The sequence below is a fragment of the Nesoenas mayeri genome, assembly GCF_963082525.1.
Source record: "Nesoenas mayeri genome assembly, chromosome: 1".
NCBI lineage: Eukaryota > Metazoa > Chordata > Aves > Columbiformes > Columbidae > Nesoenas > Nesoenas mayeri.
In genome coordinates, this window is record NC_137541.1 from 116,101,565 (window position 1) to 116,389,922 (window position 288,358).

General features: G+C 38.3%; 3 protein-coding genes across 7 annotated transcripts; 2 read left to right on the top strand and 1 right to left on the bottom strand.

Moving 5' to 3' along the window:
- Nucleotides 1-14,567: 14,567 nt before the first annotated feature.
- Nucleotides 14,568-222,728, bottom strand: CASK (calcium/calmodulin dependent serine protein kinase; the record flags this gene model as incomplete). Of its 5 annotated transcripts, none has more annotated exons than XM_080350339.1 (26): nt 14,568-14,873; nt 18,634-18,717; nt 20,872-21,074; nt 24,820-24,900; nt 24,992-25,072; nt 30,492-30,607; nt 31,819-32,015; nt 34,462-34,497; nt 35,839-35,907; nt 41,876-41,944; nt 43,818-43,903; nt 48,652-48,730; nt 50,183-50,371; nt 56,905-56,985; nt 58,294-58,371; nt 77,374-77,495; nt 90,038-90,137; nt 91,708-91,791; nt 94,222-94,344; nt 96,469-96,644; nt 108,307-108,409; nt 132,227-132,299; nt 133,574-133,651; nt 142,064-142,169; nt 171,038-171,150; nt 222,670-222,728. In XM_080350339.1, the coding sequence occupies 26 exons, from the start codon at nt 222,726-222,728 to the stop codon at nt 14,697-14,699; spliced, it is 2,763 nt and encodes a 920-aa protein (XP_080206465.1). In that variant the 3' UTR covers nt 14,568-14,696. The 5 variants fall into 5 exon arrangements, with proteins under 5 accessions (XP_080206465.1, XP_080206466.1, XP_080206464.1 ...); XM_080350340.1 differs by having other exon boundaries at nt 24,992-25,057; nt 90,023-90,137; XM_080350338.1 differs by having other exon boundaries at nt 90,023-90,137.
- On the top strand, nt 110,317-113,212 carry GPR34 (G protein-coupled receptor 34; the record flags this gene model as incomplete). The annotated part of the gene is made up of 2 exons (XM_080363782.1): nt 110,317-110,349; nt 112,055-113,212. The coding sequence occupies exon 2, from the start codon at nt 112,070-112,072 to the stop codon at nt 113,210-113,212; it is 1,143 nt and encodes a 380-aa protein (XP_080219908.1). The 5' UTR covers nt 110,317-110,349; nt 112,055-112,069.
- GPR82 (G protein-coupled receptor 82) lies at nt 124,207-125,214 on the top strand (the record flags this gene model as incomplete). Its single annotated transcript, XM_080356733.1, has 1 exon — nt 124,207-125,214. One exon carries the CDS (start codon nt 124,207-124,209, stop codon nt 125,212-125,214), a length of 1,008 nt encoding a protein of 335 aa, XP_080212859.1.
- Nucleotides 222,729-288,358: the final 65,630 nt, after the last annotated feature.

Genomic DNA, 288,358 nt, shown 5'->3' on the forward strand with positions numbered 1-288,358 from the left:
CCAGGACAACCCCTATCCCACATCAGCCAGCAGCTGTGGTAGGAGCTGGTAGGAAACCTTCAAATATATATATATATATATATATATATATATTTTTTTACTGGTTGGTTGGTTTTGATTGTATTGATTGCCTGTAATCCAGAAGGCATGGAAAATGGCTAAAACCTCTGCCAAACTGGTGTCTATTTGGACTAATTATGAACATTTTCAGCAAAGCCTCATCTGGGAGGGTGACACAGGCACTCTTCAGTCCGGCCCTCAGCCTGAGGTGCTGGGCGTTTACTTAAAACAGTGTGGAGGGAGGTTCATCAATTGCCTGGTGTTAGGATGTACCTCCTGACTGAAGTTCATTCAGAGAGCTGGTGTTCCTAGACCGAAGCATCTAAGGTCCTGGGACAAGGCAACTTGTTTTAACATGTGGTACCTGTTAACACAGTGTTCCTCGTTGGTGCAACTCTATTCGGCACTCTCCGACCAGAGCTATTAAATTAGAAAGGAGAAGTGGTCAAAGTAAATAGGAAAAAATAAATGACTTGATTTTAGATACTATCTTTTCGTCTCAGAATTCTGCCCCTGTGTTGCATTCCTGGGGGTCATACTTGGTGTTTAACATGAACATGGGCTTTATGTCTCTTTTTTTTTCACTTTAAATTTACAGCTACTGGCACTAACCTCCTATGAAATGTAGCTATTACTTATTTTGCTCTTGTGGAGTCTGATATTGTTTTTCTCTTTTGAAAAGAAATATGAAGCAGAGGGTAAGAAGAATCACTGTGAAAAAAAGGTAACTTTTACTAGAAAGCCAGCAGATGCCAGCCAGCTGAGACTCGGGAACTTCATTGCCTATTTTGAAGTGTGTTGTTGTGTATTTTAGCTAATTGTCATCTTCACAACATCTGGCTACTAGCTCTTAACATTTTTTTTTTTTAATTTTTGCCTGATAATTTTTGTGGTTGCAAATTCAAGAGGAACCAAACCAACCAAGTTAAAGTTTCTTATTCCAGAAAACTGCTGTTCCTCCTTTGGTGTATATGAAGCCTCCCAAGAAAACAGCCTGTAATGATTCCTGCTGCCCCAGTGTGAGCTTCAGAAGACAGAGCTAGTTTGGGTAAGAAAAAACCTACTTTCTAGTTACATCAAGCATACCTTTCTAAATGTCTGCTGAGCTGCACAAACATCAGTAATGTTGGTCCTTTCTTTCCCCCTGACCTGAATCTGATAGAGAGCCATGGAGTTTGAAGACTCTGCAGCAGTGACCTCCAAAACAGTTTTGAAAGAGCTTTACAGAAACTGTTAACCATGGAATAAAGACCTTTTTTTTTTTTTTTTGAAAAAGAAAAGCATCACAAGTATTACTTTAAAGAAAAATTGTTAAGGTGAACAAAATAATTGTAACACTGAAAATGCGCAAGATCTAAGAAGCAACTGTGTCAAGGGACTCTACCAACTCGTCAGCTGTTGGACAAGCATTAGATTTTACATGATGAAGCAGCACCTACAGGTCAAAACCTAAACATGAACCAGATCAACACCAAAAGCCTTCTTTCTCTTGGGGCAAAGCTGGTCTTTTAATATCTAATATAAACATGAATACAAACATAGAAAATAGGTATTTCTGAATGGAGCAGATCTTGCCCAAAGTCTGATTTTGTTGACCCCGTGGTTAGTTGAACCAGTCTGATCTTGTACTCTGTGGTTAGTTTTAGCCTTGAATGTGAAAAGTTCATTACATGAGCAGTTTTTCTTATTTTTGACCTTCACCACATCCTTTGATTTTTATTCTACTTCCCTCTTCATCTCTCTGTCTATTGAGGACAGATTTAGAGTTAAATCTTAACTTGTACAGCATAAATTTTATATTCCCCACAAAAAATACCAAGGCATTTTAAAAAAAGCTAAAACTTCCCCTAGCTTTACTACACTCACCCATACCATGATCTACTATATGTGCATATCCTATTTATTTCCCTTTTGAATTAACAGCTAATTTCACTTGGTGCTTATTCAGCATCTAAGATGGGGATTTCGACCTGTGACAGGAACTTCTTTTTGTGGCTCTAAGTTTGCTATGAGACAAGATTGAGGTGTCCTTCTTTTACCCCACCTTGCTTACCCCACCCTCCTTTTCCCAGTTGCAACTGGGAATTCCCCTCTTCCAAGCCATAACTTGCCCGTGTCCTCATTGCACTGGTACAGGAGGGCTGGCTGTGCTTGAAACTGGATCACCGAAATGTCCCAGAAAAAAACTAACATACACCCCCTCCCTCTTTTTTTTGATGGTTAGGAGCCCAACTATTTCCCCTGAAGTTTTATGATCAGGTTGGGCATAAATGGGTTAAACTGGGGCAACAAGCTAAACTGGAAAGATCACGCTCAATTGCTGGTTTGCACTTTGTGATTTACTCATGCCACCATGGATCTAGTGCGAAGGTAAAGGGAGAGGTGTTCTCTTTCTTCAGCACCCAAATAAAATAGCAATTAAATTTAAGAAACAGTTCAGCAATATAGTCCCCACAGTGCAGTTTAAGACAGACTGTAAAAATGCTCTTATTCTAGGACTTTTATCATTAACTTCTGTCATTAGCTGTACTTTGTGCAAATGGCTTGTTTTTGAAGATGACATCATTGCAGTTTGTCTACCTTGTCCTACAATGAGTGAGGGACAACAGGCACAGACTGAAGCACAGGAGTTTCCATCTGAATATGAGGAAAAACTTCTTTATTTTGGGGGTGCCAGAGCACTGGAACAGGCTGCCCAGGGAGGTTATGGAGTCTCCTTCTCTGGAGACATTCAAAACCCACCTGGACACATTCCTGTGCAATCTACTCCAGGTGAACCTGCTTTAGCAGGTGGGTTGGACTAGATGATCTACAGAGGTCCCTTCCAAACCCCAACTGTTCTGTGATTCTGTGATCTAGCAGCTGAGAAGGTCTGACTGCGTGCTATGAAAATAACTGCTGGGAGTTATTTGGCTTCAGCTGGAACAGACTCAGGCTGTGCCTTGGTCTGATAAGAAAGGAGGAACACCATTCTGCACAAGGACACAGCTTGTGTGGAATCATACAACACACAGCTGTGGTTGTGTGAGATTTTCAGGGAGCTTCAAACCACTGCAGGCAGATGTGACCTGCAAATCAGTAGTCCAAAGGAGGTGGAGGTCTCAGGTGGTGGTCCTGTTCTTCATCTCTCCTGAGCTAGCACTAGCATTTGGACAGCTGTGTGACAGCTGGATTAGGAACCACTGTCCCTGGGTCAGTTTTGGACAAAACTGGTTTCCTGAGCTGGCTCCTGAGGAATGAGAACATAGAAGAGTGATTTGGGTTGGAAGCAACTTTTAAAGCTCATCTAGTCCAACCCCCCTGCCATGAGCAGGGACATCTTCAACTAGATCAGGTTGCTCAGAGCCTCATCTAGCCTGGCCTGGAATGTCTCCAGGGATGGGGCATCTACCACCTCTCTGGGCAACCTGGGCCAGTGTTTCACCACCATCATAACAACAACAAAAAAAATCTTCCTTATATCTAGTCTAAATCTTCCCTCTTTTGGTTTAAAACCATTACCACTTGTACTATTGCTAGAGACCCTGCTAAAAAGACTGTTTCTTCTTCAAGTACTGAAAGGCCACAATAAGGTCTCCCTGGAGCCTTCTCTTCTCCAGGCTGAACAGCCCCAACTCTCTCAGCCTGTCCTCACAGCAGAGCTGTTCCAGCCTCTGATCATATTGTGGCCTCCTCTGGTCCCTCTCCAACAGGTCCATGTCTTTCCTGTACTAAGGCTCCAGACCTGGACACGGGACTCCAGGTGGGGCCTCACCAGAGCACAGGGGCACATGGGGAAGGGGCTGTTCCAGTCAATAGTGATGTGGATAGATGGTATAGATTCATTGGGAGTATAGATCCACAGAGAGTGTGTATATCCATAGTATAGCATGGATTTCAGCAGCCACGTAGGCACAAACATCACAGCTCTGAAAAACCTTGTATCTCAGCATTGTGGCGAGGACTGCACTAGTGGGCTGTTAATCCCTGGGCAGGGGTGAGCGGTGAGTGGGCATGGAGGAAGCAAACTGGGGGGCTGGCAGGAGCTCCCCTACTGTGCCTGCAGAGCTGCCTTCGCTCCTCCATAAATTCTGCTCCTCACGGCTCTCCTAAATACACGCAGCCTTCACATCTGCCCTGGGCAGGAGCTGCGTGGCAGGAGGAGCAGCAGAGGACAGGCAGTGAAGTACAGATGGTGTGGTCTGGCAGGTGATTGCTCCAGCTCTGATGGGTGAGATGGGATTACACTGGGAACTCTGTAGGGCATGCTTATAGCTGAGAGAATGTGGACTGTGGGCACCCATTTTTAAAAATAGTAATAATATTAATAATAATAATAACAGTTATTATATTATTATTATTATTATTATTATTATTATTTCTATTTTGCTTATACTGAGGGCTGACTCACAGGCACAGGGATACTAGGGAGGAAGGAGCAGAGGTCTAGGGAGGCTTTGTGAGGGCAGACAAAAAGGACAAGTGAGGAAACACCAGGTACTTGGTGGAGTGAAGATCTGCTGGACTCACAGCAAACTGTATCACGCAGGCAGGTGTAAAAATACACATAGCTCAGTGGGGTTTTACTTCTGGGCTTTTGATGAAGAAAACAAAGCTGAGTGCACAGTGTGAGGCATAAACAAGTGGGCAAACATGATAAATCAGTAAGAAAGGACAACTAGCTGTGTGCATACAAATTGGGATGGAGTTGGCAGTAGCAATTCCTCCCCATGCTGAATGATTGTATCTCAGTGTGCTGTGACAATAAGATATATATCAGACACTATGTGGACCAGGCACTTTCTTGATGTATGAGACTGGCAAAGAGTCAGAAGACTAAGTATAGAAATAAATGATAAACGTGCAATCAGACAAAGCTTGTTGTAAATATCTGTGCTCAAACAGTGATTGATTATTTTAATAGGCAAAAAATAGTGCTGAAGTTTGCAGATGCAGACTTTTTTTTAGGCTAGTAAAACTTAAAGTAGGTTTTGATAAATTCCAAATTACTTGAAAGCCAAGTAACTTGGAGCAATGTGATAGATGAAAGAGATGTTGATGTATGTAAGGTAATGCATATGAGAAGACACATGAACTGCTCACGGGCAAGGCTGGGCTTTTGGGGAAAGACAGATGTGAGAATTGCTGTGAAGGGCTGATAGATCAACTGACGTAAACTGAACAAAATGCTGTAAGTAACAAAAACCGAGACAGGGAAAATAGCAAATGATAATGCAATAGACTGTTATGCCTTTTAGTAGTATATCCTGATCTGGAATGTGTCCAGCTCAGGTCTTGCCACCTCAGGAAACACAGCAGAAATAAAGTTTGGTGACAGAAGTAAATGAGATGAGTTGTGGAACTAAGATTTCTCATTAGCCGGGATTGAAAAGCATGGCTTTGTTTAGGAGAGACCTAAAAGCTGGGAGCGATGAAGTTTTGTCTCATTTTAAAGCACCTGTGAGTAAGCCAGTTAACCAGTGCTGCACAGGTTGTGGGCGGCGTGGGACACAAATGATCACAAATTCTGGAGACGAGCAGGACATCTCTGCTCTGTGCCACAGGGCACAATGACCTTCACCATAGGATCCCCTGGGGATGTGGAAGTTCACTTTGATTCCTGGGGCTTTTCTACTTTCTTCCTCCTAGCTGCCACTTTTAGGAGTGGAGCTGGGTTTCCCAGTTCTTAGTTCAGACCTTGTCTATGGTGGGTCCTCCAGTGACTGCTGATAATTATTATAAATGAGTGAAAACAGGGATTGCTGCAAGAAAACAGCTGTAAAGTTACCTACATCCCACAGACTGGGAGGCCCTTCATTTTCAGCTCCGTGAGCAGCTGCCTTGGCACAATGAAGCTTTCCTGGTGAGTGCTCACCCTGAGCCAAGAAAACCCTCTGCCTTTCTTCCAGCCCTGGGAGTTTCTCATTTCTCTTTGATCAGTGGAAGATCTTAAGCAGGACATTGTTTCTGCAGACCAGTATTAAAAAAGATTGTTAGTGTTTAACACCTCTGATTTAAATAGTTGCAGACATACATCTCACAGTGGAAAGCTACCTGTCCTTTTGGGCAGACAGGGGACCCATGTCTGTATCTACAGCACCTACTGAAATTCACTGAATGTTACTGTGATGGGGTAAAATCTCTGACAAAACCGTAAGTTACTTTACATGGAGTGTGCCTGCAAACAGAGCACAGCAGCTGGGGACTGTTCAGCCTCACGATCAGCTTTAAGCTCCAGAACAGTTGTTAGTACCTGTATATTCTGGTCTCGCCTCACAGCCTTACCTGTCCTTGACACTCTAAAACATGGAGTGCCAGGTCTGTACCCACATGGCTTACAACCTAAACAGATAGCAAGGAACAATGCAGAAGAAGACTTGCAGGGAGAAGTGAAGTGACTTACCCCGTCTTGCACAGCTTGTAACTCCTGGAATCTAGCAAAGCTCTCATGTTCCCAAATCTGCTGCTCTGTTCCCATGCCTTTGACTATTAATTTTCTCAGTAGGCAACTTACCTCTCTTCCAGTTCGTTCAGTCCTACTGTCTAATTTCTACTGACAGGTACCTTATAAATCCAGAACAGGTTGGGTATGAACTCTTCAAGAGAGCGTGTGGATTACTGAAATAAGGTTCAGGGATTTTCAAATGACAAGGAAATAACATGGTAATTAAAGCCTTTTAGTTTAAACTGCCTTGCTCTGTGGATTGAATTCAGTAACTTACAATCACCTTGTTTCTGATTTCTGGTCTCCAGACAGACAATTTTATTTAGTAAAATGTTTTCTGTTGCATTTTACATTTTGGGCTTTTGTTGTTGACTGTTGCCCTAGACTGGGGCTGAAGATCTTTAAATTCTTCTCTGCTTTAGCAGTCTTGCAACTGGTTTCTTGGCAGGCGGAGGCTTTGCTCACAGGTTCCCCAAAGAATTCCCCAGGGAATGCAAACTTCCCCGCACAGTGTGAGTGATGTGTCTGGCCTGGACAAGGCCACGTGCTCCTTCAGGAGACAACAGACAACAATCAGACCCTGACCCAACAGCCTGTAGGATATATATGTTCTATATATAATAATATTCTGAGCAGCAATGTTACTCTTCTGTCACACCTGATTACTGCACGCAACCAAGAACAGATTTTGTGAGACTCTGGTAGAGAGGATCTCATTGCTGTGCGGATCCTAAAAGGTCCTTTCTAGTGCAAGACTCAGCATGTGAACTCCACACAGCACCGGAGCCTACAAAGCAAGAGATCTGTTGCAGCACTGGGACAGAGGGCAGGTTGCCCAGAGAGGTGGTAGATGCTGCATGGAATCATTTTGGTTGGCAGAGACCCTCAGGATCATCGAGTCCAACCATAACCTAACACTGGCACTAAACCGTGTCCCTAAGAGCCTCGTCTAAAGGCCTTTTAAACCCCTCCAGGGATGGTGACTCCACCACTTCCCTGGGCAGCCTGTGCCAATGCCTGACAACCCTTTCTGTGAAGATTTTTTTCCTAATATGCAATCTAAACCTCTCCTGGAGCAACTTGAGGCCATTTCCTCTTGTCCTATCATTTGTTACTCAGGAGAAGAGACCAACACCCTCCACGCTACAACCTCCTTTCAGGTAGTTGTAGACAGTGATCAGGTCTCCCCTCAGCCTCCTTTTCTCCAGGCTGAACAGCCCCAGTTCTCTCAGCTGCTCCTCATCAGACTTGTGCTCCAGACCCCTCACCAGCTTTGTCACCCTCCTCTGAACTCTCTCCAGCACCTCAATGTCTTTCTTATGATGAGTGGCCAACAACCGAACACAGGATTTGAGGTGCTGCCTCACCAGTGCTGAGTATAGTGGTACTATCACTTCTGTATTCCTGCTGGCCACACTATTCCTGACACAAGCCAGGATGCTGTTGGCCTTTTTGGCCATCCCTGGAGGCATTCAGGGCCAGGCTGGATGGGGCTCTGAGCAACCTGATCTAGTTGAAGATGTTCCTGCTCATGGCCAGGGGTTGGGCCCAAACTATTCTATGATTCTGTGAATGGGAAAGTAGATAGCAACACCCTCAGTGACCTCCCACTTTCAAGCCGTTTTATAATAATAATCAAAACAGATAAAAATCTTAAAAACATATTAATCAAAACATATGGCTAGACTGAAAGTCAAAGCTTCTTGAAACTACTGGGAGTCTTTCCATTGTGTTCAGTGGATTAATATCACACTGAAGGAATACTCGAAATTACTGCCAGAGGTAAAACATTCAGCCCAGCAACACATGCACAAGAAAGCTACAGCTTTTTCTCTCCTACCTGAAGTCTTACTAATTTAAAATCAAAATCATAACAAGGCAATGTTGACAGCGTGAAACCTTCAGACTGCTGGCACTCAAACCCTTCTGAGGCTGACCCCAGCTCAAGCTGCTAAATTCAACAAGGTATTTTCCTGGAAGCAGGATCTCTCTCCTCTTCCTTTCTTAATGCTTGGGAAATACCCTAAAGGCTTACTGAAATGCTTATTTTGATAAGTGAAAAACCAGTATTTTACTTTAGGAGAGTTGTCATGATTTTCTAACTTGTTGGTTTTTGAGACAAATCTGCTTTTTATGCATTACAGAGTTTATTTGTATGCATTCTTTTTTCTTAAAGTTAAATTAAAAAAAAAAAACAACAGTTTGAAAGTTTTCATAATCAAGATAAAATAAAACTGTGGAATTTTTCTTCTTTTACCTACTGTATAATTTACTGATTTATCAATAATCTTTACTGAGTTATGCTTTTGACACAGAGCTGTTGCTTTTGTTTTATTCCCCCTAGTAAACAGAAATGGGCATAATGCAGAGTAAGGAGATGCTTAGACGTTTAAATTGTTGATTTCAGCAAAAAAGGACTGAGATTAAAAAGGAGTTTAAAAAACCTATATTTCTGTGTAAGCCTACGATGATACTGATTCTTAAGCATTCAGTATTATGTGCTGTAACATCGTTGTAACCTGTTATTCTTACTGTTAAGTTAAAATATTCCACAAAACTATTAATCAATCTCTCCTCTTCATCTCCCTCTGTTTTATACGGAGATGAATCCTGAAATATCTTTTGCAATCGTGATACCAAATAATACAGAGGGGCAAAACATGCTTGCCAACTGCTGAGAAAATGCTCCGTAATGTCACATTTCTGAGTGTGATGCACACACTCCCCCTCTCCCTAGTTACACAAAGATGGACCCCAGTATAAGACAATTCTGCTATTATGCATCTATTTGAATATTTTTTGGTACACTCAGTGGATTAGTCCCACATCAGATCTGGGTAAGGGCTGTCACCATGGAGTTCTCCTTACTCTGCTGTGTCTCCCTGGTCATGCTTTTGATATATTCCCTGGTTCATGAACTGTGAACATTCAGCACAATCTGCGTGTTATCCCTGCGATTTTCAGGACTCGTCCCACCATGACCATTTTGCAAAAAACAATGAAAGTGAAGACTCCATCTGGATGGCTGGCAATGGAGGAAAAGAGCCTCATGTTTCAGCTTCAAGATGAGTTACACTTAAAAACACAAGCAAATTCTTCCCTTCCCCTTGGGTATTTCCTTTATGCAGATAGAAAAATTAGCTATGGCTACTGCTGAGGGAAAATTTGCAATTACTTTGCTGATAATCAACATGAACTCTTTCAGGGATGCCGTGTGGAAGACACCTCACTGATCTTCTGCAACACAAAGCCAGGCTCAAGCTACATATTAATCATAAGAACATACAGTAGAGATGTGACCAAATTTGATTTGCTTGTCACTGATCTTCCCATGGCAGTTGCTAAGAAGAGATACAGCAGAATGCATGGACACGCACATACACACACCCTTTTATTTTTTCTTAGAAAGAAAAGGTTAAGACTTCATGACGAGCAATCCATCAACTTAACTGTCTAAAAGAGATTGCAACTATGGGAAATATATTTCTGAGGTAAGAATTAATTATTCATGTAATGTTCAGGTCTGGGAACGAGGCTTTAAAAGCCTTTAACTCTGAGACTAAATAAAAAAAAAAGTCAAAAAGCTTCTGTTCTTGCTTCAGTCCAGCTTTCACAGGATTGGAGCAGAAGATTGCTAAAAATCACTGAAGAGAAAGTAAAAATTACAGCTAGGTGCACTCACTGTGTGTATAAGTGAAAAACCCACATGATTAATATATAGATTTTGGAACTGACTTAGTAATTTTGTGCAGCGTAAGAAATAATACAGTCTCGCCTAACTTAAGCTTGTGCACTCATCCTCATGGTACACACTGGCACACTTACAAGTTACCTCTGCCCTGCTTGTCTATGATATATTTCCTGTTGTACAGACATTTTAATTTACATGCGACTCTGACATCATGTGCAGCAGTCTCCTTAGTAGGAGTTATGGGCATTTCTTAGCTCATTAAAAGTAGTGAAGAAACTAGTTTGAGAGCCAGCCTTATTAAGAAAATGAATGTGCTTTACATAAAGAAAGCAGACTTTATATGGTGTTTGCTTTAGTTCATACTGTCAATTTGGCTTATAAAAACAGATGACTCTTACTCAAGGCATTTAAGAAATGTACTTTTCCTGTAGTTTTCACAAATTCTCTTCTCCCAAGTATTTTAAAGCCTGAATTGAGTTCTGATTGCCTTCATTAAAGATGTTGAGAACTAATTGCAGTGGAAGAGACTGGAACCAGAACTGTTTGCATCTAATATTTCCATCTAGGTTTGCAAAGAACAACCTGTGCTTTTGCAGTGTTTTCAAACATTTTTTCAAATACTAGCACTCTGAAATTATTTCATTAAAGAATAAAAATGCAATACTGAAGTTAGACTGTGCACTAACTTTTCCTAATGGCTCTGGTATCCAGTTCTTGAACTACACGCTCCAACTCAATGCTGCTCGGGCTGTAACATCTCATCTATGTTGTTCTTTCAGAATCAAATCAAGTAACCTGGCTAACAACGTTTCTGAAGTAGGTAGTGATATTTTCACTTATAGGCTAGCGGCACAGAATCTTTCTTGAGCCAAATGAAATAAAACCAGTGCTAAAACACATGCAGGAATTCAGTTTTGGTGATGAGATTAAAAATGTCACTCTGATTTTAAATAGCTGCATGCTGTGGGTTGCATGACAGTGGCCAGGATTGTCTAAACCAGGTTACCATTTCCATGCAATGATCATGCACTCTGAGACACCGAATAACCTAGTGCACTTTTATTAAGTAAATGGAAGCAGAGGTTAATGAACATTTATTGGACCAACTTAACACCTTGAAATCACAGGCATCAGTCAGACTGAGAGGCAGTACACTGATATGATCAAGTTTTCTTTGAAAATCTATCAGCCCCTGTACAAAAATAAAGTATAAAAGGGGGGCAAACAGAAATATTTGTTTCTTCCCAGTCCCGGGGCTGCTTCTGAGGTCACATTTAGCATACATTTAGAGAAGCTCAAGAGGCGCTCTAAATTACGCAGTGATATTTACAGTATTAGGAAGACCCTTCTCCACTTGGAAACTGAAAAAAAAAATTGTAACATTGGCTCTGTACCTGCATGAGTATTCCCTGTGGAAACAAAACTTCCAGCTGAATTTATGGCAGCCTTCTGCCCTCTACCTACCGCACAGATAACAGAGACACATTGGAAGGGTTTGGGCAGAGCAGGAGGCAGAGAAGGTGTGTGGATTGGGCAGACTGAGGAGTCCTGGGCTGGTAGTTCAGCTGGACTTAAAGCCCAGGGTGGGTTCCAAGTTAATTTCTTGCTCCTGAAGGTTTCTACAAGGAAAACAGTCTGCAGTAGATGCAGGACAGTATGCTAACTGATGTGCTTTACAGTTTTTGTCTCTTGGTAAAAGGCTATACAGTGAGAATAAAAGACCCAAAGCTCTCCAAATTAGTCTTTCCTTTGTGTAATATTAACAGCATAGTAGCTCCACTTAAAAGAAGAAAAGCATATTAGTTACATTAAATCACTACTTATTATCATCTGTGTAAGGCAGAACCACCCTCAGGGGCCCTATGAGTTTTCTTTCCTTACATGCTAGATACATAGGAGCTGCAAGAAATTCACATTAACAGAGTCAAAAGTGTGTAGTCGAAACATTTATGGTGGACTATACCCAAATTATCAAAATTACTTTACCTGTTTCATGTCATAAACATTTAAAAAGCACATGTCACTGAAGTCAGATACCAATGCTTACCAGAGAAGAAGTTTGTATTTCTAACATCAGAAACACTCCCATGCTTGCTTTTCAGTAGATCTTCTCATCTTTGTGCTTTACTGGGAAAAGAGGTAGTTTTGAGAGTGAATGAACCTGTCGCTTCCATGAGCTGGGCTCGCATGTAACTCTACCATTGCAACAGCTGACCTACAGAAACACCTCTTAAGGTTCATTCCACACTAAAATGACACAGCACGACCACTTGAAAAATTACTTCTTACTAAATCACAGTTTGTACCCATCCCCTTTTACAGGGGCTAAATTCAGAACAGATGAACAGCTACTAGTACTCAGATAGGTTCCCTCTTACTTGCTGGCCTGCTTACAGGAGGCCCACACAGCTTGTCCTCGACTAGTGTCCAACACTCTGCCAACTACAGATTCCAGGGACACGGTTATGGTACACCTTTTGGGATGCAGTCACAGGACTGTGATTCCAGCTGTGGCGTACATGGGTTCAGCAGGTGGGGTAAAGCGATGGATCAAGTTCCTTTCTGCGCTGCATGCTGTGAGCTGTGCTGGGAACGCTGCCTGAAATAAACACCTTGCCTGGCCCGGCTGGCTGGGATGTCCAGCTGGACCTAGGTTTCGCCTAAGGATTTTTCAGGAATAGAGATCTGACCACCAGACCTGCAGTAGGAGTAGGCAGGAGAAAAATCAGCAATCTGTGCACTTCATGATAATTACCTTTTGATGAATGTTTGAGCCTGAGAACCTTTTCTGATCACAGGTGCAGTGGTCCCAAGCAACTGGAACAGCCCGCAGATTAATTACAGCTGATAGTTGAAATTTGAGGATAAATCCTTTGAGAACACTGTAGCATTTTAACACAAACGCTGAATTTCATGCTACAGCACAGCCAACCAAGCTCTTAAGATAAATCATCTCTTGGTGGCAATGCTTGCTGCTGTTAACCATTTTTAGAAAAAATTCAAACCATCTGGGCCAGTGAGAGCATGAAGAGGGAAACAACCACCAGGTGTGCACAGGGTTAAACTTCCTTGGCTCTGCTCTAATTCTAAATTAGTTCAACCTGTGCTGGTACAGGCAGAGCAGAGCTCCTGGAACAGACCACAGGCTGTGCCCCTACCGAGGCCTTCTCTTAACACACTTTAAGAAACCTTTTCTCACTGCAAGAGTCACTGATTTGTTCTTGAAACTCCCTGCGATGAAATGAAGGACCCAAAACCATTTAATTGTTGAACACATAAAAGGAAGTATATTTAAAATAAAAAAAATTGGTCAGACTGTAGAGTCAATTACCATTTTTAAAGGAATTTACAGGGCTGTTGTAGATGAGTCTTTTGGAATAGTCAGTTTATCGCAATGCCTAAACTGGTTTCTTCATTGCACAGTATTTTCTTTTAAAATGTCTGCATCTTTTAACAATTACATACATATTAAAAATCAGCTTTTTTCCTTAAACTTAATTAAAACGTTAATACTCTCAGACAACACAGATCTGAAATGGTGAAACCAGTAATTGCCCCCTCCCACCTTACAACAAATTAAATTGAGACAAAATTACAAACACATTTCACTACATGATTATTATTAATAAAAATCAGTTTGTTTGTTTGTTTTTTATAAAGTTGCCCAAAATGCAAGGGATGTGCATAGGTTTACAACTCAGTCAGAATAATATTTTACTTTATTCCCTTGGGTACGTGTTCCCATGAACGGAATGTACTTTGCTGTAGATTACAGGTTTTTTCAACACAGATACACCAACGGCATGAACGCTTGCGACTGTCCACATGCATTAAGAGTCAAGACCCAATTTCAAATCTCTAAAAGTTGTACAGATTTCTTCAAAGAGACAGTATCACATTATCTGGATGTTACACAAAAGTACTTAAAAATACTATCCTAGGAAAAAAAAAGCGAAGAAAGGCCTTTAAAATTTATGAATTTGTTTCGTAACCACTAGACTAATTATTTCAAATAAATAAAGGAAAGCAAAGTATTCCAATCCATAAAATCAGACTCTAAAAAGAATGTAGTGTTCCACCCCCAAGTAAAGGTAACAGAACCATATTATTATTACTATTAAAATAGATTATAGAAAGCAGCATCTATTTTGTGCAGTTTGTAGGGGTCCTTGAAATAAAAAGCTATGATTTCCAAAAATATAACATTCCAAAGGACTGAATAATACATACATGTAAAGATACAGTTTATTAAAGTTTAGGAGAAATGATTAAAAAAAGATACTGTCTCTTTAAATTAGTGTTTAATTTGTTTTTCCCCCTCCTCCTATCTATTCGGACATGACAATAGTTATAAATTTAGGTCACACTACATCTAGGTAGTCTATAGGGGCCAAGACCTGTTGACACAAGGTCAATAACGAAGAGGTTTTCCATGTATGAGGTGGTTCCCAGTAATGACAGGGTTTGTTGGTTTTTGTTTTTGTTTTTTTTTTCTTTTTCTAGAATTCTCTCGTGACCGGTCTAGTAGACCCAGGAGACCGGGACCCACTGTGAGGCTGTACACACAAGCTCAATGGCTTCCTCCAGGTGCCTGATAGTTTCATCAATTTCGTTGTTGATAATTGTTAGGTCAAAGTAGTGTGCATATGTTCTCTGTAAGATTTCAGACTCCTTCTGCAGGCGCTGAAGAGATTCATCCTGTTCGGCGGTCAGAAAAGAAAATGGGAGAGAGAGAAGTTAGATTTTTTCGTACTCTTCTACAACAGCTTGCTATCTGTTACTTACAGAGAAGGAAATGGGAAAAAAGCCTTAGGGAGGCTTAGATCCCCCACCTAAACCTATGGAAATCACACAGGAGAAATGGCACAATTTGTCTCTTCAAGCTGACATTCAAACAGCACTCAGTTATTGACATTACTTGGGACAAAACTCAAGTCTACAATTAAAAAGCAAGGCAGAGGTGGAAGCTTAGAAAAGCAGCACAGACATGGAACAACGGAGAACACATATGAATAAAACGTACAAAGTGCACAAATATGAGCTATATGGCCTCGGTCCAGGTAAGAACATGAGAAACAGGAGAGGGTATATTGTTGGGTATTAGCAGTTCCTGGTTTTGGTAATGTTTTACTGCTCAACATCAGCCTGCTGGGTCTACTTCCTTTAATAATCATTTACTGACAAGGAAGTTTTCACTCTACATTTCTCTGCGGTTCCTATTTCAGAGCATGCCATCTCCAGCACCTCCTAGTGTGACGTCCTGAAGAGAAACCACACAGCTCATGCTCAAGAAGGGCCAGCGACAGCAAACTGGTCTTCCCACACCTTTTTGTCGATGCCCTCACAGAAAGATGTGCATCCTACTTTGTGGATGCGCTCCTGGAGCCTGTGCGGCCAGCAATGCGGGAGCTATGGGCTTTGCAGCAATTATAAGTTTGAATTATCTTCCTGCAAATTCTATTAGAAATTAAAAAAATATCATTTGCTGCTTTCAGGAACCTTGAAATAGCCACAGGAAAGTGATCAAGTGCTTCCTGCTGCTCAAGTTTGGGATCGATATGGGGAAAAATTAAATATGAACAGTATAGACTCTTGCTGATCTGTAGTATCTATAGGGTCACCCTACTTGATCAGTCAACGAGGATATACTTTATTCTAACAGAGTTTTAGGCTGCAGGAAGTACAGGCACAGTGCCTATAGCTGTTTTCACAAGAAATTATTCTGGGAACAGATTTTTATCTACCTAAAAGGAGACTCGATCTTTTTTTGTTATTTAAACTTCTCAAGTATTTGAAATTACGGTGACAAGTAGCTGTGGAACAGTGGCTTTCAGGTCCTCTGAAGGGAACAACCTGGGCCGAGACAGTTCTCCTTCCTTGTAGCAATGAAACCAACCAAGTCTGGAGAAGTTCTGTACCCAAGTTACAGTTCTGCTTCTCTCCTGACGCTGCAGCCCCAAACGAGGGGGGAATGTCACCTTCACTTGATAATAACTACAGATTTCAGTCAAACAAACTTCTCACACGCACTGCTGTACAGATGATGATCCTTGTGTGGACCTTTATGCATCACCAGTGATGCCTGGAGCTTCCGTAGAAGATACCAGTGCATGCAAATTTAATTTATACTATTATTAATGGGTGAATAATAATATTAAATATATTTGTGGAACATTTTGTATGGCCCAGTGTCTTCAAGCCAAAAAGCTAGTGAGGTAAACTGCCAACTTTTCATAAATTCCAGAAGAAACATTAATTTATATCAGCTGGATATTTAAACTTTTCTATTTAAATTAACCTACAAAGGGAAAAAAAGAATCATACTTGCCAAGCAGAATATTTTCAGTGCTTTAAACATACCTAGCTAAGATTAATTTTATATTTTAAAACCAGTCTTGGCAAAAAAACATATAGCACCTTTAAGAGAGTTTTAATCTCATGGCACAGGCTAAAACAACCTGAGAAACCTCCATGAAGCCCTAGGACTGTTAATTCACATGTAGCTATTTAACTGCTACTCAGATTTCCCATCAGTGTCATCTTTACCTGGTCCAAATACAAGAAAGAACTTTTTTCACCAAGTGTGTATCTTACTGTGACTGACAGAACAAAAAGCTGAAAAAGTAGAAATCTTACTCTCTGCTAGTAAAAAGAAACTAGCACACAATTTTAACACAGGTCTCTGAAGTAATTATTACATTACATTTTTATTCCAAAGGCAAGAGAAATGTTGAATGGGAACAAGCATATCTACATTCTAAAACTACTGAAATAACCAGGACTACCTTGTCAGCCCCTAGCTGGTACTTACAGGCAATTTTCTGCACCATTTTGGCAGCTATGTACAATTAGTACGAGTGCAGGAAAATGAAAAGAAAAGCAAAGATGAAATTTAAGAAAACATAAGGGGGGAAAACGGACAGTCATTTACAGAAATGTTCTCAAAAAGTATACATAAAATAAACAAAGAAGGATAAAAGGATAAACAGAAAGGGATACTCATTATGCAAATGAACCTTTCAAAAAGGAAGCATGAATGGGAAATACGAAACACTCTCCACCCTTGTTTGACGCCTCGCAGGCTACTAACGCATAGACACAATTAGTGTATCTCCCTTCATGCAGCACAGTAAACCGTGGAAAACAGGACACTGTATTTGGGTAATATCTGTTGCTAATACCATTACCTGTCCCTCCCTTTCTTAAAGTTTAATTGATTCATAAATTAGCATGCTTTATATGCATGGCCCCAGTTCAGCAATTCACGAGCCTGAGTGAATACCTGTGTGCACAGAGCACAAGAGCTTGCAATAAAGACAGTTTTATAGCATGAATGCAGATATTTAGAACACAGTACTTTCCTTCTACTATTATTTCTTTGGCATGAACAGATATTTCTCCACCACTGCTGTAACAGGTACATTTCCATCCTGTTCCCGGTGTACCAGGAAAGCATCTGTTCAGCAACAGGGAACTAGTAGACTGCCTCAGCTGCCAATAAAATTGCAGCTTGAGGCCAATATTTTTCACTCTCCACTTGCTATTTTAACAATAAGTCACGGTATTTACACTTAAATATGTTTGTCTGGTTCCTTATTCTCCTGCAAGCCTCTGCAGTGATGTCATAGTTTCATACTTATGGTATTGTAATTACATTTCTTTAGAAACAGGCTGTAGATATCAGGCTTCTGACTGTTTTTGCGTGATCAAGGAGGTATATAGGATATCTGGAACAGATTCATGGTGAAATCCAATTGATTAAATACCTTATATCATGGTTTGAAAAATGCTGAGCAGATAAGGTGTTTGTATGAATACCGTTTGCCCTGTTGTAAGCTAAATCCAGAATTGCTTGATATAACCTCTGAAATCAGCAACAAACTACAGAGTGGGTACTCTATAAAAACTAAATAGGCACTCGGGGTGCAGGCCTCCACGAGTACTGAACATTATTCCACAAGCAATTACTTCTTTGGTCAAAGTTGCCAAGTATTAGAAAAGAGTCTGAAATTAATAAAGCTATTTCTGATATATTTTTACTGTATAGAAAAAAGGAAAAGATAAAGGTGGGATGTGGCAGTCACGCACAACCATTTCTTTAGTTCAGGCCAGCTGTAATCTAGTGCTGACACTGCAGCTCAGAGTTCAGTAATTTGTGCTAACAATTTGTCAAGGATTTGGAAATGGATCTTTGAGCTAGGGCAGGGAATGAAATAAAAGAATATGTATTTTTAGAACATATCATGTGCATCCTTCTGCTCGCAGTTCATATTTTGAATTAGAAAAAACAGTTAATAAACAATAAATACATTCCAGTCGACTTAATAATGCTGCCATACAACCGTCTTTCTGCCTCTCCATTTACACACCAGGAAACAACTGAAGAGGCTTATCTGCATATTTGAACGTCATCCTTAATTTTCTCTCTGATAGGACATTAGATTGCAACATGTCATACCTCATTAATGCCTGGGGTAATTGTAGGTGCAGCAATAAAAACAACAAAAGGAGCAAATTCTGCAGTTCTCAGGACCTTTAATGCCTAGGTGAAAAAAAAAACCATCAGATAGTTCAGAAGCATCCCCCAACAAGCAATGTGAAATAAATTCTATCACACAAGCAAAAGATAAAAAATCATGATTTACCAGCACTGGTATTTGGTTTTAACTGATTTGGAATCAAGACCTTAGTAATACAGACACTTTTTGCATTATTTTACAGTTTTGCTGGTTAAACCGTATATTTATACTTAATTAAAGTGAGTTTTCAAGACAATTAAAGCTTTAGCATTTTCAGAGAACCTCTTCCCATACAGTCTCAGGGTGGAGAATTCTGTTTGCATTTAAACTGAATGATTAACACCAGGTAAAAAAATTAAGTCGTGCCGTAAATAGTTAAAAGAGACAACTGTATTTTAGAATAAATACTGGTTAGAATATCATTTTTTGTCTGACTTTTTCTACCTCGCAACACTTTTTTATTACTATTTTATGAAACAAATGAAAATGTGTTGTGGGAAGTAAGCGTACTGAAGTTTTGAAAATGTGACTAATGCAGTAAATGCAGTACAAATCCCCTGAACATCATCTACGCAAAAGAGTTCTCATTTAAAAAGCTGACTTAGTCATAATTACGGAGCAACACACGGAGCTGCTGTAAGTGAAACTCTGGTACAGATCTAAGCTAGACTGAAGTGCAGGACAGCAAGTAAACATGCCTCAGCTGAACTCAAATGGATGGACAAGATAAAGTACAACTACTAAAGGTCATTCTTTTCTTGCTCCTTCCGCTTCCTGTCTTCTCCAAAGGTGTGGGGTTTTTTTTTGAAAACACCACAACAAACAAAAAATCCCAATTCATCCTTTTCCCAAGCTAAAGTTTTTCATCTCTGCTGCTTGAAACCCACTTATATGTATCATCTATGCCAATCTTCTCCAAACAATAGATAAACCCTGTATGTGAAAGTCGAGAAAACTCACATAACTAAGAGTACCCAAGGGCAAACACATGTAGTGTAAGATAACTAGGAATGAGTCCACAGGCTGGCCTTACTGAGCTGAGGTGGATACATGAGGAAGGTGGTTAAGAGAGAAGCTTGCTAGACACATGCTGGAAGAAGTGTAGAAAAGGCAGCTGTTACCAAATGTTATGTTCTAACAAAGATGAAAATGGCTTCTGAGAATGGTAATGCTTCTGAATAATGCAATGTGAAAAGGTTTATCAAAAGAGTTTACTTTTAACAGCTGCTTCTCTCCCTGAAAACTGTTAAATGTGGAATTTTACTTTTCAGAACAGCACCACACCAGCCTACTATATTAACTGTCCTAAATAATTTAGTCAAGGAGCTTATTTCTATTATGAAATTCTTTAAGAACTTTAACTTCTTGATTCCATTCACAAAGAAGAAAGAAGACAGCAAATTTAAATAGATAACACTCGTCACAATTGTGTCTTTTCTTCCATTTCCTTCAATCTGCTAGAATAATATAAACATCACATTTGTCCATATTCATGTTGTTTCACTTAACAAAATAACCCTGTGAATTGAAAGTCATGACTACATGGATGTTTCAAATGAAATGTATCACAATTTTCCACTGAAGATTTTATATAATGAATGAATGAATGATTAGTGCTTCTTGAGATACTGATTTTCCTTCCTTACCCCCTTCCAAAAAGTATAATACTGCAACAGAGAAAGGAGTTTATAAAGTAACAACACTGATCTGGTCATTGTACAAACAGGATTGGTATTGGTGATTGACCAGGCTCAATAGTGATATGGAGCCAAGAGTCAGTTAGAAACAAGGTTACCATCTAAAACAGCAACAAAGAGAAATTTGTGAAAATACTGAAACATTACTCCTGGCAGGCAATGACAATCACTTGTTTTGATACATTTCACTGGAGGTGAGACTAAAATATTAAAAAGTTACACGGTAAGTACATTTTCAAGCTCTAGTGGTTGCATACCAAGCTAAGCTATGAATTTGTTTCTGCTGTATGTTCTTCTAACCAGATGAATACGAGAATTCTACTTCACAAATGGATATCTTGGTGTTCCAGGGACTTTTGTTCCACGTTACTGTATTCATTACTTGTCCAGTGTGCAATCAAGAAAAATAAATATATCTCAATAAAATATGATTGAAGGATTTGTGATGAGTCTCATTTTCATATACTTCTAATTAGTTACCTGAGGTTCTACATCAAGTATTGCAATTAGTCCCTGCTCATGGATCTTTCGTATTGTTTCCAGTTTTGTCCCATACATTGCATCCTCATGGCTGCCATATTCCAAATATTCATTGTTTGATATATCCTGCATCATTTGGTCATGAGATACAAAGTAGTAATTTTTCCCATTTTCTTCATCTTTCTTTGGAGGTCGGGTTGTGTCTGAAAATACAAAACACAAAATATTTTCAGTACAAAAGCAATATTAAGCTTATATATGGCTTTTTGTTTGGTCGATAATAACCTTTACCCGATCATGAGTTTAAGACTCTATCAGGTGTTCTCAACAGCAAAGGCCAGATCTCAGAGTTTTTATCATTTTTCAACAATTCAATTAACATTTCCATTTTGCTCCAGGGACCAGTACTGGGCTCACTCCTGTTCAACATCTTCATTAATTATCTGGAGGTTGGGGCAGAGTGTACCCTCAGCAAGGATGCCAATGATACAAAACTGTGAGGAGTAGCTGATACAGCAGAGGGTCGTGCTGCCAACCGGAGGGAGCTTGACAGGCTTGAGAAACAGTTTGACAGGAACCTCATCAAGTTCAACAAGGGGAAGTGCCAAGTCCTACACCTGGGGAGGAACAACCCCATGCACCAGTACATGCTGGAGTGTGACCAGTTGCAAAGCAGCTCTCCAGAGAAGGCCCTGTGGGGGTCCTAGTAGACATTCAGTTGAACATGAGCAATGCACCCCTGTGGCAATGAAGTGCTAAAGGTGTCCTGGGCTGCATTAGCTCAAGTATTGGCAGCAGCTGGAGGGAGGTGATTCTTCCCATCTACTCAGCACTAGTGAGGCCACACCTGGAGTGCTGGGTCCAGTTCTGGGCTCCCCAGTACAAGAGAGACATGGACAGACTGGAGAGAGTTCAGTGAAGCGTCACTAAGGGACTAAAGCATCTCTCCTATGTGGAAAGGCTGAGAGATCTCGGACTGTTGAGCCTGGAGAAGGCTTAGGGGGGATCTCATCAATGAGTACAAATATCTAAAGTGAAAGTGTAAAGAAGATGGAGCCAGTCTCTTTTCAGTGGTGCCAAGAAGTAACAGGCACATCCTGAAACACAGGAGCTTCCATCTGAATGTAAGGAAACACTTCCCTAGCGTGAGTGCAACTGAGCACTGGCACAGGTTGCTCAGAGAGGTGGTGGTATCTCCATCCTCAGATACTCAAAAGTGATCAGGACATAGTCCTGGGCATCTGGGTCTAGGTGGCTCTGCTTGAGCAGAGGGGTTAGACCAGGTGACTTCCAAAGGTAAGGATCTCAACCATTCTGTGATTCTCTGTTGGTCTCTTCCCCACAGACACAGTAATATCCATTTGCTTATTTTTCTTATAACAGTCTTTCACAAACTGATTTACTCAGATTTTTCCACTATCGCACTTATGGTGGTGACATATCTAAAACACTACAACCCTTCCCAATCTAATTCGATCTCTTCCAACAACCCTATCATAATTTCAAACAAGGTATCAAAATTTGAACTAATCTTCTATACTTAATTATACCTATCACTGTTCTGAGGATTAATTAGCAATATTCTGAGGATTAATTAGCATATTTCAAAGACGAAAAGTTCTAGAGAAATACTACAGACCATAGTTATTAAGAAATTCAAGAACAAGGGATTATATAAACCATATAATATCAGTGTACTACTCACTGCTGCCGTAGTTCTACTGAACTTACATACTCCTGCATAACCCCCAGATCCTTCTCTTTTCTAAAAACACTTCTGTATTTTCCTTTTTTCACTTGAATTCTTGTGAGGTTTTATTCTGAGTGTGGAAGTAGAGGCCTAAAATGTGGGTGAGGGCCTGATTATTTGTGGTCAAGAGAGATGAAAGGTACTTAGCTATAACACACTTTTCAAATAAATTGCTTCTGCAGACCTACATGGTAAGAGATGTATGGCCTACTAATCATTTAATTAACTACCATTGTATGTGACATGACCTTTACGATCAGTTTTTCAGTAGGCAGATAATTTCTTTATAAAGCATTACCCAGTACACCACACCCAACTTAAGGCCCATCTTAAAAGTTACCTGCTGCTAGCATGGTTTTGTAAAAAAATGCAGAAAATGCTGTAATATCCATCCCTGAGAGTTGGAGAGAATAAACTCAATTACCTAGAGTCAGCTGAAAGACAGATTAGGACCACATAATACTTGAAGTGTATGTGATATGTTTTATATCATCTTTTCATAACACATGCAAGTAATTTGGGTCTCTAAACACCAGCATAAAGTGCTATTTTAAATGCCCTAAATGCCTTAAATCTGAAACATCCCCATATGACTATCAGATGTAACACAGGAGTTAAAGAAGACCATTGATCTTCTGGAGTGGGTCTGGAGGTCAGGTCATGTCTAAAACAGGCATCTAAACATCATACTGATGCTTAAGCACCTGAATTTCATCCTGATTTGCAGTTTAGTCTTCTTGTGTAATCAGTGAAGCAACTTCAGTGCTTCCACAGAGCAGGAACATAATGCAGGCAACCTGAGGCATGGTCATCACAGAATAGGTGAATCCATTTTAATAGGCATTTGAAAACAAAATAGCTATTAATAGTTCAGCTTCTACCTCCCCACAGCAATACAGTTAGTACTTGAGAGAGACTGGCTGAAAAGCATACTGTAAAACATTTATTACTCTTTGTTTTAGTTCTTTGTATTGGAGAACATATTTGCTGGGTTACTACTCCCTTCTACCCGTATAATCTTGTCTGTACTGAATAACTTAGGTACAACATACATCACATACTCCTGGCACTGCACTTTTCAAGTGTCTAATCCAGGATTTTAGTGTCTAGACATAAACAGCAGTGTTACACACAGTGCAGTTTCACATTGCTGCTGGGGTGATCTAATGGTTCATGTTTTCCTAGGTCTTTCTGTTTTCCTTTTTCTGGCACTTGTCTTTGTCCAACTCCTGAGCGAGCAAGCCTGAGGAACTTATATCAGCAGCAAACTAATCCTTTCCCCCTTCCAAATACGTTTACAAATAAGTTCTTAAAAATAATGGTTTTTAGCAAAAGCAAAATCCTTATAGTTAGGAAAACACCAAAGTGCAATTTAAAAGTAAAGCACTAGCAAGGTATAAAAGAAAAACAAAGAATGTATAATGGTAATCCATGTCACTTCTGAGCCATGTATTGTGTTTCTGAAGACAGTCAGAAATAGAGTGGACAGATTCAGCTGCTGGATGCTCTTGTTTCAGGATGCCTAGCTTGAGGAAAAAGGGTGCATCTCCAAAAGACCATGTAGCAGGATATGCAATTCCTGCCATGGTATTGTTAGAGATTTTCATGAAGGTAAAACACACCTCTGTGCTCTTTGTAACAACCCACTTGTAAGGAGTGATTGCTTTTTAATTAATTGCTTTTCCTTTTTCTTATTGTCATCTCTGGAAACTTCAGGTTATTTTAGTATAATACTAGTCCTCAAAGCGAGGTTGTGAAAAGTAACCTAAAACATTCAGATAAGGTATACATTAAAGGTTTCCTCTAAATCCAGTTAATATTTGTTCTCATGGGAATTATACACCATTTTAAACGTCATGGCTGCTCCAGTCTTACCTGAACTGCAAATGTGAAATTAGTACAGAAAAATGAAAAATGTTTTAGCCTGCATTCTAAATTAACAAATATTTGGTGTAGAGAGAAGTATGCTTAACAAGAAGTTTTCTGAATACTAAGAACCATTTGATGTAAAAGTGGTGTTACTTACTATTCCTCCTCCTGAAAAACAAACAAAAGAAGAAATACACCCAGTCCTATCACAGTTCCCACCTTTAAGATAGGTAGTAGATAAGTAGAACTGAACACATGTAGTACTATGATAGGTATGTTGTCTATAATGCTACAAACAATTTTGCATTACATTGAACATTGCTACTTACGAGGAATGGGGTAGGCAAATCTGTCCGGGTGTTTTGTGATGAGTGTGTTTTTTATGTGTCTTCTTCCAACACCATGTGCACCTAAACCATAACACAGAAACGAATTATGAATTTTCCACCAGAATGGGTTCAAAACTATGCTGTTATATGCAGAATAATAACTCAAAATTACCTAGTAAGACTAGTGTTTTCCTTTTGAATGCTGGCAGTTTTACTACTTCTTCATACGTGACGAGATCTAATTGATCAAACACTAAAACACAAAACAAACCGCCACAGGGATGAGAAAAGAAGGCATATTAAGGTTGATAATTAATTGTGCTACAAATCATAATTTTAGCATGGTTTAGATTTACAGTACAAAGTAAGATGTTACAGAAAATAAAACCATTTCATTATGCAATTTTAACAAATGTGATCATTTAAAAACTGGTAAAAAGCAGTAAGAAAGCTACTGAAATGCTCAGGAAAGTTCACATGTCCTTTCATGCACTATTCAGCAAACCACAAAAATTAGCTAAAATGGCATGCCATTCACATTTGCATTCCTAAGAAATAGCAATACTAAAGAAAAATCTGTAGACAGTGACCAACATGAATACAATATGAGAACATCTATTTACACTAGAGATGTTTCCATAATAATGTTTTAACAAGATCTATGAGAAATGTATAGAGAAGAGTATTAATACTTTGTGTATTTATTCTTCAAAACTACCATCATATTGATTGTAATTAGAGTTCTCTTTAAACACATGTGCTCATTAAATTGACATGCTTTTAACACTTGTGACAGAATGAAGAATTCTAATGAAAAATGATGGCATTACATAAAAGAATCTCCACCATATTTAGGGAAAAATTGTAAAAGTACTATTTCAAAAATAATTTGAACTGTAGTTGAAATGGGATGAATTCCATCATGTCTATCAATCTACCTTCAATTGCCAAGGTATATAATGATTGACAAATCAAGTTTTGTTCATTAAAACCAGCTTATTCCTCCTGTGTTGAATAACACAACATCTGTGGGAATTCTTGCAGAATTCTAATGAAGGAAGAAGCCAGGAGGCAGTGAATTATATTTATAAAGATTACAGAAATCAGCAATTGTGAGCAGAATAACAAAGAAGAGTTTTCAGTTCTGTATTTACGTGTGCTATGAAAAGAAGGGAGGAGTGACTGCATCTAAAGTATGGGATTCTTTGAGTGTTTCCAAGTCCTAAGCTGGTGTATTCGCCTCAGCTGTATCACATCCCTCTTTAGGATGAGTTTGGATATATCCCTCCCCCCTATCCAAAATTCCTCTGGAAAGCAGACAGTGGCAGGAGCTTTAGTTTCCTTGCTCCAGAAGTCCCCAGCCACCAAGATCAGCATTAAGACTGTGGAGCCTACCAGAAAGCACATGCTCTTTGTACTAAAGCTAAGGATTTAACTTAATGTATTTATTTTTATAGGGAAGATTTTTCAATTCAACCGCAGTCTTTTTACCATAAAGAAAAAGTACAGCTACTTCAATTTGGTCAAACTACAAATTAGTGAATTGACACTCAATTCCTTAAGACCCTGAAAAGATACAGATATGAAAACTTCCTAGTCCATTTGAAGCATTTTGAATTTCATCCTAAAGAAGAGTCTCTTCCAACCTTTCCCCAAATATTACAAGCAAGAATTTAGTCATATTTTTCTTCCATTCTGCAAACCTACAAACATGGGATTCTTACTACTGTCCTTTTTGCAACTTCACACTATTTAAACTAATTAATAATTCATTTCATACTAGAAAGGGCTGAAGATCTACAACATATTAATCAGTTTTACCATTCTAACCATCTAGGCCTGCAAGAACCTGTTCCCATTAAAAATAATAATTAAAAAATCAATCCTTTATTTTCCTCTTGAACAAAACCACATTATGTTAGATACAAACAACAGAAACAAACAACAGAAATGATACATATTAATGCCTTCACCACAAACTAGCAGCATGGAGAAGATGTGTCTCAGTCTACATGAAGGTAACTAATGATTGTAGGGTTTTCAAATGCAAAAGAAAAATGATTAATTTTTGAATATACACAAGATAAGAGGAATACAGGGCACATTTAAAGACTGAAGTTTAATGCTTCTGTGTTACTAGCTAATAAAGAAAAGGAGTTCTTGAAAGGAAACAGTAAGAAGCAAATAAAGAGGCATTGTCACTTGACAGGTTACTTACATGCACAGAGGCCATTGGGAGTAAGACAGCATGAAAAATGTACAGGGGTCATTGAGATATGGCTTGTAGTATATTAGTAAAATAAAAAGTATATGCACAAAATAAACTTTACCATGCAATAGTCTAAACACAAGGCAAATAAATCACATTAAGAAATGATAAACATATTTTGTAAAAGCTTGGCAATTTTCTACATTATGTATAACAGAAAGCATAGTTCTAGTATGTTCTAAAGAGTGTTCTTTTATGAAGTCCTCCAATAACATTTCAGTAAAATAAATAAAAATTACATCTAGATAGCACTGCAGTATATATCTAGAGCATTTCTAAAAATGTCAGTGAACCTAATAATGAAAAAGGTTTATTTTTTACTGTGGGCTTTGGTCTGAAAATGAATTTACAATGATAAGATGTAAGATCATGATGCTGTCTCTTGAAGGACACGATACTCTAATATCAGGTATGGAGGAATGAAAAATGGGATGATATTTTTCTTGTAACAGAGAATATATTTGCTTTTAACTATAAAAGGCAACTGAAATATTCAATTATTTACTTCATAAACTCTCAGATCATTAGCTAGCCACACATCTTAGTTGACAATAAAATATTTTACTAGGTCATTTCTCAGCATTCCAGTTCAGCCTCATCTCTAGGACAAAAATAACAGGGAAGTCCAAATAGATTACATACTGCTAAATGATTTATTACATTTTATTCTAAGATATAAGACATAAGATAAATGAATTCTACTTTCTTGTAAGAGCAACATTTGACATCTGGATTAGATTGCTAGTTCCAAATTAGTTATACTTATTTTGGATCCAAGAGAAGAAAAGATCCGGTTTATATTCTGAGATAGATGCACTGAAAGCTTGCAAAAGCCAGTGTTGCCATATTTCTGGCTACCAACACCAGGTGGGAGAGAGCAGTTTAGAGAAGGTAAACTCAGTACCACCTTAGTTAAGCTCATGTAAGCACCGTAGCATTTCAGTGAACCTCTTTATATCCTTGGAGCACAAGTCTGATGAGGAGTGGCTGAGGGAACTGGGGCTGTTCAGCCTGGAGAAAAGGAGGCTGAGGGGAGACCTCATCACTGTCTACAACTACCTGAAAGGAGGTTGTAGCGTGGAGGGGGTTGGTCTCTCCTCCCAAGTAGCAAGTGATAGGACAGGAGGAAATGGCCTCAAGTTGTGCCAGGGGAGGTCCAGATCGGATATTAAAAAAAAAGTTATTCACAGAAAGGGTTGTCAGGCATTGGAACAGGCTGCCCAGGGAAGTGGTGGAGTCACCATCCCTGAAGGGGTTTAAAAGGCCTTTAGACGAGGTTCTTAGGGACATGGTTTAGTGCTAGAGTTAGGTTATGGTTGGTATTCGATGATCCTGAGGATCTCTCCCAACCAAAACAATTCTATGACTCTACATTTGGCATAATTCCCTGGAATATTACTGGCATCACCTTTAATACCTCAAGGACACTATGATCAATACACATTTCTAAGATAATTCTTGATTCTAGTCTGCACTTTCTTTAATGTTTTTACTTCTTAGCGGGGGAGGGGAAGTGTCAGATGGTATTCTGAACAGAACTATTTATTTTATGGTAGTTATGGTAATTTTTAACGTTTCTAATTTTTGGCAAAACCTGTGCTCTGATGTAAAGTGACCAATGGTGGCAAGTGCTAAGACAGGCAAACTGTGCGACTCAAAGTGCTATTAACCTTCTGCAAAATGCCCCCCCTACCTCAAGGCAGGAAAGCCTAGATTATCTTCCTTTCACAGATTTAATTGATACAAAGTCTTTGAGCTAGTTTTGCTCCTAAAGTATTGCCTGCTCCGTCTCCTTCTCTAGCCATACTCTTTCCCTTGCTTATTCCTTTGTAGCACACTGTGCTTAGTCACACTAACATTATTAACTATGTAACTGCACTGTGAACTGTATTAAGAAATGCAATTGCCCTAAAGAAGCATCATCAATGTTTATGTTGGGTCATTCTTCACTTAATCCAGTTAACTGCACAGCCATACAAACTTATACTGGCACAACTGAAGGGAGTAGCAATGCTGTTGGAATGTATGCTGGGAGCAACTGATAATACTTTTAAACTACTATTTTCAAAGACTTTGGGTCATAAAATCTGGTTTGTTCTCAACAGTTTTTGTTAAGGTCATAATTAGTAAAACACAGTTTAGTGCTACTGCAATGAAGTAGAAATGTTATGGCAACTAGAATGTCTAACCACCAAAAGGAAGGAAACAAGTTAAAGCTTTCAATCTCTCAACTGTCTCAATTTAGAAATAATCCAGAAGGGTTTTTAGGGTCATGAGTAATTTAATATCGAACTATGAACATCCTAAATGTGACGATGAAGTAAGGAGTGTAACTGACAATTACTGTTCTTAGACTTTCCTTGGATTTTATTTGCAAATGACTTTTAAGTAAATATAAATTCTGTAGTACTGATATATTATGAGCTCTGATATTGCACATAGACTGTCAGGTAATAAGAAATGTGAAAATACAGATTTATATTGCTTCATTAGTAAGTTTGAGAATGCAACTGAAACAAATGCCAGAAATTAATGAAATATATAAAATACTTTCATCACCCTGTTTGGACAGGTGTATCTTTTAATTCCAATAAACATCTCTGCAAGTCTCCCAAGAGATCACAACCAAAAAAATCTATCACCACAGCATGTGATATCAATGCAAAACCAATAGAAACAGTTTTAACACATTGAGTATTCTATATTAAAAGAAGAAAGGAACTAAATTCTGCTCATGACCAAAAGGTTCTTCCTTCTTTACTACTAAAACTGATGAATTTCGCTCAGCAAGGATCTCTTATGCTGCAGACTTCTACTTTCATAGTTTTCTAAAACAATTCTACTTTTCAGCAGTCTAAATAGAAATCCAAAACCTAGGATTCAGGCAGAAATCATGGCAAGGAGGATAAACTTCCACAGTTTTTTCTATTTGGTAACTGTAAATAACACACTGACTATGCAGTGGCTCTTACTCCAATTCCAGCTGTAATGCTTTGAGAAAAGTGGCGTTTTGTGATGTTTTCATGTGTATAATCTATAACTATCACCACATAGTAACAAGGATGCTATGGAAGAGTCTTCTGTAGAGCACAGTGCAGTTATACAGATTGCAAAATTAATATCTTGTTGGTCTCCAGTGGTCCTTTAAATATAAAAACCAAAACAATGCAAGCCTATATTAGCATATATTACAACGCATTTATTCTGTGGCAGCTTGCCTCTCACTGAATAGGCTATATGTTTAAATAGCAAAGAACAAGCAGAGTACTGTTGACATAATTAGAATTTTATATTTTCTTAAGTAACTCATTATGTTTACACAACAGTGCCAGCTGAACAATTAATGGCAAGGTTTAGATTGGAAAAAAATCATCTTTAAAGATACTTGCATTTGTTTTCATACCTGCATTGTGCTTTGCCAAGTATTTGTCTTTGTACTGCTTTTTTTTCTTTCCAAACCAAGTACAGCTGGCCTGTTGCTCCTGTTTGGTCTTCTCCATGGCAATACAAGCAACTCGCCTGGTATATGGATGAGACAAAATTTTTGTTGTTGTAATCAATGTATTTTTAAAAAAGACACACAGAACGTATTAGAAAAATGTGACTTTTTAGTAGTACAGGAGTACAGTAAAACTTTCCAAAACTTTTCTTTTGATGACTTAAAGCACAGAGGTATTTTGATATAAAGAATATCTTCTTAGTGGTAGATCATTGAAGCTCGTAGATCAAGTGAGGATGGGAAGAAGGGCAGCTACTAAAATGGCTGTAGACCACTCTGCAGCAGATTAAACTGGAAGCGCATGAGGTCTGAAAAGGCCACTATGGTCTAAATTACTGCAGCGCAAGTCGTGTTGTGGAACTGTTTTGAGGCCCATCTTTAGGAGGAAGCATTGCAGATGTTCCTGTTGCAATGTGTACCAAAGTCTCCTTTGCGTCAGGGCTTGCAAGGGAACTCTTGAGATAGAATGAGAAGTCTGTCTACCTCTGCTTCTCTTGTAGCAAAATCTCCTTTAGTCAGTTCAGGTGGCATAGGTGCTGTTAAATCCTTTCCAGCACTCTAATTCTTTGACATAGCAAATCTTGTATGAAATATTTTGGGCTGGATTACTCGTATTGATAAACTTTCTTGAGTTATGGCCATAACATTTACGGCCCAGGACTTGGTTGCCAGAGCTCGTGCTGATACATTTAAAATATTTATTAAGCAGCTTCTGCAAGAGCTCTGCATTGCTTTTGCGGTACCCAGTGCCACTACTGTTCATTGACTCTGTCATTCAGGAATCTTTGCACTGTGGTTTCTTTCTGCTCTTTGGCTTTCATATAAAAAAGGAAAAGGAGAGAAAAACCCAGGAGTCCCTTAATGACCTTTGTGCTTGACAACTTGCTAACACCTTATTCCTGCAGCACTTGTATATAGCAGCACTAATGAAAACAGTGTTTAGAATTTAATTTGAGCCCCTTACATGAACAATCTGTATGTAGCCATAGATCCCAGTTTCCTATAGTGTACCAGAAAGCCCAAACGATGTTTATTAACACAGGTGTTTATTTTTCTAATATAACCACATTTTGCATGCAAGCCTTACTGCTATGCATATATGAAAAAAAATTAATGCCACACAAAAGGAGGCAATATATACTTAAAAAAAATTACAAAAACTAGATATACAATGACAAACATAAAGGACAGAAACAAAAGCAAAGCTAAATTCAAAAAACTTAAGTCATACCATTCTTGAAGTTCAGGAGAAGGAATAAGACCTGCAGTACCGTTTTTGGAGTTCTCAAGTTTACCCTGCCACCAGTTGTGATCATCTTTGCTAATGATTTGGATAATATCACCAACTCGGAATCTGATGCCAGCTTCTTTGCAAGGAATGAGGTCATCCTTTGCTGGATCATATTCAAATTGTGCTCTTACATATATCTATAAAAAGAGTTTATAAAAGACAATGCAATTTTATTACTGGTACTGTAATAAGAGTAATAGGTGAAAAATTGTGCATGTAGCTACATATACTGTTTGCTACAAGCAAAGGAAGAAACAGAATGGCAAATGGATAAATGATAGTTGAAAATGAAACAGGGAAAAAAAAACAACCAGCAAATGATGGAGACACACAATGTTTTTTTGCAAGCTCATGTCTTTTATATACTGTAAAACCTGCACAGCAAAAATGAACACATGTAATATACTGATAGAGTCCCACAGATCAATATTAAGGATCATGAATCATTACAGACTAAACGCCAGTATCTTACAACTTGAACTGTACCGTATTTTCCAACTGAAGTCCCGTGATATGTTTTAAAAAATTGTATAACAGGAAATTTTTACGGACGGTATAAAGGACTTTGGCTACCTTACTGATCTTTAGTATTTAGACTGAAAATTTGGTACCTTTTTTTAGATTAGATAGGAATGCTTGTGTTGCACCTATTGCATATAGTTACTTGGGAGGAATCTGAGAATTCTCTGCACAGGTTTTTCAGTAAAACTCTACATCTATATAAATGAAAAACTAACTATTTGAGTAAGCTATTCTCTAAGGAATGTTAAAAGAAAGAAATCGGATTCTGACTTCTCAATTTAAAATAATATATCAAATCTTGCCTTGTGTCTCAGTAATCCAATCTGAACCCAACATATGAATAACAACTTAAAATGGTTAATCACTGCTGTCTTATACCTGATGCATTTTATCTGTTTACAGCGAAAGCATCAGATGGTAATATTACTATAGAACACAAATTCTAATAAACTAAATCTGATCCTTATCCTGTTGTGCATTGAGTGTGTGAGTTTAGACAAGCAACCCAATTTCTTTTAGACACCTGAAAAATAGGATATTTAGAAACCAACCACGTTTATTTAAGTAACTGGCTTCCTATGAAGTAATCAGTATTGAACCGGTCCCTTATCTCTCCTCAGCCTTACCTAACGGAAGTCTAGAAAAGTGAGCAGTATTTTTACCATCTAGTAACTTCCTTCTTGTCAAGTCCCTGCTCTAGTTTGAGCCATTATCCAGGATATACTGGCTGCTCATGGACCACCACAGGCTTCCTTACGGACAGCAATGTATCTGTTATCAAAGTCCTTACTGTTTTCAAAGATGACAAGCTACCAGAAAATATGGTGGTTTAATGGCAAAAGACACTTGAAAAAAACAGGTAATGATAAATGGTGTGAGTATGAGAAACACCATTATTCTAATATTGCCTTCAGCAAACTGCCTTCAACAAGCTCTCTTCTCCTGGGAAAAATACCTTACAAGAAGAAAACAACACCTGACAAAACAGCCTGGAAGGTCTCTCATGGAGCCCTTCCAGGACTACATTCAAGCAGCTGGAAACTTCAGAAGACAACAGAAAATTGTAAGAACGGTAGAGCTGTAAGCTTTAAAAACAGGAAAGAAAATGAGAGCAATCCATCCCTGTAACAGATATTCCAGTCACCTTAACCAAACAGTAGTATAATAAGGTTGTCAAAGACAACAGATCATGGGGTCCATTGACTCTTTGGTATGGAATTGCAAGAGTTATTATTAAAACCCTTGGTACAGTAAGAGGTTGAGTCCACGGTTAAGATTCAGAGGCAGATTCTGGAAGGGATATATATAAATGGAGCAGTTACAGTAGACGAATCACAAATCATTTGATGGGATGTGCTGATTTGGAGGCTGCAGTAAAAAAAAAAATAAAAAAAAAATCTTAAAACTGCAAAGGGCATCATAGGGAATCCTCTGCAGTGCCTTTAAGGACTTTCTTGGAATTCTCTGGAGAGGGAAGATCTTTCTTTGGTCCATGTGACATGTCAAGCTAACAAAGTTACGGGAGGTTACTGAATCTGGGCCTCAGGACTGAACATGTAAGAGGCTATCTTCACACTTGTGAACTTTTAATATAAACTATCCTTAATATTTTCCTTTGAAGAACTTTGTTAATGTCATTAATTTGTTATAGACCAACTAAAGCTTTAGCATCTTTGTCAGTACAGCGTTTCAGAGTATTGGGCACTTGTCATTCTAGTCTCCACTACAGCTGAAGTATAAATTTGAGCTTTTCTCTAAGACAAAAACCTGCACAGGCCCCTGCACAACAGTAAGTCTATTACTGCATTCTGAACTAAAACAACATCTCCAGTTAAATTTACAGTGACTTTGTAACTCTCACACATATGGACACATGAAAAAATGCTGTTTTGAATTAGCCACAAACAAGTGAGTTAAAAAGAAAAATGAAAAAAATGGATAAAGTTTTCCAAGCTTAAATGTTTTAGTCCAGCACATACAGAATATGAGGGGGAAAAAGATAGCAGGGATGTTCACTAGCAGCTAAGTTTATGAAAATTCCCATGGAGGATATCTATTCACCTGTCGTCCTTTCGGTTGTGTTGTCGATGGCAAGTCCTGCAGAATAAAGTCAACCCAGGAGAAGAAATTTTCATTTTACTTTTTAAGGGTATACAACACCATTTGTTAGTGATTCATATTACATTACGCTAAAATGGTAAGTCATACAAAAGTATAAAGCATTGACCCACGTTTAGAAATATTTTTTTCTTAAAGAAAATCAAACCCAGGCTCTTTAGCAGCAAGCTGAAGAAAGCAGGTCAAAAGTTTAAGCAGATAGAGAATGTGCTTTTTAAGAAATAATTCAGCATCTTCAACACAAAAGCACAGTCAAGTGAAAGAGGCTCTTTATGTGACTGCCTTTTCCACTTAATACTTAGTCTTGTTTTCAAAAGAGAAGGATGGCTATTATAAATACTAAAAAAATATTATTAGAAATGTATAATGCAATTAATTGTCCTGATGAATAAGATTAGAGCTACTAATCCTGTTACAAATTCAATTTAATAAATAAAACTTTATTAAATTTTTCATCCACAATTACTTTTCTTTGTATTACTTAATAAGCACTTTACCTTGTGGCAAATATTTTCTAATTTGTAATTTTTTTTAATAGTTAAAGGAGTAGTTACTCAGTTTGTTTTTTTTTTCACTAGTTCCACAAACTCATGATATTGACGGCACTCTTACCGAAAGAACTTGCATGTACAATTACTACATTGGTCCAAACAAAGACAAATGAGATAAGCAACACAAATTTTAACATTCATATACTTTAGAAAAAACAACAGCACCTTTCTACCTGAACATATACAAAACAGAAGTACTTTGTGTTAAAGATGTGATGATAATAGCTTGGTTTGTAGTGCAGTTTAAAGCCGCTTCCTTTTGCTTTTCATATCCAGGCAAGGCTCATGTTTCACAAAGTATGTGCACGTACCACAACAGCAGAGGGCACACCAATTCGTTAACTCAGATAGCGGAAACAAGTACAAGTTCCAGAGGTCTCTCAAAACACAAAACTTAAAAAAGACTCTAAAATGTCTGGAAATACCAACTGCACAGTTATCCTTTCTTCAAACATGGCTTCCAAAGCTCAGGATGGAAATAAATCTTCCACTTTAAACCTTTGCTTAGTTTTGAGGAAACCGCTAATAATGATTTAAGGATGACTGAAGGGTCATGTTACAGTTATTAACATTGAATTCACTATATGGCTTTTAATGAGAATAATGCGTTGGAAGAAATCCTTAAAAAAAGAAAATGGGGAGTTACATATGTAATAACCTTGGTTCTATCAGCAGGACAAAATTTTCCACTGACCACACAATAACAGTAATGGCAGATGAGCACCAACAAAACTTTCACACTTTCTCTGTGTGGAACTGGAAATCTTACCGAAACAGAATTGTTAGTGCTGCTATGACCATTAGCTGGGGACTGCCTGGATGTAGAGGGGGAATCTCTCTGAAATAAGACACAAGGTTCATTAACAACACAACACTATCACAGGAACACAGATATATTTAAAAGAACAGTTACATCCACAGTCTTATAACCATGTGCTTAGCTGCTTTATCAGTGAAAGTTTCCACACTATGAACTCTGTAAGTTTGAAACGTTTTTCTGTAGTTTAAGATTCAGGTTTGACATCTTGATGTATCCTTGGTAATAATTATTTCTATATTGCCTTAGCAATCAAACAGGAATCAAAGAGCTTCTGGGACCTCTTAGATCTCATGTGACTCACAATGCTTAAGGCCATTAGTCATACTGATGTCTTTGTTAAAGGCAATTACCTGAAAATTACATGCTGAACAATACTTTGAATAGAATGAGGCACATATTCAATTTTAAAGCTGCTTCTAAATCTTCTTCTTCAGCTACGTAGGGGAGGTCAGTGTTGACCAGTTTCTGCTCTGTAGGATGCAACTCTCTGCAGTGCCTCCAAGACACTGAAGCAAACACCCAAGAAATAAGTTGGACATGTTCTTCTTCCTCCTCATCTATTTTACCCCACAGTGAGGTTTTTTCCTTCAGCATTCTTATGGTCTTAAAAATATTAAACCTTGATAAAATTGTTGTAGCATGGAGGGTTTTGGTCTCTCCTCCCAAGTAACAAGTGATAAGACAAGAGGAAATGGCCTCAAGTTGCACCAGGAGAGGTTTAGATTGGATATTAGGAAAAAATTCTTCACAGAAAGGGTTGTCAGGCATTGGAACAGGCTGCCCAGGGAAGTGGTGGAGTCACCATCCCTGGAGGAGTTTAAAAGGCGTTTAGATGAGGTTCTTAGGGACATGGCTTAGTGCCTCAGTTAGGTTATGGTTGGACTCGGTGATCCTGAGGGTCTCTTCCAACCAAAATGATTCTATGAAAACACATCACTTTAAAAAAGCCACCTCTCTTCAGTCAGCCTACCGGCATGGTCCTGCACTTCACTGAGGAGACAGCAGCCGCAGGGTTGCACACTGGGAAACTCCACAGGAAGGATGACAGGAATTTCTGACTGGGTTTTGCAAAGACAAGGAAGCCACTTGCAGAGCAATATTTTCACACGCCATTTTGATTGTATAGTCATTAATTGCATAAGATCAGATAACTGAGCCACCTCTTCATGAAATAAAATAATTCACTCATGCACTGTGAAAAAAATCCCTTTTACCTCCAAAGGAATTTTGGGATATAATATTCCATGCTAAAGGTCAATTTAGGAATGTCTGGTAATTTTGCATAACATCAGGGATAGCTGAAAAAAGAGCTAAAACAGTTTTCAAAGAAAACAAAGTTATCCCTGTCACATTTTATTAATACTAATGCCCTTTATGAACAAATTAAAAATCAGAACTGAAGCTAAACTGCTCACACAACATTAATCAGGTAAAGGTCCTCTACTAATATTCTTGAACTTATACTAATTATGTGATAGCACTTATAGCTATTTTAAAGCATCAAGAAAAATTAAAATGACAGGCAATACTTTATCCATCTTGCTGCCAGTACTCTTGGTGTGCAAAAAACTTATGAAGAACTTCAGAAAGTTCCATATGTAGCTATTTAGATGCTTGCTTTGATTTTAACACGGTTGAGGATAGAACTGACAATACTACGGCTGTAAAATCATTGTGGTTCAAAGTATGTAGGTCTGTGTATTTCTGCTGCATGCAGAAGAACAAAAGACTCATTTGACTCCCGCAACTATCTGCAACATGTAAGAGGAATGGGGAAATCCGCTCTATATCTATTTACAAAATCACTCCAGCATAACAAGTTTAAAATGTTTAAATGAGACATAATAAGCTATTCATTCTTAAAAAAAAAAAAAAAAAGAAGAAATATGCCTAAGGGAACCGTTACTCTTTTTTTTGTGTGTGTACGGAATTATCAGCATCACCTTTATCAAATAGCAGCTAGGAGATAGGTTTTCCAAAAAAGCAGTGACTTCTTTCTTTTATAAAGAGATTTTCTGTTTGCTCTGCAATGCTGTTTCTGCCATTTTCTTGCTTTCAAAAAGAGATGAAAAGTTAATTTAACCTTTTTTTTTGCTCTTTCCTTTTTTTTTTTTTAATCCTAGTTTGTTACAGTCTACTAGTCAGTGATGGTTTAGCAAGGGAAAGCTCTGGAAAGCAATGCAAGCACCCAAGTCATTTGGAAAAAAACAAGTTCAGAGTAACTTGGAGAATGCCGCTATTTCCAGACTCTCTTGGAGGTTTCTCCCTTTGAAGGAAATTTTCTTGGTTTGAGAATGTTTTGGTTTGTATTCCTCCAACAATTCTCAACAGAAGACAGCATATTACTCAAAGCAAATGTTCATCATAACGTAATGACGCAAATACACATTTTCAGTGCTATTGGTGATTACAGTATTAACTGTAAGAAACTAATCTAGCAAGTTAGTGAACCGGCATATGTACAATTTTTAAATAATTAGGCAGTTCAGCTGCGATTTCAAAGGCAATTAGATTCTTCATTTCTTAGGGACCCGGTCTTTTTCTAAAAATACCAGACCGAAAAGTTAAAAGGAAACTGTATCATGCACAGTTTAATGAGACAAATCAATGAGTAGAGACATCCTTGTAGAATGCTAGGAGTGCTTACAACTGGACTGCAAAACTTCTGCTTTGGTTCTGAGTTGTTTCTCCAGTAAATCAGAAAAGGCTCTAGTTCTCCTTGGGATAAGAGCAAAAAACACGTGGAGGATCCAATGATTCTGAGCAGTGTAGAAGTGTTATTGGCATATGTCAGTACAACTTGACCATCTACATTCCCAACCTTGTCTAGCCACACACCAAATAACAAAATGGCAGTGTTTTGGATCCTTGCTCTTCAGTTGAAGTACAACAGCTGAAGCTTTAGAGGAAACAATCACAATTATTTCTAAATAATGGCAAAACTAGTTTCCTGTTGATTCTTTCTTCTTAAGTGTGGATTATGATTGATAAATCGATGCATTTGAGATGCAATCCTATGGCAGAAGTCAATTGTTGTCAACCGTAGAGCTGGTCTGATCAAATTAGATACTGACAAGTACAGCCAGATTAATGATACCATTGCCAGATGGAAAAAAAAGGAAAAAAGAAGACTTTCCAAAAAGCTGAAAATACATTTCAATTTCAGTCTTGCACAAGGAACCTTTCTGGCAGCAGTTCTGATGGAAATGTAAAAAAGGTTTCAGACTATAAAAAGTCTTACAGTCTCAGCACTAAGGGAAACATAGCAAGACTAGTAGAGAAAAAATATGGTGATTACCACCAGATTTTTTAAATCTTATATATACAAAGGCTCTTCTTTCTAGTGAAACAACTTAAGTGTTTAATGAAGACAATCTAAAACATAAAGGATGTTTATAAAGAAGGGTTTTTCTGTTTAAAAAAAGTACTGCCCTTACTATCTGATTACTTCCCCTCACATATCTGACACTATAAAAATTTACTTGGGGAGTTCTGTCAGTACAAAGAATGTAAATGCAGTCAGAGCATAATGCATACTCAGTGGGCTTAAAGCTGAAATGTATGAACAGCATATGCAGTCATTAGCCATAAGAAGAATGTGTTGCAACGATTACTTAAGTTCATATTCATTTAAGTCTGTCATTTCTATTTGAAGCAGAAAAAAACCACCCTGGCCACTGTGTTACCCAGATCTCCGAGTAACTCAGACTATTTGCCACACCAGTAACTAAACAGGTCATCTCACAGTAGATCAGCTGATTGGACTTTTATACAAGGGAATCCATAAGTAGCACGTTTTCAAGCAAAGTCTACTCCATTAAATAGAAGGCCTGGTAACTGAATGGAAAGCATGGGTGTAAGAAAAGCAACAAATCCCTAAGAAACTTGAAATTATTCAGTTGAGATTTGGGAAACTGCCTAGTGACACTTAAGTACCATTACATACTATAGGGATGAGACTTCCCTAAATATACAAAAGTGCCTTAGTATTTAGAAAACAACACTACAACAAGAAGTTTTACAATCCAATTATGTGATCATGGTAGAAATCCCCTAAAAAAATCCAGTTATGGATTTGGTTTTATATTCCTCTTCTGGTAAAACTATACCATATGAACACCAGTCCATGACTGAAGTGAAAAGGGGAACCAAATATAAATTTATACTGAAATAGTGTCAAAAAATAACTTATGTAGTAAGATTATACTAGTGAAGACCTGATACCTCTGAATTTATTCTGCTAGAGAGCATGAGAAGCAAGCTTTCTGTGTCTTAGTAATGTCATTCAGCATTCACTTTCAGTCGTTCTTAATGGTTAAGATTTTGATTCATTATCTGAATCACAATCCTGAAAAATTATGTGAATAAAAATCTGTCCGTACCAAAGGACTAATGATGCTTTAATAGGATGATTTTAAAATGCTGGCTTTTTCTGTACACTTGTAACAACTGAAAAGTCACAGTGTGGCTCAGCAGGTGGAACAGTCAACCATCTCTGATTAAATGAATGCTAGGTGCCACAAGGTGTAATAATTAGACATGCTTATTTTCCCCCCCTCTGTCTTCAATCACACATTTCTAGTTTTGCTGTTTTTTTTCCAAAGGAAGGTAAGAGCTCATTTTCCTCTCTTCCATAAAATAAATAGTCATAAAGAGCCTAAGAACAGAAAGTCAAGGAAAAGAGATGATCTGCTACTACTAACACCTAACAGTATTGATTTAAAGCTCTATGCTGAATTATTTTTTCAAATAATGATCTTTCTAGCAGGTCTATAGTTTGTTTCTGTATTTTGATATTGGGAAGTGAGATTTTTTTTTTTTTATAACTGCTATTAACAACACAGAACTCAATACATAAATTTACCAGCACACTCTAGAATTTCTGTTTGAGGTTTTCGTCTTAAAGCCTTTGCATTTCATGAAAAACTTTTGCTTTCATGCGTATACCGTTTCAGATAATCACCCTCATAGCTGAAAATTTGTCAAACCTTCTACCTCTAAAACCTTTTAGTTCTTGTTGACTTCTATTAGAAGTACAGAAGGCAACCAAAAAGCAGTAATATTTTTCTTGCAAACAGATTGTTCTGACAATCACAATAGCAGTTTCTGTGTGTTCTAGCTGAAACACAAACACAATTAGGGTGAAATCACAGCTCTAATTAAGATAAGGTGCTTGACTTCAACAGGGATTGTGATTTCACTCTTGGAATTCTAATTTGGGAACTGTTTGCGCAGTTAAGCATGTGGCACAGAAAGACTGGCATCAGCTACATAGTGCATATGCCATCTGTATGCTTAAATTGGAACAGTATCTCTCAAATAGCCATTTTCTAGAATTTAATTCCCTTCAGTTGCAACCTGGAACATAACTTTGCCAGTAGAAGGGAATTAAACATTGCTGTGCAAAGAAGATAATACCAAGTTTCTAGTTCAACAAGAACTCACTCCAAATCCGTTTTTCTTCTGTAATGACAAATACAATTTTTTCATGGAAACATAATACTGAGCCACATGTAACTGTTACAGACAACCATGACAAATTTACCTCAACAGGGTTATACAGAAACAGATTATCCAATTAACCCTTAACAGCCCAAAGCAGTAAAATCACGTTTAATGCCTAAAAAAGGAGGATTGTTCCTCAGCTTAGGAACTTCAACAGACTTTCTGGAGAACGAGCTTAAATTGTAAAATTTTTTGAAGGGGCTTCCTAAATGCAAGAGATGAGGATCCCCTTCCCTATTTTTTTCTTTTTTTAAATAGGCTGTAAAGAGTTAGTTAAGGTGCTGATGAGATGAATATGGAGGCAGGGCTGAGTAGGTAGGTGGTACCTACTCGTGTTCCGTTATCTTTGTTGTAAAATTGGTGTGCTTGATCTAACAGGACAGGCAGAAACAATTTCCCAGAAAGCAGTAACATTCAGCCATCAGCAGGCAGTTAGTTACAGGACTGAGGAAGAAATGGGATGGTTCATTAAATTCATTACCTCACAGGATGAAGATTGCGTGCGATAACTTGGCACAATCTTAAAGGTAATACTTCCACGCATTTCCCTCTGCAAAAAGAGAAGTACTTCTTTAAAGACAAAGACACTGAAGATAAAATCTCCAAATCACTAACGCTTGAAAGGACAGCATCATGGTTTGAGAGCAGCAGTATGTTTTCCTAAAGTCAATATTCAGAAAAGCGAAAATGCTAATTTGTCACTTCAATTATAAACAAACAATTAAATCGTCTCTCATTAATCTAAAAGACAAACATACATTATTAGTTTGTTTGCCTGACCAGTTTTCAATTGCCTAGAACCTACAGCTCTATTTTAAGGTGGGAGATTCAGAGATGTGTAGGTTTCTTCCATGTCAATCTTTTCTTTGTAGCTATACTCTTGAGATCCACAGTGTCTTTGCTACTACAGTGACATTTTCTTCCCTTTCATCATGCATGTTGAATAGCAAAAGCATAGTCAGAGTTTCTGGAAAGCTGCATGTTACTGTACTAAAGGCAGAAATGTAAGAAATAGTCTTTCATTAGAACAAAACATAGGGTCTGCTAGTTTGCATTTGCTATAGTACAAGAACATCCATAACAAGTAGTAACTGCAGAATACCAGTAGATTGTGGCAACATATTTGCTCAGCCATATTTTCTTAAATGACCATTTGAATACAGGTGACACTACATGGCTGACAACTGCAGGACCTGATCTGGGCAGAAAGGTAAGCAGATCGCTTCAAATGATCTTGGAGCTTTTCCCCTTTCTCTCTTCAACTGTCTTATTGTGAGCAAAAAAATTGCTATTTGCCTGGACTCACTTAAACTTGTCTGTACGGCTCTGGACACATCAAAAAGATTAGTGATATCATCCAAGATGCCGTGGTTAGCGTTGCATGCAGAAAAATTTGCAAGTGTTACGGAATATCAAATGGACTTTACTAGCAAGGCCCAAGATGGAATTTTCCTGCAAAAAGTCAGACTGTCTGAGCTCAAAATACTTTTTTTTTTCCTTTGCAACATCAATAATGATAAGCCACAATAGTTATAAATTCAAAAGAGATGTTCCAGCTACATATAAGGAACACATTTTTCCCTATCATGATAATTAAATATTGGAATATTTTGCCCAAAGAGGCACCTGTCCTGTCAAATCTCTGCCCTTGGATGTTTTCAAGGGTTCATCAGACAAAGCCCTGAGCAACCTGCGCTGCATTCAGTGTTGATCCTGCTTTGTGCAGGAGATTGGACTAGAGACTTCCTGAGGTTACTTCCAACCTGAATGGTTCTATGATGTATTGTCTTTGTATCTGTGTAGCAATTACACCAACAGTCAAGAAAAGTTTATTTTCGCTTATAATATACTCAGTGACTACACTTGGTGTAGACCAAAGATTTAAAATAAGGGCATGACCTTTATAGACCAACTTGGGATGAGTAATAGGAGGAAAACAGTATTTTCTTCTGTTACATCCACTAGAGACAAGAAACTCCTGCATTTCAACAAAGAAAGCTCAAACATCAAAAGAAGACTTTCTAAAATGTATAAGAGTTATACACTAAAGTCAACTGCCTGGAGAGTCTGGGGAACCCTCCATTACTCAAGTTTATTTATGAGACTATCAGTCATAAATCTGTCAGGATTGGTTGGGTCTAAATGACCTTTTCTGTGGGACTAAATGAAATAAATAAAATGACACCTGGAGGTGTCTTCTATCATTCCTGGGTGTAAGGTACAAAAAAGTCACTACTGAAAAACAGGAGAGAGCCTGTAGGCGGCTTTAACAGCTGAACACAGAATGACTCTGTGTTACACACACATATAGACTATCAAGAAGTGGAGAAAAAGGGGAAGTCACAATGCAATTACATAAAAGTTTTTTTTCAAATAAGACAGGCACTTTTATAAAGAACATGAGAAATACTCCAGACACTTACAAGCATTTTTTGTAGTTGTTCTACAGTTTGATTTGCCACACTGATTCCGTTTATTTCTCGGATTTCATCCCCTACATGTAGCGTACCTGTGGAAGTAACAAAACACACAATCACCTCAAACATGCTTTTACAAATTGAGATAACTGTAAGGCAGTACTAATATTAATACATAGGCATAAATATGAAACAACATTAAAGCAAGTTTCTTGGCTAGATTCAGAAAAGTACTTTGGTGGCTGTATATTAGCTACTAACGATTACAAACCTATCTTTCAGAATGTGGTCAATACACCAGCATGAGACACGCAGGTGCCCTACACAGTACCTGGGGCAAACATCAGTCCCTTACGAGCACACTGCAAAACCCCACGCATTGAAAAGAAAGCCACCTGTAACTAGTCATCTGGAAACATTTGTAGAGATATTCAAGCAGTATTTTATCAGATGACACACTTAATGAAGTGTGACTTCCCAGTATCGTCCTAATTTTATCTGTTAGGCTGCTGTATTTCTTAATTTCTCTGATTTTGATTTGGCAGAGTTAGAGTATGCATTTTTGTATGCACTTTTGACTTCACCTTGAGCAAGTCATAAAGTGATGTGCTGAAGCTGTGATGGGAATGGCATGCTACAACATGGCTCTAAGACACTACAAAAACTCAACAGGGAGGAGGCAGTGAATGAAATATCTTCAAGATTAGAAACAACCTAAAAGGCTCTTTTTGGATGATGATTTTTGACTTCAGTCGCTCAAACCCACCTAATTATCTAGTGGTTCTCCAAAAAAGCTTCCATGGTTTATTATCAGCCAGAAGAAGTTTTCCATAAACAGTGAAATATGACAAGACCATTTACTTCACATATACTTCTTTCGGCTCTATGATTTAAGTAATTTGTGCAAATATCCTTTTCTAAATACTGTACCTAATACCATTACCATACCTAATTTAACTAATCTCACTTGGAAAACTAGCAACTAGCAACCATTTCCTAAACTAAAACATATCTAGGGAAAATTACCTGCAAAGAGGCAACCAACTAGAATCCTGAAAAATCCTTAAAATTATTTTCCTGAACCAAAATTGACAGCTTTTCTGAAGAATATCATGCAACCCAACCTTTCAGCTGAAAAAATGCATCATAATCAAACTGTTTAACACAAGCACAGACTGAACCAAGGAGCAGAATCCTGAAAACCTCTCTTGCTGTGATTTGCTTTGGGCTCTCTACTGCAAAACAGCAGCTCACTTGGCAGTGCTATGGGAGAGAGTCCGAAGTTTACAAAAACTTTCAGTAAATCCTTCAGCCACATTAAATGCTCCAAACAATTCCATGGGAGCTGATCTGCTGATAGTGAAATTATAAAAAAGGACTCATCCACTCTTCAGTGGAAAAATTATCACAATTAATAATTCACTGAATGTGAATGCAACAGTCCTGCATCTAAATTTCAAATCAATCTAGTTAATATCTAGAATATTAATGACCAAATCTCTAGTGAAAGACTCTGAAAGTTCAGTTTTGGCAGACTTTCTCAGGAAGGCATTCAATACTCACAGTTCTTAAATAAAAATTCTAAAAAAAATTAGTCTCTGTGTAGACTATATCATGCCAAAATTAAATTGTGTTTGAAGACAGTGTAATTGTTAGTAAACAATAACACTGAATCAGGAAGAGTATATGCCCTGGAATAGTATAAAGATTCTTTGGCATTACTCAAAATATAAATCTGATGGGATCGAATATTAGAATGAAAATCAGACCCAGTAATATCCCTGTATCAAATCACTTCAATAGCAAACTTAAAATCTCTTCTGGAGCATATCCCATCGCTGTTACTTTGACAGAAGTGAATATTGTTCTGTTCATGCCTGGGATGGAGCACTATATACAAAAGCTGGGAACAATGCATGGACATTTAGCAGGAGATGGCCATTCTGTTTTGAGGGGTGGATATATTGATAAACCACAGGAAGACATTTTCAGTCTGAGAGAAGAGACTTATTATTTACAGAAACTTCTACTTGTTATAAATATTCTTGTTGGAAAAGAGTATTCTTGACATCTTTGAATAATGAATCTTCTGCACCATTTGTACCTCCCATGAAACCTATGCTTAACTACCTAATTTCAGTTGCTTTTGGTTCCTTTTCTATTGACAGTGCAGTATTTATTTAGAACCTGAGCTGTTCACGACTTATTGATGTATAACGCATCTGTAATAGCAAAGAATGGATGTATTTCTGAGTAAATTATTTCCCTTTTTGTCTTTGCAAGCCGAAGTGAAGACAGTTTTAGGAAGTGTGTGCTCTTGCTCTGCACAGAAGTATGAGCAGTCCTACCATATTAGGTAGGTAGAGGACAGAGTAGATTCTTGGAGTCCCTACTCAGAAACATGTTTTGTAGCCAAAAGAAAATTCTGTAGCTTGGAAAGTGAAAGGCTGTGAATGCCTGAACATATTTTCACCAAGTCATCACATACATTTTGTTAGAATTGAATAAACTTTATCACATCAGGGGAATCAGAATTTTATAAACTAATGTGAGTTTTACACTAGGTCACTTTAAAAATGCAGCGTGGACAATGTACAACTGCTGTTTTTCTGGTAAGGTTACATAGGCAGCCAAAATATTTTTAAATGCCATATTGGCACCTCTTCTTAAATGCATCTGAAGAAGCAATTCATATTTAAGAATGTATGCCCCCAAACCAGTCAGCAGCAAAAAAACTATGGGTTAAGATATTCAGAGCTGCTGAGAACTCAGTTTATATGCAGATGCCCTGAAAACTATGTTTACAGTAGGAGTAGTCTAAACAGAACACACAGGTAAGAAGTGAATGGACAACTGTGCTAAGTTAAGGCACAGACAAAAAGCCAAGATAATTTAAAACATTAGATCTAAAATACAACTCATTTACTTACCCTAAAAAAGCAAACAAGTCAACAAACAGACAATTTAATTAAATGACTGAATGGCTGAAACTGGTGTTTCATTTTCACTGAGCTGAATCCTGTGGAAGGTGCAAGTAGGTAGTATCTTTACAAGCCTATGTTCCCACTTAACTCCCTCACCTTCTGAATAAGGACAACTATAATCAGCAGGACTAGATACAGCTTGCAGAGAGACAGGAGTCAGATTTCAGAGCAGCTACTATTTCATGATTGGGAATTTTGCAGTTTGCACCTTATATTGCTAGACTTGAAATGATACAGCTCCTGTAATCCTCCCAGTAGACCTATTATCTAGTCATTGCTGTTACTGCCTGGCAATTTTCCATACAGCAAGAGCAGACAGAAGAAACAACAACATAAAACCTCCCCAAAACAAATAAAAGCCACAGACCCCATCAGAAGGATTCAGTCACGTTGTGCTTGAGATCACCATCAACTTATATTTGTGTTGTTCTATTCAGTAAAAATATTCTAAATATATGTAGGTTGAATGAAGCAGTGAAGCTAAGAGGCAACTAGAGCGCTAACAAAATTATAAACATTAAAAAAAAGATGCTCATACTACAGAAACAGTGAATTCTAGTTCTTTTTTTGAACTAAACCTATGCGCAGGTAAGCTAACTTAGATGAAGCATATACGGAATAGGTTTAATTTCCCAAATCTTTAGAAATAAAAGACACCGTATAATTAAATAGAAAAGAACAGAGTTTTTATGAGTGTAGTTGGATTTTTTTACCCACTTTTAATAGGTTTTAAAAGTTTTATTACCCCCATTATGGAACACATCCATGTGAAACAACATTCTGCAGAGGATCACCACTACCTAAGGACAGTTGGAAGAAAATCTTCCTGTGAATCTTACGAGAAATTTCCTTTTAAAAATAACTTCTAGAAACTTCAAAAAGTCCTCTGAAGGAATATAGAAGATTATATGAATTGCATCTTTGCTTGTATGTAAAGTTTTATCCTTCTTGCTTCTTGACAAGTTTGATCATATCAAAGATTTGAAGTGAATATATCTGGAAAAGGATTGCTGGACATTTTCCCTGTTTTATGTTTTGTCTTCCTAATTACCTGTTCCTAGGTTTCTATGAAACAGAACAGTAGGCTGGAAGGAACTTTGGTCTGAGAAATGATGAAAATTTTTGTGTTCACCAAAAGAAAAAGATGGCAAACTGGAAAAACTGAAGTAATTCTTTCAAGGGTGCAACCCAAACCTGCAGCTAACAACCCAGCAGGGAAATGTTCATCTGTTTAAAGCAGGACAAAGCCCAGCAACTTTTTGACATCTGCTCTGGACATATAAAATGGCAAAAAGGAGTAGACTGGAGATGAGAAAAGATGCATGTTTGCAGAGTTTGCTATAGTAGTGAAAACTGAAAATAAAGATCCAAGTTCTAGGCATAAGAAATATTTTTTTTTCAAAAATCATTTTAATAAATCTCAACATCAAAAGTACAAAGATCCTCAAGAACTGTGTGAAAATACATGCGGAAATTTGGATTTTTGGTAGAACAAAGCTCTTTCATTTTTGCCAGGAAAAGTACTTTAACTGGTCTAAGGATTTTTCTTTTTTAAACAGAGTATTAAATAAGTATAGCTCCAAAAGTTACTGGCATTTCAATCTCTCATTGAGCTATACTCCCATCATCCTGACTAGGGTCTAAATGAAACACAGTGGGCCCTCATCTCAAAATGCTGTCAGACATCTGCAAATAGAAGGTAACAAAGGCAGTTAACAGGACTCTATCCAGATACAGAAGTACACTACCGTGGAACAGTAGCAATCAGAACAAGGAGTATGCAGTGTTGCATAGTTTGTACAAAATGACCTAAATAAATGTGTGTGAAGACAAAAGTATTCATGACACCTGATTACCTTGCCGGTGAATCATTCCTCCATGCATAATTCTTGCCACAATGCAATGGTTCAGCTCATTCATTTTTAAAGTGATTCCCTAGAAAAGAGCAATGTTTTTACTTTTAAAATAAAACATTAAGCAGTGTGATTCCTGACAAGTTAAGAACAGTCACTTTTCTAAAAGCTTGAAGGTGGGGTAGACATTTTAAGGTTAAAGTAAAAACTTTGCCACTGACTTGAACAGGAGCAATGAAAACAGATACTATTTATAAGGGAAGATGCAGTACTTTAATATATGAGCATGCAAGATTCTGTTTTTTTTAAAATGTAGTTTTGTATTGAAGTACAAAGTGTCCGGTTTGGTTTAAAGCCTAATCTGCTATAACTACTACAAGATTGTTTTTGAACAAAAACAGCTCAAGTGGTAGTCGTAGTGGTGTTCCCCAAGTCTCAGTATTGGGACCAATTCTCTTTGCAGACAGCACCAAGTTGGGTGGGAGTGTTGACTTCCTGGAGGGTAGGAAGGCCACAGAGCGGGATCTGGAGCAGCTGGATCACTGGGCTGAAACCAGTTGTATGAGGTTCAACAAGGCCAAGTGCCGGGTCCTGCATTTGGATCACCACAACCCCAGGCAGTGCTACAGACTCAGGGAAGAGCGGCTGGAAAGATGCCCAGTGAAAAAGGACCTGGTATTGTTGATTGACAGCCGGCTGCACATGAGCCCGCAGTGTGCCAGGTGGCCAAAAAGACCAACAGCATCCTGGCTTGTATCAGGAATAGTGTGGCCAGCAGGACTAGAGAAGTGATCGTGCCACTGTACGTGGTGCTGGTGAGGCCCCACCTTGAATCCTGTGTTCAGTTTTGGGCCCCTCATCACAAGAAGGACATTGAGGTGCTGGAGAGAGTTCAGAGGAGGGTGACAAGGCTGGTGAGGGGTCTGGAGCACAAGTCTGATGAGAAGCAGCTGAGGGAACTGGGGCTGCTCAGCTTGGAGAAAAGGAGGCTGAGGGGAGACCTCACTCTCTACAACTACCTGAAAGGAGGTTGTAGCATGGAGGGGTTGGTCTCTTCTCCCAAGTAATAAGTGATAGGACAAGAAGAAATGGTCTCAAGTTGTGCCAGGGGAAGTTTATATTGGATATTAGAAAAAAATTCTTCATGGAAAGGGCTGTCAAGCATTGGAACAGGCTGCCCAGGGAAGTGGTGGAGTCACCATCCCTGGAGGGGTTTAAAAGGTGTTAAAGGTGTTAAAATATGAGGTTCTTAGGGACATGGTTTAGTGCCAATGTTAGGTTATGGTTGGATCCCGAGGGTCTCTTCCAACCGAAATTATTCTATGATTCTATGATTTTGTGTACAGCAGTAGTAAGAATGCACACATTTTAAATTAAGGATAGACACAGGAGGATATGTATCTACAAAAGCTGCTGAACTATTTCAATTATACTGGCAACCCTACTTCAAGGTGCAGCAACTGTCACTACAATCATTCTAATACTGGTCTTTACCAGTACAGAGTCAAGAAAAATAGCAAGGTTCCCTCTGTACCATTGGTTCATCTGTGTTCTTCTGGAACTGCACCAGTCGAACTCGTGTTACATTCTCCATATCCATGTCACCGTTGGCGCTTTCCGGAGAATCTCCGTTTAAGTATGGAGAGGTGGGAGGAGGTGTAACTCTCAGCGCTTCATCACTGTAAACTTCATGTGCCACTACATCATGAGTTTGAAGTAAGGCCTAGAAGAGATTACAGCAACAAAATATCAGACTTCCATCATCTCTGATGCCCCTGCCACTCATTTCTTGTAAATATTTTTGAAGCTTTTTAGGAATGAAAGGAAATCAGAGATATTTGTTCCTCATTTTCTATATAGGATTTTTTCCCTTGAAGGAGGCTATGATAAACTTCAGCAGACTGCAAATGCACACACATGTACCTAGCCTTTAAAATCTGCAGGAGTAAATCCGATTTTCTACTGTAGATAGCTCAATGAGAATGACGCTTCTTCCCTCTCCCCATCTACTTGACACCTCCAAGGTGTCAGAATTAAGCCATCTTTATTTATGTGCCTAGACACAGATTTAGCAAGCTACCTTTCTGAGCAAAATTTTCTATAATAATTACCCCAGTAAAACAGAACGTTATTCACATTCCATGGTATGACATTCCAATAAAGACAGACTGCGGATTGGTATTTACTGAAAGAATGAGGTACTCTTTTTTATTGTTTACTAGCATAATCACTTCCATATTCTCCCCTTCCCCTAGAGAACAGACCCAGCGCAACCACATTGGGTTCAAAATGACTGACAAAAATGACAATCTAAATCCACAAACTGTTCAAATACTAATTCATTAATTTTACCCTGTTTCTTCATGCAAAGAAAGTTACAACACTTAACTGATTAAATGTATTTACATATCTTTGATAGGCAGAACTGTCTGTGTAAGAACTTTAAGCTAGAGCAAAAACATGAACCCTGTAAAACTGTAAAAAGTGCAACATAGTATTGAGATAGAAGTTGGATAAAATGTAAACATTTGCAAAGCAGTATTCAATAGTACCAGGCTTTTTTATGGTATGACATTCCACTGTTCTCCAGGATATCTTTAAGAGCCCTGTATCACATCCATTTTACACTTGCATTCAACTCTAAATAATGAGTTTATTGTAGCAAGATTGCTTCTGTCCAAAAACTAAATGCGATTTATATGTGAACATAATAGTTCTATTCTTATACTAACTCATCAAGGACCAGAGATAGATCCTGCCTCTCTACCCCAATGGCTGAGTTTCTCAGATAAGGATTGATAAAACAAGCCTAGCTCTACCAACATCTCTACAATAACAGAGATATCAGGCACACCTGCATTGAGGTCAATCTATATTATAGTTAATTTCTTGTTAATTTTAATTTAAATGCTCATAGCTCTCAACTTGCAAAATCCATCAACCATGCAAGGCTTGAGACTGACCATCTAGAACTGTTTTGGCAGAGAAATTTGACTCTGCAACACCTTAGTCTTCAATGAAGTTGTTTAAGCAGAACTTAAATTAAAAAAAAAATTATAAAAACCACCCATATGAGATATATTTCTGAAGTGGAATCAAAGGCAGAAATGGAATCCTAAATTTGTTCCCAAGGCAGCATTTCTAAAATGTAGCATGTTATAAAAGAGAACTTCATAAACAGTTTAAGTTCCCTTTCCTCAAATCAGTTTCAAACTGTAGTTGGGAATTCAGCATTGTTACAATGGAATGGAATTCCCTAAACTAGCGATGCTGTGCCCACGTTCCCACCTATTCTTCCAGTGTTTCAAGCCCAACTACACAAATACTATTTTTAGGTAAATACTAACTTGTATCTGCATTTTGGTTTTAATTGTATTTTGTCAATCATAAAGCTCAAACTTGCAACAATTCCTCTTCATTAGTCTGTACTAGTGAAGCAACATTTTATATTACAGAGCTGGACCATATATGCAAATTAAACCACTTCAATTAAAGCAATTCTTAATTTTATTTATATGGGTGTAAACTTATGTGTTAATACTCCTACAGAGGTTTAGGGATTGAGCTTAATTCTCATTCTAGTGTCTGAAAACTGTTTGCAGTTGTCCCAAAGACAAGAGCATCCATGTGCAATTGTGCTTTAGCTCTGGCTGTTACAGAAAACACAGCAAACGTCCATTCTAGGAGTGTGTGTGGTCTTGGTTTTGTGCTCAAGCAATCTTTAGCAGAGTAGGATGATCTTCTGTGGTTCCTTCAGCTCAGTCTACTCCAAGCCACTTAACTTAATGCATCTGCCCATATCTGTTATTCTCTCCATGGTTTAATATTACATCTCTTATGTAATTCAGGGCCTTACATTTTTTTCACATCAAATATTTGCCTTGCTTTTACTGTATTTTTAGTAACAATATACACCTCATAATGAGATTACAATATGGTAATTTGAACATTTGTAAAGGTTCATAATTATACTAGATGACTTCTGAACATGTTAACAGAAATTAACACCAATTCAGAAAGATTGTATGTTAAAGTACAGCAAGCTCAGTTTAAATATTGAAAACAAGACTGCTATTGGATTTTCTTTAAGGATACTTTTTTTCATGCACTTCTATCAATTTCCATGATTTAGATTTTTTTTCCCTGTCTCTTTTCCTTTTCCTGCTGAAGCTTAGTGAAAACAACTGCTTTCTACTATATTGCAGGATCATTGTCTGCAAAGAACAGTGTAGGAAGATGTGGAATAATTACTGAGAGGGCAAATTACTGAAACAAATTATCAAGGATATGCTTAATGAGAATAAAGTTATATCCACATCTTCAGCATATAAGGCAGCTGTGTGGCAGGTAAGATATCTGCTCTGCATGGCTTCCCTCCTGCCCCCAACCTGGCTGCACTCTTGGATGGTCGTGCATGGGAGTCCAGTGTGCTGGTACTAAGGAGTACAGGGGAGTGGAGTGGTGTGGAGATAGCGCGGCCAGGCCCTGTGTAAAGGCAGGTACATGAACCAGATGGTATAGCTGCTGTCAACTAAAATAGATAAATGTTTCATTCCATCCAAAATGCTAGTTTCAAGCCAGCAGATGTGTCAAAATCTGTCCCGTTGATGAACTTTGCTCATTATAATCTCATTATAATGCCAAAACACACCTCCACCTCAAAAGATATACGCCTCCAGCAGGTCCCTATGCTCCCTTGCACAAGAACGGTGAAGTTTTTACCTTAAAAAATGAAGCAAGAGATTTTACACCAATCTATATCAAAGGTATGTATGACTAGAGTCACTCAAGCTCCATCTGAACGTAGAAAATTGTATAAAATACCCTAACAACAGGGGAAAGTTAGGGAAGACACCATCACAGACAAGTCAAGGAAACAGCATAACAGACTTCTGGAATCAGTTGATAGGCTCTTCTGCACCCAAAAGGATGCTTCTGGGTAAGATTTGCACCCTTGGTTAAACCAAATGTTTACCCGGGTCACTTAGACCTCAAGTTTGTATTTGTAATCACAGCAGTAACACTATGTAGTCATCTTAAAATGTACATACTTTGCAATATTGGACTTGTAGGGTCAAGCTGAGGTCATTTAGTGTAATTTGGCACTACTCAGGAGTTCAGCTGCCCTCAGCCCCCAGTGCAACCACTGAGGACAAGCTGGAACGCAAGGGAGCTTAACTTCTGCTAAATTGACCTTCTTAACACAACAGAAGGTGCATGATTATGGATAAAACTTCAATATGGAACTAAGTAAAAGTCTCCTAGTACAGCAAACATTTCAATTGCTGCCACATACTAAAGATCTATAATAGAGCCTTTTACAGGTAAAACTGGCGTATTTGGAAAACTAGTCAAAGTTGTGTAATGGAATAAGAGCTCCTTGAAATCTGTACACAACAAATGAGGTACTTGATAATATTTTAAATAATTCTGAAACTAATTACTTACTGAGAGATCTTTATGCAAAATTTACACACATTTATTTAAATTAAAATGTTAAGCATGTACAGCCTAAATTCATAATTTATTTCTGCACCCAATAAGGCACAAAAAGGCAAAACAAAACTCAAATAATAAAAACCTTTGAACTCCAAGATCTCGGTACCAGTAAGAGTCTTCACAAATGCACACTTTATTAGCTCTGGTTCTGTAAAGGTCTATACACAGTCTAAACCAGGGATATTAAACTAATTTTTGCTGGGGGCTACATCAGCCTCATGGTCGCCTTCAATGGGCCGAATGTAATTTTAGGACTGTATCAATGTAGGAATATGGTCCTAAAATTACATTTGGCCCACTGAAGGCAACCGTGAGGCTGATGTGGCCCCCAACGAAAATGAATTTGACACCCCTGGACTGTCTTTAAGTAAATGAAACACACTATACTCCACTGTCTTCCAATTAGATAATAATATAAATAACAGTAAAATACTCTGTTATCATACAGATGTTAATGGACACGATTCTACTTGTTACACCTTATTGCTTCAGCTTCTGTGCATCAGAGCTCAGCAAATTACTAATCAGAGTACTGCTCTCTACAACATGTGGTTAACACATTGAGTGTAGGCTGACAATATTCTTTTCTACAATTATTTCCTTTCCAAAGAGTATCTATTTTAAAGGCTTTGGCTCTGAAGAAAGTGGCAGAATGCCACATATGTAAGAATAATTTTGTAAGGTCTGCAACCTTATAAAAGGTGTGAGCAGGAGTGGGAATGATGGGAGAGGAGGAGGTGGCCTCTGACACTTGAGTCTCTTTGGTATCTGCACCCTAAAGGCAGGTTCCAATGCAACATGTGCTGATTTAAGTGCTGCTTTACAAGTTTCTGCTGTTCCTCCCTATCCCAAACTGCATGTTTCTGTCCCCATGCTCATTCTGGCTCTGGCAGTATTCTGGTTGTCTCTCATACTTTTTGCTCAACAGATCATTGTTTTGCTGGAGCAGTTTTCTAGTAGTTCGGCACAGTGCAATACAGAAGTGCAGTGTCAGATGAATGTCAGAGCAACTGCCAGGGAGAGGATGAAATGTGAGGAGAAGGGATGGGTCTACATCAACTAGTGATTTAGCTTGGGATGCTACAGACTTACTGAAATTACTCCTTGTCAAAAATACTTGTTATGGAATTGTGGCTTACTCCTTATTAAAAAATACCTTTTATAGCATCGCAGCAAAATAATTCTGGTTTTAAATTCATGAGGATATCAGGTGGAAATAGAGACACCTATAGAAGAAGATTTACAACTCACTTCTCTTGTTGTTTGATTTGATAGGTTAAATTTTTATATGCCAATCATTTTTATTGGTGCCTACTCTGAAAGTAATTTATACTTAAAAAATTGCTATTTCTCCTTTTTTTTAAAAAAAACTTTCTTACAATATGGCTGAGTACCATTCCACCTTGTTTTATTTCCATTTCAAGCAAGCACTCCTGTCAAATGCTGAACCAGGTTTGTTACAGACTTTAGGACAGGTATCACCTCCAGGCAATGACATATCAGTGTGTTGCTGCGTACAACATAAAAAGCCAATATCTGCATTAGCAATTAGTTCAGTGAAATAGGAATGGATCGACAAGTAAAACAACTGGGTTAGTGAGGACCTTATGTTCACACTTAACGCATTGCAGGAGTTTTTATAACACTTCTGACCAGCTTTCACTTTGCCCTGTGGACTGAATGCCCATTAGCTGCTGGATTACACTGGCCAATCTTCTGGTGTACATCCTTGAGTTTAATTTTATCTGAAAGGAGTCTAGTTTGCATGCAAACTCTTACATGATACAAGCCAAAGCACTGTAAGGGGACAATCAGGAGATTCACTTCAAAAACATACTCCTGATCTGATTTGAAGTACTGAAATAAATGCACCCAAAGCTAGAGTGGCCATCAAAAGAACACACTGGGACATGCAGCTATTCAGAGTTCATCTTATACCTGAATATGAGGTTGGTTTCAGCTCACTCTTTCCTGGAAATTAGGTTTATCCTTCAGACTTACAGTAATTCAGCTTTCAGATGAGCAAATTCCACAAAGCCCCCTGCATATAATCCTTATGTTAGGTAAAGTCAAATTCATGATTTCAAGCTGACAACAGTGTTTAGCAGATTTAAGCACACACTTCTGTTTCTGACCTTAGGAACTTCATCCACAGCATAAACAAAATAAATCCTTTAAGGAGTTTCAAAAGACTGGACTTCAGTCACTTGAACCAAGTGAATTTAAGACACTGTCCATAAATCAGGTTTGTGAAATAGACACAGTAGGAGTTGATACGTAACACAAATTCACTAGACTGTAGAAGCTATTGATTTATTGTAAAATACTGTTAAATAAACACTTACTTTGCAATGACTTCACACACCTTTATCCTAAGAAGAGCTTGGGGAACAAAAAGGAGGACCCCAGCTCTACCTATGAATATCCAAAAGGATTAATTCTTCTTTCTATGTGCAACACAGCTCTCCCCAAAAAGGCAGTTAAACTGCTCTGTCATTAGATTACTCCAGCTGCTGACAGTTTTCAGCGCAGTAACAGGGACCAATAGTAGTAGTAATAGAGACTATTTTGCCAGACCAGCAGATTAGAAATATTTATTAATAAGTATATTGTACTTTATGCATCTTCACCACCTGCAGATTTTAGGGAGAACTTACCGAAGTTTTCTCATATAAAGAACAAAAAACAACAACAAAAAAACCCAAACAAACAAACCAACCGACCCATCAAAAACCAGCAAGAGCAGCATTTACTTACCATGAAATGAGGTTGTGTTAAAATACGCTTTAGCTCCTTTGCATCATTGTTCTCTGGGTAACATGAAATTTCTTCCAATACCTGCAAAACAGGTAGAAAAAAATGCCCATAGTATCTTTCTTTCAAATAAAGTCATTAACCAAACAAATGAAAACCCTCACTGGTCAGTTAGAATATCTCCAAATGATTACGCAAAATAATGTTTTTGACAGGAAAGGGTTTAGGAAAATATGCTCCCCCCCTCTGTTAGAAGAATAAAATACCTCGCCCCAATTTTCTGAGAGATTAAAGCAAAAATTGAAGTAAACAGTTGCTCTTTTTTTTTTCAGTTGACAGTATTTCTCCAACAGCTAAATAAAATATATGGACACAGAAATGAAGCTCTAACATGTGACACACATCACAACCAACAATTGATACTTTCACACATGTTCTCAACTTATTAAAACACTCCGTTCTGAAGCAGAATTAAAAATAATCATAAAATCTTCTCTCCACAAACTAAATCAAGTGTATGTGGTCCATCTGGTATCCCACCTCCAAGCTCCAGGTTTTATAAAATCTGAGCTGTATTTCAGATTATTATTGATCAGGGAAGGAGGAGGCAGGAGGCACGTGCCTGCAACCTAATACTTTCACCTTTATTTTTCACATGCAACTTCTTGGACAACAAAAGCAGATTATTTTGCTTCTAAAAGCACCTCCCAGGAGTAATTGCCAGGAAATTTTGTGGAATAGAACTTTGCAGTGTCTATGAGTGTGACTCAAGTTATTACAAAGTGTTTTATTAGTCTTCCTGTTCATTCTGTTTTAACAACTTTATAAACAAAGTTTTCCTATGGCATTACCCCCAACAACTGTACTTATTTTTACTGATCATATATAATACAACACAACTATTTTTTTAACTACTTGCAATAAATAAACAAATCAAATACTATTTTTCAGATATAAGAATTAAGAACATCCATGTCTATTCATCTTTTATCTTCAGGGGCCACATTTCTAGGTCTGCTCTTCTTAGAACTATCCATGACAAACTTGTTTCTGTTTAAATAACTGATAATTAAAAACAAAACCTTTTGTGACTAAGTAACATAAAAACTGAACAGGAAAGATACTGCGTTTACCCAACAGGAGTGCTCCTTTCAAGACTGCCATTGTTACAGCAATGATGAAACTGAGTAATATATATAATCCTTACAGGAATAATGGAATTCTGCAAGTTTATGCAACACGTTATGTAACTTAAGTAAGCAATGGTAGAATTCCAGAAATAATTCAGATTCTGAGCCAGAATACATGCCAGTAACTTAATGAAGAAAACAAATGTTCCACTTCAAACACAATCAAACTTTCAAAGTAAAAAATATGTTTTACAGCCATTACCTCTTTGGCTCTCTGTACAGCATCACTTGGAGGATTCCTGATTTGTGGTGAAGACTTTGTGTTTATTTTGTCATACAGCTGAAATAGCAAGAAAACAAACTACTGAAATCATATGCTACTTTATATAAAGTAATGATGAGCACTAACAATAGTCAGCTTATGTTACCATGATTAAGATGATTATTAAACTTCAAGTCCCACAGATGTTTTGTATACAAAATCGAGCAGCTTAGGGTTTTGGCTTTTCATTTTTAAACATTTCCTGATTTGAACAGTGCCATAGATTCAGAGTTCATAAGATGACATGGGAAAGTTCAAGAGGTTAAGAGGTTCTGCAAACCTCCAATGCTTTTTCCACAGATTTACAGAAACTATATTCTTCTACTAGAAGTAATCTTCTGACTCTTGAATAAATGCTGTAAATCATACATTCTGCTACAAAATCAAATTAATCTGCATACCCACTTTTCTCAACAAATCAGTCATCAGACTTTCCAAACAGTAATTTAAATAAACCTCAGAATATGGCAAAAATGCTCTCGAACTCAGAATGCTACAGAAGCCAGAGTCTTTGGGGAAGAGAAAAACTAACCCTTCCAAGAAAGAGTGCTCACAAAAAAGAATACTTCTATTCTACACAGAATTTCTATTGGACAGAAGAATGCCAGTGTATTTAAGTATGGAATTGTAAACCTCCCAGGTTAATTATTTTCTTTTAAAAATCTTTTAAACCCCCTTTAACTACGCAAAATGCAATACGAGAAAGTTCTATCTGAAATTTCAAATTATAGATTTTTCAGGCTCTCTTTCATACAAACCTACCAGATTGTACGTTTTACAAAGGAACAAATGTATACTTATGAATAAACAGAGACTGTAATTAGTACTATTTCCAAATAAAAAACATTTGGTGTACATTTCAAACAAAATAGAGATGGTCATGCCTATAATTATTTCTTATTTATGTTAGACTACTTCTTTGAAATGTAAGTTAGAAAGAAGATACAAATAACTATTGTCAGGATATTAGAGAAATTTTTATCACAGTGAGGGTGGTGAAACACTGCAATAAGTTGACCAGGGAAGTTGTAGAATCTCTCAACTTTCACAATACCCCAAATTCAACTGAAATTCAACATAGTGTATGTAAAAAACATTTAAAATACACAAGGGAACCCAACATCTTCAGCAATCCTAACACTGGAAAGGATCAGCTGATAGGAACCTTCACTGCTCAGGGCCTTCCTCTGAGAAGCTCACAGCTCTGCTGTTTGGCCTTAGATACCTTGTCAAGGTACAGAGTGCCTTCTTCTCTTTCTTATATGAAAACCCATTCAGATACGTGAGATATGTAAATTGCAATAAATGCAATCCAATATCATCATCATTTTACTTGTGTTTCTTAACAATTTAATGCATATGTTGAACATTTCAAGTCCATATGCAAATAAATACAAAAAGTGGAAACAATGTCTCTTCCAAAAACATTGCCCACAGGACAGTTACACAGAAGTAGAAAAGTCAAGATAAATCAGTTTCTTCCATATCCAACCACCTCACCTTGTGCAGCCAAAACACTGCTCTACTCAACAGTTTAAGTAGCCTTGACCACTGTTGAAGTTAGTAAAATAAAAGCTTTCTACTAGCTTATAGTTCAGGAGATACTTTCATTGCATACACAATTACTTGGTTTTACCCTTTCTTAAATAAGTAAACAAAACGTACTCAAACTCCAGCATCCCCAAATTATTAAGTATCACATTTATATACCTGTTAAGAAACTCCATCAAGCACTGTGTACTGAGTAAAGCACAGCAGAAGCTGTTGAAAACGCAAGATACTCAACATGAATATTATTGAATGTACTTTTCTAGGAGGTTCACACACACATCCTGCTTAATATTAAGAAAATTACTGAAGTTAGCATGAAAATATCTTTATTAGTTATTTCTAGCAATTGTTTATAAACTAAGTCACTGAAGTTGCTGGTTTCACTCCAGCCGCTATGTTATTGTGATCCAAAACAACTGGCAGTTTACAAACACAGTTTTTTTCTCACTATCATGGGAGAGGATAAGTTATCTTCCGAGATTAGGAGAGCGGCAAAAAGGAAAGTAGGAAGCAAAGTGCCTCTGAAAATGTTTAGCAAAAAATCAAGGCAAAGTTCAGACTAAACAAGGCTGCCTTTATTTTTCTCTAGCACCCTTTTGCTGAGGCATGGCACTTTAATTCCATCTTCCAGAACTGCTACTGAGATTTGCTTCCAATCCTGACAGTACTTACAAGAAAAACCTCTGTATTTGCATTAAGGTTGGAAGCCTATGCATCACCCAAGCCATGTGATCCATTCATTGAACCTGGAGGTAGAACACAGCCTCAAATGGAGAAAGGATGTATTTTTGGTAGCTTCAGTAGCACAAGCAGATCTCTTCTAGAGAATCTCCTCATGTACTCTTCCTCCAAAACTCATTACAGTGGAAGACACTCATTCCAAGATCTAATGGAAAACTATGCAAACAGCCAACACCATGTTTTATTTTTACCACATACATAACGCATTTTTCTCTAAAATTCTGTTCAATCCTAACTCCAAAAAGCAAGCAGCAAATAAACCCCTCAATGAATCTGAAAAGCAACTTGAACCTCTTCAACTTGAAATGCATTTTTAAATGGTAAATCCCTCATTAAAATCAGGAATATTTCATGATGGTATACTAGTTTAAGAAAATAAGAAACACAATTTTTCATTTGTTTAACTGGGTTACTATCACTTCAACCTCTGCATGCGAAGAAAAAGAGAAGCATATTTTCTGCCCAAATAAAAGATCATACATCTAAGAACAAAGAATACATGTAATACTTAGAAGAGAGGGAACTCCCTTGGCAAGGGGAAGGGGGAATCTCAGCCAGTCAGAAAGCATCAAGTCAGCTACCTGTGAGTTTCTTCTGGGGAAGACTACACTCAAATGCCCACACCATTGTGAGAAGAGCAACTAAGGAATAAGACTGTTACATTTGTTTGTGGCGTGCCACAGTATATTGTTCAAAATAGTGGAAGAATGTCAAGAGGCAGAGAGGGCTCAGAAAAAGCTTTCCAAAAAGATCAGTCATCTCTCTCCCCCAGCATACTACAAAATGCTTGAAGAAGACAGAAGTTTGATAACATAAAGGAATTCTGTTTAAATGACAAAACTATCACAAGATTCAAGTAAAAGGAAGTAGTCAGGACAAATTCAGAGTAGAATTAAAGCACAAATATTGACATGGCAGGTAATTAAAATGTAATTGATTTACTCTCTTAGGAGATTTCAAAAATCAGAAACAGACATTTTTGAAAAGGCATACTTGAAGTTCATTCGTGGAGTTCTTAGCTTACAATGGGACCAGGCTACATAATTAAAATTGCTTCTCCTAGCCACGTATTCCATAAATTATCGAATAAGCTTTACGATTTCAGTGATAATTTAGTTTGTAATTTGTTGGAAAATGATATCTATCTCAATAAAATTGGTGCTTTATGAATTATCCTAAAGGAAGCCACTAGCAGTAGTAAAAGATTTTTTTTTGGGTGAAGTTATCAATGGTCAAAGAAGACTTCTACATGATATGAAGAAAAACTTAGTTTGTCAATTCCTGTACAATATTTTTTAAAGCATACTGTAGATGTTCAGCTAGTTATTACCATCTCTGTGCCTTGAATTACTTTTACAATAGGAGCTGACTGTGGCTTTCACCATGCCAGAGTTTCTTTGTCTTTTTATAGATGGGACACAAACCCTTACATTTTAATTGTGGTTCTTGAAATGATGGTGAAAACTGTCTTGACCTAAAACTGTTTTCAATCCCTTTTCAGCAGCAAAACATCTGCACTTATTACTGACATTTGATACTAGCAATGGAATAATTTCCTAGTGGAGATAAACAGTATTATTACCAAACTGTCTCAGTGTCTATTTTCACATCTCATCTAGAAACAACCTTTTATTGAGGGCACGCAATTTCTCTCTGGTATAATGCATTATAGCACTGAATTATTTTGGAGAGTAGTGGCACAAATTACAATGCACAAGACAAATGCAATTTTTACACACTTAGACAGTAAAATGACAAGACTCTTTTCAAATCTATAAGTACATACACAGCAATATCCCATGAACCATTTATCTTGTTCAGGTTCACATGACACTGAATATTTCTAATGCCTTAGGACAAATTAAAATAATATTATGTACAATATTGCATCAGAAGTTTATGTAGTCAAAGCAAAAATAAGAACATAACCAAGATACGTAACTTTAAAAAACATGTGAAGTAATAATAAGCAAACCCAGAAACAAGGGAAGTATTAATACCTCTTAGTACTTGTTTTAGGTTTTAATTTTCTCAGTATACCATTTCAACAATGCATTCACATAATTTTTTTGAATATTAAAAAAAGCATGTCTGGTTCTAAACTGTCTCCTGTTTGGTATGCACTCATATAAACAGAAGGACGAATTCAGGATATTATTTTGTATCCCTCATTTCCAATTTTAGTAATTGTGTGTTCAGTCTGGAAAGAATTTTTTAGCATTATGTTATTAAGCCTATTTAAAAAAATCATATTAACTCTAACAACAATTAGTCTTTACTGGTTACAGAAGATTATTAGAAGCTTTCTGCCAGAACACAACAGACGCTGGTAAGATGAGGAAAGCTTATACTAGCATTAATGCACCAGAACTGGTGAAGTAGTCCTACCTTCTTTGCAATCCTGAAAAACAACATGGTTTTTCAAACGTTTTTTGCACTTAAACAATAGCTATAGCAGAAGTAATTCAGAAGAAGGAATTTACAGCTCCATAATTCATCTCTGAAAGCATCTGAATTTAGAGGTTTCATTTAGACACATAAGAACATTTGTTCCCTGGCACATAAAAATCCAAGACAACTTTACATGAACTTTTTATGAAATGTTTAAGCAAACTCTGAACGAAACCTGTTTGCACTCATCACAGAATAAAGTGAACATTAATGACAATTACAGCCAGGCTGTACACATTCCTGTGGTACAGAACACATTACTTATGTGCAGTTAGCTACACAATTTTAGTCACAGAAAACTGGACTGTTTTCAATGTTGTTGTCTTCCAGCAACCTTAAGTCCTTAATTCTTCACTGTCCTCACTAGAATGGTTTTCCATGTAATACCAACAAACCTTCAGCAGGGGAAAATCTGTCTGTGCCCTAATTATGGGCTTTCTTTTGCTAGGACAGTCTACTGTGAAGTGAGAGTAAGTAACTCTGCCCCCTCTTCCCAGTAGCTCAAGCTCCAGCAATTTCACTCAGCAATAAGCACAAATCTAACAGTTAAAAATTCACAATATATATTTTTTTTAATGTCGTAAAATGCCACAGCAATTGTAACCTTTGGAATTTACAAACTTTTGAATACTTTACTTTGCAGTCTCACTCCTCAGCACCAGTTCTGCTGCATTGGCTACACAGAAAATCAAACTTAAGAGCTTACTCTAAAAAAGCTTAGCAATCACAACAGATACGTTAACAAAACTTCATATAACAAACATAAACTAACATTATATAGCTAATTAACAGAATGTTACCTATTCTTAAAAATACAAGTTTTACTTTAAATTTTGCATGCTAGAACACAAATGCTATGAAGAGAATACCCACAGTAAATCAAGTAGTGTCACTATCAGTTGACCAGCTTTTTTTGTAGAAGTCCAGACTTTTTGTCTTCTACTTCTGTAAAGGGAACTTGTTTCTTCTGATATTTAAAGGCAAACAGCTCAAAGCCTAATCCACAATCAGGCAGGCGAGACAAAACAAACTCTTCTCTTCTGACTAGTTTTTCAGATGTGCAGAAATTCCTTTTTAACTGTTTCCTGTAAGAGGAGTCAGAATACTGTCCGAGCACAACCTCTAATTCAATGTCGTAGACATCGCAACTAGTAGAAATTCAGCCTCACTGTCTGGTCTGAAATCAGTAAGCATTTTACCTATCCAAAATCTGGAAGTTTCTGAGATGCAAACGATAAACCCTTTGTTAAAACAAGCGCCACAGAACTGCTAGAGCACAAAATCCCAGGATCTTTCAACACAAACACACATTTTGTGAGGATTCAGTTGTAATTCAGACAGACAGATAACTGGGTTGATAACCTCAAATATTAAATCCTTGAATCGAAACATCTAAAAATAATTATTAAAACATGTCCTTATATATTTGACTTTTGCTTTCTGGACAATATAATCATATACAACATAGTGATATCAGAAGAGTGTTTTTCATCACTTTCAGGTTTTTGTACCATCTAAAAATTCTTGGGTGGAGGTGCTGCCCCTTGCACAGCAACATTGACTAACAAGTAGGCTTGCTGCTCTGTTACCTTCCACAGCTCCCTACTGTGGCACTCCATTTACCCCAGAGGTTTCATGTGCTGCAAGTCTGAAAGAAATCTATGACCTGCTGAATGAAATTATATCCAAAAGCAGCAATATCAAAGATGCACTAAAATTAAAGAATCAGTGAGATAATTGATAAACCACTTCACTCTTTCTTCTGCCAGTTCTGTTCCACATCTCCTTTTCCATGCAAAATGGGTGTCTCTTTCCTCAGGATTCTATACTCTCAAGGAAACACTTCCCCGAAGCTAACAAATCTGGCTGGAAAACACGCTGAATAACAAGGTCACTGTCAGCAGGGACTTTATCTTCAACTTTGTTTAAAGACAGTTTGTTCTTTTAAACCCCCTGTTTTTGTTTTTGTTTAAGAACTGCGCCTGAAGCTCGCTGTTACCATTTTAGCATCAGTGACCTCATATGCATTTCCCAGCATGATTCTACAGCACGTTACAGCCCATTCCATATAAAAGTCTGAAACATATTTAAGACTCTACTTTGTGACCTCTTAAGCATCACAGGTTACAGCCCTCCACAGATTCAAACTTTTTTCTGTGTGATATGCTTATTGTAGAATAGGAATATGATCAATCTTTGCATTCAAGTTCCTTATATGGTGACTGTTGTGCAATTAAACTGGGAACAAAACTACTTTAATACAAGGTTTGAGGAAGGAGTTTATCAGCTAAAATGGAGATTTCCCTAACACAGTATTCACAGAACAAGACAGTCTGAGGCAGTACATGAATTCTGTCTGAACAGACAACAGTTTGCTTCTGTTATTCCACAGAACCGACAGCTGTCATCACTGCTGCTTGTTACTTCAAGCACTAAAGACTTTCAGTAACCCTGACAGAGGCTATACTCATTTGAAATACTCAGTTTCTTTCTACATATTCACATTCATGCAACACATAAATTATCTTTTATGTAAAAAAACCCCCACCTTATAGTAGCAAAGAGAACCCCAAATTTCACTTTAATTCTGATTATTTATGTGATAGAACTGAAATGGTTTTACGTTTTAAAGGAACTTCAACTGGCAAAATGTAGGCCAAGTGTAATTTGTTTTTAAAAGTCATGTGTATTCTTCTGTATTCATAACTTGTAGAACAGAGACTCATGTTGTTACCTGTGTCGGAATGAACATAATACCGGATTTTCTTAAGCCTTTACCTACAACAACAGGCAAGAAAAAATGGTGCCAGGTAAACTCAATCAACCCTATGGAATTTTAACTTTAACTCCAGGCTGCTTCCTTTTTTTTGGGGGACCATTCCACATTTGGGTTTCTTCACTTGCTTTATTTTAAATCAAGAACTTAACTTTTAGGGGGAAGAAGAAAGGAAACCCAACCAAACTGGGCAAAACATTTTTCTCTGTGTATTAGTTCAATTCCCACTGCACTTGATTGGCAAACAGAGAGTAAGAACGATAAATTTCATTGTATCACATACACGAAACCTGAAATTCTGGCCAAGCAAAACTGACACATCAAGGATAAACGACAACTGGAAAATGTTTAATAAATGTTAGCAGGTTGTTAATGCCCACACTTCTGATGCACACAAGATACCACATTTCTTGGTGTTTAATGCCTTACCACTGGAGAAAGAGGAAATCTATTAACGCATCTAGTTCAAGAACTGCTAGAAAAAAACTCCTTGACCCTTCGGCTTGCTATGTTTGACAACAAAAACTGTCTGTCAGATGTGGCCCTATTGAGTTGTCAGAACAGTATCTTAGTAAAGCACGAATGATCGAGGTTCATTCTACTGATGATGAATATACGATAAAGGCGTGAAATGATTGTAGGTTTCCTTTCAGAGGGAAAACACATTCCTCAGAAGTGCACAGCCACAGGACTGTGTATGCAGTGCCTTTGTAGTAATCCAAGGGGTAAAAAGAAACCCAGAAAGAAATCCTCCTCGTTGCCTTCACAGGGTCTGTCTACTAGTAGCAATTTGGTTATATGGTGGTTGGAAGGAAAGCACACAGCCCTTTGCCAGAGTTGGCAATAGGCAGAGATGCCAAGTGCCATTACATGTGTTACCACTCAATATTTTATCATCTAAATCCTGCATTGACATATTTTGCTTGCTTTGGAAACACCAGGGGAATTAAATGTTGAGGTATGGAGCACTGAAAAGTATTTCTATTCTGTTACGTAGCTAAAGGTTGGGATATCTGTTGTATGAATTTTTTGAACAAAACTTAAAAAAGCAAAAATAGATCCAAGTTTAAACTCCCTCAATAGGTTACAATCCTGTAGTGAAACTGCAGGCAGGCAGGAACTGTGGGGAAATCACACAAAGTTCAATCTGAAACTAGGACTGAACAAACCTCTGGAGCTCCATATGCTACATTCACTGTGCTTATGTATCTGGGTGTAACCATTTTCTTATACTGCTAGTTTGGACAAGTAGCAATTTTAGCTATTAAAACGATAAAGGAAATATTTCTACTTATGCATATTTCATGGCACATTGCTTTCTGCAGTCTTCATAGAACATAAAATATTTTCACAGGTTGTTCTACATAAATCTTTGATCTAATTTTAGTTTTTAAACTGGTATAGTTAAAAGCAGATTCAAAGACACACGCTTAAACTGGTTCAGACCACAAGATCAAGTGTCAAGATGTTTGGTAACATCTGAGTTGTATGTTCTATTTCTTTGCAAGGGGCTGACTTTTTACCTTCAGCAGATGTGAGCTATGAACAAATTTTAGCTCTGCTGTAGAACGTATGCCTTTTTAGCAGAAACTATGATGTACTATGCACTTACTCTGTAAATTCAAAGACTTCACAGTTCAGAGGTAAAAGAGCTGAGGAAAGGACTATATTCTCACAAAATAAACTGCAGGGTGTGTGCGTTTTTTGTCTTTATTTATTTCCACAACCATCCTTTCAAATTGTGCCTCTTGATTTGCTTGGTGTTTTTGTTTGTTTTGTTTTTTTGGTGTCACAGAGTTACTGATAATAAACAGTCATGTGCTACTCCTCAAAATCACACAAGATATTATTTCCTTCTATTTAATTTCAAGTGCCTCTAAATGTCTCATTTATGTATAATGAATCTAGACTCCATTATCTAGCAGTATGATATTTTACTATAAATTAGGACTCTAACCTAGTAATTTGTCTCATATTTTTAGAAACCCCCATATTAATACTCATAATAAAAATTGTACTGACTACAGAAGCCACTGTGATAGCAGATGTTAAAAGAGATGCCAGACAGTACATGTGCATAGCTTGCCAAAGAGGAAGAGGTTGCAAATGTAGCAAAATTCTACATCTTATGTGACACATGTAGGTAAACATATGTTCTCTCAAATTGGAAAGTGTGCTAAGCAAAGCCTGAGATTGAATAATCTTAAATAAATACATGCTACACTTTAAAACCAGAGTGACAAAGCAAAAATTATTTAGATTTAAGTAGACTGACTAAGATATTTTCTTACCTCCTCAAAGGAGGTGGGAACTCTTCAATTTCTGCTGCAGTCATCCAGGGTACCTTTCAGTACTCCACTACACTCTACAAGACATCTCCAGTATACCATCTAATCTTTTCCTATTTCAGAAACTCGCTGCCACAAGTTCCTCCAGCCACTTTTTTTGTGGAGGCGTCTCAACTCCATTCCTGTATCCCAAACCAGATTTTTCTCTGTTCACTTTGCAAACTTTTCAACTTCTTTTAGAAACACGAAAGAAGTAAAACTAGGATGAGATAAAGGTACTGCTTTTCACACATCAGTACCAAGAAAACTAGCACAACAGTTGGAATATCAACACAATGAAATTCAGTGGTTCTAATAAAAAAAAACCCACTCTCACGCTGGAATGTACCAGTAGTACTGTTGTGAAAGACATGGGCTTAGACCACTACTTCACAAGGTACTTTAACATATTTGTAATTTCAAGGACACAAAAATCCCTTTATTTCAATAACATAGTAAATTATTTTTGCTGCATCAGATATCAAATTGAAGCTGATCTTAAAAATACTAAGGCAAACCACCTTTTAAAGGTGACACCAAGCAGCCGATCAGGTAAAACTAAGCATAAAAGACATTGAGGTGCTGCAGAAAGTTCAGAGAAGGGCAACAAAGCTGGTGAGGGGTCTGGAGCACAAATCTGATGAGGAGCAGCTGAGGGAACTGGGGCTGTTCAGTCTGGAGAAAAGGAGGCTGAGGAGAGACCTGATCGCTGTCTACAACTACCTGAAAGGAGGTTGTAGCATGGAGGGGGTTGGTCTCTTCTCCTAATTAACAAGTGACAGGACAAGAGCAAATGGCCTCACGTTCACCAGGGAAGGTCCAGATCAGATATTAGGAAAAAATTATTCACGGAAAGGGTTGTCAGGCATTGGAACAGGCTGCCCAGGGAAGTGGTGGAGTCACCATCCCTGGATGTGTTTAAAAGATGTGTAGATGTGGCACTCAGGGACATGGTTTAGTGGTGGACCTGGCAGTGTTAGGTTATAATAGTTGGACTCAATGAGCTTAAAGGTCTTTTTCATCCTAAATGATTCTGTGATTCTAGAAGAACCAGAGAAAACTAATCCCTCAACACAGGAATGGCTAGAAAAAGTCATGTTACATGGACAAGGCCTTGATACACCCCACAGAATAACCTTCGCCCCTATTTGCCCTCAAACTTCCAACATGGGTTAATGACTTCTAGCAGTAACTATAGACTCAGGTTAGGCCTAAACAGGCTTCATTCCTTTGAATAAACTCTTCAGGGTTAGATCACCATCTTGAAGAAAAGGATGCTAATGATCATGGACCTCATTAGAGGGACAGAGAATCCATATAAAACTAGTTAAATCCACAATGATTACAGAGGGTTGGCAAAGAACACAGCTTCTCACATGCTTTGTGACATTGAGCACATATCTTGCACCAGGAGGTGTTAATATTGGAGGAACAACCATTTTTGTTTCTCCTTATCCACATAGATTTTTTGTAATGATATAGTAACAATAAAAATATACTGCAAGGAGCTCATTAGTATTAATACAAAGAGCAGTCAACATGGACTAGCCAACTACTTGAATAACTGGAAATAGGAGGCAGTGAGGCCTGACTGACTTGAAGCATAGCTTACTGGGCTGTTACAACATTGCCTTTGAGTATTTTAATGTAAATTAAGCGTACACTGAAATATTATTCTGCTCTCAGTAGCAAAAAAAAAAGTGGAAGTGTTATTCAGGATTTGTGGACTGCATCCCAGGTGCTGTGGCATTTCTCTATTTTTGTCATTTCTCAGAGTAAGTTCCAGGCTTCTGGAGAAATAATAAATCTGAGAAGCTGAAGTTTTAGAAGGAAAAAAAACCAAACCAACAAGTAGCCCTTACGGTTTAAAAGGAATTAACTTGAACTACACTCAACATAAAAATAAATGAAGAAAACGTAGCAAGTAAAATGTGAAAATGATCATTTTAACCTCAAAATAATATTAGTGAAGTTAATTAAGTGTTTTACAGGAGTCAGAAATAAAATTCTACTGTTCTTTGACAGATCAGGACCCAGTAACATAAAAATACGCTGTAACAAAGGGTATCTTAAATTATACATACTAAAAAATGTCTACTGATTTAGGCTTTTGGAATCTGTTGCTGCACACAGACACAAACACACTCCTGCACACACACTCACAATGACACACCATTGACACAGAGAAGATGACACAAGGCCAAGAGGAATGGGCTAAATAGTACAAGCCTAATTTAAAGTACATAGTTTATTAAGCTGAATTTCACTGATGATTCAACACATCAGTACTATGCTTATACATACTCAGAAATGACAGAATATTAGTTAGAAAGAAAATAGGTTAAAATATGACAAAGCAACTATCTATGACAGTGTCACGCAATCCAAACCAGAATTTTGCATTGTTGGAAAGTGGTAGATACATAAATTTCTCAAAAATGAATCTTAACCAATATAGAAGTTACTGTTGGCTCTTATTTCTATTAGTCTTGTGTTTAAGATTCTCAGTCATACATCAGTGTTACATAAATATTATAATAACATGGAATAAAAATCATTTCTGCTCAGAAGATTAAATATAAGACAAAATCTCTGTAAAAAATAGTGAGACAGAGAAACAGGTAGAACAAGAAAACAATGATGCCAACTAGCGCAGTGATCTACATATCCCAGGAAGACTGAAAATGAAATGCAAAGACATGAAGGAAGTTGAAAATGGAATGGATTTTTGAGAACGATTAGGAAATAATGCAGCAGAAATTCTAGAATAGGCTCTGCTTTTAGTGTTCTTTCAGATATGGCCTTCCAGAAAAGTTACCTTTTAGAGAAAAAGCCTACTGCACTGGTGATGATGATCCAGCCCACCTGCTGAAAGAATTCTTCGATGAGTTCTCCCTAAGGATTTGGTCATTGTTCTTCTACGGTACTTGGGAAAGGAGTTTCCATTGCAGCGTGAGAGACTGTCCCTCCCACTCCCTGGGGCTGAACATGCTGCCTCTGCTGGACTGGGATAAAAGCCAGATTTGGTTCCCCAAATAGCAAGGTGCTTTCCTGCCAATATAATTTCTTTTTCTTTTTTTTTTTTAAACAAATATTTTCCATTTGCTTTTTTCTTACAAACATATCAAAGGATAATTAAAAAATAGGAAAACAGGGTGTTTTAAAAATGAGAAAGGATCATTTCAAATATGATAACTGAGGGAGTTTAGCAAGACATCTAGCACACATACACTTTCTGATCTGTTTTTGTGAAAGAAACATATTCATGTTCAGTATTCAAGAGGGTAATGACCAATGGTGATCCAAAATCTTGAACAACACTATGTGATTCACATAGAAAGCCATTCTTATTCAAATCAAAAACTAGAAAAATCAGATGATTCATGAAAATATTTTAGCTTTTTACAGACAGCTGCTGGTTTTCTTTTCTATATCATATGATAAGATATTCCACCAGTCTATTAATCATTTTAAAGAAAGGAAGAAGGCAATGACAGCAACCTGAAGATAGAAATTAAAATGTCTCCTGTTTTGCCTTTTTTTTCCCCCAAAGTTTAAAATAAAATTTTTAATTTAGCATATGTTGCTCACAAAACAGCAAATCAGGGATGAATGTATGAAGAGTTTAAAACGTTTTCAAATAGAGAACTATAGTATCAGCCATGGCTGGACACAGCTGAACAACTGATGCTTTTACAAAAGACAAATTTACTGTGCCAACATCCAACATTGAGAGGGTAAACAGAACAAATCAAAACAGATCCAGTAGAAAGCTTTAGCCAACCATGTAAGAGGCTAAACTGAGGTCCCAAGAACATTCTTTCTAGCAAAAGAGAAAATATGTTTCCATAAAAGTCTGGACTTCAGGACCAAATCTGTTTGGATGACTGAGTTCAAAAGAAACACTAAGGGAACTCCGAAGTGTGCACAGATGCTTTTTCCTTTGAAACATTACCATTAGCAGAAGATAACAGACTTTTATAAAAACCAGATTCTCTTGAAAAATCAGTATACCTTAAATATATGGACTAGGAATGTAAATTAAACTCTAAAGGGAAGAAGAGGCTACACACATAGATATGACACATATAGCTACTCCAAAATGTTTTAAATCTCATTTAGTTAAAACTGTACGCATATAATGTGCTATGCCAGCAAAAGGTAAAATAAACTTTGAAGGAAGTTTATAACGCTTCTAAGGCACACATACTTGCAGAAAGCACAACACTTACCTTAGTGAATCCATCTATGAAAATAATGTAACGAACTTCTTAAATTAACAGCCAAAAGATAGCCTAGGGAACCATCTGACTCAGGACAGACAGATGCAGACAATGCCAGCAGCACAGAGAGGCCCCAGGGACACAAAAGCTGATATTGTTCTCCTGCTGAGCAAAAATCTCACTTGTAAATCAAACGACATCTGCATTCAGAATCACCCACAGAAAGCGTCCCTGAAGGGGTGACTAACTACTTGACTCAACAGAAGAAAGATTCCTTGTCTCCTTCAGTGTAGGCAGCTACATAAAATAGCAGCCTCTGGGTTTACTTTTTAGCAAATTTTGCTTTCTTTGATGCACCAATAGAGATGAAACACAATATGTAAAGACCTTCCCCGTTAGGTACAGCCCTGAAGACCAGTATACTTTTCGAAACAAATAATCATTAAAGTAAAATCTTTTGTCATGATATAGAAAATAGCCAAACATCAATGTCTACAAAACTGATAACCTCTTCACACTTATTTCAAACTTATTTATCAGTATTGCTGACATACAGCAATACAGCAATGTCTCCCAGGATCTCTTTCATAGAAGTCAATGAAAAAGTCTTAATCAAAGCATTTGATAAGGCTTCTGAAAATCTGTCAGTGGTAACAAAAAGCTGCTTCACTATTTAAATTTAGCTCTATTTCCCATAAAGTTATTTATATCCTTTACTTAACTTTATTACATTCTTTTTGATATAAACTGGATACCAGAATTAAACAATCTATAAAGCTTTGGGTAGGAATAAACCCAGACAGTTCCAAGTCACGCATGGGAATGTCCTACAGCATTCAACAAAATTTTGATCATCGCTTTTCTATCAGAAGTGAGAAAAAAAATAAGACCTGTCCCACCCAAAATTATGCTTTTACTTTACAAGAAAGATCAATTATTAAACAATGTATTTTTAAGGTAGTAAATATTTCTAAATGTCTGTTTCTAGAAGTCCCTTTTCTTTATTCTCCTCGGTAAATAAACTTAAGTTTTTAATAACGAATTGTGTAACTTTTGTACAGGAAAACCACACTCAACACAATAGAGGAATTCTACAAAATTATAAAAAAAAAATCACACAACAAAACTATTCAGTAAGCCCACATCAGGATATCCTGGTGTATTGCAGGATTTGGCCCAGAGTGAATATCAATTACTTTGTAAGTATTTGGCACCTTTTGCCCCCCTTGTTTTGAACAGCTTTGGCACCAAAGTAAAGTAGAAGACAGTCTCAAGATGGCTATCTAAACAGAAGTGAATGAATTGACTAAAAACAACTGGTGGGATGATAGCTTTCCATGGTGGTCAGAGGTGCCTATCCTCATAACATCTAAGTTAACAAATTACTGAGAAAGAAGGCTTCTATTTTGTGATCTATAATTACCTGAAGAAAACAACACATGGATAACTTGCAGTCTAAACACAAAGATTGTCTTTTCCTTTTTTTGATTTCAGAAAAAGTTCGGAAGCAAAAGAAGGTATTTCAGGAGCAGGAGTGAGCTACCATCATGTGCATAATCTAAAAATAAGGATAACTCTTGAGAAAGAGTAGGAACATGAGAACAAATTTAACTGTAGAAAAAGGCCAAGGAAGAGGAACAGCAGTTTTAATGCAAAGTGACAGCCAAAACGCCACAACAGATTATAAAATTCCTACAGAGTGGAATATAATGCTTTACAGGTGACGTGTTCTGGTGAGCTCGTAAACCCCAAATATTGAGAGGCATAAACAGTTTCCCTGACAGAACTTCATCCAAATACAACTGACGATATTTTCAGAATCCTGAGAGAAACTGGAGTAGTATCAATGCATAAACAGAAATCAATCTCCCACTAGGTTACTAAAAGAAAAAGCTACACTTTCAAATAATGCTGTCAGAAACTTGCTTCAGTCTTTCAAATACGTATTTCATGACGCTGCAATATTTTAGAATTTTATTTCGTATTATTCTAATAAAGCTATATTTGAGAAGACTCTATCATCCTTCTTCCACATAGCATAATAAAACTAAAATGCTTTTTGATAGTGTTTTGTTCTCACAAATTCATTATTATAGTGTATATTTAGATGTATCCCTTTCTGTCTAAGATAATGACCATGACTTTTAAATAAAAGAACAGCAAAATAGTATGAATACATTGCAGTTTTTTCCTGTTTAAAAGGCTACAGCAGAGCATTACAGAAATATTACATCATTAATGAAGTACTATGAACCAGACTAGCACTGTAAAGAACAGAAAAAAGCAAAAGCATTGCAGAAGTATGAGTTAATGTCTGGTAGATGAGTCATAGAGCAAAATACTTAAACTAAAGGCCATCTGGTTTACCAAAGCCCAAGACTTTATACAACAACATAACAATGGTTAATAAATATCTAAAACCTTCCTGCACGAGTGACACAAGTATTTGGTTTCTTATTATTACACTCATTATTGTCTTCCTGTCCAGATCTTTATCTCTTTTTCATATTATCTGATCACCTTTCCATACTGCAGCATGTAATATAAGAAGAAGAGCAATTTAAGAATCTGGAACACAAGCTAGGTGAACTTAGACTGGGGAAAAAAAAGATTCATATTATAATGCAAATTGCAAGATGAGTTGCAGGAGCTGCAATTCAGGAAAGTAATGAACTCCTAATCCCTTCTTCCTGCATGCTTCACATGATTTTATCCAATGACTGTTTAATGTAAAATGCATAAACAGTTATCAAGAACAAAGATTAGAACTGTAGTCTTGTGCCAGAGCAATGCCCTCATCACTTAACAGCTCACTGTCTCTGGTCTCTTGAGTCATACAGGCAGCTACGTTGTGGGGAAGCTTTACCATAAGGCTTATGTTCCCATACAGGCCAGTTCAGAACCTTGCAGGTGGGTCCTCTTCTGGAAGGACATATGTGTGGATTTGAATCCTTTAAACTAGGAAGATGCATAGAATCCACGTCACCCACTATTCATCAATCACGAAAAAAACTATAAGAAGAGTACAGATCATCTACTACATTTTAAAGAGTTTGGACACCAAAGGTACTATGGCACCATTTATATTCAGATCACACCCTTGCAAAACCGCATCTAGGAACTAAAGTATAGAACAATTTTTCAGAAATTCTTTTAAGTTTTTACAACCATAACGAACTACCTGCAGATCAGGTAGCTGAAATTACTCTTATTCCTGCATGCCTTTCATTGGGTAAAAAGCAGAGACATCTTGTGTCATTCACCGAGGTATCCAAGCTATGAATTTCAAGGCATAGTAATAAAATGGTCATCATCTATACAGTCACTTGAGTGTTTTGGTTTGATTCAGGAGTCCATTTTTGAAATAAATCTTCTGATTATGCCCACTTACCGTTCTTCATTTTTCATAGTACAGTGTTAGCAAAGCGCATTTATTCTCAAATGACGCTAAACCAGAATAAGATGCTGTTCACCTACCAGTGGTTATTCAGTCCACAGGACTGCAGTATAAGCTAGTATAAAGTAAAAGCACTCAAAATACACAGAATTGTTGACACTGGCTCCCCAGTCTCAGCTGCTTTCCTCTACAGATCTGCTATTGTTATGTTGTAGTACTTGCTAATGTGGACATAGCCTATGCCTCTGGATTTGGTTCCATCATGAGTTTTTTCTCAGTGGAAAGTGTAGGCTGCTTTAGAAAAAGTCTGTCTTGTCTGAAAGCAAGCCCTCTGTCTTCAATACGAAGTGTCTATACGTACCAGAACAAATCAGGGAAAGTTTCTTCTGCTTCTTTTTGACCTTTATTTTAGACCTCAACACTGTGTAGACACAGAAGTCATTGACAGCATGATAAGCTTTTGAATTTGTTCTTCCATTAAGGTCTTGGCATTCAATGTGAGGGACAGAAAGTACACCTCTGCAGTGATGCTGAAGGTCCCTGTTTTTGCAGAGAGCTGAAGTTCAGCAAATACATCTACCTAAAAACTATGTATGTTTTCCCAAATTCATACAATTTTCGAGAAAGTATAATGTATTGTCTTATTAGACCTGCTTAGTTAAAAAACATGGGAAACATAAACAGGATTTCTGCATGTGACAAGATAACAAGAACATATTGAGAACAGGAAGTCTTCAAGGCACAGAAAGATAAGTAGTATGCAAGCATTTTTCCCCTCAAACACCAGACTACTTGCTTTTCAAAACTGTTTTTGCAAACCAGAACACTTTAGTTTTCTGAAGGAAGAAAAAGAAACCAAACATCTATGAACCACCCGACATCACAGTTGATCTGTACATGTAGCCAGAAAGTGCACTAGGCTAACAGATAGTGAAGAAACTGGAACCAGATCCTGGTTATGCTTGCCAGGAGGCATTAACCAGTGTTGTAATGTTTGCACACTTTCCTGTGGAACACCCACTGCTGTCTTATGCAGTAATAGCTCTCATGGACCATAAAATAATACAGATTTAAATGACCGAGCCTATTACATGCTGTGTTTAAGTGTAGGACAGGAACAAGCATACCTAGGTGTTTTGCACAAAAAATTGTCATACTTGTAAGAAGATCCATAGAACTGGTCTGAGATTATTACATTACTTAAAAATAATAAAAAATGAATGAGTCTCTACAGTCACAAAGATACAATTCAGTTAAAATAAAAAATAAGATACAGCCCTTATACATCTATAAAAACCTATTCTGATAAATTATCTTAAAGCAAAGCTATTAATTCAAACCAAGTTTTTAACCCTTTACATATTCTAAGTTATTCTGTAAATATAGTCCTAGAATGTATTTTTGTGTAAAGTGCTAGTTGATTCCACAACTAAATTAATCCCTCTTGGTATGAAAGAAAAAACGAAAAAGAGTATATTCAGGATAAAACAAAATTATAGCCAATAAACAACAGATACAGAAATGTATTCAAATTGTTTATCACAGAAAACTTACATCTAGTAGCGTGTGAAGATGCTGATCCTGGAAAACACTGTGAAGGAAATCTAAGTCTTTTTCACTGCAGTCTGTAAGTGCATGAATTTCTTCCAGGCTGTCCAGCACCTGCGAGACTGCTCCTATGGGGCAATAAATAGGGGGGGGGGGAAAGAAAGAATACAAATCAATGAAGCAAAGACTGGTGGTAAACGGAATTTTGGGAAAGGAAACTTTCACTCCATATGGTACAACCAGAACAGGAACTTTAAAAAGCTGACGTTTTTACAGGAAAACTCACTGAATAAACTTTACATATATTGACAGTGACCACATATAGTGTGATTATACGTAAGAAATTATTTAACTGAAAAGAGGTTAAAACCTGTTCTTACTAAGCTTAGCTTTGTTCTATTTTAGCCTTGTTTCCAATGATACATTATAAAGTCACTTGCATTATCTCCCCAACTGCCTGTCCTCACCATTCTCACCCCAACCTTCCCCTTTTTCACATTTTGAACTGCTGGCCAATTCCAAACACATATTGCAAATGAGCAAAAAATTGAAAGAATCAACACTCTCACAAATTCTAAAATCAGCATCTGGATAGAGAAGGGAAGAGAGAGAAAGACCAGATTGCTGTGTCCTCCAGAGGAGAAAAAAAGGCTGTAACATGAACTCTGGTGTTTGTTCTGTTCGTTCTGCTTTGCTGGTTATCTCAGATTCAATTATAGCACTTGCTTCCTTTTGACTAGTGGATTGTTTTGGTTCATAGGAAGATGGGGATGATTTTTATATAGCACAGGGTGAAAACAGAAGTAAGGGATATGGGAACAACAAGCAGAAACAGAAGGCATTATGGAAGGTGAAAGTCCATGAGGAGAGTTGAACTCACAGCAGGGAGGATACAGAAACACAATACAAACGCATAGTAAACCAGCCCATATTAGCTCCTTCTTGATCAACTTGTTTTAAAAATCAGACATCAGTGGTGGCTGCCACTTGTTCGCATTACTAGAATGCTAACTTTAGCTTATCTAAACACCCAGTGCCCATGTCTTCAAGTGTGTCCACAGTGGCATAAAGATGTGGAAAGACAGTAGCATATTCAGTGTTAGTCTGTGAAAATGCTGGTGTCAGACACTGAACTGATGAATGCATGCTCACAAAAAAATTCTTAATTCTGGATGCAGAATTCTACACAATGTGCATTTCAGTAATTTTTCCTTAATACGTTTATTCTGTTTACTTATTCATTTGCCAGTGTCCTTTTGTCAAGATGGATAATATCTAAAAAATTGCTATATTTCTTGAAATTCCAGTCTTGCTGTATGAACAATTCTTACCAGCCTTCCTTAAGTCAAGCCCTTTTGTAATCTCTTGTATTTTCAGAACGTAATAAAAACAAACAAAAAAACCCCCAAGCCCCTCTTCACCACATAAAGAAAACAAGGTAAATTCAGTTATTTCTCTGAAAACTTCGAAAAACTGGAAGAAACATAAAATACACAAAAACTACTATACGAGAGTTGTGACCTCATGACTTAGAAGGACAAATAAGGTACAAGTCTAGAAACTCTTGCATCGCATTTAGTACAAATCTCAACCTAGGATTCTCCTCACAGTTCCTTGTACAACCAAAGTTAAGAACCACTGTGTTCCCCTCACAACTCATGGCTCAGGAGCAATAAGACTTCTTAGTCCTCTCCCATTAGATGTGTCTGACTACTTATTTCCAACTCATATATTAATTTATGTTCCTTTAAAAAAGTGGTGGGTGATCAGCAAATAAAACTAATGGTTAGCCTTATCGTAGTTGCTGTATAAGGGGTCAGGTGCACTGAAGAAGGGAAAAAACCTGCTCTGTCTTTGATAATGAGTAAGCACGGTCGGCTGATAAGAACTGTCCATACTCCTCTGCCTGCACCACAGCTTCCGCACTGGCAGACACAGCAGGAAACCTGAGAAAATACAGGGACCAGGAATCTGCTGGTAAGCGTGTGGAGAGATCACAGCTAAGCCTCAAAGGCGTGGAAGTAAAACATCACCTAGAGATCTGAAAGGGACTGCACTGAGTTTCTTTTAACATTTTCAGTATGTCAAAGGTTGATGAACTTAGAGATCTTCAAGCCTGAAGGAAAGTGCTTGGCTTTCCAGGATGCCTTTGGCAGAAGGAAATCTGCTAGAATTCTCTTTTCTTTCTATTCCTGTCACGCTAAGAGTTTAAACTAATTATTTTATAGCAAATTTTTTGCTTTCTGGGTTCAAAGCCCTTTCTGTGTACATGGAGTGTTTATTTTAAAGAAAATTCAAGACAAGATTTGCTTCATAGGCTTGGATATCTGACACTGCTCAATGTTGTTCATAACCACTAAAACATGAGTCAAAACCAGAACCAATGAGAAGTCTGTTCAAAGTTGTCTGCAGTGCTAAGTTACTGTGAAGCACTGGATGCTCTGGCCCACCACATTATTTTTTTGACAGTATTATTTACTTGGGGAATTTTATTTTGTGGAATATGTTGAGGTCTTTCAAATAGAAATTAAGCTACTATTTTCTAATATTTGCATCTCAATAACCTTTTGAATATCTGGGAATCCCAAAACACTAAGCTTTGCTCATTAGGACTTTTTTCTCCTGTCAATTGGTTGCATTGAATAGACAGCTATAAAAGAAAGTTTCAAAGAATATCCTTGAAATAAGTGATCTGAAGTTCTGATAGTGACTTCGCTAATCACTCAGAATCACATTTCTACCTTGTCTGTTGTTGTTTTGTTTTTTACCTATGATCTTATGCTGTATCTACTGCTGTGTCTTTCATGCATTTACAAATAACATACACCTGCATGAGAAAATGGCATACTATTATAGCAATATAGCAACAGCAGGTTATTGCAAAAGAAGAGTGACAGAACAACACCACAGGCATTTTTGTGAACATCTAAACTCTCTGTTACAGACATCTAGTTAAAACTCCAAGAGTACCTTTCAGAAGAGTTATACATTTAGATAAAAGAGCACATAAAATAATATTAACCAACCTTTACAGCACACCTGTCCCACAAAAGATTCATATTCTATCATATTTAAGCTAAATTTCTAGGCTTTGGGGAAAGTGTAAAAGCATTTGATATTTATAACTAAAGCCTGTATCCTCTAGAAATAGGATTTAATCTCTGGTTCTGGGAGAAGATTGTAGTAACACTGGATCCTGCTATAATTGCACATATGTTCTCAGTGTGCAAGTGAGCGGTGATATTCCAGGCCACGCACACAATCTTGTTTTTCTTACCAAATTGCTCGTAAGAAGATGGAGATGAGCTGAGTAGCTTTCTACTTGCTGAAGCACATCTATTATTTGTCATACTTGCTTTATAAGGCAATAACTTGAGATTATTTCTTCACCCAGTGTGTAGTCAAAGTTATCACAGGTATTTCCTGCAGGTTCTGTTACCTCATTTGTGAAGACGGCGATTCAGAAATAGTTCTCTCTTACAGCTGAATTATGTCTCTAGAGTCTTTGTAGTTCTCATACAGTGCCCTTAATACCACCTGATTGGCATGGACACGGATGCATCAAGCTGCAAGTAGACAAAGCTTTGGCAAAATAGTGCTGTTATTACAATCTAGCATCTAGCTATTCTAATCTGGAATAGGTGCTTTGGCTAGACAAACCAAACTTTAGAGGTAATTAGGAGCTCCTTACTTCTCGTCAGAAAAGAAGAGAATAAAATATAATTAAAGGAAAGAAAGCCAAGAATTGTCTATGTATTTTCCAGTAGAAATATGTGTCCAATATAAAACATACCAAAAGTTTGCTTTTCTTAGGCTCAGCAAACATGGCAGGTACAAGTGACTTCCTGTCTCATGCAGAAGGTAGTACAGAGAATTACTGGGTTCTTTTCATGCAGCAATGACCTGTGGCACTGTATGACTAAAAGATTGTTCAGGTGAGAAGACTTAGATCTTGCTGCAAAGCACAGAGATGACATTCTGACTGCAAGCACATTCTAAGAAAGGGCAAAAGAATTCTTTGTTTTATTTTTTTTTAACACTGAAGATTACAAATGCCCATTTAAGTCTTGGTCAGTCATAAACCCCTTTCTGAGGAATGAAAACTTCTTAGAGTAAGCCTGACCTTGTTTAAATACAAAACTAAAAAACCGTGACCTTTTCACAAGTCTCCTGCAATTAGTATTTCAGGAAATGACTCTGCAGAAGACCTTATAACAACCATTAAAATAACAGCATATTTTTATGAAAGAGACACTGACAAAATCTAAACTCCATAGATCTGCAGCATTGTATAAAAAAACAAGTTCCCTACATGAACCTGTTAATTCTCATAAACAACCTTAACTCGGATCGGCTTTTCAACCATTCTCTTTGTTGTCTAAATAGGCAAGTAACGATGACTTTCAGGATTTTACAGTGGTTTTTAAATGACTGGCTAAACCTTAGCTACAATTTGCAATTCCACACACATCACAATTCAGTCCTTATGCCAGTCAATCTACAATCAACACAAGCTAATTTCTCCAAACTTCATCGCTTGGCTGCCTTCTTGTGTGCAGGTGCTGGAAATGAAAATAAGAAACAATCCCAGCTCTCAAAGCACAGGCATTTCAGAAGGTAGGATTTACATTGCCCTTTGTTTATGAAGAGGACTGAGGCTAGCACATACAGCAAAGACAGGAGAAAAAAAAACCCATCAGAAATCATTAGAAAGATCAAATATTAGAATCATTGAATGACGTCACTGGATACAATCTCCTAAAAAACCAAGCATGTAATCTTTGGGCATAGTTATAAAGTGCAGTTATGAAAAAAACCCTTATAAATATTGTGAGATTTTGATAGAGCACATCTGGTGAAGTGATAATTAAGATTATTTGTACCAAGTCTGGAATGTGAGATTCAAGTTTCATGGATTTTATTTTTATTTTTCATGTATGACAAATAAAGATTCTTTGCTTCTACTTTAAGACTCCAGCGACGCTTACACCTTCAAAAAACCTATTTAGTGACAACTGCATAAATAGGTGCCTCTAGTAGTTGTGCTTTGCTGGCATCTGATTATAACACCCTAAAAACACAAGGCCTAATAATGTTTAACATATTAGGTAATTAAGCACTACATCAAAATGCTGTGTAAATAATGGGGCATCTGTCAGCTGAGGTTTTCAAATCACAATTACATGCACATTTGAAACTGTTCACTTCAGCCAAACATGAAAGTCTAGGCTCAATATCAGCATAATTATAAAACACTTTGCCCACGTTATATACAAGGCCAGGTTTGCCTTAGTAGCAGTGGACAGAAGTTAAAAATGTGTAAGAAAGAAAACCCCTAATTCTTCTTGGTCTTGTAAAGAAAATACTAAACATATGCTGTTTCCATTAAAGGTGAGAAAAGAGTCTTTAACAGATAGGACCTTTCCTCTACTTGCGCTGATGTAACTTCTTAGATTAAGAGAAAACCAACTGAGGACAGCATCAGATGTTCTTCATCACTTTAAACCACATCTACAAGAATCACTGGAGTTGAGATGCCTCTAACATCACACAGTAATTTGTTGCTCTTCACTGTTCACTATATTCCAGAGAATCTATTCCTGTAAGCACAGATGACAGCCGAAGCATGTGAATGTATTAACCCATAATAGTTCAAAATAGGATGGGAGATACATGTTTCACATATATACACAACATTGTAATTAAAAGGAAAGGCAAGTAAGGACTCTGTCTTCCTCTAATTTGAGCTATGTAGTGTTTAATGACATCTTGCTTCCTAGACAGAAACCAAACAACCAAGTTTAGACACTCTCTAAATTTACAAATAAGCTCCTACTTGTACCCAGTTCTCTGAATGCTACAGTGAAGCAATTAAGACTACAATAATATACATATACACACACACCATATATATATTTATATACGTATAAAACAATCAGGAAAAGTATAGGGAGAAAACTAGAAAGACGGAGGTTTACGGAGATTACAGTAAAAGTGCAGAAAGAAGGCAGTTGGTGTGATGGAAGCGTATTGGGATTTACAAATAAATTACAGAAGGTAAGAACACCTATGGAATATGAGGAGGGAAAGAAAGTCATGTAATAGAGAAGAAAATCAAATGAAATAGGTTTGGGAAAGAAAAACTGTAAGAGCAAAAGACTAAAGAAAGGGGAAAAAGAAAAAGAGAAAACAAGAGATAGAGTGTTCTCAAACACGAGCAAGAATGCAGAGGAGAGTGCTATTTATGGGAATCCAAAAAAAGGAGGGGCGAGGGGGAAGAGGGGAAAGAGGGAAGGACGGGGGCTCAGAAACTGATGCGTGATTTTGAAGATAGAGTTTGTTTTGTTCTGCACGCACAGGGGCACTGTGTGTATGCATGGCTCTGGCTTTCTCCTGTCTCCATATTCGGGATTTTACACAAAGTTTGCCAATCCCTTTTCCCAGTTATCTCTCACTGTAAAACTAGCCACAAATATGACTAGCGTGGTGGTAAAGAAATACATAGTAAGAACATGGTGTTTTTCAGACCAGACCTGCACCTTACAACTAGCACACTCACATGAAGCTAAACAAATAAATGTTTTAACAAATGAATGGCCTTCACTATTACTTCCTTAGATATTTTCTTCCTCATTCCAAAAACATATGGAAACCCCCTTCCAACCAGTATGAGGGCAGCACATCCTATAAGTCAGAAAGTTTACTGAAGAAAGTCTCTATGCACAAACAAAAAACAAAAATCAGTGACAGAGGCTCTGTATGAGCTTCCCTTTTTTCCCCTACAGCTGTATAAAAATAATACTGTTGCAAAACTTTTATATAAAAATCCACTGAGTTCTCACTCTCGTGTTACTGGACAGGCATTCCAAGACAGGGAAACAGGAGGACAAGGAATAACACCCCCCACAACCTGTAAGATCAAAAGAATGAACCAAACAACTACCAAAAATCCATTACTTTGATCAGAAATAGAGACATGGACACGTGTTGCTGCCCTGACCTAAGACAGAAGAACTGTTAGCCTATACATCTCAAAACATTGCAGGAAAAACCCCACTTTTTAGAGCTTGTGTTTTGAGAGGCTGCATTTGTTGGTTTTGAAACGGTTGAGGTGTTTCAAAGGGTCTAGAATTTCACACCTTCTCCTTTGTCTAGCACAGTCTGCAGGTTTTAGAAGTGTTTGTGCTTTCGGTCTCTCATGAACCGTGTAGCTAACCTGCAGCAGAACCTTCTCCTTACATGTCAACAACATTTCTTCATTAAGGAGACACATATTGGATAGTTATTGAAATCAAGTGTATGCATATTTACAATGCATATGCATATATCATGTATCACATCAACACAGAATGATCAAGAAATTTCATGCAAGGGTATAGCAAAAAAATTATATATGACTAATATTACAGTATATTTTTAGTGTTAGGAGAAAAAACCCCATTAGTCCATGAAAACATTAATTTTGGAACTAAAATGCAAACCCAAACCATTTTATCCTTTATTAATCTAACAAAAATTAAATTTTATTTCAGTTGTGTTGCGAATATTAAAAACAAAAAGCCCAGGTAATTTTAATACTGCCTCTAAATTAGAATCTTCAGAATTCCCTGGAAATCATATTACTTCTGGTTAATTATATTTTCAAAATTATAGACAGATTTAGTCAAAACCATACAGGCTATTTTTCTTGAACAGGCAGTATTAAAACTGAAAACAGCAAAGAGAAGAGAAGCACGCTGATTTTTAAACATGCAAGGACACACACCATGGCTGAATGATATGCCTTAAAGGAAAACAAAGGGATACCTACTTTCTGCTGCTAGAAGTCCTAGTAGGAAGGCAGCATTTGGACAAACAACAAACAGTATGTAGATTTCAGAACAAGCGATTTATAAAGCTGCAACCTAGCACAGCAGTTTAGCCACAATATAGTACAAACAAACTGACAAGAACCCCCCTGGTCCAGTTTTTCTAATATGGTTTCTATGTGTGAAGCAAATGGGACTTGCAGACTGGGATAGGAGGAAAAGAAACACTTTGCACTGGGAAGGTCGCACGTGTACACAGTGTTAGGTATCTATAACACCAGACTTTTTCCAACGTTGGTTAAACTATTTTTAAAATCTCATGGATAAAAAATGATTTAAAGGAAGACTATTGTAAGAGGTGAACTGACAAACTATTTCAACATACTGCAAATGAAACATAATGTCATATTAATTAATATATTTACTAACCAGAATTTAGCAATATTGTATTGAAATATTTTTGTTTACAAAAGTTGCAGTGAGAACCATAATGAGAATCATTTAGAAATACAACCACTTTACTATTGATTTTAATTATCAGTGACTCTACGTACTCAAAAGCTTTTGTATTTAAATATACCAGAAGGAAGATTAAACAGCTGAAAAATCAGAAAGTTAATGATGGTGTACTGGAAACACTCAAACTCATTACATCAAAACTGATAGTTATACCTGTAATACTAGATAAGGAATTAATAACAGTAAATTATAGGGTTAATGTAATTTTTTCCCAAGCACTCATACTTAAGTGTTACACAAGACCCTTTGTAAATATTTATAAAAATCAGTGGTAATTTTTGCAAAACAACATTTCTTTTTCTTCTTCACGTCAATGAGACTGATCCTTTTTAAAATATGGGCTTATATTGCTCATATTTCATGGAATCTAAATCCCATGAAACCACTAACCACTCACTAATTTGTGAGTTAAGCTAGATCGATCTATGTTGGAAACTGTGTTAGAACTTTGCCGTACATGTGCTGTTGGATCTCACTCTGAAAGCATTTTTTCCATTATTATTACTATCAAATTTGAAAATTAAGATCTCATGCTGTTACAAACTTCTCATTTGATATGCCAATATAGAGTGTAACAAGATAAAAAAGAATGAAAATTTCAATTTGCATACAGCAATCCTGAGACAAAATGTCCAAATGCATTTATGAAAGTGCTATATGAAATCTGTGTCTTGCAGTTTGAGAACACAAGCTAGAAACACTGATGTAGTCTTGAAGTGCCTCCTTTCTGCACAATGCAAAAGCACTGCTTCTACATTCATCACCTTAACAACGTTACCACAGAGCTCAAAAAGCACATACATGTTCAGGAAGTACTGCAACTGTCAGCCCAGGCTAAATAAGTACATTTGGTCAGTCAGTCTGTTATAAAACATGCTGTTGTACTTTCTCTGTGGTTAAACTGAAACACAACATTAGAAAATGTCTTACAGGAATCTAGAACTGTTTGCAGCAAAAAGCTACTCTGAAACTGTTAGTCACGTTTCAGAAGATGAGCACTACAAACCAAGCAATTCAAATAGTTATGCAGTTTTCCAGACTATGGACTATCCACTAGCTTAAGTCCAACACTGACTCAGTAGTTCTGAAAACGGGGCTACTAAAAGGTGTTTGGAAATATAAAGTTATAAAAAACCCTGTTCGAGTTATGGACTTTTCCAAGTCTTGGCATTAAAACCTAAACATCCTGAATCTACCTAAAACTCCAAAGTAAACTAAATGCTCTTCTCAAATTCAGCTTCCAAGTCATAATGTCAAACAATTCCACCGCCTTTTCTTAGGCTGCTGCTGAACAGACGAGCTGAAGAAGCAAAAGGAGGAAAAGTGAAAAGCTTCACACTGGTTAACTTCCTTCTTCAGCCTGCAGCATTGTTACCAAAACACTTGAAAATTATACCTCCATGCTCTCCATCACAGGACAAATGGTCAGCACATGACAGCAGCAGAGGAAATCCTCTGTCTTGATCTAAGGTGCAATCAGATGACAGGAGCGCCAGGGAGGGCGGGGGAGAGGGGAGAGAGCTGGATGGGGAAGAGCAGCAGAGCGCAAACTTGACTATGAATTTCTCTAGCACCTCAATTGATTTTGTGGTCTCTACCGGGCCAATTTTTCTCATGTGCCAGATTTAGCCTTTAGGGTTGCTGACTGCTAACTTCTGATCTATATTTGTTTCAGCATATTAAAAATATCCAAATCATTCACTGCCTCAGGAAACCGACATCTTACAATGTCTTGAAGACAGGCAACCTGGAAGTCAAATGTTTTACATTCTAGCCAAGACCATTTGCAAGACACTTGTCATTTGAGCTGTTTAGTGGCTTTACTGAAGAAGCTACTGAACACAGCCTATCAGCAGTGAAGCAGTATTTTAGTTTAATAAATATTTACTTGTTTTGTCAAAACATTTTAAAAGGCTTTATCATGCTCTCTCAAAATTTAGCAAGACTGACTTCTGCCATGTTACCAACAGAATGACAGCAGGATTAAGTTAAGTCCTTCAGAGGACAGTTGCTGATGAAAAAGGAAATGGATCATCCACAACAAGCTGTGGGAACCAAGAATTATAAACACGCTCTGTATGAATGAAAGGAAGATGGGTACAGAAAAATACCTGGGTGACTTTAAATGAAGTTTACCTGTGTTTGTTCCCTTTTAATTTACTTATGCAATTTGCTGACCCTCATTGGAAAGCTCTTTAGCAAGAATATCCTTTGTGATTCTGCATCTAAGAAAGTCATCTGACTTGCTGCCTATAGTGCCTTCATATTCCTGGCTATTATTCTGGTAGCTTAGGAAGATGCTCGAAGGGTCCTGCAATCCCAGGTTCACTGAACCCTGAAGAAAAACACCTCTACACTAATCGGGAAAAACAGACAGAATTGAATTTTTCTGATTCTGTCTTTAGAAAGACCTGGAGGAGGACAGGATGTACAATTTGCATAACCTAATAAGCTTTTATGTTTCAGCATCTTTATCTCAGTAGGAGTTCCACATTTGCACATTTCTGACAAATCATTTAATTTTAATGGTAAGCTTCATGAAATTTTCTGGGAGGATTAAACAGGCAGCAACATTTAAAATATTAAATGCTCATTAGAGCTTATGATCTAGAATAACAATATAAGATGTTAGGAAGGAAACTTAAATAACTTTAAGACAGCCAAGTTTATACTGCAATTCAACGGTTTTATGTCTAATTTCTATTTCAGCTTAGAATCATCACAAGAGCCTACCTTTACAAGCTAGAAATATTTGAAAACTTTATTAGTGTACTTCTGAAGAGGAAAGATAATAGATTTCTGTATCTTGCAATTTCAGAAGCTGAAAGTTCCAGTATCTTTTCTTGCAAGCCTCAGTGTTTATTCTGAGATATTAAATATTTTATCACCTAATGTAATCAATCACGGAAACATCATGAAAACTACCCAGTTGGTATGGTTTCCTGATCACTAATCTCCCATTAGTGAGATCAACAATGTTATTTTAGAGAGTAACTGTGCTTTTCTGAGAAATACAAGCTACTGTTTCAGCTATTTCAGAGATGAAAACAAGACAACAATGGATTCAGCACAGATATTCTGTAGAATTTACATGTGTATTGGGTTATTGTGTTCTATGAGCAGAAAATATAGAACTGCTACCTTTGCTTTATACTGATATCTGCAATTACATCATCCTGTGAGGAAGACACATGCCCTGTTGACGTGAGACTGAAACTGGAAAGAGGAACTGCAGTTTTTAGATTAGGAAAGTTGCCACTGTCAATCATGTTGGTGGCCTATCTGTTGTATCGAGATGGGGGAAGTAGCTGGAAACAAAAATTAAAGCACTGCAAGTAATTCTGGGTGAAGTAAACCCAACTTAGTCCTTCTTTAAAAGAATATATGGATCCTTACTTACAAGTACATTAAGTATTCAAAAGCTGGCTGCCTGAAGTTAAGCCATGAGGCTGAGATTATGCATTTGCAAAATATGATTTCAGATTCCCATTCACTTCTACAGAAATTATGAGCAGTGTTCATCTCTAAGGACAAAGCAATCTTTTAATTTAAATACTCAAAGTTGAATTCGAAGCAGTAAAATTTAAGAATTTCAACCAAAAAACCCGCCCCCAATTCCCATATTAATGACACTGAAATAATTTACAAAAATTACTTGCTCATATTGAAAGAGTAGAAAAAGAACACTTAATATAAGCAGTCAATACGTAATTTTCTCAACTAATAAAATATTGGGGAAGAAAATTATCACAGAGCAGTTCTGCACATGTCATTTACTTCCTGAAGCGTACTATGTTGGGAGGTCCCTGAAGTACATGTATTTTCTCTCTCTGAAGATTTGGGGGTCTGGGTTATAGTATCAGAAATACTGTCCATCCCGTTTTAAAGAGGAGATATCTTAATCGTGCTGTTCTCTAAAACAGGAGGTCAAGAAACTCTTGTACATTTGGCATTATTTTTCCAAATAATTATCAGTAAGGTATAAGAACTTTGCTCCTGCCTAAGAATTCAAGACAAAATTTCAATGATATTTTACATCCAAGTAATACAAAGAGAAATGTGAGGTTATAGCACTATTTTAAATTCAATGTACATACCTCAAATAAATAAATAAAAAAAAACAACAGATGAAATTTCTGTAGAAACTTACAACAGGGATTATATCTTCATTTTCTGCAGTCACTAACACCACTATGACTCAAAATGATTTATGCTTCCACATTTAAAAGTTTACTTAATATGCAATGTTATGAAATAATGAGAAATTAATAAATCCTTGGTACTCTACTCAGTGTAGAATTAAGACAGGTTGATTGCACTAAGTATACTTTCTGTTAAAATACCTGAGGAGGTGGGGTCTTCAGAGAAGTCTGGCAGCTCTTCAGGGGGGTCACCATAGAAGGAGTTGAATTTGTGGCTTGACACAGCTGCTAGTACTGCCCCCTGAATAAAAATAACCACGAAGTCTAAATTACACAAAGAAGGACAATGACACATTTCCAGACACCTTGGGTCACTCAGTCTCCCAAGGTCTCTCATGTGTTGACCTTCTCAATTAAGAGTAAATAAATTGTATAGTCTTCAGCTCTGCTTCACTGTTATCAGTGACCACATCTAACAGAAGAGCCGGTCATACACTAATAAACAGCAAATAAAATCTTTGTGAGGGGATTCATGAGAACAAGTCTTTATGGGAAAGCATTTAAAAATAATAAGCGTGAGGCATAAATTCCCATAGTACAATGTAAATAAAGTAACTAATTTATTTCTCTTTCCCTCTTACCTAGACTGGGTGGCTTTATCAAGTATAAAAATTCACTCTTTAAAGCAATGCAATATGTTGTTACTTGAGAAACTCTCAGAATCTGACACTGACAGCACTAGGATATTCGACATCCATAATATAGCTATATGAAAATGTAATAACCTTGGACTCTCAGAATGAGCGTTACATGGGAAGTTACAAAGCCAGAAAAATGGTTACCTGCTCTAACATATATATACTCATTTAAGTAAATTACAGTTTAATAACTCAGCTTTATATGTCTTACAGTTATGGCAGTAGGCAAAATGGACAACAAATAATTTCTGGAAACAGTGCTTTGGATAAATTGTAGAAAACAAATAGCACAGGTATAAGAGCTCTTGACAGACTAAACATAATGGTATCCCCAGGAAGAAACCTGGAAAAGATCTGAAACTGCCCCTACAGGTCATATTCTAAAATGGACTAGCCAATATTTTAATGAAAGTGTTATCTGGACATACAAACCACCTGCTGTTTATCATGAACTACAGCAACTGTTGCATCCTAATCATCAGTTGCTTTTGCAGCTACATTAAACTTTTACAAAGCAGAAACTCAATATGCATATTTGATTCTGTGTTCTATTACAAAGTACAAAAAACCCTCATGAATTAAAATGCTGCATGTTTCTGTTAAAATTTTCTCAACCTTTCAGTGAATTTAAAAATGTTTCTGTCAAACTTTCTAAGGTAGGAACTGAAGGAAACCATTTTATTTTGGGCTAAAATGTAAATATTATTTTCAATATGGCTGTGAAACTATCTTGTGTATTGTTAAACATAAGAGAATAAACTGAAGAATACACCTTAGCTCTTCTTGAAAAAAGACATTAAAACACCATTATGTTCCTCTTATTATAAGTGTCATACAACGATAACAGAAGCCATTGTACTATTCTTTCTTCTCCAATAATTCATACTACATAGAATTACTGAATTAATTTAAGATGAAGACCTCATACACACCTTGGCTGATACCAGAGAATTTGTGCTGAAATTCAGTTTGAGAATCATGCACTAAGAAAGCAAGGACAAACATCCTTAACAAAACAACACTGCAATAAATGACTGAGAAGGCCTGATTTAACTTTATATTTTATTGTCAACTTCGGAGCATAGATTTCTCTTAGCACTTTTAAAATGAATAAACTGTCACACAAAATTCAAGTTATGTAATCATATTGTTTTAACACTACATTCATTTTACCTTTAATTTTCGTCTTGCATTGAATTTTCTCAATTGTTCTACTGTTTCTGGAAGATGAATCTTGTATGCATAGCGATCTCTCTCCTTAAAATATCCCACAAAAAAAAAAAGAAACCAGAACAAAAGAAACAATAAATACAAGCTCTTAGTATTCTCTTGACATTAAGAAACTATACAAGAAATGTACCAGCTAATAAGTATCTTAAGGAGAATGAGGATTTGTTGCAAATTAATGAAAATGCCAAGAAACTGAGAAGAATATTATGAAAGAATGCCTAACTTGGGCCAGGGATATTTTCTTTTTGTAATTTTGTCTCCTACTTTGTAGTAACACCCTACCCCTTTTTTTACTGTTTTGTTATTAGTCAGTCTATCACTAACATTAAACTTTGAAGCTGTCAAGCACAAAGTAGTTCTGCTTCTTGGGATTCACAAATGCCAGTGAAGAAATGTGTCCAGGCACTCTTTCAAGGGATGCTCGATACTTCAGGTAGGCTTGGGAGATGACATCCATGTCCAACAGAACACAACGTGCCAGCTTGATGGCTGGTGACACCAGGTGCTAAATTAAAGGAAGAATCCTCCACCATAGACGGAGGAAAAACTTGCTGATGAACATCAGACAGTGGGAGCAGAACTTGCAGCAGCTGACTGCTTTCTTCCCCCGCCCTAAATAATCACAGAAACTACATAAAATTATTAATTTAATGTAAATATTTATCACATGCATCTCCTGAATCAGAGTGAAATCACTGGCAGAAGTAATGCAGTCTCTCTATGGGACTAAGGATCTCTCTGTATTATCTATAAACGGTTTAGAAGAAAATTCTGAGTAAACAGGGAAGGACGTTTATCGTAGGTAAATATAAGAGAGGACTGACTGACAGAATATTGGCTTAAGATTGGTAACAAAGTTGTCTCAAACTAAATCTCTCTCCTTGCTCGTCTTTCAACAAATAACGGCAAGATCAAGAAGAGAGTACAGACATCAAAAGCACTATGCTGTATAGGCAGAACTTGAACATTTGCATTATAGAATTATCTTTTTATAAAACCTAATTGGCTTAGTTGCCCAAACAACAAAAACAGTAAAATTGTCTGCCAAATTAACCCTCAACAAAACCCTTGTTTTGGCATCTCAACGTAAGCTCACAAAGTGAGGAAAATGCAGACAAAACCAAATAACACCCTCAATCACTGGAGTATGATCATTTGGGATTCCCAAACATGGTGTCCATTCCTGTGCTCTTTGAAATATTTGATGCATTACATATGCCCCAGATGAACAGACACAACTTTAACTCCTTTTGAATGGAAAGTTTTGAACCCCATTTCCTGATATTCAGAAAAGTGCCTTAACCACTGTTATTGCTGAGATGCACACACTCCTGCTCTCCTTTTATGAGCAAGACCATTCTGCAGCTTGAAATAAGAGAGTAAGAGCCTGAAACAGAGCAGAGAAGTGGAAGAACGATTCCATTCACTCGTGGTTACACCATTTAAGTGGAGGGAGAAGAACCTGTGCTTCCCAGTTTTGTTTGGGTGTTTGTTGTTGTTTTGTTTGTTTGTTTTTTTGTTTGGTTTGGGGTTTTTTGGTGTCCATATTTGTCTTATGTAGAACATATAAGTAGTCCAGGAACAGACACCAGAATAGCACCCTTTCCAAATAATTGCCCTTTTAAGTTAATGTTATGATGACTCTTTCTACCCTGGGCCCACACTACAGAAAAGAAACAGAGGATAACAAAGAAAAATAGTTAATTCATCAGTTTCTGCCAAAGAAAATACAATGCTCTGAACAAATACTTGCTACCTTTTAAATCTGCAACACACTCATCATCCTCCTACTCCATGATTTAACACAGCCTATTAATGGGACTGCTGAGAAGCTAGGTGTATATTCTCTCGCTCCTGTTGTTAATCTTCAGTGTCCAGCAACTACTCTTCCACTGGCTCAAACTGTATTGTAAACTCTGCCACCACTGAAAAATAATTTGATTACCAGACGTCATGTTATTTTATGTAGTTTCAGTGGCCTTTGAGCAACACACCACTACACAGTTCCTTCACTCTGGCAGGATATTTCGGGAATGTAATGTCAGAAAGCAGCACAGTTACATAGCATAATGTACTGGGATAAACTGCATGGCTTACATGCATAACAGCAAAGAGGTCTAGATAGGACTGAGCAAAGAAGAAATAGAAAATTACTCCTCTGGAGCTTGAGAGCCTAAGAAAGACGCATGATTACCTTCTTCCAGCTTTATTCTATGCAGCCCCCACTCCCTACGCTCTGATGCTGCTGAAGATGCTGAAGCGAGTTTCATCTTGCTGTTAAGCAAGAGTTCAAGCCTGGCAATTTTCAACATCTCTAGCTCTAACCTTACAAAGCATTTAAAGCATATTATCACACATCTTGTACAATGTCACGTCTACTTTGAAAAGTTCAAAAAAAAAGCAAATATTTTTCTCCCTTGAAGAGGAAGTTGGTATGTAAACAACTGCTTTAACTACCTTTAACCAGGGATGATTCAGTGCTTCATATACTGTTATCCTTTCTGCTGGATCCAGCATAAGCATGCGGCGTACCAGATCTTTGGCACTTTCAGAAATGTGGCTCCATTGCCTAGGATTCATCTGATTACAAGCAAGAAAAATAAATTAAATTAGTAATAAGAATACAGAAAAAAGAATTACCTTTTAAGTAAAGCAACTGCAGAGTTATAACGGTTGGTACTTCTAAAAATTTTACCATAATAAATGTGAAAGGAAGTTTCTAATTTTTTTAATAACTTACAATATTGTACATTAATTGCTATTGGTGTTGAATAAAAATTGAAAACGGTGAGCACTGTATTACACAAAAGCTGACATATCCTTGGTATTGTGTTATAATCACAGAATAATTTTCTACCTATGCTACATTTTGTTGAGATAAAAGTGATCCTTCACTAGAAAGAGAAAAAATAATTAGGCTTTGTCTGACAGCTAACTATGCGTATGACAAATGTAGAAATGAAATCTGCTCCTAAAATCAATATAAGGAATGGCATGAGAGTCTGTCTGTATCAACTCTCAGTTTCATGCCGGTGATGCTGAGTAAGAAGGGAGTCAGCTAATGCCTGTTGTGAACCACTCTGGCCCTGTCCCACAGGTATCCCAATAAATTTCTCTGAGCCTTACAACAGTGAAGCATTTTCAGCCACTCAGCTGGGAAAGCACACTGACATGTGGTCAGCAATACAAGCAATTGTAACACTTCTTAGAGCAGAACTGTATCCTTAGGAGACAATAATGTGAAGGATGATTTAGAACATAATCTCATCTTGTGCATATGCATGTTTGTGTCCAACTAGTCAAGATGATGGACACCCGAAAAAAACATACTAAAGTAAGAAAATTCTTTCTATGATAAAGGATTCCATGCTTCAGCTATTTCTAGAACTTCTTTAATTTATAAAGAACTTAAGTTTTATTTAGATGGTATACTGCTAATTTTACAAGGTATTAAATGAAAATTCAACATTGTTCATTTAAAGAGGTCAATTTTCTTTAAAATCAATCTCTACAAAAAGTGACTGCTTTAAACGGGAGCACTCAGGAACACTATCTGGCTAGGAAATGCACATTTATAGTCGTGATTCATCATTTCTTTTTCAGCTCTAGTGAAATGAAAGTAATCGCAAATTCGCAGCAAGTCTGTTTTGAAATCTTCCTGATATTTTCACTGAATAGACATATGATTGTGTAAACAGGAACAGAAAAGGAACTGAGAAGACATAATGTGCTGGCCATGACTTTTTTTAAACAAAGAAAAGTTAACTTTTATGCTGCCAGAAAGTTTCAGCTGCTTAAGAGATTCCATAAAGAAACCTTCCATGAAGTGAAACTGGAACATCTACTAGTCTATGCTACCCCAAAACTAGTGCCATGAAGAAATCCTACTGTTTCTAGGAATAAAAAAATTTAAAGAATGAAAAAAGGTGCTCCTGAGCAAGTGCAGTATTACTGCTGTCACATTTTAGCGGACTACTGTTAAGCTCATGTAATAAAATACTTCCTAAACCATATTACAGACTATCAGACAGTTCTGGGAGTTTCCACTCTTAATCACTAATATACAGCTCATGTATGACTTTGGTTGCAAAGCAGAGCAAAACTGACCTTCGACAAATCTGCAAAAATATTGGTTGAAACTTTAAAACTGTCTCCATAATGGTTCTATGTTGTGAAACATGCATATCTTCCATGCAACACCTGTTTGCTTTCAGCTGCAAGTGACTCCTTTTGAATCATCAGCTGCTCTTTACTACATACCGTACTAAAATGCATAATTACATTTTTAAAGTAACATGCATTTTGTTTTAAATCAAGGCAATGATGACCAGCCTTTACGGTGGTTCTTTGATTTAAAAAAATTAAATGATCTATAAAACCAAGGTAACATACTGTATGCTATACTTCATAGCTAAGCCTTATGTAACCCTACTGATTTCCATGTACAACTAGGGCCTAGTTGTTGCAACCATTTGTTATTTCATCTGAGTAAGTATTTCTGTATTTTAGTTTGTAACATTGATATGAAACACAGCAGGAACAAGACAAACTGCAGAGAAAAAATCATCTCTCTTCCTGTGTAACACAGACAAGATTTCTATAAGCTTCAAAATTAAATCAGGCTAAATACAAAAATCAGCTTCCAGAAGTTTTACCAGTAGAGCTTATCTCACTGGAAAAGGACTCACATATACTGTCATTTACCTTGTATTTTCCTTTAATAATGCCTTCAAATAATCTTTCCTTGGTTCCATAAAAAGGCAAACAACCGCTTAGCAGGATGAAAAGGATCACGCCACAACCCCAAACATCTACAGGCTTCCCATAAGGTTCCCTTTTTACCACTTCTGGGGCCATAAAATGAGGTGTTCCTACACGTCCTAAATGGAAATAAAAACAAAATTGAGTCAAAGTGATGTGTGTCAAACATGGAAATGAAAACTATCATTTCATTAAACTAAAGCAGTTTTAATAAGTTTTGTCAATGGGTTAAACTTTTAACACAATTCTTTTTTTCTTTTCAAGTTTAGTATTGATTAAATATATCCAGTGAGAAAAATCAGTAGTTTCCTTTTTGCTTGATTTATAAATTGAGGAGTATTCTATCCTACCCTGCAGACTGTGAAACAAGATTTATATGAGCACTAAGATTCTTCAGTGCAACATGCCATATAAAAGTAAAAATATCAATTTGGACAACTTTTGAAGCAGGAACTATTTATCCAGAGAGCATGTACAAAGATCTTGTAGAGTTCTAGTCTACACTGCTTACTTGAAAAAGCTGCCTCTGACTGGTAAGAGCACAGTTTGGTCTGATGCTCTGCCCAAACCTTAGCCAGTCTACAGAAACTGCCGACAAGAACACAAAATGCGCAAATGTACTGCTCATCTATTTGACGTAGGCAATATCTTACCACAGATAAAAAGATCATGCTAATTTGTTTTACAGAGTGCTTTCAATGAGTGTCACACAGTAATGGTTCTGGGAGAGTCCTGATTTTGGAGTGGTAGTGAATGTACACCATGCAAACAAAACCTATGCGGTACCAGCTAATCTTTTGAATTGATAAACCCATTAGAATAACTTCATTCAACTTCTGTGCAACACAAAGCCAAATAAAACTAACAAACATTTTACCTCTTCCTATAAATGTTGCCTGTTGTAAAGAGGTTTGTTTCCACGGCAAAGGATTTGCAAGAATTAAGCTCTGAATGCTCAGGGTATTACTGACATTTACAAACACTGTTGTCTTTGGACTACCTTGGTTCCACCAAGTACCAACAAAAGAAAAAAATACCCCACAACTGTAGCAAACTGTTACAGCGCATTCTACCTTCTTAGGTTATTTTTGCTCACAGATACTACAGTGGACTTCAGAAGCTCCATTCAAGGCTTGCAGCATCTTTATGCTGGCTAGGAGAGTTTGCAATGCAGCCTAGATAATCCGTGGTGTTTGCACAGCATGTATTTAATTCAGTCATGTAAAGAGACCCTTGCTAGCCAAGCCTATCCTGCACACCATCTGAATAGGAATTGGCTAAGTCACTGCACTGGCAGTAAACACTGAGGAAACAGCAGCTTACTCAGTAAAGACCACCCTTTTCGTTCCCAGTTTCTGAGGCAATCCCTCTGCCACACAGATGTTAGGAATCTGTCCGTGACAAAGGAATGTTACCTCACGGCTAACCTAGGTCAGCAACTTAAAAAGTCCTTGCAGACTAGGCTGACATGACAGCAGAAGGGCAGTTCCTTCCCAGGCTAAAAAAAGAATAAACCAGCAAGATGCTACAAGTCCAACTCATGTCTCATATCACTGGGGGAAGAGGAAGAATATTTACTCTGGACAGAGAAAGACTGAGATGACATGGGGAAATATTACTAATTCTTTGTGTTGGTTATATACAATTTATAGGCTTATGCCGTATCTTTCAGCCTAACTGATAAACCTCAAAGCCAAATCTTCCAGCTCACTAATATAAGGAAAAGAACTATCTCCTTAGATGCAAAGTCTCTTTTAGATGCCTTGTGACAGGGACGGGATGGAAAATGGAAAGTATATATATCCAGTGTGCCTGAGTTGCTGAAGAGAACTGCTGATTATCTTTTTTTAACGTGCTCACAAATCTCTATCTACGAGGGTTTCCTAACTTCTTTTTTCCCCCAAGAAGCCATCATTTGAGACAGCAAATACATGAACATTTCCAGCTCTGTATCAGATTATGCATGTACAGAAGCAGCAACACCTGCCTGTTCAAACAGTATTTGTATATTGCTTAGGCTGCTCATGTGGCATTAGTGGTGTGCATACCACAGCCTGGAAATCTTCAGTACAGAACACATCAGCAAGACCGCAGAGCAGCCTGGCTTAACAAAGTCTTCTTTATCTCAGTGGTAAACTTCCTGGCATCTGGGTATAGAGGTAACCATTTTCAGTTTGGGGGCAACTGTAACCTTTCTCACACATTGAAAAAAACATTTGTAGTAATAAAGGTCATTTAAATCTTTTTATCAATACAAATGAAAAAATCATACATACTCTGAAGATTCTGCCCTCCTACCAGGGTTTCTAATTGCTCTTATAAAATCTGGGAAATCTAGAGAAAAGTGATCATTCAAAACACAAACAGCAGAAATCACTAGAGGATGAGATACCACAAGCACAAACAAAGTTATTTAAGAGAGACATTAAACTTCAGGAAGATACACAGTCATCTGAATGACATAGTTAATGAAACTAAGAATCTTAAGTATCAAATGATATCTAAGTTGATTTACCGTGTATTTCCAATAATCATGTGCCCCTTCTCTCAGCTTGGGACCTTCAGTTGCAGAGATGAGCACGGTTAAAAAAGGACTATGTAGTGTGAGAAGTAAACATAAAGGTTTGGGTTTTGGTTTGGTTGTGATGGTTTTCTTGTTGTTATTGGAGTTTTTTGGGTGTTTTGTTGGTTGGGTTTTTTTTGGCCAATGCATTTAAGTCTGTTGGGAGTCTGTCGGGCATTTGCAGTACAGTGAAGGCAGACCTATAGAACACCTTCCTCTGAGCAAACTGTGTCCCTGCAAACAGTTACTGATGCTACTTTTTCTCCTATGGTGTAAAACAGCATACTCTGCAGCAGCACATGCTACAGAAGGAATATAATGTCATTACTGCATATAGGTGTTAAGGTGCTAGCAGCGGGGGCTGCAAGGTGGCCCATGTGAGGAGCGCCCGGGAAGGCCCCGTGCTGGACACAGCCTGTTCCAGAGGCTCCAATCACCCACTGCAGGGCACGGCTGAGCCCCCTAGACATGGGTGGGTGCCTTGGGGAAAGCCAGTGTAAGAAAGGGCAAAATGCTGCCTGGCAGCCAGGGCTGAGGAAAACACTGTGAGAAACAGCCCTGCAAGCAGCAAGGTGAGAGCAGCAGAAAGCAAGAGAGGTGCTCCAGGGACCCCAGCAGAGGTTCCCCTGGAGAGGCCATGAGGGAGCAGGTCCAGCCCTGCAGCCCCTGAGGGACCCCACAGTGTGGCAGGTGGATAATCCCTGAGGAAACTGCAGCCTGTGGAGCACCCATGCAGTAGCAGGCTTGTCCTGAAGACTGTAGCCTATGGGAGGAAAGGCTCCTGGAGAAGGAGCAAAGTGTGAGGAGGAAGGAGTGGCAGAGAGGGGCTGTTATGGATGTACCACAGCACCCATTCTTCATCCCCCTGCACTGCTTGGGGTTGGGGGGTAAGGGAGTCAGGGGCAAAGGGGTGAAGTTGAGCCTGAGAATGGGAGGAGGGGTGGTGGTGTTTTCAGTCTTTGTTTGCCATTACTCAAATCTAATTGAATTCACAACAAATTAATCTAATTTTCCCCAAGTCAAGTGTCTTTCATCTGTGATGGTAACTGCTCAAGCAGTTTGTATGTATTTACCTTGACCCACAAGCTTTTTCATCTGATTTTCTCCCCTGTTCTGTTGACGAGGGGATGTGAATGAGCAGCTGGTAGGATTTTGGCCCTTAGCCAAGGTCAGCCCACCATACCCGGTTATGCTGGTATTAATATACAGAATACTGATTAAATGGGGAAAAATAAGATTAATCCTCCTCCAAACATACAGCTTGTTTCTTTCAGTTTTAGTTTTCAAATATCACCTTACCTGATTTAATCAGGGGTTGTATAAGTAATCTAGTGTCAAGAGAGCATCAAAAGTGCATATGTTTTTCCTTCCTTCTCCCCTTCAGCAAATAATGCTTCAAATTAAAATTACTTTGCAGAAATTGATAAGCAAGAAAATGCCTTCATTATTTATACAGACTCATAAATATATGCAGAACAATTTATTGAAAATGAGCATTAATCAGCTTCCCCAGATTTTGCAAAGCAGAGTCTTGATGGCGGACAAGTTTCAATTTCCTTTCCCCTCCACTTCCTGACCACAGGGTGAAAACATACAAAAACACTTACAACACTACCGAATATCAACAAGAAACAAACATAACTTGCAACAGTACGCTTATCAAAATTGCAAACAAAACATAGTATGCAAGCATTTCTTACGCAGTAGTCATCCACTGTCAGTACTCTGTTCATTATTTACGACTTTCATAATATTATAATTTTTTTCTATACCTTTTTTTTTTCCCCTAACTGAACAAGCTTCTTGAGGTTTATTTCCTACTTTCTTTGTGTCAATAGAAAAAATACAGCCTTTTCATATTTCAAGATTCCTACTTTGCTTTATCTGGTGAACTCACATCAGAATGTGAGGCTGCATGTTTACTCAGTACTCAAGAGATCTTACAGACAAACTGACACACTTGGAAATTACGGTTAAAAAATGCCATCATTTTCTGATCATCCCAAATTCTTTCCCCTCCCTTGGAAGTTAACTTAGATGACAGGCAGAAGAACTGGACCTCTGTTGCCCAGGTTCAAAACCAGCATACCACAAAAATCCACTTCAATAACTGCTTGATGTTAAGCAGAAGGACTAGACTAGTTCAGTATTAGGTAACATTCTGCACAGCTGTTTAAGACCCCAACAGATTGCTACTATAAACTAGCTGAAAAATGGATGCTACTTAAGAGCATGCTGAAAAATCAGTACTATTAAACGCTAATACTCACTTTTAAATTTTAAATGAGAAATCTATGAATATGACTAAAATGAGAAAGGCTAGGCTAACTTAAAATCTTGCTATTTACCACTGCTAGATTATAACTAGTGAAAATAATTACAGAATGATTTGCTTCCATAACCTTTTTAGCGCAGATTACAAGATCCTGATACTTTAGATGGTGGTGGAAATCACAGTTTCATCTCCATCAAAAAGCAAACCAAGAACAAACAAACTTAATTGGTTGAGATTGAACTGTCCAGTTAAACAGGGTAAAAAAATGCAGACCTATGTGTATGTATATCTTAGAAACTTAAAAAGGCTAAAGTAATTTCTGGGGCAGCTGTCATCTTTGTGACAACTAACCACTTCACTGGGTTCATCAAAGGAGCAAATGATGATTTTGAGTTATTCCAAAACCTGACCTAAGCAAGGACTGCTGAGCTGCACTTCTGAGCTGTGCTTAGCTCAGCAAAGAGGGCTGAACACATGAACTTACATAGATGGGGATTTTTCCCATGTTGCAACTGCAAGAACTGTAAGGTGAATATCAGTAATAGAATAAACAAACTCTACAGACAGCAAAGTTTTCTAAAATCATGGATACTCACTGCTCTTTAGACCAAGTATCACTTCTGCTGAAAGTTATCTAATATAAAATTTGCCTTCTAAACAGGTTCAATGTTCTGCAAAATTTTAAAATTGTTCTCAATAGTTCAATTGTTTTAAAATATTTTAGAACCTTTTGAATTTGGTGGTTCAGGAGAAGCTTTGCATCTTTTTTGAAGCAGCGTGAGAAAGAACAGTAAGTAGAGACATTTTTCTCTCGTTAATAGATAACTTCTGCCTTCCACAGGTCCTTTATTCTACAGGTTATAAGAACACTCATGGATATATTTGAATGACTGCCCATGGAAAAAATAACTATTCTATTTAAATAAATATTGCATGCATGCATACACACATGATTTTTAGTTGTATCTGCATGTGAGAAGAAATCTCATGGGAGACTGGAATAAGTTTTCCCTCTATGTGCTTCTGGGTTCTTCTTACCTGTTCTAGAGTAGCATTAACTGAAAATCATCACTAGATGAAGACTCAGCAGTGGTGTGTATTGAATGTGATACTCTCCTCCACCCAATTCCTTGTAAATAAATGCCTACATCAAAGTGTTTGCTGACTTAGGAAGCACACAATTTCTGATTAGGTACAGACATCTTATTTTTAGAGGGAAGCTTTCTTATCAGCCAGTTTTGAGGCATGTTGGCAGTGTGGAAATTTACAGAATTGCTAATTTTGCTGATATTTTCTGTGGATAAACAGAGCTTCCGTCTTCAGGTGTTGTCAATCTGATATCATTCACAAGCACTAAAGATAAATTTTGACTTACCTTTGAAAATTTAGTTTCTATGACTCTTTCCATATTATTCCAGACAATAGGGCTATGCTTTCCACAAGAAGGAGAGTATATACAGAGACCAAATCAGATTTTGTCATCCCTAAGGCAGGGGATTGATGACCAAGATATCAGAAGGAGAGTCTTTCAACAGCAGTAGTATCTGAACGATGTATAAGGAAACAACTGGAACAAATAATTTTTAGGAAAAAAATGTGAGGTACTAATAAACATCACCATCTGACCTCTCACAATAGTGTAATAAGAAATATGTTCACAAATTAAGGAGTTTCTAAAAGAGTGGGACGTCCAGAATAATGTGGAAGGAATTGAAGAATCACACACAACAGATCAGGTAGGTCAATACTTTACTACTTTTAATTCCTTTCCACATTACTCCAGACAATAGAGATGTTTAAAGCAGGTGTACAGAGAAGATGAATAGATTAAAAAAAAAAAAAAGGCAATGCAGCTTCAGCACATAAGATTGTCTGAAGAAAATTTATTTTAAAAGATGCATCAGCAGACAACTGGGCAGCTGGATATTAGTGTCCAGAAAACAAATAAAGCAAAGATCACACATTAACCAGACAAATCATAATAACTGATACAACGGCTGTTTCAGCTATAAAACTATGATGGAGGAAGTAAACCTAAATTGACTGTTAAATCAATTAGCCTCCTGTAAACACTCTCAAATTGACCCAGACGTGAAGTAGAATTTCTGAGAGACAGTAAGCTATGGTAGTATCTTTTAAATAAAACCAAGTCTATCAGAGGCAAAGATTTGAAGAGGCTCGTATTTTTTAATTTTTCAAGGGAGAAAAAAAATAGTGAAATAGTGTTCTCGCTTTTCAGAAGAAATGACCATTTGAGTGAAAGAAGAATCCTAGTGTACGACCTCAGCTTACGAACATTTACCTCTCATTGGAAAACAAAAGAAAGATTTGCTATATCATTCAGACACTGATGATGGAAAGGAAAAATGTCTGTGCAGTATAAAAACTTATTTCAAAAATACGATTTTTAAACTGGGGTTTATAAAACCACCAAGAAGATCCAGTTTGGTGACACATCAGCACAAGTTGCCCAGAGGGGTGGACAGGGCTCTGAGCAACCTGATCTAGTTGAAGATGCCCCTGCTCATGGCAGGGGTTTGGACTAGATGAGCTTTAAACGTTCCTTCCAACCCAAACCATTCCGTGATTCTATGATCATTTTTACAATGATGGGAACAAACCAAAAATAAGGAACTTAAAAGATTCCACTCCCCTCACCAAATTCCATAATCTTGTTTACAGGGAAATTTATGGTAATGCCTTCCTTTGCTATTTTTGTAGTAAGTCTAAAAGGCTAGCTGACAACCAAGAACACCTGACATGTAGGTACTGTACTTCTATTAAGAACATACAAGATGTTTTCCAGTAAGACAACGGTGGTTTTGTTAGGATACCTGAAAATACTTTAGGATTCTGAAGCAACTTTGGGCAGCTAGCTAGCAATACAGAAAAATCAATACTGGACCGGATTAGCATCATGGTACCCGTGACATTTTGCTGCTAAAGGTAGAAAGTGAAAAGCAGTCAACTACTCATAGATAAGACCTGACAGTTAGTAAAGAATCTCATACCATTTATGTCTATTCAGCTATCTTATTCTGCACTAATTGAAACCAGGAGAAAATTAAGTAAATTATGTGGGGAAAATAGCACTTGTGGACTCAATGGCTTTTGTTCCTTCAGACTTTTATACTAGATACTAGCTAAAATTCCCCAAGATTTAGCATCCAAGATATCTGATAAATCTGATGTCACATTTATTTAAGAAAATATTGTGACAATTTATACTACATTCTGAAAGAAAAAATGTCCAAGGAAGAAGACAGAGATCATAATGTGAGACTGCTCTGTTAAATCACAGACTTCACAGAGGTTCCACTACTCCAGCTACATCATAGCCATACAAACATGGACCGTTTCCTGTCTGCATCTTCTTCCATAAAAGAGTTCACTTGTGAAATATCATGATCTGTAACTACAGTGCATATTGCCAGAAATACATCTTAAGATAGGTACTTCAATGCTTCAAATGAATACATGTAGCAAAATTTTCCACTTCTGACCATACGAACTGCATGAAGAGACGTTCACAGAATGATAGCTCATGAAAACAAGTTCCTGTAACTCAGAAGATGACACATTTCTTACTCATTGCATTGCAGCTTATGGGCAAACATTACTGGAACAAAAAGTTATTTCCTTACATTTTTGCTTCTGGTCTGATGAAAAATGGGATATGGTTATGTCCTTTTTTTGGTACTTAATAACAAGCATGTGCTTAAAATCTATTCCACAGACATTTTCACTAATGACATCTAGTGTGACATCATAGCTTGTTATCATGAGCTCCCTTGCATTTTTGTTAAACAGCCTTCTATCTGCTTGAACAAACACTGTAGTTACAATCCCAGTAAACAACCCAAGTCTGTCTTTAGATTTACATCAAAAGATTGGGACCAGTCTACTTTCAATACCTGGGACTTAGTTCATCTTTATTACAAAAATCCCCTTTCTTCCCCAAAATAATTTATGCACACTTGGGGAAAAAAAAAAAAAAAAGTTAAAAACATTCTGTAGTCCCAAAGAAAGCAAAAGCTGTACCCTAGAAGTCTTCAAAGACATTCAGGGAGAAAATTCCCTTCTATTTGTGTTCTCCAAGGCTACACACAATCTGGGCTTGTACGGCACAGATGGGTCAACGTACCAAGTAAAATGGCACAAATACAAGTGAATGAAAGCAAGAATTTTATTTCATTTTTTTTTAGAATATTGTTAACCCCTGAATGTTTTAGATATATCAACTCCTATTTTATGAGAAAGACTCTACTACAAAAGAGATTGACCACCATAAATAATAAAGAGCTTTTGCACAATGGCTGCTTTTTTATGCAAGATTAAGGAAAGAGTCCTATCAGTTGAACTTTTCTACAGTTACATTACTTTCAATGTTGATGTGCTTTTCCTAAAGGAAAGCTGTCCTTTTCTGGTTCAAAAGATAAACTATTCCAAGCAACATAAGAAAAGGAAACAGCAAAGATTTCTGTTCTTGAACACCAGGGTCATCTACATAGGGATTTACACTAGCAATTGAGTATATTCTGCTACAGTATCACAGAAATATGCATTACCTAGATACAGAAAGATTAAGAAGTATTGCATTTTCTGTAATCATAAGGCAGTGTGTTGTCAGTATTGTAAAGTTTTAAGGTGTACTGAGCACTGAAATTGAGAAGCACAGGGAGTTTTAGGGTCAAGTAAGAGAACTGTAATGCCATAGGAGCTTTTATTTAATATTTATTTTTTATGCATTAACTGTTAAATATAGGAATTGCCATGCCAGAAGGTAAATAATTGACTATGTTAAGCTGAATCTATGTTTTCCACTAAAAATTAGAAAAATAATGTGAAAGTGAACAGGCTGATTATTATACTGCTCATAAACTTCTCTACCAGGAGAGTTTCTATTTCATTTAGAAGACAATTGAAAAGTAAGTAATGCCTCTAATTTATTATTATAAAACAAAACTTAACCATAGGTCATATGAATAACTTAGTAAAACAAATATGTAGATACACAATTTTGTACAAGAAATTCATAGCCCAGTTCAGACAGTATTGTTAACTTTCTTGTAACACATATGGGGCAATACTGTAAATTTGAAGAAATCTTGTCAGTGCTGTGTAGGGGACTGTCTAGTAAGAGGCCTTCAGATAGGATTCTGGAAGGGAAACGAATTGCCAGATAACAGATGTAATTTGTGGTATAAAGACTGGAATGGAAGATGAAAAGAAAGAGATAAGGAGCCTGTTAAGGAGAAAGCTCAAAATAAGTAGTAGAACTGACACTTTCCACAGTATATTAGTAGAGTAGAATTACTCTGGGTATTCCTGAAAATGAGAGGAATTTGAAGCTGTAATTAATAAGCACTAATGAAAGCCTAGAACTGGAAAGGACAGTTGAGAGGGGAAAAAAAATATGAAGGGAGACTGATACGGCAGAAGTTGAGATGGATGAGGCAAAATATATGGATATGGAAAGATAGTATTCTGATGAGGCTTAAGAATGAAGTTTCTAGAAGTACTGCAAACAGAACCAGAAAGGAACAAAAACATTTTTACATAAAAGAGGAAAGACCAGACCAGCACTGACAACTGCATGGAAGTTGAGCATATGAATGACCAGTGGGAATGCACAATAGTGAATGGTAATAGGAAAGGAAGGACATGACAAATTTTGGGAAAAACGCAGGATTTTTTTCCAAGTTGAATTTGAGGTTTCTTGAGAGACAGCTAGGAGTCTGAAAGAAAGTATGCTGTGTGTCTGACTACCTCCAGAAGAGTAGCTGAAACAGAAGAAACGGATAAAATCGCTCAGTGAGAATATAAAGAAGAAACATGAGAGAATCATAAACAAAAGTGTAGGAACTATCACTAAAAAAAGCAGTGGCTGAAGTACAGAAAATTTAAGAAACACAGGGAAAGTAAAGAAAGGAGTGACCTTTGTATTAAGAAAACAACAGTAGCTTAACTAAATGGGTATTTTACTTGAAAAGATGTATCTAGGTCTCTAGGTAGTACGATACTGGGTATTTCCAGGGTATTAGCGATATCTGGAAGAAAATGGAAGCTGTTGGTATGCTTACATTGGATTTGCTTTTTGTTTTAAAGAGCACATAAAAGCCAATTTGACCAAACCTTTAAGTAATTAGATTAGAAAACCTGAGTTTTTGAAGAAGCCTGGTACTGAGAGGAAGTTACTCATTTTGAAGGAAAAAAATAGAAACTAACAAAATGTTTTGTTGTGGTCTCCTACTCTGGCAATGAAAGCATCAGAAAATTGATTGGGTCTTCATCTGTGCAGGCTGATTAACGCATAACCCTATTGTCTGGAACAATATGGAAGGCAGCTAGAGGAAATAAAATCCACAGAAAACAAAACACAGTCAAAAAATATACATACATATCAAGATATTGATGTCTTATGCAATAATTACAATGAAATATTAAAACACAGAAAAGAGTCACATGTGAAAACTAGTAAGATTTTGCTATTGAACAGCATAGCATTGTGACAGAAATTGCCTAAGAAATATAGGGGAGCATTAAGGATGCTGTACTAAGTCCTTACTCAATTGCTTTGACATGCATTTCAATCCTGATAGCATTTTGATTTCGTTTGCTTTGTCAAGCACAGAAGAATTACGCCAAAGATTGTATTAAAAATGGAAAATTCTTTGGTTTTTTTCCATTTCATCTTGATCAAAGCAGTGTAAGCTCCTGCTGAGTAACATTCAGAGAGACTTAATACTCAGTATATGTACACACGACAATGTTACATTCTACTAGAAATTTAGCTTAACTGTATGCATTTATAATGTTAACAAAGTCTTTAGTGAAATATTGGTTTTGAGCTCTTGTTTTGCAGGCCAGGCTGTGTCGCAAGAATAGAACTCTGCAGCACAACATGCATAATGTTATATAACTTGGAAGGAAAATTTCTTACCTCCAGCAACTAGCCCAGACTCTCCTAACTGAATTGCTACCCCAAAACCACCAAGCTTTACTGGGGCTGAATTTTCTTTTGAGGCAAGTAGTACACAGTGTGGCTGAAAAGACAAAAATCCAGACAAATTATTATATTATTTGAGAAATACAATTTGCATTTTGGAACTATTTTTCATAAATCTATAAACAGAAGCCAGAATTATGGGGTTTTTTTGAAATAACTTCTTAACTTCAGGTACTTTTTTTTCTGGCATGGACTCTTTCTTCATTGGCTTCCCTTTCAGTTGTTCCAGGCACAGCAAAATCCTTTCAGGACTTAACAGAAGTCAAAAGAATACAAAGTGAAGTCGCAGTAAAATGGAAAAAAGTTAATGCCTATAATTTCTTACCTGGTATTATTTTTTCTTTTTACCTTTCACCCTAAAGTCTTACACTGTTTCAATTCTCCAGAAGAAACATCCTGCCTATGATACAACTTGTTGGGAACATAAAGCACTATTTTGAGCCTTAATCACAGGATTCAGTGATCACTTTCCAACTGCAGGAAAAGAACATCCCTGTGATGTTTCTAACAAGCTGAAAGTTGTTTCCCCCGCTGAGGGGGGAAATTATTTAGGTTTCTAAACTGGATTCCAGGCACAGTCATCCATACTTTTGATTTTCCAGTCTTTCCACTAATATGAGCAAGGTGTAACATATAAAAATGGAATACACAATTTGGACAGATACTGATTGGTGCGGGAGAAAGAAACATATGGAGAAAATCTATTCAGTATACTGCATCTATTATAGAATGACTTCCTGCATTTACTCAAAGCCTCTCTTTACAGTCAAGCATATTATTTGAAAGAAATTATTTAAAAGGAAGAATGTCAAGCCTGTTTACTGCTTCCTGAGAATACAGTAATGCTTAAATTACAAAACTAGGAACTCAGAATAGTGCAAAGGAGCTACAACAAGCTCAGTCTGACTACTGTAAAGTCATCATCTGTAACCACTCATATTTTCTTTTACAAAGTTTCAGTTGCATCAGAACAAGCAGCTTCAAGTAAGAATCATACAATCATAGAATAGTTTGGGTTGAAAGGGGCCTTCAAAGGTCATCTAGTCCAACCCCCCTTCCATGAGCTGGGACATCTTCAACTAGATCAGGTTGCTCAGAGCCCCGAAACCTGCAGAATCGCAAAAAAGCTTGATGCCTAAGCAGATAATATGTTAAGAAAGTTATCAGGGAAATTCTAATTTCAAATACTAAGGAGAACACTAAGTCAAAACAATGTTATTGAGATGATCTTTAAACAGGCTATCTCGTTTTAGGGCTTCAAGAATCCATTTTAAATTTGCAATTTATGAATGTAATTTTCAGTCAATTACATCCTACTTAAAATAGTATTACAAGGTGGCATTATCTCTAAATTTCACTTCCGCCTGCTTCACTTAAGCTGCACACTTTGGGCACTTTCACATTTTCTCATTGCTGTCATTTTGCGTGAAAAAGATCAATCTCACATTTCTAACCCCAGGCAACAAGGAAGGTAGATGGGAGAACTATACCAACATAACCAAAACATAGTATTTCACTGTTGTGTTGATTTCTCTTCACCCTACACATTTGAAAAAGTGGCACTTCTTCCATGACAGTATTAAAAAGAAGACAGGCAGTACCAACATAATTGTCGTCCAAAAAGGGAGCTACTGACACTGCTCACCAGAAACAAAGTTTCTGAAAAATTAAAAAAACTACTCCAATTCATAATGAAACTCAGAGAAAACTTTATTATAGAAGCTCTCCCAGCAAAGTGCAGCTTGATCTGTTCAACAGCCTGAGTTTTGCTAGTTAAAACATCTCTTTTTTTAAAAAAGCACAGTTGCAACACTAGTTAAACTTCCCCTTGTTGCTAATTGTACCGTGTCAGCTGATTCTCACCACTTTCATAGAGAAGCTGGTACTTTAGCTTTCTAATAAGAGCAGTTGCGGGTTACTCCTCCCTGACTTCACCAGCGCTTTTGAAAATCAGCAGAAGTTCTTAATACATAAACGGTAAGTGGCTTCTTTTATACTTAGGCTATAATAGAACAAAATCCTATTAAAATTATTTTAAGTGCAAAGGTACTACTGATCTTCAAACCGTTTCTCAAAATATACCCGTGTTCAAGCATGCCTGCTTGCTTACAGATGACAAAACTTATGGTAGCAAAAAGTTATGTTTCTAAGAGATATGCAATGTAGCCAACTTGTCTCGCATTGACCTAAAGCTTGTCACTATTTATGCAAGTCATGATGCCAAACATTTTTACAAAAAACCAACACAGACAAGAAATTATAGTAGTATGTAAGTTTCAAGATGCATTTGGAAGCATCATGTTTTTAAATCAATCTGTTAAAAGTACTTCTTCCCTGACAGTATGTAATGGCAAATATGAAAACATAACTATTTTTAAAACTGCTAACAGACTGTACAAATTTAAAGCAATTGTAAGATCAACCAACACAGGATGTTAAAATATTTTAGACTGTCCTCTAAGTAATTCAGACTTTGTATGTACATTAGGTCTTATTAAGAATTCTACCTAAAGTGCTGCGATTTTCAGTGCTGTAGCTGTATCACACATTTAAATAGAAATTTGCATTTTTAAGACCTAGTGTGCAAATGAAAAAACTATTTTGAAGTTATATATATGGCAGTGTTTTGCTGTTTTTTTCTTGTTACTGTCGTTGGACAGCTAAGTTCCGAGTACCAAAACCAATTCTCAACTTTTTGTGAGATTTGCCCCTTTAAAAAAATTTCTAAATAAAATTATTTATGGAATCTTTTATTGTTATGACATACAAATTGAGAACAAAAGCTGTATCATTACTAATGAGTCTTAGCAATGCCTCTAAACAGCTCATGGTGATTCTGCTTTCCTAACCACACACTATTTTGGTTTTCCTTCTTTGGTCAAAGGTGACTTTTATCTTTCAGATTGTATCTTCCTGTTCAAAAATAAACTGACTGAAATTAAAGACCTGGAAATCAAAACAAGGAAAACAGTAAAAACAAGGAAGATGTGAAAACAATCTGTTACTGCATTAATGTGATTTCTGGCTAATATTAGTTTCTTTGTATAACATTGATTTGTGAACAGTCAAGAAAAGGGAAAAATATTTAAATTTATGAGAAGATACAAATTATTAAAAACAAGCTACTGTAACAGTACTGACTCACAGCATTACTTATAACAGATTACATAGCTAGATATTAATTGACAATTGCTTTTCTAATTGCAAATGAGTGACCTGCACGTGAGAGATCCTGGGTACTTATTTAAAATGAAGACTGATGAGTTTAGAATTGTTTTGATAGATTTCTATGTACTTTGTATCAGCACTTAGCTATGCTTACCCATTTTTGTATCTTAATTTAAAAGTTTCCTATGTCAGAAAGACTAATCCTAACACCAGAACTTCAAAAAATTATTTGTACTTATAAATAAAGAAGTTATCTGAGTATTTGTACCATCTGTTCTTGCCTAACTTCACATGAAGAAAAACAGGGAATTGATTATTCTAGACTTATATTTTATCAAGATATTTGGCTAAACATCCTCCTTCTACTCAGCCAGAGTTGTAACTTGGTGCATTTACTTTTTTTTTAGTTATTGTCTTTTATATTACATGAGACTGTGCACAATAAAGCAAGTAAACACATCAAAAGGAATCAATGGCAATTTAATTCTTACAATTTCTCTTTGCATTCCTACAGAACATATCCTTACAAATGATGGCTGCAGCTTCATCTGATTTGCTGACCATTCTTCCACATGAGGAAGTCTTCTGGAGTAACCAAACTAATCGAGCCATAAATGCCTCGGAAATTCAAAACAATGCCAGCTGCCACATAGATGACAACTCACTATCACTTACTTTGATAATTTTTTACTCTATTATTTTTGTCGTTGGATTGGTTGGAAATATTATAGCCCTATTTGCTTTCCTGTGCATTCATCAGAAACGAAATTCTATCCAAGTTTACTTGCTAAACGTAGCTGTTGCAGACCTTCTGCTGATCTTCTGTCTTCCTTTCCGAATACTCTATCACGTTAACAAAAACACGTGGATGTTTGGACAGATTTTGTGCAAGATTGTAGGAACTCTGTTTTACATGAACATGTATATTAGCATAGTACTGTTAGGACTAATTAGTCTAGATCGTTATATAAAAATAAATAAGTCTGTGAGGCGTCCTAAAATGTTAACCACCACACGAAGTATACATATTTGTTGCATAGTGTGGGCACTTGCACTAACTGGATTTATAATAGTAGTTGCACCATCTTTCTTTAAGAGAGAGGACAGCAATTCTACCATGTGCTTTCATTACCGAAGTAAACAGAATGCAAAGACAGAAGCCATTATAAATTATATTATTGTAATTATTTTTTGGATAGTTTTCTTCCTTTTGATACTTTCGTATGTTAAAATCGCCAAGAACCTTCTGAAAATTTCAAAGAAAAGAGCACATTTTCCGAATGCGGGAAAATATACCCAGACAGCAAGGAATTCCTTCATCGTCCTCCTCATTTTCACCATCTGTTTCGTTCCTTACCATATGTTCCGATTTGTCTACATTACATCCCAGTTACAATATCCATCTTGTTATTGGAAGGCAATCATTCACAAATGCAATGAGGTGATGCTCATATTTTCATCTTTCAACAGTTGCTTAGACCCAGTTATGTACTTCCTAATGTCCAGAAGTGTCCGTAAGACTGTATTCCAACTTATTTGCAGAAGACTTCATGGAGATTCAGGCCTAGCTCTGGAAAGCACTTCAGAAATAAAGCTTGGACAATACACACAAGACCGATTATCTACTACCACTCCACACTCAAGTTCTTTAAAGAAGAAGTCCCTGATTTGATTGTTTAAATGAATGGATACTAGTTTCTCTGTCACTCCACGACATCAATTGAAGATTACCAAATGCTATACCATACAGTGACTAATCCTGCCTCTTTCTTCCTGTTCAAAAATGAGAAGTCTTACTTCTGTTTGTGAAAACGAGAAGTTGCTTTTTCTAAGTATTTTGCTCTTGTTTATCCAAGAAAACAAAACAGGAAGTTTTCAGACATCTTCTGCTGGATTAAACTAGAACACTAAATCTTAAAGGAGATTTCCACAATGGGCTGTGAACCTGTATAAGGCATCGTGTATATAGACATTAATATTACCAACTTGTATATGTAAATAATAGATGAATTTTGCAAAAAGTAAATTGTGTCCTATTCAAAAGAACTATATAAACCATTACAGATTTTATGTAATTCTCTGTTTTAATAGGTTTCAGAGATCAGCAATTGGACTACATTCCAAGGAAATATTTGTGGAATTAGCAACAAGTTGCTTAAAAATGAGGTGAAGAATATGACTGCCATTAATTCAGTTATAATTACAGAAGATACACTTAGTTTTATTAAAACAGTAAAATTAAAATATTTGAGCCTCCTAAGCCCCTTATTATATTTTCAACATCGTAATGAATGTCAAGGTCAAACACCTGAGGAAAAGTAAGTAATGTTTTCAGAAAACTGGGAATTAATGAAGGAGAGATGACATACAGGTATTTTCAGTTACCTAAGATTTCCTTCAAACTCTGACAAATTTGGTGACTGCAGCTACAGAAAGTAGTTCAACAAGGAAAATACACTTGCAGGACTGAGCATAAAGAGCAGAACAGAAAAACCAGCTCTTGTGACCAACCTGATGCACCAGCTCTGATCTTTGCTCAGGCTCAGTCACTGCTTTGCTTATGGATTTCTGCAGACACGTATTTCAGCTGCGTGCTTCCTCCCTGGCCTTGAGCTTCTCTTTTCACATGATTAAAATAATCTTGATAATGGCTGATGCTATGTAAATAGCAACGTAACAGCAATGTCCCATAGATACAACTACATTCTCAGATTAAAACCAAACAGGTTTATGTATTTAGGCACAAACAAAAATGTCAAACTGTAATATTGTTTAAAAAAAGGGGGCTGAACATGGGGGTTGTTAGACCAAAGACAAGTAAAGAGGCAGTTATGCCAAGAACAACTGAAATGTCTGACATGACAGGCCAGAAAGGCAAATGAATCAGTCACCTGATGTTAAACTCCATAAAATAAAGATTTATTATCCTGAATGCATAGAAGCAATACTGCACAAGTGAACTGGTGTAAAGAAGTTGATTATAATACAACTACCAGTACCTCCTCCATGGATCATGTGACTTTTAATGACAGGTGTGTCAAAACTTGTGGATTTTTACTAAATCTGTACAATACGGTAGATTTAGAGAAGCTACTCATAAAACTCTTATTGAACAAAGTAAACATAACACTTCAGCTCTGTTAGATATAAACTTAGTTTAATTTTTATGTGATTTTACTCCATTCAGTTTTGGTGAAACTGGGTATAAACATGTTAAATTACAGTGACTGGCCAAGGGTGAGGTTTCCTCATCTTCAAGAGACAGATTCCTACAGACCTTTAATTTTCATAAAGTATGATGGTAACTGCAGTTTTTCTTAAACATTTCAGCATACAATTAAGATATTTGTACAATAATTTCTGATTGATCCTCACAATAATTTTGTTATATTCTTTTCATGATCTTTCATCGATCGTCTTGTCATCGTATTATATGTAGACTGAAGTAAGAACTGTCTTGGCTCTGTACAGCGTGAGGAACAGCATGTTCCTTGTTCTCTACAATTCCCCTATGCAATACAGTAGTTCTACATAGTTACATCAACTCTGCTAAATATATTGGAGCTTATAAACCATCGTTTCACAAGATATATATTTTATCTCATCATTCTTTCATGGGCTGTATTTTTCTACTGTGAGTAGTTGATAGATGACTGTCATCATCAGGCCGGGGTGGGGTAGGGAGTATGGGACAGGATGAACATAAACAAGATGGTGAAGCTTGAATTCTGAAGTTCTTAGGAAGCAAGTGTTCCATTTAGACCAAAATTTTCATTTACAAGGATTGCAGTTCATGGACACTGCACAATTGCAAAAACAGACACAGGTCTCTTCAGAAGATCAAGTACTAGTACAAGGCTTCAATACTACAAATGAAATTGACTTTTAAAGCCAAAGGCAAATAGAAATGTGTTCCACAGGACAAAAACCAGGCCACCTTAGTATTCTGGGCATGCTTTTGTAAATTACGTAACGTTTACTTGGTTACTATAATATCATTTTGTAAGAAACTAAATAAATAGAAGGATAACAGGAAAAAAAATCTTGCAGTACAAGATTCTGGTCCATTCATGTGAATAGTATTACATGGGCTTTTTTGCTTTAATAATTTTGACAGTATTTTCTTCAAGAGGAAAGCCTTAAATGCCCATACGTATTTGCATTGACCAGATGTGTTCTACATGACAGCCATTCTTCATAGATTGTAGAGAAGAAGCACCATATCAGTAGACAAGTTTTCATAAAAAAACAGAAGAAAAACCAAAGAGTAACACTTTCCCAGGGCTACATGCTATAATGCACATTAAAATGTTTTGAAAGCACTTCAATACAGGATTATCTATTACTTAAACCAGCCTCTGTACACAAGCAGCAAATATGACCCAAATCTTTTAAAGAGATTTCAGGAGCTACAGTCTAATGTTTGCATTGGGCCAATCCACAGCACCTATAAAGACAAATAAAACACGACAAGCTTGGCTGTATAATGTACCCAAGTGAAAAGCAAATAGATTTGTTTGAAGGAAGATATGTACCAGAAAATAACAGGGGAGCTGTCTGGAAGAGCTGAGAAGAACTGGGATAAAGGTGGTATGGTATACTTGGACTTCAGCAAGATCACTTACTAAATGCTTTAAGAAACCCTAGGATGTTAGTAGTTAATTCCTGTTTTAGAACTGGTTAAAAATCAGAAAGAAAGCTTAAAAATAAGTAGTCTTTTTTCTTTATTATATTTTTCAAGAATATGCATAAGGATACATTTACAAATATGTTGAACACTACAGTCCAGAATGAGTGAGAGTAAGGAGTCAACAAAGTTTTCAAACACATGATTATTCAGGATAGTCAACCTAAAAAAGTTCAAAATAGAACTCTATTGCTCAACAGCAATAAAATAGCCTACAGACTGTGAAAACTAGGAGGAAAAAACTGTTAAGTCATCATTGTGCTATTGTATAACTCAGATGATACAGAGCCTGTAATTTAGATCATACAGATTCTATACGGAACACATTAAATAAATCAATTCTTCAGCTCAGAAATTAAAACCTGAAAGGAAGCACAACAGATCTATAATGTCAAGAATGGTATGGAAGAGGGGAATAGAATAACTATATACTCTTTGTGAGAGTAGCAGGGAGTAGCAGTTAGAAAACAAAACAAAACAACACATGCCCCAAAAAGCAAACAGACAAGTTAAAATCCTTATGGATTTCCACAACTATGTAAACTAGTGCTTCCTGATGTTTAAGACCAGATGTATCTCTTGGCTCAAAAAGGGATCTGAAACCAGACAACACTGTCATGTGGGAAAAAATTACTGCTGACCAAAAAAAACCAAAAGCAGGTATCTTTACTATTTTTCAAAAATATTTAATCTTAACATATTTTTTTTCTGCAATCAATTGTCCCAACTTTGAGGGTAGAATTCCAGGCTCTACAAGCCAGTATCAATGAAGAGCAAACAGTCCTGGCGCATCTAGGGAGATCTGCTGAAAGTTACACTGTAACATGTCAAATGACCATATAATTAGTCACTTTAATAGTGTCTCTTACTTCTCCTCTTAGCAGTGCTTCCTGAGTACTAATGGGGCCAACTAAAGTAACTATTTGAGTCTTCAGCTGAATTCCAACATGAAAGACTTCCTATTTATTCTTCTTTCTGTAAGTAAAACACATCTCGACACACATCTCCACATAACCTGCACAGATATCACTTCTTGTCTCTATTGAAATCTACAGCATATTCTCAGACTTCAGCTGGTGCACCAAAATGCCACCTCTCTACTACTATGTAAAAAGGACCACAAGTTCTTCATTAGAATAAATACTAGTTACAAAATACATATAAAGTATTCATGCTGGCTAGTCACTTCTATACCTTTTAGACTTGACATTAATTGCTACATTGTCATACCTATATTCCTTAAAATGAAGGGAAAATATAAGTCAAGAAACAAATCGCTTTGCTTGAAACAAGTTTATAATTTGAATCATAAACATATCAAAATGCACCTGGCTTGAGTGAACAACTGCACTGTTTTTTTCTGGGGTACCAGAGTCAAATTTCTTCACAGTGGCTTATATGCAGTGATGTTTTGGGTTTGTGATAGAAACAGCATTGATAACACAGGGATGTTTTAGTTATGGAACAGTGTTTGCACAGAGTCAAGGCCTTTTCTGCTCCTCACCCCACCCCACCACCCACTAGCTGGGGCTGCACAAGAGGCTGGGAGAGGACACAGCTGGGACAGCTGAGCCCAGCTGACCAAAGGGATATCTGAAACCACAGGACCTCATGCTCAGCAATCAAAACTGGGGAGGGTGTTTGCCAGGGCTGCCATTTCTCAGGAACTGGCTGGGCACAGGTCAGCTGGGTGTGAGAAAGTGGAGATTTCTGTATCACTTGTTTTCCTTGGTGTCATTGCTGTCCCCACACCCTCACCTTTAAACTTACCGAACTCTTTTTATCTCAAATCATGAGTTTTCTCACTTTTACCCTACCAGCTCTCCCCCCTCAGCCCATTGGAGGGGGAGTGCATGAGCAGCTGCTTGGGCTGCAGCTGCCTAACGGGATAAAACCACAGCAACCCTTTCTGGCACCCAATGTGGGGCTTAAAGGCTTCGAGATAACAACAGATTTGATCAGAGCGTGTTAGAGGGAGCAGCAGAAGAGGCAGCGTGTTCTATGGTAGAGCAGCCACAAGAACATAAAGGGGAAGAGACAGAAATCATAAACAAGATTTCACACTTTTACCCTTCCGATTCTCTTTTCTATCCCACTGGAGGGGAGTGAGTAAGAGGCTGTGTGGGGCTTACCTGCCTATCAGGGTTAAACCACAACATCAACTTTCATTTTCACACTGAAATTAACCATAATTACAGTTTGAACATGAAAGTTGTTATTTTTCATGAGGGCAGACACGTATCAATTGTTTTGATAGCACAACTTGGAAAAATGTAATTGAAAACTTCCCTCACAACATCAGTCAATGAAACCATAAAAGAGAAGTGCAACTTATATCACTGATAAATGAGAGTCACATTATTCCTGGAACTTGAAAATTCACACATGGGTGCTTTGATTTAATGCTCTCTCTTGAAAGCACATACAGAATCAGGGTGGAGAGCAGAGTTGTGTTGCACAGGACAAATAAAGCATATAGAAAAAAAGAACTCATTGATAATGTTCCATCAATCAAAAATATATTTTCAACGTATTCTTCATAGCACTGGGAACCTTCTGCCGACCTTTTTTCCATCTGTTACACTAAACTCCAATTACTGAGGGCTCTGTGGAATCCAAGAGAACAGAGAAGATGCTACAAAGCTGTCACCATTCAGTGCTTGCAGAGTGAATATGTAGGAAAAATCCTGGCACGGGAGCTGTTCACAGACATCATGAGAGTGAGAATAATTGGGGGGAAGGGATGAAGCTAGAAAAAGCCTTAACATTCAAACTGCAGAGTTGGAGGGGAAAGTGTAGAAATAAACACATAAATGGCAGAGAAGTGGCTAATTGTGCACCATAGTACTGCAAAGTGAGAAACAAAATGAGGAGAAAAAAGCTAGAGTTTACTTATAAGCCTATGCTTCCACATGCTGAATCAATTATTTAAATATACCACAATAATATATTCTGGTACATGCTACCTTCAAAAGTTATCTTGTTTTTGTTTGTAAATGGTAAGTTCTGGTTCCTTTATCGTAAAGGAATTCATTTTGCAGCCACAACTCCCCAGCTTGAAGCCAACAAAATCTACCTTTTAAGTATGTTTTGCTTTTACTGCCACATTTTATGTTTTTATTTTTGCTTTATTACCTTTGAGTTTTCACACAAGTTTAAGAAGAACCTGGAAATCCCAAAACCCTCTAAACAAAAACATATTTAACTAGAAAAAAAACCCCAAATAATAATATGGTGCAGAAAGCTATTTGCCTATGTTGATCAACAGTGTTCATGTTAAAGACTGATCTTTGAAGTTAAAAGTAAAAATCATCATGCCCAATACTCAGCCACTGTTTTTTTTAGAAGCAAATACAGTTAGAGGTACCTCTGGGAGCTGCACAAAATACCATTTGAGAAAAAAGGCGATGTATTTAGCACTAAAGACCTGAAGTAGAAAAATGTTGGAAGATTATTTTTGTTAGTACTGTCAACTTCAAGCTAAGTTTTCCTGCTTAAAAAGACATTGTTTAGCTTGGTTTTTGTCTATGTAAAACATCTATCCAGAACCTGTGAAACACTTTGCATATTTTATGACAGGCAAAGAACTGAAACTGTGGGAGCAATATATCCCTAACTCTATATCTCCAAGTATGCCACAGAGTTATACTATGTACACTTGTAATTCATCAAAAAACAAAAAAGCTTTCATTCTAGGTCTGTTTTGCTGAACCACAAAGGCAGCTCTTAAACTGGTGAAAAATCATTACTGAACAACAAACACAAACCCAGCTCAAATCTGTCAAATATTTGATTTTCACTGATCCAGCATAGCCTCAACTTGGGTAGATTTGAACATGAGCTTAGATTATTTTGTTTTGATGAGCACTTCTTAAATTATTAAAAACATATACTGACTATAGCTAAAATGCTCCTTACATCAAGCCAGGAGAAGAACTGCACACACTGGGTGACCTCTGCATGGAAAGCTGGAGAACTGGGAAAGAGGAACCACGGTGCTCTGCAACAATTCTCCTGACACAGATGTCCAACTGCAAAGGGTTATTGTATAGTGCATGCATCTTAAGAATTTATGCAGCCAAGAAAACTTCCAATTTTGATGTCTAAGAAAAACAATCCCCAACAACACTAAGCACCAAAAGGCAAAGTTCCAGGCAAGCTACTTGGTAAACGATTTTTCTGGAAAGAAAATACGAATTGCACTCGTGTGTCTTAGAGACTTACATTGGTATTAAATGCCATACAGCAGACCAAATTCCAAGTACCTGAATTTAAACTTCAAGTTAAAGGCTGCTGTACGTCTGATGCATGCTATATATTTATTCAGTGTGATTCATTCTCAGCATCCACAGTAGCCGTACCTAGGGTTGCACACTTTTCTGTGCCCTATCCTCAGCAGTTGCCTTCCATCCTTTGAGAAGCAGACACTGAGCACATCTCTCGGGCCTTCTGCAGCACGGAGACCACCAGGACTGCTACAGGAGCCAGTGGTAACTGAGCTACCACCTTCTTTCATACTACAAGAAGCAACTGCTGCCAATACATTATATATACTCTGTTGTACAGCAGGAACAGCTCAGTTCCCATTTGGTTTGTGACAGGCACAAGGAGATACGAGGTTGACTGGGCTGTCTCCTATCGTCTCAGGCAGGTGGAGGGGAAAGGAAATGACCAGGCAGCCTGCAAGTGGATCACCCTGTCATAGATTACATTGCAGGCTACATACGGCTTATAAATGGCTGGCTATAGATCCTTCACCACTGCTAACTTCCCTGGTTTTGTGCCTTTGAGCCATAAAATAAGTTATCTGCATAGAATGGCAAAATGAAATTTGCTGCTTACTGGCACATAGACTCTAGTAACATGTATAAATTAGAAAGTGAACATGGCTTAAGAGTACAGAAAATACAAATCATTGAGGCACAGAATGCACGTGAAGGTCATTATGAAGAACTTAAGAGTGACTTGCATAAAAGATGCACTTGCATTATTTGAATATAATCAAATATACTTTAGATAAAATATGCCATTTATAAGTTAGGTGGATGGAAATAGTTCACTGAGGTGCTTACTATAGCTTAGAACTAACTGTAACTTTACTTATTTATTTTTATCTTATAATATCCCATTCCTTTGTTACTCATCTCACTGATGAGTTCCAAAATGAAATCTGATAGACTATAATTCACTATAATAATCTATTATAATATAGTAATTCAGAAAAAAATGCCGCACCTCTTCCTACAGCAAGAATCATGGTCATCAAGTTATAAATACTACAGGCTACAGTTAATAACCAACCAAATAATAATAATTTAAAAAACCCCTGCTAACTGGGATTGGTCACAACATTTTTTGGCATGTCTCCTCTTAGCAAATTTCCAGTCTATGCATTCTTGTGTCTAAACCTGGATGGAATAATATAGTAACAAGGACTTCTAAGACTACTTAAGAAACTATTAAATTTTTAATTAATACGAGACTCTTTCTGTTAGAACAAATTTTAATATAACTATACATCTAAAAGTAGAAAAAATAAAAACAAGGTATAACTAATCTAACAGGAACAAAAATTAAAGTACATACAAACTAATGACAGCATTACAAACGAATTACTAATACTCCACAGGCAGTTTCCCTCGCATAAATTTAATGTTAAATTACATAAACTATGTAGTCCAAATAGGCCAGTATGTATGCCCATCATTTTAGTAAGAAACTATAAAATTAATAATACGACTGAACAGTAAAATTAACAGATGATCACTGAGGTGGATTCTCACAGTGTATGCTCAAAACATCAAGGAAATCTAACAAAACAAGAACCTTACCAAAATTGCAGAAGTTTTTATATGGTATCACATCTGTTCTCATAAAGCAATTTATTTATAGCTGACGAAAAGCCGTATCTGACAACCACAGCTCTATCAGACAAAAGGAAATTCAAAGGCCTCAAGTTCTGCAAAACTAAACAGAGTTTGATGATCTGTGATCAAATCTTTCCTGGGGAGGAAAGAAATTGTCCTTTGCACACTTTTGGATGATTTGTATAAAATATTGTATTTCTCGGACACAGCCAGTTTTCCCCAAGTGATGCCCAGAATGCATCAGCTGTAAATTGCTTCCACACAATCCATCACGTGACTAGACATACAAGATGTGAGCATCTGGTCCTTGGTATGAGGACAGACATGGATACAGTGTTATTGCACGGGAGCTTCAGGAACAGACAGTTTTGTGGGAGCTCTTGGAGCTGAAGAACGGTTAAATGTCATTGAAAATACAAGTTTGCAGGCAGAAAATACCGACTTTCTTCTTCCTCACTCTTGAAAAGTGGGCAGTCCTAAAGAAAATGACAGTAACAAACCCTCCACCCCCCAAAAGAGCGGAAATAACTATATGAAGGATTTCAAGGTGTTTCTGATCAAAGGAACATTACAATCGCTCTCCCACACTATCTTGTTCTTTTTATATCTCTAATGGACCTGCATCCTGATCTAATTTCAAAGTCTTTTTTTTGCGAAGACTACATCATCTTGTCTGAACTCTAAATGCCTCACTGCTCTTTGACACCGTAAAAGTGTAAATTCTGAAAACCTACTTATGTCAGAGAGATATTATTCTTAACTGTACTTTGCAGATTCAAATATCATCCTTTTCATTGCAGCAGTGGAGATAAAAAGGACATCAGACAGAAAAATTTCCTCTCTGCAAAGGAAGGTGCGTGCAGCTTGCATAGGTAAGCTTAAAACTAGTGCTTGTTTTACCTGACAAAATTTGGGCATTGGCACAAAAATGACCATTAGACTTCTAAATTACTGAATTCAACAATTACTTTGTGAATTTCATTTATTGTAATAAAAGAATTAATACATTTTTGTTCAACAATCCATATGTGACTTAGTGTATGCTAAAATGCAACAGCTATAAACGTTAGTTTAATTTGCAAGTAGTTAAACATAGCCTACAGCATTATTTTTAAATACGACTTGTACAACTTTCTGCTATCTAATCAGCTTGGTGCCTAGGTATTTTTATCATAGCTACACAGAATCCTCTTTGGTATCTGAGTTCATTTACTTATAGCTGTTTGAAAAAAAAAAAAAAGGCAATATTATCAGTCTGTAAGTTTGAAATCAGTTAATTTTTTCAAAATAGAACAAAAGCTAACTAGGATACACTTCATTAAAATAGTATCGTTACAACAATAAAATGCCTCTACAGGTTAGTAAGTTGAAATGCCAGTTTTTACATGCAGTCATATAGAGCTTCAGTTTCTTATTTTCAGCATAGAAACAGAGAAAAGATTGAAAACAACTTGGAAAAAAGATATTGCAGTTTTCAACTACCATTTAATATGTTTAGAAATACAGACTGAATTGTTTATGCAAAATGTACATCTAAGATTAGAACTCTGAACAAAGGGACATTAGATACAGACAACACAAAATAAACACATCTACCTAGACTCCTGCATGACGCACAGTTTAATTTGAAATTAAATGGAGGCACAGGATACTCCTCTGCATTTCTGCAATTAAAGTAATACTTTGCACTTATTTTGTTTATTTACCTTAAAATAGTCTAGAAGTGGTTTCTAAAGTAGGTTACAGATGTTCCAGAAGACTGAGAAATAAACTGAGACCACACAACTTTTTGCCAGACCCTAGCCTGGACCTTTCATTTCCTCATTTATTTTATTGCATTCTATGTATGTAAAATCTTTGGGGTTTAACAGCAGCCAACTCTTCTTCACAAAATCTGAATGGAAGAGAACACCCAAACATTAACCTCACGCAAACTCCAGATGATAAACCCAGAGGACAAGCAGCAGTTAGTAACTTTGAAAAGTCAGGGAGAAAAAGGAACAGTTACAATAGGAGAAAAGACTAAAAGAGATGTTAGATGCACATTTCAGAAGAATAATCCTTTTAATTGTGTTTCAGCTCTGACCAATTTTTCAAGATATACCGGCATAAATGAGAAATTCAACATGTCTTCTTCAGCCATCATTAGCTACTACTGTAGTTCTACCAGTCATCTACTCTTCCCTATGTCCTGCTGGAATTTTTGGGAATATTCTCGCTGTCTGGACACTTTCAAAGAGAGTACCCACAAAAAGGACACAATACATTTACCTGGCAAACCTTGTCACTGCAAATTTACTTGTATGTAGCACAATGCCTTTTCTGGCTGTCTATTTTTCAAGAGGGTACCAATGGACTTATGACTCTGTAGCATGTAGCATAGCAAATCACCTTGGGACTCTCATTATGCACGTCAGTATGTATGTTACAATTATAATTTTATGTTCAATCGCTCTAAGTCAGTATGCAACACTGAAGAAAACCAGTGATGCACAATATTCTCAAGCAGTTAATGAAAACTTTTACAGATGTGTACTTAAAAAGTTTCGTCAGCCAAAATTTGCTAAATATTTGTGCATCATTATATGGCTTACTGTGCTCTGCATAACAGCAACAGCTATAACATATAATGTCCTGGAAAGGACTATGGAAGAATTTCAAAGATGCTACAACATGAAGGTAGAAGCTGGTGAATTCACTGCAATGATTGCGGCTTCTCTTGCTACTGCGTGTTTTTTTATATCTTTTATGACGGTGTTGTTGTCATACTATTGTCTTACCAGACATCTGAGTAAAATACAAAAAAACAGCTGTATTGGAGAAAAACACCTAATTTACAGTACGGTGAAAAGAAACATTCTTGTCATCCAAATGATATTAACTGTCTGCTTTCTTCCATATCATATTTTTAGACCAATTTTTTATGTATTACTTACAAATAATGATTGCCCAACGTTAAACTATCTAGTGGAAATTAAAAATTTCCTTACTTGCCTTGCTGCTGCTAAGAGTAGCTTAGATCCAGTCATAACCCTTCTGGTAGATAAAACATTTAAGAAAAGACTGTATGGCTTGTTTACAAAATCCACATCAGAAGAATCCCAAAATGTGAGGGAATAAAGAAAGATTTTAGTAGAATATAAGTAACAATAAACACATTCATTACCTATAACCAGACTTTGATATGAAATAGTAAATATTTTAATAAAATATTATTTGTATTTTGTTTTAAATGATCTTGCTTGCTACATCAGCAGTAGCCATAATAAATCTGATGTGTATACCCAAACGAATCCAAGTAATTTATACAGTGAACTGTGTAATACTCCTTTATCCATGCAATGCAAAATCATTTTCTGTTTGACTGACAGACAGTGATTTCTACCTTAATAATCAAGCAAGAAGGTAGCAAGTAAGCAGAAGTAATCAATAAAAGTGTCCCAGGTTTTGGACACAGGTTTCCCTTACAAAAAAAGCTAAACAAAGCACAGATGTTTTCTATGGAATGGGTTAATCACATATCAAAGGCTTAAGAAAGCAGGCACAGAAAGCTCCAAAATGCATTCAAGATTAACATGTATTTTTTGTTCGAGAGTATTTGGGTAGAAGGTTGATTTTTATTTTTTTCATGGGGAATGCACCATAAGGTACCTAAACTCTTTAGTGCATAAAGAAAAGTTCTTGATGACAACTTATTCTAAAGTTACTGAAAATGTTACTATTTACTTTAGCTATGTCCATCATATCAGGGTTTTGCTATAGTAACTGTCTTTTTAGGAGTAAAAGTGTGTTAAGAATTTACACACTTTTTTTGTTCTAGCCTTCACAGAAAAAAAAACTTTACTACAGCTTTGTACTAAATTACAGAAATATCAGATTTAATTACTTTAGAGCCCTGCTCTGACAACTCCTATCATAGCCACAGTGTTACTGAAATTACATCTGCAACAAAGTAACCCTGAAGAGAAAGATTTGATGGTGCCTCATATCCTGCAAAGGTGAAGAGGAAGAGAGACTCTGATGGCCTAGGATTTTACTGGATGTTTAAGAAGAATGGGTTTTATACATGCTTCCTCAGGAACCATTTTCCTTGCAGTCTTACCCACAGCTGTCACATTCAACAGCTGAGGCAGTGGCTTCCCTATATGTACGCAAGCCTTGTGTACTCAGGCCACTGTACTCACCCCAAAGTGCCACATACTTATTCCATTTCAAAGGTGGATTAACACATGCTGCTCCAGAAGGCACCTCCTTCACAACAATGTTCAAACCCAGACCATTTGCAGAAGAGTGCATAAAGCACAAAAGATCTATAAATTGCAACACAGTCGAATGTACAATATTCAATGAAGAAAAAAGGACGAAATGCAGTTATTTCTAACCTCTGGCACTACTTATAATTGAAAAAGAACCCAACAAAACAAATTACTGGAATTTCCGTACTCCTAGTCTAATCTTGTGAGGGAAATTCTATGGTTTAATTAGGAACGTGTAAATCTTTATTATTTACTGGTATACAAAATATATTCAGTGATAAACATTTAATGATCATTAACAGTATGAGAGTAGTGCAAAACAGGATTTCTTTCAACTGTTGAAGTTAGAATATTGTGATGACTTAAGGTAGAGATATCAATTATTCGGTATCATTTCTGTAGAAGACACTTAAGATTACATAACGGTCTTTTCCCTTGTACAATCTTGTCTGCAACTAAGATCAAGAGGAGTTTATTGAGTGTAAAAAGTGCTATAAAATACTAGGTATTCTGAGAAGTCCCACCACTCACTCAAAAGTTCACAAGGAAATCTCATGAGCAATTCTGCCTTCCCAACCTTGCCACTGAGTTCCACGAGTACACTACATCCACTTAAGCGCCCACAGACACAAAAGAGTAGGTCTTCTCTAGGAGTGACCCCAAAACAGCTCCTTCGTGTTCTGCAGAAGCTAAAGATGTAAGTGAAAAAGACAGAAAATCACAGGAATGTAGTATTTTACTTAATACAATGTTACCTGTGATACTAGAATTTAGTGACTGCTTCTTTAACAGGATTCTCATGTGATGTTTAGCACAAGACTTATGGAAAAACATGAAGTGGGCAGCTTCAGGCTCTAGCTCTACAAAGCACTGCAGGAAAGTTGCTCTGTGAACACAGTTGTTGAGCATGGGAAACCTGTTTGTGCAGGTGGGTGTTCGACCACACAACACAACCAAAGGCCAACTACCCACAGTAGGACTGAACAGAGCAGTTTAGGTCCTCCAGATGGCATGGTGATCAATAGCTGTAAGTCTGGGTGAGCAAAGCTCTTCACTACCAATGTGTTCTTATAATTTGCACAGGACCAAACTGAGAATCTGCTACTTCTGTCCTTCCTTAAATACATTTTATAGGGAACATATTTGCAGCTGTTAGGATATCTCAGCAAAATGCCTGCCTGTGTATGTTTTTCTTAATACAGTTTTTTATGGTAGCATAGACTTAAGCTGTTCTTTCTCCACTTTTCTAGTCACAACCACTTGTTCTCCAGTGGAGCATTTAGCAAAAAGGCAGGAAAACAGATGAAACTTTGTTAAAGACCCTTAGCAAGATCTCACTCCACCATTTCTACATAGTATCAAAAAATGATAGATAGAATCATAGAATGGTTTGGGTTGGAAGGCACCTTCAAAGGTCATTCAGTCCAACCCCCCTGCCATGAGCAGGGACATCTTCAAATAGGGGAGGTTGCTCAGAGCCCCCTCCAGCCTGCCCTGGAATGTCTCCAGGGATGGGGCATCTACCACCTCTCTGGGCAACCTGAGCCAGTGTTTCACCACCCTCACTGTAAAAAATTTCTTCCTCATGTTTGGCCCGAAACTCCGCTCTTTTAGTTTTAAACCATCACCCAATGCCCTGCCAGTTCCCAACCTTCTTTAGGCCCCTTTTAAATACTGAAAGGCGTCAATAAAGTCACAGAACTCCAGGTGGAGTCTTATCAGAGCAGAGGAGCAGAATCACCTCCCTCAACCTGCTGGCACTTTCTCTTGAACTGTCATTATTAGATAATAATGAAAGTATTTTGTTAATATAGTAATTGAAACTGATGAGTGGGAGAGGACCTTTAAATCAGGACAAAGAAATAGGAGGAAAATGGTTTATCTCTTTCTTCCAGCTTTTCACTTCACTATATTCTGTCCTGCAAAGTAACATTTTCTCTGACTTCATAATGAGGAATAAGGAAGTAACAAATGGGGTTAACTCTGCATTAAAGTGGTTTTTCTCTTAACATAAACACAACTGAAGATGGTTCCCTTGTATGCCACAACACATTTATTACAGGCAATAACGCATGCCTTGAGATTTAATGGGACTAAAAACAAGTAGCCAAAATGTGCTCTATAGCTGTAATATTTCTTCAAGAAGGACAAAAATTAATCGTATGTCTCTGCAACTCTGAACTGCAAAGGATACTAATGATCACTGAACTTGCCTAAGTACTGTGCTATAGAATTATTTTAATAATTATGGTTTTAAAACCCCAAAGTGGTGGGTTTGTTCTAAGTAGGTGAACTCGAATACTTCCAGTGCCTGTGGCAGTTAATGTGGTGTAGAATACCTAAAGCAGCATTGTGCATTTAACACAGTGACATTTGGTCAGTATTCAATATTTTGAGTTGTTATATTCTCAGCATATGGGAAATATTGCCTTATCTTGACAGTTTCACTGAGTTACCTTTAGTAAGAGGACAGACTAACCCTGACCTTGATAGAAGACCTTCATGCTAGTTATTGAAAGTAGAATGCGTTTTGCACTCAAGAAATAGACTGCCTAAGCATTGTATATGTTATGAAGCAGGACATAAGAAGTGCATTTCTTCAGTGTTTATTGCAGATTTTTTCACCTCCTCATTTTTGCAACAACTTAAATAGAATGTTTTTTATTAGTAAAACATCAAAAGATTTTACAACCTTCAGTTAGCCTATATTGTGGTGCTTATATAGTATTTTATATAGTTGTGTAAGCTTGTTATAAAAATACATTTTAATATAACTGATACAAGAGTAATTTAATCACATCAAGTGCTCTAGTTGCTGGTTTTTTTTCCCCTTAGTTCACTCCAAACACTCCAACTTTGTTCTGTGATTTCCATATAGTTTCGAGTGTTTCTATACATTTCTGTGATTAATAAAATGACTGGTGTGCAACTGGAGTCAGGGCAAGCTTGCTGGCTAAATGTAGACACTCAAAATGTTTATTATAGCTTTATCTCAGTAGGTATGAATGGTTGTTTCCAACATATGATCATATAAATAGGTGAAACTGCTAAAGGAAAAATACATGGATTCCGCCTTTTCTGCTGTTAGGATTCAGTTCAGTGTTTCTGTGACTGGAAATAAAAACATTTGTTCTAGATTGAAGGACTAAGAGTTATGTACTGTTCTGTGTGTGGTGTACAAATCTCAGTTGGTCCATGTGACTTGAGACCTGATCTGTCAATGGATTTGAATGTCGATTTATGCAGTATACAAAACATAATTAACTGTATGAATTCTGAGAGCGCACTCAGTTACCACTTCTTTCATTGACTAAACTACTTGTACTTAGGCACTTCAGATTTTGCCTGTTGAGATTAAGGCTCTTATTCTTCTGCTTTCAGGTATATCTAGAAAATTAGTAAGGACTGTACATATGTACTTGCGTATGTTTCTGGAAGTTTATATTCAATCATATAAAAAACAATCAGAATAGAAACTGTTCTTTAAGACCATATTCTCTTTCCAGTCTTTGAATATCCAAAACGGGAAATGTCTTGCATGTTACTTTCCTTCTGTTCTTTTCACTTTGCCGTGGAACCTGTTTTATACTTTCTGGACACAGTCAGTAATAACTGGTGCTTTTCATGTATTTTCTAGAAGATATTGGATTCTTGAGATCCAGTAGCAACTGCTTCGTGAGGATTTTGTTAGGTATTAAATTGTTAAAGGTTATTAAGGCTGCAAAATCAGTAGCAGAGGTAGAATTAAGTGTACTATCTGGCCACGTTTTTCTAAGGTGCACTTCCTCATTCAATGCAGAAGAGCCTGCAAGAATAAAGTTTTCAGTATTTATTCCTCAATGTTTCTTCAGGTGGTAGGGTTTTTTTCCCCTTGTTTATGTCCATTCCTGTATATATGCTTCCTATCTCAGACTCCCCATTGCTTGTTTTGTCCTGCCTTTTCCTTGTGTACTGTTAATTGACTGCTGTGTGTTTGGAGACCAAGTTTGCTGAGAAGTACATTCATGCTGCTTGTACTACTTCAAGCTCAACAACTATGTGTTTTCTGATCAGGACATTTATATATTCTAGTTATTTGCCCAGCCAGTCAGAAAACACATCTTCTGATTGATGAGCTGGCCACCAGTGCAGCTTATTTGAATGGTTAACAGAAAGTAGATGGACACTTGCAGTCTTTCAAACTGCTTTGTAAATCATGTGCTGTGCATAGTTGCCTTAGGATTTTGTGTTCCTTGCTATGGAAATGAATTATTTTCTTTTTTATTATTATCTTTTTTTTTTTACTATACACAAGTCACCTGCTAACTTCTGAGTTGGTACCAGGATGTCTAAGCAGTGCAAAAACTTTAGTGCATGAACTGTGTTTTACTGAAGTATTCCTCTGTCTCTCCCTCATGCCTTTCTGTTTTGGGGGATTTTTCCTCCATGAACTGCTATCAGTTCCTCCTGTCAAATGCTAGACCAGTGTATTACTTGATTTGTAGTTTCTCAAATAGCCTGTACTCCACAAAAGCTTTTCCACTAAAAGATAAACCTTGATGCAATTGAAAAATGTAAAGAACACATCACCTTGAACAGATTACATAGGAAAAAAGTAAAGTATCTTGAGCTTCATCAAAAGAATTGTGGCCAGGAGGTCGAGCAAGGTGATTCTGCCCCTGTGCTCTGCTCTGGTGAGACCCCACCTGGAGTCCTGCATCCAGCTCTGGAGCCTCAGTACAGGAAAGACATGGACCTGTTGGAGAGGGGCCAGAGGAGGCCACAAAAATGATCAGAGGCTGGAACAGCTCTGCTGTGAGGACAGGCTGAGAGAGTTGGGGCTGTTCAGCTGGAGAAGAGAAGGCTCCAGGGAGACCTTATTGTGGCCTTTCAAAACTTAAAAGCAGTCTGTAAGAAAGATGTGGACAGACTTTTTAGCAGGGTCTGCTGCAACAGGACAAGGGGTAACCATTTTAAACAAAAGCAAGGGAGATTCAGTGTTAGACATAAGGAAGAAATTTTTTACGATGAGGGTGGTGAAACACTGGCCCAGGTTGCCCAGAGAGGTGGTAGATGCCCCATCCCTGGAGACATTCCAGGCCAAGCTGGACAGGGCTCTGAGCAACCTGATCTAGTTGAAGATGTTCCTGCTCATGGCAGGGGGTTGGACTAGATAAGCTTTGAAGGTCCTTTCCAACCCAAACTATTCAATGATTCTATGACTCTATCATTCCATAAGGTGCAATTTTTCCTGCCCATAAGATGATGATTAAATATTTTGCAGTTCAAAAGAACATTCACAGAAAGCTTAAGAGGGAAAAAATGAAGTATGACTGTATTAACCTTACAGATCTTTATTAATTCACTTTTGTCCACTCAGAATTTGGTCATTTAGTTTATTTCCTTTCAAAGCAATGTCTACAGTGACATCTAGAGCTGGAATATTGCACTTAGCTGAATGCGTTCCACACCCAAACCGTATAGTTATATTTCTGCAGTGCTTTTACCAAAATGAAATGGTCTGTTGGTTTACACTTCTGTAGACTGATACATTAAAAATTTTTACTCATGTAATTGAACAGGTTTATTTCTAACGACAGTATTCAATAAAAACAATGACAGACTGTAAAATAAATTCAAAAACTAGAAATTCAACTGATTTTCAACATAAGTTGCAATCAAATGGGTATGTAATCTGTGAATAAAGACCTGCTAAATGTTCTGTGTGATGGAATTAGAGATAGGCTTTAATCTTACATGACACAGTAAGAGCAAACACACACTCAGCAAATATAGCTTCCTTTTCTACAGCTTCCCCTTTCCTCTAAATTACAGAAATTAGAATTCAGTATTTTGAATTATTGTGGTGAAGTAAGAAAATAATTAAACCCCCTTACCTTCACATCTCTGTGAATTATATTATTATCATGACAGTAACGTAGAGCTTCCAATATCTGTCTCATGTAATGACTGAAAAAACAAAGACATCATACATGACAAACCTGCAGGAAAAATTGCTACACACATATAACAAACTAAGTTTTAATAGTCTCACTACAGAAAACTAATCAACCAACTTAAATATCCAGAGTTCAGTAGAATGGAGTTTGTATTAATAATAATGAATAATAAAATCTAAAGTTTTATGATTATTCTGATTGAAGCCAAGGAAAATTAGAAAATAAAAATCTGCATTTGCCATTTTGTCAAGTTTTCAAATGTTCAATAATTCTGCATATGAAAAGGAGGTCAAGACCTTTTTTTTTTTTTTTTTCTTTTTTAATAAAATAACATTAAAAAGAAAAAAGTGTGTATCAATGCCTGATTTATCTGGAAAGGGATAGAACCAACATCTTGATTTGCTTGATGCAGACTGCAGACTAATTTCTTTCTCCCCTGTGTCCAAAGGATCTGCTAACAGATTCCTGATCACAGTAGACAGTCCAGAAAGCCAACAGCATCCGGTGCTGCATCAGGCAGAGCGTTACTAATGCGCTAAGGGAGCTGATCCTTGTTCTCTGGAGTTTCCAGTTGGTTATAGGGAAGCATTTTTCCCCAGGAACATAATTAGACTAGACCAAGTTGCCTAGGGAGGCTGCGGAATCTCCATCCTTGGAGGTTTTCTAGACCCCACTGAAAGAAGCCTTGAGCAGTATGATCCAAATGCACTGTTGACCCTGCCTTGAGCTGGAGTTTGAAATAGAGACCTTTTGATGTCTCTTCAAACCTGGATTCTACAACGCTAGAAAACCTACAGTATAGAGAAAAGCAAAGAAAGAATCTTATGTGCTTTGAGCTCAATTATCATGCCACTAGGACATTTGGTTTAGTTCTTCTGCCATTACATAGACTCTTTGATTTTAGTTTAATAAGTGAAAAGTTGAAGTGACCATAAACAAACAAACAAACAAACAAGGCAACTCCATCTAGCAAGAGCAATAAAACTTACACCTGTCAGGCAAGCCAACTAATGCCATTATATGAGAGATTCATAAAAGGCAAAGACAGAGAATTATGTATTGGATGTGAAATACTCTTTTATTCATTAATCCCATCCGAATTTACAATGAGTAAATGACAAAATGCTCCACAATTCTACCTTTGTTATGCTAATTATTATAATAAGCATTCAGACTGTGGAAACAGGATTATTTATAGCATTTGATCTTTTAGCTACCAGATTGTACAACAGTATATTCCAATCTTTTCCATTTATTGTGTGGGATTAATTAAAAAATACATACCTGGCTACGGCCTCGCTGTACACAAATCCAGCATCTGCTCTCTTCACAATTTCAAAACACAGATCTGCTCCATCCATACTGCAGGTAAAAAGAGGGGAAAATGCCTAAGACAGATAACTACAATGAATTACATTAAAATGCTCAAAAACCCCCACTATCTACTCCACTTATATAAATATTACATAAAATACTCTGGATACACGTGCAACGCGTTACTAACCAAAACAGCATTTAACAGGTAATCTAATAGAATATGGCTTGCCACAGGTTAACCATTTTATGCCTCTTAGGTCATAAAACAGTTCTCTCAAAACATTAGAAAAACCAAACATTTCTTCTACTGCTTAAACTGCTCATTGAACAAGGTGTGCAAGACAGCAGAAAGTAAACACCCTGTACAAAAAGGCTCTGCAAGTTACCAACTAATGCATGATACTACATTGTGTTCCTACAAGCATTACAAGTGAAACTCCATAATAAAGACTGTAGCTATACAAAGACCTTACTCAAGTCGAATTTAAAATTGAAGACTTAAAAAATACTCTAGAATTGTTGTATAATCTTTCCAGTTACCATTCTTATAAGAATAATTAAGGGGCCAAGAAGATATTTTACGCCTCAGAGCCTCACAGAAGGCACCTGAAAACAGTGAGAGCACACATACTATATCATTAGCTCTGATACTTGATATTTTGTTTCTTTCCTCCTTAATTGTCTAGTCTTTCTGATAACCTAACTTCCCACAAAGAGTAGTATATCACTTTTAGATGCACATGTATTAATAGCACTTAGGCTAAAATTAGACCACCATTATCTAAAACCAAAGCAGCTTGGTGTGGCATAACTGCCCTCCTTTTCTTTCTCCTGTAAGTAACTTAAGGCAGATTGATATCTAAAAACGTTCATTGCTTGATGGGGCAAGGAGAGAGTAACAGGAGTTAACAGGAACAATAAAAATCACATAATTCATGCTTAAGCAATTTGCAAAAATATTGATTGTAACACATCATTTTCAACCTTCACACCTTTTCTTTTTCCTCTCCACCAAAGACTCAAGGGTGGGAAAAAACCAAAAGCAGCAGAATTTGCAAGGTATCTGGAAAGCCAACATTATCAAGGCCATTTTGGTAAGCTACCAGGAATGTCAGCATGCAATCACTTTTGCTTTGCTACACACCTGTGATGCAAAACTTCTGCTTAAGGAGTCAGAAGCAATGTGCAGAAGCTTTATTTCCCAAATAAATCTAAAAAGTATCCCCACGCATAAATTTGGGTTTAGCTAGTTCATTTGAAAAAACCCTCATGTCAATCTCCCTTTCAGTGCTTCCTCCCAACAATTTATTTCAGCTAGATGGGAAACAAAACTGAAACGTGATCAACAGCAAGAACCGCAGAACATACAAAATGTATGATTAACTACCAACAATTAGGAGGTGTCATTCATGAAGCAGCAAAACCCTGTAGAAGACTGACTTCGCTGTGACTTGTTGAAAACTACTTATGAATAAAGATTCAGAGGCACTCAATATTTTTAGTGGTATCAATAGTTGCTGAGACACTGAGCCAAGAGTGTTATTCCTTTACATGAACTTTTCTATTAAATAAGGTGTTTATAATCAGAATGGTCTTCAACATGTATATTTACCTCCCACTTACACACACCAGCAGTTTTCATTTAAATTTTGTGACAGTAAGTAACAGTTCGAATTTTTTTTTGTTGCAAATACTTTTCAGTTGGTTTAAATTACATCGATATTCGAAATTGCTACAGACTGTGAGCAGTAATGTTTCAAAGTTTTATTCCATTAAGATGAACTCTGTTGATCTCAAAAGCACAAATATGCATGAGGTGTGTTTTAAAGACTATCAGCATTAGGCATGTGAAAATTGTAAAAATTGAAAAAGATAAATAAACACATAGACATATATACATGTTGAAGACATAAACAGAAGATGTAAAAAGAGTTGGTGAAATTACAGCACACTCCTAATCTGAGAGAGAATCATTTGATCCCAGTAGAGGGCACTCACGGAAGCTACAGAAACTGACTGGGACACTTTTTGGTATTTATACTGAAAGCGGCAGCTACAGCAACTCCTAATAGGGAGTTAAACTGACAACACCAGCATAACCGAATTGTTTTGGTTATCTGTACAAATTGCATCCTCCATTTTCCCATATTCTACTATTGATTTTTCTATATTTTTAGCAGAACTGTAACTGGATCTCACCCCTTTGTATAAATGTTTCTTTCCAGAGTTCTGATCAGTGCTATTGTGCACCTTGAAAATCTTTCTACTATTCTGCACAAAGCTGATGATAAACTGCAGCCTGCTTATAAAGTTTACTCCTGAGTCATATTCAATGTAGAAATCTGTTCCAAGGCTAATAGTCACTCTGAAGAATACCCTGTATACTCCAGAAGAGATCTATATTTTAATGCTGAGGTATTAAAATAAAAAGCTATAAAAAGCTACTGAGGTAGCTCTGAATTTGCAGATGACATAGTGAGATGTGGCCTATGACTTCATTTATTGGTAAAGAATCAGAAAGTTTGAAAAGCACTGCTTTAGGGAATTTTATTAATTAAAAAAAAAAAAAAAGACTTGGCATATTGTCTGTAACTGAGTTTAATGAGTTTTGTACCATGTACATTAAAGGTCTGCGTACAATGGCATGTTTTCCTTTAGTTGGACTGTTTTTATACACTAGTCATCTTCACTTACTACAAGTAAACTGCCATAAATTAAGTTACAAAATACACTAACTTTTCTTGAAGCCCTATGTAGTAACCTCTGAAAATTAAGACCAAAAAGTGCAGAAACTCTTATTTCCTACATATTGCTCCTGCATTCAGGGTTTAGCTCATTCCAGAAAATTAAATTATATTTCTGAGTTTACCTTCTCAGTATCTGTTTAGAGCCTCTTCTGTACTTTAGACTGCGATACTTTTACAACTTCGCTGGCAACCAAGAATTTCAGTGCTTTTCATACACTAACTCATTCCATTTAGTCACAATCAACAGACAAACTCCACTGAGAAATACTTAATTCCTAAATTACAGTGCAGAAGACAATCTTAGGAAATGTAGGTAATTCTAAACAGGTACGCTTGGAAACAATTTTCTACTATTGTTTTCATAGCAATGGTTCAAACAGATTATTAAATAACAGAAAGAACATATGCATCCTTAAAAAGCACTGATTTTGGTGGTAATATAAAAGTAGTACTGTAGCTAACCTGAAGTCTTTAATTCATGCTCCAATTTAATGTTAAATCCTCCATATGTCAGCCAGTATCATAAGGCGATACAAAAATACTCACTTTATTGCAATGCGTGTTTATACAAAAGCTTGAAAATGCAAGTATATGCATTAACATTTTATATTGACTTCTACCGGTTAATTTTGCTTAAAAATGCAACTTCTGAACCTCTGCTTAAATAATGCAACTTAATAGCCCTTGATAATTAAAGTTACAATAAATTCCAAAATTTCAATGCATAAATGCCTCAATTCTCTGAATTCTCAGTTGCTCTGCCAGATTCTGCTACTTATTACAAAAGAGCCAAAATTTCACCCAAGATAAAAATTGTGACTTCTAATTCTGGCCTTGTCAAAATGAAACCTCCAAAGATTGCTCTTTAAGTATTAAAACTAATAAAGACCGTTTTCCTATTTCTTTGTGCCTACCAAATGAATGAGATCAACAAATACTAACCAAAAGTAAGATGAGAGGATATCTCTTTCTTCAAGCATAAGTTAGCTTTAAATTCTCTATCACTTTCTTTGACTGTAATCAGTCTATCGGGGACAAAAGGGCATCAGCATACCCAGACCAGATCATTGCCAAACTGTGTCCACAAGTAACAAGGCTAGGATGTATTGAATATGCATAACACATTGGAAAAAAAAAGAACAACAACAAAAAATCCCTATTACAAACATAACGTAAACATGAGTTTTATCAAGTCAAACAATATGTCTGCATATCAAAGAGTTTGATATCAGAATATTTAATACTTGGTGGAATTTGTTTGCCTTAAAGCATTTAAGATTAGAGCTAGTCACTTTAGACTCCCTTTCAGCCCACAGGAAAAACAACATGTACAGAGATGCCTCAGATTTAGAGCGCAATTTTTAAACATCTGAAGTCAAGACAGACAGAATCTCTAATGTATTGACTTCTCCAAGTGTATTGTAAGCTTTTTAAAATGAATTTGAAAGTTTTTCCTCTTGTTGGATATTTTGAAAGTCTGTCCCAAACTTAAATCTAGAAGCATCTGAAACTATTTTCTTTCAGTAATCACATTAACATGTTTCAGTGTGAAAAATACAGATTTTAGTTTCTTTTGATTTTTATTTTAAAAGGTAACATTTAGGGTTTATTTTTATCCTAGATAATGCATTATGCAATTACGAAAGAGCAGAAGTACAGTAAATCCATACAGAAGACAAAGAACTACAGGCGAGGCTCCATTTAAAAATAAAACCATAACTGGTATCCTAACACAATTAAGCAAATTAATGAAAAAAAGTTTTCACTCCATTAACTAAGCAGCTGTGCTACTTCACAGTATTGTAACAAAGGAGAACAGAAAAATAGCATTCATTTTCCCTCTTCTTTTTTTATCTTAACACTTCAACAAAACCATATGACTGAACGTACCAACTGCCATTGAAATGCTCATCGGTTTATGCTTAAAGTAAACCGCAGTAACTGCAACCATTTTAAAGTACTGCTTTTATTAGTCTGAAGCAGTTTTTACACATTAGCTATGTTAATCTGCTAAGCTATATATACATAACTATATATATACAGCCTAATTGATAATGTCCAACAATACAAATCTCTCAGAATACACTGAGCAAAACCACCTATAAGTGGTGAGACAATATTCTGTAAATGACCAGATATTAAGGCGTCTGCGAATCACTCACTAGTCATGTATCTGAGCTCTTCAGCATGAAAGCTAAATACTTGCAGTCCACATACTTTGATAATAATGAGGATAAAATGCATGTAATGTGCTCTAAGTCTAAAAATGTGGTTTTCAGACACTTCAAATGGCATATTTGCTTTGTTTTAGAAATACTGCAAGTAGATGACCATTCTCAAGAGTATTCTCATTGATAAAGACCAATAGTCATCAGAAAAAAAAAAAAGTAACAAGCAATAGAATATAGAACCAAAAGTGATTGTTATATACCAAAAAGAAAGGAGCATCCTATGTAAAATCAGTGTTTCTCCCCCACCACATGCGTAAACTACCAAAGCAAACATGTGACAGGGACAGCACTGTCTAGAATAGCACATTATTGAACACATATGAAAGAAATCAGATTTTACCTCATTTCATAAATGACATATTTAAAGAGCAGGAGAGTTCTGCATATTATTTTGTTCTCTGTAAGGCACAGACTTTTAAAAAAAGGTTGCTTTCATCTGTTTTGACACTGTAAAATGTATCTGTTTGATGTACATGCTTGCATTAGGTAAAAGGTCACAGTTAACTCGAGACTAATGATGCATCCCAGCTCTCGGCAAATAACACCACAGAAAGCAAAAGAAAATTGTGACTGTATGATAAAGACTAGAGCTGGTCTTATCTCAAACATAAGGTCTCTCTAGAGCCTTCAAGGGATCTCTTCCATCAGTGGAAAGAGTCCACTAGGCTTTTGGGGAGCATCTGGGGGATATTTGGGCGAAATCACTTGGCACAAGCACATACTTTCCTATTTACCATGTAAAAACATCTAAGTACTTTTAAAACAGTAATTTTACTTCAAGAATTTCTAGGACGTGGTCTGCTTCTTACTCCCCACATGCACTTCATCTATTATGACCAACTGCTTATATGCAGTTTATTACAGAAGCGCCTGATGGCTAATGGTAACATGACACAATGGCCCCATTCTAAAGAGTGCTTGAATTTGTGTATAAGTAGTGGTTAAAAACACAATTGTTAGTATCAAACTTCATTGCTACTGTTCATGTTCATCAATGCTTCTATGAAATGTGACTTGATTTTTAAACTGTTTATTTTACCAAAGTTTCCAAATTGGACACAGGTATTTTTTTTCTGAGTGGTACAATCTCTTGTTATCGGATAAATGCTGCACTTGCTTATTTAACTTCTACTTTTTTCTGACAATAGATTTGGCAAGATATTTGGGGTCATTTTAGCAGCTGCTCCATGTAGCTCACAGCTTATGAAAAAGTGGTGGACCTATGTTAGCACTTACATGCAACTGATGGCAAAAAGTTTCAGGTTTGGTTATTGCATGCATTTCATGCGCTGGACCTGAATTAATTTTCATGCAAAGCATCTGCCAGTCCACAAATAGCCCATCACCAGCTGGGCTTGTATCTCCTCTGCAGATCTGTGTTGTCTCCCCCTTTTCTGTCATTTCAGAATAACTAAAATAAAATGTTTTATTACTGTAGATGAAACTTTGTTGCAAAGCAGTTAAGTTTGTTGTAACAACAGCATAATGAACAGAAAGCAGTATGAGGGAAAATAAGTTACCTAGAAATGCAAAGATGCTTTTATACTAGCTACAAGTTTCTTATTACGGCCACAATTATATAGTATGCCACTAACCCAATTGAACTTGGACAATGCAGCCTTACTCCACAGCAAACATCAGTCTTTGTAGAATCACCTTACCAAAGCATCCACTCTAGTATAACACATTGCACACACAACTTTCACATTCCCTGCTACATTTTGAGCACAGCTGTTCCCACTGCCTCATTTTCTATTGCTGTTTATTACAAAAGGGTGATGCCTTGTAGTGTATAAGGGAGACAAGGACATATGAGACAGTAATTAATTATTATCCTTCAAATAATTTAGCCTCACATTTCCTTCTTTCATGTGGCCTGAAGTCAGGTACAGTATTTGTGTAATAACCCTAATTGTTCATACTTACTTTTTATGTATACAAACATAAAGGCTAATAGGCTTGTCATTAAAAAATAATTATGGTTTTTCTCTCATATTTCTGAGCTACTGGCACAGTAAAAATAGAACCAAACCTTTTCTCCGTTTCAAAATCTTGTTAATTATCACAGTATGTCTCCCCAAGGTGTACAAAATTATTTCCTAATACGATAATTAAAGTCCCTTGGTCTATCCTTTGGGATTTAGAAAATAAAAACCAAGGTCAGTACTGAATTAAAACTTACAGAAAAGAAAGCATAAAAAAATTATTTCACACAGTCATAAGTTTATAAACTTACCTAAAACCCAAACCAAAACAAATCAGAAGACTTTCCAGTAACGATTTTCAGCTTTACATCCTTTCTCCCTTTTGCTGTTACCACCTTTTTCTCTACCTTAATGGTAAAACTAACATGTGAGAATTATTTTTAAGTGCATATCTCAAGTCAAATATTTGGCTCTAGTGGACATGCCAATTCAACTTAACACCCAGGCATGATGTGGCTTGCTCTAGCATAAGCAGGCCAAATGCATCAGAAAACACAGGAAGAAAACATCAGGAAGATCAGAAAAATGAGATATAAACGCAAATGCCCAGACACACTAGGAATGCATATATGTGGAATGTAAAAATAAGACCTGGTAGGTAAAGAGAAGGAAGATTAAATAAGGAAGATGTACAAATTAGCATTCTAAATGTCTGGTTTTGTCTTTCCCAGTTAGCTAAAACCTAACTCAAGAAGGACTAATCATATTCCCTGAAAGAAGGAATGTGGCAATCTAGGGGCTGTCCCTCCTTTTGTTTCTCATTGATTAAAAATACCTGTACACTGCTGAAAAGTCATATTTTGTTCACCTTTCTGTATGCCAATGATTACTAAACTCTGCCATTCAAGATTTCAAAACGTATCTTTTAGACAAACGCATCTTTTGAGATGATGCGAAGAGGTATGTTGATTTATCAGAATATGTAAACACTCCCATAGGCTTTACTTTCTTATTTAGTAAAAGAAAAGCAGTGCTAAAGAAACACCAGTCTGGAGAAAAGCAAACAAACACCAAAACTTTACAACTGGAATAGAATACTGTTCAGCTACCAAAGATGATGACTAGCAGCAGATTTCTAACTCATTCTCATGTAACCTTTTAGGGACACAGTAGCCACCAATGAACAGCATGTCTACCCTTAGAAAGCATGCTGTAAGCAGGGGTGTCAAACTCATTTTCAGCAGGGCCCACATCAGCCTCGTGGTTGCCTTCAAAGGGCCAAATGTAATTTTAGGACTGTATTGATGTAGGAGTTTAAGACTGTATAAATGTAGAAGTAGTTACCCCTGCTATAAAGAATCAGCCTGATGTTGGTCACTTAGCCAGCATGACAACTTTTTTTATTTGGGACAACCTGTACTTGCCGGAAATAAATATTTTCATAGCACCCAAGTCTTCTGAGCTGCAAAACAAGCAGGTGGAAGCAGACATACTTTTAGGATTTTATTTAGCAAATGACTGCAAAGAAAGGTAAAATCAAAGAGAGAAACTTACAACTCAAACACCATATAAAGCATTCCATCTGAGCTGTATGTCTCCAATAGTTCAACAATATGAGGATGCTTCAGCATGTGACAAATACTGGCTTCCCTCTTCAGATCTGTGGAAGATAATAAGGTAGTGTATTAACTATATAATCAAGCCGCTGCATTAAAAAACAGTTAAAAACAATTACAACACAACGTTTAGAAACATGTCCACATCTGAAATTTCTAATAAATTATTTAATCTTTCTAAAAAACACTGGTGAAATTCATTTTTCTCCTTCAGAACTTAAGTATGAAAATAAGTTTAAACACTCATGTAGATCTTTAAATATAAAACCACAAAACTTCATATGCTTTCTTGATTTAACTTATTAATAAGATCTCCTTGACAATAATCTGAAGAAATATATGCACATATGCATACTACACCAAGATTTTAATGCTATATATCCAACATCACTGCAAAATTATTTCTAAATACAGAAGACAGGCTCTTTCACCATACTGCTGAACTATTATAACCTATAGATCTCTAGTCTTATGCCTCTGATCAAAGAAAGGTCAACAAGAGCAGGGTGCCCAGGATGGGCATCTGGGTTCTGAACACCTCCAAGAATGGAGACTCTACAAACTCCCTAGGAAACCTATAATGAGATCTGATCAGCATTATAAGTAAATAAGTTTTTTTCTTACACTTACATTTCTTGGAGTTTACTTCTTTAATAGTGATTTTGTTTGGTTTTTTTTTTTTTTAAATCACAATATATGAAATGACATTGTGTCGTGGTTTAACCTGAGCTAGCAATATCACCACGATAGCTGTTCACTCACACCTTCCCCCCATTCCCCTCATAGGGGACAGAATCAAAAGGGAAGGGAGAAACTTAGATTGAGATAAACACAGTTTAATAACATAACAAAATACTATTCCACTACTAGTAATTTTATATATATATACATATACATAAATAAAAAATACTTAAGGCAATTCCCCACAAACTCCGTCCACGCTAAGCAGCCAGTCCAAGGAAACGATACCCCAGTCCTGTACAGCCAATCCAAAAGAGATAAAAAAAGGAAAAAGGCAGAAAAGCCCAGAGGCCTCTGCAAAATGGCAAAAGGCCGAACTAAACACCCTGACCAAAACTCCCCCAGCTGAACCCCAGAGCAAGCAAGAGCCAGAGAGCAAGCAAAAGAGCAACCCAGAAGGTCCCGACTCTTCTTAAATAATTAGCATGATGCTAATGGGATGGATACTCTTATTGATCAGTCTGGATGTCAGTCAAGCTCTGCCCCATCCATGCCCCCCTTCCTCACATCTGTGGGCAGAGCTCAGAGGCCTTGGCTCTCAGACCAGAGCAATTAAAAACATTAACTCTGTGTTGAGAACTCATGTTCTCAAACTAAGTCCAAATAATGAGCATGCTAGCTATGAAAAAGAAAGGTTTCTAATTGAATGAAGAAATTTAACCCATTTTCAGTCAAACCAGCACACACTGGCATAAACTTTAACCAGCATATATTAGCCTTCCAGAGAAGATGGAGAAAAGCAGACACAGTTGTGGTTAAAGCAAGCAGAAACTACTGTGACAACTCTCAGAGCTGAAAATATTTTTTAACCAAATAACACACTTTTTCTGATCACAAATCAATCCTTCTGTTAGTATAGATGTGTAAAAAACCAAATTGCATGAATTTTCTTTCTTCTTTGTTGAAACTATTTGTCATGGTTTAATCCTGGCCAACAACTCAATCCCAGCAAAAGCAGTATAGTACTTTTCTTATTTAATCATACTTATGTTTTGTTTTTTTTCTTTTAAACTTACCACTAGTATTCTAGAAAAAGAGCAAAATCCTGAATAAATAGCCTTTATCATATTTTGAGAGGAGAAGAAAATACCAGTCTGTATTCTGAAGTAGACATTTTAATTTTTTTATTCTTTCCATACAGTTGTTCATTGTTCAATAATGACCTCCATATATATTTATGGGAAAATATAAAGACTGTTTCTTGGTTTGAGAATGCTTACCACATTGTTGTGCTATAATAGAAAGAAATTTCAAATGCACTATTTCCATATGTGGCCTATTAAATTTGTAACATGAATCAATAACATTCAAAAATACAATCAGCAAGATGAACATTCTTTCATTTAGCAGTTACTCATATTCATGCTGGACTTTTGATCTTTTAATCATCTATAAATTCAGAAGGAAATCTCAGAACTTGAAAATGACTGAATTTCAATCTAAGAAAAAAATTTAGGTTCACAAAGTACAAATTATCTTACTAGAACTTTCACATTACACTTGCATTATACACTTCCTCCCTCAAATCCTTGCAAATATAATCTAAAACAAAATAAGCAGAGCAGCCTCTTAGAAATCATTATATAATATCATCTAAGGAAGTGGAAGTGGAGCAGCAAAAAGAAGTGAATAACTGTCTTTCATTGATACAGAAGAAATTTTGATAAATTAATATAAAACTTGTCCTTTATAAAGAGATTAATTTCTATCAAGTAAGAAGACAGCAGTATGTCTTTCACTATTGAAAATATTCACCTATCAGTTTTTATACCACCTTAATGCAGAGGAACTACTAAAACCATAGTAAGGTTCCCTTTCATCACACTTAGGCAATGATTCAACACTAAATGATTCCCACCTCTTTTCTACGCAGTGAGGTTGTCCTTGGCTTTCACTGAAGTACATATCCAATTTTTTCCTAAATAGGATCACAGGTAAGCACACCAACAGGTGGCACAAGAGAACAGAAAGCTATGTGGTTCTGTGAATGATTCTGATCTCCAGAAGTTATGGTGCTTTTGTTTTGTTTCTTACTGTATAACAACTTTAATGCTACCATGTTTCACCATGGTATCCAATATCTACTTTAGATGAAAAGCAAAGTGAAAATCCAATGGGAAACTATGGGAAAGTCCATCTTTGTTTACAGGTAAAAATTTTGGCAGCTTCCCTTAATAATTTCTTGAGGACTTTATTTATATTTTGAAAGGAAGTAGAACTGTAAGAAAATATATGCTGCCATCTACCTTGTTTGTTTTTGTAATATTGCACGAGTGAAACAATTGCTCAGATACTGAGCATCAGCATCAGAGGAAGGAGAAAGTAGAAAATAAAATCGCCAAACAGGAAAACAAATGAACAGAGGTCACAGAATGAGGTTTTGTATGACTAAGAGGTCTTGGGGCTAAGAGCAGAAGAAAGTCCTATTTCAAAACCAGCAGTGACTTGTTGAACAGTAGACCTATTAAGAGAGAAGAAAGCTAGGTGTAAGGAGACAGACGAGTACATACCACATCAGTTTAACAAAGCCACAGGGCAGAAAAGAGATGATGGATTCTGAAGTCCATCATTCGGACCGTGACCCAAATATCAAAATATGTCATGTTTAAGACCAGTAAGAAGGAAAGGAGAGGGAGGAGAAAAGGCAGAGAGAAATGGCACATGTATTTCATTGTTTTCACTTAAAAAAATGACACTATCATACACTCAAACCTTTATCTAATGTTTTTACCAGACTGGATTAAATTTAATCTCAACATCTTCCTCAAGAGGTAATTAAAATCCCAAATGCCTACAGATACTGTTCCAGTTCTGAATACAGCATAAAACCAAGCAGATGTTTGGCTGCAAGCAGGTTACTGAAGATTTCCTAAGAAAAACCCCATTATTATCTTGTGAGCCAACGTATTATCTGTAACTTATCATTTTGAATATAATATCATACAAAATATTTGTTACCTCTGTTAAGTTTTCTAAACCTCTGCTGAGTATTTTAACCATGTCATGTAGTCATAAAGGTCTCACACATCCCATATCAACATAAGCCTTTCATACTGCAAACATCTTAAAGAGTTTCAGGACAACTTTAGAATCTGCCAGCAGATCAAATTTGTCTTAAGTAACACGAGGTGACATGTACCATTTACTAATGGTTATGTATCTCATATTTAGAACAGCCTCCTTTAGTAGGAAACAAAATTTAGCTAAAAGAACATATCCTAAAGAAAGACAAGGTATTAGAATCTAAAAAAAATGGTCATCTTTTAGTTACCGGACTTTTCACTTTTTATTTGAATCCCTCATCTATTCATTTTTCTCTTCTTGATGTGGCTGAAGCCGCCTCTGTCAGCACTTCTTTTACAATTAAACATTAATGTCAATAACAATACTGAATACAACAGTAAGGTTTAAAAGTACAAGCTTAAAAAGTTTCTCTGCCAACTGCATGAAAGGTGTTGTTACAGAACCAGAAACAGGGAGAAAGATATGGTGTTTCATTTAACTTGCTAGCATACAGTCTGATATTGTACATCAGAATTTGAAAAGCATTTAAAAGCTATAATTTTACACTACCATTACCAATGTTACAGAATTTCAGTCTGTTTAGAAAACTTTGGGGTTTTTTTTAGCAACTGGAGACATGTTCAAGTTTCCCTTTTACACTCAGCAAATTATTTAGAGTCACTGTTGGTGTTGTTGAAATTGTATGAAAGTTCACACTGCTATAACAAATGAGAATTTTTAAGACAGAAAAGGGATTTTGCAGCAATAATCACCACGCAGAAAAAATGCAGCCTTGTGTTTGGACAGTGACACTGAAAATTAATTGCTGGAAACATTAGAAAGATAACTGTCCTGAATAATTGTAAAGGAAGATATATCAGACTTCCATAGAAAATACAAAATATGAGCATCACTTAAAATTTTCACGGGAGTTAACTAACTACTATCCTACGCATCTCAGACAATTCTGGCAAACACCCAACTTCCTTTCAAAACCTGATATCCAAAATTTTAAAACAACTCAAACATAGCAAATGTATTTTGAAAGTATGTTCATGGTATCCTACAGCATGGAAGAATTAGATGTTCTCTAGCAGCCTGAATTATAGCACCATTTTAACAATTCAGAAGTGACATGCACAGGCTGTAGCAGCCACATCTTTATGGAGGAGGGACCACATCAAGTTTCTAAACAAGATGGAAGGCATACATAATTTTAAAATGTATAGTATTCTGATTTTCCAGGTTCAGTCCTTTAAAGGATTAGTTCTCCAATCACGGCTGGGGTACGACAGCATTTTGAAAGCAAGTATTTACATAAGTAGTGAACTCCTTGCTTAAAATGCTTCTATATATTTTGTACAGTGAATATATGATTATATATAATTTAAATAGATGTGGTTTTAAAAGGAAATCAATACACTTTTTTTCAATTGATTGTGTTATTTTCACCTACCGTCCTTTGGTTTGCATCACGGAGAAGCTGCTGACCACTCCAACTGGAATTCATCCAGATATAACTAAACTGAATGATGTAGCTTGGGAATGTGCCTGGTGCACTGCAGTCCTGAACAGGACACAAGGCTAGACTAGTCTTAGTTCAAAGTAAACCCCTGAAGTATGTACAAGGCAGACACTGAGACCTCAGCACCAACTGTTTCACACTACAAATATATTGGGGTTTGTCTTGTGGATTAGCCTTGGTTAGCTGCTAAAATCCCACCCAGGCTCTTGCCCACTCTCTGCTCTCAGGTGGCCAGGGGTAGAAAATATCAACTACAAATATCAACAAAAAAGCTCATGCATTGAGATAAAGACAGGGAGATTGCTTACCAGTTACTATTGTGGGCAAAACAGCCATACTTGACAAAGTTAACTTAATTTATTGCCAATTAAAATCACAGAACGGTTGTGGTTGGAAGGAACCTCTGGAGATCGTCCAGTCCAACCCACCTGCTAAAGCAGGTTCACCCAGAACAGACTGCACAGGAACGTGTCCAGGTGGGTTTTGAATGTCTCCAGAGAAGGAGACTCCACAGCCTCTCTGGGCAGCCTGTTCCAGTGCTCTGGCACCCTCAAAGTAAAGAAGTTTCTCCTCGTGTTTAGATGGAACTTCCTGTGCTTCTGTCTATGATATAAATATTTATTGATTTGCATAGAGGAAGAAAAAAGATAAACATTAAACCAATACATTTTCTCCCCCCTTTCACAAGGTCAACTTCACTCCAGACTCCTCTACCCCCAAATCGATGCAGGAGGTGGAGGTCACGGTCAGTCACAGTGGTTCCTCTCCGTTGCTCCTTCCTTCTCACATCTTTCTACTGGTCCAGCACAGGTCCTCCATGGGCTCCAAGGGGTATCTGCTCTGCCATGGTGAACCTCCTCCTTCCCTGATCTTGGTATTCCCTCCTTCAGTTCCACACTCCTTTGGTCGCACTTCCAAAACCAAGTGAACCTTCATGGCAACACTACCTTAAAAAGTTTCCCTGTCCCCTCATTGTTTCCTCATTCTTGCTCCTCTGTGAAGATTACTTTTAGGCCTTATTATTCTAATAATATAGCAAGGAAATCATAAAAGCTCTTGGTGCAGTCAACATACTGCAACAGGAATGAGCAGCTGGAGGGTGGAACATCCCATACTGACATTGGCAATGAAACTCTGTACTACAGAACCACAGTGATGTTTCTGCCCAAAAGATATTTTGTTTTTCTTCCATGAGAGAGTATTCCCCTTTCTCTTAATTAAAACTGCACTGCCTGCCTTCCTGGGATATGTGATGGACTCCTCATCATGCAGATATAACTGACCAGTTAATGACTTCTTGCCTCAACAAGTAGTAAAGCTTTCCTACCTCTCCTACCTCCCCTCCCACACTCTTTGGGGTGGCTAAAGGTCTGTGGTAGCCAAGCTGATTTAACTGCTGGCTGTTTCTCCCTTCATCCCCCACACAGTCTTGCCCTCTGTTCCACTGTGCAGCAGCCTGGAGCTTGTCACGCCGCTAAACCATTTCAGTGTTAACTCAGTAAAAAAAACATTACTTTTTTTCCCCACTGGCTCGGTGTCTTGCAGTCTTAGTATGTGAAATCGCTCAGTGAGCAATCTCAAGTACAGAACTTGGCTTAAAAAAAAAGGAAAGGAATATGCAAGGAGAAAGCAAATAAGACTGTGAAAGCCAGCACTCGGAGCTGCTTAGGATGTTGCAAAACACAACTACAAGCACAAACACATACCTTTCCCTGCATAGTGTTTCCATTGTCCTCAAATCTATTATTGTATAATAAATCTGTAACTTAACAAACATGCTTAAAACATATACAAAAAAGAAACAAATGCACACAGCTTGTGAATGGCTCTTGATAAACACATCATGGTAATCAACAATGACAATGTGAGATAATCCATCTCCAGTTAGTATATTTTGTTTTAGTGCTACTGCAGCATTTGGAAACACAATGATGGCATGAAGAAAGAAAACCAAAATACAGTTACAGCTAATAATTAACAACTAGAATCCATTCCTGAGCAATCCCATGCAGAAACCTGTGAAAATCTCCATTTAATAGAATCAGCCTTTAGAGACACTCACTACATTCTGAATAACTTCCATTCTCCATTCCATTCCATTCTTTCCCAGTGTTTGGACATACATATAAACATTGTAATGGCTTTTTAGCTGAAGCTGCATGTCCTGGGAGACTTAAAAGGCAATTTTCCTTTCTCAGTTCAGATTCTATCGGCTATGAAGAACATGACAGTGGGTGTGAAAACGCACTTTCCTTTTCTCTCATGAATTCTACTACATCCACCAGACTTGTCTAGAATTACATATCTGACAGATATGGTAAGCTGGTTTGCATGGTTGTGTCCATGAAAGCAACTCCTCCCTTCTTTTACTCATTTGCTCATTTTTATTGGCCTACAAATAAGCAATGCTTCATAAGTAAGATAGTGTATTTTGGGTAATGAATCAACTTGAACTAACAAAATTGTTTAAGAATGTCTGAAAGAATATCAACAGCTACCTATTTCAGGTAATTGAAAGCAAATTATTTAATTTAATTATAATTATTAGCAACTTTTTACAAAGCGTCCACCACAATGACACACACATAAAAAAGTCACATTTAATCTTTCTCAAGCAGGAAGAAAGGTTGGATAAATCCATACCTCTCCTCTAAGATTTTCTACATTCTACATCCTCTTGGTTTATACTCAATAGCAGGTTCAGTGAGGTTGGAGAACAGAGGAAGAAGAGGGGAAACAGAGATAACTGAAACCAATGCTTCCTGGATTTTTTTTTTTAGACACACAATCTGTATTTTAAAACACTGTTAGTAGATCTCACTGCTGCAAAGTAGCAGTTTCAAAAATGTTTCACAAACTGGAGTAGGAACATGATAATCAGAAGTAGCATTACAAGCTCCATAAATTAACTTATAAAGGAATAAGGAGGGTTTTCTCTGTTGCAAGTTTGGACTTCCAAGTAGAAATGGCATTGCGGCTGAAGACATCTTCGAACCTCTGCTGTAAAATCTGAAACACTTTCATTTTCTCCTAACATTGCTCTGTTTTCAACAATTAATGAAAGGAAATTGAAAACAGTTATTGCCTCTCAAGCCATGATCAATCAAATTATGCAAGTGGGTTCACTACTGATAACCATATTATATGAAATCCCTTGTTCCCACTTGTTACACAGCACCACATAATTGCCTGAAACCCAACACCTTCCCAACTACCACAGACCACATGTTGTTATACTACGAACCACAATTTTAAATGCTTTGTGCTAAAATGAATTCTTTAACTGAGGGAAGTAGAAGGGTATGTGCAGCAGCTGATCTGTCAGAATATGCTATGAAGCTTCTTTAAAAAAATAAAAGAGAAAAACTATTAGACACAAGGTGTGCATTTGGCAAAAGAATGGTATGCACTGGCTGGAGCCCTGAACTGACAAAATGTTCAGCTGTAAGGTCACAGTAGTCTCCTTTATTCGACTGACCGAAGGCCACCATTTCATAAAGTTACCCAGATTGTTTTTTCTTGTAGTGAAAACTGATAAACGTTTAAAACTAGCAGTTCCATTAAAAGTAGCAACTGTTCCCTCTTTTGTCAATTCATTTTCCCCTCCTGCAGCATCTCTCCTGTTCATGCTGATGCAACTGCTTGTGCAACCACACAATAAACAGAATGAAAGAACTGATCCAACCACAAAAAATCTTTTTTCCCTCCCCTTAGAGCTGTTTTTCAGCTGGACTAGTTCTGGCTAGTTCTGGATATCTGCACAAACACTTATGAGCACAGTGGTGTTGATAGCACAGCAACAGAAACAACTAGATTACAGCAGCATTGCTCATCTCAACAGGAGCACTGCCTTAAAACACTTGACTATATGTTAAATCACTACTGTCTTATAACATTGCTGTCCTCCCCCCAAATACTAAAGAAGTCAGAAAACTAAGAACACTAGATTTCATAGTATTATCAGGAAATGGTAACTTGCAGTAGGTTTATATTTTCATATATTTAACTATAACTCAACTTAAAATTGAAAAATGAACTTTTAAGTCAGGTCCTATTTCTCTTTCCTCTGTCATTTCCTACGTTTGTGCAATTTCACGTCAACAAGAGTACCTAGAGATTTCCCACTAGGTGGCAACACAGCTCCTACTCTGACCTGGTTTGTCGTCAGGAACTGAACACAAAAGGTGGCTGGATTTATTTAGCTGCCGAGAGCTTTACCTTTGGCCAGTTTTATACCATTGATCTGATTAATGATGATTACAGTTCAGGCCTAAGAACAAAAAAAAGTATGTCGACCTAAAATAATTAGGTACATCCAGGGCTAAGCACCCTTTTATCCAGATTCCGTGGAAGATCATTCTCTCCTCTGTGCTTAAGGAGCCATTCAGAGCTGATGACTACGCCAGTAATCTACCACACTGCACACACCAATAATTGTATTGCACAACTAGAATACATATAAACACAGTTTGCTGCTGTTAACCAGAAGTTCTTTGTTTAATCCATGAAACTAAAACAGAGCAGTGTGTTTACTGCTTGGAAGTCCAGCAAAAAGCTTTAGAAAGCAAGAATCCGCAAGTACTTCAGTTTAAATCACTTGATTTTCTCTTTTTTAAAGGAGAAATATAATCACATAAGGAAGGGGGGCGTTCTTTTTTGTTGTTGTTTGTTTCTGGGGATTTTTTTTTGTTCTCTGTGTGTGTGTGCATGAATATATGTGTTTACGTTTTCTCTTCAGTCTTTGGCCAGGGCAATACAGGTAATGTATAACTCAGAAAGTGCTGAGAGCATCATCATCAATGTTAAATTCAGATTGGCAGAAAATGTTTACACGTAACTTCCAACATCCCTTTAACATTTTGGCCAAAATTCACTTAGGCAGATGAGGTTAACTAAAGTTCAGGCTTTGTAGCTGCTTAAATGAGTTTTTAGTACTCACATACTAAAATATTATGACATTATATCAGGTAAGTGCCCTCGAAGGGAATAGAACATTATCAAGAAAAGAATGTTACTTGATCCTGAAAAACTAAACAGTGTTCCTGTTACTGAGAATTCTAATATTTGCAGTTTTCTTTTTGTCTGAAATGTCTTTTCTTCTGTGGCTTAGCCTTTACCTGAACATAATGACGGAAATTTACTTTCTGCTGTTAAAAAATAACCTCAATTTTCCAAGAAAAAGTCTGGAATTTGAAACACACAAAGGAAATCTATTCATAGCAGATTCAGCTAGTCTAGACAAACTATCCCTAACTCTTGTTCTAGAAAGGGTTAAATAATCAATTACGCTGCTGTTGTTGAACAATAACAGGCAGAACAGAGTGCCCAAAGGCACTCAGACGAGGGGACTGGCTGCTTAAGATGCTTCTCATACAGACAAAATTTACTTGTTTGTTTGCTTTGATGAAAGTTTCTTTGGTTTTGAACTGCTGGGCTCTACACAGTCAATATGAAACCACTCGCTCACTAATGCCAGAAAGGATATAGTCTGTTTTGCCCACATCAAGCCTAGACAAGCCAGGCAAAAAAAAGGCATCTAAAATGTCAATTTACTCTGATTAAATTTATCCTACGTTTTGGTTGAGGCGGCTGTGGCACACAGCACAGGTTAATTTACAGTTTTTCTCAGGTAAAATAGAGCGAGCTGCATTATATGCTGCTGTACTGAGACAGCCTGAGTACCAAAAGCTACACCACGCTGAACTCAATGGCATCTACAGTGCACTGGGGAGATGCACCCTGAGTAACAGTTGACTATCTGGCAACATTTATGGATGATACAATTCTGCACAAATAGGAAACCCTACAGCAGACTGATGTCTGAATGCTGGAAAACTGTTGCCTTAACAAAACTTGTTTCCTGGTTCAGTGACAGAATGATGTCAGGAATCAGATAACTCTTTCCAAGCAGTAGTAATCCAGGATAAGAAAAAGTTAGTTTGGGTTTGTTCCACTTCTGTACATGCGACTCTTTGCAATTATTACCAGAAGTCATAGAGCATTTTTTCTTTTCTTTGTTAACTGATACATTATAAAGCAAGTTTTGTGAAACAGGTGTGCATGACTTAGTTCAGCAACAAAGAAACCCACTACTGAATGTATTATTTACCCAAATTTTCAGGATTTCATGCTAAGAACTAAACAAAGTTTTAACTTGACATTTTACTTCCACATATTCATGAAATACTTTTAAATATTGTCTATTGGAGTTGTAGTGCTTCAAATAACATGTTTTTCCTTTTCCACTTACGCAGTTGCAATACTCTTCCAAGTCTCTGAAACCAGTGCCCTTAAAATATATCATCCCCTTTTTCGTTCCACAAAAATCACGCTTTAGTGATGAAACCAGTGCAACTGAGCTCAAACTTGTTTCTGGCAACATTCAAGTCACAGCTCTAGGAATAAGGCTTAACTTGCCCAACTTGTTTTGGATTGTACAACAGGCTGAAAATACTGCATCATTTTACAAATAGTCATTTATGCTCTTCCCTGCAAACTAGACAAAACTGACAGAGGTAACATATTTCCAATAAAGAACCTATTCAATGACAATTTTTCCTGTGACCTGATTTGAAACCTTTTGCAACTAAAGGTCATCTGAGAAATATTCACACATTTCTCCTGATATTTAAAGAACAATTGTACTTGACCAATACAGATATGAAGCATTAAGAAAACAGTATTTCACTTCCCCTCTTTACTTTCTGGTGATAAGCGAGGAACCAAAAAATACATAGGTTTATACTGAGTAAAAATTGAGTTAGAAATCGTTTGGTCATCTAAACTAATTTGTGATCTTGGAAATTATATCAGAAAGTAGGACATACAGGCTAAGAAACAGTTCATTTGCATAGCTAAAAATAGCTAATTTCTGAGGGAGTGTCCCACTAGCTCTGAAATTCCAGGTGATGCCAATGGCAAGAACCATGTAGTAATATAAAACAATTTCCTTCCCTGTTACAGTGTATTTTGAGGGACTGGCATGGATCTACAAAGCCTTGCAGTAACCAGCTAGGTATAATGGATCGTTCCTCCTGTTTGACAGAGCAAAGGGTAAAGTACTTACACTCATAGTACTTGCATGTAAAACACTCAGAACTGAATGAACTTTCTTCAGGTGTTAAAAGAATTGACTCAAATTTGTTCCAACTAATATGTACTGTCTCAATCCTGCACAGTTCACATGAGATCCATTTTATTTCTTTGGTATTCAAATGTGAAATAATGAACAATTAGAGTAAGTACAGAGCCTTATAAATTCTGCCAATTTTTCTTGCTCTAAAGTGCAAGAGCAATGATAAGCTTGCCTCTATTTTAAATGGTTCAAGCATACAGCCACTATTATATTTTAGAAGTCCACAGAAGTAAAATAAGTTATAACAATCCATATTGTCTCTGCAAAACAGAGGTGAACAGCACTCTTTTGTTAAAACAACCAAATTTCCTTTCCTCATAAATAAGCAAAAAAAAAAAACCCAAAATAAAAAATGAAGTATCTGTCTACATTAAATACGAACCATGTCTTAACATGACAACACATGACTGAATGCAGCATTTCCCAGATCCTGAAAACATTCTGAAGCACAGTTAGTTGCACAAGATGTACTCCCCACCCCCTCCTTGAAGAAGGAAGCAAATACTAGTTCAGGCTTGACTTCTCCTCACAAACCTCTTCTGGTGAAATGACCTGTCCAGTGTATCTCAAGGTACAAAAGCATGTTCTTATTTTTCCAGGGCACTGCAGTAGGCAGAGGAAGACAAGAAACTGAGGCAAGGAGGGGTGTATTTGCCACTATAGGCCAGAGATGAGTTATGCACCCATGACTTGGACATAAAATTCAAATTTGCAAATCCATGAGATATTTATGCAGGTTGTACATGCACCTGCAACAATTTAAGAGCCTGCTCAGGCCTATCAGAATTTATTAGCTTAAATGCAGTATATGCAAAACAGCTATGCTGCTTCAGGGCATGATGATACAATGTAGTCTCTCCCAGTCAATACCTGATGGTGGACTTGAGTTAGCTGCATGTACGGTCACTTGATACTCACAGTGACCCTGGTTCTTGAGGATTTATTAGCCCAGCTAAACACGAGGTATGGATACACTAATAAACACTCCCAGAAACGGAGTGCCAAGAAAATGAGGCTGACATCCTCCAATAGGTCGAGAGAGGTTCTCCTTCCTCTCTACTCTGTCCTGGTGAGACCACATCTGGAATATTGTGTCCAGTTCTGGGCCCCTCAGTTCAAGAAGGACAGGGAACTGCTGGAGAGAATCCAGTGCAGGGCAACGAAGAGGATTAAGGGAGTGGAGCATCTCCCTTATGAGGAAAGGCTGAGGGAGCTGGGGCTCTTTAGCTTGGAGGAGACTGAGGGGTGACTTTATTAATGTTTACAGATACAAAGGGTGAGTGTCACGAGGATGGAGCCAGGCTCTTCTCGGTGACATCCAATGGTAGGACAAGGGGTAATGGGTTCAAACCGGAACACAAGAGGTTCCACTTAAATTTGAGAAGAAACTTCTTCTCAGTGAGGGTAACAGAGCACTGGAACAGGCTGCCCAAGGGGGTTGTGGAGTCTCCTTCTCTGGAGACATTCAAAACCTGCCTGGACACATTCCTGTGTAACCTCATCTAGGTGTTCCTGCTCCGGCAGGGGGATTAGACTAGATAATCTTTCGAGGTCCCTTCCAATCCCTAACATTCTGTGATTCTGTGATTTCTGGACTGTTGCTAAGCTGGAGCTGATGAATCTCAACAGATGCCAGCACATTGTGCATGCTTTGCACATCCATGTGCTTTCTAACACATTCCACTGTACCTGCATTATTGTACTTCTTTTTTCTCTATTAGCTACAATTCCTCAGTCTCCACTTACTACGGAAAAGTGAGATTCAGCTCCTTAAACAATCCTGTTGCATATCCTCATCCATGAACAACTAATTAGGGAAATAAAATGGCCTCAGACCACAGAGAAATTCACAGTTTATATATATCCGATGTTTTCCTCATACTACAGTCAGTCTGGAAAGCCTATTTGTAGTTTCTTGTGAAGTACAATGGTTAAAACACAATAAACCGCATCACGGTATTCTAAGCTGAAAGAAAAAAAATAAACCTCTAAATACATTTTTTTCAAACCTTTGAACCCTTAATATTGAGCCTAAAGCTTTGAACTTTTCAGCATTCTTGAGATATGCTTTATTAAATTAAATTATCTTTCATCTTTTGTTTTCCAAATGCCACAGAAAACCATGAAACTGGAATACATTTAAACCTTTTGTTACCACAAGCAATATTCTTCACATGATGACTGTGCTGACTTAAGAATCATCACAGACTCAAAAGTCCAATGTGTTGCCAGCAATGAATACTGGAATCAAAGAATGGTGAAAGCAGATGATATATCTGTCATAATCAATTTTTAAGAGTTTTTGCAGAAAAACATGTATCAAAAGTCTAAGATGTTATATGCCAAATTAAACTTTGAGGACTGTCACAGTGGCCTGTGGATTTTAATGGAAGCATTGACTGAGCTTTAAGTTATTGTAATTAAGTGTAAATGTAAATACCACACAAATGGAACAACCATTTCTCCTACAGACTATTCGCTTTGTTTTGCTGTCTTTTTACTGTAAATTTATCTTCAAGATCCCACAATACTGATAAAGTTCACATAACAAAAATGACCAGTTGCCTGCTAACAGCAATGAAATCTGATTCACTGTTTTTATTTTGGAAAAGGATTTTAATATACAAATCTACTATTTACACATAATGTAATTAGTAAGCTTAAAAAACTTGTAAGAAAATTTACTAAAACTGCCATTTCCTAATTTGAAAAGTTAAAAAAACGTTCTTCCACTTCTTGTACATTCCTCATTACTATAACACATTTTCACCTAATACTGTAAGTTACAAGACCTTGAGCAATAACTGCTCTTTAAGTTGGACTTTGAACACTCTTTGAGTGGTTAAAATCTGTTGAAGAATGGACTTGGACATGGAAATAAAGTATCAGCATAGTATCGGATGAAAGGGAAAAAGTGTTCGCTTTCTATAATCTTTCAAGACCTAAATAGCCAGAGAGTTGCAAGAGGATCCAACAGGGACCTGCCCAGACAGCAGATTTAAGAGAAAAAGGCCTAGAACAGAGCTTGCGTGTGTTTACAAGCTTTTTCTTGATATCTTGATACACTAAATGCTCCATCCTTTTGGCAACAGTTCAGATGGACAGAATCAGCTCCACTGCTGTAACAACAAAAGCAAACCACCTGACCCCAGAACACTCTTCGGGCTTAGCCTTTGTGCAAAAGTCTATGAAGCAAATGAAAATGACAATTTATATCTCGGTAATGGACCAACAACATCAGTTACTCTAACAAACCAAAATTACTCCTTTTCCTGTTTCAGCATGTTCTGATAATTATGTCATCACATCAAAATGCAATATGTATATCACTCAATGCCCACAAGCAAGTCCAAAGAGCAAACAGAAAAACTACGCTAGTACACCTGAAAGGAAAATTGCCTGGTTTTAACTTTCTGCCAGTGAGTGCTACCAGAATGCACGCTCTACAATTACGGCAGAAGAAACAGTGCAAAGAGACTTTTTCTTGTTCCCTTTTGAGCCTACTAACCAGATGCTGAAGGAATTTCAGAGCAACGGGAAGATGGAGAGAAGAGAGCATAAGTGAATGCACATGTACCCTGTTTCCCCAAAAATAAGACAGGGTCTTACATTCATTTTTGCTCCAAAACTTATTTTTTTTTCCTGTATAGCTGCTCAGACACTAACTAAACTGTCTTTTAAATGAACTGTAACTAGGGCTTAGTTTTGGAGTAGGGCTTGTATTTCAAGCATCCTGAAAAATCATGCTAGGGCTTATTTTTGGGGTAGGTCTTATTTTTGGGGAGACAGGGTAGCCTTCACTGCTCAGCGAAATTTATGAATAGTTTAAAAAAAAAATCAGTCTTCATGAAATGAGGTGGGGGGTTTAGTTTGTGGGGTTTGTTCTGCTTGTGTTTCTTTTGTTTTTAAATCAGATTTGAGAGACTGGAGCTCATAATCACCATTCCTTGGAAGTGGAATCCCCTTAAACTGCAGGACCACCTCTGTCAAGAACAGACACTTAAACACAGTGTATCATTTGCTTAGAATGTGAATGGAGCTCCAACTGGCTGTTTACCAAATATTAAGGTTGGAGATATCACTCAACAAGGCAATCAACATATTTTCTGCCTTAACATGTATTTCTACAACTGAAAAGTCGTCCATCTTGACAAGTGTTACAGCAGACCTTTATTGCAGTCATTATTTCTCTCGAGTTAGTGTGTGGAAACAGATATTCCTATAGATACATCAGTGTGAAGACCATTGGGCCTGCCTTAAGAATCCAGTCCTGTTATTATTCAAAAGATTCCCCTGGAGATCTGTGATATACAAACATAACTTCTCTTTTATGCTCTCTCTCTCTCTCAAAAAAAGTACTTATGTGGCAAAAGCTAACACACCTTTTTAGGTGGAGTTCATCTTTGGAAGTATACTTGAGAAAATATCTTTTCAAGAACAGCATGAGAAGACTTAACTGTAGGGAACTTTGTCCTTCCTGTACCACTTCAGAGAAGTGACAGCTACCAAGATCACCATTTACACACACAAGTAGTAATACAGATCACATTCCAAGAAGATTTAAGTGTTGCCCCATTGTAGTCCTTAAAATCTGTAAACTCTGTTGGGAATTGGGTCCTTCAATAGGTTCAACTTCTCCCACATGCAAGCATTTAAGTGAACACCAATTAACTTCCTACTAAAACATGACAAGAAGTGCTGCCAGACAGACTCCATCTAATTATGAAAGAAACAAGATTCCTTGAGCTCTCACAGTCCTAGACAACCGCAGCGGCAAGTTCAATCTGTAGGAATGCTGAGCCAGCATCTAGTCCTCTTGGTGAGGTGAAGTACTCTTACCTTCCCCACAAGAATGACCCTCACTAATACCAGGAAGGGCAAAACAAAACTATGCGAAAGTGTCACTCAGCATCTACGAAAGATAACTGTGGCAAATGTGGGGTGACAGACAACTCACAAAGTCCACACTACCTGATACAGAAGGAGGACAGAATTTCTGAGACAGATGAAGCAAATCCTGAAATCAACATCATCTCAGCAAAGCCAGTGCCCTCAAGTTCAGCAGCTCTTACTCTTTGCAAGTAACTTCAAAAGTAGGACCTGGAATTGTTAATTGTCACTATATCACAGGCAATGTTAAAAATGACAGATATTAAGAAATCTACAATAACTGGTTCTGTCACAGTGGATCAAACAATGTATTTTTTAACCTAACTTTAGTTAGTCTTCTGGGAAACCAGAGGAAATCAAGAAGCTTGGGGTTTATATTGCTGACTCTGCTAGTAACTTTCTGTGGAACTTGGAATGTATGTTTAAAGTAATTTCTCAGCTCTGTAAAGTATTAAAAACAAATCCTCCTTTAAGTTCCTTAACAAATGCCAAGACATTCTGAAAGAACAAAACATCACTTTTTACCACTAGTCTCACTTGCAATTGGACAGTATTTTTATTCACATTGCTGATTCACTTACTGTCATTGTGTATATTTGTTGGCTGGACTAATATTAGGAAATCAAGCACATACAACACATTCAGCATGAGTAGGCTATCGAAGTGCCCCTGATACATGTCTTCATTAAAATAAATTGCTTGTAGCTGGAAAACGCCATGCCAGTAAGTGCTGTTTCAGAGTGCTCAGACTGCAGTAATACACAGAGCTATTAAAAACACTTTATTTCCTAAAGCCTTTGGTACTTAAAACAAACAAACAAAAACACAAACAAAATTGCTAGGCTATAACCCTAAGAAAACACAAGTATCTACTTAGATATGATATAATATTCTCATCCTTCTATCTTCTAGGTACTTAAGTGATCAGAGTGTTTCAAAACCATACATCTTCCATTCCATTACTCCGCAATGGGCAGAAGGACCGTTGTCTCTGTCAATTTATTGAAGTTACTACTTATACATTTAATAGTTTCAAAACACAGAATTAGGAGGAAACTCAATAAAGTATTAAAGTTAAGGATAAAACTGAATTAATATCAGATTTTTTAAGTGGATTTTTTGTCTTAAATTTAACTGTATAGACAATCACTTACTGTCCGTACCTAACTTCTTCCATTCTAATTAAATAATTAATATACTGGAAGACAATTGACACAATAATGTTTGATATGGTAGGACTACAATAGCATATAAAATGTAGAAAATCTTTAAGAAAATGAATTAAATTCATAGGTTTCCTCAGCACCTCCAAGTCTTCAATATCTTTAAATCAAAATGGTTCTCTTCACTAAGAACTAAAATCTCTAATAACCTACTCCATATGTTAGCCAAATCTTTTCTTTAAACTGCTTTACAAAATAGCTTCCAAAGAACAAATATTTCCATTGGCTTTCACATCAGCTAGACTTAATTGCTTCTCTTAACATTTTTTTTTCTCTCTTCTCCAAAGATTTTCTTTATTCAAAAAAATCAAAAGATTTTTAAATTTCTTCCTAGTAAAGTAACTGTTGCCCTGGAAAATGCAGCCGTTGTTTGGCAGTATTTATAACTGGACTAAATCCATTGACTCACACTCAAAAAAGACAGATACCTCTGCATCTCTACAAGTTAATATGTGCTAATGTAACCTAAAGTATTTGATTCTCCAAAGCAACTGACATACTGACAATTTCCTGAACCCTGTGTATTTTGAACCACCTTCTCCTTGAAGCATTTCCATTCTCCCATATAATGACATACTACAGAGACCTCTCCACTCCTATATACTTCATGTGTTAAGCCATAAATACTTGCTAATGCAGATGTTAGAATGAAAGTTTCTATGAAGATCAGGTTTGTCATTCTAACATGAAAAGCAGTTCTAGAAGAGTGATATTGCACAAGGATCATTATTTATTATATCACAGTGACATATGTTTTTAGATTCACAGAACAACAAAACCCAGCATTTATGCATCAAAGAAGGTTCTCTTTGGATCAATGAATTAACAGAAATTGCAGCTCAGCTACAATTAATCTTGAGTTTTGTTGACTGCACAAACCAGAACAGAATACATGCTCGCATTCAAACAGAAAATATTTGAAAATACAGCTGATGCTTATTTTCTTCCCTATGTTTGTAACCAGCCTGAATTATTGCAAGCACAGTTAGAAGCCTATTTCTGGACTATTGGCAAGAATCATGATTCGTTAGACAAGTACAGACTGTGTCCAAAGACAGAAGTGTCTTGCGAAGTGTTTTTATTCTTCAGAATAGAAGTTGGAAATACCTCATGCATTTTGTAAAGAGATTAATACAACAATGTTTAACAATGAAGACCTGAGAGCATTCTCAAAATAAATATTTTTAAAAGCATATTTCCAGATTTCTTTGCATAAATTTAATTATGACTTTGTTTTGTTTTGCAAAGGGGGTGAAGAAATACACCTTTTTCATTTGGCTTATTGTACTGGTAAAAGCTCCCGGCATTGGAGGAATATCCTTGCTTTCCCCTCCAACCTAATTACTTTTTCAAACAAACTTTATTTTCTCCAACTCTTTCTCAAACAGTTTGCTTTCTTAAAGAATAAGGCAGCTATAATTAAACTAGAGTTTCAGAAAATAAATTCTGTGATTCTGTGAAAAGAAAAACATTAGGTTACATGATAAAACCTCATCTGCATACCCACAAAGGAGCACAGAGAGACACTGGTGTGTGGGGCAAGGAGGAGTCTGCTCAGTTGCTCCCAGACCCATCACAGGAGAGCCATCCACCCATCAAAGCAGTTATGAAGATGCACTTGTAGAATTACAGAATGGTTGTGGTTGAAGGGGACCTCTAGAGGTCACTTAGTCCAACTTCCCTGCTCAAGCAGGGCCACCTAGTTGGAATTGCCCAGGATCCTGTCCTGATGGCTTTTGAATAACCCCAAGAATGGAAACTCCATAACCTCCTTGGGTAACCTGTGCCAGGGCTCCATAACTCTCACAGTAAATAGCATTCAGACAGAGCTTCCTGTGTTTGAGACTGTGCCCATTGCCTCTGGTCCTGTTACTGGGCACCACTGAGAAAAGCCTGGCTCTGTCCTCTTTGTTCTCTCCCTTCAGGTATCTGTCCACATTGATGAGATCTTTCCTGAGCTTTCTCATCTCCGGATGAGCAGTCTCAGCTCTCTCAGCTTTTCCTCACAGGACAGATGCTCTACTTCCTTCATTATCTCAGTTGCAGCTCTTTGCTGGACTTTCTCCAGTATATTCATATGTCTCTTGCATTGAGGAGCCCAGAACTGGACCCAGCACTCCAGGTGTGGCCTCATCAGAGCTGAGTAGAGGGAAAGGATCACCTCCCTCCATCTCCTGGCAACACTCCTCCTAAGGCAGCCCAGGATGCTGTTGGCATTTTTTGTGACTTGGGCACATTTCTGGCTCATGTTCAACTTGGTGTCCACCAGGACCACCACAAGGCCTTTTCCTCAAAGATGCTTTCCAGTTGGTCAGATGCAGCACATACTGGTGCATGGAGTTGTTCCTCCCCACATCACCTTGTTGAACTTCATGTGTTTCCCGTCAGCCCATTTATCCAGTCTGTCAAGGTCCCTCTGGATGGCAACACAACCCTCTGGTACAGCAGCCACTCCTCCCAGTTTTGTGTCACCTGTAAACTGGCTTAAGAGGCACTCTGCCCCATCATCTGCCCCATCATTAATGAAGATGTGGAAGAGGATTTGACCCAGTATTGATCCCTGGGATGCAATGGTAGTTACCAGCCTCCTAGTAGACTTTGTGTCACTGATGAGCACTCTCTGGGCCCAGCTGTTCAGACAGTTTTCAGTCCACCTCATTGCCTACTCAACCAATCCATACTCTTATCAGCTTCTCTATGAGGATCTTATGAGAGACAGTGTCAAAGGCCTTCCTGAAGCCTAGTCAGACAAAATCCCTTGCTCTCCTTCATCTACCAGGCCAGTCGTTTCATCTTGGAAGTTTGTCAAGTAGGTCATCCATGCCTTCCCCTTTGTGAATCGATGCGGACTACTTCTGATGACTTGCTTGTCCTTCATGTGCCGGGAAATGGTTTCCAGGATTAGCTGCTGTATCACCTGGGATGTCCTTTGCTTATGATCTGGATGAAAGGTTGCATATCCTTATAGAACTTCATACTTCTTCCCTGGACCAATCAAATTTGCATGCAGAACTCCAAAAGAGGTCAAAACAATGATGATTTAATCAGTGACACATAGTATCCCACTCCTGGATGCCTGTATCTGGACACATGCTAGAAAGAGCACCAAAAAGAGGCCCCTAAAATATAACCTTGTATTTTATACTTTTAAAAAATTATGTGGAATGTTGCCCGAGACTGAATTCTGCATTTCCAATCAAAACCACCACATGCACCATTTCTGCAGTGAATTGTCTTCCAGTAGCAAGAAAAAAGGGCTTCTGAAAAGTAAATTCTTGCTATGTTTTCATGCATTGCTGTGATCCACTGGATCTAGTATATGGTGAGCATGCTTCAACACTTATAGAAATGCCTTCTGGAGTAAAAAGCTTGTTCCCATCTCTTATGTTTCTGCACAGAAGTGTTAAATTCTAATGACACTTTGTTTATGAAAGCTATGGCAAAACTATACAAGTTAGACATTTTTAAAATTCATACACACAAACTGGCTCAACTGAATTTAAAACCAAACCAGTTCATGTCTTCTCCAGAAAAAAAAAAACAAACAAACAAACCAAACCCAAACCAAACCCAAACCAAACCAAACAAAAACAAACAAAAAAACCCCCAAAACAACAACAACAAAACCCAAAACAACTCAAACCTTTCATTAGGTTAAAACAAACAAACAACCCCATCAGAAAGGTTTGGGTAACATTTCCTGTACCAAAACAGCAACAGTTCTATCCATGTGTTCAAGAAGTAGAAGAACTAAACTAGGAATTACAGATTCACAGGTGTGGCAGGATGCAAACCCCCCTCTCTCCCCCTCCCTCCTTCATCATGGAAGGAGTAGGCACATCTCCCTCTCTCTCTGCTGCTTGAGGCTGACAGCTTCTTTTGTTTGGCCCCAGAGCACCCTGGCCAGGGCCATTAGGAGAAGGGAGTGCCAAGGCGCCAGGGAGCCGCTAGGCACCCGCGGCCAGTGTGGGGGTGCAGAGAAGCTTCTGGAATGCCTACAGTCAGATCTGATCAGCCAATAAAAAACAGGACTCTCGTCGAGACTCTGCCCATTGTCGCGGGTCTCTCGGAGTACGAGCGAGATGCTGCCGCCAAGAGCCCCCACCCGGGATGGAGACTCCGCTTGCCTTGCCGCCACGGCTGTGAGTAAAATTAACACTCACAGGACTGCGAGTGCATCTACTTTCTGTGCACATATGCACGCGTACTTTCCGTACTCAATATGAGCACGTGTAAAATTAATCCTCGCATAATCGTGGGTGTATTTTCCTCCCGTGCTCCCACATAAGCATGTGTAACTTTCCGTGCACATTTGCACGTGTAACTTAGCATGCTCAATATGAGCACGTGTATAAATTATTTCCTTGCACAATCACGAGTGTATTTTCCTCCTGTGCTTCCACGTAAGCACGTGTAATATTCCGTGCACATTTGCACGTGTAACTTAGCATGCTCAATATGAGCACGTGTATAAATTATTTCCTTGCACAATCGCGAGTGTATTTTCCTCCTGTGCTTCCACGTAAGCACGTGTAATATTCCGTGCACATTTGCACGTGTATCAACCCTCGCAGGACTGCGAGTGTATTATAAATTTATCCTCGCAGAATCACGAGTGTACACTTTTCGTACTCACTACGAGTATGTGTATCTCTTTAAAATAATCCCACACCATGTTCAGCCAAGTGTGCACTCTTCCCAGACCCAGGGGCGGCTCCGGCATTGTTTTTGGTGACGCCATGCGTATGCACTCTGTGGACCGCCTGAATTATTAGTTGCTGCCTCTTAATAATTTTCCTCAACTGATATCTGAACCTGTATTTAAGTCACTTTTGGAGTGCTAAAACCCTGTTTCTCACCGGTTTAACAGAAGTTGTTTTGGACTCTGTTGTCCCTTAAACTAACCTCGGAGTGCCTCCATGACAATGGGAAAGGTAGACTCTTGAAATTACAAACACCAAAAGTGGTTTTAAGCATCATTCTTCAAGTCTTGTTGATGGGCACAAACTCTAGTACTGATCCCTTTCATCGTGACCTTGACACCTTCCCCTCACCCCCCAGCATTCTTTTTATACTTTAGTGTTACCATAGTAATTTCCATGGTCAATTCAAATGCTTCTTAGCTTTTTACCCCAAACTGCCTTTTTGTTCGTACAACATACACAGAAACGATAACGGTCTTTAAAAGACCAGCAACACAAACTGCATGACAGGCAGCTACCAACATTTTAAGCACCTTTGCTTCAAAACTTCATATGCAGGCATTTTCTTATTAACAGAGGTGTCACTAATAACATGCGCTTTTTGCAGTCTATAAACAGATGACTCAATGTCTTTAACACAGAGACACACACTCAATAAATTTGCAAGAAAGCTCCTGTGTAATATGTTTACAGCACTAGTAGCACTAAATACTTCGAATAAGATTTCTCATAGGGTTAAAATAACAATAAAACAAAATGCAAAGTCAAGCTGATGCAGCCTTTCATTCTTTGAAATATCCTCGTATTTTCTACCTTCAACAAAAGACAACCTGTAATGGTGCCTTCCTCGTATTTTCACTAAATCACAGAAATGATGGTGGGAAATGACTTCTGATGGTCATTTGATCCAACCTCAACTCAAAGTGAAGCTACTGCTCATATTAGATAAGGAAAGCTGTGTCTTCATCTAGCAAAGTCTTGAAACCCTCCAGGGACAGAGGTCCTATAGCTTTTCTGGGCTACCCACACCTGCTGCTCTAACCTACCAGTGGACAAGTTTTTCCTCATGTTCAACCTGAACCTTCTTAGCAACAATTTCTGGGCATTAACCTTTGTTGTAATAGCTGTCACTGTTGTAGTTTTTTTAAGTCTTCAAGTAGTTGTAGACTCATATCAGCCTCTCAGCCTTCTCTTCACCAGACTAGACAAACCCAGCTCATTCAACCTCTTCTCACCCATCATGTGCTGTAGGGTCCTGACTATCTTGATAGTCCTTTGCTGGGATCTTTCCTTTGGCATCCCTTAAATTGTGAAGTCCCAACTGGACACAGAAGCTCAGGCGTGGGCCCAATAATGCCACGAAGAAGGAAGTAACTTTCCTTGATCTGTGAAACATGGTACAATACAAAACTGACAAGTATCAGAAATTCTAGATAAGTTGGTGTTTCCAAATCAAAGAATCACTCTTTCTTCAACTCCAGTCTATATATGAAATAGTATAATGAAATTTATTGAAAAACGGATTTGAAATATTTTTTTTCAAAGACTTGAGCTCAACACTGTTTTTTTGATTATTATTTTTTTTTTTATTAAATCCTTGAAAAAGCAGGGAAGGAGGTGCAGAATCTTACAAACAGATACTTTTTCAAAAAATAACTTGTGATTCACCACAGCCTTCCAGTATCAAATGGTTAAGATACTCTGTCATGCATCTTTACTCAGAGTTAAACAAAGTCTTTCAAATGAACTACACTGATAAAGTGATTTTAAAAATGCAAGTCTAGATAAAAAAAAATGAAAGAAACAGAACTAGGTAAACTACTTAAGGAAATAAGCAGAACAAGAGTAAGGTCTCAACTGTAAGAAAATGCCTCACATCCTGAAAATATGTCAGGAAAAAGACTTGTAGGCCCTTCGTCAGAAAAAAACAAACAAACAAACAAAAACCACAAGCAGTTATATTGCCCCTCTCACTGCTAGAAGTAGTTCAAGAACTATATTCAAAACACTTATTTCTTGGCTACAATTTTGCCCTTTGTCATATCCAAAACATTTTGCAGAGACTGTCTTCACAATTTGCTTCCAGAAGAACCAGTTGGAGATCTAAAGGAAACCTGAATCTTTTCTTATCAGTTCATCTATTCAGCTTCACAGTGGCTGGCACACATACAAGCCTGCCCTGCATGTAACAGCCTAATAAATGAAGTCTAGCATATTAGAAGGTTGTGGAAGTAATGCTAATCACTTTCTTTGTGAGGACATTTATACCAAAATGAATTACAGATAACTGAATCTAATATACAATAATTAAATCTTGAAAAACAAGTTCAAAGAGACATGCACTGTGAGCACAGGGCAGCGCCCTTTAAATTGCTTTAAAAACACTCTGCATGTTACAAGAGAGCAATCTGACATTAAGAAAAGGCACACAAATAATGTATATTGGCTTTTACTAAGTAGTAAGGAATCAATCACCATTCTCTTCCTGAGAAATAGTGTTTGCACTTACAGATATTTGATGTTAGAACAGCTAACTAAAAGCAAGACAAGCAGGCCATGCAGAGAAAAATGAAAGAAAAAGAAAGTGCATAGAATTTGAAGACAGCAGCAGAAGAAACAGTCAGTAAAATGTAACTATGGTGTGAGCTGTAACAAATTCAGAAATAAGCAACATGCTTCTTACACTTTTCTATACCAAAAGTTCTTAATACAGCAACTAAAGCGATATTTGAAAATAAGTTTATTTAGACTGCTATTTTTATTAGACCTCAACGAGTAAACTAGCTTCTGAAAGCAACAAGTACTCCTCCACATGAAACCTCTAAATTGAACTGTGCAAAACAGTATCTTTTATATCTAAAAGTATTCAAGTTTTGCATTTTCTTATGTTTTTTTTAAATTTTTTGTATCTTTGTAATATGAAAACAGCGAACTGCAGTAGCATCTGTCATCATGTAAAACAGCCAACATTAATCCAGTAGATCCTGTAGCCACTTGAACAGTGACAAAGTGTGAATATACTTCATTAATGTGGTTGAATTACAACACTACAGAGATTGATGACACACAGTATTGCAAGATCATGAATACTAACACTTAAATTCAATAGAATTCAGCCTAAATTAAATTTGTTGGCTGTCAGGCATCGTTACATAGCATTCATTTTTTTTTCCCCATTATCAAACCACTGCAGAGATACAGAAATGCACAAAAATCACCAGAGATGTCTGTGTCTACACATCACATGTACTGAGTAGCCTTATGTGAAGTAATGCTATAGTAGGTAAAAGTTTGTCTTGCAAGATAGTGGCTTCATCATATACCACAAATGCTCATGACAGTACCAATTGATAAACACAGATTAGCCTAGAGAAGTATCAATTTTTCAAAGCTTAATTGTTTCTGTTACTGTGATAAGGCAGATACCATTAACATAAGACAGTGTATTTTTTTATGGTGAATGAATTGTTCAGACTAGCGAAAAGTCTTTCTTTTAAAAGGTATCCATAGCAAAGTCCTCACAAGTTAAAGAAACTGAAACATTGTATGAAAAATACTTTAAAGTAGTGCTTTTTAAAAATCGAAACATTGTATCAAAAAGGGTTTAAATTAAACCTCAGCACTCTATATGAATGTGAAATTAAGGAAAGGAATTGTCATCAGCTCCTTGGCATGTAGAATGTCCTGTTCTCCTACTCTTCTGCCTGAAAGAAAGGCTGGAGATGGAAAGTTGTGCAGAGATAACCTTCAAGACCAAAACAGTCTTGCAGATGGCAAAACATTGAGGTAAAAAAATGTTCCTAAGGATTAATCTTACCATTCCATCCTAGCTTACACTTTAACACAATTTACAAGTACAGCCTTCTCCCGGATAAGTTATCTAATATCTGTTTTATGCAAGTACTACCATCAGGGCTCCTCACCAATGTGGTTAAGGAATGTTGTTTCGGAAAAAAGCACAACAAATTTAAAAAAAAAAATAAGAAAAGGAAAATATTAAAAAAAAAGAACCTGGATAGGGAAGATGTCAAAAAAAAAAAAAAAAAAAATATATATATACACACACACATATATATATATATATAGACAGAAAGAGTACACAATATGGAAACACTTGTGAAAAACAAGCTCAGATTCTTATCTAGAGCTAAAGGGCTTGCTCCCAACCAAAACAACAAAAAAATAAACAATAATCCACAACCAAACACACAAAACAAAAACAAACAAACAAACAAAAAACCCCACTAAACCCAGAAAGTGTGCATGATCTGCTAAGTCAATGACCTGCCAGCTTGAACTCTAACTATATGAATATAACACAAAAGTGGAACAAAAACCCCAAAACCACTCCAAAATTTCTTAGTATACTACCAAGCCTTTTTTTAGACCCAGGTGGCAAATGCAAACCACTAATACCTATCCTTCAATTTTTCTGTGAATCTATTATTACTCTTGGCTTCTCTTTTCCTCCTGATGAGTCCCTTTCTCTTTTGTCAACTATTTCTCCCTTTCAGCAATGCATTCATGGCCCAAAAAGTTTGAATTTTACAGTCATGGAGTGAGGAAAGCAATACTCCACTAAAGGCAGAGATGTGTCTGAGCATCAGTAGTTAAGATGAGGCTCAGAATAAGGCTAGAATATATAGAGAACTTCTTTAAAAGATACAAGATCGTTTTAGCAAAAATAAACTAGCTCAGAATTTCTTTTGGTATAACCTGCCAAAACCATAATGTGGCTATACACAAGCTGAATATTATGGAAAGCACCTCTTATGTTTTGTTGAAGGGCTAGGAAAAATAAACTAGCCAGGGCATTATGAGATTTAAATGGAAATTTTTTGTGAAGTCCGCAGCAAGACCTCAGATTTACCTTGTAAATCAAACTAGCCATTAAGGCTTAAGATACTGTTTGTTAGAACTACCAAGAAAAGTCATTGACCTTATTCTGCTGCTGAATTTGAGTTCCTAAGGATATAGCACAAATGGAATCCCCCAAAAATATTACTGTACATAAGAATACGATCTCAAGCAAAAGTATACTGGACATGGAATCATGGAATACACAGTGATCATATTCAGTTACCATGCTCTTTTTCACACAGTGTGAAAGAAGCACTATGTGCACACTTGAGTTCCACATTCAACTTAGAAAACATATTGTTTTACCCTACAACAGGAAATGGCAAGAGTAACAGCCTTTTCTTTACACTGTAGCAGTTCTGCACTACTGTTTTAAAATCCTGACTATGTGAAAAAGGTATACGTTTTTAATACAATTTTGCACACTTCAATCATAAGCTTTCACCCTTTTTATAACAAATTATTTGCTAAATCTAGACTAGTAAAAACAAAACTGATATGTTCTTACTTCCTTTTATGATTAAAAATCAATTTTTCTTAAAGAAATTCACATTCTTAAAGAAATATGCAAACAGAAATAGCAATGGCTTAATAGTTACTCTAGACCTACTATTTTTCTAATATTTATTATCACAACTGAATACCGATAGGAACTACTAGAGGTTAGGAATTTATGCACTAAGTTAAATCAAATTGAATTTGACATGTTAGACCTTGCTTTAAAAATTCTACAAAATATAAACCAGAAAGATGCTTACAAAGTAAACACAGGAAACACTGACAAAAAAAAAAAATCTGTCTGCTTAGAATTTGCTTAATTGTTCTTTCTTACCTTCTGTGCTTAATCCAGGACTTGAAGTGAATTTTGCTACATCGACAATCTTTACAGCAAACTGTTGCCCCGTTTCCCTGTTGATACATCGCCGCACAACGCTGAAAGGACCCCTGAAATACACATACACAGAAAATAGCAATAAACAACCCGTTCTATTTTATGCACTGAGTACAATTTCACTATATCTAAACAAAGTTTAGAACTCAACATTCTAGTATTTACACAGAAGCTTATACTTCCCATTCTTGCTGCCCATTAAATGTAAAATAGAAATTTTCACCTACTGACTAGTGTAAAGAACATCAAATGAGTTTCTTATTTTCCTGTATTAAAGACATAGGATCTTACCCTGCCATCCTAGAAAATCTATATACTCTTAGAAATCTTGTGTAATGTGCTAACATTATTATTAAAATCTAAGTGGACTTTATTTTGATGCACAATGCAAATGGAGTGGGGAGGAAAGAGGTAAGAAACACATTCTTGCTTTCAGTTTTAAGCTGGAGTTTAGAATTTACTCCTTGAAACAACTCAAAGGATATTCCTTCAAAACAATGTAAGAGTCACAGAATTGTTAAGTCATGCTGTTTGGTTTTATTTGCTTGATTTACACAAACTAGGTTTATTTTGACCTTATTTGATATCATACGATACAAACAACCTCCATTACGATACTTAAAAATTCCACAAAAGCTTTTAATTTTCTCTCATCTACGTCATTTAAAGAACCCCCACAAAAGTTACAGTTAAAAAGATATATTAAAACTAAGTCAGACAGACATTACTATTGCACTCAACTAATAAAAAAGTAGTTATTCTCAAAATAGAAATTACATTTGCCAAAATCCAAGTTAAAACAATGGCAAGCTTTTAAAAAGCATCACCATCAATATGCATTTTTGGAAGCTTCTTTTCATAGATTTTTACGTTCTTGGTGCCTTGACTTAAAATACGGAATCTTTCATCCAAGTGGCCAAGGAGAATGAACTCATTCTCTTAAATAATAACACCAATCTAGAGTTTCAGCTAAATATCAAAATATTTTAAAATGTAACCTGAAGATTTAGCTGTTTACACACCTCAGATTTACAACTTTTTCAAAACTACCTCTCTTGTATTCAAGCCACAGACAGTTATGACAATACATTGGATGAATATATGCCATGACAACAGCTGCACGATAAAGCCTCGAATTTTTGATTTTTTAGGTAATTTTAAAACATTCATGAGAGGTACCCTCATCAATTAAGCAGACACTATAGCTTCCATGTGCCAAGTAACAGAAAAAAAATCTTAAATAAGTTATGGTTGCAGTTAGGTTTTTGACTTTTTCCTCTTAGCTGCAATGAGACACAGCAATTTTACAAATAAAGTTAAGATAGCCCACAGTGATATTTTCTAATTTGAGTCAGGAAATAGAAATCCATGCTTCTTAACACAGTAACTTCAAATTTTATTTGGAAGTAACAAAAGTCTTTCAGGCCACCCTCAGTCTCAGCACCAGAATCATACTCTTCCCTTTCAGAAGGACTACAACATCTAGTCTCTCAAATGAGACAAGGAGCTATTCAACAGTTGTGTCTGCCACTGTGAAAATATATATTGCATCCTCACTGGATGACAATTTCTATCGCTCATTTTACTAAATCTGCATCTCACATTATACAGATTTAAAATAAAGAGGTGATGCAGACAGGAGAAGGAACAACTGCAACTCCAGATACGGATCATCAAAAACCGTTGTAGATAGATCAGGCTACTTTTTTATTTATTAAAACAGAGGAACTGAGTTAAGTTGCATACTAAGACTTAATCTTGTAACATTGAAACTAAAATTATGATGTAATGTGTTTTGTACTTCATTTCCCTCTGTGCTACCCTTAACAGACATACTGGCTGAGATACTCAAATCTTTGGCTTCAACTTTCAAAATCTTTTATTGCAGTTAGCATGCATACAACAGATGACACTAGCTCAAAGTAGGAGAATCATTCAAATAGTAAGCAGTAAGGACAGATGATTTCTCAGCACTGGCAGAAGCAGCACATTCTAACACTTGCCATACTTTGTGTCCCACCTGCAACATATATCAAAAAGCAAAATGTATTTTCTTAAACTGAAGTCGGGATGCATACTGATTTTTGCTGTCTACTGCAGATGTAAATCAAATTAATATCGTACATTACTAAGGAGGTTATTGATTACATGTAGGCCATAATAAAAGTGGAGGGGAATGTTGAAGAGGTGCCTCATAACCAGGTCATTTCATGCTTCCAAACTTTTGAGTAAGCAGGACAGGTCCTGATGTAACCCTAACCTCAGTGAAACTATTTTCTGGTGATGAGCTTTACTGTCTAACACAGAACAGCTAATTTTATATCACCTAGACACAGACTTGAAGAAAATAAATTATTAATTACTCTCCCCTTCAGGAGTACAAGACTTAAAGTAGAACAAAATCCTAAAAATTTGAGACCAAAGCCTTTTTATCATGAGAATGAGAACTGTTTGTGATTACAATAAACTTTGTTGATTCCTTACAAGCAGAAATACTTGCAACCAGTACTTACAACCTGCTCCCTTCACATGCTCTCAATGAACTGAACTCACATGTGGGAATGGAGCTCCTACTCACAGATACTAAAAAGACACCTTCTGAACCCCTATGCTTCAAAGCCTCCAAACTTGATGTTTTAAGTCATTTATGTATCAGATCACCAAGAATTTGCTCAACATCTCTCCCAAGTGATTCACAGTTTTTTGAGGAACAAAAAACAATGCAGTTTGGCTCTCAGATTCAGTTTCATTAACATAAGTTTAAAAAAAAAAAAATAAAAGAAACACAGATTGAACACTTCCCCAGTAAAACCAACAATACTGAAAAACACCTCTTTCAATGAACAGAGTTCTACTTTAAAAATGCGGTTCCATCTAGAAGTAAAAGGCCTAAGATTCCTTTTCCTTATTTAACACGACTTAACTTATTAAGAACTTGAAAAATGCAATATAGGTCTTAAATTTAACTTTATTCAACATTTTAAATGGAAGATCTATGTTTCCTAAAAGGGATTAGGTCATTTTTTTTCATTAAGATGCTATAAATGTATACAGATAAAATCACATGAGCAAATACACAGATATTTTGGTTGTTTTTCATTCAAAGGCTATGCATTTGCTTATCTAAGCAGCAGACAACACAGCTTTGTGCTAATGTGGTTAATACTTACAAAACACCTGTACCCAAATTGATGAAAATTGTTAGGAAAAAAGAAAATTACAACCACATTTTAAAGAGATAGATCTCTTTCCCTCTTTACTCATTTATGCCATTTATAATATATACCAGTTCTTTAATTTTCCCTTTGATTGACGTGAACCTCTTTTGAAAATTACGTATTTCCAGGATGAATTAAACCTGCAGTTAGTCACTATATCAGCTCATTTGCACATGGATCTGCAGCTTAAAACAGCAATCAAACCTCTCTATGAACTGGCACACTGGATTAGAGGGCACTCATATTTTAAAAGCCATTAATAGCAATGTTGTGTAGACATTTTTTGTTTTATTCTCAAAGGAAAATTTTAAATACTGCATTATCATGAGTGTGGCACAGAAGAACACTTGGGTTGAAGATCTGATACTTCTTTAGAAAATCAGGTATTCCAGTAGAAGTCACAAAACTGACTTCTCAAGCAGCAGCGCTTCTATCACAGGTATACAACAGTTCACATCTTCAAAACCAAGTCTATGTTTTAACTCAGCTTTACAATAAAACACACAAACAACAAAGCACAAGACAGCAGTTCCCTGGATCCCAGCCCAATATGAATACATACTTTCTAATATTAATCGAACACAATCAAGAATACAGAGTACTAAAGCCGTGGTTCTAAGGTATGGAAAAAAACAACAATAGCAACAAAACCAACACAACAACAAAAACACCCACCCAACTCACAAATCTTCCTTCGAAACACTTAAACACCTTTGAAAGTACTCAATCATAGTGCTTACACAATATGAGTACAATGTAGATTTTATTTTCTAACAACTTTGTAATGAAATAACTGGAGAAAGGCTACTGAGTAAGGTGGTAGTGTTGGAAACAGGTCATTTAAAAACAGTGAAACTGAAGTCAAGAAAATATTTGGAAATGATGGGCATTTTTAAAAGCATTTAAAGAATTTCACAGAATCACAGAATGTCAGAGACTCGAAGGGACCTCGAAAGATCATCTAGTCCAATCCCCCTGCTGGAGCAGGAACACCGAGATGAGGCTCATGACACTCACCCTTTTTATTTATAAAATATCAGCTAAGTGATAAAACATAACTTACACTATATTATTGTTACAGCTTAAAAATATTCAACTACTGTCCATTTTAAAGGCTCAACCAAGCTTTTATACATACGAATAAAAACTCCGGGGAAACACTTGTCCAAAAAAAAAAAAAAAAAAAAAGAGTAACTTAAACTATGGTTATTGAACATAGAAATACCTGTCAGGGGGTGTGGGTTGGGAAACATGCTAGATAAAGCATAGTCATATCAATAAAGAGCACTATAAGAGCTAATTAGACACCCAGAATGACCTTATCACTCAGCTCCATCTTTCTCCTATCAGAAAGAACTCCAGTCCAAAGCAGGTACTGCTAGTATGGAGTAGAAACCCAAGCATGGTCCTCCTTCCAACTTACTGCCCCTTCCAGCAGTGTTCCCCTTACTGCATATTAGAATCCAATTTTTCATCCCTCCTCAAACCCTAACCTGACACAGAGAGGGAAAAAATGAAAACTAAAATTGAAAATATAATCATACAACTATGTTCAGCACCAAAACACTGGCAGAGCTACCCTAGAGAAAAAGAGAGAGCAGACATGAGGAGGTTTCAGGCTTATTTCCATTTCTTTTTCTTAACTGTTTCTTTCCTTCCACAGGAAACTACAGGAGTGGCCACTTCCATTCTCGTAAAAGGGAAACATTTTCCAATAAAATCTTAGGATATGCTTAGAATTTACACAACATACTTAAAAATATTTACTTTCAGCTTTAAGATTTTCTCATATAATTCAAAAGCTTGTTTCCATGCTTTTGTCACTGTAAAAAGAAAACACTGGCAGAAAGAGATCTCTTCTGCTATCCTGCTTTTCCTAGCTCCAACCTGCAAGACAGATAAGCTATCCTTAACTGATCTGTAACTTCTTTCAACAGAAACTGTAACTTTTTGGCCTCATTTCTCTTATCAAGCAAAAAAGCAAGAATTAATTCATCAGTCATTCTATATTTTAATGTATGAAGTAACTATCTACCAAATCCTTTAGGGGCACATATGCTATAAAAATATGCTGATATGTAAAAATGTCTTTGCTGTATCTGTAGTTTGTAAAAAACTTTTACACTGACTGGCTGAGATATTGAGGGGATGGGAAAGGAAGAACACTGAGATAAGATGCCCCCTAGATTCTCTGTTCTATTACCATGAAATAAAAATTACACCACCAGTCACAAACAACATTAATCACATGCAAGCAATTGAGAAAATATTCTTATGTTCAAATATACTACAACACCCTTTGTTGTCAGAACTCCATTATTATTAGTTAACACTGACCTTGTCCTTGTAAATTCTCCAATTTTACTCATAGACTCATAGAAGAATTTAGGCTGGAGAATGCTTCCAAAGGGACATGCTTAATAAGTTATGTCAGAACATGTACTTGTTGCTATCAAAAAAATACTACCATGTTACCTTTTTGTTTTAAGAAAACAATAGAAAGTACCTCACCCCCTAAACCAACTATCTACAAATAATTACTCACCTCAGTATACATACAAGCAAATCCTGCTTTCAATAATTATTGTACCAAAAGTTTTCATGGTCTTAATAGAGTTTGTCTGAAAGCTGCAGCTGTAGCAGGTACAGTCATAGTAAGTGTACTTTGTTAACACCTGTAAGCTTTCTTGGAACAAGATAAGACATAAGCTTCTGGGTAGCTTTCCAAGTGGCATGCTTCCACAAGAAGCAGTACACGATACATGCAGAAAATTATGGTACATCATTTCAAGTTCATGTTTGCGTGACACTAAAGTATGATGACTGTTTTAAACAGAAGCAATGGCTATTGACATAGAATAGCTCTTTGAAGAGGCTGTCCTCAGAGCTTCCTTTAAGTCCTATTTTTCAACTCATTAAAGGTCATTTGCAAGAGAAAGATCAAGACTTCAAATTCAAGTAACTCCCTAAATAGTCTCCTTAAAATCTTGGCTCTACAGATTCCATTATTAGCTCATTTATTCCTTGATAATCTGTTTCCAATGATTTACTGCTAAATTACTTTTGCTGCAAGATTAGACATTGGACACTATTTCCACTTTCGTACATTAGTACATAGGTCTAAAATGCTATGCTAGTAGCCTCACTCTTCAAGAAAGTGACTGATTATGTGTTCCATTTCTAGATGGATGAAAGAAGGAACAAAAATATTTCTAAGGCATGTATGTGCCAAGCACACAAAGGTAAATTATGAGAGATTCTCTTAACTGAGATATAAATAATTTAAAAGGTCTCAGAAAATGATGCTGTTTTGTAACTGTAGTGAGAAAGAAGAAAGAAAATTGGTTTGTTAAGCTGAGATGAAAAATCCTGTAAAGATTTCAAGAAACTGATGACAAATAGGAGTCTCCTCTCCCCCTCTGGTTCACTTAAGGTAGGTGAGCATCTACATCTCATGCCAAGAAGTGATTCAGGGCACGTGGAGACTGGTAATCAAAGCACGAAACCTACTTCTTGAATAGGAGAGGAGGGTTATAAGGAGAGCTTTGTTCACTGATAAATTCCCAAGGGAAATACTGCAATAAAAGCATGGAATAAAAATACCCAGAATTTTATTTTTACATATTCTGTAACACTTCACAGAAAAGTACAACACACCAGTAGCTGGCTCAAGACCATCAGTTCAAAAGTGTTCAGAAAAACTGACGCTATTCTCCTAACAGACTCCTTTAATATTTGACCAACTCTTTTGCCCCTTTCTCTTCTTCGTGAAGAAAGACCTAGTGCACAAGATCAGGAGGCAGTGCAGGAAATCAGGGAAAAAAATAAAACTACATTAGGGATGAAATCATTCAAAGAAAAGCAGAAAGAATGAAGAAATGTGTTTAAAAGAGCACTTCAACCACAGGAATAAAAGGAAGCATATTAAAAATAATAGCTTTGCCTTCAAAAGAATAGAGAAACATTTTATAGTATCTTCAGTCTCATCAGCTTGAGACAATGATCATTATTTTTTTGAATTCACAGAACCTTTTTATCCCATTCATGTCCATCTCAGGCTATGGCTTCACAAGCATTTCTTCAGCAGCTGTAGTGGACAAACTAGCAACACTTCCAGCTATTGTGTCATTCTGAAATGGCTTTGGCATGGTTACACTGAATCAAATAAAAAAAAGAAAGAAAAACCACCTGAATACCCCACACAAACCACTTGTCCCTTTTTTTACTGTGTTATTTTGCATCCAGAGGTGTTCCTTGATTCAACTTAAAGCATGGCTATGCAAAGAGCTATGTCAAGACAATCAAAGGCAGGAATGAATGGCTAGGACACAAAGGGTGCTTAAAGCAGCGTTGCTGCTAAAAGTGAATCTAGTCTCAGAGCACAATGATTTTTCATGCAGTCCTACAGCCACCTGCAATAATACTGCATATGTGCACTCATGCAATGAAGCAAAGGAACTCATCTAAGAAAGCCTTAGGTAAATCCACATACAGATGGCTCTGCTGTACATAGTTTGTCTTGCTTTTGATGGCACACAGAGCAAAACGAGAAAGAAGAATGGGAAAATGTCAGATGCCACTGTTGCCAAACATTCCTTCATGAGATTACACCCTAAGGTGAACTTGCACGCGTTAACCACTCTATCATCTCTCCCTCCTGCACTGTGGTTGTTTCAAACATGCACTTTAAAATTATTATGTCCACTTCTTATCTATTACTCTTGCCAACAAAACTGAGCTTACATACTACTTCCACTTCTCTCTCTTACGCACAGATTTTGCCAAGCCTAACTAAACACACTTTTTAACGATTGGCACTCTCAATTCAGAATCTCTTCCCTGCATCTGTTCCAGTTTCAATTCTTAACAAAAGCAAGCAGAACTGTGAGTGGTACTCCAGATGAGGTCTTACCAAAAGTTTGTACAATATTAATAACAGAAATATTGTGCCTGGTAAAACTTGCCTTCTCAACATGCACAACATATACTCACCTAATATTGCTGCATTCTTCTCCTCAGCTGTTTCCAACCAACCAGCCTTAGCCTACCCCAAAGCCTGATACTAGTTCTTCCGTTCTCAAGTGGTGGATCCTGTACTTAGAAGTTCATAATCTCCACTATGGAAGTCCTTATTTGTTTGTTTGTTGTTCCTTTCTGGATGACATCCAGATCCTCCTCTACAGCAATTATCCTCAATTGTTGCATTTTAAAAAAAAGCATTGTTTAACCTGTACAGCTCCTCGTTAACCCGTACAGTGCTTGTTCTTTTAAAAAAAAACAACAAGCAACTAATCCAAAACTAACCAACGACAAACCTTCACTTTTTTCAGTATTTCCTCTTTGAATGCCCCCTTTTAATTTCTTCTTTAGCTGAATATGGAATACTTCAAATTTACCATATTGTAATCTTTTTGTTCATTTTAAAGAAACCATCAACCCAAACTACAAGAGGGAAGTGAGAGGGAAGCACCAGCAGATCTGACTGATAGAAATGGTCTTCTCATTGCTTGGAATACACCACCACCAATTCAGCTGCTTGAACACCACTGTTTTACAAAAATCAGAAGTTTCCTACACGTTCATGGCAGGCACATGAAAGGCACACTTAACTTGCATGAGCCATCACAGAAATAGAGAAGAAACTTAATATTTTTAAGAGAAATAACCTAATTTAAATACTGCTATTATGTCTGTGATAACATATGACAGTTCCTCAAAACTGAAAATGTATCAACTTTATACTGTAATATATGCAAAAGGTTCAGAAATTCTTTGTGGGCCTCTCTCTTCCCTGTATCTGATGAACAATAAAACTCCCAATTGATTTGTTACCACTACACAATAGGTAAGTCTCAAATTTGAAAGACAGCAATGGTCAAAGCAAGTAATGTTTTTAAAAAACACACATATACTAGAAATCACATATACCTACCACAAAACAAATACTGGAATCTAAACGGAATTAATTCTGGTAATCAGTTCAATCAAAATAGCTTCCTGTAGAGCTCAATATTTAAATTTTGCTTAAAAAAAAAAAAATACAAAATCTCAGTTCAGTTTACCTGTCAGTTTAGCTGTCACCTAAAATCATAACCTCAAGGATATTTCTGCATGCATAGCAATTCACAAGACTCTTTTGAATCAATAAATAGAAGTTACTGAGGTCAGAGAGAGAGACCAAGTTGCTAAGTGAGAATGTTCTCCTTTGCACAACTGGTCTGCAAAGCTAAATTATCTGAAGACTCTTGATCCAGACAGACAGCTTCCTGTACTTCTTACAGGAGACTGGCCTCTGAACTGCCAAACACCTTTATGTGTCAGAAAAAAGAAAGGTATCCTGAAAAGATAGTCTGTCTTGTGTATCTCAAAAGTATGCCAATGAGTATTAAATTTCATAAGATGTCATCAAGATCATGTACAAAGTGAAGGAAAACATAAACACTTGATGTTTTCTTTCAAAGATGTTTGAAGACTTCCAATATTACAGAAATCAAATTTATGACTCAAATCATCAGCCGTTAGGGTGATTCATAACATTTTAAATTACAGAAGGATTATGGGATTTATTAAGAACATTGAGCTGAATAGCAGGGAAAAAATTTCCAGGTTATGATATTTATAGAAGGTTGTTGAATTCTCTCTCCAGAGACAAATGAATTCTGACCTCTTGACAAGTGAAGCTTTCAACAATGTACTGGAATGAAAACTCTGACACAGAGAAGATTAAAAAATTTAGTTTCTTCCATCTGGATCTGTTATGTGTCTGAACAGTAGTTCCTTGTATTTTTATATATTTAATGCATATAAGCTACTGTTCAGAGTGTGGTTTATGTTGTTTTTGTTTGTTTTACATTCTTTTAAAGTACAGATTGCATTTCAACAGCTTAGATATCTGTATGAGAAAAACAGTAGTCTATACCATTTGCACTAGTTTAGCCTTTTTCTAAACTTTAAACCAGTTACTTTTTAGTATTTTATTTAGAAATGTCATCTTACTAACTTCAGCATTTGAAGATGTCCTTGGAAAAAGCTAATGCAGCTACAAGAAGAACATTTAAAACAAAATAGGGCTATTCAGCTCACTAAATATTTGGAAGGTATATTGTTATATTACTGTAAATATAGTAGGAGAATTAACCACTGTTGTTTTTAAGTAGCAAATACCCTAAGCATTTAAACATGAGATACCAGCTTCCTGTAAAGCAACTGGTCATGAATTTTAAATTCAACTCTTCTCTTAATATGCTAATTTAAAGATCTCTCCTTACCATGATCTTGTCATTAGAAAGACTCTATCATAGAAAATATCTCCTATTAACTATAGAACAATTATTCCTATATGAACAATAATCACCTACAAGGCAATTATTAATACACACAGCATAAGGTATTGTGTGATCATTTAACAATTCCTTTATTGAAAAAAACACATTATTTTTGTAACTGCTGAACATTTTTAATAGAACTGTTAGCAACGTGAAACCAAATGTAAAGCCTTTACTTAAAAGCCACTTTTTTTTTGTTTGTTTTATGTTTTTGGGTTTTTTTGGTTGCTTGTTTTGTTTGTGGTGGGTTTTTTTGTTTTGTTTTGGTTTTTTTTGTTTGTTTGTTTTTTTGTAAAATAAAAAGGAAAGACTGCCTGGATCAAGTTCCCAGTCAGCTCCGAGATACAGTTGTACTGAAGTATGTTGCCGGTACAAGGACAAGAACAAGGTTTTTAGTACTGCTTCTTTAAAAAGACCAAGGAACAAATTATTCCTGGAACTATGAACCCCCAAAACTGTAATGAAAGCTTATGGTGGTATTTATTCCCTTCAAACACCTATCCAGCATTTTTTAAGTCATACTAACTGGGCAACTGGTTATGCAGCTGAAGTTGGCCACACGGATTTATTTGGCTTTCTGGAGTATAGAATCCTCTCTTTGAGGATGAAGGACTGTTAGGAAGGGACAAGTTCTGCCCAAGGAGGGCAAAAAGCATTTTTGCCAACAGGGCAGTCATCCTGGTAGAGGAGAACTCTACACTGGAATGGCAGGGAAGGGAAATGAGGATCAAAGTCATGAGAGTGATACACACAACAGAGACCTTAAAATGACTGATTTCAAGCTGAATAAATATGGAAGCACCTAACGGACAGCACAGGACAGTTCTCATACCTCTTCTGTGAAATCACCACAAACTAGAGGTATCTTTCTAAAGTGCCTGTAGAATAATTCATGCCACATGGGGAATTAAAATGAAGAGTCAGAGGTCTTTCAGCAGGTGAAGGGCTACAGTCTCATTTGAGTCACAAAAACATGGTGGGCTGGCTCACACAACCAGAGTGCTGCAATGGATGAGTACAAGGCTTTAGAAAGGACGGGCTGGGACAGTAAGGAGAGGGAGTTGCTCTTTATGTAAAAGAGCAGTTTTATGAATAGAGGTCTGCCTTGGGTCTGATGAGGTGAAAGACTATGGGTCAGGATTAGCATACAACCAACATGGGAGTCGTTGTGGTGGGTGTCTGCTACAGACTGCCTGGTTAAGAAAATGCAGAATCATATAATGGTTTGAGTTGGAAGGGCCCATCTAAGTCCACCCTACTCCCATGGGCAGGGACACCTTCCACTAGACCAGGTGGCTCAAAGCCCCATCCAACCTGACCTTGAAGACCTCCAGTGACGTGGTATCCACTTCTCTAGGCAACCTGTTCACCTCACTGTAAAGGATTTCTTCCATGTGTCCAATCTAAACCTACCCTCTTTCAGCTTAAAACCACTGCCCCTTCTCAGGTCACTACAAGCCTTGTAAAAATCCTCCATCTTTCTCATATGCTGTCTTCATATACTGGAAAACTAGAAGGAAGTCTCCCTGGAGCCCTCTCTTCTCCAGGCTGAACAACCCCACCTCTCTCAGCCTTTCTTCTTAGCAGAAGCGTTCCAGCACTCTATTTTCATGGCCCTCCTCTGGACCCACTATTAACAGGTCCATGTGTTTCTTGTGCTGGGGACCCCAGAGATTAACTCAGTACTGCAGGTGGGGTCTTCATGAGAGCAGAGCAGAGGAGAGAATCACCTCCCTTGTCCTACTAGTCACGCTTATTTTGATGCAGTCTAGAATATGATCTCTTTTCCAGGCTGCCAGTGCACACTGCTGGCTCACATCCAGTTTTTCATCCACCAGTATCCCCAAGCCCTCCTCTGCAGGGCTGCTCTCAATCCATTCATCTCCCAGTCAGTATTGATACTGGGGATTGCCCTTACTCAGGTGCAGGATTCTGCACTTGGCCTTGTAGTTCCTGTGTTTTGCACAGGCCGCTACTCAAGCCTGTCAAGGTCCCTCTGGATGGCATCCCATCCCTCTATCGAATTAACTGCACCACTCAACTTGGTGACATCTGCAAACATGCAGAGAGTGTATTCAATCCTATTGTCTATGTCATTGACGAAGATATTAAATAGTACTGGTTCCAGTAGGGACCACCAGGGAACACCACTTATTACTCCTTTCCACTTAGACATAAAGCAATTGGCTAGAACTCTTTGTATGTGGCCATCCTTATCCATCTAACAATCCCTCTGTCAAAACCATATCTCTCCAATTTAAAGGCAACAATGTTGTGAGGGTCTGTATCAAAGGCCTTACAGAATTCTAGGTAGATGTCATCTGTAGCACTTCCCTTGTCCATGGATGCAGTCACTCCATCAAGAAAGGCCACTAACTTCGTCAGGCACAACTTGGCCTTGGTAAAGCCATGTTGGCTATCTCAAATCACCTCCCTGCCTTTGATGTGCTTTGAAATGTTCTCCAGGAGGCTCTATTCCATGAAGTAGATGAGGCCTTTTTCAGAGAACTAGAAGAAGCCTCACATTTGTAGGCTCAGGTCCCTATGGTGGACTTTAAACACCATGAGATCTGCTGGAGAGACAAAGCAGCTGGGTGCATGCAATACAGGAGGTTTCTGGGATACATTGATGGTAAATTCCTGACACAGGTGGCTGAACAAACAATGAAGGGTGGTTGGTCTGTTGAAACCTCACACTTAAAAAGGAAGAACTCATAAAGATCAGGGGCAGCCTTTGCTGCGGGACCACAAGATGGTGGAATTCAGGATCCTAAAAGGAAGGAGCAAGGCAAAAAGTGGTATAATAACCCTAGACTTTAGCACAGAAATGAGAACAGGAGAGATACTTTTTGTAGCTTACTAGCACACCTGGCTAAACAGAAAAATCAAAGAATGAAGGTAAATACAGAACAAAAGCAAAAACTGATGGCAGCAAGTAGCTATGACATCTTGCAATACCAGAATTAAAAGGGAAATTTAATCAGCCTGTTTTGTATTCAGCCTTTTAGACACAAAATTTACTTGTTCAGATAACTGTTGGAATGAGAGTTTTGCTTCTAATTCAGCTGTATATTTTAGTTTCCAACTTATTTCAGTGTCTGTGGCATCCCAACATAAACTCTTACAACAAATTATGGCTTCATTAGAAGCCCAGCAATACTCCTGCAGAGGGAAACTTTATTGACTGATAATACTAAAATTAGTTTCACATTAAAATGAATGTGTGGTGACATATTTACAGAAGTGATTCCTGCATACCATAAGGAATTCCTTTACCAAACTGCCTGGCAAAACTGCTATAATATTCAGAACTCACTTGAAATAACAGCAATTTCAAGGAGATATCCAAGCTGGATCTAGCCTTTCCATAGAGTGTCAGCTGAGGTAGTCGAATGAGTGCATTATTAATAATATAAATTGGCATAAATATACATGATGCGTATATAAACACACAAACCTCCACCCCTGTACATATGTACACACACATGCAGTTAAAATGTGGTATGCCAAAGCAATTCCAATATATGTTCAAGTCAAATCTTTCGCAAACTCTTTCGAAATCTAATTTTCTTCTCTGAAAATTAAGTGCACCTGAGACTATATTACTGAGCCATCATTAAATAACTCACATCATTCTTCTATATTTCATTCTACGGGAGTTCTTATTCCTCAAAGCTCAAGTATGCAAGCTAGCTCATGGTCATAACAAAGTTACTAGATAAAACTATTTCATTCTGAAAAAAGCCTGATAAAAGCATCATTACAGGTTTTAAGTTCTATCCTCTCTTGCATAAATTGCAGATGACTGAGGTATAAATTTTCACTGCCTTAAAGTTACATATTTTGATTTTTATAGCACACCAGCACAAAAACAGCTCATGTAATGGGTCAACGAGGCAATAATTTAAAACCTGATAATAAATTAGATAGTATTCAGAAGCATTTATCAACAATGTAGTTGCTGATCAAACAACAATTTAAACCATCCTGTACAAGTTATAGCTGAGCAAAATTCATCAGAGATCTCAGTTTGCTGAGTCAGAAAAGTGCTTATGTTCATGAAGCACCTCAAGATTTAGCTTCACGGAACGGCAAAAAACGATTCAGCAGGATTGACTTTGATACCTTTTGTCAGCTTGTCAACTGATAAAACCTCTTCCATTAGCACTCCTATGTTCTCAACCATTTTCATCCCTCAGCTAAGATCTGCACATTAGTACAAATAAAAGAACAAAGGTAGAAATTTTCTTGTTTCATCAGGAAAGTTAAAAAATATATAAATCCCAATAAAACTGTAAACTCAGTGCATTACAGAAATTTACCATTCCTCCTGGCAATTACTGCTGTGTAATTCTCAAGAATAACTGTCTTTAGCACACAGAAAACTCCACTTCTACAAATCGCAAGGTAAACAGCAACACAAGGAGCCCATTCTGGTTTTGCAAAGTCTATATTCATGATTTATAATAAAAACTTAATTTATTGTATTTTAGTCAAGTGCAGATTTTGATTTTTTGTTAGAATGCTATGTCCCATCTCCTCTGTTTCCCTACCCATCTTTCCTATCTATTGAAAAAGGTTTAGCTTCAGATCACAACCTTAAAAAAGACAATCCTGCACAAATACTTTAATCAATATTTTTATGTTGTACATCAGATCTTTATCTAGGAACACAAGCCATCAAATTTAAGTTAAAAAAATATTCCTCTACAGACAGCAGAAATGATACAGCAGAATACATTTAGAATACAAACTATTTTCAACAGCTGATAGTTATTTAAGTGCATAGGCAAGATTAAAAAAAAAATAAAATAAAATTATCTGAGTACCGTAGAAGTCTCATTTCTGAAGTTCTTCCAGAAAAGACATGCTAAAGGCTTTGAAAATCAATTCTACTTCCATGTTGATATGCATACATATTCACAAAAGCACACTGCAGTTATGCAATGACATCTGGTATTCATGTTCCCTTTCCCGAGGTAAACCTTTGATAGTAGTTACAGAAGAAAATCACAGGGGACATTGCTCCTTCACCTCTTGGTTCTTCACAGGACGAGTGAAATGCAGAGCTATAGAAGTTTTCCACCTACCAAAAAGATATAGGAGAATCCCCATTTCTTCTTTTTTGGTTTCTCTAGAAAACTCCAAACATTTTAAAATCCCCATCATAATTTGCCTAAATTAAGTTTCCAATTGTTCTACTGAGAGCAAGTAAGACCACTTCGGGGGAAGAAAACAGCAGTTTATGGAGTTCTTAATTTAGAATTTAAGCAGTCCTGTGATACCAACAGAGAAAAAGCAAGCTCCTGTGTTTTCCTGTACATTAAGAAAGAAATATGGATAACACAAATTTACCAACAAAGAGAAAATACAAATGGATGATGTTCCTTTTCTCAGAGCATTCTTTTCTCCTACTGCTTACAAAAGTTATGTTGAAAGCTTTGAAAACAAACAGAGCTGCCTATACAGCAACAGATTAGAATATGTTCAGACCACCTTCATATCAGGAGAATTTTGTAGCAAGCTCTTAAAATTCTTCTCCTCTGCACCGTCATGAAATTTGACAGAACCATGACAGTTCTTCTGTTACCTTGCAGCACTCAAAACCACCACGTTCTCTAGAAATCTTTAGAAAAAGCTCCTTCCGTAATTGGCTTTACTAACAGAGGCTCCTCCTATAAGCAAGAGCTACAGTTTCAGTGTATTTTTTTTTCCATATATTCTACATATTTGTAACATTAAAAAAAAGTTCTCCATAAAAGCTAAACACTAAAAAAAGTGAAAACTAGAAATAAATAGACACAGGTTATTAACTACAGTTCCTGGAAATACATTGTTTTCAATTTTAAACTGACTGCTTGCCTTACACAGAGCATTTTACTTTGCACTTTAAGATCAACATAGGTCACACCAGATTGTTTGAACATTACAACTGTGACTTAATGATCAAGTTAAATGGTCTTCATAATTCAATATAAAGTACAAAAACATTCACATTGTACCTGAACAGAAGCCTTTCAAGACTTGCTGCTTTTCCAGCAGCCTTCCTTCCCAAGAGCAACAAAAAAGCAAGTTATGCATTGGACAGACTGTAGGAGCAGCAATCTACTAATAGCTGTCAGGGCCTCTAATTCCCTTCTACAACTGTTCTGCCAACCACAGAAGGGGCTATCCATAATAAAATGCTGGGCATGCTAAATCTCTGCCTTTACAGTAGGTTTGACAGCCCTTCACTCCAGTACCATATACAGGTATTACAACAGGACAATGACACCTCCTTGAGGTAGGAACAAACTGAGATCCCCAAGCTGGCCATGAAAAGCAAGTGTTTGAGCACATAAATCTTCTTCTTCACAAACTGTCTCTGCTACACTTGTATTCATAGCTCTGCCAAGCAACAAAGGTTGAAAAAAACCTGATGAAGTGGCAAATCTTCACAGCTCAAACAGTCATCCAAGATTAACACCTGCAGGATATCCAGTTCCTCTCTGGAGAATGTGAATTAGCTCTGTGTTGCTCTGGGTAATTTAAGACACAAGTACTGAACTAGATTACCTGTAAGAATTTTATTTTCACACAGAAAATATTTTAAAAAAACGCAGTTTTTGAAATATAAGTTCCAGGTTCTCAATGTACCTGCAGCTTTTACCACTACCTTGCCTCTATAACCATCTCTATTCTGCCGCTACAAGCGGCTTTTGCAAGCACTGTTCAGAGTTTTAGAAAACACCGCTTAAATATTAATAAAACTATGGATGATCAAAGCCTATTTAGCTAATTAGCTATCCAGAAATTACAACAAAATGTTATTCTTGGATATGTAATTAAGAAAGCTGAGAATGCAATGCTTGTGCATGACTTGGTATTATGATGTTTATCAATACTAAAAAATACACTATGTTGTATAATTTAACAATTTTGAACATTACAGTTCTGTCTGCTTCTTTGCACCTAAAATACAGATCATAAGAGCTCTCATCTTATTTGAAAGCACATTTCCTGCCCTCAATGCATTAAATAACAAACAGAACACAAACTTACTAGAACTTACTAAAACAAGGTATAAACTTTTAAATACATGCCTTACTGTACTTCAAATGTAATTTAAGTATCATTTTGGGTCAAAAACAAATAGCACCAGTTAAGAAAACATAATAACATGAATTTGCAGCACAAGCGTGTTCCATAGTAGACAAGCATGCACCTCATTACACACAAGCTGATGATTTTGGCCAGACGTCAATGATCTTTCCTGTGCTCCACTGCACCTCTGGACCCTTTTCAAGAACAGAAAAGTTGAGGAGATGCCAAAAGTGATTCCAGGTGCTACCTGGACTATCACTTCATGACTGCTTTAAGGTAAACCATTATACAGGTAGTTATCAAATGAGGAAATCCTGTCTGTCCAGGAATGCACTTCTGTCAGGTTCTTTGTATTGGCAGTTGCATTGTCATAGGAGAAAGGTAAGAAAAGGTACCTAGTGAAAAACAACCCACCACAAAGAACTGGACTTAGTTAAGTCAGTTTTCAGTTTGCTCCTGGAAGGATCATCTCTTTCAGAAACAGACGTTAATTCAGTCAGCTTGAAACAAGGACAAAATATTGTTAGCAGAACCAGGCAGGTCTTAAAGCATCTGAAGAATCCTATTCACAAAATAGATTTGGCTTTTCAAAATCTTATAGTGATACTGTTCAATTTTACTCAAATTAAAATTACAGACACCGCTATCACTGAGATTACTCCAGCCAGAAACTTAGTACAGCTAAGATCTCACCCATATAAAAGAAAAATCGACATTCCATGACTACTTCTCTGTCAAAAGATAATTCATTTTTGCCTAAAGTTTAGATACAAAGAATTAACCTATCATTCAAAAGTATTTTTAAAATAGTTGAGAATTAAACAATACAAAACCGTGAAAGCAAATCTTTTTACTGTTCCCACAGCTATTAGAATAGTCATAAAATCTTAACATGCTTTAATATGCAATCAGATGCTCATTAAAAAAAAAAAAAAAAAGCATGTATTTCATCCTCAGTTAGATCACCCACACTGCACTTCTGTAATTATCCAAGCTCAGAGGTTATTTTAAGCGTGACACCTACCTGAAATAATCTTGCAAGTCACATGCCAAATGTGACAAAAGGAAAATACTTTTAAGTGAACAGTATTTGGTCAATCTCTCCATATATTACTGCTTAAATAAGATTCCTAAATTATCCCCAGAAAAAACAACTTCTTATGAAGCAGAATGAAATGTTTAAAACAAACCAATGTTACCTCCCACAAATTTCAAACCATCTGCATTTTCTACATTTGTTTCCACATTTGTCTTTTCACTGTGAAATGTATGTCACAGGTTGGAAAGGACCTCTGGAGGTCACCTAGTCCAGTCCCCCTGCTCAAGCAGGTCCACCAGTTCCACGTGCCAAGGACCCTGCTCTGATGGCTTTTGAATAGCTCCAAGGATGGAGACTCCATAACCTCCCTGGGCAACCTGTGCCAGGGCTCCATAAACCTCACAGTAAATAAAGTGTTCAGAGGCACTTGTGTTCCAGTTTGTGTCCCTTGCCTCTGGTCCTGTTACTGGGCACCACCACTGAGAAGAGCCTGGCTCTGTCCTCTTTGAACCCTCCCTTCAGGTATCCGTCCACATTGATGAGATCTTTTCTGAGCCTTCTCACCTCTGTCTAAACAGTCTCAGCTCCCTCAGCTTTTCCTCACAGGAAGGATCCTTCACTTCCCTCATTATCTTAGTTGTGGCCCTTTGATGGACTCTCTCTACTAGCTCCATGTCTCTCTTGTATTGTGGAGCCCAGAACTGGATACAATACTCTGGCTGGGTATACTCACCAGGGTAGAGTAGAGGGGAAGAATCATGTCCCTTCACCTCCTGGCAACACCCCTCATAAGGCAGCCTAGGATGCCTTTTTGCAGCAAGGGCACATTGCTAGCTCATGTTCAACTTGGTGTCTACCAAGATCACCTCAAAACCTTTTCTGTAAAGATGCTTTCCAGCTAGTCAGCCCCAATATATACTGGTGCATGCGGTTGCTCCTCCCCACCTGCAGGATTTTGCACAAATCACCCTGTTGAACTTCATGTGGTTCCTGTCAGCCCCTTTATCCAGTCTGTCAAGGTCCCTCTGGATGGCAGCACAACCCTCTGGTACATCAGCAACTCCCCCCAGTTTGTTATCATCTGCAAAATGGCTTAAGAGGCATTCTGCCCCATCATCCAGATCATTAATGAAGATGCAGAAGAGGACTGGATTCAGTACCCCCCTGGGTACACTGCTAGTTTCTGGCCTCCATCTAAACTTTTTGCCACTGATGACTACCCTCTTCAGTCCATCTCACTGTCAGCTCAACCAGCCCATATTCCTTCAGTTTGTCTTTGAAGATTTTATGGGAGACAGTGTCAAAGGCCTTCCTGAAGTCTAGACAGACAATATCCACTGCTTTCCTTCATCTACTAAGCCAGTTGTTTCATCTTGGAAGTTTCTCAAATTGGTCAAGCATTACTTCCCATTGGCAAATCCATGCTGACTACTCCTGTAGCATCCTTATTTAATCAATTTCCAATCATTTACATAGTCCATCAAATTATCTTCTCAAAAAATGAATGCAAAGTGACGCAAAAGACCTGTCCATAACACTACAATATTTATAATATACAATGCACTGTACATTAAAGTATAGTGTCTTGTTCTGCTGTTACAGGACAAGCCAACTATACATTAAGTTGTCTCTTCACATCTCTGTTGACATCACTCAATCAGGTTTGTGTGAGTCTTGACACACATCTAGAACGTCACAAATCAAAAGCTGTTTGTCAAAAGCCACCTCTGATCCTGGCACAATTCAGTTGCATGCACACATGAAGTGCAGAACAGGTTCCCTGGAGAAATCAGGGTAAGCTACTATCACCATCAATTTTTACAGATAGTAACCCCCCCAGTAAAAGTTACCATCTTTACATCTGTCAAGCTAAAACTTCAAGGAAAACAGAACAAAATTCTGTAGTCTCTTTTCAACATCTAGCCTGACTAGCAAAGCAGGGTGCACTGAACTATGTGAAGTTCAAAATCTCAGGAAAAGGAGAGAAAATTTGCAAGTTCTTCCTTAAAACTATAAAAGTAGACAAGAGTAGTTTTAAAGGTATTTATATAAGAGATAACAAATCTCTGCATTCTCAGGTGTCCCTTTTATTCTGAGTTGGTTATGATAAACCCATCCCAGGTGGTGCCTGATAAACCAGAAGTGCAAGACACTGCAGCCAAGCCAGTAACTACCACTAGACCCACCTGTAATCCACCAGCCTATCCCTGACTTTGGGATGGGTTGTCCTTTGTCAGTGTTTGCCAGAGCCAAATAAAACTCTCCTAACCATCAGATGTGGCCTTCAGCACACCAGCTAGCTATCCTGATTTACTTTGGTTTGAAAACTCTTAGTTTGCTGCCTCACTTTTCTCCATAGTACATTTCAGAAGTTAGAAGCAGCTAACCCACAGAGCAGCACAGGCCTGGCCTGCAGCCTGCCCATTGCCATGCAGAGGGCCTGGCACACAGATGCACTGCCCTTGAGCAAACACGCTGTATGCTGAAGACCACCCCAAAGCAAACACAACCCCCACACACCAGTTTCATTTCAATAAGAAACCACACTCTGGTAATGCCAGACAACACACATTTGTCTTTAAGTGAAGGGCAAGGTCTATATACACAGCATTAATCATCAAACTTTCACTTTTGTTTTTCTGATCCGAGATATGACTAAAATGTGATGAGATTTAAATCAGTCCAAGCTAACCAAGTCAAACCCATGTGCTTTCCTGCTCTGGAAGGCACAGCTACAGTGAAGGTAATACTGGATAAGCTGGTTATCCCTGCCCTTTTCCACCCCCTTCAGAGAAGCAATAGCTCTCTACCTTTAAATGGTAGTAGTTAGATACCTAAAGGAATAGAATCACTACCCAACCTGACATCCCTCATGCTTTATTACCACTGCAATTACTTGATGTAAAACGTTTCAGTAAATTAATTTGTACCGAAACTTCAGTAACATATATATGCGAAAAAAAGACAATCTAAGATATAAAGATGTTTGTCAAATTCACTAGGATAAAGACGAATATTCTGCAACACCCCTCCTGACAAAAAGAATTTCAAATTATGTACCAGAGCACAAGTCTACATTAGCAAGTGTGCAGTGCAATAGACTGCTAGAGTGAAAGGGTATCGAGAATCCAAACGTTCACACTGAAAGTGTTATCAGAGATTTTGTTCTGAACTAGCTCTAATCGGGTCCCATGGACTAAATATGCATTAGTAGCTGGGGAGCATTATGTTCACTTTCAGAGCACATTATTCAGTTCGGTTTATTCAAAAATGATTCCGTTCACACTCTGAGATCACTCTACTGTACAAAACGCAGCAAAGCACATTAAGGTTGGATGATCAAGAGACTTAATCCAAAAGAGCATGCATGACCTGAAGTACAACACCAATGGAGACTCACTCATATTGCAGGTTTGTTGATTTTAAAAATACTTTTCTGTTACAAAGAAATTTAAAACATACAGAAAATATGGAAAAATTTATCACATACTTTGTCCTGGTTTTGTTAAAAACAAGACTGGTTCTCTTTTAGTGATTTTTCTTTCAGCTAAGTTCTTCTAGGTGGCTGTACTTTTCTGAGTTTTAGCCTGCATATTTTTCCTAGGATGCTGTACTTGGTGCTGATAAGAGACCAACGGAATGCTGAAGAAGCTCGTGTTTAGATTTATTACTATGGTACCTAAGAAAGACTGGTAAGTTTTCCCATGTTCTGTTGTGAGAGGGGCGTGTTTGAGGAGGAGTGGATGGAACAGGTGACTAAAACTGACCAACGGAAGTATTCCATCCCATAATCATCATACCCCCTATATAAGAGGATGATCACACTCTCTTTGACCATGGCCAGCATCTAGAGAGGACCCTGCCTGTCTGCCTGTGATCTCCGGGTCTCAGGCCCTGCATCCCTGCAACCAGGTTCCAGTTTGCTGTGAAGTCCCGCCCATGACTTCCGAGGGCCTGAGCTGTACCTGCCGGAGCCACCAGCTCCGCCACTGCTGGAGTGACACCAACTTCACATCGAGCACTTGAGATTGGTTTTGTATATTTTGTATATATATTCTTTCTTTATTACTAGCATTAGTAAACCCTTTAAAACTCTCCAACTTGAAGTCTAAGTCTCTCTTCCTTTCCTCTTATCTTTCCAATCATCTTTCTGATCTAAAGGAAAGAGGTGGCGGGAAGTGAGGGGATAACAGGGAGCGTCTGCCACGGTTTATTGCCGCCTTGCCTTAAACCTTGACATACTTTAAAACAACCCACACTGCAAACAGAAAGGCACAGTGTTGATCTTTCTTGCAAATTTGTTCTTGAGGAAAGCATATGCTAATTTTGATGTATTAGACTGGTAAATTCTGAAGCGTTTAAAAATGTTTTGACAAAGTTCAGAGAAATAGTATGGCTTACACATTTCTGATAAAGCCTCATCTTAAGAGCCATCCTCCTCTCTCAAATACCATTAAGACTTAAACTGTGATATACATTGATTCAACTTGGAAACACTAAGTCACACTACTGTGAGGCAGATATCTGCAAAAAAAACCAAAACAAAACCACACACACAAAAAACCACCACAAACAAACAAACAGAAAAATATCAGACAAATGAAAAATTTTAACAAATAATAAAAACGTAACTGTTTCCCTTTGAAGAATTAATATAAGAAGTGACTGGAGAGTTCAAAACGCCGTAACTCAAATTTATTTACATCACCTAATTCATCTCTTGATTTTCCTTTTAGGAGAACAATATTTAAAATACTATCTATACTACATTTGTTACAGATAATCTGCTACACAGTCTTGAACACTACATTTGTAACTGCAAGCAATCAAGTGTTTATTTCAGCTAATAATTTTGTACATTCAGACGTAAGAAGTTAGAAATTAACCTTTGAACTGTTGAAGAGCCAACTAAGAGACAACCAAAGACCAGTTCCTGGGCTTCAGGTCAAGCAACACCGCTTGGCTCGTATATGCCTTGTTCACAGCTAGCCAGCCCTACAGAAGTTTTTTTTTGGAGAGAGGCAGTGGGAGAAAAAAAAGAACAACAACTAAGCCATGGAGAGAGCTAATAACTATAGAATTTAAACATTCGTTTTTTATATTTGAATTTACTTAATGGCTTTTTTTTAAGATCACAGGTATATGCCCCAAAGCATAACATATACAGTGAACCACCTAGAGAGCAAGATGCATGCAAGTTGTATGAAATCTATCCACGTTCACTGTATCAATATTAAAAAAATAGATATATTAAGATAAGTTTACTGGCTCACAGTCTGTTAGTTAATAACATCACTATGTTGGAAACCAATACAGAAAGAAGTTTCCAAAAAATGACTCTTTATAAAGGTAGTAGAAATTGTTAACTGTACAGTACAGCAGTTCATAGAGGTTTTGGTCCCAGATATTACTGCTTAAGTTACGGGCTTAGTCTGTGGTGTTGTGTGGCATGGTTGGTGTTGGTTGGTTTGTTTGTTTGTTGGCGGTTTCGTTGTTTATTTTGTTTTTTCCTTTTCCCTCTCTTTTATTTATTTATTTTTCTCCCCAGTTCACATCAGGATCTGTAAGAATCTGCTACCAACAGAGGATACGTTTCAGCTACGATGCAACTTAAATACATCCCACAAATACAACAAAATCAGCGGACAACTCATTCTGTTTTTCAGTTTGAAAGGTGAGACTCCAAAGCAAACAGCAAGCTACTGTTACCAGTGCTTAGAACAAAACCAAGCTATTGTACTGAATGCTTGATCAGCTTTAAACTGTATAGGTATGTACAGATAATACTAGTAACAGTAATGGTAGAATATTGGAAATTTAAAACACAGTCCTATTTTGATAACAAAATCAATAAGCCAAGTTTGCTAGATATAACTTTTCTCGACTTTATATATAAGTACATGTACCAGTGGGACACAGTTCTTAGTGAAAACAATGCAATTTATTGAAATAATTTTTATAGTGAAAATATCAACCCTAAGTTATCTGCAAATAACCTTGAGATATATAATATTTACTTGTCTGTATTTAGAAAAGACAATACAGACTTCTGTTTCAACAAAGAGTTAACTCAATTTACCCAAAGTATTTTAACTGCAGAGGTAAAGTAAACCATAATCCAGCATCAGTGAGATCTACTAAATGACTATATATCTGAATTACTGTCTATTTCTCTGAATTATAGCCTTACTGTTACCAATATTAAAAAAAATAAATAAATAAAATAATTCCAGTAATAGTGTAATATGCTTAGAGAATAACAGCTATGAAAGAACAGTGTTTCTAGGAAGAAGTTATGCAAGTCCCACTCGTGCAGGTTTAAAAAAAGCATTCAGACAATTCAGACAACTCTAATGAGTTTTGACAGTAGAGTTTAATGTAACTCTAATCCCATAACAATGTGCATTTTACTGATTGCATTCCAATTTTGTTAGAACATTTCACCATGAATAAGCAGTTAGTCTAACAATATTATATTCCTAAAACACACCCGAAGTGTAAAGACAAAATATTTGTTCCAACTAGTAAAAATTATAGGTAACCAATAGCTTTGTCTCAGAAACAGAATTAAGTCGCTCTCATAAACTCCCAGAATTTCATAGACAGGAATTATTACTTCAAATGACACAAAACAGGGCACTCTCTTCTGCGGTCCTGTTTTAACCATCTGTCATTGACACAGACATGGTAGAAAAGCTACAGACTGTTACCAAAGAGGAGTTCAGATAACCATTGCCTGCGTATCTAACACAGAAAATAAGATGTTGCTCTTAAGAGCCATGGAAAAACAAATGCCTTTGCAGAGCAAAATAGTTTAATTTGATCCACATTTAAAACTAAATAGATAGAACTAAGTTCTGCACATATTCCTTATGGTCACCATATTCACTTAATGTTTTTTCATCACTTGAACCACTGTAGAACTTCTGTACACATGGAACGCAGCTCTTCAGCACAGGATGTGTATTAGTTTGGGGGAAGACTGTATGTTGCATGTGTTTGTGGGGTTTTGGTTTGTTGTGGGTTTTTTTTGTTGGTTTTAGTTGGTTGGTTAGTTTTGAACAGAGTAACATTTAGGCCATAATTTGTGCACAAAAGTATTATAAAAAGCACTTTTAATCGTGCTTTTAGAAAAGCAGTTCAGTATTACTTTGATATAAATTTTAGCTGTTAGAGAAGATATAGGGAAGCAGTTTATTATAAATACAGTAGTAGCACAGCAATTTTTACAGCATGCAATAAAGTAAGTTACTTGGAAAATGTACAGGGATTCCACAGGCACTTTAATGATTGTTAACAGTTTGGTACATATCCAAATCTACTTTTATGCAGTATCTCCAATTATTCTTCAGTTTTGAACCAAAAGATTAACAGATTCATAAGGAGTTATAAGCAGTTATAAGTAAAGTTATAAAGAGGAAAAATTCAGAGTTAAGAAAGTTGTCAAGAAAGTTGTCAGTGTGTCTAACTTACACCATTGTACTTGCTATCGAAGAGTACACTGTTTGTTTATATTAAAGAATCACTGCTCACTGGTAGCTGAATTGGAAACTATTTCATTTCTGGTTTCATTTAATTGAAAATGGTCTGGTGATTCATAAGTAGCAACTGCTCAGGCCACAACTTTGGGTTTAGAGAACCTTAAACAAAAGAAACGAAAACACTAAAAATTACTGCTTGAGCACTGTGCTATAAAGCATTACTGCATGCAGGATAAACTCATTTACACATTGCCGATATTAATAAGTTACACCGTTTACAAACCAACAGAACCTGATAATTATAACGTTCATTTGCCTCTGCTAGTGATGCTTCTGTCATTAATATCTCCTACATGTGTATTTTGTAGATTAAATAATGTATATGGTAAAATATATCAGTCCAGGGGAATATATAAAGCAAACAACACATAATCCTACATTTTTTTGAAAAGTTCAAGCCTCATGAAACATTGAATATGGTTCAATTTTAAGTACACAGAATTCCCAAGACAAGAATTCCCTGCAAGAACACGATAAGAAACATTAATTTTTCTCCACAATGTTCTAAGATGAACCTTCCAACAAACTTGTATTTGACATTTTTCAAAAGGGCACTAACAGATACCCTGTAAATTATGTTTACATGCATATAGAATACATACTACAGAACACAACTCTAGAATATTGTGCATGGTGATATCAATGTAGAGCCAAGCCTGAGAAATTTGTATATTTTTTCTTTTAGTGCAAGACAAGTGAGAAATAAAATTAAAGTTCTAAGTTAAATGCCCAAATAATACATTCTCCAATTATTAGTGAAACTAGTTTGTTTATTTCACTCTGTATTTGCAAAAGCAATACTTTTCAGAATTGGGAGGAGGAATGAATGTGCTCATGGAATTACTTGTCTTTATATACCAATATTAAAAGTCTTTGCCACAATTACGTTATAAAACAGTTTTGTTATAGAATAATAGAATTTTCTATATCATGGGTGACATTAAAGCTGTAGCCATCTCCTTAACACCCAAATAAATTACGTTCAGAGGAAATGCATGCATGCATTAATAACACTCTGAACAAAGGAACACACATTAAAAACCAAGCAAACAAACAGCTTTTCCCAAATTGCTATTTGCTGCCACACTATTTTTCAGCTCACAGACATAACAAGATGCTATTAGTTTTCCCAGCTGTTAAGTTTCAGTAATTTTGTTTTAAAATTAAAGTTCCATATGACTGGGTTGGCAATCAGAAACATGCCTTATGTCCTAAGCAGTCAATGCTTCTAAGTAAGTGGCTACTACAACTAATTTGAGTATTAGGTACAAAAGCAAAACCAGCTTACAGACAGCATATAACTGGCAGGTTTCAATAGTACTGGCAGTTAAACAGAAATCTTGGGTTTGTTTCTCATTAAATTCCTCTTTTTGTCACAGTATTGTGCAGAAAACAAGACATGCTGCTTTGCATAAAACAATTACAGTGTACAGTATATAATCTCAAATACATATCTTGGGGTTTTGTTTTTTATGGACACTGCATAATAAAGAACAATTTTGTTGCACTTCAGCCACTTCTGTGTATGTATGTATACTCATTTTAAGCAGATTCAGAAACAAATCTAAGCATATATTCTTTGAAGACCGAAGTATTCATCAAATGCCTACAAGATACTTCAAATGAGAGAAACAGCATCATGGTCTCCTTTTAAATGCTATCTCTCAGTAAGAAAATTATTTCAATCTGACCCTCCTCAACATTTCTCTAAAAATTTAAATTATGCATCTAGAACAGTCCAGGTGATCTCTGGTCTCCCACTCTAGTGTAGCAAATTTTACGGACATTCTTTCCAACTGCCTTATTAGTGCCATAAATTAGGACACATACTCAGGTATAATTTAACTACGGAAGGGTATTTTATGTTTATTCTTCCTGAGTAGCAAGTTTGAAGCAAGTGATCCTTTACACTCTTCTACATCACAAATTTTTACTTATGTCTTTTTCAACCACTGAGGAAATTATAAATTATATCAATTGTGATGTGTTAAGTGTGGTATAGTCAGAGAAAGCCAGAATACTCCTCGGGTATTTGACGATTAATTTATTCATCTTATTACTGAGGTAGCACAGACACGTCGTTAACTCCTGAAGATTTTAGAAGAGCTAAAAATCACTAGATGGATCCAGCCCCCTCCCTCTTTTCCCACGCCAATAAATTTGACTTCTTTTCTTATTTACTTTCACTATTGAAAAAAGGTCCATTTAAAAAGTGAGCTTACTCACCAGGTGGGTCTCCCAGACATACACAGCTCTGGCTGTAAACCCACACAGAAGCCTGTTAAGCGGCCTGCTGCCAAGGACTGGCTTTAGATCTATTTATAGCACAAACATGGTGAAGGCCAGATAAGCCTTATTAGCCTACTTAACAGTTATTTGGAGATTTGTTTATTTAAGCAGCAATAACTTAAAAATAACTGCATGAGCCTCAGTTTCTTCACAACATTTTAAAGCTTAAGCAACACCCTATGAAGTTTGTTACCAACACTACTCCTGAAAGCCCTTCACACCTTTAATAACTACAACGTATGTTACATGAAAGGTTGTCATGAACTCAAACAAACGGAACAATCATAGCAAACAAGCCATTCATTACATCACCTGCAAGTAAAAGCCTGTATATGCATACTAAATCAGCAAGACAAATTGAAGAACTAATACCTTTTCGTAACTGGATTGAAATAAGCTAATTTTGGTCTTTGGCACTGGGTGTCAGTAACTGGCTAAAACAGAGAAGGGTAAGCAGGTACCAGTGCAGACAGAAAGATGCTACTTAGAAAAAGAAGAATGCAATGGATGGATGGATGGATAGAAGGAAGGAAGGAAGGAAGGAAGGGGAAATAAAGATCAAATAGAACTGACAACCATTTATGAACTGGAAGAAGTTGGTCACATCTTGTCACAGGAAACAGAACAATTAATTATGACCCGAGTTTATGTCTCACTTTCAATAGGAGGTGTGTCTTAATATAATATCCCACTGGTTTAACATTCCTGTTTAAATTCCACTATCATTGTGGGGGAGAGAAGGGGAAATTAACTTCATAATTAAACAAAATTAAATAATGGTTTTAAGTTAAGCTAATTTTTTTCCACTCCTGTGCAGAAGGATATTTATTTCTGGTTTAGTAAAGGTGGTCCAATGACCTAGTCAAATGTCTACATTAATTTAGCAGAGACTGAAGCAGAAAAAAAGGACTGCCTTGTACCCACCCTAGGTGTTTCACCTAATGTTAATGTTATCTCTACAGAAGTCTACATGGAAAATCTATGAGGAATGTGCATGTTCATTCGTGTTTCTGTCATAGATACAGTGACAGATTACCTTTGGAAAACATTCCACTTCTTGTTTCTGTTTACAATGCAAAATGAGAGGAAGCTGAGAAGACACAAACCTTAACAATAATTAGGTTTACTAGCACATAACTCCATGCAAACCTTGTCCATGCTCACGGCTTCTATTATAACAAACATTAACTGGAATGTAGTGTTCAGAAGGAGGAAAATATTAGGATCCTTCTGGAGCTCTGAGGTCTTATACCCCTTTAAAGAACGATTTATTTCAGTTCTGTTACTACCTTTACAGAGCTAAACACAATAGCACCACACTGTGGGAGAAAGCAACATCATACATAGTGAATGAGGCAGCAATTAGGAATTGAGGCATCATAAGAAATGTTTCCATAAGTTTTGGAAGTCGTGAGTGTCCCTCCAGGTTTAAAAGGATATGAGGTCTGGAACACTGTCTGATAACTTTCAATACTAAATGAAAGATGCAATTTAAGATGACAAAGGTATATTACAGCTAGATTTTCAACATATTTCTGATCATAGCAAACCTGAGCTGTAGAACTGTATATCCTATTCCCACTATTTTTATAAACTTGCAAGGTATTGAATGGAGTATCAGAGCCCATTTTACTCTCAGAATCATCAAAAGCAGCTGCCACATGCAAATCTGGGTTGGATCCAATTAAAAACTCCAGCCTTCAGCCTACTGCTGAAGAAACTTGCCATGGAGCTTATAAAAATAATGAGATACAGCATCTATTTCTCTAAACCACATACACAGAATCAGAGAACAGCTGAGGTAAGAAGAATGGATCTCTGGAGGTCATCTGGTGCAAACCCCCTGATCAAGCAGGGCCACCTGGATCAAGCTGCTGAGGACCATCAGCTTTTAAATATCTTCAGTGATAGACACTCCACAACTACTCTGAGTAATGTGTGCCAATGCTCAGTCATTCTCACAATTAAAACAAAACAAACAACAAACAAACAAACAAACAAAACCCCACAAACCACCCAACCAACAAAAACCCCAAACAACAACAATAACCTGTTTCGTGATGGTCAAACAGAGCCTCCTGTATTTCAGTTTGTGCCCACTGTGTCTCCCACTCCCTCCACCTCCTGGTAACACTCCTAATGCAGCCCAGGATACCATTAGTCCTTCTTTGTGGCAAGGGCACGTTGCTGCCTCATGTTCAACTTCGTGCTCAGCAGGACCACCACAGGGCCTTTTCTGCAAAGATGTTTTCCAGCTGGGCAGCCTCCAGCATGTACTGGTACATGGGGTTGTTCCTCCCCATATGCAGGACTTCACACACTTCCCATTGTTGAACTTCATGAGGTTCCTCTCAAGCCAATTCTTAAGCCTGTCAGGGACTCCCTGGATGGCAGCATGACCCTCTGGTCTATAAACCATTCCTCCCGTTTTGGTGTGATCTCAAACTTGCTGAGGGTACATTCTGTCCCATCACTCAGATTATTAATGAAGATGTGTGTAGAAGAGAATTGGAATCAGTATTGGCCACTGGGGTACAAGAGTAATAACTGGCTTCCAACCATACTTCATGCCAATGACGAGCACTCTCTGGCCATTCAGCCTGTTTTCAATCAACCTCACTGTCTGCTCATCCACCAGCTTCTCTTTAACAGTCTTACAGGAGTCAGTGTGAAAAGACTTCCTGAAGTCTAGGCAGACAATATCCCTTCATGTGCCTTCATCTACCATGGGTTTTTTTAATAAGTGGCTGGGGAAGAAGATGGAGATGTGCCAACTTCAAGTAGGGACCAAAGGTCCTTGAAAAAAATGGGCAAATCTAGCATCTGATTACATTTCAAACATTTGACCCATGAGGACAGGCTGAGGAAAATGAGCTTGTATAGCCTAGAGAAGAAATAGCATAACAGGTACCTAGCAGTAGACTTTCAACACCTAAGAGGTTATTGAGACGATAGCACCAAGCTCTTTGTCAGGGTATACAGTGGAACGATGTGCCACAACAGTCATAAAGAGCAATGGAAGTTCCATCTGGATATAATAAAATCATTTTTTCCTAGGAAAACACTGGAACAGACTACCTGGGGAAATCATGGCTCTCCATCACTTTCTAGACTCAACTGGACAAAGCCTTGAGCAATACACTTTAAGCAGATCTGACTGAAGAACTCTCAAGGGCCTTTTAATCTGAAAGATTCTATTTAATCAATTTTACTTTATGTTTGTAGTGGCCTAACAGCACACAGATACTGAGCATACACAGCATATTCATTCCCAAAACCTCATTCACTTATCTGAGTCTTCGGGGTTTTTTGTTTGTTTTGCAGAAGGAACAATGCAACATAAATCTCATTTATCCATCCCATTGCCTCTGGACTGATGGGTCACCATATGGGAAAGAAAACTGCCACAGCAACAAAGGGTTAAAGGGATATTGTTCATTTTTTTCACCTATAAATCTTCAGACATTCAAACAGGCCAGCAGCAAGAGAAATTGTACTGCATTCATACTATATAATACATTAAGCATCTGACTGATTGACACAAAATCTCATCCTCTGACTACATCCATACACTGGAATCTTCTTTGTCAGTGACAGATAAGATCATCACATAATTCTATAAAATACTGAAAACTGCATGGCATCACAGTATCTTGCATATTTTTAAGAGAAAATGTAAAAATTACAATGCTCAATTTCTCCTAAGCCAGTATACAAAAATACTACGTAAGCGATGGCTAATTTTTTTTAATATCTCTACAGATGGTTCTTCTGCAGAAAAGCAGCACTTAAGTAGAAGGTTATTTCCAGGTTTATATTTGTAATACAGGTATTTCTATATGGCAATATCCTTCCAGGAATGTTTAATTAAGCACTCTTTCTTCGTAATGTGCCATCAACAACAGTAGCGCTGCAAGGTGAACTCTGTCTTTTGTTAATCTTGTAAAATCCCACCCTTACTCAAGGAGACTGCAAAGGTACACAGGAAATTACTACCAGTTTAACAATCACGTGCTGACTTCTAGGCAACTCATTCAGGTCTAGATAGTGGATTTAAAAAGTCACTCTGTTTACAGTATTCACACTGAATATCGCAGGAAGGATGGAAAAGAGTCACACTTGCTAATTTTAAGAGCCACACTTACTAATGAGTCCTGGCTAATTTTAAGTTTGCAATACTAACAGGATTTTTCTTTTCTTAAACCAATGACGTACATTTATCATGTGGAAATGTTAATGAAGAACAAAATACAAAGCATCTCAAGAAGCAGAGAAACTTTACTCTTTCAGAAGAAAGACAACAGAAGCACCAGTATGTAGCTAAAAAATCCGCACAACTCAGAATCATAATTTTAACATGGAATACATTGAGCACTCAGTTTAGGAGATTTAAAAAAAAACCCACAAAAATCCCCAAAACAGAACAACAATAACAAATGAAACAAACAAAAAACAAACAAAATGTCTGCTGTGACCTCAAGATTTACAGAAGGTTTGACTTTCAAAAGGTATAAAGTCTTCTATTTTCTGCACTATCTGAAAGTAATAGGTCTGCCAACTGGGAATGAGTCACCAAATTTTGTCTAGAAACCTTCAAGCTAGGTTGTACCAACAGATATATATATAAATAATATTTTAATATATTAAAAATCTGCATAACTGTAGCATAATATTATGAAGCTTGTACTAAAAATATTAACTTTTACTAAATTGAGAATGTATATGTATTCACAACATAGGTGCCGTGAGATGCACGTATACAGGACCAGAGAATCCACGCTGGCACAGAGCTGTCAAACCTAGCTATAACCAATTGTTGTTTCCTTTGTCAGTTGAAGCATGCTTTCATCCCTCATCTTGGCTGTTGGTGCAATTGTTCTCTAACCTGCTTTAGTCTGAATGAGCTCAGCCAGGATGTTCCTCCTCTCACCTTTACAAACATTCTGTTAATAACCTATAAATTAATTTCTACTTGCTGCTCCTTTTCCCTGCCTCAACCCATTTTCTCTGTCCTTGCAGGCTGGCAATCACAAATGCTCCTCCTCTGGTTGGTTATTCAATTTCATTTTTTCAAACACAGTTCCTTTTTCCTTCCTTCCTATCAACCTACGCTACTCATCCTTTTCCCTCCCTCTTCCTCCCACATTCACCCCTGGCAGGAACCATTACCTCAGCAGCTTCCAATTCCAACTTTTGTTCCCCCCTTTCTCATCCTGCAGCCACTGCAAAGACACTCCTGAGCAGAACTGGACTGAAACATGTTCCACTTAAAAAATAAGCTTCCAAAATCCACTTGGCCAGGATTTCAGTGATTTCTGCTCCCTCCCCTTTACAAACAACAACCAAAAAAGGCATAAAGCTGAGAAGTTATGCATTTATTTTAAACTGGGATTTAGTTAAACTAAACTAGTTTAAGAAAGAAAATAAATAAATTTTCACAGATTGTTATAGAAGCCCTGAAATTTGAAGTCCTTCACGTACCAAACACATAGTCATATATTTAAAAGCTGCTACGAGAACTTATGGAATTGTTATTTTTCTGGTGTATTAACCTTATGACTGCTTTTTCATACTTTTCCCATAAAATGTTATAATATTGCAATTCTTAATTAGAAAATGAGAGGTTTTTACACTTTAAATTATCTTGCACTCTCTAGACCATATTTACTTGTTCTTTTCTAGAGTCCTCATTTCTTTGTATTTTTCCTCCTTACAAAAGGTTTCTATGTTGAATCTAGAATGCAACCGTAACCGAAATTCTAAGAACTATTTACAGAATTCTAAGGCCTTAAGAAGTTATTTTTTTAAACATTGACATCTATTCTTTAACTTTGTTTTCCTAAGATTTCTTCTGAAGTTATTAAAGCTGTCTTTAATACCATTAATGAAATTGTTCAATATTTATCTTCGCTACTTTCATTATGATACACCTTGCACCTTTTAATATGAGCCAGAAATAGTGGTTTTTATTATTGTATATAAGACAGTTCACCTCAATAACTGATTAAACCAATCTGACTCTCCTAAGGAAAAACCAAACCAAACCAAACCAACAAACAAACAAAAACAACAAAAAAACCCAACAAACAAACAAACAAACCCGCACTCCACAACAAAATACCAAATCAAACCCCAGCATTCATGAGCTGAACTGTACACAAACAACCAAAAGGAGCAATCATATTTTTATGGATATACTGATATCCTAGATGGCTCTAACACTTCTCCTGCTCCAAATAACAACATACTCTTCATTACAGCACCATTGAACAAGATGCCTAAGCAGCATTAGAAGCTCCAACCTCTACAGTGCAGCTCCCTTCACAGGCAAGAATACAATCTGAATTCCCCACTACCTGTAGGCCTTTCTTGGGTACAAAGTCACGTAGCTACAACAGGACTGCAGAGCTCCACATCCAAGTCCAACATCTAACATAGAACTGGGAGCATTTAGTCCAACTCAGGTCTCCAACAGTCAGGGCTGGTGCACTAACCACGCCCTGGACAAAAGGAAGTTGCTTCCTGCTCTCTCTCACTCCCCATCCCCTCCTTTCTCCAGTTTTGATCAAAGTTAACGATGCTTGATGAGCTCTGCACTGAATTCAAGATATTCTAAAATGGTCAGACTTGACTCAAGAAAGCTTATGTCAAAACATGGAAAGGTTGAGAAGTTCTGCACTGTTGCCTTTGCTGCTGCAACACAACAGAGCTCAAACCAATACTAAGCAACTACCTCAGCAGATCAGATTTGAGCATGAGTTTGTAGACTTAGCTGAAGCACAAGGCTAATTGATTGCTCCAAAAGATAAGTATCAATTATTTTCAACACCATGTGAAACTAAGGTACATATGAAACTTTAAATAAATAAACAGCAACAAAAAATGAAAAGTGAACCACAGCCTACAACTGAAGCTCTGCTTTGAAAGTAGAATTTTGGCAAAAGCCTTGGTCTAAATGTAGCCCTGAATCAATTACATTTAACACACAGATGAAGTTTTTTCCTGGATAGTTCTAATTCTATTCAGGCAGTGACTGGAACTGATCAATAATTTTAGAAAGTACATCATACAACTAAAGCTAATTCTGCGAGGGAAAAAAAAAATCATACTTTAGAAATATTAAGTAGTATTTTTTTTAATGTAGAAACAGCACATTTAGTTTTATCAGGACAAAAAGTCCAATGATGAACTCAATGCCATTAAACCACAGATAATAAGCTCAAACTTTTCATTTGCTTTTATATCTTATAACCCATAAGAGATGTGAATGTTTCAAAAACATCTGCACTGGGGATATTTGGAAAAACATAATAATTTCATTCATCTTAAAGCAGCAATGGCAAAATACTAATTAAGATAAAACTCAGCAGTTCAATATGAATGATACATACCCAAAAAAAGGCAAAAATGACATCTTTGGACTGGGCAGAACAGCATGAAAGTATTTCAGCAAGTAGTTTTCTCCAAATATAGATTACTTTTTCTGATGTAAGGTATCTGACAGTCTTCAGTCTTTGTTGAGACCATCAGACAAGTCAGGGTGGTGGTGAGAGAAGTCCAGAAATTGACTTAAAACAAATACCCGCAAAAGTTAATGTCCAGTTACAGTCTGAATAAAAAAGGGTTTGCAGATACCCTGCAGATACCACTGCATCTACCTCTCCCTCAAGTTTGTGCGCAGACAAGGCTCAGTCTTGACATTCAGTAACTGGCCAAAGAAAACTGAAGCATGCATCCTGACTGGTGTTGGAAGCCTTCTGTAGACATGGTAGCAGATGATAAATCTGACATAGCTTTCTGCAGAGATGCAGCTTCAGTACAGATACTACAAGTAGAAAAAAGTTCCAAGGCTGTACTGCATGAAGCTTCACAGCTGGACTAAGGTTGAATGCTGAAAGGAAGGATTTACTGCCAAGCAGTTTGTACAAAACTCCCTTTTTTTTTTTTCCTGCAACATGCTAAAAATTATGCTATGCATATGCTTTAACATTAAACAAATTAACAAACCCTTTTTTCCCCATAGGGAGTTATCAGCTCATTATAAAACCCTCTTGGGTAAGCTTACACCATATTTCAGAAGTTAATGTACTAATTAAAATAAGGACTTGCAGCAGCTAAGTAAAGTTTTCTTTAATCGGTTTGTCCAAGCATTCATTTCAAACCTATCCTACCTTGCAAAAATAAAGTCTCATTTACTTCTATCTGAAGATCCAGTCTTACGTTGTTAGGAAATAGGCACAATGATAGTCACTGCCATTACCTGCTTTTTCTCTCCACATTCAGCTGAGAAGCAGCTGAACAGACCTAGAACTGCCACCTTAACTAGCCCCTACTAATGGGAAACTCACTCCTGATTCTCAATGCAAACACATCCTACAAATTGAACCAAAGCTCCCTTTCTCATTTTTAAGTTGAAGAGCAACTGAAAGAACGAAAGCAACCCTTTGCACATCTCCTGAGAGTCAAGTCTTGCTTCTTTTCTCCCTTTGGAGTGCAGACTTGTAGAATAAACACTGTCTCCTCTATATCTAGGGTATTTCCCCTGTGAATACAAGGAAGGTGATCCCCCCATTTGTTACAGAAATCTTACTCAACACCAACTGCTAAGCCAAAATCAGATCCTACCATGGCCAAAAACATAATATATAATCCATGAAAAGAGTGCTTTAAGATATCTAGAAATCATTTTGCATAGTTCACAGATATCATATTTCAACTGCAGATCTAAGATAGCAGCATTTTCTTTTCTAATAGCTGAGGCACTCTTTCAAAATTCATTATCTGTTTTCAACCGATTGCTCATTTACTATCTTAAGGAGAAAGGACTCCATAAGGCTAGAAAACACCATCTTTACAGTCCTGTCCTTTCTGCAAGAAGCTGTCCCAAACAAAGCTTTAAAACTAGGTATATTCAAAACTGATAATGGTCTCCTGGTCTTCCTAGGTTGTTTTTGAACATTGAAGGAAGGTGCTGGCCTGGTTCCCAACAAAATAATTCCTATACATGGGGTACTCAAGGGATAGATAGCTCTGCTTACTATATGACACTCCTCTGTGACAAACTAGATTTCAAGTATCACAAATTCCATGCATCACTACGGTAGCACCACTGAAAGGGAGCCCAAAAGCCCCTTCCCCCACAAACGTTTTCCAGCATGTGATGACCACATATAATCCATTGAGAAGCAGAAAATATTTCCCTGAGAGGTAAGCAATTGATATAATCTGTGCTTTCCTTCTAAAAACAAAGACATGTAATCTTCTTTCTGATGAACTGCTTTCGTGACTTAACTATTTTCCTGAAGACACGTGGCTGTTCACACAGCAATTTGCTTTCCAGTGCTCTCCAATTCCTATCCAGGGAAAGATGAAGGTTTTGAGAGTAATTGCTCTGCAGTTGGAAAACTGGCCAAAATCTCTGAAGAGAATGATGCAATGGGAAATTCACAAAAGGGGCCGGGGGGAGAGAAAGACACTCTTTAATCCTATTTTTTTTTCAGTCTAGTTTAGGCCCCAAAACACTAAGAACATGAACCAAAAGGACAAGGAGGTGGAAAGCACATCTGAAGAAACACCGCTTGACAGACTTTTTTAGCCACAGAGATTAGACAAAGTAGAAAAATCTGAAAAATATAAAAAACATTTTCTGCTCGTTACAGTATGCAGGAAAGATTGGAGCAGATTTGTACTTACTAGGTATAAAACATGCTTGTCTGCTGAAACACCCTTCCTTTCCCTCAGACTGAGTAGGGAAGCATGGCTGCTCAAAGAAGAAGGCCAAGATCTTATTCCTTCCTGGTAAGAAAAATTAGGTAAACTTCCTTCTTCCACATATGCTCACAGGGACACAGTCAGTGTGGAGAACTACCTCTCCTCTTCCTTGAATTCTAGACAGAAGTGCCACAAAACTTTACATTTTCCACACTGCAGAGGCAGAGTCAACCTACTAAAAGTTCTTTCCCCTACAGCTTCAATAACTATTAAGGGTGGGGGGTGGAGAGGGAGCAGGGAGAAGAGGAGGGAAGAGGGAAGAAGGGGAAGCCTCCTATATTAAATACATGAACTGTCGTCAGGACTTTCAGGAGACAGTAACAGAACAGGTTGCTGAGTACCACTCCCTGTAAGGAAATTAATCTAGGTTGCAACACTGCAGTCTGCAATCATCAGTAGACTCAAAGATAAAACCATAATAATAACACTTTTTCAAAGGTTCTGGTTCTTGGAACTTTGAGGACTAGAGAAACTCTTTGCTAGTTTTGATTTCAGAAACTGAAATTTGCAGCAAGCCAGTCTCCATGAGAGCAAAATTCTGATTGACAGACATCTTACAGTCTGCTGAAAGGCTAGTGAGTCTAAGAAAACTAAACACGATCTCAGGGTAGGCCAGAACATACAGTGTGAAACAACATATAAAAGTATTGATATGAGAAAGAAATGGAAGGCAAAGTGGGGAAAAAAAGGCCAGAAAGAAGCTTTGGCAGAGCTACTGGGAATATTTATATTATAAAAGACATGCTGAAAGAGTGAAAACTGGCAGAAAAACCTTTAAAAAACATTAAGGTATATTGACACACAAATTATAAGTAAAATGCTGGTACCAAAGAGACTAGGAAAAAATAAAACTGTTCTATCTTCATTAACAAACCAACAGAGAAGGCAGAATCAGATCCAGTATAATCTTTTCTTCAGGATATTCTGAAGGCACTCAAAGGTGTAAGAACGAGGAAGATAAACAAAACTAATTTTACAAAAGATTAAATTATGCATAAAAGTGCTATAAGGCAGTATATTAATCTCTAAAACCAAACTATAACCTTTCTGAAACATCTCAACATTACAAAAAGACACCAAGATTAAAAACTTAAGGTATTGTATCATAGTAAAAACAGTAGCAGGAATGTGACTTGCAAATTTTTAGCAGCCGAAATGAAAGCAAAAAGTACTGGAAGTTTGCTTATTAACTACAGCTGTATCTGAAGACAAGGCAAGAAAGAATACAAGATATTTCTCTTTAGAGAAACTCCCTAACATTTTCTAAAGGAAATAAATATAGGATACAGCTATCTTCTTCACTGATACAGGCTTTACAAAACAAACTCTTCTAACAGCAGTGATTCATGAAATCCAGCCAAAATTTGTCTTTTTAAGAGTACGGATGAAAATGTAGGACCAAATAGCTGTTCAGGATAAATTTCATCAAGAAACTAGAGATGGCAGCAAAGTCTCAAGTTATCAACTGAGAGTAAGAGAAAAAGTTAAATGAAAAAGAAAGTTCTGAATAATTCTTACAGCTTTTTTCAAACAATAAGCACTTCAAGTCCTTTTCTCTTTTTCAAGCAGTGATTAAAAAGATGAAAACCCATTAGAAAGGACAGGCAAAAACCACAGTAAGGCTTCATTTTTAAATGCAATTGCTTCACAGATCGTTTTAGCACATATCAGAAAACACATTTTAGAACAGGTTTCAATAAAATATGCATGTTAAAATCTACCGTGTATCAATATTCTCAGAAGTACACCACTAATTTCTGAATGTTCCAGCCATGTATCTGAAACCACATTTCAAGAAGGTATTATTCTTATGCTTTTCCTTGTCTTTGCTACTGTAACAAATACTGAAAAGTTGGGTATAGGCTGAGTTTCAGGAAGAGAATTTTCCACTCTTATTTTTCTGCAACACGTTAGATTTAAAAAAAATACATTAGCAATATAACAAACTAAACCCTATTCTGAAAAAAAAACCCAAATATTCAGGGAAAGAATCACAAAAGTTTTGCAAAGTGATCTCATCTTTCTGCTGAATTGCATGCCTGAGAACACTCTAAAATTCTACACTCTGGGTTTGCTGTTTAATCCTAAAATGAAAGAATTCCCAAGACATTGAAAAGTGCTCTCTCAACAACAATGAATAGCTCAGTAACTCACAACTAAGGACACTACGCCAACCAACAGTTCTGCTACATATTTTGTCTGGCTATTGAATGGGCCCTGTTCTCAGAACTGCCCTCTCGGCCCATGCCCAGTGGCAGCTGCTACTCACTCACCAGTGCTTAGAATATTCACTCAAATTGGGAGGCACATATTCAAGTCCTTCCCTAACACATAGCACCTGAAAAAGCACTCACCAGACTAGAAGATATCCAAAACAAGAGTATTCCCAACACTCCCTGCTGATGTTTTATGGAATCATTTAATATTCACCAGATCACTAAGGGAAAACAAGCATCCATGATGATCATACTCAATAAGCAAAAAATCTCCATCTCATTCCCAGTCCTTGTTCTGAGAGAATTGCATGTACTTCATACACACAACACAGGGAAACGAACTCTACAGCCAGCAATCTATTTGGAAACATCCCTAACCAGCAGAGCAAAGAGACAATTCAGAGTTTTGAAAACTTCAAACAACTAAGAAACTAAGAATCCAAGAAAGAAGATACATCTGCAAGAGCTGGGAAAGTATTCTATCTCAATGGCAGCTATAAAGTCTTGAATACTTTCCAACTGGAAGTGCCTTCAGCTGACAAAAAAACCTGACACACTTGAGATCTAAGATTAGCAAAAGAGCTCTTGATATTTTAAGCACCCTGTTTACTTTATGCTTTTAAAGATAACTGAACCTTACACGCTGGACATCCGAGAAACCCAGACAACAGGTAACCATTTTTTCCACACAGGAATAAGTTAATAAATAAATAAATAAAAATCTTAATCTAATAGCTGTAACTGAGCAAAACAGTTTTGTCTGACCTTCAGTTTTGAAAGCCCCTTTTGTTGCTTTCACCTCTGTAGCACTGAAGCTGTGGAATTAAGATGCCTGCAGGAACACACTAAGGAAGAGATTATCTCTATTTTGGGGGCTGTAGAAAGGAAAACTGTTTTCTGTAAGCAGAAGTTGGTATTTTTCAATCTAAACTTGATCTACATATACTAACACAGAAATTAAAAAAATAAATAAATAAAAGAAAAACAAAAACTCAAGTACTTTAATTGAAACAAGTTCTTCATCAATGCAATACATTTTAAATTTAGGTTTAGACAAAACAAAATCTGAAAAAAAAGCAGCTCAGGAAAATTTTGATTTTGAATTTCTTGAATTTTCCAAAATATGCTATCAGTACTTTTGCACATAATCAACAGGAGAACTCAAACATTAAGCATGCTTGTGGTTCAGAGTATATCCAATCACTAATATTCAAGCCCCAAAGGACACAACAAAAGATAAGCACACTTAAAGAGCATCTGACCATGTCGTAAGCTAATATGCTTCAGAGTTAACTCAACTATTAAAAAAATTAAATCCCCCAGATTTACAGTTGCCTTACTAACTTTAATTTGACCCTATTTTGTATTCAATTTAAATCCTAAATGAGGTGAGGTCCTGACATAAAGTTAGTGTTTGGTTTTAAACACAGGGAATGTTTGTGTGTATAGAAGGAAGGAAGAAGCAAATTAACAACATAAAAGCAACTGCTAGGGAGGTTCAACTAAGTGTGATTTTTGTGTGTGTGTGTTGATAATTGTTAACTTGCAACTTTTTTTTTAATAAAATAAAATAAAATAAAAATCTCTTTCCCTTTTCTCCTCCCCTTTCCTTACCATTTTCTGGATTATTGCCTCCAAACTCTTGCATGCAATCTTCCTGCTTATTATGCAAAAAAGCCAAACATGCTTTAAAAATCAACGACAAAGCATTTTATGATATGGCCTTAGTAGTTCATTGTTGTCAAATGTGAAGGGAAGGGCCCTGCACACCTTTTCTCTCTCTCTATCCCTATTTCTTCTACCTTGAGCTAGCCTTGACTATATTGGAGGTCTAATCAAGCCAGTGAAAACAGCAGAATAACCCATTCAACAAGTAAATATTCATGTAATGCACCTACCTTATACAGATCAGACACAAGCTAAAGCTGGGACAGAGGAAGTATGGTTCATGCAGGGCATGGAAGCACATAAAGAGAGGAAGACTTCCCTCTTTCAGCAGCCGCAAACTTAGCTCAGCTCATATCACAAAAGTCCACTAATATACTCCCACAGTGCCTCCCATGGGGGTAAAATAGGACAAAGGCTACTACTACCATGTTTACAGAATCTACAGACCAGCTACAACTTGATACGGCTCTCCTTCAGGAATCAAAATATACCTAAACTGGTTGCAGGATTACATAGATGCAGGATTTCACCTCAGTTTCCACTCTGGTTAGCTGCTCTGCAGCTAGACCAGCGCTGATCAGACAGATGTTTCCTCTAAACCTATCTGGTCCTGCTGGATTCAAGTTCAACAATGGCAAACTTAAAGACATCCACAAAGATCTGCTCTTTTCCAGGAAAAGTTACTAAGTCAGATCAGTACTGATGCAAGAAAGATCTTATCAGTGAAATATATAATTCCCTAATTTTTTTTTGTAATCTTCCCAGGCTACCCTCACCCCACCTTCTATCTCAGCTTTTTCTAACCAGTGAGAGGGGGAAGAAGGGGTGGTTTGAAGAATGGAATTTAAGATTATCTTACTTGCTGCTTCACTGCTCCTTTCATTTAATGGTATATAGATCCCTTTAATCGAGTGTACATTGGTGCTTTCCCACTGTCCAGAACTGTTCCATATTAGGAACAACATCTGGAGAAAAAAAAGAACAGGGGGAAAGTGGGCAGCTGACAACTCCATTTGTAGCAACAGCTGCAGGATTTCCCTGCAGCAGGGTGGAAGCAATAGCCCTTTTGGTTGGCTTCTCTAACAAAAACAAAATTGGTAGAATAAAGAAGATAGAGAAGATAAAGGAACACATCTGAAGATCTTGTCAGGAAGAGTTAAACTTCCCTTTAGGAGAAATATTAAGAACATTTTTCTTTTCGTTTGTGTGGTGGTTTTTTCCTTTTGTGTTTTTTTGTTTGTTTGTTTGTTTTCTTTGGTTGGTTTGTTTGTTTTTGTTTCCCTCTGCAAAGAGCAGTACAGTACTCCATCAAAAAGGCAGAAGAGTTGAGGAAAAGTTTCAGGGTGACAAAAAACAATGAACGGGGGGTGACCACCTTTGTAAAGGCTTTTTTAAAACAAACAAATAAAACAACAGCTCTAATACTGGGAAAATCCATAATGAATCCTGAAGGCACATAAGAAAAAAGGATACTTTACGTATACACCTAGGTAGGCATTTGGAAACAGATTTCATAAAGTTCTAAATATCTTAAATACCACTGCACCTGAGAAGCCTCAGTCTCACTACAGTTAAGACTTTTCCTTACCCCCAGAGCTCTTTGGATCAAAAATTTCCAAATGTGAACTACCTTTCAAGCCCTTGTAACAGTGAGTTTAAATGAAGTCAGGAGTTATCTAAGAATCTTGTGTTCCCTATAAAAGGCACACTTTAAAATTGTAAGGTTTTCTCAATCTCTGCTACAGCATAACTGACACTTAGAACTCCTTTTTCAACCTACCTGAAAATGCTTTCTAAACAACTGGACTGAAACAGGACATATTTTGTACCAGTTTAAATGCCCATATAGAACTTATACCTCACCTTTTACTTCTAAAAATTTTGTTCAGAGACAAGTTCATCACAGCTTTCTTAATTTACATATCCTAGGAAATGTATGCAATATTAAATGCTACGAGTAACTGCTTATGTCCACACTATCCAGAAAAGAAAATGCGGATGTTCGTCAAAAATGAAATCAGAGTACTCACAAGCAGTTAAATATGCCATTGGGAAGGCAAAGAAACAAGTGAAGGAGCCAAGTGAAAATCTATTTAATCAAATGCTATTTAGAAAACCTTTGGTGAAAGGAAAATGTACGAGAACTTGAGGGGCACACAATGAACTTTTTAAGCGTGTAAGAACTATGTATCACATACAAATGTCTTCACATGGTGAAGACATGTTTTAACTATTGGTTTCTGAAAAAGCTAAGTCAATATAGAAATGGACAAAATATTGACAATACAAGAATCCTGACAAATCCTAAGCCTGGAAGGAAAGTACAGCCCCACTGTACTTTGAATATTGCAATAAAAGACAGAAAGTATGTAGGTAAGAAGGCTACCTCTTCTTACCCTATTCTACCAAAAAGGTATGAAAGTAAAAGAGCAAGGCACTTTTTAACCAAGGGAGGGTTACTTCTGCCATTTGAGTGGAAGTTTGAGAATACATTAGCCCTTTTAAACCTAAATTTATCTCAACAGTCTTCTAGTTGTTTCTCTGAAAAGACACCTTTGCTTCTCATACAAATTGAAGATAAAAATTAAATCCTCATTATACTGCGAAGATGTTTTATGGTCAAGCTCTGAAAATTATTCCAAACCTTATTTAGCTGTTTCCATCTAGGAAAAAGATATTGGTAAGATATTGGTAATAACGCAGCTCAAACACTAGTAACATTATCACAGCTGAAACACCAAAGCTTGCTGTGCACTTCTGTTTCTGACAAGGGAGGCATTCGTTTTACCAATAGACATCTCCCAAGAAACATTGTAACTCACTCTGAATACAGTAGAAGTTTATTAAAAGAAATTCCAAACTTGACACTCTCTCCCCACACTAGGTAATCTCTTACATGCTTGTGTGATATATGCAAATAAAAAGGGTTTCTTGGGATTCATTTGGTGGGCATATTAGCTGATTAGTATACTATCTTAAGACACTAGTCTAACTTTTTTAATTACTAGGAATTATAATTCTGGCCATGCATGTAATATATCCTTTACAAATATTTTCATGCTGTATATTAAAAAAATACTCATGCCTGGAAAAAGGAGAATTCATAAAGAGCTATTGTTATTACCTCCGTAATTTGGCATAAAATACCCACTTCTAACAACAACCACTTTTAATTCTGAAGTCACCATTCTTTAGATGGCACATTTAAGTTGACTACAGGTTTTTAAAAGTGATCTTTGGAAACATCATACCAGGGTTAACACTGCTCAATTATCTTCCATTGTCATGACATCCATATAACAGATTATAAAAAGGCCACCACATCAGACACAGGGAACTAAGTAGGTGAGCAGCTGTTGACACAAAATATGGGCCTTTTCTTTCCCTAATATTTCTTTATCCTGAAGCATTTGATCTCAAGCATTGTGTCTGAATTTACATGATTATCAGGGATCAGTTAGGTCCTAAAGCCTAGCCCCTCTTCTTGAAGACAAAGTTTCACACTATTTTATTTAAAAGATCAAACTCTTAACTTAGCAAATCTTCAAGACAAGGTATTTGTCCAGCAACTTCTCACAGACAACTGCTCCAGAATCTCAGCAGTAAATAGGTCCAAAATCTTCCAGTTTTCAGCCTCAAATTACTCAGGATTAGTCTGCACACATTTGTTCATCTGCTCTTACCTTCAAGGGCTTCCTTCTCTTGGGTGTTTAAGCACAAAAACATATTTGCAAAACCCTTGCACAATCTTTCTTAGTTTGCATTTTCCTAGGTCAAGTTCCTTCAAACTTGCCTCTTAAGCAAGTCTCTACTTTTCCATCATTACAGTTATCTTGTTCACATTATAGGGATGTGAACTCTAAGAATGCAGCCGCTTATCGAAACAACACTAGAAAAAGTCACACAAATGGAAAGGAGTACTGATTAAAATGTTGTACTTTGCAACTAGGTATATTAATTCTACTGTGTTCAGCTACAGTTGAACCTCTTAAGTAGACAGAACCTCTTAAGAGAAACAGGTCACTATTACAGTTAAAATCCATAGCAGAATAACTTAGCTAAGGAGATATTCTAGCAACTCTACACTTCAAATAATGTACTATTATTTTCCTGAAGCAATGCACATTATGACCTCATGCTTAAATCAAATATTCATTATGAAACCCTGTAACACAGAAAACAGATGAGAATGTTTTATTAGTACAATTGTACTTCACACAGTACTAATAAACTCAAAAGCTAAACTAGACAAATCACTTTCCAAACCCCAGAGAAGTTGCCTTTCCTCTCTCCCCTTTCCAAACAGTGAGTACATAACACAGTTGTTCCACATTTTCATTTTGTTTGTCAAAATTATACCCAACAGTTATTTGAATTGGTTTTACTGGAGGTGCAAAATGTCCATAGTGTAGTGGAGAAAAAGTACATTTGAGAGTAAATGGTATTTTTATTCCTGTGCTGAGAAAATTGAGGCAACAATGGAAAACACTGAAACCATACTTTTGGATAGTTTTGTTATCACTATATTTAAAATTATTAAAGTATTTATTGGACAAGAAATCCATGAGCTTTCTCCTCTCTTTCCTAAACACACCCAGCCTGGGGCATAAACCTAAAGCTTCTCCATCTCAAGGTAATAGCTTAGGATGAAACTGCAACACCACCCTCTTGTCTGACTTCAGTGGGATACAAGCCTTCACACTCTGATGCAAAAAAGGAAATCCCATCTGACTTTCCACCCCAAGACCTTGCATCCTACCCTCACATCTCCTGCAATGTTCCAGCAGCACTGGGAGGCTGCAGAGAGAGTAACACTTGCAGGTTCTAAGCACTTTAACTTCTCTTAATTAGATGGAAGAGCCCAAGTAGAGAGAATCATCATCCCATCGCAGGGGAAGGAGGGATGAAAAACTAAAATCATAAGTGTGCAGTGCAGAAAAGGACTACACTGAACCCAGTCATATCGCAGAGGAGTGGTTAGTAGGTCAAGAGAGGTTCTCCCCTCCCTCTATTCTGCCCTGGTGAGACCACATCTGGAATATTGTGTCGTTGTGTCCAGTTCTGGACCCCTCAGTTCAAGGACAGGGAACCGCTGGAGAGAGTCCAGCGCAGGGCAACAAAGATGATTAAGGGAATGGAGCATCTCCCTTATGAGGAAAGGCTGAGGGAGCTAGGTCTCTTTAACTTGGAGAAGAGGAGACTGAAGGGTGACCTCATTAATGTTTACAAATATATAAAGGGTGAGTGTCAGGAGGACGGAGCCAGGCTCTTCTTGGTGACATCCAATGGTAAGACAAGGGGTAATGAGTTCAAACTGGAACACAAGAGGTTTTATTTAAATTTGAGAAGAAACTTCTCAGTAAGGGTAACAGAACAGTGGAACAGGCTGCCCAGGGGGGCTGTGGAGTCTCCTACTCTGGAGACATTCAAAACCCGCCTGGACACCTTCCTGCATAGCCTCATCCAGGTGTTCCTGCTCTGGCAGGGGGGACTGGACTAGATGATCTTTGAGGTCCCTTCCAATCCCTAACATTCTGTGATTCTGTGAAAGTATTGGCACCAATCATCACATTACACTTTGGTACTAAAAATATCAACAACTGCACTGCTACTATGCACAATGACTGTACATATACATGGTCCACAAAAGGAAGAGAAAATTACAAAAATTTACAGTTTAAGTTACTATTGACATGAAGACTAATTATTTCAATTGAGATCAATGCCCTTTTTAACACAAACTTCTATCAACATTATCACATAGTATTTACAACTTAAAAATTCAAAGACATTTTTAAGCAACCTACAATCCTATTGTTAGAAAGGTAAGACAATCTTTAGGGTACTCCTCTAATGCTAACAAAAACCAACATGAATCCTAAGAGGTACAGAAACTCAAAACTACATGATACAAACTAAAGTCCTTGCAGAACAAGGACCTTATCATAAAAGCCATGCTTTGGTCTTCTACATTCAATACAAATAGGCATTCTCTCTGGCATAAAGAAAACTACTGAGTATATGAAGCTTCCATGATAAACTCAGAAAAGTATTCACCTCAGATGAATACCCAAGAAGCTTCAGCTATATACCTACTAAGTTTTCTAAGCTACTCAATGCATTCTGAATGAAAATTTTAATTTAAAAAAATAAAGAAGTACACTTAGGACTGTTATTTGTGAACTGTCAATCAAATGGCTTAAATATTTACCTTGTACACTTCTCAACCAATATACAACAAGAATATTTTCGAAGTTACCTAGAAGCAAGTTTGGAAAAAAAAAAAAAGGCACACCTGTGATTTTTATCACTGCCAGTTATCTTGAGATACGTTAACACATATCTGAAGGGTAACAAAGAAATCTCCAATTTAAGTGTGCTTGTGTCAGCCAAGTCTGAAGACAAGACAGTAACCTAAAACATAACACATCTGGTAAGGTAAAACTGCATGACTACTCTTAGTCTCATAAATGACACTTTTAAAAGTTTAACAAGAAATTGGGGTTATTATTCCAATTTTTATCTCTATATAGCTTTCAGTAATGGAAAGGCATACGGGAAATATGTGCAAATGAAGATTTCCCCTAATTTTTTCCCTGAAGGAAACATGAACTAGAACTTCTCTCTATGACTCCTGGCCTTTCTCTTCTCCTGCACCTATTCAAAATGAAAAATGCATGCTTGCAGAACTTAAACACATTAAATACCACATAATAAACAGTTTATCACTGTCATTCCAATCAATTCATTCATATACTATTGCACTGTAGTTATTCCACATGCCAGCACACCAAAAACTATTATCACTGCATTTACACAAAGTAAGCGTTATCAGTTTATTTTATTTAAAAACATTTAAAGTTTATCCTAAAGATCAGAGAATGCCTCAACACATTGGACCACACACTCACAGATAAGAAACTATTGCCTTATTTCTCTAGTAAATTGTATGAGAACTTTGGGACTTCTCTTAGATTGACTATTCAGACATTTTACAGGCAAAGATCTCTTTCCCACACCTTTTGTGAAAATACCTTTTACTACCTCAAATGACAGTGGTAACTACCTATTTAGGAAAGATAAATTACACATTTTAATATTTCATGTGTCTGAAACACAAATTGGGGCCAGATGTGCTATTTGCAAGAACCAAATTGCTGGATCAATCAATAAATCATAGGGACATGCAGACATTTAGTGAATGTTTCACTGAAAGATGTTTAGCAAGATGCATACATAGCAAGTCAAAGCAAATTTACAGCAGCTTTCCTCCAGTTGTTTAAAGACAGGTAAGGTGGTACCCAAAATCTGTAATCTAAATAAAGATGCTGCAGCCCTGCTTCCCTGGAAGTCACCTGTGTAGTATTGCAAAGAAACAGGAATACTAATACACCTCTGCATTAAACTATGTATTTATTTTAAATGTTTTTTTTTTTTTTCAGAAGACTGATGTGACATCTGTGCGGAAAACCCTGAACAATCACAATGAGTTATCAACCCTTCACACCATCACTGCTATTTTCAGTGATCCACCCTGTTTTTGCTACAGTGCTCTTGGTATCATTATGCTACTGTGATTCAATATTTATCTGTTAGATGTGTGTTACATCACAACACCATCTCTACTACCTAAATCTCACATGGAACTTCTGTTGATAATACCTAATCCACAGTTTTTGAGCTCTCTCTTCAAAATTCTCCAATCAGAAAGCAAAATGTCATTCGAGATGTGCAAACAGTCTGGACCCCTGTGAAACGTCCATTCTCTAAAAGGGCGTGCGGTCATGCAAAATCACCGCACCTTCTTTCTAACGGTAATCAGGTATGAATAAAATAGTGTGTGAACCGCAGTGGTTAGCATAAAACCACTCATGAAAGGAGTGTACCAAAAATTGTCTTCAAAACATGTTTAATAACAGAATTTTGTTTCTCAGCTACAGAAGCTCCTCACCAACAACCAGCACTAAGCTAAAGCAATTGCTTACCATTTAGGACAGCCAATAAGACCCTTAAAGCTCAATATTTTCAAAAGTTGTTTCTGTTAAGAGAGAGGTAGTAATACCTTGAAAAATGACAGAACTGAGTGCTGAAACTTCTGCTGACAACAAAGTCACCTGTAAAGTCTAAAGCTAGCATTTTAGTATGATCCTGAGGAAAGATTATTTCTAAAATATTTTTAGGTCTAGCTTTGAAAGTAGACAGCACTTGATATATACTGAAAAGCATTATGGTGGAAAGCAGGCAAGAGAACACATGCAGAAAAAATATTTGTTTACAATCAAAACACAGTGAACAATTTTCCTTCGAAAATTCATTGTCAGGAAGAAAAAACTGCAAACACATTGAGCAGTGTCACTACAAAGGTTTTTAAAGCAATCTCAGCTTTGGAGTCAGAAACATAGAAAAATCGAAAGTCACAATATTGCTACATCTTTCATGCCCATTTTGCAATACTGACACAACTACAGAAAATATGTGAAAGATGACAAATAAATAAAAAATTTATTTTGAAACCGGACAGTCACAAAAATATGAGCGGGGGGAAGGGAGTTCAGCTTTAATTCTTTATCACCATCTGATTTGGGGGATTCTATGCATTTTCTTGGTGCGATTACAAAGACCGAGACTTGAACTGTCATTTTCAACCACACTACAACAGTGGTAACTTGAAACAGGCAACTGGGGAACGCTAGCAACTATCTCACCTCCTAGGTTTGATACAAGCCTCGACCATCGGTTTAACAGCAGTTGCATAATAAGACTCAAAAGGCCAAACACTCCTACTGCCTTACACATCTCTATTTCCCCACGAATGACAGTGGAGTCAAAAATCTGGATGAAAACCGAGCACTACCCGAGTATCACTAGTACTGCCACTAACAAGCTGGCTATTATGCCGCAAAGAAGAGGAAAACCCAACACCTGGTGCACAAATATGCAGACACCCAGTGAATAGGTGGATCTACAGAGAGATATCTTCCCTTTCCCTTCCCCAATAGGCAATTCTTGATGGGTGTGCCAGGAATGGGATATAGGGGGGAGGAGAAGAAAAGGGGTGGGAAGTGGCTGCCGCTTGCTGCAGCCAGCCTGAGTGATGGTTAGGTTGTTAATCATGGTGGCTGAGGAACCATGGGGTCACTGCTCCCCCGTCCGCCTCCCGTGTAATGAGGGAGGTGGGCAGCGCGGCGCAGGCACTCGCCGTGTCACCGCCACCAGGCAAGGGGGGGACCCGGACCCCGCATCGCTCACACGGACCCGCTGGCGGCGGCGACTCAGGTGGGTGCCGAGCAGAGCATCCCTCTCCCCCCGTGCCCGGCGGGAGGGGCCGGGCACGGGGGCACCGCCGCCCCCCTCCCCCGCTCTGCCCGGTGGCGCACACGCCCGCCCTGCCCTGCCCGCCTCCCGCTCCCCACGGGACTCACTTGCCGATCACCTCGCAGAGCTCGTACACGTCTTCGAACAGCACGTCGTCGTCGGCCATGGTCCGGGCGGGGGGGTGATCAGCCCGAGAGGCGGCGGCCCCAGGGACGGGGGGCGGGAGGGAGGGAGGAAGGGGGAGCGGGGGGGGCCGCGGGCACGGTCCTCGCCGCGCGGCGCGCTCCCCTGCCGGTCAGCGCCAACCGCCACCACCACGGTAAATCCCAGCCGCTACAGCAGCTCCCGCCGCCGCCACCTTCCTGGGGCGCCGCCGCCGCCCGCCCGGGGGCCCCCGCGGCCGCGCCGGGACTCCCCGCTCCTCCTCCCGCGGGCCGCAGCCGCCGTTCCCCGCGCGTGTCACACACTCTGCGACCCCACCTTCCTCCGCCCCCCACCCCCCTCCCGCCCCCTCCCTCCCCCTCTCAGCCGGCTACTCCCCAGCAGCAGCGGGCGGGCAGCTCCGGCTAGCGGGGCGGTGCGAGGTCCATGGAGGGGTCGGCGCGGCGGGGAGAGGGGCCGGCGGCAGGCGGCAGGCGGCAGCGCCGACTCGCTCCTTCGCCGAGCGCGCGGCCGCGCGCTCCCGGCCAGGAGGGCTAGGAGTGGGGGGGGGGGATGCGCGCGCCGGGAGGGAGGATAATAGTGGGAGGGGGAAGGGCGGGGAGCTGCAGGCGCGGCCGTTGATTACGCTCCCAGGCGCGAGGAGGAGAAGCAGCAGCAGCAACGGCGGCCGCGGCTGCGATAGGCGCTCGCTTTACTGGAGGGCGGGCGCGCGCTCCCAGCCGCCGTCACGCAAAGCCGTCACGCCGCGCGGGGGCGGGTGCCGGGGCGCGCGCGCGCCGGCAGGCCGAGCAGGCGCGGCACGCACGCACGCGGGAGGCTGCGTTCGCTTCCGCTCTCTTTCTCTCCACCCCTCCCCCTATAGCCCCGCCAGAAGCGCGCGCGGGGCCACGCCCACCATCCGTCTGGGGGGTCGGGAGGGAGACGGGGGGGGGCGATCGCGCTGGTGTACGCAGGCGCGGGCTGGGATGACGTCATGGCACGGGGAGGGGGTCGGCGGGGCGGTACTCGGTGCCGGTGGCAGCGGTGCGTGAGGGCGCGGCCGGGCCGGGCCGAGCCGAGCGGCGCTCAGGTACCGACTTGCCTCGTCCCCCACTGCTGCCCGCCAGCTGAGCGCCAGCGGCTCGCCCGGGGCCGGCGGCCCCGCCTGCTGAGGCCGCGGGGTGCGGGGGAGCGCGGCCTTGGAGCTGGGGGGCGTGCGGCAGGTGTGGGGGGCGGGGGAGAGAGAGGGGGGCCGGCCGCTCTGTCGCTGGGACGCGAAGGCCGCTGCTTAGGTAAAGAGTGGGGCGTTTCAGCTGCGCACACGCGTGGTCTCTGGTGAGTGGCGTCTCTTCTCGTTTTCACGGTCTGGACTGCAGTAATAAAGAACCTCAGAACAAAACTGGGCTTGTAGAGCTTTGTCCAGGGTTGAGTGAAGTGCCTTTTTTTTTTCTTCCCAAGAGGTTTTCTCCCAAGTATTTTCTGGCGCACAATTTGAAACCTCATTGTTATTAGGAAAAGAGTGATCTTATTAGCCCTAAAAGCAGTGAATTAAAAGAACCTTTTGGTAGTGCTCTTAGGTACACTCTTCCAGTCGCGCAAGTAACTGAGGGCTGTCGTTTCTCTTAATAGCTACTTTAAAACAATGTCTGAGACATCTGGTGAATTTTAAAACACTTAAGTACTTTCCTGATATATTGCGTTCCATGGTCTTTAACATGTTGCACAGAAAACTGTATATGAAATATAGATGTTGCAAATATATAGTTGCAAGTGTGTGCTTTTCCAAGTTTTGAATTAGATGGCTTGTAAAAGAAAGCAAAATTCTTTTGAAGAAATTAAGTCAGGAACGGTTGCAGTTTACAAAGCATTTATTTTTGCCGAAGTACTTTAGCACACATGCAACTTCTTAAAACTCATTAACAAAGGTAGATTACACACTTGTTCCCCATACACAGAAAGAACCTGTCAAAGCAGAATTATCTGATGAAATGGTTTAAAGGTTGGCTTTAAAATGCAGAGCTGATGACTGTTCACCAAGAACACCTTGTTCCTGTCTCCAGACAAAAAGAAAAAATCCTGAAAAGCCATTAAAATAATCACATGTGTCTCCTCCACAATGGTACCATATAAGTTGAGACATTACTCTGAAGCTGTGCTCTATGCCATACAAACCTTTAAAAATACTTAAACATCATCTGCTGTTTGGTATACAAACAGAAAGCCAAAATATTAAGAATGATGCCTAAATTTCACACAGCTAAAATTGCGGGCAGCCATTTTTTCCTTTTGCCCCACAGGCCTCCCAGTAGTAAATTTTACAATATGAGTGAGTATTCACTTACGTTGAGCATATATCCGATGTTGCCGCTAGAAGCTAACAAGAAAAACTGGTAACAAAACGCATGAGGAAGAAAAATGCTTGTAACAGATCCGTTCCCCAGCTGAGGCAAATGCTTTGGCCACTCCAGCGTGTCACTTCACAGAGGTCTCGCTGCCTTCTGGATGCCAAGTGCTGAGAGTCACACAAGGCCACATCACCTGGGTGTGACAGTCCAAACTGAAAACAAGGAATATCAAGCATGATACATGGGGGGCTTTGAGCCAAAATGCTGTAATAGGACGAACTCTTTAAGAACTTTGCAAGGCAGTTGGGTCCATTTTAGCATGGCACAGCACATAAACGTAGTTTCCTGTTAATGGATGGGGTCTCAGAGCACAGGTTGGAGAGTTAAGAGTTATTGTGTGTGAAGGTGATTTCTTGGAACATGCTGAACAAGATGGGCTTTCCCTAAGAGAGGTGGTTCACTCCCCAGCATGTAACCTACTTGAAGGGCACTCCTACCTTCCAGTAAGGAGACTAGCAGCCGCTTTTTTTTTTTCTTTCCGTTCTGGAGCAAAGACGACACGTTAGGGCAGCTGTAGCAGTCATTGCTTAGGCTGGCAAGAAGCAAGGTAAATCTATCAAAGCCTACAGATGCGCCAGTAGTCTACATTCCATGCAGGGGTAAAGCGAAAACAGGTGCTACCTACCATTAGAGTTGTATGAGAAGAATCTGTCTGAACTAGGATTTGTGTGCAGATCTGTATCATGAAAAGTTGCACACTGAACAAGCAAAAGCAGCAAGGATACCACTACGTCAGCAATTACTAGAACAAATGAGAACTATGCTGTAACTAATCTTAGTTTCAGATTGAATGGGCTCAAGAAAATAAGAGCGTTAGTTTGCCAAGTTTGTCAGCAGCCAATACCCAACTCACAGAAGCGATGCCTACACAGATATGTTTGTGACTGTGAATTTCAGTTTGAAAGTAGTCATTCCCTTTCCCAGGCAGGCATTACTGATTTTTGCCCGGGTATCCAATACAAATCTTATAGATTCTGGGTTTAATTTAAAAGCTTAAGATTAAATTAGGAAATACACACATCTAACATCTCATTAAAATGTATGTAACAGTAATGTTTGGAATACAAGCAGAAGAAACTTTACACTTGAGACCTAGAGTGATTTATTTGTAAAGATAATGGTTGGTCTGAAAACAGTTCAGGGCATCAGTTGTTTCAGGGCTGCAAGTGGGATTTCTTCATTGGGAAACAGGAAGAAAAATTCACTGACTCTTCCTAGTAAGCAAATGCTTTACAATCTGTAGAAGCCCTCCCCAAACCACTACATGTGTTGAAGCTGACTGTCTGTCAGATTCTGAACTGCCAGGTTCATGTGGTGTATTTTTAGGCAAACCAATATCATTGTTTTAATTCAAAAGTTTATTTTAAAGCCCCAAGAAATAGATGATTGTGGACTTGTGCACAAGAAAACACATTTCTTACAATTTATGTGGGTTTGAAGTTTTATTTGGCTGTGGTCTTCTCAGGGTGTGCACACACTCTCTGCACACTGTTGGTGAGCCACAGGGCAGGTAAGTTGTTAAAAGGTTGTTGATGGAACAACATATCAGTTACATACAAACAGCCTTTATAGTGTTTTCATTTAAAAGCCTGATGTAAAAGGTATGTGATGATAAACAAGAAATTTTAAGGGTTTGACAGTGTTTTGTAATCCAAAAGATGTGGGAAGCACCAAATTCTGTGCCTCAGATGTCAAGTATAATAGGGCCCCAAGTACTCTTGTCTGTAACCAAGCTATTAATTCACTCCCTCTTATAAACTTTGATGATGATACTGGCACTGGAGATTAGTATGAACTGTTTGTACTTCATGAGAGAGAATATTGGAGTCCTACCAGATTTCTGACAAACTGTGTCATATTGCTTAGGAGTGCAAATTCTATGAACTGAAAATAGTTCATATTTTGGGCAATAGAAGTGTATTTTAGTTGCAGTGAAAAGAGACAATGTTTTGATTACAACAGCCACAGACATTTTCAATCCTTGTAAAAAATGTCAGTAAAAAGAAACCCCCAAAAGCCGTGAGCCAACCCTGAATAAGTCCAGATAACTTCTTACAGAAGTATGTGATTAAATCAGCTTGGAACTCTGTGGTGTGGCAGAGCAGCCTGCAGCTGCAGAGCTCAGGTGTAGCACAGTACACAAGTTGTGCCACACCGTAATTACAGAGTCCATGTTTCACACGAATGCATGTCTTAACAGGTGAATGATGTTTGTCTGGGAAGATAAATCTCCAACTGCATTTTTTCCTTAGTGAAGGTGTTTTGTTTTGTTTTGGTTTTGGTTTGGTTTTGTTTTTATGTTACTCCATGGTGTCAGTTCTCCATTGTTCAATGAGAAGTGGACTTTTCACTGCCACCCTTCCTCACGGAAGGCACTATCAGGTCTCTCTCTTTTCCACAGCCCCCTATCTTCAAAGGGCAGTTGGAGCTTATCTTTGGTATCCGTACCTTGACCCCCATCTAATTCTGTTGAAATTGATCCACAGGTTCAAAAGGTCTTGGGAAAGATACAGGCATGTACCTGTAGGTGAACACAGCAAAGCATAAACATGATTTCCTCAGGCAACCAGCCAAGAGCTACCTCTTTTGAATGAGGGATTCTTCTTCACAGCCCTTCAGATATAGTGACCACATTCCCTTCACTAGACTCTCAATTCACACTCACCCGACCACCCAGCTGGGAGACAGTGCCAGATCAAGTAATCAGCCAGGTCTTGGTCAAGGAATGGTAAGGGAGAAAGTCACGTTCCTTGTCTGTAATTAGACCCCTGTCATAATTAAGCATGAATTACAATAACACTACTGAAGATAGGTAGTAAACTAAAGCAAAGTTGAGCGTACCTATTACTGCCAAAGAAGCTCATGATCACCCTTCAAAACCAGTTTCCAAACAAGTAACTGTCCCATATAGGAAGAGCTGACAATGTCAAAAGGGAGAGGAAGACTTAATAACGACACTAATGCCTACTTGAGTTTCTTTTTTAGATATTTCTTGCCATTCTGTTTTTTCTTTACTTTGTCTGTGTACTCTGTACCTGTGAACAATCTTGATTGGATTACTGGAGATGCTTATTTCTTCTTTCCAGTTGCTGTTTTTCCTCATTGATGGGTGTGGATTAAATAATATGAATTGTGGAGGAAAAATCCCCGTGATCCTTTTATTGAATCTTTTTTTAAATTTAAAAGATCTTACAAGATGTACAGAGGATAAAGCTAGGTAATCAAAACAATGCAAAATTCTGGTTATCTTTTAATTCTTATAATAAACAAAAATTTATAACTACATGCTACAGTCATGTACCTATATATAAAAAAATAATTAACAACCACATAATAAGGACAATATCAAAATGCTGTGTACTAGCACTGAAACAAAAAACAAACAAACAACCCCCCCACACACACACATTTATGTATTCCTTTCATGTCTTTCTTTTCTTCTCTCTTGCATTTCTCACCCTCCTATCTTTTGTAGAAGCTCTTTGGAGTAGATGGGTGCCACCCTAATAGATATAATAGAAACACCAGAAGGGCCCCACAAAGCAGAGTAAGTGCTCGAAGGAACTTAGGTGTAGATAAATGGCAAGGAAATCCTCATCTACTCTGACCCTGTTGTGGGGGACTATGGTGGGTCCGTGGATTCCCTGACAGGAGGCATGGGAACAGAAATTAGTCTTGAAGATATTAAGACCTACCCGTGAGAAGGATGGGAGTAATGGAGTATCAGGAGATGTTAGGGATGTACCCCTGAGAGAGAAGGGAGTAAAAGAGTAACATTGATGATAGCAAAAATAGCCAATGAGATGTTACTGCTGTAACTTGTAACCAATAGTGAAGAGACCCATGAATTGGTAAAACTGTATAAAAATGCACTTGTGGCAATAAATGGCATCTACTACTTTCATCCTGGAAGAACTTGGTCTATGTCGTTTGTCCGTCTCAACCGCAACACCCTGTATGATGCTGAGCTTGTAACTGGCAGTTGCGGCTCTGGAAAGAACCCTCATACTCACTCTGACAGTTCTCTGAAACCATTACCACAGGGTGCAGTGGCCATCAAAAAACACCCAACAAAATATTGAGCATAACAGGACAGGCGAGAACACAAGGCAGAAGGTGTCATTTTGTCTCCATATAAAGCTCTGGTGCACCCACAGCTGGAGGGCTGGGACGTTTCAGACCTCCCCATCTCCAAAAGGACACAAGGGAGTTTGCAAAGGAATTAGAGAGAGAAGAGCAATGAAAATAAACCAGGGATGAGCCATCTGCATTGCCAGGAGATGGCAAAAGGCTGGGACTTGTTAGTGTGCAGAGGAGACACCTGGGGTAGAATATGGTTGAGGTTTACAAAATCATGAAGGTGGTAGATAAGGTGAAGGCAGAACTGTTGTTCACCAAATCCTGCAACACTAAAATGAAGGGACATGCAGTAAAACAGGTAGGAAGGAGGTAGGAAGGTATTTTAAGACAGGTAAATGAAAGTACGTTTTTTTGTTTTTTTTCTTAATATACACATGCACTGGACAGTGAACTATGAGAACTTGCTTCTACAGGAGACTGTGGGCACCAATAGCAGGTTTAAAAAGGAACTATACCATTTTAGGGATGACACATGATTATAAACAAATAACTGGAAGGAATAGGCAGGGGTGTCCCACGGAGCATCACTAATACAACAAATGTAGATGCTGGAGAAGTGGAAGGGCAACTGACTTCAGATTGTGGCTAGGCTTTCAGGCACTTTCTAAACTTTCTCCTACTGCCACTGTTCTGTTTTCATTTTTAAAGCTGTAAATACAGTCTTTCACTACACATTACGTAGTCAACTTCTCCACATTTGGGGAAATCACAAGAGTCAGCGTACCTGGAATGCAAAGAATATTCTTACCCTGGAAGGCCACATTATTGATCTCAGTCTATCCCATTGGGTAAGTAGAGCTAGGTGGACCCGTCAGAGCATTTACTATATTCTCAACCTCCTAGTTTCATCCTGTGGTTCATTTTTCATTCCCAAATTTGTCCTTTACTTTTTCCTCATTTTGCCACAGATTTATTTTCCAAACCCTATTTATGGGATTTGAGATACCTATTTTTTCTTACTGCATTTCCCAGATCACTATTTCTGTTAATGTTCATTAGTACGATCCAAAAACTGACAAGGCTCACAGTTGAAGACTCCTAAGACACAGCTATGGCTTTATCACTTATTCTATAGCCTCAAGGTAAGCCAAGCCTACCACATTTTATAACTTCAGAAAAGAATACTAATTCTGTAAATAATTATTTGCCAAGTGTTCTGTATTCCTCCTTGTCATCCAGCTGTTTTCCTTTTCCTCCTCGTTCTCTCAGCCAATTTTTTTTTCCCAGATGGGGTATAGCTCCACAGAAGAGAGCAAACTGGGCTCTGCTTGGCCATTTAATTACTTCCCACTTACTTACTTCTCCCTTTCTTATCCTTTCCCTTTCTGAGGTTTTATGCTGACACTGCATGATTATTCACGCCCAAACTTCAAGACACTTTTATCCTTCAAGAATGCAATTGAAGGGTTTAGTATCGACTTCCTGATTTGGACTGGCCAGGTTACCACTGAGAAAGCTTCTTGTAAATCTTTTGCCTAGTATAATTCATAGATTGTTTGCAACAGATCTTTGAGATTTAGCAGACAAAAGGTCCCAGAGGGAAAACATATATGCTTTTCCATGTCCCATGAAATTCTATTCAGGTCTGACACAGGGAGAAACTGGTAGAAAAATATCCGTTTCTCCTGTGGCTTATGTTGGCAGCAACACTCTGGCAGTCACCCAAGGGGACCGGCCGTGGGCATTCCTGTCCCAGGCCGCGTCCACTGCACACAGCATTGTGCTGGGAGTCTGACACACTCTGGCTGTAGCTAAAAAGCTGTTGCGAAAGTCAAGTTTGGAGACCGCAGAGACAGAAAACCAAACTGTGCTCTCTAATAGCTCTCTCTAAAGCCATTACATAGCATCTCTTTGATCTCTGCCTTCCCAGGCTTAAGGGCACCCATATTTTGGAGACATTTGAGCAGTACTTCCCTGATGATCACCTGTGCACTGTATATGATCTGAATCTCTTTCAGCAGAGATTTTTATGAGTGGGTTGGGCCTTTTCATTTAGGAGGAAAAAAATACTTCCACAAATGCAAAACATTTTTTCTCTGGGAAAAGTCATTTGTGTACTATATGTGAGACTAGGTCAGGTTTGAGACCATGTAAGGAACCTGAAGGTACACAGGACTATGAGACCTGATAAGATGCATGTGCAGGTCCTGAGGGAACTGACGAATTAAGTTGCTAAGGCTCTATCCGTTGTATTTGACAAGTTGTGGCAGTCCAGTGAAGTTCCCACAGACTGGAAAGGGAGAAACATCTTTTAAAAAGGGAAAAAAGGAAGACCTGGGGACCTACAGGCCAGTCGTCTCTCTGTGCCTGACAAGATCATGGAGCAGATCATCCTGGAAACTATGGTGAGTCACATGGAAAATAAAGAGGTTATTAGTGACAGCCAATATGGCTTCACTAAGGGCAAATCGTGCCTGACAAATTTGGTGGTCTTCTATGATGAGATTACAGTGTTGGTGGATAAGGGAAGAGCCACTGATACCTTGACTTGTGCAAAGCATTTGACATTGTCCCACACAATATCCTTGTCACTAAATTGGAGAGACATGAATCTAACAGATGGACCACTCATGTATAAGGAATTGGCTGCATGGTGGCACTCAGAGTGTTGTGGTCAATGGCTCAGTGTCCGAGTGGAGACCAGTGATGGGTGACATTCCTCAGAGGTTGGTATGGGACTGGAACTAATATATTCATCAGTGACATGGACAGTGGGACCGAGTGCACGCTCAGAAAGTTTGCTGATGACATCAAGCTGTGTGGTGCGGTCAACACGCTGGAGGGAGGGATGCCATCCAGAGGGACCTTGACAGGCTTGAGAGGTGGGCCCATGTGAACCTCATGATTCTGAACCACATGGGCTGAATGCAAGGTCCTCCACAGAGGTTGGGGCAATCTGAAGCACAAATACAGGCTGGGAAGAGAATGGATTGAGAAGCCCTGAGGAGAAGGACTTGGGGATGTTGGTTGAAGAGAAGCTCAATGTGAGCTGACGATGTGCACTTACAGCCCAGAAAGTCAACAGTATCCTGGGCTGCATCAAAAGACTTGTGGCCAGCAGGTCAAGGAAGGTGATTTTCCCCCTCTACTCTGCTCTGTTGAAAACCCACCTGGAGTCCCGCCTCCAGCTCTGGGGGCTCTCATACAAGAATGACATGAACCTGTGGGAGAGGGTCCGGAGGAGGGCCTTGAAGATGATGAGAGGGCTTGAGCACCTCTCCTATGAAGACAGGCTGAGAGAATTTGGGCTGTTCAGCCTGGAGAAGAGAAGGCTCTGAAGAGACCTTATAGCAGCCTATGAAGTACCTAAAAACGGCCTGCAACAAAGCTGGAGGGGGACTTTTTACAAGCATATGTGGTAAGGGCACAAGGGGTAATGGCTTTAAACTGAAAGAGTGTACATTTAGACTAGATATAAGGAAGAAATTCTTCACCACGAAGGTGGTGAGGCACTGCAACTGGTTTCCCAGAGAAGTTGCGGATCCCCCATACCTGGAAGTTCTCCAGGCCAAATTGGATGGGGCTTTGAGCAACATGGTCCAGTGGAAGATGTTGCTGGCCATGGCAGGGGGGTTGGAACTAGATGAGCTTTAAGGTGCCTTCCAACCCAAACCATTCTGTGATTCTATGATTTTCAGGACTACTGCCCTATTTGCTGTCACTATTAGAATGTCAATGGAGAATGTAACAGAAGGGAGGAAGAAGTAGGAGAAAGATCTTGATCTTAGGACAGGAGATTGACACACAGGTGAACAATTTGTTATTTACCTTATAGTGAAGTGTGGTCCCTGGTAATCCTTTGCTCGCTTTTTATACATGAGGCCAATATGCTCAGCTTCAGGTTGTTTTGGTCATCAGTACTTATCTGGAAACAAGAGTTTGCCCCCAGTTTTCTCACAGCTCCATGTGTACAGCAACATCAAACACATCTCTCTGCTCCGTCACTAGTGTAACATCCATATGTTATCATAGGAGCAGAGGAAAAAGCAAGTATCATAAAAATATATAAGCACTTTTTAAAGAACTGCAGTTGCAATGAATAGCTATTCTTTCTTAAAACGTATTTTGTGAATCAAAAGCTCCTAATCAGAATCTCTGTCTGTTTGATGCTGGTGATACCTTTAGCACAAGCAACACAGCAACATCTAGCAGAATCAAATTCTGAAGACTGTATTTTTACTGTAAATTAAGAAGGACAGAGCTTTAGGAGTAATTATGTTTTCTGTGGAAAGAGCCAAAACTAACACTTTTTGATGAATTCTAAATAATTTCTTCTTTGGTCATTCTGGAGATGGGCTCTGGATGAATGTATTGACTTCTTTAGAAGGAATATATGAAAATTAGAACTCTGATGATGAAGAAAAGAGGATCTACTTTAACATATCTTGTCTTTCGCAGCCTATGGAACAGATAGTTGTGTTGTCTGTCACCCAGATTCTGAACTACCCACTTACAGCACTGTTCTTCTAGCTTACTTAAAGCCACCCCTGTTGCTGACAGTCCACCCAAACCTCTGTGTAGTAACAGGAACAAAGAAGCACCTCTGAGGCCAGCCCAGAGCAGTAAAACACACTGGTGTCCTCACCATGCTGCCACTGTGTGCCATTCAAATTTGTGAGACTCCCTTGCTGTTTGAGTTTTCTTTGAGAAAAGATTTACAAGTACCATAGTGTCCATTATGTGCTCCACACCCACAGGGTTTGGGTGTGCCTGTGCTCAGTCATTACAGTTTTGGATAGACGACAAGTCTTAAACAGGAGGCTGGAGTTCAGTCATCGTAACTGATTCTTTCAAATAAGAATAAAACAGGATCTAATGTTTTCTTGTTTCAGAAGAAAGGAGATACTATCTGAAAAACTTCTAACTTAGCATTGATATCTAATAATTAACTGCTAAATACTTACTTACAGTGATTCTCAGAACAATGGGTAGTTCAAACTATGAATGGGAAAGCTGTCAGTCCTAGTACTAGGCCTGACGGTGGCTGTGTTGTCCCTCCTTTGGTGCCTTTGGTTGGAAGTATGAAGGTAATCACAGAGCAGATGTGACACACAGTAGTTGCACCTCTCCAGAAGCACGTCAGCTCAAGAATATGAAGGACATGCACACCAGGAATGGAATATACATAGGGAAACACATTATTATTGCTTTTGCTGTATAGCTACAGACAGTGCCCAGTGGGTCAGATAAACCAAGATTTTGGCAAGTGATCATTAATTCTGTTTTCTCAACTTGTGGTTTTCTAATATGAATCATCTCATGTCACTTTAGACACCAGAGGTCTATATATGAGCTAGTTGTCTGAGCTTCCTCTACAGCTAATCAAGAGAAATAGGCATTTCTGGGGCATAACTCATATAATTCCTCCATGGATGTGTAAAACAGTGTAAGAGGAATTGTACTCTTTCAAGTGTCAGTTTCTCTCCATTGACTGAAAAAAAAAGAATCTAGTATTATTAAGAAGACATACATATTGTCTATGTTTGAAGTTTGGTGACATGAATTCTGTCACAAGTGCTTGGTTGACCCAGTTTGTTTATGGGTTTTCAGCACTTCTGACACTGGGGTTGGATAGTTAGCTGGGCCTAGAACAGGAGGTTTACGTGCTTACTGTGTATATGCTGGGGAGGCAGAGAGTACCTTCAGGAAAGTTCCTAGGTATCCCTTCCGAAAACAGAGGTATTTTGCCTTTGATGTTTCAGATGGGATGCTTTAAACTATTCTGTTAATATGGTAAAGAGTGCCCTAAAAGAAAAGGAGAAAATAACTAGATTTTTTAAAATCAATAGGAAATGTATTCATTTTCCTGGTCTGGCTTTCACCTTCCACAGAAGTGAAAAAGATAGCTCCTCCGTATGTCTGGGTTGTCCTGTGACCAGGAGTTTGAATGGGATCTGCCTTACATGGAGTATGAGCTCTTAACAAGAGCATTGCACTTGGCAAGCTTGTGTTTAACAACTGGTTCAAGCCAGAACCTTTTAAAGACATGGTTCTCAGCAACTTCCTTCTGCATCCTGAAATGAAACATTAACATAATAAGGAAGTTCAGATACTAACTTAATCTAACTTAATGAACAAGCGCACGTTCAATTAGTCTCTGAGGTACTCTGCACTGATTCATGGAATTGGAAATCTCTCCCAGAGTATCAATACTCTCGCTGTCAGATGGCAGCAAGTCTGTTAGTTCCAGTTGTGCCGTGTCCTGAAACTAATTCATCTCAACGTGCTGCAGCTGTTGGCTGTCAAGATTTCTCAGGTAAAATGGCTGTGTCAGTACTCCTCCTTTGAAGAAAGTGTCACTTCTTCCTCTGCATATGTCCACCTGGTGTGTCGAGTTTGTCTCTGGCCACGAGATGTTTCTTGTGACATTATCGCTGTTTGCAATCATTGCTTTTCATCATGGATATTCTCACAGTTGTTTTATACAAAACAGTGGCAGCTCCCAGCTGCCCAGGTTATGTTTTCCTTTTACCTTCCCCCAACCCAAGTTTTTTTCCACTATATCTACCAGTTGCTGTGACTTTGACATGAGTTCCTAATAGACACTCAAGAGCAAACAGTCCTGTTTCCAGCTTTCCGTGGAACAAAATGTCAGCAAGTAACAAGTCATGTTATGTTGGTACCACTCCATTATTTAACAGTGCCAAATACAGATCAGAATTGACATCAATTCCTGTATATTCTTTGACATATTTCCTGCTAGCCCTCAGAGGCTGGAGGTAATGGAAGTTACAGTTATGTGACTAAACTTATATTTCAGAGCAGACTGGTTAAACACGAACCTGATAAATGTCAGACATCGCTGTATCAGGTTTACCAGGCCTAGCATATCGAATCGAATTTGGGATGTCATCTTTCTAAGTTGTTATGTTTTCTAGCAATGTTATCTCAAGAAAATGAGAGAACTCTAAATACATATCTAGGAGTAAGGAACTGCTGACTGTGCATTTTCCTTTTCCAGCCAGCAAATGCAAGTTTGTTTCTCCTTTGCATTGGGAACAAGTAGTTGCTGTGCCATGTGTCAAGTCTTACCACTTCCTTAATGGCATGGTTCATTTAGGATCAGGACAAATGTCTAGTCCTTCTCTTAGATTTTGCAGCCCCTATATGAGTTTACTCTGTCCATTTTATAATTTTTCCGTAACATCTTAAAAATAAGCTCTCCAGTGTCTTTAATCATCCATCTGGTGCTAAGAGCTTCCCCCAACTCTAGAGTGATAATCAGTAAAGACACTGTAAAACTATAATGTGCTGGGCACAGTATGTAAATAGTTTTAATTAAATTTTGTAAGAAACTTGTTGGTAAGAGCAGTTTTGACAATCAAAGTCCATATTCTGTTTTTACAGTTGATTTTATCTGCCTGATTTATGTAAAATCTGACTTTGGCCTATGAACCACAGCCCTATTGTTAGATAGGAGAGCGTGCTTCCGGCTGCCAAAACGTTCCTAGGTTTACATTTGACTTCCAAATCCCTTATCTGTAGCTGAACATCCCTCTTTAAAGTACTGTTTCTCAGGTCCTTGTGGCTGACAGTCACATTCAACTAAAACTGAACTCTGGGGGATGAGACCATGAACCTCTCTCGATGCGGGGCTGTTGACCATTGCTTCCCTCTCCTTTTGAGAGTGCTGGCATTTTGTTGACCCTTGCAACACACACGCCACTGCCATGCAGCTTAAAGAGGACTCGTGCCACTGCACTTCTTGAGGTGAATGGCAGAAAACTTTGTTTTGTGACTACTTTTACAGGCCTCTCTAACTTCTTCAGTTTCTCCAAAGCTTTGCCACTAGAGGTTCTGGCAGCTCCATTTGGCACAAATTTGCTTACAACATTTGTCTCTCCAAGGAGTCTTTAAACCCTTTCATGTCTGTCAGGCTAGGTATACTAATGGTAACATCAACCTCCCTCGTGTGATCATTTCCTGAACCATTCCAGAAAATGAGCTGGATTAATGAAGACTTATTATTTAAATTGCTGAAGCTACCCAGCTCATTTTGACTGAATGCATGAGCTTCCACCACGACTGCTACGACCAGAATGGATGTCTATTGGTCCCTAAGCATCCAGCATGTCCCAGTTGCAAGATTACATGCTTTAGTTTAAATCTTATAAACTAAAGCAGCTATGACTAAATTTCTGAGAGCATGCTCATATGATAAGCCAGTTGTATATGGCAGCACGAAGCTCTACATGGGTTGATTTGCTCTGCTGAAAGCTCACTAACTTAAATCTGACTCAGATATCGGTGCTGTCTGTTGCAGTCTTCAGTGAAGTTAGACCCTTAGTTTATCTTATTTTTGGTCTGTAAGCATGTAGAGCCAAGACAAATAAGTGAAATCTGATTCATTCCCTGTCTGATATCCCACCGACCACCGTGGACTAACCTGTCTCTCTGTACCCCTTCCTGGCTTTTTCCAGAGCTTCAATAAGCTGTGATTCCCTGCACTGGCCAGCCTTACAGCTGATACTGTCAGCTAACAGCAGCTGTGGTGCAGAAAATCTTCTCAGGTCTTGTGCTTTGAAGTCTATGGATGGCACTCATAACTATTACTCCGCTCTGAAACATGGTCCCCAATGCTGAAAATGTTTACGGAAATAGTCTTCTGTGAACAGGCAAAAAATGCTCGCAATTTCTTTGTAATTAAAAAAAAAAAAAATCAACATTCAAGGGATTCCATCTTAATGTAAAAATATCACAAGTCTCAGCAGTCCTGTTACCCTCAGCAGACCTGTATGCTGTTATTCAACATACCCTTGTTTTACTAGAATTACATTTGAAATCAAAAGTTAAGATTAAAGAATTTCTGCTTTTTGTTTTCTTTTAAGTTTAACCTCTCACTTCAAATAAGAGGAGGCTGGTAATATAATTTGCTCTATTTCTTAGATACTACAGTATGTATTTGCCTGATTTTTCATTTTACCTTTTCCTCTTTGTGCTTTGATTTTTCATGTCACACAGATGACACAGTAGCCCTAAATATAGCAGAAGATTGCTCATGAGACTCTCTTAAATTAATCGTGTGAAAAGAATTGATTAAACTTCATTCTTGACTAAAAATTAAATCTTTTTTTTTTCTCTTTGTTTGACTCAAGGTCAACTTTAAGCACCTTTGTCATTCTTCAACATATAGGCAAAATGTTTCAGAAAACATTTGGAGAAGGACAAATAGCATAGAAAAAGCCTTGTTCCCACACAATCTTAAACCTCTGGCATTCAATTCTGCAGCATACTGGAAGTTCACATCTATAATCTGTTCCTTAAACTTGGGATCTCTCATATGTAAGATTACACGTGTATTTAGATGTAAAAAAGAAGATAACTTTGCCCTGATGTCAGCCATTTAGATGGTGCTTTGACAGAGAGCAAGTCAAGAGTTCTACCAAAATAAGGAAAGAAATATGTGGAACACGGAGATCAAAGCCATCCTACACTGTAGGAGGACAAAGTGGCATTGGCTGGTGTCTCCATGATGTATTTATTTAAATACAAATTTGAATACATATGTATTCAAACAGTAATAGTTCTAAGTTTCTAAAGTGCTCTCTTCGATTTGCATATAGGTCTTGCCAAATTTTGAATGGGACTAAATTGCTTCACTAATTTTGATGTCAGCTACTGATATTTTAAATGAAGCTGCCAAAAAATTACAACCATAATTTACCTAGTACAATTACTACAATGAAGTTTGCTACAAGCTACTGACTGAGTAAATAAATTCAAAATTCAAGTGGTATAATTTATCTCAGACTTCCTGCAGTTAGGGACCTATGCAATAGTTCATGAAGCTGAAAACCAATACAGTGTTAAAATGACAACACTAGCACAAAATATTCAGATTCTCTAATTACATTACGTATATTAAGACCTTGAAACTAATATCTGCAGCATACTGGTGCATTAATACTAAGGCCGTATAGTTGTGTCTTTGAGAAGGAAGATACACATTTGACAAAAGATGTTTATATCCATGATTACAATGATGTTTCAAAGGACTGATTAAGGCAGGAAACAATGGGGACTATTAAGAGAGAAAGCAGAAAAATGAGCAGTATAAAACATTCCTTCAGCAAGAAGATTTGGACTGTTGTGAAAATTCCCTCCAGCCCAGCATTAGAATGGTTAAACTTGAACCGAAATGTTTGGCAACTGTGCCCTGCTTCGAAATATTTATAGAAGGCTCATACAGAAGGCAGGTGGTAAAATTTTCCTACCAAGGATCTCCAAGCATTTTACAAAACATTAATAATCAAGCTTCATAAAAAATTCATGTGGAGCTTTTCCAGATGTGTCTGCTTGCACAGGTGGGTGGTTCGAAGCCCCACTGCCCAGCCCTACAGAGCCAGCCTGTGCTCGGTGCTGGCAAAGTGTTCCCTGTTCCATCCAAAAGAAAATCCTTGGAAAGCTGGTGGGGTATTCAGAGATGTACGGAGGAGCAGGGCACCCTGCTTGCTCTGTGCTCATGTGCTCTGTGCTCATGCTTCTGATGCTCTGATGGAGACATCTAACAATCCACCAGAAGTTGGCACTGAGACAAACACAGAGACTATTCCTGTGATGTTGTTAAGCACCATCTGTGTTGGAGAAAGGAGGGAGATGCAGAAGGGTTAGAAAACTTATTTGAGATTACACTGCCAGTAACTGGTAGAGCTGGAGCAAGAATCCATTGCTGACTCCAAGCTTCTGAGTGCATCACCGGGCTGGCTTTTATTCCAGGTAGGTACAGTGCAATTGTAAACTGAGACACTGCTAAGGTATTAGAGAACTGAACAGATTTTAAGTGCTCTGGACGATCTTGTGATTACAAACCTTAGGAGCTTTGCTTCATTCCTGGGCAAATCGGGTTAAACAATTATGAATTGGTATGAAACACCTAAGTGGATGTAATGTGGTTGAAACAAAGAGCTTTCCATCAAAGATGTAATGTGGTTGAAACAAAGAGCTTTCCATCAAAGAAAATGCAAAATTTTCTACATAAATTAATACAAAATATTTTATTTCTGAAAAATTCCTCGTAGGATCCTGTAAAAATAGCTAATTGTTGTGGAGGAAGAGAAAGTTGTTATAGAAACATGGTGAGACACATAAAGAGATGTCAAAAGAAGTGGTGGGATGGCCTGAGGCTGAGTACCAGTACTCAGTGATTAATCTAATTCACAGTCTGTAAAAGAATGATCAGTGAGGTGGCAACATTTGCAATATGACAGAATTGTTTGGGATAATTAAAACAAGACTGAAAAGCACTACTGAGATATCTAAGCTAGGTCACCGAGCATCAGATTAAAATTAATGTGGACATTGCGTTTTGGAAGAATTGCCCGAACTGCTTATATAGATATCAGAGCTCAAAGTTAATGGCAACTAGTAAACAGAAAGTTTTGAGTGAAAACTTTAGTTCAAATCTAGAAGTGGCATGGAAGATTGTATTGATGTATATGCTAAATAGGTCTCTTATTATTATATTAATAGGTCTGTGGTTATTATATAAAAAGAATGAAGAGAGGAAAAGAAGAATTTAGAGACAACTGGGAAGAACAACATGGAAAAATGTCCATGTGAATTTGAAATTAGGGTTATCTAGGTACAATGTGAATGGGTAACTGTGGAAGTGCATGTTACAAATAGTAAAAGGAAGTTGCTTTGTGTTCTTGTATTTTTAATTGTAGTACAAGAGCAAGGAGACAATCCAATAGTAAAAAAAAAAACAAACAAAAAAAAAACACCAAAAGAAAGAAAAATAAAAGACAAAACTTAAAATATTTAAATAGCAACATGATGGGTAATGGGTAGCAATAGATGCAATACTAGACTATAGTCCTGAGGCCAGGAGTACAGGAGTAGAACCTGATGGAGAAAGTTATAAGATATTTATGTCCCCAATTAGAACATATTACAGTATGCACAGGACTGAAGAGGAAGGATACTAAAAATGTTCCTAATTCAGGGTCTTAAAAACAAACATTACGATAAAGAAATAGCCAGTCTATTTCATCTTTTCACAAAGAGGATTTTGTCTTCTTCATCTGAAGCATCTGGGACTGTCAACAGGTGCTGACATGATCTTAGATTAAATGGTCTCATCTAGTCTACCCATCTGGAAGTTAAAGGTGCTAATTAGAGAAATCAAGATCATGGGCATATGAACAATAGAAAAAAACCAGCAGATTGTGTCACTTCCATATTTTGGACAGTCAGATGCTTCATTTTGTTTAATCAAGAAATTTATTTTTCACAGAGGGTATATAAAATAGACCATATTAATTAGTTTAGGCAGTGTGTTCATTCTTAGATTCCGATCTTTCGGTTTATAATGACCACTTTTATAGTTATTCTCAGCCTTAGTCAGTGGGAGACAGACAATGTATAGGCATGGAGGGCTTCTTTATCAGTGCCAAAGAGCACATGATCTCTATATCCCTGCCATCTGCTGGTCTTTACTCCAAGGTAAATCTGCCTCAGTAAAGTACTTCATAAAAGAAAGGAAATGTATCTTTGGCTAATTTATTAATAACCAGAAATCCTCAACTGTCATATAAACATCAGAACAAGGATCAGAACAAAGTGATTCTGTTGTTGCGCCGTGACCGTGGCTGTATCTATCCAGACAAACCAGAGTTCAGAAATATTTCCATTGAAAATTAAAAAACCATTTGCAAAATGACAGGTTATCCCCCAGAACCACAGAGACTCCTGTCTCCTTCTTTAATTGTTTTGTTCACATCTGGTTTAATGACCGGGCTTCCCATTCTGGAGAAGAAAAAACAAGTGCCTAAATGTGTCCAAGCTCATGGTCTAGTCCTTTTGTACTGCTGAGTTTATGTCTTTTCTATTTCCCTAATAGTGTGGACGTCCACAGGCTGAGAAGTCTCATGTGCTGTGTCTTGTCAATTGATCATAAATTTTGATGGGCTCAATGCAATATCATATAAAGGACATAAATATCCTGGGAGATAGCTTTCACTTTTTGATGTAATTGGAGCAGAGGCCAAAGTTAAGCAGTACAGACCATGAGAGGATGTCAATTACATGGTTCAGTTTGAAGACCTTTTTTAGCATATACTCCCTTCAGAAAGAGCCTCATATGTTGTGGGTTCTGGGCTGGTAGAATACGTAGCTAAGGGGACCTGTGGGATGACCTGAGTCAAGCTGTGAACCCCCATTCGCCTGGGGCTGCCTCCAGCTCAGTGTAACTGGGTGTAAATAACCATGAGTTTCCTAATCTAGGTGTTATAGAAACCTTCTCCCGCACACCACACCATATTATTTAAACACATTATTAAAAGTAGTTACCTTGCCCCTGTGAAGGCTAGGTTTTGGCAGAATGGAGTCACACATTGACCCATGGATAGCAAAGTTTGTAGAGACCTTACTGTGTGCTGAGGAGTTAAGATTTTTCTCAGAATGCGGAATAGTGTTGAGTTTTGTATTTTAAACATAGATCAACTGGCATTTAAGGAGTTGCATTTAAGTAGCTTGCTGTAGCTCTTCAGAGTCTACATTTATATCCTTTTTTTTTTTCCCTGTAAAGCAATTACTGGCTCTTATCTTCTGCTATATTATCCAGTAGGTAGGGACTTCTGCTGTACCAGCATTACAGCTTCCCATACAGAAGCACTCAGGTGTAGCTAACAGCTGCACCATGGCAGCTGAACAGGGACCCCTTTGCTCTTCATCCAGAGCAGATCATACTCCACCTCTGTGCTCCAGAGACAGTGGAGTTTGCTCACACTCCACCAGGGTGAGGAAAGCAAGAGATTTTAGGCAGAGGAGAAGACATGGGCATGTTTCTGCTCAGCCATTTGCTGCTCTATAGTACAAAACTGCACTGGATATGTGCACTCTGCTTCTGCCAAAAGCCCAGCTAGCTATTTCCACAGCATCCCTCAAGGAATAAAAGTGTCATCCTGAGCCTCCTCAAGCATTAAAGCTTCATCCTCTGTCACATGTTATAGCCCATAATCTAGAAACCTCAAGTTCAGTGGAAGTTAGTTAGTGAGAGTCCTTGTTTTTGGATGTTCACAGCCTAGTTCCTTAAATATGAAGAGACTCTAATCTGAGAGCTTGGACTTCTTTGTGGAAACAAGTCTTATATTTATACTGAGCCTTTTCTTAGTTCTGTATTTTATAACCAATACTTTCAGCCTTTCAGAGTTTAATTTCAGGTTTTTAGTACTCTGAAGCTTTCTTTGTCCTCTCTCTCTGGTCCAAAAATGTATAGCTTTATTCTTTACTTGGATGTATAAATAAAGAACTGCCTTTTTCTTCATTTCAGTCTATGGTTCTCTGTCCATATCAGTCCAGATCAAAGGTACACGATACACATCTGAACTTTAAAATGTTTTTGATAGAATATTCCCATAATATTCTGCATGCCTCATTCTGACATTCAACTCATTTCTTACATTCTTCTCATACCTACTTCATACCTTCTCCTTCTGTTCAACATACCTTGCAGTCTGCATGAACCTCACTCTGTGTCAATGTCTGTCTTGTCACACTTGACTCTCACTGCTGAGACCTTATCTTTAAAATGGACAATTCACGTTTCCAGAGCTTCCTAATTTCCCTTTGAGTGATCCTTTCTAAGAAACATCACCCATTACTACCTACCAATAGCAGGGCTTTGGGAGTTATTTTATTATTATTTTTTTCTTTAAGGTACACCTTTGTTGCATTTAAAGCCTATAGATTTTAATAGCCAAGTCATTAGAAAGTCACAGAGTGAAAGCTGTAAGAGTAATATACAGAATCTTGGCTATTAAAGGAGAGTGGTTTCTAAACATAAGAAGTATTGTCAGTGAGACACTGCCTGGGGCCCTGGAAACACTCCAAGCTACAATGTATGAGTTTTTTCAGGGTGGCAGCAGGGCGTGTGCAATTACATCTCTACCTACAGTTCAGCTTGGATGATTGTTGTGGTTCAGTTCAGCCAGCTGGCAGGGCCAGAGACAAATGCCATGAGCAAGAGGTCACAGACTATGATGATTAGACTGATTCTTAGATGTGAGGATGTGGTAAGGACCATCCAGCCTCTTTAGGGCTATGGTGCATGTGCTGTTCTCTCCATTTACCTCTCCTCTGATGGTGCTGCAAAGCCTTTTTATGATGGAGTGATTAGTAGAGGAGGCTCACCCGCTCTGATTAAATCAGGTTCGGCAAGGTTAAAGCAGCTGCTTTAACCATGGTCTGGCAGACTGGAGGGAGGATCTCTATTTGTCTGGCTGTGCTGTCTTCAGGCATTCCTCTCCAGCTGTTTTGATAAGGATTTGGGAGATTCAGGTCCCAAGGCCACTGTTGCTGGGGGGGGGTGGGTGGGTAGCAATTGGTTAGCCTGCCTCTTGTGATCCAAACCAATGGACGCCACCAACTTGCTGCATATTCGAGAAGCCCCTGACCAAAAGTGGTCTTAGGGTGCTGCAGCTCTGGACTGAAATAAGACTGTAAAACTGGTGACTGGGGGGTTCCAGGTGGACTGCCTCTGTTGTTCCTGTGTCAGATATATTGCTGTGTCAGATGCCAGCTTGGCAAGTGTATCCTGCAAGTAAAGATAGTGTTTTCTATAGCTTGGGAATGACCAGCAGCAGAATTTCTGAATTTGGGATGCAGTTAATTCTTGAAGTCTAATGATTCATAAAGATGCCCCAGCTTAGGGTCCCAGAGGTGTATGCAGTACTTGCAAAAGCAAGAAGTAGTAAAGACTAACATTTGTCTATAAAGATTTGGTGACTCAGTCTCTAAAGGGAGCAGACCAATTCAACTGAGAATTGCCATTTCTAAAATAATTTCTTTCTGTAACTGCATGACAGGTTACTTTATTGGGAGATCCTGTTTACGGAGAAATACAAACATGTGATTTCAAATTTCATACCAAGCTATTTAATTTCACAATGAGCAAAGAAAAAAATTGAAATATGCACAGAATGAGTTGTTTGTATCAATGTGCAATGGCAAAATACAGAAGGCAATAAAGTCCCCTAAATAAGCCTCCATGGATGAAACCCTGTGCTTAAAAAGCCAATTGCTTTTTTATGAACCTGAGAAAAATGTTGGTTTTTTTTCCTCTAGCCCAAATACTTCAAAAAGATATTAATATATGTATGCTTTCTGGCTGTTTGGTAGGAAGATTGCTACAAGCCTTGCTTATGTGAATATTTGTGATGTACACTTTATGACATCATCTCAAGATGTATTTTGCTGGCAGTAATGGAAGTTTGTAGAAAGTAGGGAAGTTTGTGTCTGTATTGTGTTGCTTTTGCCCTTTTTTTTTTTTTTTCTGATTTATGGATTAAACTTGGGGATTTTCTTGTGTAGCATCCTTGGTCCTGTTTTGTGTATTTACTGTCACCAAAGGTATAATGATGAACATGTCTAGTGGGCAGAGTGAGGGAAGTGCAAGGAATATTTATAGTATCTTTACAATATGGCAAAATTTGCAGCTTACCTATTCGCTATTATCATATCTAGAGTTAAATCAGAAGAGGTCAGTAAAGGTAAACACCTAGGGAGATGAAACAACATGAAAAATATCATTCCCTAAGATAAATGGCAGAGTAAAGAAAAAAAGCATATCCATATGCCTGACTTCATCCAGTCTAGGAATGTTTACTCTTCCCAAGGCTTGAAATCAAAGTAAGTGCTTAAACCCCACAAATTTTCATCCTGGGAATAAGAAGTGGGTTGTCAGCAAATGGAAGGTGATACCCACACTGAGAGAGAGGTGGGGAGGGAGAGAGATGCAGTGAGTATAACAGCTTGTTAATTCAGAGGTGGGCAGAAGTGGTTCTCCTCAAACTAACAGTGGCAGAGATTAAACCAGGGCAAGGAGATGTACGTCTACAGACACCAGTCACCGTATGAGTGCACTTTCCCAAATATCTAGTACCTTTCAAGGAAATGAATTAACAGTGCTGTGTGTCATGGCATCGGTTTGGTATGACATTATTAACTTGGTTGGGTACCTTCAACCCCTCCTGGTAGAGTGATTTGATTAACTGGATACACTCGGGTGGGGATGCAGGGGACTATACCAGCCATACCATCATGTACCAGTGCAGTCCAAAGAGACAAAATAAGCATTGTTTCCCTAGGATACATACCCATATGAGATTAAGTCCTATGTACTTAAAACACTACAAATATTTCAATAGCAACTGATTAAAATTCTAAAACAGTTGGCGATTTCTTTTGAAAAATTAAATTGCAGTCTAGACAGGAGACTTATTTATTGAGTTACAAGTCATATTCACTTATAAAGGTTTTAAAAAGTAAAACAATAATAATGATTATTATTATTAAAATGGCATTGCTGCATCTTAAACCCTCATAAATACAGCACTGTTTGATTTATAAAAACCTACATGTAGTTCCCTGTATTCTAGCTAATAAGCATTTGAAACAGAAAGACGAAGATTTTAATGAGAGCTCTTCTATAATAATCAGAGTTCCACTTTTTACATCTGGAGCGCAGAACAAATGCTTTCATTATTGTATTACTTTCAGCAGCCTACTGTTGTTCTGACCTTTGTGTACCTGGGGTTGTCCAGATGTCATCCTTGCTAGGACACAGGAGAGGTTCGTCAATCTGTCAGTAAGGTCTCTGTAAGATTTAAGTAAATGAAGGCTTTATTTAGGTGATGTCTCATTCACGTTGTAACTTCCCTGGTTATATGGCTCCTTAGCTCAACCTCTCATCCTTACCACCAGGAGATCAAGCTTACTTGTGTCTCTTAATTAGCTGACCCAGGCTGGTGTGTTTCACATGTGTCTCTTATCACTAGGAAGAAACTGAAGGATGAAACCTTCCTTTTCAGCACTGCTCCCCTCCCCTGGGTGCATCAGTCCCTCTGAAGGGGCAGCAGCAGCTGCCGCAGTGTTGATAGTAAATGCCTGTGTGGATTTGCAGCCTGGTCTGCAAAGATTTGTATTGTCATGCAAGTGTTAGATAGAAAATGGAGCTAAATATTTAAGGCCAATTTTTGACCACATTTAACCAGTGTTCAGGGTTGGGGAAACAGCAAGATTTAGCCTGCCTCCTACACACTGTCATGGCCATGCGAGGACACCAATACCTCCATATTTTCCCTAAACTGGCTGGGGATAGACTTTTTAGCAGGGCCTGTTGTGATGGCAGGACAAGGGGTAATGGTTTTAACCTAAAAGAGGGGAGATTCAGGTTAGATGTGAGGAAGAAATGTTTTAGAATGAGGGTGGTGGAACACTGGCATACGTTGCCCAGACAAGTGGTAGATGCCCCATCCCTGGAGACATTCCAGGCCAAGCTGGATGGGGCTCTGAGCAACCTGATCTAGTTGAAGATGTCCCTGCTCATGGCAGGGGGATTGGACTAGATGAGCTATGAAAGTCCCTTCCAGCCCAAATTGTTCTATGATTCTATGGTAGCTTTGAGCCTTGAGGATCCACCATATCTTTCAAAGGCACGGCACTTACTGTCCCTGAATTTGCTGTCTACTGAGTGTTACTAGAAGCATCCTGGTAGTTAGTACTTTTAGATATCCTAATTGCCTTTTAGGAGTTATGGATTGACTTGCCTCCTTATCCTTATGCCTCATTATTGGATCACACATTCCAGTGAAAGGCTACAGTGTGGTTCTCTGTGTTAAAAAAAATAGTCCAGTTTAAAGTATAGAGAACAAACAGTTCACTGGTTTTTTTGCTGCCTAAGCAATTATTTGCAGTGTATAAGGTGGCAATTATATGCTGCTCCTGAGAATAGTTACCTGTATTCACTTGTCAGTGCTGCAAGGGGCAGTCAGTGATGAATCTGACTATAAAAGACCCATCAAAAACATTTCCATTAACACAAGATTACCCCAGACTTCTGATGGAAATTTAGTTTTTATTTTCTGGAAAGGATTTCTTCCATATATTGTTAAACTGAATGCTCTTGAGCTTGCATTGTGTGGTACTGAATGTTTAAAATAAATATCGAGTGCAATGCAAATTTCTTTTGTAAGTTGCAGTTTGCTGTTTGAAGATGAGGCAGTTGTAGCTCATCTAAATGATGGTTTTATTCTTAAGTGAACTAATGCTGTGCTGTCCCAAAGCACCAAATTAGGAAGCAGGAGAGCATGTAGGAGTTTAATTTGTGAGTTTATGAGAGGGTACAAAACCAGCTCATCTGTTAGGAACACATAGATGAAAGACAAAACTGGTGGATCTAATAATCATGTTTGAGAGTAAAATGTTTGGGGACTGTAACAGTTGGAAAATTACAGGAATCTCTCTAGATTTCCATGAAAGTGAAGCTGCTTTGAAGAAGGAAAATATTTTCATTTGTACTGTAGATTCTGCAAAAAAGGAAAGGATATTGCAATTACGATTAACAGGTAACCTTTTAGAGGGAACAAGATAGTACAAGGTTAATTTTCATTTTTCAGAGACTAATGATTATTTCTAGACTTACTAGCTCAGTAGACACTAGTTGCAAAAAACACCAAAAAGCCATTCCTATGCCTTATTAAGGCAGATAAAGATAATTTGTATAATTAAGATTAATTTGGCAAAAAGTGCTAACTGTGCTAAATATTCTAAATTTTTATTAGCTTCAGTTACCATGTTACAACTGAAATTCCTTTTTTCTTTAAGTCTTCTATCGCACTCATAAGAGCATGGCCTGTCATGTATGGCATAAGTCTTCTTGTCTGTACTCATCTGTTGCCAAAGCTGCATGAGTGGTTGCAAAGCCCGTGCTGCCATCTCCTGCATCTTCTCCCTTCCCTTCCCTTCCCTTCCCTTCCCTTCCCTTCCCTTCCCTTCCCTTCCCTTCCCTTCCCTTCCCTTCCCTTCCCTTCCCTTCCCTTCCCTTCCCTTCCCTTCCCTTCCCTTCCCTTCCCTTCCCTTCCCTTCCCTTCCCTTCCCTTCCCTTCCCTTCCCTCCTTTTTGGATGCAGACCTCTAGTGCTAGTAAGCACTAGTTTCTGTTCCCTTCTGATTTCTACTCAGGTTAGCTGAGACAAAATGTGTTCAGCCCACCAGAAAAACATGAACTTTCTGTAAATTCCACTGCCTGTAATGTGCCTTTGAACTTTTTGTTTCCGCTTGTGACAACGATGTGGAATGGTGTTCATGAAAGATTTGCTATACTTTATCCCTGTGTTATTTTGTGGCTAAATATCACATACTCCTATATTTTCCAGATGAGATGAAGAGTTTGTAAATGCGATGAAAGAGTCAAACATCTCTGAAGTTTGAAAGCATCTACCCCCAACCTCAGACTGGCAGTGTCTTATTGCAATACAAGCTCTCTTCTAAATATAGACATAGCTAATTGCTTCCTGTATCTTCAAAAAACGTTAACATTGGGGAATTCACTGGTGTTGCTTTACAGCTCTGTCCAGCTGGCAGCACCTTCCCTTGAACCTCAACGACAGCAGGTAATTGTAACGGAACAGTCCCTGTCAAAACAAGAAGGATTTACTAAGCTGGAGGATAATGAAGTGGAATAACTCATGCAAGCAATAAAGAAAAAGGACAGCTGGAAAGATGGGAAGGCATATTCAGACCTTTAAAGACTATAAAAGCAATACAGTAAAAGACAGAGCTGTTGAGTGTGTCACTGCTCAACATCTCAGGACAAAACAAGAGCTGTGTTCACAAATATCATCTGTAGATGTAGATTGCTTTGCATCTGGGAAATGCTTGCTGAGCAACAGTGATGATCATTCCTAGCATCATTAGCACCTTCTGTATCAATTCTCATACTGGGAACTCCTCTATTCTGGTATGCTGACAGTTTTTGAGACCAGCCCACACCAAACAATTTAGAAAATGGTATGAGGAACAAGGATGAAAGACAGTTTGTAGTCTACCTAAATCCTAACAGTTAAAAGAGAGTTTTTGCTCATGCATTTAGCAGTAGTGTTTTTTAATGTTTATGTGTGATTTGTCTCTTCTACTCTCTTCTCAGAGTTTAACAAATCTCTACCCCTTTTTTGAATTCTACTGATTTGTTTGGTGTAGTAATGTTTGCTAGAGAGGAGCTCCATCAGCTACTCATGCCTTATGTGCAAAATCTGTCCTATATGTGTTTGTTTTCTATTTTGCTGAATCTGTCCTGTGCCATTTTATGTGAGAGAGTAAATAAGGCTCACCTATCTATCCATGTGTTATACTTTAATCCATTATTTCTATGTAAAATACTTCTATACTTTTGTAATACTGCCTAAAAAGTAAACTGAAGTCGGTGCTATTGCAGGCCTACACTGGAAGGATGCTCAAGCCAGGCTTAGATTAACCCTGGCAGCTGCAGCTTGGTGGTAGCAGCTCCGAGGACAGCTTGGGCTGCCAAGCCCACCCAAGAAGTGATTGGCACAAAGCCAGATCTGCGCTGCCGCACTCACGGTAGCAACTGCGGTGCTGTCACAGGTGCCACCTTGGTCTGTCCAGTCCTTCCCCCTACAGTGAGTTTGTCACCTAATTCACAGCCCATGTATTAGCAGCTCTCTTTCTTTCCGGGAACGTGATTCCCATATGTTTATGTACCCTTCTTTTTTTTTCAAGGAACATGCAAAGACTAAGTTATTGTCTGCTCTAGAAATACTGCAAATGAAATACAAGGATATATACACACGGGTAGCAAGGACTGTCCTTTCACTTCATAACTCTCAGTATCATTTCCCTCTGGTGAACCACAGTGCCTTTTCAAACTGTGCTGCTGTGCCAAGGACCTTCCAGCGGCAACAGAGACCTCCTGAAAGTAGCTGCAGGAGCAGATGACAGCAACATTGCAAGAGGGAAGCGGTGAAGGCAGCCCAGTACCTCACCCTCTGAGCTTTCCTGTCCCTGCTCTTCCTGGGGTTTCTATTTGTATTTTTGCCCCTGGGGAAGAGAAGGAGAACCAAGAGTTGTGTCTCTCTTTTTGTAGTTGCACAATAACATTTCCAATAGGATCCTCTTGTGCACTGAATTCTTATCTAAGATTTGGTGGCAGGAGCATTAAATATTATATTATTCACTATGTAATGTCAGTTATTTTTAGTATTAATTGCTTTTTCTACTTCCTAGAATTCTGCTTTTTCTACTTCCTAGCATTCAGGAATCAGAAAGTACCAGAAGCAAGAAAAAGGAGAAAAAAAGTCTTATTTTTCTGTGGGCAAGAAGCTAACTTTTATTTAAAAGTTCATGCTATATATATATTCTCATGTGTTTAGCTCAGGCAGCCTACATTTATTACAGAGACAGTGTCACCGCTAAAATCTTTACAGCTTCACCTTTGAGAGAAGATAAGATTACCATACTATTCCTTAGGTGTTCTCTTTCCTTAACTGAGGTAATGCTGTCTGTATATTAGTTACCTGCAAAAGCATTTATATAGATTTTAAATGTTGACAACTATAACGTTTATAATGTTTGCATATGATTAATTGCACTTTGACAGTTTATATATAATGGGATATGAGTTATAGCTGATAATATTTCAGTATTTGAAGCATGTTTAAAAAAATAATAACTTTCTGTATTTGTGTGTTGGTCTAACTAAGTGAATAATCTCAAAGCATAGGGCAAAGTCAAACAGAGCACCTTCAGCTGTGTCTGGATGACACCACTGGATAAAATAATTTGTATTGCTCCACTCTTCTTGGATGAGAGTAGAGGGAGTCTGTCTGTCCTTTATTCTGTTCCTTTTGTAGCCCTGCTACCATTCTTCGCACTGTCTCTTATTGCTGCTCCTCTCCCACTGGCATCAGTGTTATGTAGCTCTGTTAGGTGCAGTAAGAAGATATATATACATTTATGCAGATATATGTGACTTATAATTTGGACAGAGAGTATTTTACGTGCCATGACTTGTAAGTTTTAGTCTGCTCCCTGTAGCTGTTTACAGATGAGACAAGGATATGGTGTAAAGGCATATTTTTTCTTCTTTTTTTTTTTTTTTTCTGCAGCACTTCATATAATTCAATAAAGCTAAGAGTTTGTTTTATTTAGTGTCAAAAAGAGCTGTATTTTGAAATGAATCTAACTTAGACTTTGAGGAGTCTCCAATGGCAACTCCCTGGAGTGGAAGTACATGATGGAGAATGTTTGCAGAACATTTGGCTGGTAGCTATGTGCCCTCAGCACTCACAGATTAAATGCCTACATGGCCTTTCGGTTGCTGCTGCATTATTGATGTGGAATGTGGTGAAAAAAACTGCCAGAAACGTGCAGATCAAACATTGCTAGAAAAACATCGCTTTCTTGTTGTGTGACTTGTATATTTGCTTAAATAAGCTTTTTCAAGTATCTTTTAACAAGAAGAAAATACAACTATTATGTGAACCAGTCATCTGTCAGACTGGCAGTATGGACAGTCAAAAATTAATGTAATTTAGACTTGGGGTATAAATGCCTGGCAACAGTGAGTTTAGATTGACAGTGTGCATTAATTTGCCTGCAGACTTTTCTGCACAAGTTCCTTCTACATCGTATCTGAGATTGACACTATATAACCTTTCTTGTGGTTGCAACAGTCAATATTCTCCTGTTAAAATCAAGAATTCCTAAATAAAGGAGAAAATGAAGCTTTGGAGTTCACAGGAGCTTCTACATGTCAAAAAGACTGCCTATAAAGCATTTTGTCCCCAGGAAAAGAATTTCACAAACTGGTCCTGTCTTCTGTGCTTTTAAAAAGCCAGTCAGCTCATCACCGAGCTGTGGTGATGCAGAGAAGAAAGAGAACAGCCACCAGGAGCAGGCACAGCCCTGTCCTGCACAGCTCTCCCACACCGACCTTTGGTTTTCTTGTCCACTTCATGCACTCAAGTGAAGAAATAGATTTTAGGCCCTTCCTGGGTCTGCAACCTGATACATTTTTCTTAAAAGTGCGAAAAAGCATCAGGCACTGTGGCCACTCTCTCTTTAAGATGTGAGTGGCAAACCATGAAGTATTTTCCTTATGTTCTACAAAGCATGAGGAACTGACTTTCCGGAAGGGGTCTGCATTCAAGAATGCACTTTTCCAGTTGAACTGCTAAACGAATATGTTCCATCTGATGCACCCTCCAGGTTCACATGCAAAACACAACTAATTAATTCAGATAGGAAAAATAAAATTAAAAAAAAAAAAAAAGAGAGATAAAAATATTAATCTAAAAGTGAAAAAGAAAACGAAGAGATATGTGGGATTAAATGTTGAGCTCTGTTATGGAATCAGTGAACCAGCACGGATTGGTCCCTTTTCTGAAAACAGAATTACCTTTCACTCTCCAGTTTCACCTAGGTGATGTAGGAATAGGAATCTTCTCTTTTCAAAATAACTACTGAAGATGGAGAAATTCAGCTGTTTATGTAAATAACTAAAATAATAACACGTGTGAGATATGGATTAATATATTGGCTGAGATGAGTGCAAGTCACACTCTTATTGCCCTGCATGTGATAATATTTATATTGTCATCCATTTGCACTTTATTATTTCTGATGCTGGAATAGTCACTTGAGTCCTCTGCCATTTACATTGTTCTGTAATTAGATTACTATCTTGCTGTTGTTTATAAAAGCGCCAGTGCCTTCACATGAACTTGCAAATGTATCAGATGCCTTTATAGGGAAAACTTTTGTATGAATATTTACAAGGACTAAAGGCACTGTGAATATCAAAGCAAATTCCTTATTTTCCATTCAGACTTACACTTGGAAGTACACTTTGGCATTATTCATTTAAGTCAAGCTAATATTTTTGTTAAAATATCTTTACTAAAGATATGAAAAAGATATATTTGTGAATCACTGGAGTGCCAGGCAAGATACGAAAGTGAGGGAAATAAAGTACTATTTGATGGAGGGAAATTAAAAAGCAAACAATGAAAGTGGCCAGGTTGTAGCTTCTACTTGTGCCACAAACAAAGCTGGACTGACATGGTTGGCTGCTATTTTAAAAAACGCAGAGGGCAAAAATGTTTTGAGTTCCACCAGCAACCCTAATCAGCCTGGGCTTGTGTGTATCAAATCACAAGTGGGAGATGTCATTTTATTTCAAGGGTTTCTCAGGTACTGAGCACCTCTGAGCAGTTAACAGAGACTGTACAGGGGAACTACATGGCAGATGCCATGTACTATTCAGTGCTTTCTAAAATGAAATCTGAAACATTTTTTGTTCTGTGTTGCGCTGATGCTTTGCAAGTTGTCCCTGTTAGTGAGATGACGTCAAAAGAAGTCCACTGCTGACAGCTATTACCAGGAAGCTGATCAGATGGTACAAACAAACAAGAAATTTGGCCTTCTTACAGTTCGAACACCAAGAAGGGAAGCCAGGGGGCTGTGTGTTTGGTGAGATGTAAAAACCTGAGTTTGGTGAAGCCAGAAGCTTATATCAGAAGTGAATATAATTCATTTAATCTTAAGTATTCCCTTTTCTCCATTTGCGTGCCTGCTGTAACCTACTATTATTCCTCATGAAGATGCTTGGCTGGGCTGTTGTCTGCTCCACTGCTATCACAGGCCAGCATTTCCAGCGGAGAGAGGCATGGGGGTTTCTCCCCAGGCTAATCCAAGGAGGGCATTGGGTTGAACCCAGCTTCCACTGGGCAGCACCAAGCAGATTTTGAGTGCTGAATGAGACTGCAATGTCCCACGAGTGGGGTCTGGGAATCTCTGCTAATACCAGAGAAACTGGATGCTGAGCACGCTGGAGCCTGATGACAGTTTTGCCCTGTCTATAAGCAGGACATACCTTGAGGACAGGGAAGCTGAAGGACACTCTCACATGCTTATAAAGCGAAATTGTATCTTGGTTAGTAACCCCAGATGAAAAGTTTACAAAGCTCTTTGGGTATTTACTATATGCTGAAAAGAAGTGGAAATTACGAGGCAAAAGCTAAAATGATCAAGAGTTAGACACAGTCAGATGTAAGAAATGCTTTCCTGAAGAGCGCAGCTAAGCAATTAACAACACTCCTACACCCCATTAGAAAATGTGCATGCATTTTGGAATTTGAAGCAGGGCTTATTACAGCAGAAGACATTGAGCTCAGAATTGGCAGTACTAACAATTAGCACCTTAAAGTGCTGTCAGTTCCTCCTGATGGAAAGCAGACCTTGATCCCCTATGCTGTGGATGTCAGGACTTCGTTACCTGTAGCTTTGTCTGACTTTCTGTAATCTGGACACTGCTCTTGTTCTGACTCAGATAGGGAAATCACAGCATATATCTTTCTCACATTTAAAGTAAATAGTTTAAGTGCTCTGATGCTAGTTTTAACTATATTCCAGAAATAATAGTCATTATTACACACCATTTGTGCTGCAATAGCGCACAGAGACATTCTCCCAGACTGGTCATGCTTGGCTTTGTGCAGTACGAGCACATGGTGGCTGATGGCTCCTGCTTGAGAGAGGCTACTGTCCAGGAAGGAGGAAACCTGGAGGCCAATGTCACTGTGTCTTTGTGTCACAGGCTGCTCATCTTGGAGGTTCACACATAATTGTCTGAGCCTCTGGCTTCACAGGGATTGCTGGTATGTCAGAATCACAGGGTTTTTGGTTGCTTGGTGGAGAAATACCCTCCTTTACCTCCTTTTCATGAGATTCTCTACCTGACCCCTGTTGGTTTCTTGTATTTCTTGCTACAGAATGGCCGTGTTCCCAGGCAATGTTGCAAATCACTTTCACAACACCTACTTCATGTTGTTTTATAACCCATCCCCTGATGTCTCTCGTGTTCATTCCTTAAGATCAGAAAGGGAAATCCCCTCTTTTGGACTGCAAGACTGGCAGGGACATCCTCATGTGATCCACATGTGATCTCTGAGGGGCAGTAGACATCATTCCAGATTCCTGCTGGGTTTTGATACCTTTCTGTGAAGTCTTATTTCAAACTCTACAGCGACTTTGAAGATGCTTTTAAGGAGCACGATTTATTGAATAATATTTTAAATAAGGAAAAACTGATTACGTTCTATAAATATTAATGTCAGAGTGTAATTGTGCTACTACTCTATTATGTTACAATAAACCTGCTGGTGCTGCAGCATTTTAAATAAGTGCTAGATGATTTAGTTTGTTCTTATGCTCTTCATAGCAACAATCTTCAGTCTGAAACAAGATTGCAATTTGCTGATTAAAGAAGCATCACCTAATCAAGTGAGACTGAATATTCAGGTTTGGGGTTTTTTTTTAATTATTTTTATTTTTTATTTACTCTAACAAAATGTTTCCCTTTAGGAACATCTTCTGTTTTTTTCTACTCTTGCTGTTTAATTGACATTCATAAAATATTCCTAATCCTGTTCACGCAAAAGGTATTGCACACCCAAGACACATGATAAAGGTTTGGTTTGGAAGTGCTAGCTTTGGGAAACTACCCAGTGGCAGCAGTTCCTCAGGATGTAATCTGATATTACAAGTTCTGATTTTGTATTTGTTTTAGTGGCTGTGTACATGACTGGTTAGGAGACTTTGGGGAAGAGGGCTGAGAGAAATGGATGATATTTAGAGCTAATTCTGCACCAGTGTTATCAGAAACAGCATATTGGAACTTAACTTTGGCAAAAATACCATGGTGTCATTCGATTGACGGGGGCATCTGGCTCTTCTCTCCATTCATGAAGGAGGAGCTGTATGTGAGACAAGAAGATAAGACAAATTCAATAGGATGAATAAGGCCACAGCAGTTTTTACTGGAGTAAAATAATGACGTTGAAGCTGGTATTTGCTTTCTTCAGTCCAAATGGAGCAGTGGTGGAATCTGTGCCAAGAGATGTGTTTCCCATCACATCTCATTCAGTTTAGCATCTTATTAGTTGCAGTCAAATGTTTTCATAACTCACGCCTGTGCTGTTAATGATCTTTTCTTCACACACAGCTGAAGTGAGAAATGAACCTACATCTACAATGAAAGAGAGTTTATACTTTTAAGTAGGTGTTCTTATAAGCATTTGTGCACCATTCTTTGCCCTGTGGCTCATGCTGTTTCTCACTCCTCACAGCTGAGCCATTCTTGTGAGCTAAAGACATATTATTTGGAAAACATAAGTGAAACTGGCCCTGTGGAAGTGACTCACAATGAGTTGGCTTTTTGGCATGGTGGAGTACCTGAGGCTTTTAATCTGTCTTTTCGCTGGGGCTTCTTATTATTTTTCCCATTTCTCTCCATGTTCACCATCCTATATATACCTTCTTTGATTGTTAAATTAAAATTGCTCTACGTACTGCAGAACACTTCCATCATAAGACATCGTGTAGCTTTTACATATCGTTAGCAAATTATGACTACATGTCCACGTGCACATGGACAACCTCACTGGGAGACTGTACCTTCAAGATGGAGTTTGACCCAGATGTGAGGGCAAATGCAGTCTAAATGGATGGCAGGCATATGCCATAAATTCGTGTGTGTAAGACTTAAAGTTGTTATCCCTGTGGTCGCTTGTAAAATTTCTTAGTTTCCAATTTCTTGGGATAAAATGTCTTTATAGGTCTTTGCCAAACACCTGGCCTGAGGGAGCCTTGTTTATGATAGCAGCTTAGTGTGTCGCACATACCAATGAAGAGGGATCAGCACAAACATTTGTGCAAGCAAAAGGAGAATTGGGCAAACACCCATAGGATGTTAAAATGCTGTGGATGGGCTTAGGATGTGCAACAAAGATCACAGACAATATGTTTTCTTTCCTTCTTTAAGGGCTTGCTAATATCTGTGTACCAAAATCTATTTTTTTCTTATGGAATAGTTTGAATATCGCTTTATTAATCATTAAACCACTAGATTCGTATTTGAGAGACAGTCTGCACTGAAAACATGGATAGGAATGGAGAGCAGAACAGCAATACACAGCCTAACTGTAAATTAACAAGATGAAGGTATGGCTGTAGCAGTGCCAAACCCAAACCAGTGTATTTGTCTCTGGTGATACACATCTTTTAATTTTAATAGACAATGTTTAATCAGCCAAATTATTTTAACTGTGGAAACTTTAAAATAAGAGAAATAAAAGTATCTTAACTATTGCTTACCACTGGCTTTCCAGCACATTGCTCTTAAAGTGATTTGAGCTCTATGATGGCAAGCTGGTGGTGACATGGGGAAACAGATTGCTTTCTTAGGGTCAATTTGCCTTGAAAAATCTTTATAATCAATGTAACAAGTAGGTGCAACTGTGCTATCACAAATATACATGTATTACAAAACACTTAGTAAATTAATACATTTGAAAGTAGTTGTTTTGATCTTTTGCTCAGGGAGATCTAAAGTGTCAACTAGTGGAGAAATACCATTTTCTTTTAAGAGCAGTTTGTTGTTTTCTCTTTAAATGAAAGATTTTCCCAAATTCAAGCACATTTCCATGCTACAGTTAAAAGCCGAATGAACAAAATTGTATTTTTCAACTAATAAATGCTCTAAAAAGGAAATCTCATTAGTGTAATGAATGCATCAAATGGTTGTTTGTTATACACAATTAACCTCCATTAACTGGAGTTGTGTGCTCACAGAAGAGGAATTGTTTATTTGACAGAATGATTTTTTTGTAGGGAGAAGAAGACATTTCAGATAACTTGCCAAAATAACTTCATCTCTGGCTGATGGCTCCAGGTTACCATGAGCAGTGCAAATGAAAGCTGCCTGGAGAGCTGCAGCAAGATTTCGTGATACTGAATGACTATGTAGTAAAACAGCAGGTGAAATTCAGTCCTGATGGGTAGAAAGCAGTGTAAATGAAGATTTTCTCTAAGTTTTACAGGCACAATAACAGGGTCAGGCCTGACTGTTACTACTTGGGAAAGAGCTTGGGCTGTAACAGGCAGTTTTGTGAAAACAGCAATGTTCAGCATCAGGTAAGAGGTAAAATGAAAAGAGTCTGTCTGGAACTGATGACAAAAGTGCAAAGAGCAAACCAGAATTCACTGTTGTGCTGTGGTGTAAATCCTCAGCTCACATCTCTGTTGGATGCTGACCATTGCTGTGCTCTCCCTGGCTCAGAAGGTGCCTCCACTCCCTGGCTGCTGGTGGGATTTGGAGGTCCCAGCCTCTGGGCTGCTGCAGGACACATGCCAGTGGCCAGGACCAATGGCCTGGTGGCCACAACTGATGTTGGTTCTGTGCGTGGGCTCTGCTTGGCTGACAGTATTGTGCACAGCTCCAGGTACAGGTGGACCTGTAGGCAGTGGTTTCACTCACCGATACCACATGTACTTAGTGTGCTCACAGTCCCAATTACTTGCATTTGAACAGGTGTACCTGTGAAACGCAAATCAGGCACAAACCAGCACCAATGTTCCTGTGCGAACCAGAGGATCATGCAGTGCCGTAATTCCCAGAGCCAGGGACTGACCGCTGCTCCCTGCCACGAGAAGCACCGACCTGGAAGGGGCTGAGGGGGTTGAAGTCCCTGTCCTGCCCACCCCTGCCCACTCCTGCCAGTGTGTGGGTCACCGCTAGATCTGATTCACCCATCAGGGAGGTATTTTGCAGAATTTGAGATGTTAATAAGCAGAGATAAGGGAGAAGTAGGGTGTTACAGTTCCATCGAGAGCAGTGCCAGGGAGATGTGTAATCTTACAATCCACTTATGTCCTTGAGAAAAAAAAGTTATCATCTCCATCTCTCTGTATTTAATTTAGTGGCCTTTGGGAACAATGCTCAGTCATAGAAAGATGAGTTTCAGACACTGGAGCCCTGATACCACAAGCTTTCCTGCTTTTGCAAGCACTGGAGTCTGACATATATGCAGCGGAATGCAGAAGGTACTAATTAATATGTTTTTCCCATTGATTTTGTTTTTTCCCCTCCTTCTGGATCATTTTACTACCAGTTTTATGATTTCATTGGTAGATCTGCATGATTTCATTCTCCCATGTTTATTTTTCCTTGTTTGTGAGATGGAATTGATGCTGCTATTAGGGATCTCTGCTGTTTGTTATCATCACAAGCATAAGGATGGCATTAGTATCTTTTTAAAACTTACATTATAATTTACTGTTGCAGTTAATTCTTAGGCATTCTGTGTCAGTGTTGCTGCCCATTGTGAAGCTGATAAAATGCTAACAAAAAGTGGGCCAATTCTAAAGTGCTGAGATCAATATGCAATACTTCTTACATGTTAACCTTTACTATATGGATTTAATATCACATCTGATTTACACCTAATAAAACAAGAGTCTGCCTCTAGAGTCATTCTCTCTCTCTTTTTTTTTTAGGATTGAGCATTTTCTGCTTCAGTTGTTACCATCCATCACACTTTGCTCAAGGAGCAATCCTATGGCCTCACCCAGCTTCCCTTACCCATGTAATCTGCCTTCAACGAAAAACTTCATAACTTCAGTTATCTGCCAGCCACAGGCACAACTGGATCCCTTGTTCCGAACTCTGCTTGCAGTCTCAATGGTTTACACCTGGAGAAGAATGACCTACCTAAACAGAAGTGCTCTGTGCTTACTGGAGTAACCGGTGTGAACATTTGTCACACCATCGCTAGACTTCTCTGTAACATTTTAACCAAACTCTTCTACGTTTCTGGCTGTGATCATCAGATTTACTTTGCAACTTCTATGGCTAGATGTGGGCATCCTGCTCTCCTCATTTGTAAGCTCGTGCGACTCTACTAATTCCAGTGGGAACACACAAGAGGTGATTCCATGGCAGGTCTGGACAGCTGGCCTTACTGCTGGTGTGTATGCTGAGATACTGTAGAAATGTCTTCCTGGAGGTTACTATGTAAGGAGCATATCCCATGTCTGCTTCCTTGGAGACAGTGGTGCAGCTAAATGATGGAATATGTTTACAACCGGTCCATCCTATTTCAGATTCTGGGTGTTTTTTAACAGATATTCTGTGTTTTGCCTCTTTAGCATTTTGGTTTGTCTCTTTAGGTTATAATACTTGAATTACTGACTGCATTAAAAAGATATGTATTGATTTTCTTCTATTTGAGTAATAAACACTTAACCCCAAGCCACCTGTGCTCTGGTAGCAGTGGCAGGGTACTTCAAAATGGTAACAATAGGTGCATCACAAGATATATTCCTCCCTGATATTCCAGAGCCCTGTCACCCATGTGGAGGATACTTTTGGGCCCTAGCAAAGCACATATCACAAATTCAGGATACCTATATTTTTTCAGAACAGTTTTTCCCACCTACAAATCCCTGTCCATAAATGTGGTATCCACAAAGAAGCAGGTCCCTGTCTTCTCCAGATATTGATCTCAAACAACGTGCATGTGTCATGTGTAGGCAGAAAATTTAGAAGCAAAGGTTGTTTTGCAGCCTGCTGTTACCACATTTTTGTGTCAAGCCACACCCAGCATGGGTGTAGGATGCTGTGGCAGGATGAAGGCCTTGCTGGGGTACTCTGCAGAAATGGAGCAGGCCAAAGGAATCATGTTTAACATGCATGTACTCTCATCTATACTAAAATTTCCCTGTCTGGAGAACTAATTCGTTCCATGGCAAAGACTAGATGCAAAATATAACACATATGCACTGTGGCAACTGGGATTTCAGGACCATGGTTGAAAAAGGGGAGTGCTTCATCTGGCAGCATAGATATCTCAGTGACTCATGTCTGAGCACCTCATGCATCCTTCTAGGATGGTCCTGCCCGAGATCAGGCAGCACTCAGCAAAGCAGCTGGAACAAGATCTGTCTTACACACACCACAGTTGTAGACTTCCCTGCCGGTCTGCTTGAGATGGAAATTTCCAGGGATTTTACTTAGTGTTTTGAGGGGAATAAAATGCTGCTTCAGGAGTTCCACACTTTTTGTGGTCTTTGACTTACATTTTTTCCATTAATAGAATCATAGAGTCATAAAATAGTTTGGGTTGGAAGGCACCTTCAAAGCTGATCTAGTCCAATTGCCCTGCCATGAGCAGGGACATCTTCAACTAGATCAGGTTGCTCAGAGCCCTGTCCAGCCTGGCCTTGGATGTTTCCATGGATGGGGCATCTACCACCTCTCTGGGCAACCTGGGCCAGTGTTTCACCACCCTCATTGTAAAAAAAATCATCCTTATATTTAGCCTGAATCTCCCATCTTTTAGTTTAAAACCATTACCCCTTGTCCTAGCATAACATTATCATTCACTCACCTTCTTCACTTTTTTTCAGAATGGTACTACCTGTGATTTTCTCCCATGTAGGCCGTATACCCCTCTACAGAGGCAAACAAGAACAACCTTATTTCCTAGCATACTCATCTATTCCCTTTTCTTCCAGCTTCCTCTGAGCTCTGGATCACACTTGACCACTCGCCCTGTTAGGACTCAAAAAAATCGTAAAGACTTAGTCAGTGCTAAGGTCCAATTATTTTAGTTGTGCTACTGAATAATGCACTGAAAAGCAAGATGCCTGGAGTGCATCAAAGGCCTAGTGAAGGTCTATAAAGACGCCTGTGTTATTTTAGGAAGAAATATGTGCAGCTCAAATAATGTATTACTACTGCATTTAAAAATCTATGACATGAAGAGAACACAGGGTGCTTCTAGTAACAGAAGCTTGAGAGCATCCTTGGCACAGGAATAAAGTAACTAGCTACAAAGTGTATGATATTTCCATTATGAAAGATGATAATCAGTTGGAGAAGCACTATAAAACAGATAAGAGACAGGAAAAATGTAGATGGAGACAAGTTTTAGTTTTGAGGTGCTGGGCAATGAAATACCTCCATGAACTATGCAAGAACCTGTACCCCATGCTGCACTTGGGTCTGCCCTCAGCAGGGAAACCTGGAGGAGGGTCTTGCATTGAGCTGGGCAGCTGGATGAGGTGAAATGTGCATTGTCCCTGCAAGAGAGAGGTTAGAAACAGTTTTGGAGCCACCCACCATGGTGACCATCTGCCCTGGGGATGCCAGCAATCTCAGTGGTGCCCTAGGTGGTGTGGGACAGAGAGGGGCATGGAGAAGCAGCTTTGGGAAGGTGGCCACCTCTTCAGATGCAGCTCTGTTAGGCATCTGCAAGTCATGGTAGTAGCTCTTCAGCAGATGGGGTACCAGCACCTGCTGAGCCTGCACAGCATGCAGCTGGATGCTGCAGTGTTCAAGGAGTTTTGAATTCCTCTGTGAAAAAGCAATTTGTGGAACAGCTTCTGCAGGTTTGAATTGGTCCTTGCTTGACAGCCAGGAGTGGCTCATGTTATTCTCTGAGAATGATAAAACCTTTCACAGACCTGTCTCAAGCATGTGGGATATTGCTGTGACCTTCAGGTCTCTGATGTCAAGTATGGGTTCACAGTGTGAGAAAATAAGTAGGTTTGAGGCAGACCCTTGTGCCTCTTGTTCCCCCAAAGCTTCTCAGAAAGGCAGTGAGGACCAAGCTGCACTTTGAGACCACAGAGATTGACATTACATGAGGCAGAGTAATCTTATTTAAGTGGGAGTTAGTGGAGCCCAAGATCCTGATTGTACCATCTCAGTGATGAATTAATTCTTCATGACCACAGGTGAACACAAGAAAAGCACGCAGGGGGCCATGCAAGCCCCGCACGGCCTTTGTGGCGTGAGGCAAGAGCCATTTCAAAGTGATAAACAGCTGAACATTGTGCTGGCGTTAATGCAGCCGCTAAGAGAATTTCTCTTATGTTAATCTATGAATTTCATAGCCCAACACTCTATTACTTATTTATAGATTTATAGCTCTTCCCCCTCCCTCCCCCTCCAAGCATCTGGCTGCTGTGTGTGAAACACACAGTTGCAATTACAAAATGTCTTCTGAAAAACTATCACCACCCCTGTCGCTCACTGCTGCGAGTCGGGGTAGTAGGCAATTACAGGCTTTGCACGCTGGTTGTTGGCTTGGCACCCGCAGGCTCAGGAGCACCCGCTGAGCACCCAGGGCCGGACTGGTGCCACCCAGGACCCACCTCACACTCTGGCTCAGCTTATGCCAGAGCTGGGACCAGTTGCTCTGCCAGGGCGCAGGGTGGGACCCATGAACAGGGACTCTTTCCTCCAGCAGCAGTGACAGCAGTCTCCGTTGCACCTCAGAGGGGTGTAGGTGGCTCTAGTCCTCCCTAGTGTTTATGTCAGTAATAGATCAGTTAATAGTATCTGCTGCATCATTTTCTCCTGTGAGCAGTATTTTTTGTTGTGCATTGGAGCAACAATCCTACATGTGGAAAACTGTTCTTCTCAGGAACTGTGTTTTGGGCTGTCTCTGGGCTGGGGAAGTATTGCTGTGTGTATTGTGTAGGGTTGTCTTTTAAATTATTTTGTGCATATATTTTTATAGTTTTTAATTTTTGCTGCGATTTACATCCAAGCTGTATATTTAACTGACTGCAGGAGTTGGGATCCTCTTTGGAACCATGGGAGAGGAAAGGCAGCCCTGTGAGTGTTGTCCTTATGTGGAGGCTACCTGGCTGCTAACATCTCCAGGTGCAGTCCTAGGACTTCACAGAAACGGGAAAAAAAAGCATTGCTACTGCTGTGAGAGATTCAATAAGAAAAGCAACGTTCTGAAGATAAATATGTTACATATGCAGTATGAGTTTGGGAGGATAACTGGTACCTCTAATAACAGCCAGGAGCAAAAAGATAGCTGTGAGAGAGTACAGCGCATGCTTGTGTGTACCACAGTAGGTCACGCACATTATGTTTTCTGCCAGACAAGATTTCTCTATATGTTTCAGAGATAGCCCCAAGAAAATTGTTTCTCAGCAGTGAAGATGCAAAGCTTAAAATGCAAAGAATAAAAATTGCACAGTCACTGGCGGAAGTCAACACTTGCTACCTGTTATCACATTGTGCTTTCTAATGTGTCTCTATTATTTCCACACCATGTGCTGTGCTGAAGCGCTGAGATCTTGGTTATAGCAGTTACCTTCGTCACAGTGTTGATGGAGGGTTCAAGGGCCTCAAGTGACATTCAGCTGATACCTGGTTCCTCAATACCAATGCAGAGGCTTTAGGAGCAGCTGCCTTGTATTATTACATTTTACCTTGCAAGTACTTCAGCTGGGATGTATTATCCTGCAAAGCTCTTAGTCATTTTAGCACTTCTGCCTCATATGCTTTTGTATTGTCATTGAATATATTTGTGGTGTCTAGGTGTTGCTGCTGGTATCTTTGTATTTTCCTGAAGCTGAAGGACGATATCACTTAGCTTTGTAGATACATACATTTTTTTTCTCCCATACATTTCTAATAATTAGTTTTAAAAGATATCATGCTTATCTTAAAGATTATAACAGAACTGTTCTGCTGCTATTGATGAAATTGATAAATAATATTCTTCTATGGCTGTGTCAGTACTTCATAATATTTTACAAAGATTCTGTTCTATTTAAGTGAACTTGGTTTTCTGTTGCCCATTAACTTCCCAAGTATTTTTATACAATTGCTTTACTTGCAGAATAATTAAAAGATTATTTTTTTTAAAATGCTGTTTTTAATCCATGCAGGTTTGCAAGTGTTAGTAGGAAGTTCAATGGCAAGAGCTGAGTCAAATCTGAAATTCTTGATTAGCAGCTTTAATCCTACTCTGAAAAGGAACTACACAGATAGCTCTCTGCACCTGTCAAAACCACTATCATAGTAATAATTTATTTTACCACATTATTCAAGTCCTTTAAATTCAAGCCTTCTGCACAGGAGAGCTGTGTCTCATGCCATGGACTGAGTAGGTGACGTAAGCCCATTTTCCTCTAAGGAAGTATTCCAGTAGGAAAAATAATTTATGGGGGAAGACAATAATTTCCTAAGTTTTGATGCTTTTGTTACATGACTGTCATCTTTCAAATTCAAGAGTTCCATCTAGAGGAATCCTATTTCATGAGCCTGGTTTTGCTGGCCTTCTAATGTGTGTCACGTTAGCTGGCTGAAAATAGATGAATTAATTATTTTTTTTCTCAGTTTTCTTTGTTGAATACCTATGAATTTTGTTGCTTCTCCCTGACAGTTTTTGAAACAACGTTTTAACATCAGTATTCCCTGCTTGTGCTTAAGATATTTCCATGTTTCTGTTTACCGGGTGTGCTGAAGAGAGAGAAATTCAGTTCGTATCTGACTGTCACTTATGAATTTGTAGCCCAGAAAGTTATAAGGCTCAGATTTTCCCATCAACAGAAATAAAATATATCCTTAAGCAAAAAAATATTTAGTGTAGCTGAACAGACTCTGGGAATAGTGGAACTGTGTAATAATACAAAAAATATTGAATGCAGACATACCCACTAAGAACTAATATTTCTGAAAATAGAAGTAAATATTTGTTCAGTTTGTTTTAGGAGCCACTCTTTCCAAGTCTTTCTTACCCCATAGAGAAATCTGGAAAAAAATAAAAAATCAAGAAAAATCAAGCTGAAATGCAAACACAAACAATTTACTATTGTCTTTTGGGGTTAGGAATTAATTTATTTTTTTTTTTTAATCTTTTATCTAGTAAACCTTTTAGGCCCTTCTGCAGCTCAGATACTCCAGTTTCTCTTTTCTAATATTCTTTGTCATACAGAGATGAAATACCTTGGTAATATTTAATAATGAAGCCTCATATCTAAAACTATACTAGGGTGGTCATAGAATCGTAGAATGGTTTGGTTTGGAAAGGGACCTTAAACATCATCTAGTTCCAGTTCCCCTGCCATGGCCAGGGACACATTCCACCAGGTCACGTTGCTCAAAGCACTATCCAACCTGGGCTTCGACACTTCAGGGATGAGACAAGCACAACATCTCTGGGCAACCTGTTCCAGTGCATCACCACCCTCATGGTGGGTATTACTGTCTCTCACAGCATCCTCCTGGACAGGCACACAGCACACAGCTGGGTAAACACACAAGGCCGTGGGTGAGCAACTGGCTGACAGGTGGGGCTCAAAGACTTCTAGTAAATGGGGTAATGTCGGGCTGGCGACCAGTCACTAGTGGGTTCCGCAGGGATCCATCTTAGGGCCAGCGCTCTTCAATGTCTTCGTAAATGACTTAGATTCAGGACTTGAGGGATTGCTTAGTCAGTTTGCTGATGATACAAAATTGGGAGGAACTGTCAATGCTCTTGAAGGCAGAGAGGCCCTGCAGAGGGACCTGGACAGATTGGAGAACTGAGCAATTACCAACTGCGTGAAGTTCAACAAGGGCAAGTGCCAGATTTTGCACTTGGGACATGGCAACTCTGGCTGTACATGCAGACTGGGGGACAAGGTGCTGGAAAGCAGCTCTGCAAAGAGGGATCTGGGGGTTCTGGTCGATGGCAAGTTGAACATGAGCCAGCAGTGTGCCCTGGCAGCCAAGAGGGTTAACTATGTCCTGGGGTACATCAAGCACAGCATTGCCAGCTGGGCAAAGGAGGTGATTGTCCTGTTCTGCTCTGCACTGGTGCGGCCTCACCTGGAGCACTGTGTGCAGTTCTGGGCTACACAGGATAAAAAGGACATAAAGCTACTGGAGGGTGTCCAGAGGAGGGACACAAATTTGGTGAAGGGTTTAGAGAGGAAGCCATATGAGGAGCAGCTAAAGACACTGAGTTTGTTCAGCCTAGAGAAGAGGAGACTGAGAGGAGACCTCATGGCGGCTACAGCTTCCTCACAAGGGGAGGAGGAGGGGCAGGCGCTGAGCTCTTCTCTCTGGTGACCAGTGACAGAACCCGAGGCAATGGCAGGAAGATGTGCCAGGGGAGATTCAAGTTGGACATTAGGAGAAGGTTCTTCCCCCAGAGGGTGTTGGAGCACTGGAACAGGCTCCCCAGGGAGGTGTCACGGCCCCAAGCCTGACAGTGTTCAAGAAGAGACTGGATAGTGCACTCAGGCATGTGGTGTGAACTTTGGGGTTCTCCTATGCAGGGCCAGGAGTTGGACTCAATCTTTGTGGGTCCCTTCCAACTCAGGGCATTCTATGATTCTGTGAAGCCAATTTCTAGATATTTATGTGTAAGTGAAGCTAGAAGGTTTATGGGAATAGGTTTTCAATAGGTCTCTGACATACTCTGATCCTCACAGGAAACACTATGGTATTATGCTTTTACGTCGTCACAGAATCTAGATACTAGAGGTATCATCTCATATGACAGAAAAATCTTTCTGTCTTCTGAACAGCAAAGGTTGTACTAGACAGTGTGTTTTCTAATGTTTTTACTGAATTTAGTTTTCAAATTTCTCTCCATGTAAAAGCACAGGTGGATCTTAGCAGCAGTAAATTAAAATGGTGCTAAGTTTTTGTTTTTCCTGTTTAATTTTAATGTTTTTACACAGTAGTGTATTGCCCTGGTTTGTTGCTACCCATCTCCAATTGCTGTTGCTGCTGTTTAAATATTTTAAATGGCAGTTTCTTCCATGACTTGGATGCATCCCAAGGAGGGCAGCAAAACTGGGGAAGGGGCTGGAAGGCATGTCCTCTGGGGAGCCACTGAGGACCCTGGGTCTGTCTGCTTTGGAGAGAAGGAGGTGGAGGGGCAACATCACTGCTGTCTCCAGGTTTCTGAGGAGGGGAAGTGGAGAGAGAGGTGCTGAGCTCTTCTGCCTGGTACCCAGTGCCAGGAAGCATGGGAATGGCTCTCAGCTGTGTCCATCAGGGGCGGTTCAGCCTTGACATGAGGAAACATTTCTTTAATGAGAGGTGGTCAAACCCTGGAAGAGTCTTCCTGGAGAGGTGGTCGATGCTCCACATCTGTCAGTGCTGAAGAGGCATTTGGGCAACATCCTTAGTACCATGCTTTAACTTCTGGTGAGTGCTGAAGCAGTCAGGCAGTTGCACTAGGTGATGGTTACAGGGCCCTTCCTTTCAAACTGTTCTATTCTATCCCATTCTTCTTCCTGTCTCCTGCTTTCCCAGAAGTAGATGCTGAGGAAATCTGTGATGACATTTTGGTGCAGAAGGCACTGAATACCCATAACCATACCCCAGCATAGGCATTGCCTCTGTCGCGGTGTGGGAAGGAGGCACGTACCTTCTGATGGGGTGAGAGCTGGGGATCGTCTCAAGGTAGCTGGACCATCTGTACAAACTGGCAAAAAGCAAGTGTGAAGTAGAGTTTTTGAAACTCTTCTCTGTTCATCCGGTTGAGTTGGGTTTCCACAGAGTGGCAAAAGCTCATACCTCTGACACTAGTGAGGCTCAAAGATCAAGCCCTCAGTCTGAAGCAGGCCATGCTCCTCACCCAAGGGCTTGTGAATCTTTCTGAGGTGAACAATACCTGCTCATTTCCTGTGGATTCTTTTTTCCTTCTTGTACTCATTTTTAGAATTACCCTCTCAGTTTTTCATGAAAAAAACATGCTAAAACAAAAGAGCCTGAGAACAACAGTACTCTCACAGAGAGAAGGTCCATAGGGCTGCTCCTAGGGCTCAGTGTCTGGGACTGGCGTCCCTTGGGACCCCTGCCCACAGCCACTGTCTCCTGCCAAGGGCCCAGGGGACATGTCACAGCTCAGCCTGGGACCTTGGCTCCCTGCCTGAGCCGTGTTGTAGGTGTGTGTGCCTGTCTCATCTCGGCCTCTGTCCCTGGCTGGGCCTGGGCTCTGCCCTGCGAAGAGAGGCTCTCCTGGATGGATGGAGCCCTCAGGGCTCTATAAGAACTTGTCATGCAGAACTCAAGGCATAACACAGCATAACTATTAAATTATTTTCTATTCTATCCTATGTATTGTATTCTATTCCATGTACTCACCGTGAGTCAAATAAGGATGGGAATATTATTTACATGAAATGCCAGGGGGTTTTCAGCTCCAGAAACACTTTCAAGGACACAGAACACAAAGGATATGAGTGGAAACAGGATTTGATTACATTTTATTTTATTTTAGGTTATTCTATGTCATTTACTGACTCTGTTTACAGAGCCGATGCTCATGAGCATTAACACAATGCCCATGTGTAGCCAGGAGCAAGCTGATGCATTCTTCAGTTTACCTTGAAGAAACATCCCTTGCAGGCTGGCAAAGGCAAGTGACAGAACTGCAAGAACAGCAGCAGCAATCTAGGCCAAGCTGTCCCTGTGTCCTGAAGAGGGAGAATGTGAGGAATGAGGATCAGGACAGACCGCACACAAAAGAAGAAGATGAGGAAGGAGAAGAAGATGAGGAAGAAGAAGAAGAAGAGGAAGATGAGGAAGAAGAAGAAGAAAAACAAGAAGAAGAAGATAAGGAAGAAGAAGAGCTGTGTGATACTGTGAGGTATTTTCCAAAGTATGGCAGATAGTGATGACAAACAGAGTTTTTCCCCTTTGAAAACTTTCTTGGTTCCTATGCTACTTGGCTAGGGCTGCATGAAAAGCGCTCTTGTTCCTGCCCGGTGCTTGAGTTGCATGCAGGGAGAGCTGAAAAGTGGGAGATCCAGACGGTGCAGCAAGCTGGCAGCCCTTCCAAGCACAGGCTGTTTGGCAGCAGCCAGAACCCCTGGGGAAATGGAATCCAGGGAAGAGAAGAGCTGGCTCCTGCTGCAAAGTTGCTCTGGGCAAGAAAGCCTGAGAGAGCTCAGGCTGAGGGCTGTGCTCAGTGCTATGGAGGACAAGAAGGAATTCCTAGGAGAACACTTGGGACCCACCCTGGGACTCCAAGAAGCTTCCTCCTCCCGGCTGCAGGGCACGAGAGGCCATCTTCCTGGTGCTTGAGCAGCAGGCAGGAACCAAGCCAAAAGGGCTCAGAGGAGCTCTGAAAAGTGGTCATGCTCAATGCTGCAGAGGAAGGCAAAAAACCCCCGGGGACCAGTGCCAATCTGCCCCGGGGGAAAATTCCTTCCTGACCCCAAAGCTGGCGATCGGCTGTTCCCTGAGCATGTGAGCCAGACCTGGCTCCTTGTCCCATAGGCCGGTCATGCCTCCCTGGAGCTGCCCAAGCCCTATGATTACTAAACCTGGAGTCATCTCATGGGCTTCTGAGAGTGCCCAGATGCCTATGGCAAGATTGAACTTGAGGGCAAGAATCCTTCCTGTGCCTGTCAGGACAGTAGAGGCTGCTTCAAAGCACTGGGAGCCCTGGCAACATCTGTGTATCCTATTGCTTACCACTGCTGCCCCTGGCTCTGCAGGGGATGAAGACAGCGAGCTCCGCCGTGCTCGTCCAGACATCATTCCCTTGGTCTTACCACTTCTGTCCAGCTGAAAAGACCTGATAGCCTTGGGCATTTGTAGGGCTTGGTGGTTCTTCTGATCTCCTGAGGGGTATGCATCTGTTCGCTGAACAGCGAAGTAGGATTTCTATCCATCAGGTGCACTTGGAACTTAATCCTTTGCCATTCTGATTGTTCGTAGGCAGTTTGTAGGTTGCTGAAGGTTTGTGATTCGAGGTTGTTTGTTTAGGGCTTCTTGTTTCAGGCTTGTTTGGTTGGGGTTGGTTGTTTCAGATTGTTTAGTTTAGGGTGGTTGGTGGAGGCTATTTTGGTTTAGATTGATGTTGTTTGTTCTAGGCTGGCTTAGGTCATTTGGTTTAGGTTGGTTGAGGCTGGTTGGTTGGTTGAGGTTGGTTGGCTGGTTGAGGCTGGTTGTTTACAGCTGGTTGTATTTGGTTGTTTTTTTTACACTGAATTAGGTTCTAATTAGGTTGTTGGTAGATTCTTTCTTTCTACCTTGTTTGAAGCTTGTTGTTTTGAAGGTTGGTTTAAGTTGGTTGCTTTGGCTGGGTTTCCATGACTTCTTTCCATTAGTTGTTTTATGATTCATTTTTGTGGTTGGTTGTTTGATCCTGTATGAGGTTGTTTCTAGGTTCTTTGTAGGTTCTTTGTAGGTTGTGTGTTTGTAAGGCATTTAAACCTTGTTGGTTGAGGCTGTTGAAGGCTGGATAAGTTTGGTTTAGATTGGTGGTCTAACGTTACTTGTTTTAGGTTTCTGTTTTAGCTTGGTTTAGGTTGGTTATTTCAAGTTGTTTGTTGTAGGTTGTTTGATGTCATTTTGTGAAAGTTGATTTGTGTTGTTTGTTTTAGGTGGGTTGGATTTCCTTATTTCTGTGAGGCTGTTTGGTTGATGTTTTTTCAGAGAGGTTCTTTGGGGTAGGTTGTCTTAGTCTGGTTTAGATTTTTGACTGAGGTATCTTGGTTCAGGGTGTTTAGGTGGTTTTAGTTTTTTTGAGGAATGTTGTTTGAGAGTGTTTGTTAGAGGCTGTTTCTTGGAGGCTGACTGGTTAAGGTTGGTTCTTTTAGGTTGGTTCTTTTAGGTGACATGTTTTAAGCTCTTTTTTGTTCAGGATGGGTGTTTTTTGTTTGTTTTAGGTTGGTTTAGGTCATTTGGTTGAGCTTCTTTGCTTTAGTGTGGTTTAGGTAATTGGATTAAGGTTATTTAGATTATTTTAGGTTGGATGTTTTAGAAGGAGGTTTGCTTTATGTCCTTTGGGTGGGTGTGTTTCTGTTGAGCTAGGTTTAGGTTGGTTGGATTAGGTTGGTTGAGTTGTTTTTAGGTCAGTTGGTTTGAGTTGGTTGCTTTAGCTGGGTTTCTGTTGTTTGAGGGTGTTTTTTTGAGGCTGGTTGTTTGAGGAAGGTTGCTTGCAGGCTGTCTCTTTGTAGGCCATTGAAGCTTGGTTGTGTGGGGTTGTTGAAGTTGGGTTTCGGTTGGTTGTCTTATGCTGCTGGATTTAGGTTTGTTGGTTTAGGTTTGTTGAGGTTGGTTAATGGGTGGCTTGAGGTTGTTTGGTGTCATTTTAAGGCTGAGTTCTATTGTTTGGTTTAGGTGTTTTGGTAGTTCTTGTTTTTTTGAGGCTGTTTGGTGGATGTTGTTTCAGGAAGGTTCTTTATGGTTGGCTACTAGAGTTTGGTTTAGGTCTTTTAGGTTTAGGTCTTCTTTCAGGTTCTTTAGGTTGGCTTAGGTGGTTTGAGGCTGGCTGTTTGAGGCTGGTTGGCTGAGGCTGGTTGCTTGAGATTCGTTGTTTGGTTGGGTTTGGTTGTTTACAGTTGTTTGGGTTTGGTTGCTTTTTTCACTCTTGATGAGGTTCTGTGTAGTTCTTTGTAGCTTGTTTCTATCTTCTATGTTCCTCCCCTCTTTTTCTTTTTGTGTAGCTTGTTTGCTTTTTGAATCTTGTTTGTTTGAATGTTGGTTTAAGTTGGTTGTTTTAGCTTTAAGTTGGTTGTTTTAGCTTTAAGTTGGTTGTTTTAGTTTTTAGTAATGTTTCCATTACTTGTTTTAGGGTTGATTTGTGCGGTTGGTGGTTTGATGCTGTGTGAGGTTGTGTCTAGGTTATTTCTAGGTTCTTTGTAGGTTGTGTGTTTGTAAGGCATTTAAACCTTGTTGGTTTAGGTTGTTTTAAGGTTGGATGAGTTTGGTATAGGTTGGTGGTCTTAAATTACTTGGTTTAGGTTTCTGTTTTGGCTTGGTTTAGGTTGTTTGATGTCATTTTGTGAAAGTTAATTTGTGTTGTTTGTTTTAGGTGGGTTGGTTTTCCGTGTTTCTGTTAGGCTGTTTGGTTGATGTTTTTTCAGAGAGGTTCTTTGGGGGGAGTTTGTCTTAGTTTGCTTTAGATTTTTGGTTGAGGTATCTTGGTTCAGGGTGTTTAGGTGGTTTTAGGTTTTTTTTTGAGGAAGGTTGTTTTGAGGGTGTTTGTTAGAGGCTGGTTCTTGAAGGCTGAGTGGGTAGAGTTGGCTGGTTTGGGTTGGTTGGTTGAGGTGATTTTTGGTTGAGGTTATTTAGTTGGTTGGTTTAGGCTGGTATTTTCGGTTGATTGTTTTAGGTGGGATGTTTTATGCTGTTTTTTGTTTAGGATGTTTTCTTCTTTTGTTCTTGTTTTAGGTTGGTTTAGGTCGTTTGGTTGAGCTTGTTTGCTTTATCGTGGTTTAGGTCACTGGATATAGGTTATTTAGATTATTTTAGGTTGGATATTTTAGATCGTTTCTTTTAGGTCGGTGGTTTCAGTAGGCTAGTGTATGAATGTGGTTTTGGGTACATTTGTCGAAGCAGGTTGGCAAAATGTGCCAAAGAAGTCGTGGTGAGGGGCCTCACTTCCAAGAGTGCACCTTGGGGGCAAGAATCATTCCCATCCCTGCCAGGACAGCAGTGGCTGCTCCAAAGCACTGAGACCCCTGGCAGCAGCTCTGCATCCTATTTCTTACCACTGCTGCCTCTGGCTCTGCAGGGGATGAGGACAGCGAGCTCCGCAGTGCTGCTCCAGACGTCATTCCCTTGGTCTTAGCACCGCTGTCCAGCTGACAAGGGTTTCCATCCAAAAGACAAGCCTTGCAGCAGAGAACCTCCAGCAGCCTCGTCCAGTCTTCAATCTTCTCCCTCAGCCCCCGCCAAGGAATTCCACCAGCTCTTCAAGGGCTTCCTCTGGGATGTGTGCGGGCTGCCCCTGGGCCAGCTCTGGCACTGGACACGGGAGGCTGCTCCTTCTTATCCTGCCCGGGGCATTGTGACCGCTGCATTGCCGGGTGCTGGCATTGTGACGTGGTGGTGACGGGGCCCCTGTGTGCAGCCCCGCCCGCAGCCCCACTCACAGCAGCCCCACCTGCCAGCCCTTCACCCAGCACCCTATGGAGGAAGCCTTTAGGGTGCTGCCCCGAGGCAGTTCCTGTGCCCAGGAGGTCCAGGGGCTGTCCCTGCTGTTTGGTGGCCGTGCACTAGACACAGCTGCTGGGTGGCCCTGACACGTCCTTTACACCTCCTTTTCCATGCCGATTGTTTGGAGGTAGTTGGAAGTTTGTTGTTGCATGTTCAGTGTTCGAGGCTGTTTGTTTGGGGTTTCTTATTTCAGGCTTGTTTGTTTGAGGTAGGTTGTTTCAAGTTATTTGGTTTAGGTTGCTTTGTGGAGGCTGTTTTTCTTTAGGATGGGTGAGGTTGTTTGTTCCAGGCTGGTTTAGGTTGGTTGAGGCCTGTTGTTTGAGGTTGGTTGGTTGGTTGAGGCTGGTTGTTTACAGCTGTTTGTTTTTGGTTGCTTTTTTTACACTGAATTAGGTTCTAATTAGGTGGTTTGTAGATTCTTTGTTTGTAGGTTGTTTGTAGGTTGTTTGTTTCTACCTTATTAGGAGCCTGTTGTTGTTTTGAGTGGTGGTTTAAGTTGGTTGCTTTTGCTGGGTGTCTGTGAGTTGTTTTAGAGTGTTTTGTTGAGGTTGCTTGTTGTTTTTTGCAGGTTGTGTGTTTGTAAGCCATTTAAGCTTGATGGGTTTGGGGCTGTTGAAGTTGGGTTTCGGTTGGTTGTCTTCGGTTGGTCGTTTTAGGTTTGTTGGTTTAGCTTAGTTGAGGTGGGTTATTTGGTGATTTGAGGTTGTTTGGTGTCATTTTCAGGTTGATTTCTGTTTTAGGAAGCCTAGGTGGCTGTCTCTGCTGTTTGTTGGCCATGCAGTGGCCAGAGCTGCTGCATTTTTCTGACGCCTCCTTTTCCATTTAGTTTCCCAGGACAAACCTCATGCATTTACTCGTCTCAGGTTTTGGCAGAAAGAAGTCCTGCAGGCCAGAGACTAACGATATCAGCTCTTCCCTGGGTTACCTTTTGCTACCTGAGTGTGAGGTACACCAGTGCAGGAACAGTACCTTTCCATTTTTGGAGACTGAAATTGTAAGGGGTGATTCCTCTGCAGAGGGATCTGAACAGTTCGAGAACTGGGCAGTCACCAGTTGCATGAAGTTCAACAAGAGCAAGTACCAGATTTTGTGCCTGGGACATGGCGACCATGGCTGTACATCCAGACTGGGGGATGAAATGCTGGAGAGCAGCTCTGCAGAAAGAGACCAGGGGGGTTTGGTTGATAGCAAGTTGAACATGAGCCAGCAGTGTGCCCTGGCAGCCAAGAGGGGCAACGGTGTCCTGGGTGCACCAAGCACAGCATTGCCAGCCGGGCGAGGGAGGTGATTGTCCCGCTCTGCTCTGCACTGGTGCAGCCTCACCTGGAGCTCATGGCGGCTACAGCTTCCTCACAAGGGGAGGAGGAGGAGCAGGCATTGAGCTCTTCTCTCTGGTGACCAGTGACAGAACCCGAGGGAATGTCAGGAAGATGAGCCAGGGGAAGTTTAGGTTGGACGTTAGGAAAAGGTTCTTCCCCCAGAGGGTGTTGGAGCACTGGAACAGGCTCCCCAGGGAGGTGTCACGGCCCCAAGCCTGACAGTGTTCAAGAAGAGACTGGATAAGCCCTCAGACACATGGTGTGAACTGTGGGGTTGTCCTGTGCAAGGACAGGAGTTGGACTCGATGATCGTTGTGGGTGCCTTCCAACTCAGGACATTCTATGATACTATGAAAATATATATCCATGCTAAGAGTATAACAGCTTTCCTATGCTTTAGGAGCTTTGCTGGTGTAGCCATATTGGCAAAGCCTTCATGCTTAAATTCTGATCAATTTTTAAAGAAGACCCTTTGATATTTCGCTAAAAAACAACTATAGCAAAGGTGTAGTGATTCTGGGTGCTATACTAGAAAACAGAGGGCAGGGCAGCAAGGTTGCGATTGTAAAAGCAAGTTGCCCGTGCTATGTGTGGCTCAGTAAAAGAAAAATAAGGGGTCACTGCAGCTGAGTTATGTGGAATAGCCTGCATTTTTAATGCTTAGAGCTAGTCCCTTAGTAGCAGATCTGTGATAGAAATATCTGATTGAAACACTCCAAAACAGAACTTGCAAGGCAATGACCTAAGAGTTAACTAGCGTGAATGATCAGAAGGCCAGTGATTGCGCCAGATTCTTGGTTAGCTTTTACTTAGAAGTAATGATTTCCTTTTAATGACATGGCTCACATGTAAAGTGCATTTCTCCACTTAGTGATATATTTTTTTTCTCTCAAGCTCAAGGTAGCATGACTTAATTTTTAGCTAATTTTATCCAATTAATTAGAAACCATATCATATTTCTGATTTTCAGCCAAGGCTGATTTCAATTTTGATTACGTTGTACAAAAAATAGAACTTCTTTACGGTGTTGTCTTTAGTTTCCTTTTCTGCCAACATTTTCTGAATTTTTTAAATGTCATTATGAAGACAAATTAAGGTCCATTTCATAACCTCAGGCTTAAATTTGTTTGTGTTTTTAATGAAGCCACATTGTGGTGTGCAATCACAAGTTACTTTATCTAATCCGACACCTGCCACGTTGTTTCTGTCAATGTTAACTTTAGAGTTTATTGTAATTGTTATCAGCTTCCTCCCTCTTTATTTTGTAACTACCTTTGCTATTAGGTAATTTTCAGGAATTTAGCAGAGACAAAATGTTAGTTTTCATTATTTTTAATTGTATATTATACTGTTTAACCACTGAAGTGTCTAAGAGCAGACAAAGTCTTCCTTGGCCTTTTTTGATTTAAAGTTCCTTTCAGCTTGCCAGTGTAAGGTGGAGTCCTTCTGAGAAGAATTTCATCCCACGGACTACAGGACTGTTTTTCTTGATTACCTTTCAAAACCTCATCAAGAAATATTTCACAGCTCCCTCTGGGTCTGCAGGTTGCAGGCTGAAAAACACATCTCAGGTACCAGTGAGGAGACCTGGTGACTCCAACAAATTTTGAGTGGCAGATGATTTACCTTGACTGGTGAGGTTTCAGAAGTAGATATCTCAGTTAGGTATGCCAAGGTAGGTGGAATGGGTATGGGATAAAATATGGAAGTAGAAAATTGAAGGAATTGTTTATAATCTTTTGAGTCAATACTGGTGGAAATAGTATCTCCTTATTATTTCACTTGAAACAGAAGAAACAAACTCTTGAAAAGGTGATCATCAAGAAAATGTCAGCATTGGCAATCATTAATTTAAAAGAATAGGACCTTCCAGTCTTCACCAGGACCATGATCTGATGCTGTAGTCTTGTAGTTAAATGCTACTCTGTACAATCTGTGCTGAAACCCAAGGAATATGTTCTCATTTGCTCTTCATTGTGTTGTTGAGGTGGTGAAATTATGGTTCAGTGCCAGCAGAAAGCCAAATTAATGGATATGTCCAAATGTATTCAGAAATAAGTTGCTTAGTGAAGGTCGTCTATTTATTTGCACATATATTTGGTTTACTCACTAAGGAAAATTTCACCTCACAAGTCATAATATTTGCACAGTGTAATTTCAGAAAAGGCTGTGATCCATAAAGAACTTCCCAAACAAGACAACAGTAAAGCACATTTAATTGGAAGAATTTGTTGTTTTTCAAAACAATGAGGCTGTTTAATAAAGGTGAAACAAGTACTAAAATCCAGAAAGCAGGCAGTGCAAAGTCTACAACACCCTTAGTTTTACCCCTGTGTCCCTACATGCTCACCATCTATCAGCTGAAGTTCCTAACTAGCTGTCGCATGAAACGTCACTCCATGGTACTTGCATTTGCTTTTTGCATTATGACATTTGCACTGAAACTTACTGTCCATTGATTGTTAAGTTGTGATCTAGACTGGTAACAACTCCAACCCAGAGAAACATTTAAGTATACTTTAACAAATTTAAGCATAATTTAAGTGCTCCATTGTTTGGGACCCAGGAACTGATCTTTGAATCTCCCACGCCCTTGACTCATTATAGAGAAACCCAATTTTCCTAAGGCAGTAAATAGCTGATTGGTGCAAAGTGCAGACTACCCTCATCTGAACTGCAGAGAAACTTCAGGAAGATGGACAGATGCTTCCATAAATAGAGAGCGGAAAATGTCTAAGTTCCTGATGGAAAGTGTATAATTTAATCAAGGTGGAAACATTGCATGGCAATGTGCTGTTTTCAATATAATTTTTTTTTAGAAAATAAAATCAACAATTCAAGTATTTTCACTGCTGAGTCTTGGAGTCTTGATGTTTAAAGTTTTTCCATGAACACACATACAGAATCAGGCATTTGAATCAGCTGGCATTTAATCAGCTGGCATTTAAAGGAGAATGAATGAATTAGTAGAGGCTACCCAATATAATTTATAACAAATTCTCTTCCTGAGAAGCAGCAGAATTTTAAAGACCGCTTGAGTGTAATCATTGGCAACATCTGCCAAGAATAATCATAAAAGGAGATAGGCTAGAGGTGGATTTCAGGATGATCTTTGGAGGCTGAGGACTTCACATTCCATTAGAGAGATGTAAGGGCAGAGATAGGGGACTTTTATGTAAATTTGATTAATATAAGTCCTCCTGTGACATACATAATGTACCTCCAGCCATCAAAGTATGATAGAATTAGAAATAGGATGGGTGATGTTCGTATACCCTTTTCCTAAACTTTTCATGGGGTTATACCAAGTACAGAGATCATTTTGGTAACAAATCCTCCCCAGGGGTCTTCGCAAGAAATATCCCATGTCTTCATTGTCAGCGTGGCCAGTGAGAAAACTTCTGTTCAATTTTGTCTATTTTGGACTATGAATGGGCAAAACCTTTGGTATGAAAGGTCACAAATTGCTGGGTTTGTGTTCTGTAAAAGCAGCTCCTCCTAAAACCTGCAAATTCCAAATATTTTCCTCTGTTTGGGAACTAATCATGGAGCAGTGCAGAGAAAAATGTGCTGAAGCATTCTAATGTAATGAACTTTAAAGCAAAAATTATTATGGAACCTTAAATAATGGGTCACTACTCTTATTGTATTATTATTTACTTACAGATCAGATGACTGTTTATTTTTGCCTTAGCTTAGTGTGGCTTTCCTTAGCTACAAAAGCAAAATATTGATGAGTCAGGTAGCTAAAACAAGATGCAGAATGTAGGATGCTTCAAATAATGGCAAACATTTTATGTAACATCTATCTAATTAGGAATTAGTTCCCTACTTAGTAGCAGACAACAGATGTCTCCAGAAGTAAAGTACCTTTTCTTTCATCAGTTTTATCTACATAGGCTGGATCTGGATCCTGACCATGTAAATTTGTTTTCTGTCACAGTAGGTATAGTTATACATGTTGTATAATTATACAGTATATGTACCTAGGTAAATTTCTTGTATTTTAATCTAACTAATTTTGAACTCCCAGTTATTTCCTTATCTCTTTAGAGTAAGAACAGTAAGGAGCTTCATCTTAAAGGTTTAAACAGACCTTAGAACACGGATAGAAGACATCCATTCTAACTTTTTATGCATTTGGCTGTGTTTAAACTTCATAAATAAGTTGATAGGATTACAGATGAACATGCACCAGCCAGAAAGTTGCAGACCACCAACTAAAACTCCCCTGAGGTAACCCTGATGTCGTGCAGCAGTGTCTTTCAGATGGAAAGACTGCCAGAGCAGAAGGATGATGCAGACTGGCTGGGAACTCTGTGAAACTACCCAGTGAAGACCTTCACCTCCAGATTTGAAACCAGGGACTGGTGCCTGTGCTTACCTGACCCCTGCTAGCAGAGGGAGTTGGGATCCTGCATTTACTGTGAGGTGTTCAGTAGCATAGCCAGAGGTTATTTTTTCTCCCCTCTGACACACATTGTGGAGGCTTTAGCACTCTTGGAATAGGTTTTGCGCTCAAAGGCAGAGGTAGGTACATTCAACAAAAATGCCTTCACAGGCCTGAGAAACTTCAGTGTTTATCCTCTGTGTTTTGACATTAAGTACTTCACCTTATTTGTTTTGCCAGCTGCCTTGGAGAGATGTGTTTCTGTAATGGCTCATCCTGTAAGTTAAACGGCAACAGTTGGCTGGTCCTTTGTGGTAGGAGTTGCTTTGCATTGATACACATTGAAAGGTCATTAACATCCAAAAGGCAGTAGGTGAAAAGCTCACTGGCACATAATGTACTATGTTTTGACATCATTGATTACTCATTAGCAATTTTCAAAGGTGGGCTTTTCAAAATAGAGCTGTCCTTTGAAAAATTAGCCAGGCCAGAGTATCTCTGAATATGTTGTTACAGGTTTTTGTCTTCTTGTCACTGTGTTTGGACAAGTATATCGTCCTAGCACCACAGGTTACTCGTTGCAGCTGTAATAGCAGAAGCTGATCCCTGTTCTGCTCTTTGAAAATGTGCATGCTCAATGCAAATATTAAGAGCTTCATTCCTCTCCCAAAACATCTAGGAAAATCACTATTTTTTTTTTTTTTCCTGGTAGTCTTTTCTATTTTTATCTTCTCTAGGGTATTTTTAAAAGTAATCCCAAAGATACTCAAAGCTAACAACAGTGAAAAGGAGCACAATGCCACTAAAGCTTTAGGTGTTCCATGCCAGGTCCTTGTGGCATTAACTAATGAAGCCCCGCAGCACTTCCAGAATGCAGCTTGCACTAAACATTTTGTTATCTGGACCCCATCATATGTCATAAAAATCAGCAGACAGAAATTCAAACTAACTGGACAGTTGATGTCCTGTACAGGACAAGCCAGCTGGTGACTGGGCACCAGGATGAACGTGTAGGAACCAGGGATCTGACTTCAGGTCCGTGTGAGAGTTGTTACAGCTTTTCTATGGTTCCTATTGCCTGAAGTGCTTCTGAGCATGAATATGCATGTCAGAGCAAAACATGGACATGCACCAACCCCTCATGCATTTCTGTCAGTTATAGAAAAGTCCCGGCCTGGCAGGCTGAGCAGGGTCATGGTGTGCTGTGGTTAAGCAAAGAATGAATACTACAGGGCTCATATCCTGGGCTATGTCAGTAGCACCCAGCTAGTAAGTCCAGACAAAGCTAATTATTGTAGGACAAGTCCTTTTTCCTCTAGTTTTTCTTCCCTTTTTTAATCACCTTGCATTTTTATTTTAATCTCTGAAGGACAGGAAGAACAAGTGTTGCTTGACAGTGTGGACAAAAGTTTAGTGTGACTTTAGTTGTTGCAAAGCCAGGAGTGACTTGATAGAACTTCCCAAGAAACAATCACTATGATCTTAAGGCAAGACTATTCCATATCCACTATAAATTCTACTCTGCCACACATCTTAGATATATGAAATATATCTTAGAGATGCTCAAACAGTGTATTAGCACCTTACCTTCCTTGTATACATCAATATGTAAGCCAACTAAGCGAGTTCCTGAGTTACCATGGAGCCGAACTTCACAGATCTTGGGAGACAGTGAAAACTAATAAAACAGAATGAGAGAATAACTCCCTGGGAGCTGGATTTCCAAAGCCCAAATAGCTGAACACCGCATCAAATATACGTCTGCCCCTTTCTTAAAAGATAACAGATGTGGATGAAATTTGCTGGTCAGATTCCATTGTTGGGCACGTCCATGATGTACAGCTGGGGTGTTTTTTTCAGACAAAATACAGCCTAGCATTTCCCCTGAGGTGAATTTCTTCAGCCTCTGTGTCTCTGTTGGACTCTGCTAGAACCTCTCAACTTCAACACACTCAGCTTCTTCCTCCTTTCATCCCAGCAAGCACTGCCCCCAGCGTTCATCATCAGGGGCAGTGCTATTAAAAAACAAAATTTGAGCACCCACCATCCTCTTGGGCAACTGCAGTGCAAGAGAAAGGAAAGAGTGTTCATTTCTTCCCGCACAGCTCAGGAAATGCAAGCAGCCTTAAGAAAGGATGGAATTAATTTTTCTAAATGCAGATACTTTCATGTGAGCAAGAGGTCCAAGTCACTGGAGAGAAATGTCTGCTTTTAAACTTCTATTTTTGCCTGAGATGAACAACAGCATAGACCCCCCATCGTTGTATTGATTAGATTTCAATCGATTATCAGACCTTCAGATGCTGCTCTGCTGGAAGCATCAATGCTGCAGAGGTACCACATGCAGCATGCTCTTCCCCAGCAGCCTCTGGACAGCCTGTCTGGTTGCACTGGTACATGAACATCCAGGACAAATGCCCAGTTATTCTTGCTCTTATTACCTCTTCTCCTGAAACCAGTTAATTTTGCTCCTCAAAATCTGAATCTGGGAATGGAAGATAAAACTCAAAGTATGGGAGTGGGGACTGGGAGATCTCTGGAGACAAGAATGTTTCATTCTCTCTTCACAGAAGTAGAATACAGTAAAGCTTTTATTTTTCTATTTCTTACGGGCATTTACTAAATGACTGGGTAGATTAATTTGTTTTCCAATCTAAGCAGCTTTGTTAGTCAATTTAACATGGAATCCTGTGTGTATTGGGAAAAAGTCAGCTGTAGTCCCATGGATTTTCTCAAAACATCTTAAAAAACCTACAAGCAAATTCAACAGAAATGTGTCCAATTTTTAGTGTGGCTAGAAATTATTTAATAATCTCAAGTAGATACTATGAATGCTTGTCCCTGTGGGTAAGGTCTTGCAGGAGAAGTAACCAGCTAATCAGCTATTAACCACTTCTTTCCTGTGAATAGAAAAATCTGAAATACTGAAATCTTCAAACCCTGCAGTGGCTCACATCAAGCTTCTGGTTAAAATACTGTCTGTGTTGGATTCTTTGGTTGTATGCAAAGGTGACACCAGAAACAGCCAATACTCTACAAGAAAGTTGTTGGTCTATTTGGCCAATGGCTGTTTTCTTCAGGCAAATAGATTGTTGCCTGAAGAGGGGAATAGGACACTGGGGCTGTTCAGCTGAGACCTTCTCCCTTCCCTTCAGGAGCTTTTCTGCTGGAGGACTATAGGTGGGAGTGGGGGAGCTGCTTTTTGTGGCTGCTTGTCATCACCTTCTCCAGAAGCAGTAACTGCAACTTGCATTGCAGGGAGCAGGATTGGGTCATTCCTGTGTCAGAAAATACAGCTATTGAGCATTTGAGCACTCTCCCACTTCTGTGACTCATGAGCCACCTCAGAAGGATGCGTGCCACAGAAGGCAGTGACTGGCCAAGGCCCATGAAAGCAAGGAAATCAGGTAGGACTTACCTGCATGTGATTTTGGACTCCAGAAAATCTAATGAAAACCACTAGGCACCAAGTCTTCTTACTGTTCAAACAGTAAGGGATGGCAAGAGTGTGTCTGGCCACTGGGATGCACGGTTATGCCATACATGTGAGTTCGTGGTCTATCACTTCCCTACTGTAGGAAAACCCTGCAACTAAAGTGATCTTACCTTGGTATGTTTCGTTGCCCTGCCAGTCACAAGGACAAAAAGTGAAGCTATTTATTTGAAACAAACAAACAAACAAACAAGATAAACATAGGCACCTCAAGAACTTTTTTCTCTGGGATCTGCATGAGAAACTTGTTCCCAGTAAGGCTTATGTCTCAGATCATCTGGCCTTTTTATGAGAAAAGGGAAAAATACCTAAGTAAAGGCTATGACACTTGGTAACTTCTCATGTACTGGCTTATCCTAAAAACCCATGAATGCTGTCTAGCTATCTTGGGAAGCATCTAACCCCTCATTACTCTGAAAAGTAATCCTTCAAGACTCACTTAAACCAGTGAACTGGGGGATTATATTCATTGTAGTAGGGAAGTTCTGCTTGCAGCAGATCAATCTTCTGATAGCTGGCAAGACCCTGCGACAAGGAGGAGGAGGAGGGAAGAACATGATGCTATTTTTGAACTTCATAAAGCTTCCCCATAATCCATCTTGAAAATTGGTGGATCATGAGGGATATCAGTTAATTTAGCTAGAGTTCAGCTGAGTTTGTTTTTCCTAGAGAAGAATTTTTACTGCGTCCATTAGGGATTTTAAAATTATTTTCAGCAAAGAAGATCATGGAGGTTCCCGTCCCCTTCTTGAGAGCTTGTACTGTGCAAAGAAACAGCAAAATTCACTTCACCTGGAACAATTTGGAGACTATAAACAAGTACAAAAACCAGCAAACACATTCAGCAAACAGGCTGGGGAAGCATAAAATAACAGCCAGACAGTTATGACCAGCATGAGATTATTATGATCAACAATCTAAATTATTATTGTACATCCCTAAGTAGCCTATTCTGGCAGCTCCATAATGCATGTAACACATTGTACCTTCTGCTGCTCCATATCTTTATAATTGGTTGCCTGTAATTTCTGTCTTCATCACAGTATTTGATGTTTGGTGCATTCTTGATTGTTTCTTCTGCTGAATGTAGTCAACAGATAAAATTTACATTCACAGCACCTGCAGTTGCCTAGGTTCTGCAGAATTTTTAAGTTTCAGTAGCTGGAAAACAGTCTTGATTTAAGTTTAAAATAAGTAAGATACAATTAAAATAATTTAATTCACCATCAAAAAGCTTAACTTAAAAGAAAATAAAGTGCACTCTAAGATATATTGTCACCTCATAGTCCGTTTGCTATAATTTGAGCATTTTTATCAGCAGAGAATCTTACCAAAGGCTTCATGAACACAAGATATCATTAAAAATAAAACATCAAAGCATGCAAACAAATCCTGCTAACAAACTCTAGCAGAAGGGCATTGTTTTATAATTAAATATGAAGCCAACTCAAACAAACATTTGGGAACACTGAAGTGGGATCCCACTGTAACTTTTGGTGGAATGTGCTATATATATTGTGAAGACATCTTTGTCCTGTTGCCACTGGCCTGACCAGAGGTCATGTGTGGGAAGCCCCATTGTACCTCTCTTCTCTCCCACCAGAATTTTCCTTTTTCATAGCTGCGCTTCCAGGTACCCTCACGAATCAGCAAGTAATTCAATACAGTAAAAAAGCAGTGAGCTTGAAAATATTGCATTAAACCCCTCAGCTCAGAATCAATACTTGATAGTGCCTGCTGGGAAGAGGGAGAACTTGATCCACTCCATCTCCCACAGCAGAGTGCCAGTCATCTGGGGGGGCTTAACAAACTTTCTCATGCCTTATGGAAAAGGTTCAAGAAGCAGAATTTACACTACAGGTTTTTATAAATCCTTTTGCCACTAATGGTACTACTATTATACAAGTCTTTTGAGGTAGCATGTGAAGGCTGTGACTAATTTGCCTTTGTCCATGGTTAAGCAACACAAACTGCTTCCCTGAACTCAGAATAATAGACTGAAATATTCCCATTTCCTGTAGGTGAATGAAAATAAACAGATATGATCTCAGCTGAAAGAATGTAAGTAGAACAGGCCCTCGTTTGTAGGAGAAAATAAACTCTGCTGATCCTTCAGATCAGGGAGTATAAACAGCATTCTTTTTCTCCCAGGCAGTGTATAATGTAAGTGCATGGTTTGAACATCTTCAAAATAAACAGCTAATCACCCTTTCTGGCCTAATTAGGTTATGTTCTGGCCCCTGGCTCTAGGCCTCATGCAAACTATTTTCTCCAAAGAGGTATTGAGGGAAGCTCTGCTCCTCTGCAAAAAAGAGAGCCTGTCCAACTTTGTGTTAGTCATTTGCTCCCTGAGGAAATCCAGCTTGGGGATCTTCCTTGTAAACCTGGCAGTTTCAAGGTGAAAGTAGTCGCATGGCTTCCCACCAGCAACAAATGTAACCCTTCCTTCTTCACTCTGCTCATTGTGATGGATTCAATGGGAAGATCTTTCCTTTCCTTTCCTTTCCTTTCCTTTCCTTTCCTTTCCTTTCCTTTCCTTTCCTTTCCTTTCCTTTCCTTTCCTTTCCTTTCCTTTCCTTTCCTTTCCTTTCCTTTCCTTTCCTTTCCTTTCCTTTCCTTCCCTTCCCTTCCCTTCCCTTCCCTTCCCTTCCCTTCCCTTCCCTTCCCTTCCCCTTCCCTTCCCCTTCCCCTTCCCTTCCCCTTCCCTTCCCCTTCCCCTTCCCTTCCCCTTCCCTTCCCCTTCCCTTCCCTTCCCTTCCCTTCCCTTCCCTTCCCTTCCCTTCCCTTCCCTTCCCTTCCCTTCCCTTCCCTTCCCTTCCCTTCCCTTCCCCTTCCCCTTCCCTTCCCCTTCCCTCCCCCTCCCCCTCCCCCTCCCCCTCCCCCTCCCCCTCATTTTTTATTTTCTTCCCCTGATCTGGGCTGTCTTCCTGTTTGTTGTGTAACAGCAAATCTTAACATGCTAGGTTTTTCATATGGAAGTTTATTCACTCTTTTGCATAAAGGTGATTTACCATTCTCAGTGTCTGCTGCAAATATTAACTATTTAATCAATAAGGATTGTATCAGGCTACTGTTATTACTATGGTATTGCAGACAGGGAACTGGAGCACAGATGCTCAAGCCAACACCTTGCAAGGAAGGACCTGGTCATGCAGAAGTTGCTGGCTGAAGCCCATGGGCTGGACCCTGCACCGCTGGGTCCTTTATTGGGCTTGCAGCTGCTCCACTGTGATTATTAGCAAACAGGATTAACACAGAGAAATCAGTGGCAAAGGCCAACTGGAATTTTAGGCTCTGGTTTATCAAGGCTTTCTGGGCTGAAGCATGGGTTCTGTAAGAGGATAAATAGCTGACCAGGTTCCGAGCATTTGCTATTTCTAGATTTCTCTTAAAGTGTGCTTAGATCTCTGAATAGGTTCTCATTTCTCATGGCACTTTCAAAATAGTTGTTCTTCTATATCAAAACCAGAATGTTCTAACTTTATTCCCCCTTTCAAAGTCTCTTTTCATTTTAAGAATGGCTAAAGGCCTTAAGCCGAATAGCTAACGGCTTTAAAGAGTCTGAGGACTCTTTAAACTTCAAGTCCCTGAGGTGCTAATTTCCTTTCTCCTTTCTGACCAAGGCTTGCAGTGTGGCTGAGGCAGAGTTGCTGAGAACACCAGCTCGGACCATCTTTCCCAAGAGGTTGTCTGTAGCCAAGTACCAGCCTGGTCATGGCCAGTTTGGTTTCTTCTTGGCCTCTACACTTCTACGTCCTTTGGCTGCAGGAAATAGTTACTGCATCCAGTGCTGGGTCTAAAGTCACAAACCATGTTTTAGTGCCCTTTCCACAAATCGAGGTGTGTTTGGCCATCCTGTTGCCACAAACTCCAGAGCCAAGCCTCTGCTCTTTCAAGCCTCTCAGATGTCAGTCCACTCATGGTTTTTCTCACTTGTGACTGCCTTTTAGTTACACAAGCCAGGAAGATAAGAAAAGCTGAGCAATGGCATTTCTGAGCCATAGGCATTTAATTCTCTCTGATGTCCTTAAAAGTAAATGTTTATCTGTGCTGCCTCATTTGGTTGCACATCTCTGTAAGCACCATATTTGTTAGGCTGGGGGCCAAGGCGAGACACTGCAACTGTCCTGGCTGCTGCCCCCAAGCACACAAACGCAAGTCCCTGCGTCCTCTCAAAATGCAAGTCCCTGCTCTTGCCAAGCAGCCACAGCTCCAGCCTCAGCTGGGGATGTCTGCAGAAAATTGTATAAGTCTTGGGCAGCAGTGGAAAGGGGGCTGAAGCCATTTGCCTTGTGATAACCCCATGGTGAGGGCTCCTTGGGGGAGAGGGAGCACGTGCTCAGGGTTGGGTGGGGGGCGTAAGGAGATATGGAGGCAACAGCATGGAGCGTGTTCACAGTTTAATAGATGTATTTCACACTGTCACAGCATCTTTGTGAGAGCTTGGTTCCTGGTTTAGGTATCTGAACAAGTGACAGACTGCATGGAAGGGCTGTGACAGAGAGGTGTCTCCCCCCGAGCCATCCTCTCAAAAATCTTGATGATGGATGCAAATCACTTAGAGCC